A 288,358-nucleotide genomic window follows, 5' to 3' on the forward strand; every position below is an offset into this window, starting at 1 on the left:
CAATCTCCTGCTACAACACTGAAAGGTGAATTTCAGGAGTACCTTCAAGAAAATGCGGGCCACATTTGTAGAATGTTTTGAAGATGAGCTGCAGATATAATAATTTTACGCAGGAGCTCCCTGAGACCTGAAAATTATTTCAAGGCTTCCTGCAGGTCAAAAAGGTTAAGAAAGGAGGGTTCATAATGCCATCTTCTTAACACTGGGTAATTGCTTTTCAGAGCACTTGCATTCAATCCACAGGAGTGACAGAGCTATCGATTACTTGCCATTTAATTTTCCATCCTACTCCCCCTGACCAGTCAAGACCCAAGACAAGTGAAAGGAACAACTCACCCCGGCAGGCACGGACGTCCCCAGACCGCGATTTCTGTTGCCAACCTCAACAGTTCTAACAATCCTGAGCAGATTCAGAACCCGGACTCGACCGCCAGCAATGCGGATTCCATCGACTCGGACACTTTCAAAGTGCACATCGCGCTTCCTCCAACTCCGACTCCACCCTGGACCTTGACTGACGGCCCCTCCAGCCCGGGGCTTTACTTGCTGTTGGTTTCCACTTGCCCCACCACCACTCTAAAATCCCACGGCACTCTGGTCTCACCGTCAGCTCTTGGGTCCTTGGAGACTCCATCTTCTTCCCACCCCACCTTCCCTGCAACCCCCAACCCTCTTGCCCCTCCCCCTGATTCCCCTCTCATCCGCGCCGGACCTTCAATATTCCCTCTGACCTTCCCCTCTCTGAGGCAGGACGTTCTGTTCTCAGTAAAGGTTCTCACCTCTATACCAGTGCGCCCACGCCACAGCGAGTTACGCGCCCGCTACAATGCTGAGCTCTTCTTCCGCCGACTTCTGATGCAAGGTCTCTCCTGCCAGCACGAATAACCCTTCGCCCGTCTTCAGCCCTCCTCTTCTTGTACACCCGCTCTAGTCTTTTCATTGCTAATTGTCGACATCAACCACTTGACATTACCGCTTCTCCAATTCTAACCTCACTCCTTCCGAACGCACTGCTCTCTACTCTCTCCGCACTAATCCTAAACTCACTATCAAACCTGCAGATAGTGTGGTGCTGTAGTAGTCTGCCGGACTGATCTATGCCTTGCTGAGGCCCAGCGCCAACTCTCAGACACCTCATCTTACTTACCCCTTGAACAGGACCCCACAAGGAGCACCCTTTGTCACCCGCACCATCATGGACCTTATTAACACTGGGGATCTCCCATCCATTGCCAGCAACCTCATTGTTCTCTTACCCCGCACCTCCCGTTTCTACCTTCTACCCAAAATCCACAAACCTACCTGTTCAGGTAGACCCATTGTTTCTGCTTGTTCCTGCCCCACCAAATTTATATCTGCATACCTCGACTCTGTTGTATTCGCCTCCCCCCCCCCCCACACACACACCCATCAGTCCCTTCCTACATCCGCAACACTTCATATGCTCAGGATCTTTCCAATGACCTCAAGTTCCCTGGCCCCAGTCATCTCATTTACACAATGGACATCGATGCCTCCATCCCACAGCAGGAGGGCCTTAAAACTCCCCACTTCTCTCTATATATCAGACTCAACCTATTCCCTTCCACCATCACTCTGCTCTGTCTGGTGGAACTGGTCCTCACTCTCAAAAACATTCTCCTTCAGCTCCTTCCATTTCCTCCAAACCAAAGGTGATGCCATGGGCACCTGCATGAGCCCTAGCTTTGCCTGGCCTTTTGGCTATGTGGAAAAGTCTGTTCCAAGCCTACGCTGGTATCAGGCCTCAACCTTCCCTATGTTACATCGAGGACTGCACTGGGGCTGCCTCCTGCACATGTGCCGAGCTTGTCAATTACAACAACTTTGCCTCCAACTTCTACCCTACCATCAAATTTACCTGGTCCATTTCCAAAATCTCCCTCCTCTTTCTCGATTTTTCTCTCTGGAGACATTTTATTTATTTACTTATATCTTTTATAAACCCATTGATTCTCACAGCTACCTGGACCATACAACTTCCCACCCTGTCACTTATTAAAATGCCACTTCCTTCTCTTAGTTCCTCTGTCAATGCCACATCTGTTCTCAGGATGAGGCTTTTCATTCCAGAACTAATGAAATGTCCTCCTTCTTCAAAGAAAGTGGCTTTCCTTCCTCCACTGTCAATAATGCCCTCACCCACATCTCTTCCATTTTGTGCATGTCTGCCCTCACCTGATCCTCCCGCCAACCCACCAGGGATAGAGTTCCTATTGTCCTCACCAACCACCTGAGTAGCCTCCGCGTCCAGCATATATTTCTCTGTAATTTCTGCAATCTCCAATGGAATCCCAACACCACCACACATATCTTTCCCTCAACACCCCACCCCCAACTTTCCGCTTTCCCCAGAGATCGCTCCCTACACGACTCCCTCGTAATACCTACCCTTGCAAGGGATCAAGTGCCATACCTGTCCATACACCTCCTCCCTCACAACCATTCAGGGCCCCAAACAGTCCTTTCGAGTGAGGCAACACTTCATCTTTGAGGCTGCTGGGGTCATCTACTGTATCTGGTGGTCTCAGTATGGCCTCCTGTATATCGGGTGAGGCCCGATGTAGATTGGAAACCGCTTCGCCAAGCTCTTATGCTCTGTCCGCCAGAAAAAGTAGGATCTCCCGGTGGCCACCCACTTCAATTCTACTTCCAATTCCCATTCCAACATGTCAGTCCATGGTCTCCTCTACTGTCATGATGAGGCCACACTCAGGTTGGAGGAGCAACACCTTATATTCCATCTGCATAGCCTCCAAACTGATGGCACGAACATCGATTTGTCGAACTTCCGATAATTGCCCCCCCTCCCCCACCAATCCCATTCCCGTTTCCCTCACCTTATCTCCTTACCTACCCATCACCTCCCTCTGGCGCTCCTCCCCCTTCCCTTTCTTCCATGGTGTTCTCCCTTCTCCTACCAGTTTCCTCCTTCTCTACCCCTTGATCTCTTTCACCTATCTAGAATGGTTGGGGGGTGGGAATCAAATTAAAGCGGCTAGGTGTGAGGAGGTTAGTTCACAACAGAGGGATGGGAACCAGTGCAGAGAGACAGAGGGGTGTAAAGTGAGCGTAGAAGCAAAAAGTACAGAGGGGAAAAGTAAAAGTGGCAGGCCGACAAATCCAGGGCAAGCATTAAAAAGGGCTAAGAGAGTTGTAAAAGAGCGCCTGAAGGCTTTATGTGTCAATGCAAGGAGCATTCGTAATAAGGTGGATGAATTGAAAGTGCAGATTGTTATTAATGATTATGATATAGTTGGGATCACAGAGACATGGCTCCAGGGTGATCAGGGATGGGAGCTCAACGTTCAGGGATATTCAATATTCAGGAGGGATAGACATGAAGGAAGGGGAGGTGGGGTGGCGTTGCTGGTTAAAAAAGAGATTAACGCAATAGAAAGGAAGGACATAAGCCGGGAAGATGTGGAATCGATATGGGTAGAGCTGCGTAACACTAAGGGGCAGAAGACGCTGGTGGGAGTTGTGTACAGGCCACCTAACAGTAGTAGTGAGGTCGGAGATGGTATTAAACAGGAAATTAGAAATGTGTGCAATAAAGGAACAGCAGTTATAATGGGTGACTTCAATCTACATGTAGACTGGGTGAACCAAATTGGTAAAGGTGCTGAGGAAGAGGATTTCTTGGAATGTATGCGGGATGGTTTTTTGAACCAACATGTCGAGGAACCGACTAGAGAGCAGGCTATTCTGGACTGGGTTTTGAGCAATGAGGAAGGGTTAATTAGCGATCTTGTCGTGAGAGGCCCCTTGGGTAAGAGTGACCATAATATGGTGGAATTCTTCATTAACATGGAGAGTGACGTAGTTAATTCAGAAACAAAGGTTCTGAACTTAAAGAGGGGTAACTTTGAAGGTATGAGACGTGAATTAGCTAAGATAGACTGGCAAATGACACTTCAAGGATTGACGGTGGATATGCAATGGCAGGCATTTAAAGGTTGCATGGATGAACTACAACAATTGTTCATCCCAGTTTGGCAAAAGAATAAATCAAGGAAGGTAGTGCACCCGTGGCTGACAAGAGAAATTAGGGATAGTATCAATTCCAAAGAAGTAGCATACAAATTAGCCAGAGAAAGTGGCTCACCTGAGGACTGGGAGAAATTCAGAGTTCAGCAGAGGAGGACAAAGGGCTTAATTAGGAAGGGGAAAAAAGATTATGAGAGAAAACTGGCAGAGAACATAAAAACGGACTGTAAAAGCTTTTATAGATATGTAAAAAGGAAAAGACTGATAAAGACAAATGTAGGTCCCCTGCAAACAGAAACAGGTGAATTGATTATGGGGAGCAAGGACATGGCAGACCAATTGAATAATTACTTTGGTTCTGTCTTCACTAAGGAGGACATAAATAATCTTCCAGAAATAGTAAGGGACAGAGGGTCCAGTGAGATGGAGGAACTGAGCGAAATACATGTTAGTAGGGAAGTGGTGTTAGGTAAATTGAAGGGATTGAAGGCAGATAAATCCCCAGGGCCAGATGGTCTGCATCCCAGAGTGCTTAAGGAAGTGGCCCAAGAAATAGTGGATGCATTAGTGATAATTTTTCAAAATCGTTAGATTCTGGACTAGTTCCTGAGGATTGGAGGGTGGCTAATGTAACCCCACTTTTTAAAAAAGGAGGGAGAGAGAAACCGGGGAATTATAGGCCGGTTAGCCTAACGTCGGTGGTGGGGAAACTGCTGGAGTCAGTTATCAAGGATGTGATAACAGCACATTTGGAAAGCGGTGAAATGATCGGACAAAGTCAGCATGGATTTGTGAAAGGAAAATCATGTCTGACGAATCTCATAGAATTTTTTGAGGATGTAACTAGTAGAGTGGATAGGGGAGAACCAGTGGATGTGGTATATTTGGATTTTCAAAAGGCTTTTGACAAGGTCCCACACAGGAGATTAGTGTGCAAACTTAAAGCACACGGTATTGGGGGTAAGGTATTGGTGTGGGTGGAGAATTGGTTAGCAGACAGGAAGCAAAGAGTGGGAATAAACGGGACCTTTTCAGAATGGCAGGCGGTGACTAGTGGGGTACCGCAAGGCTCAGTGCTGGGACCCCAGTTGTTTACAATATATATTAATGACTTGGATGAGGGAATTAAATGCAGCATCTCCAAGTTTGCGGATGACACAAAGCTGGGTGGCAGTGTTAGCAGTGAGGAGGTTGCTAAGAGGATGCAGGGTGACTTGGATAGGTTGGGTGAGTGGGCAAACTCATGGCAGATGCAATTTAATGTGGATAAATGTGAAGTTATCCACTTTGGTGGCAAAAATAGGAAAACAGATTATTATCTGAATGGTGGCCGATTAGGAAAAGGGGAGGTGCAACGAGACCTGGGTGTCATTATACACCAGTCATTGAAAGTGGGCATGCAGGTACAGCAGGCGGTGAAAAAGGCGAACGGTATGCTGGCATTTATAGCGAGAGGATTCGAGTACAGGAGCAGGGAGGTACTACTGCAGTTGTACAAGGCCTTGGTGAGACCACACCTGGAGTATTGTGTGCAGTTTTGGTCCCCTAATCTGAGGAAAGACATCTTTGCCATAGAGGGAGTACAAAGAAGGTTCACCAGATTGATTCCTGGGATGGCAGGTCTTTCATATGAAGAAAGACTGGATGAACTGGGCTTGTACTCGTTGGAATTTAGAAGATTGAGGGGGGATCTGATTGAAACGTATAAGATCCTAAAGGGAGTGGACAGGCTAGATGCGGGAAGATTGTTCCCGATGTTGGGGAGGTCTAGAATGAGGGGTCACAGTTTGAGGATAGAGGGGAAGCCTTTTAGGACCGAGGTTAGGAAAAACTTCTTCACACAGAGAGTGGTGAATCTGTGGAATTCTCTGCCACAGCAAACTGTCGAGGCCAGTTCATTAGCTATGTTTAAAAGGAAGTTAGATATGGCCCTTGTGGCTACAGGGGTCAGGGGGTATGGAGGGAAGGCTGGGTTCTGAGTTGGATGACCAGCCATGATCATAATAAATGGCGGTGCAGGCTCGAAGGGCCGAATGGCCTACTCCTGCACCTATTTTCTATGTTTCTATGTTTCTATCTCTTTACTTCACCCCTCCCCCCCAGTTTCAACTATCACCTACGACCTTGTACTTCTTCCTTTCCTCCCCCCCCCCACCCAACCTTCTTGTTCTAACTTCTCATCTCTTTTTCTCCAGTCCTGATGATGGGTCTCAGCTGGAAACTTCGACTGGTTACACTTTTCCATAGACACTGCCTGACCTGTTGAGTTTCTCTAGCATTTTGTGTGTGTTGCTTGAATTTCCAGCATCTGCAGATTCTCTCATCTTTGAATAACTCAGCTGTCTCAGCCTGTTACAAACTCTGGACTCCACGCTCTGATGGAGAGAACATGCTTTGTCTGCTCCTACTCATCACTCTGTTATTGCTGCCGGTTTTTCTCTCCGTTAGTGCAGTCTGATCTGCTGGGCATCGCAGTATCTGCTATTAGCAATAAAATATAGACAAAGGAGTTTAACCATGTAAGCCTATTGCAAATATTCTCTTCCCCGTTCTTACCCCCTACTGCTTCATTCCAATATGTCATTAACTTTTTTCTTCTCTGTTCTTTCACATTGCCTTTGACCTGAAGAGTTAACTGGGTATCTTTCCACAGGCACTGCCTGACCTACTCAGACTTTCAGGATTTGTTTTTATTTCGGGATCTACAGTGTTTGCGTTTGATATCTCCTTAGCTAGCAATGAGAGAGTGGGTAACCTAATATATGAAGTGTCCCAGTTCTCGTGTAGGTCCTCCCTCATGCGGTTAAATAAGGAGCTCCAGGATTTTGACCCGGTGATGAAGGACAAGCAAGCTCAGAAGTGTTGTCTATGGAGGATCTTTCTTTAGGCACTTGCTGTGCTTGCTGAGCTGCTGAGGGGTGTATGGGGTGTCAGGGAGGGGGTAACACGTCTGGTGGGGGAATATGTTGCGTCCTTTTCAAGGCGGTTAGTCCGCCTTTGGTCCCCACCTGGCACTCAGCTCTCACCTGTGGCTCCCCGTAGCTGTTTTCATGCGACAGCGGCCACACCCCGGGCAACGGCTTCGACGAGCCGGCTAAACCAGGTGAGGGTGGCCAATGGGTATCAAATAGTCGACAGACTCCGGCAGATTGAGCGGACGAGACCAATGGAAGGTCCAACGGTCAAGAAGGCAGTCTCTGCAAGCGTCATGGAACATGCAGAGCACGACAAGACACAAAAGACATCCTGGTTATCCACTGCACCTAGTCCCATCTCCAGCCGTCTCGACTCTGTCTTGCCACTGGATCCAGATGGGAATTGGGAAGAAAGAGTGAGGCTGACGCTGCGCAACTCTCCCTCACTTAAATCCAAATCATGCGCTATTCTCGACACCAATGGTGTCGAGATCTTCATTGACGACGACGATGGACGAACAACATGAGATGCTGATATGGTGCAGAAGCCTGGCTTCCTTGCAAATGTGTTCTCTGAAGATGTTAATCTTTGTACCAGTGATTTCAGTCCTAGATAGGTGAAGCTTCTGAAGAATAATAATTCCTTAAACTACAGTACATTGTTTTCAGTATGTATACTGGAATATAGGGAATACTGTAGGTGCAGCACAGATCAGCTGTCCACTGTCCTGATGTAGGGTTTCAATCCATCCACAGTTCCCATTCTCCTACAGATGCTGCTCAGCCGCTGAGTTCTATTTTGTTGCTCCAGATTCCAGCCTCAGCCCTCTCTTGTGTCTCCATCTGAAGTCATTTTCTATACTTAATTTCCCACTGCGCCACCATATTATGTATGGTATTGTGCGGTGGATCCAAATGCGCTAAATTGGCTACAGACCTTCGCCATTACTGTCTCCTCTGACTTCAGCAGGTGGCGTGGAGGGGGGTGAGGCGGGTAAATACTAGGATGGAGCTGGGAACACAGCTCTTATTTCAGACAAACGATTTTTTTCCCGCCCCGCTCTGTGATTGACGGAGCTTGTGGCTGAAGCGACGGTCCGTTGCTCGGTTACTGTAGACACAAAAGGTAAAGTTAATAAGAGCCGAACGCAGTGCGCGCCTGACCAGTTTCCAACTTCCTGACTGCAGTGTTTTAACTGGGCGAAAAGGCTCTGGCAAGTATATTTTTAATGTTCCTAGATTTGTTGCTAATCTATGATTGGGGCGTGATTCAACTCCTCTTTTCAAACAATATTGATAAACGTTTTTTTTAAGCTTGGGTAAATGAGAGTGTTTATTTTTTTCCTGCGCATTTGCAGGTATTGTGGGGTCGACCCAGAACTCGGCATTTTTGTTCGTAGTTTAGTGGCTCATTCTTCACCGCGTGCTTCATGTGATTTATGTATACCTTAGCCTTGCATTTGGAAATGAGGATCTATTGGAATTGTTTGGTGGGTCGAATATGTCGGGCGGACCTGAGGCTAAAGGAGATGAGAAACAGATTTAATTGTTACCTGTTGAGTAGGAGGAGGCTTGCCTAACTAGACCTTCTAAACTAGGGTGTATGAGGTGTCCAGGGAGGGGTAACACCGCTGGTGAAGGAGGCTTATCCTGTCCTTTATGGGTCAGCTCAGCTTACTCACCTCTGGCCCCCAACGGACGCTCAACCCTCACCTGTGGCTCCAAGTAGCTGTTTGCATGTGGTAGCAGCCACATCCCGGTACTGTACACCGCTTGGACAGGCGGGCTAGACCAGGGGAGATAAGGGAATGCCTGTCCCAGCATGCGAAGGCAGCTCCGGCGGACTGGGCAGCTGAGATGTGCAGGGAGATCCAGCCGCCAGGAAGGTGGTACTGCAGCGCTTCGTGGAGAGCGAAGAGCAGGACAAGGAACAGAAGACGTCATGGTCAACCACAGCTACCAAGGAAGACCCCAGTTTGTGACGCTTGTTCGTACCACAGGACCCAGACTTCTGAGGCTGAGAGAATTGAACTGCCCCAGTACAACGGCTTTTCCACTTTAAAGACTCTCCCGCACAGGTTTTCTGTCATCGTCGGAGACGATGGACAACCACCAAGCTATATCATTTGTTTAAGTAATGCATGAAAGTAACGGTTTGTTGAGTTCTGAAAATCACATTTTATAGATGTATTTCTGTTGTTCCTTAAAGTCATCGTAACGTTAAAATTATATAATTTCCTCAAAAGAAGATCTTTGTTTTCTTCAAATTTGTGTTCAACCCTATGTAGTGTAGTATTAATGCATTTACTATATTTTTTGTGGGCACGTGGACAAGTGGTTAAGGCATTGGACTAGCGACCTGAAGGTCGTGAGTTCGAGCCCCAGCAGAGGCAACGTGTTGTGTCCTTCAGCAAGGCATTTAATCACATATTACTCTGCGAGGACACTGTTGCCAAGCTGTATGGGTCCTAATGCTCTTCCCTTGGACAACATCGGTATCGTGGAGAGGGGAGACTTGCAGCATGGGCAACTGCCTGTCTTCCATATAACCTTGCCCAGGCCTGCGCCCTGGAGAGTGAAGACTTTCCAGGCGCAGATCCATGGTGTTGCAAGACTAACGATGCCCTCTCACTATATTTTTGTTTAAGTTTTTTTTCCTGAGGTCAGACAAGTATGAGCTTGAACATAAGTGGGTGGAGGGAAGTATAAAGTTACTTTGTTTCCTGCTTTTGGCTGTTAACATAGGGGGTGACAGTAAAATAGTGTAAACTGTAATTGCAGACTGCTTCCAGTTTGATTATATTCAGCAGTATATTCCAATGTGTGACCATGCAGTAATGTGCACATTTGAAAGTAGACTGCATTCAGGAAAAGGTGATGATTGATACAATCCTCAAGGAGAGTGGAGACAGACAGCCAAATCCACCCAGGAGCACAGTGTTTGTAACTGCCAGCCACATTCCTATGTATTTAAGTTTATTTCAAATGGTTTCTGTGTGTTATGATCTTAATTCCAGTATAACAATAACAAAACTTTCATTTTGATAATCAGCAATAATCCCTAGCTGCACATTTTAAGGAGATGGAACATTCTGGATACTTGCTCAGAATGGGGAAAAAATAGCTTTATGAACCCTATTTTCTTCCATCTCATTCAGAATGACTGTCAGTTAACATAGGTCATATTTCTCCTTTGCCCCTGAGAAGCAAACTGTAAAATCTCAAGGAATGGACATGGGTGATAGTATATTGACTTGAAATGCCATAATTTGGGACTCAGCAAGACCTCAGGTAAACCAAACAGATGTTTGCAAGTAGAAATAGAAGTGCTTCTTCACCTTGCTAAAGGTAAGTCCATTGTTGATGTGTTTAAATCAGAAAGTGCAGGTTGTTCACTGGTGGCAGCAACATGATCATCTGTGCATAGGTTCCAGTTATTTATATTCATTCTAGACTTTAATCAAGAGGTCAGAGAGATTTTACTAGCTCTCATAATCTTTTTACCTGTTAAACATGCCCACTGATGGTCGGCCCTCTTATAACACAGCCTGAATAACTAACTGCTAGCTTCAATAAATTACATTTGCACACTGCTGTGAACATCGACTCTTGCCACAACAAAAGCTTATGAATAAGTATCCAATTTGAATTGGGTGTTGTATGGAAACTGCCTGCAGGCCACAAATTTAAATAATTACATGTCAAAGCTGAAACTCTATGCCAAAACTGTTTTTATGTATTCTTAAGTAAAATCTGGCAAAATTTTATAATAAATCATCAGTCACAGTCACAAATGTATTTCATGAGGGTAAACTGCTGGCTGCTTTTTTTGTTCGATTGTTGACAGACCTAAGAGCATTTGAAGAATGTCAATTCAGTTACTGGTAGAGCCTGAAAAAGTGGAAAATGTACATAAATTCAAAACACTTGAATCAAATCCAAATGAAATGGAAATGTCAAAAAAAGCTCCAGATAAACTAGAAAACCAGCTCACTGTCGAAGATATAATGAAGTTACAGGATGTATTCATGGTAGGTTTTTATGATTATGCAAGCTCTTCGTCATTTGAGGTAAATAATCATGTTGATAACAAGGCAGAATTGAATATTTTATGGTTATATTCTTGCAAAAAAATAATGCTATACTCAGTCATTTATATTTGCATGATGCAAACTGGATAAAAGAGATTGAAGAAAGTGAGAAAGAGATTGGAGAGGGAGTTTGGAGGTATGTGGAATACCACAGGACCTGTCACTGATGTTTGGAGAATAAAAGAAAATGATGCAGAAAAGACCAGAATTAGAGGATTAGGCATTTGAAGATTGAAGAGCTGTAAGAGATAATGGGAGTTAGGTGAAAATAAATTTTAATATCACATTTGATCTGCCGTAACGGAGAGCCAATCATAGAAACATGGTTCTTTAAATATATTTCTCAAATCTGAGAATTCTACCTCCATTGTGTTTCTGATAATGAATTCTTCACAAAGACTAACCCTGAGCTGAAAAATAGGTCATTTTAAGACCCCTCTAGGTTTTCTAGCAATTGCCTAAAATCTATTGACTTCCCTACTTAGGGGAATTGTTTCATTGCCACTATCTTTACATGCTCTCATGAGGAAGGCTAGGTAGTTAGCTTATGCAGTACATCACTTTGAATATTAAACTGATGGAACATAAATGACATGAATTTGGTAAGAACTTTGTTAGCATAATTAAGGCTGGAGGTAAAAGATGCCCAATGATGTATATAGTAGCAGTGGGATATGAGTGACATGAAAATCAGAAATGATAGAGAATGCAAGTGATGTGTAACTCTTGACAGGTCAGACTGGACACCAAGGTGTGTTCAGCCTGAAACGATGGTTAGAGGAGTTCATTAGGAGGAATAAAAACATTAGCTGAGGGAAGTAATAATTTATTCTGTGCAAATTCAAAGGAACACTCCGACAGCTTGAAGGTAGTTAAGATTTTGTAGATTGGTAAAGTCTACTAGTGGTAAAGTTACTATTATGCATTGATTGGAAGATAAGGTTTCAAATGGGTGTGATACAGTGGAAAACAGAACAGGAACAAGGATAGACCCTTGTAAGGGCAGAGGTTTTTTAAAGAAGGGACTGGAAGAGGATGATTTCAATGCTGTAGAAAAGGCTGAGGATGGTTACTGCAACACAGTCACAGAGTTGTCATTCATAATTTAACTTTGTGGGTTGGAAATTGATTGGATTTTTATTATAGCATCTTTATTTTCTCAATGTATTTTATTATGTGGCCTTGATATATATTTCTATTGTCCTTTGTCTCCAGGTAGTGCCCAAATGTAGAAAAAACTGATAGTATGTTCATAGTTCAAAAACTTCAAATTATTTACTTCTATTCTAAAGAAAAGCTACTTTAAAACCAGACTTGGAACCAGTCAACTTATTTTAGATTCATCTTAATATTGAATATCTATTACGTATATGTATTCTACTCTATTATATATTGAATATCTATTACGTATATGTATTCTACTCTATTATATATTGAATATCTATTAGATAGATGTATTCTACTCTATTATATATTGAAAGTCCTGGATAGAGTGGAGAGTCTAGGACCAGAAGGGACCCCCTCAGAATAGATGGATGTCCCTTTAGAACAGAAATGAGGAGGAATTTCTTTAGACTGAGGGTTGGTAAATCTTTGAAAATCATTGCCACAGATAGCTGTGGAGGACAAGTCATTTGGGATGTTTAAAGCAGAGGTTGAAAGGTTCTTGATTAGTAAGGGTGTCAAAAGTTACAGGGAGGAGACAAAATAGGATTGATACGGAATAATAAGTCCACCATCATTGAATGGCAGAACACACTTATTGGTCTGAATGGCCTAATTCTGCTCCTATGTCTTATGGATTCAAGAGATTAAACTCCATTCAAGCCAGATTTTTACAATTCAAATATTAATTTGATTAATATACAGACTTCAAGAATTGATGCAAAAATCCCTGAAACATTTGTTGTATACTGTTAAATATTGCAACCAACCTGCAGCTGTCGTCAGTATGCACAATTGATAGGAATGTCATTTATTTGTGGTGAATGAGTTAGAACCAGATCTTCCGATTTTCCTTGAAATCTGTTGTTGGCTGGGTCTGGAGGACCTGAGTTATAAGGAGAGATTAGATAGGTTGTGACTTTATTCTTAAGAACATTGAAGATTGAGAGAAGATTTGATAGAAGTATACAAAATTATGAGGGATATAGATAGGATTAATGCAAGCAGGCTTTTTCCACTGAGGTTGGGTCGGACTGCAACCAGAGGTCATGGGTTAAGGGTGAAAGGTGAAAAGTTTAAGGGGAACATGAAGGGAAACTTCTTCTCTCAGAGGGTTGTGAGTGCAGAATGAGCTGCCAGCACAAATGGTGCATGCAAGCTTGATTTCATTGTTTAGGAGAAGTTTGGATATGAACATAACTGGTAGGGGAATGGGAGAAGGCAGCTTAAATGGTTTTGGCATGGACTAGATAGGCCAAAGGGCCTGTTTCTGTGCTGTACTTCTCTACGACTCTATCTATGACTTTATATATCGCCTTTTCAGGTAAATGGGAATTATGGTTACCATCTTTCTGGATGAATGGGTATCCAATAATTAAGGCTTTGTTATTAGCAGAGTTAGATCATGAATAATTGGCATAAATAAAATGTGCCACTCATATCTACCAATCTCCAGTGAGACTAGGATATACCAAGTTGGCACAGTTGCTCATAAAACCACCAAATTGAAAGAAAGGATCAAGCATAGTGAGATAAAATGTTGTTTAAGTTAAATTATTGGGAGCAAATCTATTTCTAGTGATGTGTTAAATAAAATTGTTTCTGTCATTTTATTAAATAAAACTCTTGTCATTTGAAGTTAAATGTTGTACCTATTAATCAGTTTGTTAATAAAAAAATATTTTATACAAATCTATTTTTCAAACTTGCTTGTGGTATTACTGAATAGAAATTATTTGCTAAGGCCAAATAATGGAAATATTAAAATTGTAACACACCTTCATTAAATTAATTTATGTTAATTTATTAACAGCCCATTGCTTTAAAATTGCTCTGTAACACTTGATGCTAAGTACAGTTTAGGATTGAATGTAATTAATCATCATATAATTTTATTATAAAACCAGTATTTATATGCTCTTTCCGCTTATAGCCACCAAATTTTAAAGAACTTGTGCCAGTTAATAGAAAGACCTTTATTGACAATATGTTCACTGCCCTTGGATGTGGTGTTGAAGAAGAATATGGAGATTTGTTTGACCGAATTGATGTTACAGGAGATGGTTTTGTTGACTGGGACAAAGTCATGACATTCATGCTTTTGGGTCATTATGAAAAAGAAGAGCGTGTGAAGTCTTCACTTGTTCCCCAGTGGAGAGATATTATATTGCTTCCATCACATCAAAAGGAACCTATTCAAAGTATCGTCTACCTGGAGAATTCACACCATTACCTTAGTCTGAGTAAAGATGGTTGGATGAGCGTTTGGGGTGAGAACTTAAAGTTGGAGAAAACTTTACGAGTTGCCACTGATTCTGTGAGATTGCGAGACCTTTGGGTAACAAGTATGGTGTCCTTAGCAAATGTGAACAAGGTAGGATTACACTTCTAAAATACTGGCTACTTCTGAAACTGTGGGGAGAAAGGGCATTATAGAGTACTTTCTAAATCTGCTTGCATAATAAGATGTAATTGATTCCACATTAGTCTGGAATATAATCTGTATTAAAATAAAGCAATAGTTTGTTAATTATTTTCTAAAGGATTCATCAGAATGGAAACGTGGCCCATAGATCTTTATCTTATCTTGTCTGCAGCGTTTGATGCAATGAACAGTGAACGGCCCATCTTTCTTCAATGTCCCTCCTGCTGAATAGGACCTGCCACTCCCAGTTTTATTCTTCTTCATCTAGATATTGCCAAAACAGTTCTTACACTGACTTCTCTTCCCAACTCTCTACAGTTAAATTTTGACATCCTTAACATCCTTTGACATCTTGTTCCTTGTTGCTATTTTCATCTCTGTTCTCTCCGAGAGACTTGATCCAAAGACAGCCAAAGAGGGCTGAGTATATGGAATGACTACTTAGATTGGAAGGCTGGGACTTGTGTGACATTTGAAGCTCCGTTGGATGTTGCAATACAAAGCCATATTTCCATAAGACCATATGACATAGGAACAGAATTAGGCCATTTGGCCCATTGAGTCTACTCCACCATTCCATCATGGCTGATCCTTTTGTCCTCTCCTCAGCCCCACTCCCCGCCCTTCTCCCCATAAGCTTAGATGCAGTGTTCAATCAAGAACCTACCAAGCTCTGCCTTAAATACACCCAAAGACCTGACCTACAGAGCTGCCTGAGGTAACAAATTCCACAAATTCACCACCCTCTGGCTAAAGAAATTTCTCTGCATCTCTGTTTTTAGAAAAATGATAGCCCTCAATCCTGAGGCTGTGCCCTCTTGTCCTAGACTCCTCCACCATGGGAAAGATCCTTTCTTTGTCCAGATCTTTTAACATTTGAAAGGTTTCAATGAGAACCCCCCCCCCCCACCCCATCCTTCTTAATTCCAGCGGCACAGGCAAAGAGCCATCAAGTGTTCCTCATACGATAACTCTTTAATTCCTGGAATCATCCTTGTGAACCTCCTCTGAACTCTCTCCAATGCCAGGACATCTTTTCTTAGATAAAATGCCCAAAACTGTTCACAATACCCAAGGTGAGGTCTCATCAGTGTCTTATAAAGCATCAGCATCACATCCCTGCTCTTATATTCTAGACATCTTGAAATTAATGCTAACATTTCATTTGACTTCCACAACAGTGACTTTACCTGCAAGGTAACCTTCAGGGTGTTCTGCACAAGGACTCCCAAATCCCTTTGCATCTCAAAACTTTGGATTTTCTCCCCATTTAGATAATAGCCTGAACATTTATTTCTTCTACCAAAATACATGAACATGCATTTTCCAGTGTTGTATTTCATTTGCCACTTTCTTGCCCATTAATCTGTCTAAGTCCTTATGAAGCCTTCCTGTTCCCTCAATACTACCTGCCCCTCCACCAATCTTTGTATTATATTCAAACTTGGCAGCAAAGTCATCTATTCCATCATCTAAATCATTGATATACAACATAAAAGAAGCAGTCCCAACACCAACCCTTCTGGAACACCACTAGTCACTGGCAACCAACCAGAAAAGCATCAGTTTATTCCCACTCATTGCATCCTACCAATCAGCTAATGATTTAACCATGCTAGTAACTTTTCTGTAATACTATGGGTGCTTAACTGGGTAAGCAGCCTCATGTGTGGCAACTTGTCAATGGCCTTCATAAGCTCCAAATATACACCATCCACTGCATCCATCCTACTTGTAATCTCCAGAAAGGATTCCAGCAGGTTTGTGAGGCAAGATTTTCTCTTAAGGACACGATGCTGACTTTGTCCTATCTTGTCCTGTGTCACCAAGTACTCCATAACCTCATCCTTAACAATAACATCTTCCCATCTGGCATTGGCCTGAGGTCAGGCTAACTAGTCTATAATTTCCTTTCTGTTGCTTTCCTCCTTTCTTAAAGAGTGGAGTGAAATTTACAATTTTCCAGTCCTCCGGAGCTATTCCAGAGACAAATGATTCTCGAAAGATCATTACTAATGTCTCCACAATCTCCACTCCTACCTCTTTCAGAATTCTAGGGCATATTTCATCTGGTCTAGGTGCCCTACATAGACCTTCAGTCCTGACGAAGGGTCTCGGCCTGAAACGTCGACTGTACCTCTTCCTAGAGATGCTGCCTGGCCTGCTGCATTCACCAGCAACTTTGATGTGTATAGCCAATCCCCTAGTAGTCTCAATGACAAACTGCTCTTAAAAGACAACTCGTAGACTTTCCACAAATTTACTCTCTTGAGGTCCATTATCGACCTGATTTTCCCAATTAACCTGCATGTTAAAATCTCCCATGGCTATCATAACATTGCCCTTTTGACACGCCTTTTCTATTTCCCATTGTAGTCCACATCCCAACTACTGTTTGGAGCCTGTATATATTTGCCATCAGAGTCCTTTTACCCCTGTAGTTTCTTAATGCAATCCGCAAGGATTCAGCGTCTTTCTATCCTATGTCACATCTTTCTAAAGATTTGATGCTATTCTTTACCAGCAGAGCCACACCATCCCCTCTGCCTACCTTCATATCCCTCTGATACAATGGGTAACCTTGGCCATTCAGCTCCCAACTACATCCATCCTTCAGCTACATTTACTAATATTTCCAGGTTTACTAATGAAGCAATGATATTGTGTACATTTAAGCAGCACCATAAACAAGAAAGATTGAGCTAATTGGCTAAAATGTGGCAATTGATTTTAGTTTGCTGACTGTGTTACCCTTTTTGGACCAAAAAGTGGTTGGATTATAGCAATAAGTCAGATATATCAGTGTAGACATTTGAGGTTCTTTGTACATAGTTCATTAAAATATCCAGGGGGGCACGGTTGCAGATATGGAAAATTATAAAAGGTTTATGGAATTTCAGTCTTTGTATCTGAAGGACCAGAATACAAATGATCGACATTAAGTTACCGCTAAGCAAATCATTGTCTAGACTCTAGAGCACTAAAATGCATTGCATCTTATCTTCGACACATTGGCTTTGGAGGAAATGTAACTTTACCAGGCTGTTATCATTTAAGTTTAATATTAGATTACAAGGAGAGATTATACAAACTAGGTTTGTTCTGAATGATAGCTTTTTTTTTGTTAAACAAGGTAATAAGCAGTATCGCGGAAAAGATTTTAGGTTAAATGTCCTACTGCTGTTCCAATGTCCCTTTGTATTTAGAATTAAAAGGTAGTTGTGGTGGGGTAACTTGATTTTTCTGAAGGTAACTAATAGACAGAAAAAAAGACCAGGAAGCATAGTTCAGGGGTTTGGGAATGAAGTTGGGGAATATTTCCTCAAGCACAGTAAATATTTGGATCTCTTTCACAAGTGGCAAGATATGGGAAGTTTGTTTCAAATTTTAAATCTGAAACTGACAAGTAACCATTGGTTTTGAGGGAATCTGGGGGAAATGCAGGATTATGATATTGGGTTGTGCATAATTTTATTAATAGTTCAACAGATCTGAATGCTTTAGTGTTTTTTAGTGTGTCATATGAACACTGTTGAACCATTGTGTTTGCAGAAATGCCAATAGTAACTGTGTGTCAAAAGTTCAGTATCAATTAAGCAATATTTGGGTACTGTGCACGTCCTGTTCTTTAACTGACATCAAGTTTGGATTAGTTTCAGTTATGACCTAATTATTGTTAACGAGGCACAATATTGATCTCTACGTTTTGCTTAAAAACTCTTTCACATGCTACAAATAGAATCATTTCATGTTCTTTTCAAAGATAGCTGTTGCCTTTACCAGTAAGGAGATTTGCTTCTATGATTTTAATTCCAAAGAAGAATTTTCTTGCCAATACAAACTTTACGGGTTATGGAACATTCTTATCTGTATGCATTATTGGTGTAACCCAGAAGATGGAAATGAAGCAATTCTCACCTTTGGTGATGTTTGTGGAGAGGTAAGTTGCAGTGATCACTAAATGTATTTGTTCTAGTGCCGTTAGTTTAAGATTTTTGCTGTCTTCATTTGATTGTTTGCCAAAGATCATTTATTTAACTATCCACCAATTTTTTTTTGTAGCCAAGATGAGCCAAAAATACAATATCTCAGATTTCAAAAGAAAAGTTGAAAGAAAAGTATTTGGTAAAAAAAAAATCTGATATCAGCTTAAGATGTACCTTCATTGAATCCAGGCTTATTTTTGAGGCAATTTTCAGGAGAGTACACAGTCAGAGGAAGTAGTGGAGCAGATATGATAGCAATGTTTAAAAGACGTTTAGTTAGGGCTATGAACAGGAAGGGAATGGAGGAATATAGAATGTGTGTAGGCAGATGGAATTAGTTTGGGCTGGCATCTCAGCACAGGCAATGTGGACCAAAAGGTTCTATAACAAATTTAACAGAATTTTAACAAATCCATATAATTGCCCATGAATGATTACATCTCATTTAGTGTTACCCTAACATTTGGTTGCTTTCCTATTCTTATTAATGTTCTTTATCGATCTGAATAGGGATCAAAGAGAAAAGTGTAATTCTGTTTATGTTCAGAAATCTACTTTACTCAACTGGATACAATGCCTGCACAATGATCTGGATGAACTGTGCTGCATTGTTTTGAACAGCTACCTTCTCAAATCCTGTGGTATTATAACATTGCAACAGTACATCAGCACCAGTTAAGTGAAAGGTTATGAATATTTTTGTGTTCAATAAAGCTCCTTTAGAGTTGGGCGAACTTACCGCGAAGCCATTGTGTTCTTTATGTATCATAAATTTGCTGTAGTCATCTCCTTTAGTAGTATGTTCTTAAATTTATTATCGACTTTTTGTTTCTTTCTTGCAGGTTAATGCTATCTGTTTTACCACAGTTTTAATTTCACTTTTCGAGAGACCAGCCAGTTCAACAGATGAGCAGGAGACGACCATTGCTATTAGCTGGCAGGAGCTGGTCAAAGGAAGTCACAAATGCTGCTTCATCTTAAATCACAAGGGGCATAGTAAAGAATGGGTCAGGCAAGGTACATGGACTACATTATCTGCTTTATCTGGTGTATTGGATATGTCGTATCAGTTTCCTGGAGTAAGGGGTGTGGTACATGGACTACATTATCTGCTTTATCTGCTGTATTGGATATGTCGTATCAGTTTCCTGGAGTAAGGGGTGTGGTTTTTGCTCATAATGTAAAACCTTCTGTGAAATGACAGAAAGAGCAGCTTTTTAGAATATGATTGTTTAGTATTTTCTGCAACCATTTAAAAAACCATGCTCTATGTAAAAGTGGTAGCATTTTCCATTTTTATTAGGGCACTGGAAATAATTATTATTCTGAAATAAATAATTTTGATGGAAAGGCCAGATCTACCCAACGTGTTTAGGAAACAATTCCCTTTCCTGAGCTTCAATGAGGAACAATGTACAGGACACAAGTGTAAACTGATACCTGCAGAGGCCAAACCTCAACTTCTGTGTAGAATAAGGACTGTGCTGTTAAGATCTATCAAGGTAATGAAGACCATGTTTATGTGCATTCAGATTGGAGCTGAAATATTTGCAACATTTCATATTTTGCTATCTATTTCCAATAAGTCAAAGTGAGAGTTATTCCTTTTCTGGAGATGAGCGGGTAGTGAGAACCAAGGACTTGCTTGGATTGTAATGTGCTGCAGGATGTCTGTAACTTCATGCATTATTTTGCAAGTATTCGAATGTAGCTTTCTCAGCCTGCAGAGGGGGTGGTACTCCATGATGTCAAATTCTACTCCACATCTCAGCAAATGATTAAGCCCCTGCCTGCATGCAGCAAGACGAAGCCAACGTTCAGGCATGGGTTCATAAGAGGGAAGTAATACTTGTGCCACAAAAGTACTGGTCAATGGTCATTTCCAGCATGAGACAACTTATCTACCTTTTTTTGATGTTGCATGGTATAATAGTATTGTATCTCCTACCATCAATACCCACTGAATTAAAATCCATCATTACCAGCCACATAAACACACCATGGTTGCAAGGATAAGTCAAAGGGTGGGTATCTCTGCAAGTGGCTTACCTTCTCACATTCCAGTGCCTTTCTACCATTTATGTGGCACAAATCAGGAGCCTGGTGGAATAATCTCCACTTAAGTGGATGAGTGCAGAGCTAACAAATCTCAAGAAGCCCCAAATCATCCGGGACAAAGTAGTCCATTTGACTGACACCCCATGATCTATGTGAGGGGGCATTTATCCTATCCACTACTGGTGTACAAAGCTATAACATGACAAGGTACAAAGTGCATAGCAGTTCCTCACCTAGGCTACTGTGTCAGCAAATCTCAACCCATGGTGTTTGCACCAAAAAGGAACACCCCCATCTGCTAATTCTCTTTTGAGTTGTGCATCTTCTTAATTTCGAAATATATTAGGGGCCCTTGTATATCAATGAGCTTCAATCTGTAACTCCCGCCCTAACACCTCAGTGGGAATACCTTCACCAGGACTGCGGCCATTCAGGAAGGTGGCTCATTAAATTAAAGATTGGTAATAACTGCTACACCACTTAAAAATAAATAGTTAATAATGTTCTGAATGCCCCCTAACCCATCCTATCTCACTTCAACATCACCTTTGTATCCATTTTGGGCACATACAGGTTTAACTCTAAACTATCAATAGCCAGTCCATCGTTCCCGTTCTCCAGGTTTTTCCAATTCTGTTGCAACCTTAAAGAGAACCTCAAAGATCCCTGGACATTGTAGTTAATTCCTGTCTTTTCTCCCAATCGCCATATCTCGGGAGAAATGACAAGGTAACTTTCCCTTTGATTCTTCAAATTAAAGGAATCATTATGTGGTTGGCATCAGGCACCACCTAGCTCCAAGCAAAGGACATCCTTACTTGTATTGTGTGTGCATTACTAATGCTTGATTGCTTTTGTTCTCCAGTGAGTTATTGCTCTCACTTGGAGATTTTCATTTCTTGTGCTACTACTGACTTGAACACAATAGTCCTGGGCTGGAGAGAAAAAGGAACAACCACACTTAAAGTCACTGCTTTTCACGTTACTGAAGGTGTAAATGCATTTGATTACCACCCTGGGCTCAACTTAATTGGTAAGTGAGTTTGTGTTTTTCTGTCTTCAAAATTGAACCGGAAGCTCTGTAAGCTCATGATTCGTAATAGAACAGAAAAAAAATTGGGGAGTAATTTTAACTGTTCTTTTATGCCATCTTATAATATTATCAAATACTTAATAAATTAATTTTAAATATCCTTAAAAGCATGAATAATTTCTTGAGTTCAGCTGTTTTTCAGAAGCCCAATTTTACCTCAAATTTTCAGCAATTTTACAGCAAAGTTAGATTAGTTAGACTTGCATTGCACTATCACAGGAGTCTGCTTAGAGAGGGATAGGATACGATTGGGGCTTGTGTTTGCCAAATGTATTGAAGCATGGGACGTGGAATAATTATATAGTTTTCCAATAAGGTTTGTATGAAAGTTTGCATCCAAGAGAGTTTATATCTCCAGTCTATGGAAGCTCAATTATAGATTTCTATTTTTAGATTCAGATACATTTATTTATCATAGTTACATAAAAATATACAGTGAAATGCAACATTTACATTAACAGCCAAAATAACCTAACAATGTGCTGCAGGCAGCCTGCACGTGTCTCCACACGTTCCTGCGCCAACATAGTACTCAGCAGTATGAGTGAAACAAAACCAGCAAAGCAAGCCAATTTACATACACTGACAGGCTGCCAAACTGTCTCTGGGTCTCCAACCTCAAATCCTTGGCCCCTGACTCAGAGATTCACTGACATTGGGCCTCTGATTTCCAGATGTGCCAACCTAGGGGCTTTAACCTTCAGGCCTTGACCTCCAGACTCACCAGCTTTGGTCTTTGACCTTCGAGTTTCCACCTGCGGTATTTACTCCACCACGTGCTTATCACTCCATTTTGCTCTGCGGGCCATGACCTCTGGACTTGGACGGATTTCTGTCCCTGGAACTTGCTGACCTGGGGGTCACAAGCCCTTGCCCTCAGAGTCCGTTGACCATATTCCTTGGCCATGGGGATCATGGTCTTTATCCCCATCATTTGCCGACCTGACTCACGGAGGATTGCTGACCTTTGACTGCAGAGTTCTCCAACCTGGAATAGACCCACTGACTCCTCCCTTTTACTCTTCATTTACTGTCCCTGATCTCTAGTTCCTCCCCATCCATGTCCCTACATTCTGACCTGACCCCTATCTCGCCATGCTGTCTCCAAAAACATCCCCATAAATCTAAAACACAACTAACTCTGAGGCGTAACCTTGATGCCATCTATGGCATCTTGGTGTCATGATGGATCATGGAATAGTTATTTTTTAAAATGAATTATGTTATCTGGGGGATAAAATACCCAGGTATGTTATCACTTAACATGATACTGCATCACATAATGTGTTATATCTCAAATGACAACACATTTATGCTGGGTTTCTATATATTTGCATTTGTTTTATTGAATATATATATCCCTTTCATAAACACTATTAGCTTTAAAAGGTTGTATTAAAGTGCAATGTCATTTTTTAATCAGTATTATAGATAATAGCTCATCTGATAAAACTGCATTTTATTCCTACTAGCTTCAGCTGCTGTAGATCATCACATTTACCTCTGGAACCCTTATGTAATGTCTAAACCCAATGGAGTTTTACAAGGTCACCTAGCTAGTGTAATAGCTGTACAATTTAATGTGTCACGAAAACAACTCTTTAGTTTTTCTAAGGACAAGGTGAGAATAATTTTCTTTTGATATATTCACAAATATATTAAATAACAAGAAACATACAGTTCAAAAGCAAAATGCTATGAGATAAAGACAGAGAATGTTGGATCTTCTCAAATGTTAGCAGACAACTGCAGGAAACATGAAGTTGTGATAGTAAGGGATTTTAATTTTCCACATATTGATTGGGATTCCCATACTGTTAAAGGTCTAGACGGGTTAGAGTTTGTAAAATGTGTTCAGGAAAGTTTTCTAAATCAATATATAGAGGTATCAACTAGAGGGGATGCAATATTAGATCTCCTATTAGGAAACAAATTAGGATAGGTGATGGAAATGTGTGTAGGGGAACACTTTGATTCCAGTGATCATAACACCATTAGTTTCAACTTGATCATCGATAGAGATAGATCTGGTCTTTGGGTTGAGGTTCTAAACTGGAAAAAGGCCAAGTTTGAAGAAATGAGAAAGGATCTAAAAAGCATGGTTTGGGACAGGCTGTTCTCTAGCAAGGATGTGATTGGTAAGTGGGAGGCCTTCAAAGGAGAAATTTTGAGAGTGCAGAGTTTGTATGTTCCTGTCAGGATTAAAGGCAAAGTGAATAAGAATAAGGAACCTTGGTTCTCAAGGGATATTGGAACTCTGATAAGGAAGAAGAGAGAGGTGTATGACATGTATAGGAAACAGGGAGCAAATAAGGTGCTTGAGGAGTATAAAAAGTGCAAAAAAAATACTTAAGAAAGAAATCAGGAGGGCTAAAAGAAGACATGAGGTTGCATTGGCAGTCAAGATGAAGGATAATCCAAAGAGCTTCTACAGGTATATTAAGAGCAAAAGGATAGTAAGGGATGAAATTGGTCCTCTTGAAGATCAGAGTGGTCGTCTATATATGGAACCAAAAGAAATGGGGGAGATCTTAAATGTGTTTTTTGGAAACTGGCATGGAGTCAATGGAAATAAGGCAAACAAGTAGTGAGGTCATGGAACCTATACAGATTGAGGAGGAGGAGGTGCTTGCTATCTTGAGGCAAATCAGAGTAGATAAATCCCCAGGACCTGACAGGGTATTTCCTCAGACCTTGAAGGAGACTAGTGTTGAAATTGCAGGGGTCCTGGCAGATATATTTAAAATGTTGGTATCTATGGGTGAGGTGCTGGAGGATTGGAGGATAGCTCATGTTGTTCCGTTATTTAAAAAAGGCTCTAAAAGTAATCCGGGAAATTATAGACCAGTAAGTTTGACGTCAGTAGTAGGTAAATTATTGGAAGGAGTACTGAGAGATAGGATAGGAGAGATTGGATAGACAGGAACTTATTAGGGGAGAGTCAACATGGCTTTGTGCATGGTAAGTCATGCTTAACCAATCTATTAGTGTTTTTCAAGCAGGTTACCAGGAAAGTGCATGAAGGGAAGACAGTGGATGTTGTCTACATGGGTTTCAGTAAGGCCTTTGACGAGGTCCTGCATGGGGGGTTAGTTAGGAAGATTCAGTCGCTAGGTATACATGGAGAGGTAGTAAATTGGATTAGACATTGGCTCAATGGAAGAAGCCAGAGAGTGGTAGTGGAGGACTGCTTCTCTGAGTGGAGACTTGTGACTAGTGGTGTGCCACAGGGATCAGAGCTGGGTCCATTGCTATTTGTCATCTGTATCAATGATCTGGATGATAATGTGGTAAATTGGATCAGCAAATTTGCTGATGATACAAAGATTGGAGGTGTAGTGGACACTGAGGAAGGTTTTCAAAGCTTGCAGAGGGATTTGGACCAGCTGGAAACTGGGCTGAAAAATGGCAGATGGAGTTTAATTCAGACAAGTGTGAGGTATTGCACTTTGGAAGGACAAACCAAGGTAGAACATACAAGGTAGATGATAGGGCACTGAGGAGTGCAGTAGAACAGAGGGATCTGGGAATACAGATAAAAAATTCCCTAAAAGTGGCGTCACAGGTAGATAGGGTCGTAAATAGAGCTTTTGGTACATTGGCTTTTATAAATCAAAGTATTGAGTATAAGAGTTGGAATGTTATGTGAGGTTGTATAAGGCATTGGTGAGGCTGAATTTGGAGTATTGTGTGCAGTTTTAGTCACCAAATTACAGGAAAGATATTAATAAGGTTGAAAGGGTGCAGAGAAAGTTTACAAGGATGTTGCTGGGACTTGAGAAACTCAGTTACAGAGAAAGGTTGAACAGGTTAGGACTTTATTCCCTGGAGCGTAGAAGAATGAGGGGAGATTTGATAGAGGTATATAAAATTATGATGGGTATAGATGGAGTGAATGCAAACAGGCTTTTTCCACTGAGGCAAGGGGAGAAAAAAACCAGAGGACATTGGTTAAGGGTGAAGGAGGAAAAGTTTAAAAGCAGCATTGGCGGGGGGGCTTCTTCACACAGAGGGTGGTGGTAGTGTGGAATGAGCTGCCAGATGAGGAGGCTCACTTTTAACTTTTAAGAAAACCTTGGACAGGTACATGGATGAGAGGTGTATGGAGGGACATGGTCCAGGTTCAGGTTAGTGGGACAAGGCAGAAAAATGGTTCGGCACAGCCAAGAAGGGCCAAAAGGCCTGTTTCTGTGCTGTAATGCTCTATGGTTCTATGGTAGGCAGAATCTGTGAAGAGTGGACAAGTGTTAACTTTTCATGTCACTGACTTTTACGAGGATTAATTGTTTTAAAAGATTTTCCAACATGGTTTCAGAAATTTACTTTGGAAAAATTTAAGTAAATATCTCTACAGTGTTGAAACCAAAATCTAAACTTAAGTAGATTGGTATGAGAGTATCAATATACTTACCAAGTTGTACAGCACCAAAACAGGCCTTCAGGTTCATCAAGTACAAGCTGATCTTCAACTGCCCACTTACATTAATCCTCCATTATTTCCTTTTCTCATTCTCCCTATAGCTCAGAATCAGGTTTACTATCACTGACATGTCGTAAAAAATTGTTGTTTAGCAGCAGCAGTACTGTGCCAGACATAAAAATTACTGTAAATTACAAAATTAAGTAGTGCAAAAGATAAAGAACCTCTTGCCCGATGTAGTAACACAAAGAGGGCATGTCCTGGATGGAGAGGGTCTTTAATGATGCAAGCTGCCTTGTTGAGGCACTGCCTTTTGGAAATATCTTTAAATGTGAAGATGCTTCTGCCCATGACGTACTGCAGAGTCTAGAACCCTTTGAGGACCCTTGTGATCCTGTGATTTGGAGGCTCCATACTAGGCTGTGATACAACCAATCAAAATGCTGTCCACAGTGGGAATTTGCAAGACTGTTTGGTGCCATACCAAGTCCCCTCAAATTTCTAATGAAGTAGAGCACAGCCATATCTTCTTTGTGATTGCATTAATGTGTTGGGCCCAGTGTAGACCCTCTGAGATGTTGATGCTCAGGAACATGAAACTGTTTACTCTTTCCATAGTTGATGCCTCAATTGAGGACTAGTCTATATTCTCCTGCATTCCTCTTCCTGAAGTTCTCAATCAATTTCTTGGTCTTGCTGCCATTGAATGCAAGGTTATTGTTGCGACACTACTCAACCAGCTGATATTCCTCACTTCTCTCAGCTTTCATCTCTCACTATATACACAAGCCAGTAGCCAATTATCTTACCAACCTGCACATGTCTGGGATGGAAACCAGAACACATGCAGTTAAAGAGAAAATGTGCTATTTAAACATAGACAGCACCTAAGCTTGAATCAAAGTCTCTGGTATTGTGAGGCCATGACTCTGCTAGATGTGCTACTGTGTTACCTATCTATGTTCAAATGACTGAGGTAATGATCAGTACTATTAAAGCCAAAGCCTTTAACAGTGTTGATGTGCAGTGGCATCTGAAGATCAAAGTCCATTGCTTTCTAGGAGTGGCTACAGTGGGAATGGGGTGGTAAAGAAGACATTTGCCATGCTTGCCTTTATTAGTTGAGAAACTGAATTCAGGAATTGAGAAGCTATGTTACAACTTTATAAAACTTTAGTTTGGCCATATCTGGAGTGCTGCATTCAGTCCTGGTCGCACCATTATAGGAAGAATGTCAAGGTTCTGGATAGGGTGCAGAAGAGGCTTACCAGGATGCAGCTAGATTAGAGGACATGTGCTATAAGAAGCTGGGCAAACTTTGGTTACTTTTCTTTGGAGTGGTAGTGGCTGAAGGGAGATCTGAGTGAGTTTGTAAGATTATAATGGACATATATAGAGTAGTCAATGAGTATCCTTTTCCCAGAATTGAAATGTCTAATACCAGAGGGTATATATTTAAGGCGAGAATGGATAAGTTCAAAGGAGATGTGTGGTTAAAATTGTTTTACACAGGGAGTGCTGGGTACCTGGAATGTACTTCCTGAGGTGTTAATGGAGGCAAATATGATGGAGGTGTTAAGGTAGCACTTAAAGAGGCATATGAATGTACAGGAAATGAAAGGTAGGTATGGACATTTTGTAGACAGAGGGATTGGTTTAGTTGGTCATTTGATTATTAGTTTAATTAGTTAGATAAAGCATTGTGGGCCAGAAGGCCTAATACTATACTGTTCTAAGTTATATTAAACCTACAAGAAACATTAAACACTGTTATGAGTTTTATCCCTCAGTCAGAATAATCATTTGAAACCGTTGTAGATTTTGAGAATTTGGGACATGCACCATCAACTCTGTATCCAGCGACTTGCCGGTATGTTTCCAAAGTCTCTGGAATTTCAGACAATTCTGTGTTTTAACGAACGCTTTGGTCATCTGTTCATCACTTTTAACAATCAGCTGACATTGTTAGAAATGAAACAAGAAGCTGGCAATTCTATTACAAGTCATGAAAAACCAGTTACCTGTGTGCTTTATAATTCTCATTTCAAACAGGTGAGTAAAAATGGGAATAGAACAATACTCTTGATAACATTTAAGGTTGCCAATACTATAAGCTTTCTTAATGGTGATATGATTAAGTGTGTGAAGTCAATATTGCTAACTGCTTAAGTTGTAATTTGAACAAATACTATACATGCACTCACAAATATTAAACCTCTGTTGTTTAAAGAAAAATTGATCGCTTAATATTTCAGAAATAGAAGGATGCAATGTGACTTTCAGCACATTGTATCCTTCTCTTTCTGGAATATTAAATTTAATTCAATTAGGGAATTTAAGGCAAAGGAACCCTTAGGAGAATAAAAGGACTTAGGATCCCTCAACCATCATGCTCTTGAACCAGAGCAGTTAACTTCACTCTCCCCATCATGCATCTGTTCCCAGAAACTATGGACTCACTTTCAAGAACTCTTCATCTCATGTTCTTGATATTCATTTCTTATTTATTTATTATTAATAATTTTTTTCTCTTTGTATTTGCACTGATTGTTGTCTTTTGCACATTGGTTGTTCGGTCATCTTTGTTGCGTGTAGTTTTACTTTGATTCTATTGTGGTTCCTTGTATTTACTGTGAATGCCCACAAGAAAATGTAGTATATATGTACTTTGATAATAAATTTACTTTGAACTTCCTGCTTTCATTTACGTCTAGATTAATTTTATTTATTTTTTGCTTTGGATCTTAAAGGGTGATCGTTCCATTACTGTCAGGAAGCAAATCATTAAAAATTAAAAACAAATCTCATAACTTTTCCATCCATTATTGATGGAAGTTCAATTACTACCAATAATTTTATGAGGTAATTTTCACTTCAGGAGGACTCCTTTGAATTATCTCCCATAAGCAAAGCGGAATTATAATCTAGTTTTTGTTGTGAGTTTTTACCCAAGAAATTAAGTAATATTTTTGTATCAATAATTTGAATATAATGGAGAAACATATTTTTGGTGTATTTTTATTTGTTGTTGTAAAGTTCCATTGATTTTTGTGATGAAACATAGGAAATTGAGACTGGATTTTATTTCTCAGTAACATTGAAAGCTGTGATTTCCACCATGTGACGCAGAAATTCACTTTGCAAGCATTTGAATAATACCTCAGTTTGTTGTCCTTTGCAAATTGGTTGTCTGTCCATTCTGCTGGGAGCTGTCTTTCATTGATACTATTATGTTTCTTGTATTTACTATGAATGCCCATAAGAAAATGTACCTCAGGGTTGTATATGGTGACATATATGTACTTTGATAATAAATTTACTTTGAACTTTGAATAACGTAATAGAATTCACCCTATAGCTTGAGAGGGACAAGCTAAAATTAGATATATCAGTGTAACAGTTGATAAAGGTAATTACAGAAACATGAGCTAGCAAAAGTTGATTGGAAGGGGACCCTAACAGGAATGACAGCAGAGCAGAAATGGTAGGAGTTTCTGGGAGTAATTTGCAAGATGTAGGTTAATTTTTTCCTAAAGGGAAAGCTGTATTCTAATGTAAAAAACACAAGATACTGGATGAACTCAGCAAGTCAGGAAGCATCTATGGAAAGGACTAAACCGTCGATATTTCAGATTGAGACACAACATCAGGACTGGAAAGGAGTAGGGCAGAAGCCAGAATGGAAAATGGAACTCTGCTCGAAACACAAGGCAGAGCGGAAAAAGTGTGGCTCGAATTTTGGCTCACATTATGCCATGAACGTTTTTGATAAAGTTGGAAAATGTATACAATACTTAAGCATTACTTTGCGAAAACATCCATTGAATTTGTCAAAAATAAATATTGGATGTTTTAAAAGTATTGAATTTCTAATTGAGTAAAGTATTCACTTTCTAATTTACCTTGTTTCCTCTTTTATCATTTTTAACTGAAATGATATCCTGTTTTGGAGCTTCATCTCTGATGGTCTGTTTAAATAGGACATGTGCATGATGTTCTTTCCTTGCAGGTTATCAGTTCAGATGTTGGGTCTACAGTCACTATCTGGATGATTGAAACTGGACAAAAAGTAAAACAGTTTACTGGGTGTCATGGCAATTCTGAGATTACAACAATGGCACTAAATGAGACTGGGACTAGGTTATTCACTGCAAGTGTTGATGGAACAGTGAAGGTAAAGTTATGATATAAATACAGCTCAGAAATCACAAGTATTATGCTTGAGATTATATTGTAAAGAATTTGCTATTTACTTTTAATCTGTGCAAATTGATTCCTGGTCCAATGTTCAAAACTGAGGGTAGCAAATTCATGATAACTGCCACCTGTCAGATTTACAACATTTTCAGCTTTTTAACTTTCACCTGTTGACAGGCTTGGAAAATATCTTTCAGCACTGCACTGCAAACAAGTGAAAAAACACCTTTTGTTCCATTGTAAATGGTGACTCTCTGCTCTTCTCAGCCCAGCCCCACCCAACTTATCATGATTTCTCTGTTGGTTTTGAATTATTAAATTACTCGCCCACCTGTATGTCACACTCTATTCCAGCCCCTTCCTCCATCCATTTAAGGCAAACTCTGTACTTACTTTAGCCCTATTTTAATACCTGCTTTCCAAGGTGTTTCCATCTTTCTGTGTCTATTCTCATTACATTCTACACATGGTGTTCTCAAGTGATCTTCAATCACCTTTTTAAGCTCTCTTCAATCACTCATTGTTTTTCTTAAGTTTTATTCAGAATGTTTTGAGGTGTACTTCCATGTGCCATTTGAATGCAAATTAGGTTTCATTACCTTTATATGTTTTCAGTATGTAATTTTCATCAGAATGCTGCATATTGATAAAGAGTGCACAGGCAGTATCACCCATAATTTCTATTTGCCGCCCTTAACTGAAACCCTGGGGATTTCATTGTTCAGATTAGTGTGTTCTGACTGAGTTCAGGTCCCTGGTCTCTAGATTTTAATTGTCCATGTCTTAATTTGCAAAAAATAATGTTCAGTTATCACTTCTGTGCTTGACAGAGCTACAGTAATTTATTTTTAAAATTTCTGTCCCTGTTTTCATCTTGTTGTTTCCTTTCTCCCCTTCTAGTAATCTAGTAATCGCTCACGCTTCTCTTCCTGATAGGCTGAATATCTTTTACACTCAGTTTGATGCACAGAATGATGTGCAAGTGAGGAAAGCCCCACTCCCAGCTGAGGAGCAGGCACTCTGAGTAATTGCAGCTGATGTGAGGAAGACTCTAGCCAGGATCCACTCATGTAAAGCTGCGGGGCCTGATAACCTACCTGCTCAGGTGCTGAGTGACTGGGCAGCCCAGTTAACTGAGATTCTAACAGACATCTTCAGCATCTCTCTGCAACACTCCCCTGACCCTCAGGCTTCAAAGCGGCCCCCATCATCCCGGTGCCCAAGAGGGAGACAGTAACCTGCCTCAACAACTACTGTCCTGTGTCACTGAACTCAACAACAAAGAAGTGCTTTGAGTGGCTGCTTATGGATCATATTAAATTCCTTTACATTCCGCTACATTGGACCCTTTCCAGTTTGCTTATCGCTCAAGTCGGTCCACTGAGGATGCCATAGCCTCTGAACTCCACCCTGTCCTGTCCCACTTGGAAAATGGTGCCTCATATGCCAGGATGCTGTTTATTAAATTCAGGTTGTTATAATCATCCCAGAGAAGCTGGTAAGTAAACTGTCCTCATGGGGGCTCACCATGTCTCTCTGCAACTGGATTCCGGACTTCTTGGCAGAAAGGCCTCAGTCAGTCCATGTAGGCAGAAACATCTTTTGTTCCATCATGTTGAACACTGGTGCTCCCCAGGCCTGTGTGCTCAGCCTGTTGCTGTTTACGCTGCTGACACTTGACTGTATTGCTAGATCCAGTTCAAACCAAATCATCAAGTTCACTGATGACACTAGGAGTTGGCCTCATCAACAACAATTATGAGACAGCATACAGATCGGATGTAGAGCAGCTGGTGGAATGGTGTGAGCACAACATCTTGTGTCTCAACGTTGGCAAGACCAAAGAAATTATTTTGGATTTTAGGAAGGTGCAGACTGACTCTTCCTCACAGCACAAACAGGCCATTCCGTGGAGAGAGTTAGGAGCGCCAAATTCATGGGAGTGCACATAATGGTGGATCTCACCATCACCTCGTTGGTCAAGAAAGCACAGTAGCATCTCCCCTTCCTGAGGGCATTGACGCAAGTGAACGTCCCTACCAGCTGCATCACCACCTTGTACGAGAATTGCAAGGTACTGACCACAAGTCTCCACAAAGGATTGCAAGGACTACTGAGAGGATTATTGCGGTCTTTCTTCCACCCGTTAGATATTTATCAGGAGTGTTACTTATGCAGGATTCCTAGCACTGTCAATGATCCCTGTTATCCATCTAACAATTTCTTTGATCCCCTACTACTAGGCAGGAGGTTCCATAGCATTAGGACAAGAATTGTTAGGATGGGGAATAGTTTCTTCCCCCAGGCCATAAGACTACTGAGCTCCCTGTCACTACCCAGGTCTCATCACGTATGATGTACCAGCAGCATTACACTGTTTACTTTTTAACTAGTATCATGTATGCACCTTAATAGTTGTTAATTTATTTGGGGTAATATTACTTTTTGTGTTATGTGTATGAGTTACATGCGCTGTGTTGTACACTTTAGTCTGGCGAAACATTGTCCTGTTTAGTGATATACATATGTACAGTTGAATGACAATAGACCTAAACTTGAATTAACTTAATGCTTCAGGTCAATGACCTTTTATAAGAACTAGGAAACCTTTCTCTCTTGTTTTAGATCTACAAAATAAATTAAGTGTCTCAGATCAGGTAGAGTACAAAAAGAACTGAGTGACAGAAAATGTGATATTGACCCAAGAGAGACAAATGAAAATTCATTAATCACAACTGATCTGTCTGTGGAGATGAATGGATATAAGAGAGAAAGGAAATGTGTTGAACATTGCAGAACACATCTTCCTCTTTCCTTCAACATTCCAAAGGGACCATTCCCTCCGTGTCTTAATGGTGTGTTCTTCCATCCCCACCATCATCCACCCCCTTTCTCACTTCACCTTTCCATGCAACCACATAAGATATGACACCTGCCCTTTAAACTCTCCCTTTGTGTCATCCAGGGATCTGAGAGCTCACAATATAGACACCATTGCAGTGGTGCCTCCTCTATAGTGGATACACCAAATGAAATTTGGTGATCACAGAACATCTCTATTTAATCTCTAAGGGAGACTTTGAGCTTCAGTTTTGCTGCCATCTTGATTCTTCATCACACCCACAATCAGATTCAACTAAATTTTGCTTCTTATACTGTTCCAACAAAGTCAGAATTAAGGTTAAAGAACAGCTTCTCACTTGACTGATCATATTACCACACTTAGGACTCAACTTCAGAAATACCATCCTTTTCAGTGTGGTAGAACAGGCCAGTTTGATTATCAACTTGAGTTTTCTTTCCCCACAACTACTGCCTGACAAGTGTCTCTTTTAGTTCACACTTCATGATCTGTAATGTTCTGCATTATTTTTTCTCTCTCCCATTTTTTTTGTCATTCATCTCCTCTGTCTGTATCACCTCCAGAAATATCAGTTGTTATTAACCAGTTTTTTTCAGCGGCTCTTAACTGGAACCAGCACAGGTTGTGTCATAAACCTCCCTCAGTCTCTGCTGTTGTAAACTTCAAGTATGTTCAGTTTCTAACCTGACCTAGTTCTGATGAATAGTCATCAACCTGAAACATAAAGTTTTTGGTCCATGTTTACTACAGAATCTAGCATGTTCTGTGTTTACTATTTCCCAAAAGTCTTCGTCTTTGACTTCCCAGATATACTCATATGTGACCTTTTTACTAAGTTGATAAGATTCCTGCGAAGTGGCTTTGGATGTTTTTGCTAAAGTGACTAAATAAATAACAGCTGTTGCATTTAAGGCAGCTAAACTGTTACTGAGCACAAAGGACCCTCAACATGCATGGCATGACCTCTTCCATGAGGGAGAAGGTACAGGAGCCATCTACCATCTGATTTCTGAATGGTCCAGGAACCCATTACCTCACTGTTCCTCTTTTGCACTTGTTTTCATTGTCACTTATAGTAATTTGTTATGCCTACACTGCGTTGCTGCCACAAGACAACTAATTTCATGACTATTGTCAGTAATAATAAACGTGATTCTGAGTCTGAATAATACCAATTGTCTCCTAGAAGCCAATGGAATTTTAAAGAGAACCACTTGTGCCACTGTCTTTCAGCTTATAACTTCATATAATTTGAAGTATTTTATTTTATATTGTATCATTTTATTGGCAGATTTGGGACTTCAATGGACATTGTCATCATAAACTGAATGCAGGACGGGACCAAGCAGTTGAGATCTCCCAAATCCTGGTACTGAAAAGAAGTATTTTGATTCTTGGTTGGGAAAGGTATGGTGTTATCAAACAGTAAAGCCATTGAATATTAAAAAAATGTTCTGGTTATCAAAATGCGTTTACAGCTTTTTTTCCCGTTGCTTTTGAGTGAGCTGTTACAGTGCTGAATTGCCATGAGACTGCTATTCCTGCAACTTGCAGCATAACTCGGGCTGCTGACTTCCTTGAGTAGCCTGGCTCTCAGTGCAGTGCACAGCCTCTCACAGTGCAAACGGCTGGCTGAGCTGACAGAATGGCTTTGAGAGTTCATGATGGTCCATCCCCAGGCTCACCTCTATCAGTAATAATACTATAATTCAATGTCTTTGACATTTACAAACTTTGAAAATCATCCAGGAATGGCTTTATGGAAAAAGGTATGGAAAAAAGTTACAACACACACACACTAAATTGAAACCATCCAGCAGGACTGAAAGAAGCTGCTGAAGGTTGTAAATTTAGTCGGCTCCATCTGGGTACCAGCCTACAAAGTACTCAGGACATCTTCAAGGAGCGGTGTCTCAGAAAGGCAGCATTCATTATTAAGGACCCCCAGCACCCAGGGCATGCCCTTTTCTCACTGTTATCATCAGGTAGGAGGTACATAAGCCTGAAAGCTCACACTCAGCGATTCAGGAACAGCTTCTTCCCCTCTGCCACCCGATTCCTAAATGGACTTTGAACCCTTGAACACTACCTCACATTTTTAATATTTTTTCTGTTTTTTACACAAAAATTTTTAATCCATTCGATATACATATACTGTAATTTATTTATTATTATTTTTTCTACTATATTATGTATTGTATTGAACCGCTGCTGCTAAGCTAATAAATTTCATGACATATGCCAGTGATAATAAACCTGATTCTGAAACATATAAGAAAGGCCTGCTCAACTTTGTCAGCTGTTGATTTCTCCCATTCATTTTAATATGACCGTTGTACCTGCACCCATCACTCTAGCATGGCCCCTGCTGTCAGAATTGCGAACCGGACAGCATCTGTAGTTGGAGCTGTGCTAGTGAACACATTTGGTGCTCGCAGGAACAAGGGGGAGATGTCTAGGAAACCCTGTTCAGGGGTGGGGGATGTTTAGAGAGGTGTGATCAGTAGTGTCCCACACAGGATGAAAAGACCAGCCCTGCAGCACAGGCCTGACTCGTGCTTCAGTTTATGCCTAGAAATAGTACAGTTACTGCCTTATCCACAGGCATATTCTGCCGAATCCAGGCAGGTTTTGGGTAGTAATATACATCTATGGATGTTCAAAAACTACAGGTGTCCATATTCTGTAATTGTTAGAACCAGAATCATAGAATGTACAGAATTGCTCTATTTTAATATTTTTCTCTTCCAGCACAATTACTGTATTCAGAATGGACACCCTCACCGAGTTCCTTGTTCAGCCTTCAGAATGGAAGGGGAAAGCACAACACCACAATGACATACTTTGTGCAGCATTTTTACCACCTCAAACACTTGCCACAGGTTTACTCTTTCTTTCTATTTCATATATCAAAGTAATGATGATCATTCAGTTCCTCCAACTTATGGTATTAGTCATAGTTTGCAAATCAAATTAGTGTTGTCAATAATTACAGTGGCTATTTGTATCAAAGCTGCAAGGTTAATGCACATTTAAATTATTACTTATCATAACTTCAAATACATATATTATGTAAACATTATTATCTCTATAGTTGCCCTGTGTTCAGTTTTCTGAATTTCTGTATATGTGGATGGACAGATCACATCAGACTAAAAGTATTTTGAGATCCATATCGTTTCTACTCACTACAATTCAAATAAAGAGGTGTAACCAGTAAAAATAATGACATGCCGCACATATATATGAGCTTAAATGTTATGCAGTACTCCCCAGTGTTGATAGTATTTGACCCTATTAGATCTTGTGCTGCATTAAGAGTGAGACCTTCAACCAAATCTTTGGTAGATTATGCCATCATAATCTTTGAAGGAGATTGTAGTTCGTGGGTAGAATAATGGGTATAGGGATGGAAATATAAGCATTTACTAAGTTGAGGGAACTATTCCTGCTCTTTTGGTATATCAGGAAAGCTAAGGAGGTGCTTACCTTATGGATTAAAGTTCTCTTTACCTGCCTCTGTCTGCCAGGTTACCTGAGTGCTGGGATAGCTGGGCACCTCAGATTAAAAACTGACTTATGGTTAAAATGAAGGCAGGCAAATACAACCACCTTGCATTCACAGCTTTGTCAAAGTTAGAGGTGTGGTCAAATCACATTCCTTTCCTGTTCTAGATTGCTATTCCTTCAAGATTTTCCTTCTGTCTAGATTCAGGACAACAGTAATGTCGTTTTTATATTTCATGAATGGAAACATAACTTAATTAATTAGGAATAATAATCAAATTTAATCTCTGCAGGTAGTTATGATGGGGAGATTATAATATGGAATAATATTTCTGAAAATGCATCATGTAGATTTCATCCATGTTTCAATCAAGCATTACAGCACAAACCAGGTAAATTAAATTCACCTTTTGTGGTTAAGTTGTTTTTTAATGGTAGATGTCACTTGGAAAGATATTCCCATTTTTTCACAGATTTAAATCTTTAAAAGAATCTTATGGTCTCAGCACTGGCTTTCCCACTAAGTGAGTGGGGGTGCAGTGTAAATCTATCAGTCTAAATTACCTCAGAATTTTGCTATCTTTGTTATGATATGGGTCAGCTAATATTTTGAGCACACCATTCATACTTGGAGCCATAATTATTTAATTTTTACCTTCACCTGGTAGAAAATCTCACAACATAACAGTTGTCTGGCTGATATTTTCCACATTGATTAAACCTCACAGTAGAATTATTCACATTCTAAAACAAAAAAAGCCTGACAGTTGATGATTAGTGAACAGATAAAACAAGCAGACCTTCACAACATTCAAATTCTATGTTTTTACATCAAAGAAAAAATATTTGTTCAATTTAACTTGAAAACTTTTCTCAAGCTTTAACTTCTACCGCATACTTAGCTTTTGCTTGTTTGTGATGTTAATAAATGCATTTCTGGTTTATCCATCACAGGCATTCAAGAGCAAGAAAGTCAAACACTAGGTAACTTTTCCATGATTTCAAATGGACATCCTTTGCATAGTCCCGGCAGTGAAGATAATGAATATCGCTATGTCATTACAAGAATGTTCTTTTTAGACAGCAGAAGAAATGGTTCAAATATGGGTAAGAAAGAACACAATTTTGTGTGCTAACTAATGCGATGCTTGTACTTTGGTTATTTCTTTTGATCAATCCTGTTTCAAGTCATACACATTTGTAAATATTTTAGTTCATTAAATTTTAAATTATTAAATTTATAGTACCAGCACATTTAAGTGAAAATAATATTATGACAATTTATGTATGTGAAATAACATAGACACTAAATATTATGTGGCGATCTTTAACTTCTAGACTCTATTCAGGGGTTTGTATTATGATTTGTAGGATAATTTTTAAAATAATGCATGTTTGCAATTCTAATTTTCCCCCACTCCAAAAATAAAAAAAAACAGGATGGGTACAATCCTGCACCACGTTAATTCACAGTAGGATAAGATGTGAAAATGTGCATGTTAATTAATTGGATCCATCCCATTTTAGCAATGAAAAGACTGAAAAGTATTTTCAGATGATTTTGACTGATTTATGGACTACTTTGATGTTTTGCCATCTGTATCTCATGATAGCTGATAGTTATGTCTAGGTGACAAAGTTATCAGATGAGAATTTGCTTAAACGTCTTCAGGATCCATTGAATTAATGATGCAGCTTAGACGTATTTACCAGAGTAAATGGTATTCTATGTAATAAATACTGTCAGTGAAAACTGCAAAATTTAGATTTAGTGAACTGCAATACTTTTATGGGCATAGTCAATATATTAAGCTTTAAACTTTTAAATAAGATACTGATTATTACACAATCTGTTTCTCTATATCATTGTAGTATTTTATCTGCATAAAAATACAGAAATATTAAATTCAAAATTATAATCTCCCTATTTCAACACAAATTTTGAAGATGACTCCATTAATGTTATTATTTTAGTTGTCCAGAGTTTTCCAAAATGTAACTTCAAATTGTATCATACAAGTTTTAATTTCTAATAACAGCTTCCACTGAAAATGTATAAAGCACATAGCATGATATAGAGTGTTTTAAAATTTTCTTAAAGTGATATTTTCCCAATGTATTTTACATTTCAGATGGAGCAAACCTAGTGTCCTGTGGTGTTTCTGGAATTGTTCGCCTTTGGAACACCTTTAAGTGCCTGCTTGTAGCTGAGTTTGAGGCACACGCTGATGCATTGTCCATCATTATGACAATTGATAAGAAAAATAACTACATTATTACAGGGGATGTAAATGGCTGTCTTAAGATTTGGAATATACAGGTAAAGAATTATCACTTGTTTGAGCTTATGTGCAATATAAACAAGTATTCTGCAATTATCAGTTTCCAAATTAATACAAATTCAGTTGGATGATGACGACTTGCAGTTGGTGTTTCTGCAGAGAATACCCATCTATGGCCTCTTCATTAAAAATCAGGGATAAAACACTGCACCTGTTGAAAATTCAAAATAAAAATAGTGAATGTTACAAAATGCATGTCAAGCAACGTGTGGAAAGAAAAGCAGCTAATCTTTCAGGTCTGGGTCTCCGCAACAGAGCAGTGAGAAAGGAAAGCAAGTTTGTCTGGATAGCAGAGAATGGGGAAGAGGTAGAGCAGTCACCTGCTACACTAGACCATCTAGTCTCACTCTATCAATAATATTACCTTTGTTGCACACTCACATTCTTGATATTTATTGTTTATTTATTTATCATTGTTCTGCTCTTTTTCTTTGTTGTACTTTCACAGATTGTTGTCTTTTACACATTGGTTGTTTGTTCATAAGCATGAGACAGTCAGCAGATACTGGAAATCCAAAGCAACAGACACACAATGCCTGAGGAACTCTGCTGGTCAGGCAGCATCTATGGAAAAGAGTAAAGAGTCGATGTTTTGGGCTGAGACTCTTCTTCTGAGTCTACCTTTTCCACAGATGCTGCCTGACCTACTATGTTCCTCCAGCATTTTGTGTGGGTTATTTGTTTATCTTTGTTGTGTGTAGATTTTCATTGATTCTGCTGTATTTCTTTGTGTTTACTGTAAATGCCCATGAGAAAATGAATCTCAGGGTAATGTATATGGTGACACACATGCACTTCGATAATAAATTAACTTTGAAACTCCTGCTTTCACTTATGTCTAGATTAACTGTATTTATTGTAGTGGATCTGAAAGGAAAAATTCTCCGTCACTGACAGGAAGCAAATGATTAAAAATTGAAAATAAACCTAATAATTTTCCATTCATTATTGATGGAAGATCAATTATTACCAATAATTTTCTAAGATCTTTTTCTCTTTATGAAAAATACTTCACAACAACTAACAATCAATATTGATACTAACTTGAAGTCTGTTTTCTCTCTGAACTACCTTATAAGGGTAAAAGAAACCTATTATTTAATGCATAACTTCATTTTCAGATCATAACCTGCTATTTGCTTATGATGTTCCTTTCTGTCAGAAGTAGTTGATAAAATGTTGTTTTTCTTCCAGTTTGTAAACAGATTACCAAGGTTTTATTTGAATAACATTGTTCTCACACTGAAAACAACATCGTTTTTTGTTCCTTAACCTGTCGAAAGGAATTAAGCTGCATGTCATGCTTCTGTTTGTTTCCAATTAGGACTACTGCTTGAATTACAGTGATGTTATCATTACTCAACTTCCACCAATGGTAGCAGCAACAAAACCTCATTCAGATTGTATAAATCATCTTGAAACTTGTGTTCAGGACAGTCGTTTACTAATTCTCTCTGCTTCAGCTGACTGCACTATTGTTTTAAGTGACATTTCTGGATCAATGATTGGTGTTTTTGGCCAGGTACAGATTTTGGTTTTCGTCTCCTTATAAAATTCTCAGATTAATTGTAGATTAAAAATAAATTTTATTGTGACCTTAATTGCAGTAGTTAAATAAACACAGAATACTGCAGGTATTCATGGTCACAGTCATCTCCAGACTGGTGGTCTTGCATTGTTTAGTTTTAACATGGTGCAAGTTTTCTCCGTTTCTTTTTCCCTTTATTTTAAAACATTCAAAGTGAAACAGTTCAGCAGTTTGCTTTTCCCAATTGTTATGAACTTTCCTGAGTTTTGGCAGCAGTATCCTCCATCCACTCATTTATATGTGCTTTCTCCTGACTTGCATCACTGCCAAATCACCTCAGTAGGGAAGCAAAGTCTAAATTTCTTTGTTGACTGGAGTTAAATTCCCATCTAAGTTCTAAACACTGGCATGTTACCATTATTTTTGCAGAAACCACTTCCTATATATATTGCTTTAGTTAATTAACATTGTGAATTAAAATGTAGTTTAAGAATCGTACTAGCTTACTTGTACTATGTAGCATTTGCTTTGTTTTAAACATTAGCAAAACTCAGGTTACAAAGGATTCAATTTTAAGTACATCGCTTTAGTAATAGGAGCACTAATAGTAATAGACTAAGACAATTGTGCCGCTTCAAGGAGTGCTATATGAGGTCATTCTTACCCTTGGCCAGTAGCCTCGAAAATGAGTCAACATATAGCCGGGCAAGTGATGACCCCCTCCTGTTAAACTGTTTGAGGTAACATTTTTAATTCTTCCTTAATCCTCTTCTAATACTTGTATATCTGTGCACTTGTAATGCTACTGTGACAATGTAATTTCCTTTGGGATCAATAAAGTATCTATCTATCTTTTATTCTTTTGATTAGGTAATAGCCACTGTGCTTATAAAATAAAGGCAAGTGCATCAAGAGGGCAGTGGTAACTTACAAGTTCTTGGCTGAAGAATTTGGGAAGAAATACCATTTGAGAGATTCAGAGGTTGATAATCAGGCCATCCCTTTACCAGTCATATATACATTACCATAAGATGGGGTTAGGGAGTTGGATTTCATAGTTCGTGCTCAGTGCAGAAATGGCAATGTAATAGTGAGGAGGATAGTAGCAGAACTGAGGATAATTTACTGTGAGTGCACTATTGCAAAGGGCATATACCTGGCTGATATATTAATCTGGACAAGGGAGTGGTCAGTGCATAACGTTGGACAGCACTTGTAAAGCACAGCAGCATTCTGAGAAACTGACCTCTCCTGTGCTTTTGGCTATTGAGAACTGCAGTCAGTTGTGTAGTGGTGACTTGGGTTCATTTCTACCACTGTCTGTAGGTAGTTTGTATGTCCTCCTTGTAACCGCATGGGTTTCTTTTGGGTGCTATGGTTTCCTCCCACATTCCAAAAAAAAAGTACAAGTTAGGTTAATGAATGGTGGGCATGCCATTTTGGTGCCAGAAGCACATCCTCAGACTGTGTTGGTCATTGACAAAAACGATACATTTCACTGTATGTTTTGATATTTTGATGGACATGACAAATAAAGCTAATCTTTTTTCATTGTTAAGTTCTTTTACTTCTTAAAAACTGCTTCCATAATAGATATTAATTCATATTATTAAATTGTACTTAAAATACTTCTACCATGATGAGCGAAATTCTAGTGGTTACTGAAGTACCAAGGAAATTTAGATGAATTATATCATATCTGAACATAGATTGGTTAAATCCTAAATCACTTAAAGTTACTTAAACAGCATTTATGAAATGTATCTAATTTGAAGCTTTGAACTTAGGATGAACATTGGCGAATTGGTAAGAGTTCACCTCCTTCCATAATAAAGATAACCCCCACAGAAGGGAAGACTCCAAGTCAGAAATCTGTGAAAAATAAAGAATATCTGCCAATTCCCAAACACATTGTCCCTATTATTGAAGAGAAAATTGATCCGAACATCAGGTGAGTTACTAGCTGGAGAGAGAATTGATGCAGAAAAAGTAATTTATCAGCTGTTTGCTAGTTTATGTTTGCTTGCTTCTATGTTTATTAGTGTTACTTTGGTTTGCACACTGTTATCTTAGCTAATATAGAACATTCAGCATTATCTGTCTCTCTGTTATGTTTTCACATCTTAAATAGTTCTGAAGTTTTTGTTTTTAAATCTGTATATTTAATATTTAGACATCAACTAGAGCTGGAAATTAAATTGCATAGAATCGAAATGTACTGATTCCAGACAAGGTTATATACTATCAGTTACGTGAATAATCAGCTTTCATGATGGGGTGTATAACAGCATAGGAACAGAATGGGAGTGGGTTGTTCAGCTCCTTCTGTTTGTTTCACCAGTCAGTGGGGTGATTGGTGTTCTAACTCCGTCCATCTGCCTTGGCCCCAGTGCCCTGCAAAACAAAAACAGAACTAATTCCATTTTGAAGAAGGCAGGAAAGGAGAGAAAAAGTGGGGAACTAAGGCTGTCTTAGCTTGCTATCAGTGGTGGGAAAAATATACTGGAATCTATAATAGAAGATTTAATCAAAACTCCAAGACAAAAAGAAAAAAATCAATGTTGAGTAATGAAGTAAAAATAATATTCTTTGAAGATTTGACCAGCAGAATAGTTAAAAAGGAGAGAAGGAGCCAGTAATTGTATTTCTGGAAGATTTTCAATAATGTCCTGCATAGGAAGTTGATTGGCAAGGTTAGTGCACGTGGAATTGGTGTTAATATATGGACAAGGATTGAGAATTAGTTATTGGCAGAAAGCAAAGAGTGGGGAGAGATGGATAGTTCATAGGTTAACAGGCCTATGTGGGTACTGAAGGCATTGGTCCGTGGGTCTCAGCTTTCCACAACCATATGGGGGAGTCTAAGACCAGAGGACACAGTCTCAGAATAGAAGGATGTCCACTTAGAACAGATATGAGAGGGAACTTCTTTAGCCAGGGAGTGGTGAATCTGTGAAATTCGTTGCCACAGATGGCAAGGTGACCAAGTCTTTATGTATATTTAAGGCCAAGTTGATAGTTTCTTGATTGATCAGAACATGAAGGGATATGGGGAGAAGGCAAGAGACTGGGCTTGAGAGGAAACTGGATCAGTCAAGATGAAAACACGGACCAGACCTGATGGGCTGAATGGCATATTTCTGCTCCTATATCCCATGGTCTTATGATCTATATCAATGGTTTGGCTGAGAGAGCAAAAAGTGATATTTGCAAGTTTGCTCATAGAACAGTATAGCACAAGACCAGACTGTTCAACCCACAATGTTGTGCCAAACCAATTAAATGGCTAACTAAATTAATCTCTTCTGCCTGCACAATGTCCATATGTTTCCATTTTTCTTCACATTCATGTGCCTATCTAAAGATCTCTTAACAGTCCCTAATGTTTCTGCCTCTATACCATCCAGGGAGCACACTCCAGGCACCCACCACTTATCCCTCACATCTCCTTTGAAATCACCCCCTCTCACCTTTTAAATGCTTGGCCTTATGCCTCACATAATCTTATAAACCTCTATCAGATCTCCCTTCAGCCTCGTACTCCAGGGAAAATAGCCCAAATTTGTCCAACCTCTCATTATAGCACACGTCATCTAATCCAGGCAACATCCAAGAGAAACTCTTCTGCACCCTCTTCGAAGCCTTCCGATAATGGGCCAACCAGAATCGTGCGCAATACTCCAGATGCGGCTGAATTAGAGTTTTATGAAGCTCCAACATAGCTTCTTAACTTTTGAACTCAATGCCTCAACATGCCAAATGCCTTTTTAACCATCCTATCAACCTGAGTAGCCACCTTTAGGGAGCTATGATCTTGGACCCTAAGATCCCTCTACTCATCAACTTTGTTAAGTATGTTTCCATTAACCATGTACTGTACTGTCTCTTTACATTTGACCTACCAAAGTGCAACGCCTCACATATGGCTGGGTTAAACCCATCTGCCATTTCTCCACCCCTACCTGCAACTGATCTATATCCTGCTGTATTCTTTGCCAGTCTTCTACACTATCCACAATACCACTAATCTTCGTATCATCTGCACACTTACTAACTTACCTGTGTACATTTTCATCCAGGTCATTTATATACGTCACAAACAGGAACGGTCCCATTATAGATTCCTGTGGAACGCCTTGTTAAACCCTTTACAAAAATTGATGTAGACAACACCTGAAGCTCTACCTTCATCAATCACCCTCATCACCGTGTGAAAAATCTCAATTCAGTTAGTAAGGTATGACTTGCCCTGCACCGAGCCATGCTGGTTCTCCCTCATTAGGCTGTGGTTTTCCAAATGCTCATGAATCCTATCCCAAGAATTTTCTCTAGTAATATCCCTACCTCGGATGTGAGACTCACTGGTCTATAGTTTCCAAGATTATCCCTGGTTCACTTCCTGAATAGTAGAACAATATTAGCTACTCACCAGTCCTCCATAACCTCACCTGAGGTACGTGCCACTCTGAATAACCTGGAGTAGATCCCATCTGGCCCTGGGGACTTGTTTAGCTTAATATTTTTTAAGAGATCCGACTTTACCTCCTCTTTTACTTCAAGCAGCCCCAGCATATCAATACACTTGGCACTGATCTCCTTACCTTCCACGTCCTTCCCCTTGGTAAGTACTGATGTAAAGTATTCATTAAGGACTTGAGTGGCCTTACCCCCTAGTTATTCATTTGCTCTTGATGTATGTATAAAATGCCTTGGGATTGATTCTCTTTAATCCTACTTGGCAAGGAATTTTCATGGCCACTCCTGGCTTTCCTAGATCCTTTCTTGAGCTCTTTTCTGGCTTCTTTAAAATCCTCAAGGGCTCTGTTTGATTCTAGCTTCCTAAGCTTTACATACTTTTCCTTTTTCCTTTGACTAGTTCAACATCTCTCCCAACATCCAAAATTCCCTTGGCTTGCTATTCTTGTCCTTCCTTCTTACCGGAATATATCTGTTCTGTACCCTGTGCAGTTGATCTTTAAACACCTTCCACATACTGGATGTTGATATGCACAATAACAGCTGTCCCAATTAACTTTCCCTAGTTCCTGCCTAATGCTATCATAACTTGCCCTGCTCCAGTTTAATTATTCTCCTGTAAAGTCCATACTTACCCTTATCTGTTTGTATTTTGAAACTTAAGGAGCTGTGGTCATTTTACCTTAACTGTTCACCCACTGAAAGGTCAGTCACCTGGCCAAGCCCATTACCCGACACCAGGTCCAGTACAAACCCTCCTCTTTTTGGACTATTTCCAAATTGATTTATGAAACTTTGCCGGTTGCACCTATCAAATGCTGCCCCATCTAAAGCCCTTGCAGTCAGGTTTCAGTTTACATTAGGAAAATTGAAGACCCCCATGACAAGAATCGACTGATTTTACATCTTTCTTTAATCTGCCTATATACCTGTTCCTCAATGACCTGGTGGCTGTTGGACAGTCTGTAGGACAATCCCATCAGTGTGATTGTAGCCTTCCTATTTTTGAGCTTTACCCATATAGACTCAGTGGACGAGTCCTCCATAGTGTCCCCTCTGAGTGTATATGTGATATTGTCCCTGGTTAGTAGTGCAACTCACCACTTCTTTTATCTTCCACTCTATCTTTTCTGAAACATCAAAACCCTTGGACATTAAGCACCATTCCTGTTCCCCTCTCAACCAACTCCCTTGGTACCCTTGCTGTAAGTTCATCATCTTTACCCATAATATTCCTAGCATTAAAAGGCATACACTTCAAACTATCTGTCTCATTGTATCTATTACTTCGCTCCAGTATATTTTTACTGGCCTTGACATCTATACTCATCTCCATTCCTCCACTTTCTGATGTGCTGCTCTGGTACCCATCCCCCCGTCAAACTAGTTTCAACACTCCTGAGTAGCACCAGTGAACCTCGCAAACAGCATATTGGTTCCCCTCTAATTTAGGTGCAACCCGACCCTTCTGTACAAGTCATTCCCGCTGAGATATGGTTCCAATTCTAATCTTGGCCCACTCCCACAATAGCTGCTCCACTTAAACCTAATTTCTTTTTATTTGCTCTTGCTAAAAAGTTACTAATAACTGAAGCAATCTCCTGCTCTGCAGACAAGCCCCAACCTGCCCTGCTCGTTTTTTTTTTAAACTGGCATGTAAAGTCCACAAGGAACTGTCTCCAACTCTCTCTGGATCCCCTGCTCTGCAGACCATGCTCATGATGCTAAAACAGGTGGGATTGCACAAACGAGGATATAAAAGGCTTCAAGGTAAGGACCCTATCAGAGAGAATTTAACGTAGAGGTCATCCAGTTTAGTTAAATGGTGGGAGATTGGTAATGCTGCTGCTCAAAGTGACCTAGGTGAACTTGCACACAATTGCATGCAGCTACAAACAAGCAAGTAATTAGGAGGGTAAATACTTTGACAGTATAGCCTTCATCTACTTCTATTTCTGTTATGCTGTATAGATACTTATACGAATAGAATTTTGTTGATTTATTAAACAAACTACTTATTATATTCTTAATTTGCTTCTTAGTATTTTTGCAATTGTATTTTTCAGGGTGAACATATGGGAAACTACAGTACTAGGCAAAAAATTTAGAGAAAGCAGGATCCAAAGAAGACCACGACCTCGTCTCTGTACCTGTGTCAAAGTACAGAACCCGATAGGTACAGGCAACTTGTTGACACAGTCTTTTGCTTTCATACCTTGCATTCTATTTGTGCTGATCTATAAGGATATATTTGAACAATTTTTTTTAAAAAGCTCTCTTAATTCACAACCAAAATAATTTTGAGCAAAGAAACTCTTTTGATGTCATCTGCACAAATTCAGATTGTAATCTTGTATTTGAACATGTGCCAAATGTGGCTCATTCACTACTGCAACATTAAATTTGGCAGTGTTAAAGGAATCTAAGTTAATACGTGTCACAAATATTATTTGTGAGTAATTAGATCAAATTTTATGTTTTAAACCTCTGAACAAGAAATGTTGAGATATCATACATTAAAGGAACACGAAAACACTCATCCAAGGGGATCATATGATTTGGAAAATGAATTTACCCTTACTTAAGCTAATGACTTTGCCCAAAACTGCTAATAAAATCAGCGTTTGTTTGTTTGTTTATTTATTTATTTTACTATGGCATCTCTAGTTTGAATCTGCTTACCTGCAAGTTAATTTCAAAATAGAAACAAAGCCATCACTAATTGTAAATCTGAGTACATTTCAATATACAGTATATGAATAACTTTCTGTTTGTTCCTCAAATATACTTTGTTTTAATGCCTCATTAAACAGAATGATAGTGTTTAAAGAAAAGTCTTAAAATAATTATGTAAAATGCTTACTTCTGCATTCCTTTGCAGGAACATTTAGTTCTCTGCATATGGAAGATTTGGAGAAAATTATTGATGTGCCAAAGCCAGATTTTCTGCAGAACACCCATAAATACTTTAATGGAAAGACAGAGGAAGCTTGTAGTGACAAACTGACAAATCCTACATTGCCTGAAAGTAAGCTGTGAATTCCAATTTAGCCTTTAATCGTTTCAAATGCAAGTTAAATGTCTGAGTTTTATCGTCCAGAAGTTCATTACCATATCTTAAGTGGCAATATTTTAAATTTCAAAAATAAGACATGCAAAGCAAGACAATAATCCAATAAAAGAACTTTTAATTTATTAAAGCTTATGTTGATGTAAATCTAATTGAATAATATATTAAAGATGTGTGCTGGTGTGTAAATATGCATTGATTGCAAATGTGTTACATAGAATATATATTAATGAGAATATATATATTACTTAATGAATGTACATAATAAACCATGATTTATTTCTCATACCTAGTGTGAGTGATGATTAATCATTTTAGTAATCATTGTACAAGGGGCTGCAAGAAGGGAAAAAATGAAATATGAGGGCAAACTAGCCAATAATATAAAACAGCATACTAAAAGTTTTTTCTGTTATATAAACAGTAAAAGGGAAGTGAAAGTTGAAGCAACACACACAAAATGCTGCTGGACACAGCAGGCCAGGCAGCATCCATAGGAAGAAGCACAGTCGATGTTTCAGGCCGAAACCGTTCATCAGGACTAAGGTTTCACCACCATTTTGTGTGTGTTGCTTGAATTTCCAGCATCTGCAAATTTCCTCATGAAAGTTGACATTTGGCCACTGGAAAATGATGCTGGTGAGATAGTAATGGAGGACAAAGAAATGGCAGATGACTTAATGGGTACTTTGCATCAGTCTTCACTGTGGAAGACACTAGCAGTGTGCTAGAGGTCCGTGAGTGTTAGGGGGCAGGAGTGAGCGCCATTGCTATTACAAAGGAACAAGTGCTAGGCAAATTGAAAGGTCTTAAGGTGGATAAGTCACCTGGACCAGATGGACTACATTCCAGAGTACTGAGAGAGGTCGCTGAAGAGACAACAGATACATTGGTCATCATCTTTCAAGAATCACTTGATTCTGGCATGGTCCCAGAGGACTGGAAAATTGAAAATGTCACTCCACTCTTTATGAAGGGATAAAGGCAAAAGAAAGGAAATTATAGGCCAGTTAGGCTAACCTCAGCGGCTGAGAAAGTGTTGGAGTCTATTATTAAGGGTGAGGTTTCAGGGCACTTGGAGTCTAATGCTAAATTAAGTCAAAGCTAGCGTAGTTTCTGTGAGGGGAAATCTTGCCAGACAAACCTATTAGAGCTCTTCAAGGAAGTAACAAGCAGTGTGTCAAATGAGAGGCAGTGGATGTTATTTACATGGATTTTCAGAAGGCATTTGATAAGGTACCACACGAGGCTGCTTAACAAGACAAAATCCTATGCATTACAGGACAGGTACTGGCATGGACAGAGGAACGGCTGACAGACAGGAGGCAGTGAGCAGGAATGAAGGGGGGGGGGGCCTTTCTGGTTGGCAGCCAGTGACAAGTGGTGCTCCTCATGAGTCAGTATTGGGACTGCTACTATTTACGTTGTCTATCAGTGATTTGGATAATGGAATTGATGGCTTTGTGGCAAAATTTGCAGATGATACAAAGATAGGGGTAGGTAGTATTGAGGAAGCAATGTGATTGCAGCAGGACTTAGACAAATTGGAAGAATGTGTGTAAAAAAAAATGGCAGATGGAATATAGTGTTGGTAATGCATTTGGTAAAAGGAACAATAGTGTGGACTATTATCTAAATGGGGAGAAGCTTCAAACATCAGAGGTACAGAGAGACTTAGGAGGCCTCGTGGAAGACTCCCAGAAGGTTAATTTACAGGTTGAGTCTGTGGTAAAGAAGGCAAATGCAATGTTGGCAATTATTTCAAGGGGAATAGAATATAAAAGCAAGGAGATAATGTTGAGCCTTTATAAGACACTAGTCAGGCTGCACTTGGACTATTATAAACAGTTTTGGGCATCGTATCCCAGTGAGGATGTGTTGTCTTTGGACAGAGTCCAGAGGAGGTTCACGAGGATGATTCCGGGAATGAACGGGTTGACATATGAGGAGCATTTGGCAGCTTTGCGCCTCTATGCACTGGAATTTAGAAGAATGTGGGGTTATCTTTTTGAAACCTACCAAATGTTGAAAGGACTAGATAGGGTGGATGTGGAAAGGATGTTTCCTTGGGGGGGGGGAAGGTATCCAGAACTAGAGGGTGCACCCTCAAAATTGAGGGATGACCATTTAGGACAGAGGTAAGGAGGAATTGTTTTAGCCAGAGTAGTGAGTCTGTGGAATGCTCGGCCACAGATTGCAGTGTAGGCTAAGTTTGTGGGTATATTTAAGGTGGAAGTTAACAGTTTTCTGATCAGTCAGGGCATCAATGGATATGGCAAGAAGGCGGGTGTATGGGGTTGAGTGGGATCCAGGATCAGCCATGATGGAATGGCGGAGCAGACTCGATGGGATGAATGGTCTAATTCTGCTCCTATGTCTTAGGGACTCAGAATAGCTCTCTCCATTTAGTATTTCCTCTGGGATTGAACCACTGAAACAAAATGGTTAACCTTACAATCGCTGTATTTTAAAAGTCAATTGACAAAGTGCTGCTTAGGAAGCTGCTAGGTAAGATAAGAGCCCATGGTATTATAGGAAAGATACTAGCATGGATAGAAGATTGTCTGACTGACAGGGGGCAAAGAGTGGGAATAAAGGTGTCCTTTCCTGGTTGGTTGCCGGTGACTAGTGGTGTTCCACAGGGTTTGGTGTTGGGACAGCTTCATTTCATTCTTATGTCAATGATCTGGATGATGGAATTGATGGTTTTGTGGCCAGCTTTGTGGATGATACAAAGGTAGGTGGAGGGGCAGGTAGTGTTGATGAAGCAGGGAGTCTGCAGATGAACTTATTCAGATTAGGAAATCGGCAAAGAAGTGGCAGATGGAATACATGGAAGTGTATGGTCATGTACTTTGGTAAAAGGAATAAAGGCACAGACTATTTTCTAAATAGAATAAATTCAGGAATCAGAGCTGAAAAGGGACTTAGGAGTCCTCATGCAGGATACCCTAAAGGTTAATTTGCAGGTTGAGTCAGTGGTAAGGAGGGCAAATGCATTGTTATCAATCATCTTGATGGGACTAGAATATAAAAGTAAGGACATAATGCTGAAGCTTTATAAGGCATTGGTCAGACTGCACTTGGAGTATTGTAAGTAGTTTTGGGTCCCTTATCTAAGAAAAGATGTACTGGCATTGGAAAGGGTCCAGAGAAAGTTCACGAAAATGGTCCCAGGAATGAAAGGGTTAATGTATGAGGAGCATTTGATGGCTCTGGGACTGTACTCGCTAGAGTTTAGAAGAATGGGGAGGGGAATCTCATGGCATCCTATTGAAACTCATTGATCAACCATACTGGAATGGTGGAACAGATCTGATGGGCCGAATGGTCTAATTCTCCTAGGTCTTATGGAGAACTGACATGCTGAGATAGATGTTTAGAAGCACAAAACAAACCATAGGTTTTCAACAAATCAGGACCTTACAGCACACACCTTTGAAGCTAGAATAAATTAGAACAGGACAGCATCTGTGGTCTCATGAGCTTGTGCAGCCATTCAAAATACTTCCTGGTTCTAGATTCTCCCAAAAGGAGAAGTGTAGCGATGTGCTACACACAGAGCTACAAATAACGACGCGCAGTCTGTAAGTTGCACTCAAGACTAGTATATTCAAACTTTGTGGCACTGGCTTTTATGCAGTTCCGTTCCAGCACTCTCTGGGCGGAAATGACATCAGAGGTGCATTACAAAAGTCTGTCCCCGTGCGCGGGCTTTCTCCCCGTACTGGTGAAGAAGGTGGCCCAGTGCCATTTTGGGGCTGGCCTCTCTGCCGACGCGTGCACCATTTTGTGAATCTGCGTAGAAAGTGAGTCGCCATGTAACATGCCCCCCCCCCCCCAGAACTGGCGATACACCCCCCCAATGTCCACAGTCTGGACCAGTCTCTGTTTGGGAGGTCTGCCTCTGCGCCGCGGTGCCTGAACCTCGACCGGCTGCGTCAAGTCCACATGGGCCAGTTTGAGTCGGTCCACCGTGAAAACCTCCTCTTTCCCCCCAATATCCAGAACGTATCTGGACCCGTTGTTCCTGATCACCTTAAACGGCCCCTCGTACGGCCGCTGCAGCGGTGTCCAGTGTGCGCCCCTTTGTACAAGTACAAACTTACAGTTCTGCAGGTCTTTGGGTACGCAGGTCGGGATCTGTCCGTGCTGTGAAGTCGGTACTGGGGCCAGGTTGCCGAGCCTGGTCTGGCCTGCTGTTGGGCGCGTGGCTTGGTTATCTGTCTGATGGACGCCCTGCTCTCCCTCTTGGCTTTCCACAGCACGTCTGCCTGGGCTGCCACCTTCCGGGGGTAACTGAAATCTGCGTCGGCCAGCAGCAGATGTACGTCCTCGGGCAGTTGCTCTAGGAATGCCTGCTCAAACATCAGGCAGGGCTTGTGTCCTTCAGTCAGGGCCAGCATCTCGTTCATTAATGCTGATGGTGGCCTGCCTCCCAAACCGTCCAGGTGCAGCAAGCAGGCACCTTGCTCACGCTGTGAGAGGCCAAAGGTCCCTATGAGCCCCGCTTTGAATGCTGCATATTTGCCTTCTTCCGGGGGTGACTGTATGAAATCCACAACCTGGGTGGCTGTCTCCTGGTCAAGGAAGCTCACCATGTAATAGTAACACATGGAATCAGAAGATATCTGCCGAATCTGGAACTGGGCTTCTGCTTGGTCAAACTACACGTGTGGTTGCAGTGTCCAGAAAGTTGGCAGTTTTAGCAAAACTGCGTGAACAGCTGAAGAGTCGATCATCTTTGGTCCAAATCCCACTTGGACCGTCAGGGTCACCGATGTAGCGATGTGCTACACGCAGTGCTAGAAATAATGACACGCAGTCTGTAAGTTGCACTCGAGACTCGTTTATTCAAACTTCGTGGGACTGGCTTTTACGCAGTTCCGTTCCCGCCCTCTCCGGGCGGAAATGATGTCAGAGGTGCATTACAAAAGTCTCTCCCCGCGCGCGGGCTTTCTCCCCTTGCTGGTGAAGAAGGCCCAGCGCCATTTTGGGGCTGGCCTCTCTGCCGACGCATGTGCCATTTTGTGAGTTGGTTTGCCTGTGTAGGAAGTGGGTCGCCACAGAAGCATCCTCTCAACATCCATCCTGGCAAGCTCCCTCAGGATATTTTTATTTTTTGATTTTATTTCAAGCTAACAGGCCCTTCATGCCCAACAAGTCTGCACCACTCAATGACTCCCAAGTGACCAATTAACCTCCTGACCTGTACGTGGGAGGAAACCCACACAGTCACAGAGAAAACATATAAACTCTTTACAGACTGTGGCAGAATTGAACCTGGGTCGCTGGCACTGTAATAGCATTACTCTGTTATGCTACTGTGTCACCCATATGTTTTAACAGGTTTCAATATACTGTATCTTTCAATAAGATCACTGATCTTTCTGTCAAGCTTCAGTCAGTATATACCCAAACTGTCCAATTACAAGACAGCTCAAACTCGTGACCCTTCTCTGAACTACCTTTGGTGCAGATATAACTTAAATAGTATGACCAAAACCTTGCACAGTACTCCAAGTGCAGCCACTCCTGAGATTATAGTAACATTTCTGTAGTTGATTTCCAATATAATAGAAATGAACTTTCCATTTGACTCCTTAATTACATGCTACACTTGCAGATGAAATCATACAATAGGTACCGCAGGCAGCTGCTCTATCTTGACAATATATTTATATGTTTAGATGCATATGTTGATTTCCTTAAGATATAAAAGGACGGATTAGGCTAAAACTTTGGTTCTAACATAAACCTAAAGTTGAGGAGCTGCTTTTTTCAAAAACCTAATAAATATTTTTCATTAATCTTATTCTTAGCATGTCCCTGCTGTTCATTGTGGTTGTGTTCAACAGTGTTTGATAATGGAATATTAACGGGCAATTTATATTCAAATAAACTATCACACAACTTAAGATTATAAAGACAAACTGGCAATTGATCTTATTAGAAAAAATCGCTAAAATGCTTAATGCACTAAAAGTATTATGTTAGTGATTTTTAAAAATTTAGATCTAGTTTTGTGAATGGAAACTGAAAACGATATCAATTATTAATAATGTCTGCAAAAATGGAACTTTGCATTATTTCATTGAGGATAACCTGCCATTTTCACTTCATTAATAGCAGTAACAGTATGTTTTGATGAGAATAGCCTGTTTCCTAAAGAGATGCTGGATTGTGAACACAAAATAAAGCTCTTGCATGAGGAGGATTTAAATGTGAGGAAAGTAGCAGTAAATGGGAAAACTTCCAGAGTGAAACCAAGGTTGGTAAACTTTGCACTGTAATAGGAATGAATTCATCAAGATCATATCAGCTGGACTCTTGATATGCACCTGGACATCTGAGTGACTGTCAGTTACAGAATATAGGAACTGTAAAACTGTTGTGAACATAAAACTAATATAAACAATTTATTAAGTCTTTCCAACTTATATGGCTGTACATCACATTGAAATAATTTCTGTGGTACAGTAATTTGTATATTACAGATTTTTTTACAGAGAGCTTAGACAATTATGAAACATGATTTTTTTTTCAAACAAACAGAACTTGCAATTCTGTATCCCTAATTCTAAACATTGGATAAATGTAATTTTAATCAGTCTGTCTTAGCATTTTACCTTCTATGGGGAGGAAGGTAGTTGGGGTTCAGTATTAAATGTGGGGGGTGATAGATAATGGGCAAAATAGAATACGGTGATCGCAATATGATTTTCCTTGCTGTTGAGGTTAATGGATGGAATATTTTCACAGGACACAGTACGCTAACTGGTTCAAATTGCTCATTTTGCTCTCATCTAAAACAAAATTACTTTCAGAGAGTTGAGACAGACTTCATGTCGAACATGATCGCAGTATGGAGGAGTAATCCTTTTTAGATGGTCTCATTGATTTTTAAAAGTATCTGAATGACAGGTAAATTCAAATACATTCAGAATCTTTGACAGCAGTTTACCCAGATATGCGGAGTTATCCTCCTGTTTTTGTAGTTGGGGATTGTTTCTTCTGCTATCTCCAATAACATGCTGCAGAAGGCCCTACCATCGCACATCGTCTTGTCATTTCAGATCAGAACAGCTTCAGGCATCATGTCATCTTCAGCACACCATAAAAGGATAAATCTATGGTTACCATGTAGGTCAGTAATGAATGTAGCTGACTTGTCACTGTCAGCATGTTCAGCCCTGTCATTTAAAATGCTTATTTATAGTAATTAACCAATTTCGGCAGGAATAATGAATATTAGCAAATTAGTAATCTTAATCCTAACAGGAGTTATATTTTAAAGATTCTTTCTTCTAAAACATATATTTTCGTTGCTGAGACAATTTGCAAAGGAATTTCTGCAGAACCTCAGGTTAGAAAGAGTCTTTCTACAATCAGCAACAACACAAAATGCTGGAGGAACTCAGCAGGCCAGGCAGCACCTATAGATAAAAGTACAGTTGATGTTTCGGGTTGAAACCCTTCTACAATGAGCACTGTTTTGAACACAGTTTGCATTAGAAACACTACCTGCCCACAAAATAGAAATATTGTTGTAATGCTCTGCATTGCCATTAAAGTAGGGTTCAAATAAGCTTATTAATTTATAAAATAGAAACTTTAAATGTGATAATAATAGTAAAATAGATAAATTCATACCACTCATGCAGCCACTATAAAATTAAATTGAAACTTTATTTTTCCTAACAGGTGTCCACAGGAAACCACTTTAAGGACCAAACTTGGAAAACTGTGAAATTTATATCCAGAAAAATATAATGCAGAAGAATTTAAAGATATCAGTTTCTTAAATTACACAACATTGAACAAAACTACTGTTAAATAAATTAATTGAAATATGCTGCATTGAGCGATATATGGAAAATCAAATATTGTTATTTTCTCTTTTGCTTTCATGAAAAACTAGCACTAAATGGTGATATCTGAATTATCAGGAACTTCATTAAGATAAAAATTAACTGTGAAAGAAAATGAAATTTAGAATAATGTACTGCTTTCCATTTGCATGTATAGAATGTTAAGATAAAATCTGGGCTATGATTAATCTATAAAACAATTGGTTTTCCATTCGAAGACGATCTGCTCTGAAATACTGAATGCCTTGTTATTTGTTTAATTTTATTGTGCCTTTCTCAATGAAAAATTAAATCAGCTTTTTGTAGGCCATGCAAAAATTAAAATTCAATCTTGATTTTCAAATTTTATTTCAACAAAAATATTTATTAATACAAAACTGTGGCAAAAATTTTATGCAAAACCTGGGAATTAATGCCACTGATTTGAAGGCTGGGCTTGTGTACTAAGAGAAAATGGAAGTCTATAAGACGAAACGTTGTCAGTGTGGATTGGGATTGTTTTGAGAAAGTACAGGAGGACCAGTCCACAGCAATGTTTTGAGAAAATGAAGCAAGTACAAGTCTGCAGCTATAATAGTGGAAAATGGTGAAAAACGTTTACTGTATCTGGCTGAAGGTCCCAAGAGATAAGTGGATGTCGCTGGTATCAGCAAGGGATGGAAAAGTACTAGTGTAAGGAGTTTTGAAGGGTATAAAAAGGGGCACTTTCTTTGAGTAACTGGGAGAGTTTTGTCTTAGGATAGGTCAAGATCGGCACTAGTGCTAGGAAGATAGGAAGATTGGGGAGGGGGGTGGGGGGGGGGAGAGAGAGAGAGAGAGAAAAAACCAGGCTGTGTGTAAGATTATTGGATCTCTAGCTCCCCTCTGACATTGCAGAGATTGGCTTGTTTAGTGGATGATAAATATTATTTTGACTTCTGTACTGCAATTATTGTAGACTTTTGTTTTCCTTTCTGTGTGCATTTGAGCTAGTTCTAATAAAGTGTTTTCTTGTGTCCTTGAATACACGTGCATTGTCTCCTTTGTTTGTAAATGTACATCTGAATACCCTGAGCTGACTGAGAAGAGAACACAACGAATTTTAAAATAATTTTCGTTACAGTTCCACGTTGGATTCCTCCTCCCCACTGTGAAAGAGAGAACTTGAGCTTAATGCCTTGCACTTACAGAAACACAAAGGACACAACAAAGAATGTGTCCATTCAGTTCTTCAGGTCTGTGTTAGTTGATATAAGAATAGATCACCCAGCTCCATTCTTTTATTCTCTCCGATTCAGCCAACGATTTGTACAATATGATCTTGTGTGCAAGATGGTGGGCCAGAAGATCAGACTGAGAATGGGCCCAAAAATTAATTGGGGTCATTCACATAAAGTGTTTCTTGAAGTGATCACACATCCTGCATTCAGTGCCTCAAGTGAAGAGGAGAGCAAGATAGTGTGGTAAATTGTAAGAGATATATGCCAATTACTACATGGGGATAAGGAACTGGTTCCATGGACCATACTCTTTTCCATAGATGCTGCCAAGGCCTGCTGAGCTCCTCCAGCATTTTGTGTGCGTTGGTTGGTTCCCTGTAGGTAAGAGGCTAGGTAATGCAGTTTCTTTTGTAACACGTGCAGTTGCAGACAGTGACAGCTAATGACAATGCAACACAGCCTCACTGACTGTCAACACCGCTCTGTGAATGCAGGCAGATGTCTGCAGCGAGATAGCACGTATGGTGTACTAATGACTTATAGTGTCACAATGCATTGTATACCAAGTTGCCAGCTGATGACTGCACTCTAGGTTATACTGGAAGAAAAAAAAGCTGTTTAGGAGAGGAAGGTCAGTAACCTCAGGACATCTCAGATTCAGATTAAGACTTAATTATCACATGTACAACAAAGCATACAGTGAAATGTGTCAACCAGCACACCCAAGGATGTGCTGGGAGCAGCAAGCAAGTGTTGCCATACATTCCAGTGTCAATTTAGCATGCTCACAATGTTCCACAGAACAGCACAAGTTGCAGCAGCAACAACAACAACAGCAAAACAAGCTCCTTTTCGTCCCTTCTTCCCACCCACCCAGCCACTCACTGACAGCCTATCCCAGTGGTAACAGATTAATGTTCATGGATTTGCAGATAAAGGATGAAGGTTGTTTCTAAAACATAAATTCTGAGGCATAAAAACCAAAGGTAATGATTCCAACTGGGTATTATTGAGCACCAGTTAGTTCTTCATAGTAAAATCTACAATAAAATGTTCCTGTTTTCCAACCATTTATTTGGAAGCCACCTATTATTGACATAAAAAAGTCAGCTACTGTGTTTATGTCCTTGGCGATCTCTGCATCAGTTACTCGGGATTTAATACATTACTAGCATTAGGCATTACTGACAACATTGCCAAAATCCGCACGGTGGATCATATTATCGAAACAAGTATGCTGGTGAAAGGTAGAGTAAAAGGAGACCAAGTATTTGTATGTGTATTTGTCCTCTTTGGGTAATTTTTGTCGTGCATACTGCGCACAGTATAAAATTAATGACTACTTATCCTGGCTACAAAACTATTTTTCTTCGAAAGATAGTGCTGTTAAAATCCATCTGGTTCATATGTACTTTTATCTTGATCTATAAATGTGAAATATACTATCGTTAATAGCAATTATTTGAGCAGTAATGTTTTTGTAGAGTAGTTTTGTGAAAATACTGATTTCTATAATACTCTTCTGTTAGATGAAACTGTTCATTGTAGCAATGAACAATGTTTGGAAGTACACCTTTAAATATTCTTTTTGTATTTCTCCCACAGTAATGAGAATATTGTTGTTTGGCAGTCTCCTCTTCCTCTGTGAAGAGATGACAAATTGTGCCTCTGATGCGTCTCATAATGATATTACAACTGAATTTACAGTTGATCTGTACCATGCTATACGCTCTGTACAGCGGGACAAAAATCTTATTTATTCACCCATGTCTATCAGTCTTGGCCTTGGGATGATAGCACTGGGTGCCAGAAGGACGACTTTGCAGCAGTTAAGGAAAGGTTTACATTTCAATGAAGCACAAGAAGGTAAGTAAAATAAGCAACAAAGAACTGTAAATTAGAAGTGAAAAAGAAAATGCTGGATATAAGAGAAAATCACGTTTCAAATCACTGATCATCAGTATCCAATCTGCAGACCAAAATGTAATCTATATTAAAATTGATTTGCAAATGCATGATAAATTTGTTTTTCCTTTTTGCTTATATATATTTAAAATTTGTATTCTAAAAGATTATGATTCCAATTTTCCAATTTTAGGTGAAGAATTTTCTATGTTGAAAAAGCAATCCAAAATCATCTCCACTAGCAGTGAGAAATACAAGCTAAAACTTGCCAATGCAATTTACATTCAGAATGGATACCCTATTTCTCAACAATATCTCCACAACATTCAGGAATTCTTTAATAACACTGTAAGGACAGTAAATTTTCAAGATTTCACATCTGCTGCCAACATTATTAATACATGGGTAGCTAATGAAACCAATGGTAAGTGCAATCATTTCCTGATAATTATTAACATAATTCAGCTGTAATGGAAGCATTCCTGCTTAGGATGGAGAACGCATCAGGCCAGGTAGCATCTATAGGAAGAGGTATAGTCGACGTTTCGGGCCGAGACCCTTCTCTGAAGCGTCGACTGTACCTCTTACTATAGATGCTACCTGGCCTGCTGCGTTCACTAGCATTTTGTGTGTGTGTTGCTTGAATTTCCAGCATCTACAGATTTCCTCGTGTTTAGGATGGAGAAGATACTTTAATATGCACTCTGGAAAGTGTGTCCTGTTCCCATTCAAACACATGTGAAAATAATTTTTCAAACCTATATGCAAATATTACATGTCTCCACAGTTCTTTAGGGAGTGTCCACCAATACAGTGAAATAAAGTGGACAACATTACAAGCCCCAGTTAACTCCTTGAGGCTTCAAAACACAGGGCTCCGCACACAGTTGCATAAATAGAGTTGTTAAGTCTCTAACCACGAGAAGCTGAAATACTGCTCAAACCATATTGATCTGCAAAGAGTTGGCACTGATATAGCTGATACACTTGAGGATTGCAGAACCCCTGCTTTTGTGAATCCTCTCCAGTAACTTCCCCTTGACAGAGCCTCAAACATTGGCTTGGACTCCTTTAGCATTGAAAACAAGGCATTAGTCAGACCACATTCAGAGTATTGTGACATGGAAAGGTATCAGCACACCACCTCAGTTTACAGATCAAACAGGCTAAATTGGCTTGTGCTGAGATCTTGATGTTTTATTAATTGGTGCCTATTTAATCCTATAATACCATATAGGAGCAGAATTAGGCCATTTGGCCCATCATGACTGATCCAATTTTCCTCTCAGCCCCAATCTCCTGTCTTCTCCTGTATCCCTTCATGCCCCGACCAATCATGAATCTATCAACCTCTGCCTTAAATATATATAAAGACTCCATAGATTCTTTACCCTCTGGTTAAAGAAATTCCTCCACCTCTCTGTTCTAAAAGGACGTACTTCTATTTTGAGTCTTTGCCCGCTGGTCTTAGACTCTCCCACCTTAGGAAACATCTTCTCCACATCCGCTCTGTCAAGGCCTTGTACTATTTGAAAGGTTTCAATGAGGTCAACCCTCATTCTTCTGAATTCCAGTGAATACAACCCAGAGTCATCAGATGCTCTTCATATGACAAGCCATTTAATCTTGGAGTCATTTTCGTGAACTTTCAATCATTTTGAACCCTCTCTATTTTCAGCACATCCTTTCTAAGATAAGGGGCCCAAAGCTGATCACAATACTCCAAATGAGGCTTCACTGGTGCTTTATAAAATCTCAACATTACATTCTTGCTTTTATATTCTAGTCCTCTTGAAATTAATGCTAACATTGTATTTGACTTCCATACCACAGGCTAAACCTACAAATTAATCGTTAGGGAATCCTGCCCAAGGACTCCCAAGTCCCTTTGCATCTCAGTTTTTTGTATTTTCTCTCCAATTAGAAAATATTCAACGCTTCTATTTCTTCTACCAAAGTGCATGACCTATATACTTTCTGACACTGTATCACATCTACCATTTCTTTACCCATTCTCCTAATCTAAGTCTTCCTGTAGCCTCTCTACTTCCTCAAAACTACCTGCCCGTTCAGCTATCTTCATATCATCTACAAACTTTGTAACATAGCCATTAATTCCATCAGCCAAATCACTGACAAATCCAAATTACGTAAAAAGTATCAGTCACAACACAGACCACTGTGGAACACTACTAGTCATGGGCAACCAGACAGAAAAGGCTCCGTTTATTCCCACTCTTTGCCTCCTGCCAATCAGCCACTGCTTTATCCATACCAGAATCTTCCCTGCAGCCTCATATGTGGCACCTTGTCAAAGGTCTTCTGAAAATCCAAGTACACAATATTAACCGATTCCCCTTTGTCTATCCTGCTTGTTACTTCTTCAAAGAATTCCAGATTTGTCAGGAAAGATTTTCCCTTGAGGAAACCATGCTGACTATGACCTATTTTATCATGTACCTCCCAAGTACGATGAGACCTCCTTCTTATTAATTGACTCCAACATCTTCCCAACCACTGACATCAAACTAACTGGCCTATAGTTTCCTTTCTTCTGCCTTTCTCCCTTCTTGAAGAGTGAAGTGACATTTGCACTCTGCAATAAGTACAGAAAATTGATACAACCCCTCATTAAGTAAGCAGCACTATATTGTACATTGCCTTAACCCTTATCCACAGGGTCCTGTGTTGTGAGTGCTTAGCACTAGCTGAAGCTGACTAGCACTGGCTGAACATTTGTTCCTCAAACAGTCCTGTCACTTGACTGCAGTCCTGGTGGAAGTCATTGTAAAACTTTAGGAAGCTCTTTGGAAGTCCTTACTGAGCTCTGGCAAGACTGTACAAGTTATATGATCAGTGACTAGAAGATTTTTGAAGGTGAAAAAGTCAGTTATATCTGATTCAACTTCTCACATTTTACCTTCCCCTTGTTCAAAACCCTCTTTAGATTTACATATTAACAATTGTGTAAATGTATACCTCTTTCTTGCCACCTCCCTCTCATCACACATGGCTTCATGATTTCAGACTCTACAAGGCAAAAACAAAGAGAGAATTCTGGAAACACACATCAAAGTTGCTGGTGAATGCAGCAGGCCAGGCAGTATCTCTAGGAAGAGGTACAGCCGACATCTCGGCCTGAAACATTGACTGTACCTCTTCCTAGAGATGCTGCCTGGCCTGCTGCGTTCACCAGCAACATTGATGTATGTTGCTTGAATTTCCAGCATCTGCAGAATTCCTCGTGTCAGAGAATTCTGGAAATACTCAGTGGATCCGGCAGCCTCTGCAGAGTGATAACCAGAGTTAATGATTCAAGTGATGAGCTTACTAATGCTGATTAACTTGTTGAGTATTTCTAGTATCTTACTGAACATAAGTACAGAAGGCCATTGTCTGAGTCTAAGTGGGTTTTAGCCCGATTCCTCACTGGAATTTCTGTCCTTCATAGCACTGCTTCTGCCCTTGTTCCTTCTCTGTTTCCTCCTTCTGACTCCACAGCTGAATTTCAGCCACACCACACAACTACTGATCTTTCCAGCAGCTCCAGCAGCCATTGATAAAAATACTTAACTTATACACGGGGTGACATGGGTTTCTGGAGGATTTGAAAAAATTCCAAATAAGGGCTTGCAGGAAAATGTCAGCATATCTTTTGTGAAGGACTTGACACTGTAAGAACATACCTTGTTCAGTTAGTTATCCCAAATCAAATAATTCAAACTGATTTATATGAAGTACATTTGGTTGATTTTTAAATCCAGGATTAGCTGTAACTTAATTATGTTTTAGTTTTTTATTTAAGTACTTGTGTTTTTATTTCTATATGTTTGATATTGGTTTTTAGTCCACCAGCTGAAAAGCTCAACCGGTTTAAGACTATGTTAACCCATGTAGTCTCAAAGAGATCCATTTGTCGTGACACAGAAAAATAATTTGGAGAAATAAAAAAGAGTAACTTTTAAGGACCGAGTAGCATCTGTGTATTTCCCACAGACAGAATAAATGAGCAATAGTGAGTTGTTTAAATACAGTTATCTTATGGCAATAAGAACACTTACTTGGTTCACACGGAATGTCAGAGACCTTGCCAAACATTCAAACTCATGGCCTGTTAAGTTAAGCTCATCTGTAAGGCCAGTGATGTTGTGGGGATGGAACTGGACTCTCTGACGGTGGTGTCTGAAAAGAGGATGCTGTCTAAGTTGCATGCCATCTTGTTCAATGTTTCCCATCCACTACATAATGTACTGGGTGGGCACAGGAGTACATTCAGCCAGAGACTCATTCCACCGAGATGCAGCACAGAGCGTCATAGGAAGTCATTCCTGCCTGTGGCCATCAAACTTTACAACTCCTCCCTTGGAGGGTCAGACACCCTGAGCCAATAGGCTGGTCCTGGACTTATTTCATAATTTACTAGCATAATTTACACATTACTATTTAATTATTTATAGTTCTATTACTATTTATTATTTATGGTGCAACTGTAACGAAATCCAATTTCCCCCGGGATCAATAAAGTATGACTATACTATACTATTTAGCCAGTTGTTAAAGACGTTCTACAGCTAAGCCTTTGCAGGACTTACGACTGGATACCATTTATACCCAGAGGTCTGACGTAGCACAAAGCCTCATCCATTGTAACTGAGCTGGCTTTGATCAGGAGGTTACAATTTAAGGAGCCTCTCAAGGTAACAGCAGACCCAAATAGGTGAGGTGGCAGTGAACTCAGCCAGCTCAATACTGCTAGGAACTCTCAGACTATAATTTGTTTTAACATTGCTCCTGTGATGTGTCTCTGGAGGCTTTACTACATTAAAGACAGTATTAAATACAAATGCTTGTTGCTGTATTTTAAATGCAGGAGATTCTATAAGGTCTCCACCCTTTTCCATTCATCTTTGGATATATTCTAACTTCTTCTGACCACCTTAATATGATGTACTGTTTGGGACAAAACCACTGAGTAGGTGGATTGTACTTAAATTAGTGCATTTCTCTCTCCGGCTCATGATTTCAGTGTTTTCAGTCCAAAGGTCCATTTTCTACAAGCATCATATTTTGGACATTAAGAATTGTAGGCAGAAATGCACATTGAATAAATTATGAATTTACGGTGTGAGATGTATAAGATGATGAGAGGCATTGATCATGTGGATAGTCACAGGCTTTTTCCCAGGGCTGAAATGGCTAACACAAGAGGGCACAGTTTTAAGGTGCTTGGAAGCAGGTACAGAGTAGATGCCAGGGGTAAGTTTTTTACGCAGAGTGGTGAATGTGTGGAACAGGCTTCCAGTGATGGTGGTGGAGGTGGATACAGTAGGGTCTTTTATGATGTTCCTGGATAGGTACATGGAGCTTAGAAAAATAGAGGGCTATGGGTAACCCTAGGTAATTTCTAAGTAAGTACATGTTCAGCACAGCATTGTGGGCCGAAAGGCCCGTATTATGCTGTAGGTTTTCTATGTTTTTAAACATGTTCACAGTAAGTTTTTTACACTCCCTCTGACCAACCATGTCAAAGAATAGAATAAAGCTATGTGAAGTGAAATGTCACAACATTTTGGGCAGTATTAGTTTTGTTCAGCATTTTTTTAATATCTTGTATAATTTCCTAGACTATTTCATGGAAGTTCGAACCTCAGTGAAATTTAAACCTGAGATATAATTTAACCAGGTACCAGCGGGTCAAAAATCACAAGGGTGGAACTTAAGTTGGACAAATCAAGTAACCTTAAGTTTATGGGAATGGAAAGAGGGCTGTGAGCACTGGATTAGTCTGGTCTTGTGACAACAGATGCATGGATGCGATTTTCCAGCAACAGAGTAGCTGAGGCATGGGAGATTGCAAATGCTAGAAAATGGAGCAACGATCTGCTGGAGCAACTCAGTGGGTTGGCAGAATCTGTGGGGATATCAGATGCGCAGAGGCTGGGCTGGAAGCAAATGATGTTATGGAGAGAGAAATGTGATTGTATTGATAGCATAGATGTTTGGTCTGAAACTCAACTCTGTCTCAAATAGGATGAGCACTAAAATTGAAGTTTTTAGTCTTAGAATATTTATTACAGCATTCTGGTCAGAAACAATGGAAGAAATAAATAAGGTTGTGGTTGAGGTAAATGAAGACACCAAAATCTGCAGATGCTGGAATCCAGAGCAACAACCAATCTGAGGGACGAACTCGGTGGGTTGAGCAGCATCTGTGAATCAAAACCCTATATCAGGACTGGTGCAGAGTTCTAACCTGAAAAGTGGATAGTTCCCCTCCTTCCACTGAGTTCTTCCAGCAGATTCAAGTTCCTGGGTATCAACGTCTCTGAGTATCAATCCTGGGCCCAACATATTGATGCAAAAACAAAAACTGCATGACAGCAGATATGGTTCATTAGGAGTTTGAGGAGAATAGGTATGTCACCAAAGACACTTGCAAATTTCTAGAGATGTACTGTGGAGAGCATTCTAACTGGTTGCATTACCGTCCGGTATGGAGGGGCCACTGCACGATTGGAAAAAAAAAACGCAGCAAGTTGTAGCCTCAGTGAACTCCATTACAGGCACAAGCTTCCCCAGTAAAGAGGGCACCTTCAAAGTCAACGCCTCAAAAAGATGGCATCAAACATTAAGGACTCCTATCACCCAGGTCATTGCTACCATCGTGGAGGAGGTACAGGAGCTTGAAGACACACACTTAACATTTCAGGAACAACTTCTTCCCCTCCACTATCAGATACCTGAATGGACAATGCACCTATGAACACTGCCATAGTATTTTCCCCTTTCTTTTTGCACTACTTATTGAATTATAAATATATACTCATTGTAATTTATTGTTTTTATTATGCACTGTCACCACAAAACATCAAATTTTACAACATATGCCATGGATTATTTAACTTGATTCTGATCTTGATTCAGATGGCTTGCTACTGTGGCTGAGGTAATGTTGGGTGTATGAAAAGAAATTGTAGAGGTGGTTAGGAATAAAGTTATTGAAAAAATAGCATGAAATAGGAGGGAATGGTGGAGAACTGCGCAGGGAACACTGGTAATAACAGTGCAGATAGAGGCAGAAAAACCATCATGGGTTGCCTGTAAATAGATATACAGGAAGGGCACCAGCCAGATGTGTTTGCATTGTGACAAAAGAACCAGTCATCAGAAGATTGATGCCGATAAGAGGACAATGGGGGAACCTTCAAGAGATGTTAATGAGAGACGAAAGGGATTAACGGAAAGGAGACACAGTTCTGAGTATTGTCAGAGACCGGGGCTTTGAACCCTGAACTGTTTGAAGTGTGATGGACAGGCGATACCCCAGCAGGGGGATAAAAAGGGACAGGTTCGCTAAGGCAACAGCCACATGACTCCACGAGGTAACGAGACCCTGAAAGCGGTGTGCCCCCCCACTAGTTGGTGGGAGTTTTTTTTGGAGGTCTGGTCGCGGGACCAGCCATAGACGCACAGGGTAGAAAGGTACGGATCAGCGGGAACCTGGTGTGTGTGTCCACCCTTGCCTGGGTGCCGGGTTCACCGCAGAAGAACGATCGTATCTGGAACGGAGGGGTCACAGTCGGTGACCTCAGAAGACATTACAAAGGGCTTGCCCGAAAGCTGACTGTGAGGAATATCGAAGGTCTGTTTGGAATCCTATTTGAATATTCATTCGTTCTCACTCTCCCCCTCCTTCCGCCCCCAACGGCACAACAGTAATTACTGTGAACTGAACTAAACTTTGCGTCACTTGAAACTGGTCATTTACCCCTAGACGGCGATACAGCTTGATTGATCCTATTATCCTAGTTCTGTGTACATGTGTGTTTATCATTGCTGAACTGTTGCATTTATCATCCTTTCGATTACTGTGTTGCTTATTTCTTTAATAAAACTTTCTTAGTTCCAGTAATCCAGACTCCAACTAAGTGATCCATTTCTGCTGGTTTGGCAACCCAGTTACGGGGTACGTAACAGCATCAACTTGGGCAAAGTGATTTACCATACAAGCATCTACCAATTAGGCTAAATATCCAAGAAGGAAGATGTGATATGAGCAGAAGATACAGAGGAGGTGGAAGATGATGGGTTGATCTTCTTCATGTTAACTTGCTATACCTTTTAAAACATGTCATAATTGGAGTTAAGATATTAATTTTTTTTAACCAAACATATCTAACTTTTTTTCAGGCAAAATCAAAAACTTGATCTCAAGTCAATCTTTCAGCCCACTTACAAAACTAGTTTTAGTGAACGCCATTTACTTCAAGGGGACATGGAAACATAAATTTAATTCAAAGAACACAAGACTAATGGATTTTATCAAGAAAGATGGCTCTGCTGTTGAGGTACCAACGATGCATCAACAGGTGACATGCAAATTTGGTAAATATTAACAAAAGGAATCATTTTGATATAATTGTTATCCTGAAATAAAGAGATGACTTTTGGTGAGAATTATTTTTGGTGCATTGAGGGTGTTTTATGCACTATTATTGCCACATACAAATATAAAATAAAAAAGAACTATACAGCTGATTCTCCACTTTGCGCACTCCTCTTCCATCGTTAGCCATACTAGAACATATTTATCCAAATTGAACCTCACTTGCAGGGACAACTTCAGCAGCATACCCAGACTGAATTAATTTATTTTGTCATGAAGGGCACAAAGCTTTGAGTCATCTGTGCAACTGCAGCTAGTTCTAATTGATTTATTCTAGGAATACTGTACAAAATATTAGTGGCTATATATTCTGTTCAGCATCAAAAATCAGTTCCAGTTTCTGAAGCAGTCAAGTCTGGGTCAGACTAGAACTTGCCAGTGCTACTACAACAGTGATGTTAGTGTTCTTGAAGGGGCGAATTTGTAGCCAATTCTGGTACCCTGATATTTTGTAGCCATTTCTGGTACACAGAGATTTTGAAGCAGTCTAACACCAAATACACCTTGAACATTCATCTTTTGTGTATCTGTGCTTCAGTATTTTAACAACAAATAAAATGGAAACAAATATTATATACACAATGGATTATGATTAATCGGGGAAGCTGCTTATTTCGGACAACCCTTAAGAACAAAAACAAATCAAGAAAATAGCCTGGATTCCCTTTGTTTATCTGGGGCACTGTGGCCATTACATATTGTTAATATGAGTGTTATTGGGGCCCTGAATAATCAATATCACCTCAGTTTATGTTTTCTTATTTTCACTTACATCTGAACCCCTTAAAATTCTGCTGTAGCCACTGCCAATAAAATTAAAATATTTATGGTGATACACATTATCCTCTTTGTTGAGTTGCTTGTAAAGAATGCAATAATGTAAACACAGGGGCATTTGACCATGCTTTGTGGTGATAACAATGGTTGGTCAATACTAGTGAGGCTGTTACATGGAAGACTGGATACACATATCTACAATACACTTTTTGTGGCAATGTATATTCGATGAAGCATCTCATTATGTCTTCAGTGATAAAATTTCATGTAACACACATCAAAGTTGCTGGTGAACGCAGCAGGCCAGGCAGCATCTCTAGGAAGAGGTGCAGTTGACGTTTCAGGCCGAGACCCTTCATCAGGAAATTTCATGTATTCATTAAGCACTAAAGAGACCATTTACCTACAGCAAACAGACCCATCATGACCATGCATTCCTATTTGTTTTCAGCTCAAGTTAAACTTCTTTTAAGGATAGTTTAGAGGTGATATTGATGTTTCTAAAATATAAGTCAGAATTCTTCATCTTAGTGCATATATTTTCCCACTTTTATCTATGTTCTTCATTAACTTTGGATATTAGTTCAATGTGATAATGTTGAAATTCATCCATACCGTAATTCCAGTTGGCCTTTTGAATATCAAATTAAGGAGAATTCTTGCAATTGTCAATTATATTAAGTGCTTCATACTTTACCCAAATGCAGGCTATTTTACGGCTGGTGAGATGAGCTACCAGGTTTTAGAATTACCTTACAGTGGAGATGAAGCCAGCATAATCATGGCACTTCCACCAAAAGGAACTGATTTAGCAGAGTTTGAAAAACTTATTACACCACAAGTCATACAAGAGTGGCACTCCACGATGGTAGAGGACGAGATTGAGGTTAATCTTCCAAGGTTGGTTGTCAATATTTACCATTCTAGAAATACTTCTCTATTGTTACAGCAGTGGCTGACTAATCAAAGGGTCAAAGGTTCATTTATTATCAAAGTATACAACTCTGAAATTCTTCTTCTCCAGGTAGTCATGAGACCAAGAAAGAAAAGAAAGGCAGCATGATCATCAACTCCCTAATTCCCACCACCCCCACAAACATACACAGACACACACACACACAAAAACTAACAAAATGGAACAGGCATATTGACCCTCCAAATCCCTCTCCCCTGCACAGAAAAAAACAAGAAAGATCAGGCAAAAAACACAGAATATAAAAGACTATAAGACTGAAAAATGTTCTATGGTTCAAGTCCATATCCAAAACGCAGAAAACCTGGGTAACATTCTCCGGGCACAGTGGGAGGCTCTCCCCTCTCTGATAGTGACTGATGCCACCAGCGATGAAAAGGAAGGCAGCTATCCCTCACCTTCTGCAATTGCCTCAATGTTTCAATCTCCCTCGCCACTCTAATCGGCGTACAATGGGAGCTTCAATTGGTGAAATAGAGTCAAACATCGGCTTGTGCCCTGTCCTGCAACCTTCTCGCAATGAGGTTTGCGCACGCTGCCTCTGCCTCCCAGAATCCTCTTGGAGACTGCAGAGTGCTAGAACACCCAAACTATCTCCAAACAGCAAATCACAGGCTCCAAGATGAAAAATAAATGTGAAAGACATAAAAGAAGTGAAATATGTGGTTTCATGATCTATCCAGAAGATGTCAACTGAAGGAGCGTGGTACATAGGCACCATCTTGACCGGACTGTTAACTCTGGTGGAATTTTCCTAGTTTTATAAGGAAGCGGATACAGTGGATTCCAGTTAACTGGGACACATCAAGACGAGTATATTTTGGCCCAGTAGAGCGGCTGCCCCAATTAGCCAAAATTTCATGGAAAGAGTAAAAAGATATAAAGAAGACAAACTATCTGTTTAACTGTGACAAATTATCCATTTAAAAGATATACAAAACAAATTACAACTCTACCAGTATTACTACAGTACTATAAAACTGTGTATTAGTTCTTAGGACTTATTGATGGAGAAATTCATCCAGTGTACGCTGCCATGTTCTGTTGATTGACTGTAAATGAACAAAATCAGTGCACACACCTAGTACAGATAATAGACTGGCTTCATACAAAGCTTTTGATGGTTGCATCCTCCAAATCTTCATTTTCATTGTAACATTCAAGATGATTGTCGATAACTTAAAGTTCTTTGTAGTTCCTAACTTGTTGAAGTTGTGAAATCATTTCATTTTCTCTCCTAACTGTTTCTGGCATTTCAAAGACTGAATGCTTGGAAATGCAGCGAGCATGATAGTTCTGAAATGTCTTACTGCTCATTTCTCGCCAACTGTCAGTGATAAAAATCACTGCTTTTTGAACACAAACACACACTGTTTAAAAACTGTTCACTCTAATCAATAGTGTAGTGTCTAATAGCCGCGCAAGTGTACACAACTGACTCTAATTAGAAGCTGTTCGTCAACAGTCTCCCATCCCAATTAAGCAGCACAGCCCAAATAAACAACAGGACCCCCAGTTATTTTCTTGATTATTTACTTATTGTTCTTTAAGTTATCCCAAATAAGCGGCTGTTCTGGTTAACCGATGGCCCAATTAACTAGGCCTTTAAATCCACAGTATTTTAAAAAAACCTACAAAATGCAGAAAAGGATTCATAAAGTATATAAATGTATATATTTCCATGTCTCCCATCATAAACAACCAGAATATATTTACAGAACTAGAAAAGACTGCAGGCTCTATTTTAGTGAGCCTAACAACTGCTTGCAGCCATTTTGCTTTACAGGGCAGAGGAGGTAGGGCTGGGAAGGCTTGTGGCTGCACTCTTGGATACAGAGGATCAGACTGGCTAGTTTTCTGTACAAATGAGACAGTGCTAGTTGACATCACAGTCACTCATCTGAATTGCTTGAGCTTGATTATACTGTATTCCAAAATTGTTACAATGCTCAATGAGTGGAAGGAAAGAGAAAATAAAACCATAAACACGAGAAAATCTGCAGATGCTGGAAATCCAAAGCAACACGCACAAAATGTTGGAGGAACTCAGCAGGTCAGGCAGCGTCTATGCAAATGAACAGTCGACATTTCGGGCTGAGACCCTTCTTCAGGACTGGAAAGGATTGGGAAGACAGCTGAATAAAAAGGTTGGGGGGGAGGGGAAGGAGGATAGATATACAGTGATGTGTGAAGATAGGTGAGTAGGAAAAGTAAAGGGTTGGATAGAAAGAAATCTGATAGAAGAGAATGGACCATGGAAGAAAGGGAAGGAGAAGGGTTCATGGAGGAGGTGATAGCTAAGTGAGAAGAGGGGAGGAGGCAGGGAATATTTTAATGGAAGGAGAAATGGATATTCATGTCATAAGGTTGGAGGCTACCCAGATAGAATATAAGGTGTTTCTCCTCCACCCTGAGGATGGCCTCATCGTGGCACAAGAGGAGGCCATGGACAGACATGTCGGAATGAGAATTGGAATTAAAATGTTTGGCCATTAGGAAGTTCTGCTTTTGGGGCATGGAGCGGAGGTGCTCAACAAAGCAGTTTCCCAATTCATGATGGGTCTCACCAGTATAGATGAGGCTACATAGGGAGCATCGGAAACAATAGATGGCCCTAGAAAATTCGCAGGTAAAGTGTTGCCTCACCTGGAAGGACTGTTTGTGGTCCTGAATGGAAGTAAGGGAGGAGGTGAACGTGTAGGTGTAGGACTTTGGCCAGCCTTGATATCATTTATGATGACACCTGTATAATTTTAAAGCTATTTAACAACATTTGCTATAAAACTTCCTGATACATGTGAATGTTAACTAGGAAATGATTTTGCATTGAATCCCACGATTTGAATAGGGAACCTGGTTTCAAATGGTTGGAGATAAGAATACAATATCATAGTATGAGAGGGTATGATAATGGAATAAGATTCAATATAAACAGATTTTCACCAATGCTCAGCTCTTCAAGAGCAGTGATAATGAAAAACAGAAGAATTGGAAGCAGGAGTTGGCCATTTGGCTCACTGTGCCTGCTCTGCCATTCATTAAAATCATGACAGATCTTTTTACCTTTTTCCACTGTCTAGCACTAACCAATATTATTATTTTTAAATATATGAAATAATTAATATTCATCCTGAATACAGTCAGCAATATTGTGAATGTTTGGCTTAAGACTGAGATGTTTACTGTCTACTTTCTCACTGTAATATTTATAGATTTACAATCCAACAGAAGCTTGATCTGAAGAAGCCATTTGAAGTTCTCAATATTACAGAAATATTTGAAAATGGAAGTGATCTTTCAGGGATTGCCGGTATGTGTTTTACTGTTGTTCTTCTATTTATTTCTGAAAGGTCTTCAAGACTGGATTTTGAGGTTAAAGTGCATATCAGCCCAGTGGGGAGCTTGGCTCACCGTACTTGGCAACCTCTATTTCTTAAGTATCATCTGGAAAAGCTCTGTGTTATTTGTGTGGTTCTATGCAAAAAGTAAATAAGTGTGTAGACATTTAAGGAAACATTTGTGGTGAAATGGTTAGGAGGCTCTTGATGGAGTCAAACCTATTAGATTAGATTAGATTAGATTCGACTTTATTGTCATTGTGCCGAGTACAGATACAAAGCCAATAAAATGCAGTTAGCATCTGATCAGAAATGCAAAGAATAGTGTTACTTATAAAATAACTGCGAATAAAAAGTAAGTGCTACAGCACACAAATATAAAAGTACTGAGACAGTACAATATGGGTGCAATACTGCTTAGCGCTGTGATGTGAGGTTCAGCAGGGTCACAGCCTCAGGGAAGAAGCTCTTCCTGTGCCTGCTGGTGCGGGAGCGGAGGCTCCTGTAGCGCCTACTGGATGGGAGGAGAGTAAAAAGTCTATAGTTAGGCTGAGATGCATCCTTGATAATGCTTTTCGCCCTGCCCAGGCAGTATTTATGGTAGATGTTCTCAATGGTGGGCAATTGGGTGCCAATAATCCGCTGGGCAGTTTTCACCACACGCTGGAGTGCTTTGCGGTCTGATAGGGGACAATTGCCATACCACACTGAGATGCAGTTGGTGAGTATGCTCTCAATGGTACAGCGGTAAAAGTCCGTCAGTATCCTGGGACAGAGGTGAGCTTTCTTGATGCTCCACAGGAAATAAAGGCGCTGTTGTGCCTTTTTGATCAGGATGGAGGAGTTCAGGGACCAGGTGAGATCCTCGGAAATGTGGACACCAAGGAATTTGAAGCTTGATACACACTCCACTACGGCTCCATTGATGTAGATGGGGATGTGAGTGTGGCTCCTAGATTATTAGAGGTGGATATTTGAAAAAGGTCCTTACTTCTTTCCAAGTCCCAATGACCCCATCACTGATAATGTGTCCTAGTGCATGCTAGGATGTATCTCAGTATCATAATTTCAATCGCCTCAACTCTGAACAGATTCCACAAATTATAGACTCATTTTCAAGCACTCTACAACTTGTGTTCTCAGCGTTATTTATTTATTTATTTATCTATCTATTTATTATTTATCTTTATTTGCTGCGTTTGTGTTCTTTTAGACCATAAGACAGAAGAGCAGAATTAGGCCATTCAACCTATTGAGAATGCTCTGCCATTCAATCATGGCTTCTTTATTATCCCTCTCAACTCCATTCTTCTGCCTTCTCCCCATAACTTTTGACATTCTTCCTATTCAAGAACCGATTAACCTCCGCTTTAAATAAACCTAATGACTTGTCCTCTGCACCAACTGTGGTAATCAATTCTACCGGTTCACCACTCTCTGGCTAAAGAAATTCATCGCCATCTCTGTTCTAAAGAGAAGATCTTCTATTTTGAGGCTGTGTCTACTCTTCCTAGATTACCCCATTATCTGAGACATCCTCTCCTTAACGGTTTTATTGATATTGCCCCCTCATTTGTACATTGTTTTTTGTCAGTCTTTGTTTGTGTAGTTTTTCATTGATTCTGTCATATTTTTGTGCTCTACTGTGAGTACCTGTAGGAAAATGTATCTCATGGTTCTATATGGTGACATATGCATACTTTGATAACAAATTTACTTTAAATCCTTGAACTTTGAATAAATGGAAAATTCTAGGGCATATGTATGAGGTTTCCTTCTGTATATACCTCATGGTGAGGTGTTTCACTGGGAAAATGATGCATACATGCTAATTTAGCAACAACTTGGTTATCTCGCCATTCACTAACCCTGCATGCCCTATGCTTAAAGTGAGCAGCCTGGCTGACAGAGGGACAGCATGGGAGAACACGCAGAGTGCACACAAAATAACATTAGGTTAACCTCCAGAATGGCTCAACCACCTCTTGTCAAGTCTATAATGTGCTAGATTATTGAGCTTTTAGTGTATTGTGTAATTGTATGTATTGTTGTTACACTGGAAAACCGACAGCACATTTGGTATCTGGATATACATAGCTAATTGCAGAAATCCAGAAGATGCAGTCAGATGCAGGCAGGCAATTTGCCTACTGCCACAATAGGTCCACAGCAAACACGATCTCAATTGCTCTATGCGCCTTTGGATCACTTGGACGATGCAAATACCGATGTCAGGATGCTGTTTAACACCATCATTCCTACAATCCTGATTGGAAAGCTACAGAATCTGGGCCTCTGTACCTCCCTCTGCAACTGGATCCTCAACTTCCTAACCAGAAGACCACAATCTGTGCGGATTGAAAATAACATCTCCACCTCGCTGACAATCAACACTGGCACACCACAGGGGTGTGTGCTTAGCCCACTGCTCTACCCTCTCTACACCCACGACTATGTCGCTAGGCACAGCTCTAATACTGTCTAGAAATTTGATGATGATACTTTATACTTCATTGTCGCCAAACAATTGGTATTAGAACGTACAATCATCACAGCGATATTTGATTCTGCGCTTCACACTCCCTGGATTACAAATATTAAATATTAAAAATAGTTAAAATTAGTATATATTAAAATTTAAATTATAAATCATAAATAGAAAATAGAAAAATGGGAAGTAAGGTAGTGCAAAAAAAAACCGAGAGGCAGGTCCGGATATTTGGAGGGTACGACCCAGATCCGGGTCAGGATCCGTTCAGCAGTCTTATCACAGTTGGAAAGAAGCTGTTCCCAAATCTGGTCGTACGAGTCTTCAAGCTCCTGAACCTTCTCCTGGAGGGAAGAGGGACGAAAGTCTGTTGGCTGGGTGGGTCGTGTCCTTGATTATCCTGGCAGCACTGCTCCGACAGCGTGCAGTGTAAAGTGAGTCCACGGATGGAAGATTGGTTTGTGTGATGTGCTGCGCTGTTTTCATGATCTTCTGCAGCTTCTTTCTGTCTTGGACAGGACAACTTCCATACCAGGTTGTGATGCACCCTAGAAGAATGCTTTCTATGGTGCATCTATAAAAATTAGTGAGCATTTTAGGGGACAGGCCAAATTTCTTTAGTTTTCTCAGGAAGTAAAGGCGCTGGTGGGGCTTCTTGGCAGTGAACTCTGCTTGGTTGGACCAAGTCAGGACATTTGTGATATTGACCCCGAGGAGCTTAAAGCTTTTGACCTGTTCCACTTGCACACCACCGATGTAAATTGGGTCGTGTGGTCCGCTACTCCCATTGTTGGCAGAATTTCCGATGGAGCTGAAAGGGTGTAGTGGTGCGAGATATACCAATTAGTTGAGTGGTGTAGCAGCAACAACCCTGCACTCAATGTTAGCAAGACCACAGAGCTGATTGTGGACTTCAGAAAGGATAAGGTGACACAAACCAATCCTCGTAGAGGGATCAGAAGTGGAGAGAGAGAGAGCAATTTTAAGTTCCTAGGTGTCAGTATCTCTGAGGATCTAACCTAGTCACAACATATTGATGTAGCTATAAAGAAGGGATGACAGCGGCTGTATTTCATCAGGAGTTTGAGGAGATTTGGTTTGTCAACTAAAACATTCAAAAACTTCTACAAATGAATGTACCGTAGAGAGCATTCTCACTGGCTGCATCACCGTCTGGTATGGGGGTGGGAGCTACTACACAGGATTGAAATAAGTTGCAGAAAGTATAAAATTAGTCAGCTCCATCATGGGTACTATCTATAGTATCTAAGAAATCTTCAAGGTGTGGTGCCTTAGGAAAGTGGTGTCCATCATTACGGATCTCCACCACCCAGGGCATGCCCTCTTCTCACTGTTACCATCGGGAAGGAGGTACAGAAGCCTGAAGGTACACACTCGGTGATTCAGGAACAGTTTCTTCCCCTCTGCCATCCGATTTCTGAATGGACATTGAACCCATGACCACTACCTCCGTACTTCGTTAAAATGTTTGTTTTTATTGCAGTACTTATTTTAACTTAACTACTTTCGAGACATATATACTTACTGTAATTCAGTTCTGTATATTAATTTATCATCTATTTCATTGTACTGCTCCGTAAAGTTAATGAATTTCACAACATGTGCTGGTGATATTAAATCTGATTCAAAAATTATGCACCTCCACAATGTATTGTAGCCTAGCCTTCATACATACAGTCAACAACCAGTCAGTAATTTCACATGAATTTTAACTTATTGAGTATCTCTATAAAACTAATTGCAAAGATAATTTTTATCAAATGAGATTAGCTACATTAGTAACAATAATTAAAGTTGAATGACCTCTCTAGTCCAGAAAATGTGATATGGACATCCTATATGTGACCAGAGATAATACTCTTCAAGTGATGCTTTCATGAGGCATAGAAATGAGAAATGTGAAGAGCCCCAAATAGATCCTTGGAATACCAGGGATAGTGGTTTGTGGGGTGGAGGGAATGAGTAATATTAATTATAAATGATTAAAAAACCTATAAATGATAAGTAACATAAATATAGCCAGCAACAATGGAATTATTACCTAAAATACAAGAACTGGAATATTTTATACTTATTTATTTCAACAGGTTCACATGACCTGTACATATCCCAAGCAGTTCATCAAGTGTTTATTGAGATCAATGAAGAAGGGAGTGAAGGAGCAGTTTCAACAGGTAATCAACATGATTGCTTCCATCAATTTCATAGCCTGTGCATGTTTCAGTTGATTTTTAAACTGTTTTTTAACAACATAAAAACTACTCTTTTGGCAGAGGTGTAACATGTAGACCTGTGAAATCATCTGTATAGATGGCATGCCAAACAAAGTTTGGGATCTTTAGAACCAGAGCCGTCAGGCACTACAATACGAGCCTGCTCTGGCTGACATATCTGACAATCCCATGTACATGCTGGTGGCCGTGCGCTCCGAAGCACTCCAGTGGGCACACTCCTCACCGTCCTCTGGCCATCTAGAAACATGGATCCACCGACCCTGGATTTTCTGCAGCAGGGGTTCTGGTGGCCCACCATGATTGCAGATGTACCTCAGTTCGTCACTCACTGCCCTCAATGTGCCCCGTCAAATTCCTTCAACCAGCAGCCCTCTGGGCTCCTGTAGCACCTACCGGGTTCATCAACGCCCAAGGACTTCATCATTGGTTTGCCACTTTCCGATGGGGCCATGGTGATCGTGAGAGTAGTGGACTGATTCTCCTAGGTGGCTACTTCATTGCCCTCCCCAAACCTCTGACAGCCACTGAGGTAGTAGGTCTGGTTCTCCAACAAGTACTTTGGCCCCACAGTTTCCCTCAGGACATTGTGTTGGACCAGGGCCCACAATTTGACTCCCATTTCTGGTGAGCCTTCTGTTCCCTCTTCTGAACCTCAGTGAGTTTGTCTTCTGGCTATCATCCGCAGATCAACGATCACCAGAAAGAGCAAGTGGAGAAGTTTCTACGATGCTTTGCTGCCTCTAACCCTTCCAAGTGGAAGTATCTGCTTTGGACCAAACTATCCTACAATGTACACACCTCTTTAACATGTATCTATCATGTTTTAAAGCGCTTCATGGCTACCAACCATGTTGTTCTCCACAGAGGAACCAATGGTGGAGGTCCCATCTGCCAGGGCACTGATACACTGTTGCTGGAATGGTTGAAAGAAGGCACAGAGGGCCATCTTAGCTACCAGCCATGCCTACTGCTGCCAGGCCAACCACCGGTGGCACTCAGCTAGACTACTCCAGCCTAGGGATCATGCCTGGCTGTCCACCCAAGATCTGCCCTGCGCACGGACTCCTGCGAGCTCTTGCCTTGGTTCCTTGATCCCTTCAAGATCACCCATCGCATCAATCAGACCGCTTACTGTCCCTAGCTTCCACCATCCCTCAGTATCACATCTTGCTTTCACTTGTCCTGTCTCAAACCCATTGCCCATGGACCACTTAACCCACCCGAGCCTGCACATCTGAAACCTTGGATGGTGGAAGGTGGTCCAGTGTACATGGTTTGCTGATTAATGGATTCACATTGTTGTGGACGGGGTCTGCGGTACCTGGTTGTCTGGGAAGTGTATGGCCCGGAGGAGAGGTCTTGGTTGCTATCCAGTTTCATCTTGGATCCATCGTTCATTGAGGACTTGCATCAGGCCCACCTGGATAGTCTGTGGCTGTTGGGTACCAGCCATAGGAGGGGGGATCCTGTCAGGCTTGCACTGGCAGGCATCTCCCACTTTCCACCCAGCTAACAGGAATCACCTGCTACTCATCACCTGCAGCCTATCTAAACCCAGTTCTCATCCACGTTCCTTGTTCACCCACTGAACCAGCTAGCTTCAAACAGTTCAAAGTTTAAAGTAAAATTTATTATCAGAGTACATACACGGCACCATATACAACCCTGAGATTCCTTTTCTGCGGGTGTACTTAGCAAATCTATAGAACAGTAACTGTAAACAGGATCTGTGAACTGGAAACATCAGGAACTGTAAACTATTAAACAAACTGCAAATGCAGATAATAAATAGCAATAAATAATGAGCATGAAATAAAAAATAAAAGAGTCCTTAAATGTGTGTAGTTCTCTCCTTTTGTTCAAGAGCCTTATGGTTAAGCAGCAGTAACTGATCTTGAACCTAGTGAAGCGAGTCCTGAGGCACTTGTATATTCTACCTGATGGCGGCAGCGAGAAAAGGGCATGGCTTGGGTGGTGAGGAGCTTTCATGACAGATGCTGTTTTTCTACGGCAATGTTTCATGTAGATGTGCTCAAAGGTTGGAAGGATTTTACCCGTGATACTAGGCCGACTCCACTACCTTTTGTAGGATTTTCCACTCAAAGGCATTGGTGTTCCCATACCAGGCTGTAATGTAGCCAGTTAACACACTTTCCACCACACATCTGTAGAAGTTTGCCAAGGTTTTTGATGACATGCCAAATCTCTGCAGACTCCTGAGGAAGTAGAGGTGCTGTTCTGCTTTCTTCGCAATTATGTTTACATGATGGCTCCAGGACAGGTCCTCTGAAATAGTGACACTCAGGAATTTAAAGTTACTGAGCCTCTCCACCTCTGATGCTCTGATGATTACTGGCTCATGGACCTCTGATTTCCCTCTCCTGACGTCTACTATCAATTCCTTAGTCTTACTGACATTGCTCCTAGCCTTCAGTTACCTTTTGCCCTGTTATGTTAAGTATCTGTTCTCTCTTGTTTTGTAGCCCCTCGTGGCTTGTCATTTTGCAGTTTATTATTAAAGTAATCACTCACTGCTAAATAGTCTCTCCTGCTGTGCATTTGGGTCAAGCTTCCTCCACATTTCCTGACAGCTATCTCCTTGAAGCCTCTCTGCATTTCTTCGCAACTCGCACTACCACTCAACTTAATATCACCTGTAAATGAAGATAAATTGCACAAGTTGTTCTCATCCAGTTAATTTTGTAAGTTGTGAACCAGCATCAATCCCATTGGTCATGAGCTCCTAACTTCTTTATGAAAATGACTCCTTTATTTCTACATTCAATCTTTGTTTTTCTTCTGTTAAACAATCCTCAGTCCATTTTAGTATATTGTCTTCATATGCTCTAATTTTCTTTAAAAATCTCTTCTGTGGCAATTTAATCATGGCTGCCTGTGCAAATACATCTCCTCCACAGGTTGCTTCTGATCCCTTCTGCAAGTTACAACAGCAAAAACCTCTAACTAATTTGTCAAAGATCACCTTTCTTCCATAAATCAATATTGACTCTGCCTATTGCTGTAATTCTTTTCACCATGCTCCACCCTCAGTTACTTAATAATAAATTCAAGTATTTTTACTAGTAGTCTTGTATGGGTTAGACATCTGAGTTCCTGTTTCTCTTCGCCCTTTTTCTTAAAACATGCTCTGTAGGAATTGTTTTAAGATCTATAGAATTTTGGAAGATTACAACTAGAACACCCAGTGTATCGTGAGTTAAGGTGACAACGACACCAGTCTTGACTGAGAATAGTTCTGTTTAGGCCCATTGTTTAATAATGGCACAGCAGCCGTCATGAGATGAATCTCCGTGGCAACTGAATTTGAGGTGGTCATTCCACAGTCACTTTTAACTGAGTGTTAAAAGCTTTAGTAGAGTCAAAAAAAAATGTATACTGGTTGGTCCTGATCCCTGTTTTTTCTTGGAAGTTGTAGCATGGTGAAGATCATGTGCATTTAGGAGGTCAGAATCCACACTGTAATTCAAGGAGAAGGTGGTTCAGGACCCTGGTGATGACTTTCTCTTTGGAAGAGAGCAAGGAGATCCATCCATAGTTATCACTGCATAACTCTGTAGTTATCCATCTGTGGAGAGTATCTTCCTCATGTCCACAGGAAAGAGCAAGGAGATCCTCTTCCCAGATGTGGGCTATGACGCTGAGTATTTGTGACTGAATTGCTTCATTGCTGATTGGGCAGCACAATGACACGACTGACTGAGCTGCTGCCTCAAAGAGCTAGTGAAAAGAGTTCAGTCCTGACCTCCAGTGCAGTTTGCACATCGTTCCTCTGACCATGTGGATTTTCCTGAGTCTGCTAATTTTTTTTCCTATATTTCAAAGACGAGTGGGCTGATGGGCTAATTAGTCACTGCAAATTGCCCCTCATATGTAGGTAAATGGTAGAATCTGGGGGAGTTGATGGGTATGTAGGGCGAGTAGGTTACAAGTAACATTTATTAGGGATTGGGATCGTTCTGTGAGACAACATAAACTAATAAATTCTTGTTGAAAAAATTAATTTTAAGTTTTTCTTGTTTGAATACCAAACTGAATGCAAAATATGACACTATAAAATAACTGTTTTGGTATTGAATCTTTGCACGTAGGCATGACAGCAGCAGTCATGAGCCTTCCTCGGGATCGATTCATCGCTAATCGTCCTTTTATGTTTCTTATACAGAGCAAGTTAACAGGTAATATTGCTCTGATTTAAACTGTTTATTCATAAAACTTGATGGATTGCTTTTAAGTACTTAATTTCCTTTTATTGAACAATGGAATACATTTTCACCTTACTTCAACATTGTAAGCATTGACAGAACCAGTTTTTAGTAGAGATAAAGAATTAATATTGAGTGACATAATCCTGAGTAAACATAATTTTTCATGGTCAAAGTTAAAGTACATTTATTATCCAACCATGTATAGTATATACAACTCTGAGATTCATTTCCTTATAGGCAGCCACAAAACAAAGAAACCCAATAGAACCAATTAAAAATACTATCAAACTCCCAATGTGCAGAAAAAAATGTGCAAACAATAAAAGTAAGCAAATAACATTCAGAACTGAAGTTCACGACATGAGTTCACAGCCACAAAGCCAGTCACAGCTGATCCAGGAGCCTTTCAGTTGCAGGCCACATCCTCAGTTCAGTGCAGAGGCGAGCAACCCTCACCAGCAGCAAGCTGAACACTGGTCCGTTCCTGACCTTGCCCCAACACCCTGACCTTTTCAATCTGCTCCGGCGCTTAAATCAGTCAAACATTGGCTTGTTTCTTGCTCTCGAGCCTGGGCCCCCATCACTTCGACTCTGCCTCACCTTAGATCTGTTGCGTCAAAACCTGCTCCAGCAGCCAAACATTGGCTTGTTCACCGTTCTCAGGCCCAGGCCCCTTCGCCTCAATTCAGCCCGTACACACCATGCCGCAACCGCAAGAGGCTTCAGTTCACACCGCAAAAATGCCAGGTCATACAGGCAGTTCAAAAGCTCAACTCTGAAAGGAAAATTACAAGCTGGTGATGGCAGTGATTGTTTACCAAAAAAAGTGTGTGGAATAAAGTATTTAGTAGTTGTGTTTGCTGCCAGCAAGTTGTCACTGTGCCTCACCAGCACCATCTTAACCAGATCATGTTTTTGTGTATATAACCTTTTATGTAAATGCCCTTGGTTTTATCAAATATGAGGGGTGATTGATAAGTTCGTGGCCTAAGGTAGAAGGAGTTAATTTTAGAAAACCTAGCACATTTATTTTTCAACATAGTTCCCTCCTACATGTACACACTTAGTCCAGTGGTCGTGGAGCATACGGATCCCTTCTTTGTAGAAGTGGTCCCCAGCAGGAGTGATTGATATGTTGATTGTGGCCTGAGGTAGAAGGAGATGTTATTAACTTCAAACTTTCTGCATTATCACTCAAAGAGTTGAACTGCACGTGCATGTAACGAGAGCGTCATGGACCTCCAGGTGGTCTACAGCAGGGGCGATTGATAAGTTTGTGGCCTAAGGTAGAAGGAGATGAGTTATACCGCTCTTGTTACATGCACGTGCAGTTCAACTCATTGAGTGAAAATGCAGAAAGTTTTAAGCTAATAACTCATCTCCATCTACCTTAGGCCACAAACTTATCTGTCACCCCTGCTGTGGACCACTTCTGGAAGTCCGAGATGCCGATCTCTACAAAGAAGGGATCCGTATGCTCCACAACCATTGGACTAAGTGTGTAAATGTAGGAAAAATAAATGTGCTAGGTTTTCTAAAATTGACTCCTTCTACCTTAGGCCACAGACTTATCAATCATCCTTCGTAGATATCTATTTCAAAAATGATCATGTTAACAAAGGCTTGCAGTTGCTTTTTCTGGCAGTTCAGAATGTACAGTGGCAGAGCTAGTCGAGCTGCTCTCTCACTGTTTCAGAAACCTGGGTTCAATCCTAATGTCTAGTGCTGTTTGTGTGAAGTTTGCACATTATCCTTGCTGTCTGCAAGGTTTCCTCCAGATGCTCTGATTTCCTTTCACATTCCGCAAACGGATCAGTAGGTTACCTGGCCACTCTTACGTAGCGGGAATATGGGGAGTATAACATTGGTTTAGTATAGGATTTAGGTAAATGGGTCGTTTATGATGGCAGAGGATTAATTGGGCTGAAGACACAGTTTCTGTATATGAAAAAACCCAGCATTCATGAATATGAAACAGTAGAACTTATCATTGCCAGTTTTCAATTTAAACTTAAAACCCCTTCTCTGGAAATGCAGCTCGCTAGCCCCTTGCTAACAGCCACTGAACTCTATGGTGGGGAAATGACCTTTCTCAGGCTCTGTACATCTAGGGTGTATGTGACTTTGGTCCGTTGCTCCGGCCAAACCCGTGAGGCTGGGATGCCTCTCCCACCCAAACCCCAATTTCTGTGAATGCTGTGTGATTTACTGCTCCCCTGCAATTTTGGCAAGAAATAACAAATCGTACACTGCATACAATTGTAAACAAAGTATATTTATGAACATTAACTTAACCAAAGAGTTGTTAAAGAAAGAAAAAAGAAACAAAAAGAGCCCACTATAATTAAACAGTCAAATGTGCACAAAAGTTGGAGCTCATCTTGAAGTTGTCTGTAACTCACGCACTGGACCCTCGGTCTGTGTGAAAGCACATACCACCTTCCGAATGTCGTTTGAAATCGATCTCGAACAAACGGGTTCTCCATGGGAGCATTAATCCTTCCTCTTTGAAGCCATTCATCTGCACAAAGCATCTTGTGCAACAGGGATGGCATCCTCAGCCATCTTCCTTCCTGTCTTCTCCCAGCTCTCACCAAAAAGACCTTGACCCATACCAGTATCCCTCACAAAAAACTCTCTGTCCGACACTCTCTGGAACCTTCTCCCAATTCCACCATCCTGATTGGTTGAATATGGCTGATACCATATTCCTAAACTGAACAATAAAGTCCCTTATCTCAGCTCAAACCAAAACTAGCTGAAGGCAAAACACACTGCTTACAGAACTGTTAAAATGAAATACTGACAGCATAACAGTAAAAATCTTAACCAGGACATTACAAACTTTTAGGTATAAATTATGAAAAGCTTATCCAAGTTTTTTTTCCTTTAATTATTATTTTTTTGAATGAGGACATCCTCAGAAAGGTTAAAATTTATTGCATATCCATAATTGTCTCTAAGTAGGTAGTGAACAGCCACCTTCTTCACACACATACTCGAACAATGCTGTTGGTCAGTAAGTTGCAGGATTTGAACCAAGAGACAGTGATGTATTTGCAAGTCAGAATGGTGTTCGCTTTGGAAGGGAACCTGCAGATGGTCGTGTCCCCATTTTCTGGCTACCCCTGTGTGAGAAGTCAATGGTTTCTGAGATGCTGTCAGACTAACTTTGCTGAATTACTGCAGTGCACTTTGTAGATAATAAAGCCAAGCGTGCTTTGGTACCGGTGGTGTCCATCAGTCATACTGCAGTAATGTTTTATATATATATATAATTGTGTTATTTTCAGGTACAGTTTTATTTATGGGAAGACTGATGGAACCTGAGAAGATGACTTCTTTAGGAAGAGATAAAGAAGCACTATGAAATAAAATTCAGCATATTGTTTATATAGAAACATAAACATAATTTGTACTACATAGTCAGTACTTTAACTAAAGTATTCTACTTACGATTAATGGTAAGTTTTAATTTTTGTTTGGGGAACAATGAGCTGGACCTGATCAATTTCATAATAAGCCAAATAAAAATGCAATAAATTGATTTTGGATTTTCAGGTGTTGTTTTGCAAACTCTAAATGTTTTACCCACCTACACAAATTCTCTAAAGAAAAATGTACAGGGACAAGAAATACTAGGAAACTTTTGTTTTCACAATCTCATTGCAATAATTTTAAAACTAAAGATTCACCAAATTGGTTGATGACCTTTTATGCAAATGAAGCACTCTTGTTTTAGTCCCTACAGATCTCCAGTGGCATCACTCATATTATTTTGGAGGAATTTCCAAATTCAGATCAAATTCTCCACTCCACATAACTTACCCTTTTTTTCTTCTCTGTATTAGAACTGGCTATTTCTGCCTGTCATTTTTTTGGCTCACTTTTTCCTTGTTCTATTCATACAGCCTGGCCTGTTGGGCATAACCTACAATATGCAAACAAAGAAACATAACATACTTTTAACTGTACATATTAACAAGTTCAGTCTCATCTACTAGAGACGATCACCTTCTTTAACTCATCACTCCCCTATTTTGACGGCTACTGAAAATTAACTAGTTTTTTTTTCTCTTTCCCAGCTCTGGTGAAGTGTCCCAGATAAGAAAAGGTTAATTGTTTCCTTTCCATTGATGCCGAGTGTTTCAACCATTTTCTGTTTTATTGCAGATTTCCGGTTTTTGAAGTTTAAAAAAAAAATCATTTTTGTTTATATCTTAATGGCTTTAATGAATTTGTGTTCATGTTTATCCTCATTCCCCTTTTTTCTTTCAAAGGTTTCAAAGGTACATTTAATGTCAGAGAAATGTATACAATATACATCCTGAAATACTGTTCTGTTTGTTTGCTTTCTTTCATGATTACGTCTTTTTATCTTATATCTTCGTACTGTGTCTATTATGATGTGTCTTTCTTGACATTGTTTTTTTTGGCTGAAGGTACAAGCTAATTGAAATTTGAATGAATCAAAAGAACAATAAAGTATGTTCCCAATAAATTAACCTTTAATTAGCATTATTCAACGTGAATACACAATGTTTTCCATTTCCAAAAGTCAGTTTGAGTGATGGCAGCAGAATTTCTCTATATCAGCTGCATTGATAATGTTTTTTGTTCATGACCCAATATGGTTTAATTATTCTGCAAACAACAAAATAGTCAGATCTAAAAAATCCTGCAGCCTATTGCATCAAAAGATAAGGCGGCGACAGGGAAAAAGTAATCCAAAGAAATATTACTCCACGCCTCTTGGCTTGCCACTCTTTTCTTTTCTCTGGAGGTGGATATGCAAGTTATAATGATAGTGAAATTCAGTGCACTTCATCAGACTAGACGCCTTGGAAGTTGCTGGGTTTTACAAAACTGAGAACAATTCAGAAAGAAATATAACAATTGCAAATCGATAACTTATCAACCTGCAACTTTATTTCATTATTTACAGATGCTACCTGACATATAGAGTACTGCCAGCAATTTTGATTTTAATCACAAACAAGAGAAAATCTGCAGATGCTGGAAATCTGTGCCACACACACAAAATGCTGGAGGAACTCAGCAGGCTAGGCAGCATCTATGGAAAAAAGTACAGTCAACATTTCTGGCCAAAACCCTTTGGCAGGACTGGAGAAAAAAAAAGCTGAGGAGTAGATTTGAAAGGTGGGGGGAGGGGAAAGAGAAAAACCAGGCCATAGGTGAAACTTGGAGGGGGAGGGATGAAGCAAAGAGCTAGGAAGTTGATTGGTGAAAGAGACAGAAGGCCATGGAAGAGAAAAAAAATGGGGGGGGTGGAGCACCAGAGGGAGACAATGGACTGGCAAGGTGATAACATGAGAGAAGGACAAGGGGATGGAAAATGCTGAAGGGGGGGGGGGAGGCATTACTGCAAGTTTTAGAAATTGATGTTCATGCCCTTAAGTTGGAGGCTACCCAAATGGAATATAAGGTGCTGTTCCTCCAACCTAAGTGAGGCCTCATCACAACAGTGGAGGCGGCCATGGATGGATATATCGGAATGGGAATGGGAAGTGGAATTAAAATGGGTGGCCACTGGGAAATCCCGTTTGTTCTGGCGGACGGAGTGTAGATGCTCGGCGAAGCGGTCTCCCAATCTATGTCAGGTCTCACCGATATACAAGAGGCCACAATGGGAGCACCTAACACAGTATATGACCCCAACAGACTCACAGGTGAAGTGTCATCTCACCTGGAAGGACTGTTTGATGCTTTGATTTTAATGCCAACTCTCTGGCATCTGAAGAATTTTGTTTATTAAAAAAGAAAATTATTATTTGAATTATTTTAAAGGTTTGTGCCAGCTACTTACAGACTATTCAACTGCTACCTCAACTGATTGCTGAGCATTTTCCATCAATTATCTTGCCTACCCAGATTTCAATGGCTGAACTGAATATGTCAAACATCACTAAAACCGAAACATTAATAGACTGCGTACCACGTTTAAAAACACTGATAATCCGTTCTCTTGATAGTTCAGAAATTCCAAAGGTGTGGCCACTGGCTCCCCCATTTATACAGTCATCAAGTTCCTGTTATCCCAGGACCTACTGCTGCAGATCCATGTGTTTTCATGAGGTTGGTATGTGTGGATGTTGCCAGGGTTAAGGACGGATAGCGGGTAGGTGTGTGGTCACAACTATGGTCCAACTAGTTTGATGAACTGAAAGTTACAAACTGAAACTCACCAAATTCGACTTCCCTTGTTTCCCGTGCTGATGAGAAAATACATTACATACTATTGTTACATAGAGAAATGTGAAATTAAAAAGAAAGTTTCGCGGTGCACCCAAATATACTGCTCATCCGATGCCAGATTATGGGCATTGTACTGTTGCTGGCGAAATTGATTGACAGGAGAGTCCCGGACTCCCGGGCTCAGTCATTGGCGAGGTTTTGTTCGGCGCCCAGTATCGCGAGACACGGACGCCATGGTAACGACTGGCGCTACAAAGCTGCTGCGCCCGGTACCCGGTGCAGAGGGTCGCTGAAGTCAGGTAGGGAGATTGGCTGTGGAGAAACGCAGTCTTGGTGAAGGCCACCACATTCGTACTGAGTTTGTGTTTCCCTGTTTCTGTCCTCAACTTCTCCAGGAATCGGGAAAACACCCTTTTCATTTGAGTTTGGGTCGGGGGGAGAAGTAGAGCGGGAAAGGCTAGTTTTAGATTTCAGTGAGTCAACTGTAATCTGAAATGCTGCCTCAGGATCTCTTTCCACAGTTGCCGCCTGATCTGCCTAAAATATGCTGTAATTTTTCTTTAAATTTAAGATTCTCTGTTGCAGGGACGTTTTAAATGGGCTAGAACAGGGTGGAGTAGCTAACAGTAAAGCGAAATTTGTGTCCTTTTCTAAATGACTACTGTATGGACGGGGAAATGTTCCCCGGAGCAACAAAACTACACTGAAGTTGCTTACAAGATACGTGACAAATTTGAATGATGTTGGGCTCGGATTGAGCCACGAGAAGAAATAGGAATTTATTATTGGTGCAAATTTTTATCTGCTTGTTTTGGAGCTATTTAGCAATGTACAATGCAGTATATTTGATAAAGACAAACTATGGAATACTATTTAAGGTATAGTGATATGTTGGGTAATGGTCGCAGGTTGGTGACATTAATGCCGAATGTTTGGGCAATGGTCAGGTAGCACTGCCACAGTGTCACATCAACATAGTTCAATAAAACCTCCTGTTAATTTACTGTCTCTCCCAATTCCCAGCCTGGTAAATCAGTACTCTTCCATGCTGAATATTCTGTAGAGGAAACACTGATGTGAGCAGATGGACAGAGTATTAGAGTGAACTCTTATTGGGGTCTTTAATATCTATTACCAAATGTGACAGAATGGAGCCCCAAATGATTGGTTGGCTCAGTGTGAATGAAACATAAATCGTAGAATCTGGAGAACAGAAGCACAAGACATTCTGCAGATACTGGGATTCATCTGCAACACACAAAGTGCTGGAGGATATCAGCAGGTTAGGCAGCATCCATGGAATGAAATGAACGGTCAATGTCACAAGAAGAGAAATGGGCTCATGGACCACTTGACCATGTTCTCTGTGAAGTTCATCTATGCTAATTCCATTTGCCCACATTAGGCCCGATCCTTCAATACCTGTCTTGTCAAAGAACCTGTCCAAAAGCCTATAAAACATTATAATGTAATTTTACCTGCCTCTCCTATCTCCTCTGGAAGCTCATTCCATACACTCCAAATATAGTAAAACCAATGTTCTGCACAACTGCAATAAGATGCCCTCAACTTCTATACTGACTGCCTCAGCTTAAGAAGGCAAGCATGCCAAATACCTTTTACACTGCCCTATTGACTTTGATTCCACTTTTAGGAAGCAATGGGCTTGCATTCCAAGGTCTTTCTGTATAAAACATCCTGGTTTCCTTGGCTGTGTAAGTCTAGGGAAAACACTCTCTAGTCCTGCCAGACTGAGATAGATGGCTCTCCTGTTCCAAACCCTGGTTTGTGTGGATACAGTGTTACAAATTAGTGCCATGAAATAACAGACAGTACACTGCATATGATTAAAGGAATTATGTTTATGAATCTTATCTCAACTAAAGTGTCAGTAAAGAAAAACAAAAAAGTAAAGGGCTTATTTTAATTAAACAGTCAAATGTGTACAAGCTGGAGCTCATCTTGAACTTCTCTGTCACTCGCACACTAGGCTCTCTATCAGTATGAAAGCACAAGCACCTGCCGAACGTTGCTCACTATCCAACTTGAACAAATGGGTCTCCCACCAGGTCGTTTGCTACGACTGGTTCTCCCCAGCGTGTTCCCTCTTCATCTCCTGCCGAACCAAAAAAAACCCAACACCAACCTTGGTGTCCCTCACTAAGAAAACTTCCCCCTAATCCTACCATCCTAATTGGATGGCACACATTCCTCATCATCGCTTATCTTCAACAATAACCCAAACAGGCTGACAGCAGAACAGACTACTCTTACACAGCATAACAGTAAAGATATGAACCAGGGCATTACATGTACATTAAGGTTCTGGTCATTTATTCTACACTAAGTGCCCAAACGGAAATGAGGCTTCCTGAAGTGCATTACTTCTCACTTGCCTGGATTAAACTCCACTCTACATCGCCTGGGTGTGAGGAAAGCGGTATGAGGTTAGTTGAGCTTCATCTCATCAGCCTACCTGTCTTACATAAATCTGCCAATGATGGTTTAGACGCGAATGATTACTTCAGAATCTTTAGAAGGTTGACATTTTTCATACAAAGGCAATTTGGTGCTATTGTCACACTGAAAGGCATATATAAAATACATATCCAACAACTGACATCAGTAAATCTTTCAGATGCTCTAAGATATTATTAGCGAAATCGTATACCAAAACAGAGTCTGTATCTGCCATCTAGAGGCTCCAACTACAAGGTTCCTGTGCTTCATATTGCTTGTTTCTACCTCCTATCCAAGATCTACAAACCCAACTGCCCTGGTAGGCTCATTGTTTCTCCCTGCTTCTGCTTCTCTGAACTAGTGCCCGCATATCTCGACTCCCTTTGGTTTAGTCCTGCATCTGTGACTCTTAACCATGACTTTAACCACATTCAGATCCTGGTTCTGACTGACTTATTTTCACCATGGACGTCCAGTCCCCGTACACTTTTATCCTCTATTAGGCAAGACTTAAGATTTTGCTTCATTCTTGACACCATCCACTCCATTGCCACCCTCCTCAGTCTGGCAGGACTGGCACTTACACTCACCAATTTCTCTTTTGGCTCCTCCCACTTCCTTCAAATCACGGATGTAGCTATGGGCACTCACATGGGTCCCAGCTATGCCTGGCTTTTTGTTGGCAGCATGGATCAGACCACGTTTCAAGCCTAAACTGGTAACGCTTCTTAACTCATTCTCTGCTACATTGAAGATTGCATTGGTGCTGCTTCTTGTACCCATGCTGAGTATGTCAATTTTATCAACTTTACTTCCAGTGTTCACCCTGCCCTTTAGTTCACTTGGTTGATTAGTTCACTTGGTTGATTCTGATACCACTCTCTTCTTTTATGATCTCTCTGCCTCCATCTCCAGAGTCTGGTTATTGACTGACAAGTTTTACAAACCTACTGACACCCACAGTTAGCTTGACTATACCTCTTCGCACTGTGTCATTTGTAAGAACTCTATTCCCTTTACTCAGTTTTCCAGCATCTGTTCTTAGGATGAGGCTTTTTTTTTTCAGAAAACGGGGTTACCCTTCCACCAGAATCATTGCTGTCTTCACAGACATCTCCTTAATTTTCCACACTTCTGACTTCACCTATCTCCCCCACAAAGACATAACAAGGACAGGATGTCCTTACCGACCACCTCACAAGGCTCCACATCCAACACAGCATCTTCTGCAATTTCCAACAGGATCCCGCCACTAGACACAACTTTCCCTAACCCCCTTCACTTTCCATAGGTATTGTTCTCTATGTGACTCTCTTGCTATTCGTCACTCCCCACCAATCTCCCTACTGGCCCTTAACCCTGCAATTGTACTAATTGCCACACCTGCCCCATGCCACTTCCCTCGCCAAAATTCAAGGTCCTAAACGATGCTTCCGGGTAATGCAGTGATTCACCTGCAAGTCTGTCGGCGGCATTTTTTTTGCATCTGGTGTTCCCAGTACAGCTTCCACATCAGTGAGAGCCATACAGATTAGAGCAGTGGTCCCCGACCACCGGTCCACGAGGAAACGGTATGATTTGGCAATATGAGTCAGCTGCACCTTTCCTCATTCCTGTCACGCCCACTGTTGAACCATTATGCATGCGAGATCATTACTCGCGCGTCATCCATGTCAGCGTGGGAATGAGATCAACTCCTCGAGCTTGCAAATGACGGCGGGCTGAAAAGTATGTTTGACATAACATCTCTGCCGGCATTCTGGATCAAAGTTAAGGCTAAATATCCTGAGATAGCCACGAATGCACTGAAAACGTTGCTTCCATTTCCAACATTTTTCTACGAAGCGGAGTTTTCTGCAATGAATGCAACAAAAACTAAGTTGCGGAATAGAGTGGACATAAGGAACCCCCTTCGAGTATCGCTGTCTCCCATCACCCCTCAATGGGACCGTCTTGTTACAGGAAAACAAGCCCAGGGCTCCCACTGATTCAGCGATATTGGTGTGTTGCAATGATTTTATATGTTCATACGGGGAAAATATGTGCTGTGTGTTTAATATCCAAACGTTACTTAAATGTTATGATGCTATTGATTTACTTATATAACCATATAACAATTACAGCACGGAAACAGGCCATCTTGGCCCTCCTAGTCTGTGCCGAACTCTACCTAGTCCCACCGACCTGCATTCAGCAGAAATCGATATATCGTTTTGGATACTGTTGAAGAGGCAGACCTGACAGAGGAGGATCACAGTGAACGAGACTCTGGCATTCTGCCCAGTGCCGAAATCAAGAGAGCAAGAAGAAATGCGGTAGTTATAGGGGATTCCATCGTAAGTGGGACGGACAAGAGATTCTGCGAGCTGGACAAGGATACCTGGATGGTGTGTTGCCTCCCTGGTGCCAAGGTACGGGATGTCTCAGATCGAGTACAGAGTATTCTGAGGAGGGAGGGCGAGCAGCCGGAAGTCTTGTTACATGTTGGTACCAATGACATAGACAGAAAAAGAGAGGAGGTCCTGAAGAAAGATTACTGGGAGCTAGGAAGAAAATTGAAAAGCCGGACCTCCAGAGTAATAATATCAGGATTGCTGCCTGAGCTGCGCGCTAATGATGGTAAGAATAGCAGAATTAAGCAGATGAATGCATGGCTAAGTAACCGGTGCAGGGGGCAGGGCTTCAAATTCTTGAATCATTGGGATCTATTTTGGGGAAGGTGTGACTTATACAAAAAAGATGGATTACACCTGAACTCAAAAGGTACTAATATCCTGGTGGGATTGTTTAATATAGCTGTTAGGGAGGGTTTAAACTAAGTTGGCAAGGGGAAGGAAACCAAGGTGTTAGGGTCAAGGAAGAGGAAAATAGAAATAAGTCAAAAATACTGTACAGCAAAGATGGCAAGAAGGACAGGCCGGTGAATATACAGGATAATTTGCTGCAAAATAGAAATATAGCAAAATTGGCAACAGATACTGATCTAAGTGTACTGTACTTAAATGCATGCAGCATTAGAAATAAAGTGGATGACCTTGCTGCACAGCTGCAGGTTAAAAGATATGACATTGTGGCCATCACCGAGTCATGGCTAAATGATGGATGCGATTGGGAGCTGAATATCCAAGGATACACAGTGTATAGGAAAGGTAGGAAGGAAGGTACAGGGGGTGGCGTGGCCCTGATGGTAAGTAACGATATCAAATCAATATAAAGATGGGACATAGGATCAGAAGAGGTAGAATCCTTATGGGTAGAATTAAGAAATGGCAAGGGTAAAAAGACACTAATAGCAGTTACATACAGGCTTTCAAACAGCAGCCGGGATGTGGACTACAAGTTGCAGCTGGAAATAGAAAAAGCGTGTCAGAAGGAAAATGTCAAAATAATTATGGGGGATTTTAATATGAAAGTGGATTGGGAAAGTCAGGAAGGTAATGGATCTCAGGAGGGGAGGTTTGTAGAATGCCTACAGGATGGCTTTTTGGAGCAGCTTGTCCATAAGCCCACCAGGGGACCGACTGTTGGATTGGGTGCTGTGTAACGAACCTGAGGCGATTAGGGAGCTGGAGGTAAAGGAACCCCTTGGAAGTAGTGATCATAATATGATTGAGTTCAGTTTCAAATCTGAAAAGGAGAAGCTGGTATCAGGTGTATTGATATTTCAGTGGAACCGGGGAAATTACAGTGGTATGAGAGAGGAACTGGCCCAAGTCGATTGGAAAAGTAAGCTAAATGGAGGGACGGCAGAGCAGAATTGGATAAAATTCCGACAAGAAATAAGGAAAATGCAGGAAAAATATATTCCAAGAAAAAAGAAAATCATGAATCGAAAAATGGCACAAATATGGCTAACAAGTGAGGTTAAGGCAAAAATAAAAGCAAAAGAAACGGCGTACAAGGAAGCAAAAATTAGTGGGAAAAATGAGGACTGGAAGACTTATAAAAATTTACAGAAGGAAACTAAAAAAGTCATTAGGAAAGAAAAGATGAATTATGAAAGGAAGTTAGCGATTGACATAAAAAAGGATACTAAGAGTTTTTTTAAATATATGAAGAGTAAAAGAGTGACAAAGGTAGATACGGGACCAATTGAAAATGATGCTGGAGAAATTATAATGGATAACAAAGAGATGGCGGAGGAACTGAATGAGTATTTTGCATCAGTCTTCACAGTGGAAGACATGAGCAATATACCTGATAGCCAGAGGTATCAGGGAATAGAATTAGGTACAGTCAAGATTACTAGAGAGAAAGTGCTTGGGAAGCTAAGTGGACTAAGAATAGGTAAGTCTCCCGGTCCGGATGAGGTGCACCCAAGGGTTCTGAAGGGGGTGGCTTTGGAGATTGTGGAAGCGTTGGAAATGATCTTCCAGGAATCAATAGACTCTGGCATGGTTCCGGAGGACTGGAAGGTCGCAATTGTAGTTCCGCTATTTAAGAAAGGAAGGAGGCAGCAAAAAGAAAATTACAGACCTATTAGTCTGACATCGGTAGTTGGAAAGATGTTGGAGTCAATCCTCAAGGACGAGGTTATGAAATACCTTGAGGTGCATGACAAGATAGGCCGAAGCCAGCATGGTTTCATGAAGGGAAGATCCTGCCTCACCAACCTATTGGAATTTTTTGAGGTAATCTCGAGTAAGATTGACAAGGGAGAGGCTGTGGATGTTGTGTATTTGGATTTTCAAAAGGCCTTCGATAAGGTGCCGCATATGAGGCTGCTTAATAAGATGAGAGCCCATGGAATTATAGGAAAGATATTGAAATGGGTGGAGCATTGGCTGATAGGCAGAAAGCAAAGAGTGGGAATAAAGGGATCCTATTCTGATTGGTTGCTGGTTACTAGTGGTGTTCCGCAGGGCTCGGTGTTGGGGCTGCTTCTTTTTACGATGTATATCGATGATTTGGATTATGGATTAAATGGTTTTGTGGCTAAGTTTGCGCATGACACCAAGATAGGTGCAGGAGCAGGAAATGTTGAAGAAACGGAAAGGTTGCAGAGAAACTTAGTCAGTTTGGGAGAGTGGGCAAAGAAATGGCAGACGAGATACAACGTTGACAAATGTATGGTTGTACATTTTGGAAGAAGAAATAATCAGGCAGATTATTACTTAGATGGGGAGAAAATTCAAAAATCGTAAGTGCAAAGGGACTTGGGGGTCCTCGTGCAGGATACCCTAAAGGTTAACCACCAAGCTGGATCGGCGGTAAAGAAAGCGAATGCTATGTTGGCATTCATTTCAAGAGGAATAGTGTATAAGAGTAAGGAGGTGTTGATGAGGCTCTATGGGGCATTAGTGAGACATCATTTGGAATACTGTGTGCAGTTTTGGGCCCCCTATCTTAGAAAGGATGTACTGATGTTGGAGAGAGTTCAGAGAAGATTTACGAGGATGATTCCTGGAATGCAGGGGCTAACATATGAGGAGCGTTTGTCGGCTCTTGGACTGTTTTCATTAGAGTATAGAAGAATGAGAGGGGATCTCATAGAAACATTTCGAATGTTGAAAGGGTTGGACAGAGTAGATGTGGAAAGGTTGTTTCCCTTGGTGGGTGAGTCCAGGACAAGAGGCCATAGTCTTAGAATTAGAGGGTACCCAGTTCAAACAGAGATGAGGAGAAATTCTTTTAGCCAGAGGGTCGTGGATTTGTGGAATTCATTGCCACATACAGCTGTGGAGGCCCGATCATTGAGGGTGTTTAAGGAGGAGATTGACAGGTATCTAATTAGTCAGAGTATCAAGGGATATGGGGAAAAAGCCGGAAATTAGAACTAGATGGGTGAATAGTTTAGCTCATGGGGGACCTGCGGAGCAGACTCGATGGGCCGAATGGCCTACTTCTGCTCCTTTGTCTTGTGATCTTTCCTTAGATAAGGGGCCCAAAACTGCTCACAATATTCCAAGTGCTTGCTGAATGATGCCTTGTAAAATCTCAGCATAACATCCTTGTTCTTATATTCTAGACCTCTTGAAATGAATACTAACATTGCATTTACCTTCCCTAACAACGACTCAACCTGCAAATTTTTGGGCCATATGAAAGGTGGTGATGAATCAGTATATGGGAGGCAGATTGAAAATTTGGCTGGGTGGTGTCATAACAACAACCTCTCACTCAGTGTTAGCAAGACTAGGGAACTGATTGTAGCCTTCAGGAGAGGGGAACAAGTGGTCCATGAGCCAATCCTCATCAGAGGATCAGAGATGGGAGGGTCATATAAATGTAATTGCAAGAAAAGCATGGCAGCACCTCTACTTTCTAAGGAGTCTGGAGATTCGGCATGTTGGAAAATGCATGGTCATGCACTTTGGTAATAAATAAATGTGCTGACTATTTTCTAAATGAGGAGAAAATCCAGGAATCTCAGATGCAGGGGTAATTGGGAGTCCTTGTGCAGAATACCCTGAAGGCTAACTTGCAGGTTGAGTCGGTGGTGGAGAAGGCAAATGCCATGTTAGCATTCATTTCAAGAGGTCTAGAATACAAGAGCAAGGATGTGATGCTGAGGCTTTATAAGGCACTGGTGAGGCCTCACCTTGAGTATTTTGAACAGTTTTGCGCCCCTCATCGTAGAAAAGATCTGCTGGCATTGGAGAGGGTCCAGAGGAGGTTCACAGGAATGAAAGGATTATCATACAAGGATTGTTTGATAACTCTGGGTCTGTACTCGCTGGAATTCACAAGGATGAGGGGGGATCGCATTGAAACCTTTCGAATGTTGAAAGGCCTAGACAGGGCAGATGTGGAAAGGATGTTTCCCATGATGGGAGAGTCTAGGACAAGAGGGCACAGCCTCAGGATAGAGGGGCGCCCTTTCAAAACAGATGTGGAGAAATTTCTTTAGCTAAAGGGTGGTGAAATTTGTGGAATTTGTTGCCACATGCAGCTGTGAAAACAAAAGTGCCCCAAAGAATGTGACAATAAAAACATTAGAACTCCAAAGCTCCCCACTTTCCTTCCCACACATAAGCAGCAGCAAAGCAATGATTTTCCTCCCCACTTACTTCAGCAAAAAAAAGGCATCAGCACTCTCCACCCACCACGCAAGCAATTACGAAGCCCCCAAGAATGACCATGATCTGTAGTACAACAAAAACTAATTGTTCACCTGACAATTCGACATACCACAGGCTCCCTCTCTCTAATAAAGGGACAGAGAGATGTCACCCTTTCAGAGTGAGAGGGGAGACATAAAATAATTCATTCATTTACGATGTTGAAGTCTGGAGCATCACTTTTTTCTGAGTTCTCTGATTTGAGAATTGGCAACAAACACTCCCTCCACGGAGAGAAAGAGAGCACACGATTCACCGAGTACAGACCCCCGACAGTTGATCTGCTGATCCTGGTGTTTTCTCCTGTAATGCTTCATTCGGCAGCATCGGCATCGAATTGGCTTGTCCACAGGGCCACGAAGCTTCAGAACCCTGAAGGTGTGCTTGTCTTCTCGGCTGCATCCTTGGGATTTTGAAAGACGGTCAGTGGAGAGCCTCCGGGGGCTCCCTTCTTTTCCAGTGCTGCAGAAAAGCCTTACTTCAAAAATGCTGACTGTTCATTTCCCTCCTAGATGCTGTCTGCCATGCTGTGTTCCTCCAGTAGTTTTTGTGTGTTGCTGAAGACCTCCAGCATCTGCAGAATCTTTTGTGTATCTACCTGCTTCGTCTGGTGTATCCATTATTGCTTCAGTGTGTTAACCTGGTCCATTGGGAACTTAAAGCATAGCTGGTATAAAAAGGAAGTGCCAATCCTCTAAAGGATTGCTGGCGTGTTTTTTCCATTATGTAATAACATAGCTTTTTATTTCCTTTACAGATAGCTGCATTCTGGCATTATGCTCTCGGATGGTTCAGCTTTATTCTTTAACTTTGAATTATTTTAGTCGCTTAATCATGAATCCAAATGACTTCATTGTGGTACCAGCAAACAAACCTCTCACTTCTGTCAAGTTAAAAGCAAGGTAAATGATTTTAGAAAATAAACAAAACATACAGGGAAAAACCTTTCTTAAATGTGAAGGTCTAATGAATGTGTAAATGTGAAGTGAAATTTTGATGGCAGGACATCTTTAGGATAGTAATTTTTTATCTTCTTTTGTATTTTTTAACTACAGTCAGGATGTATGGTGTCCTTATTTTAGATCATGTTGTGAACTAAATATATAGTGTCATTTAATTCATGATCCTTGTATGAGGACAATCATAATCTAGGTTGTACCATCAATCCCTGGTGGTAATTAAATCAAGTGCAAATTCTTAGATTGGAAATGATTTTTGGCTTTTTAAGTGGTATTCATGTGTGGTGGTGTAAAACCCAACAATAGTAAATAGATAGCCTTTTATATTTAAATTTTAGGGTGTAATTTTGCAGTGTTTGATTTTGCAATATAAGTTCCTGTGAGTTCATCCCTGCTTGAATGTTTTCTGTGATTTTACTTTAATAGAATACTTTTTCAAATTACTAAACTATAGCTCCCTCTGGGGAAAGAGGCTGTTGCTAGAAATGCACCGAGAACTGGAACGGATATTAACCTGTTGCTAATATGAGCTTTGTAACAAATCAACACATATTTTAAATTATATTCTTTGTCTGCTGTGACATAAATGTAATGTGAGTTTTTTATGTTTCAATTATTGTGTAAGAGAGTTAAGAATCATTCCATTTTATGATCTATTACCCCCAAAGAAAATCGCAGATAGAAACACCATATTAAGGAAGATAGCTACACAATTTATTTTGCCTCTTATCATCCCAATGGCTACTATTGTAATGAAAGTTCAATTTAATTGCAAGAATTAATTATGCTTCATAACAATTATTTACAAATTTACAGAGTCTAGAATTTATTTGTTTACAGGATGTAGGTAATGCGAGCATTTTATTGTGCCTCCCTAATTTCCCTTGAATTAAAAGGCAGTTAAGTTGGTGGGTCTAGTCACACATCAGATCTGACTGAATGAGAATTGCAGATTTCCTTCCCTGAAGGACATTAGTGTACCACAAGATTTTTACACCTTTCCAATAGTTTAATGATTGTATATAGTGACTAACTTTTTGTTACCAGATTCATTTAAGTACTTTAATTTAAATTACATACTGACAATAGAAACCATAAAAAACTGCAGCACAGAAACAGGCCTTTTGGCCCTTCTTGGCTGTGCCGAACCATTTTCTGCCTAGTCCCACTGACCTGCACATGGACCGTATCCCTCCATACACCTCCCATCCATGTATCTGTCCAATTTATTCTTAAATGTTAAAAAAGAACCCGCATTTACCACCTCGTCTGGCAACTCATTCCATACTCCCACCACTCTCTGTGTGAAGAAGCCCCCCCAATGTTCTCTTTAAACTTTTCCCCCCTCACCCTAAACCCATGTCCTCTGGTTTTTTTCTCCCCTTGCCTCAGTGGAAAAAGCCTGCTTGCATTCACTCTATCTATACCCATCATAATTTTATATACCTCTATCAAATCTCCCCTCATTCTTCTACGCTCCAGGGAATGAAGTCCCAACCTATTCAACCTTTCTCTGTAACTGAGTTTCTCAAGTCCCGGCAACATCCTTGTAAACCTTCTCTGCACTCTTTCAACCTTATTTATATCCTTTCTGTAATTTGGTGACCAAAACTGAACACAATACTCCAGATTCGGCCTCACCAATGCCTTATACAACCTCATCATAACATTCCAGCTCTTATACTCAATACTTTGATTAATAAAGGCCAATGTACCAAAACCTCTCTTTACGACCCTATCTACCTGTGACGCCACTTTTAGGGAATTTTGTATCTGTATTCCCAGATCCCTCTGTTCCACTGCACTCCTCAGTGCCTTACCATTAACCCTGTATGTTCTACGTTGGTTTGTCCTTCCAACGTGCAATACCTCACACTTGTCAGTATTAAACTCCATCTGCCATTTTTTAGCCCATTTTTCCAGCTGGTCCAAGTCCCTCTGCAGGCTCTGAAAACCTTCCTCACTGTCTACTACACCTCCAATCTTTGTATCATCAGCAGACTTGCTGATCCAATTTACCACATTATCATCCAGATCATTGATATAGATGACAAATAACAATGGACCCAGCACTGATCCCTGTGGCACACCACTAGTCACAGGCCTCCACTCAGAGAAGCAATTCTCTACCACCGCTCTCTGGCTTCTTCCATCGAGCCAATGTCTAATCCAATTTACCACCTCTCCACGTACACCTAGCGACTGAATTTTCCTAACTATCCTCCCATGCGGGACCTTGTCAAAGGCCTTACTGAAGTCCATGTAGACAATATCCACTGCCTTCCCTTCATCCACTTTCCTGGTAACCTCCTCGAAAAACTCCAATAGATTGGTCAAACATGACCTACCACGCACAGAGCCATGTTGACTCTCCCTAATAAGTCCCAGTCTATCCAAATGCTTGTAGATTCTGTCTCTTAGTACTCTCTCCAATAACTTACCTACTACTGACGTTAAACTTACTGGCCTATAATTTCCCGGATTACTTTTCGATCCTTTTTTAAACAACGGAACAACATGAGCCACTCTCCAATCCTCCGGCACCTCACCTGTAGACAGCAACATTTTAAATATTTCAGCCAGGGACCCTGCAATTTCAACACTAGTCTCCTTCAAGGTCCGAGGGAACATCCTGTCAGGTCCCGGGGATTTATCCACTTTAATTTTCCTCAAGACAGCAAGGACCTTCTCCTTTACAATCTGTATAGTTTCCATGATCTCACTACTTGTTTCCCGTAATTCCATAGACTTCATGCCAGTTTCCTTAGTAAATACAGACGCAAAAAACGCATTTAAGATCTCCCCCATTTCTTTTGGTTCCGCACATAGCTGACCACTCTGATCTTCAAGAGGACCAATTTTTCCCTTACAATCCTTTTACTCTTAATATACCTGTAAAAGCTCTTTGGATTATCCTTCACTTTGACTGCCAAGGCAACCTCATGTCTTCTTTTAGCCCTCCTGATTTCCTTCTTAAGTATTTTCTTGCACTTTTTATACTTTTCAAGCACCGTATTTACTCCCTGTTTCCTGTCATACAACTCTCTCTTCTTCTCTATCAGAGTTGCAATATCCCTTGAGAACCAAAGTTCCTTATTCCTATTCACTTTGCCTTTAATCCTGACAGGAACATACAAGCTCTGCACTCTCAAAATTTCTCCTTTGAAGGCTTCCCACTTACTGATTACATCCTTGCCAGAGAACAACCTGTCCCAATCCACGCTTTTTAGATCCTTTCTCATTTCTTCAAATTTGGCCTTCTTCCAGTTTAGAACCTCAACCCTAGGACCAGATCTATCTTTATCCATGAACAAGTTGAAAGTAATGGTGTTATGATCACTGGAACCAACGTGCTCCCCTACACACACTTCCGTCACTTGTCCTAACTCCTAATAGGAGATCTAATATTGCATCCTCTCTGGTTGGTACCTCTGTATATTGATTTAGAAAACTTTGCTGAACACATTTTACAAACTCTAATCCATCTAGACCCCTAACAGTACGGGAGTCCCAACCAGCTGGAATTCAAACTCGTGCCTGTGGAACATTTGTCAGGACTCTTGATGGTAGTCCAATAACTTAACTATAACGCTACTTTAATAGGTTTCAATAGGTACATTTAATTCAGAGAAATGTATACAACTGTTAGAGTGAATTTTTTTGGGTAGATGATTTGTTTACACTTAAATGACTTTGGCCACCAGACTTCTATTTTAACTGTTTGACAAAGGACTGTGGATACCAACTCAGACATGTTGGCGTTGGAAGGAAAGGATGGTGTGATATTTTGCCCAGACACGTTGGCATTGGAAGGAAAGAATGGTGTGATGTTTTGTATGTCGCTTCAGTAGGAAGTATTGTCTATGCATTGTCTATAGCTTTTTAAGTAGCGATTGCCTTTGTGTTTAGCATATAAATATCGAGCCCACATTGAGCTAGCAGACTTTTCTGGGGAAAGTGTCTCCGTCCGTAAGATGCTTGCTGTACCTTGTTGTGTCAAATAAAGAAGCTGCTTTGTATCTACCAGTGACTCTGTCTCTCCGGTAATTTCATCCACGCTACAACATTTGGTGTCAGAAGTGGGATACCTTCATGACCCGTCATGTGGCCAGCGTTCCTAGCAGTCTTAAGTTGGTGAGTATTTTTCTAAAATAACACTCACACTTGGATCTGTTCGGTCAGTGGACACATGGGAATACGAGGTATCACGAATGTGGAGAGCTGAACTGGTAGATATTAAAGGAGTGTGTGCGTGTGCATGTGTGTTTATGTATGTGAAGAATCTTTGCATGTTAACTTGGTTAACTTGGTGAGACTTGGACCACCAGTTGTGAAAGGTGGTAACCAACGGTACGGTTCGAAACGCCAGAGTAGGGGCGTGTATATTCGTTTGGGAGCTGCATTTTAGTGTATGCGTTTGCAAGTGTGATGGAAAGGAATATGGCAGGCATCATGAGTTCGGGTACTCAAAACTGGCAGATTGTGGAATACATACTCTGCAGTTTTATATTTTGCATAGTGTGGGAATTAGTGTGGGGATATCTCAGGAAGAGGTTTTACCCAGATAGATCTACCAGAATGGCACCTATTGAGGTCAGGCAACGTCAGGTTCAGAACCCTGACGATCTGAGCCAGCCCTTGAACTTGATTACGACTATTCATCAGCCCTTCATCCCCGGGGAGAAACAGAGCATTTTGTCCGAGTTGCCCTCACTTAAGGTCACCTGTGGCGCAAACTTGAGGAAGTGGTTGAAATTCACCAGATGCACCCTAAAGATATACACATGTTAGTGAAAGCAAAGTGCCCGAGGAATATGTAGGACAGACTGGCCCGGGGGTGTGGGATGGTACATGGGCAACTACCGGGAGCTCCAGTAATGAAGAAAGATATCGCTCTTTTAAAGGGGAAGTGAGGCAGTGGCTGGGGGGAGACGAGAGTAGCTGGGGAATGATAATGGCAGTGATTCAAAAAGCTGACGAGACAGCCATGGATTATGCAGAACGTAAATATGGAGTGTACGAGGAGTATTCAGGGTTGGATAATCCAGGGAGGGACGACCCAGTCTTCCTAAAAATGCTGAAGGAAGGCCTGAGCTCAGCCCACCAAGAAGTTTTAGATTTAGGCATAACAGTAGGGTCCAGCTACTTTGAGATGGTTTCATGGGCCAGTGAGATAGACCAAAGGAAAGGCAAGAGAAATCGTAAAGTGGGTATAGTGGATGCAGCTGCTGTGATGTCCCGGAGAGTTTGTTTTGCTTGCCGGCAGCCAGGGCACCTAGCAAAGGACTGCCGTATCAGGTATAAGACAGTGAAGGAGTTGATATGCTACAGCTGTGGCCTATCGGGACATGGCTGGAGACAGTGTCCAAAAGGGAGGGGGAAAACCCAGGCGGAGGTCATGGCAGACACCCAGTCACTCACCCCATCAGCAACCGGTCTGACTGTCGATCAGATCAAAGGGTTAGTCATGGCACCTCTTAGGGCAGAAAAAGATGTGGCAGCGGGATCCACTGTCAGCGCCGGTGACTCATGGATATACACAACAGCATTGTTAGGGGGACAGCAATGCAATATGTTAGTGGACACAGGGGCATTGGTATCGATAACAGACTTACCCTTACCAACAACCGGACAGGCCAGTTATATCAGGGGTGTAGGAGGGAAAACAGTAAAAGCAGAAAGAAGCGAATCGCAGATACTAGAAAGTGGGGGAGTGCAGCTTCCAGTGTATTTCTGGGTATGTCCAAATAATGAGGGCACGATCCTTGGACTAGACATCCTACGGGAAGCAGGAGCTGTTATAGATTCGGAAAAGGGAGAAATAATATGGACGAGTCAGGGGCAGCGAACGCGCACAACCAACAGAATACACAACCTGCCTAGCATAGTCGCAGCTGCCCCGATCATTAGAGACTGGAGCCAGGATGGTGTCTATGAGTTACCTTGTCAGCAGTTCCCAGCTGTGTGGGCTAGAGACAAACAAGATTGTGAGCAGGTAAAGATACACCCAGTTAAAATAGAGGAGGGTCTGTATAAACCCCCTAAGCAGGACCCTATACAAACTGACACACTGACCGCTGTTTAGGGTATAGCGAAGGAACAAAAACACCAGGGGATACTCAGAGAGACTACGGCCACTCCAGAACATGAAATTTTCCCAGTTCCTCCGAGGGCAGACAGTACTGCGAATAAGACAGCAGAGAAACAAGAGGCAATTGAAATTGCAAATGTGCAGGAGGAAACGACAGAAGCCAGTTTAGTAAAATTATATGGAGAGGTAGAGGCAGAAGAGAAGGGAAAATGGAGGAGAAAAGGAGCAAAGGAGGGACCAGATGGGCGCTGCACACATGGGGAAGAAAGAGTCACGGTGGCCCCACCCTGTATTAGACAGATACTACTAAAGTTATATCATGGGGTGATGCATCAGGGAAGGCAGAGCATGATCACAACACTCCAGCAGGACTGGTGGTGGCCAGGGATGGGCGGGGATGTTGAGAAATTCTGCCGCCGTTGTATCATTTGTGCCCAACATAACCCTGGTAAGGGCAGAAAGCTACAGCTGGCAAATCAGCCACGGCCGAGGGGACCCTGGGGAAACATTCAGATAGACTTCACAGGGCCCCTACCAAAAAGTAGGGGGAAAAGTTACTGTCTAGTAATCATGGATCACTTCACTCGGTGGGTAGAGGCTTTCCCAACAAGGGACTGCACCGCCCGCACCGCTGCATGGATCCTAGCTCAGGAAATCCTCCCAAGGGGGGGAACCCCAGTTCAGGTGGATTCAGATCAGGGAGCACATTTCACGGGGAAAGTGATGAAGGAAATGTGCCAACTACTAGGGATTCGGCAACGGTTCCACGTACCCTACCACCCCCGGAGTTCAGGGATGGTAGAAAGGATGAACTGAACAATCAAGAATGCGTTAGCCAAAGCTATAGCTGAGACAGGAAAGACATGGGTGGATGTATTACCAGGAATCTTGATAAGATTGCGCGCAGTCCAGAACTGCACGTTGTGTCTCAGCCCCTACGAATTATTGATGGGGCGAGCAATGCGACTCCCTTATGGGGTAATTATGGGTTGCAGGGAGCCTGGGGCTTACAGGGATAGAATGACCCAATATATGAAAGACCTTTGTAACCAACTTAAAGTATTAAAGGACCGAGCGAAACAACAACAGCGCATCACTGATCAGAAAGAGCCAGAGGGAAAGAGGATAGTCCTTCCATAGCCCAGCGACCAAGTTATGGTGAGGGTGCTGCCAGAAAGGCCGGGGTCTGCCCCCAGGTGGATAGGACCACAGACGGTACTCTTAACCAATGATACGTGTGTCTGTGTATAGACTCGGCGAGGCAGTCAGTGGAAACTCTGGACTCAGGTTAAAGCATACCATTCACCCTCTTCTTGCTCCCACAGACAGAGTGGGGAACCAAGTGTACCCAGTAACCATGTAATTACAGAGAACCTAAGAGAGGAACACCAGCCGGCCATGCCAGACCTGACCACAGCTGATGAAAACATACCCGGAGAAAACGCACAGGCAGAAAATGCCGAGAGCGTGGCAGCAGACACTGAGAATCGTGTTGGAAAACATTGAATAGCCTGCTAAAGTGTGTTGATGAAGGTACTCTGTAAAGCAGGCTGGTTGCTGAAGGTAGACGATTAATTTTATAGCATAGTATAGAAATTTATTGGGAAATAGACGGGGAGGGATTTTTGAGTTAAAGCAGAGACAGCAAGTTCCACCACTTCGATGGCATTTCAGACTGCACACGGCATCTGAAAGCAGTCACCCCGAGTCGGAGGAGCTGGGCCCATTTCAGCAGTTGGGCTAGTGATCGACCGGACAATTCAGAAGGGGGTGCCACCAGGGAGAGGTCCTTGCAGACGTTTACGTAGAGGCCACCCCAACCCCTTCCTGTTGCATCGATGAGAGAGCCTGTGGGTGCTCCTGGAAGAAGAGTTTCAGCGACCAGAGGATAAAGGGCTGAAGACAAAGGAATGTGATTAAGATGCAGTCAGTGACAGGCACACGAAAGGAGCCGCATTTCTAAAGACTTGGAACAGCCTCTCTGCTTAACATTTGGTAGGTAACGATTAGGTAATGCTAGGATAGATAGAGGTACATAAGATTGGGGGGGAATTTTGAAACAGGGCATTTTTTGGCTGCTCTATCTGAGCAGATTCTCCTAGGTTGGCCTTTCCTGATACAAATTTAATTTTTGTCCAGGAAGGCCAAGAGGAGGGACTGTTAGAGTGAATTTTTTTGGGTAGATGATTTGTTTACACCTAAATGACTTTGGCCACCAGACTTCTATTTTAACTGTTTGACAAAGGACTGTGGATACCAACTCAGACATGTTGGTGTCGGAAGGAAAGGATGGTGTGACATTTTGCCCAGACATGTTGGTGTCGGAAGGAAAGGATGGTGTGACATTTTGCCCAGACATGTTGGTGTCGGAAGGAAAGGATGGTGTGACATTTTGCCCAGACATGTTGGTGTCGGAAGGAAAGGATGGTGTGATATTTTGTATGTCGCTTCAGTAGGAGCATTGTCTATGCATTGTCTATAACTTTTAGTTTGTAAGTAGCGATTGCCTTTGTGCTTAGCATATAAATATCGAGCCCACATTGAGCTAGCAGACCTTTCTGCGGAAAGCATCTCTGTCCGTAAGATGCCTGCTGCACTTTGTTGTGTCGAATAAAGAAGTTGCTTTGTATCTACCAGTGACTCTGTCTCTCCGGTGATTTCACCAACGCTACAGCACAACATACATCCTGAAATTCTTCTAATTCACAAACATCCACAAAAATAGGGGAGTGCCCCAAAGAATGAATGACACTTAAATGTTGGAACCCCAACCCACCCCCCAGTTCCCTCCTCCCACGCATAAGCAGCAGCAAAGCAATGATGCCCCCACCAGCAATAAATCATCAGTGCCCCCGCCACCAAGCACCAATAAAAACACAGACTTGCAGTACCCAAAAGACTACTCGTTCACCTGGTAATTTGACATACCGCATTACATTTACCATGTAATGACAAAGCACAGCAAGCTGTAGTTTTGTAAAATCACAAACATTGTTGGCATGGTGGTGTAAGGAGGCCTGGTAGTGTAGGGTTTAGCGTATCACTTTATAGTGCAGATTGGGATTCGATTCCCACCACTGTCTATATAAGGAGTTTCTCCGTTCTCCCTGTGACAGTGTGAGTTTTGTCTAGGTGCTCCAGTTTCCTCCCACATTCCGAAGATGTACGGTTAGGGTTAGTGAGTTGTGGGATTCTGTGTTGGTGGTAGAAGCATGGCGATATTTGCAGGCTGCTCAGTACATTCCGCACTGATTTGATTTGATTTGATGCAAATGACACAATTCACAGTAGATATGACAAATAGAGCTAATCTTATCTAGTTCCAAAGCAAACTGGAGTTAATCCCATTTCATATACCATATCTCAAAATTTTATTTACAGGAAGTAGTTGAAGAAAATGCAAAGCCTTTTGTATTCATCCAATAGTTCACTGTTCTGATCTGGTCCAGCACATGGTTGAGGAACATCACTTCATTTTCTATGTAGGCATGTTGAACCAATCTGGACTCAATTTTTCTGACTTTATCTGAATTGACCATTCCTACTATTAGTTATCCATCTGTGATATTGGCTCCGTTTTTTTTTCTCTTGTCCATTAGCATACTTGACCTGCAATTTCCTACATATCATATTTGTTTGCCATTCTGAACTGTCCTTCTCCATGGCATCTCCCGGCAACCCTGGCCTCAATCTGTCAGAGATTTTCCTTTTGTCCTATCCTTTTTCCTGTCTTCAATGCAACTAAAAACTTAAATGTTGCTGTCTTCCCTAATTCTGATGAAGGGGTTATGACCTGACAAATTAACTCTGTTTCTCTTACTATAGATGTTGCCTGAAATGCTGAGTGCTTAGTGTTTTCTATTTATCATTGTGCATAATAAATAGTCCTGTGCAGGCACCTAAAAAAGACTGATTTTTTCATAAACGACAAACTATGTCTAAGTTGAGAAACAAACTTATTAATTTAAGTTTAATGTGGGTTTCTGCATTGCTATAATACCCATGAGTATTGAAATTTGGCAACTGAACTTTTTATTAATATGTAAAAAAATTGTGTTTGCTGCTTCATACTGAAAATACAGAAAATAATGAATATTCCTTTTCCACAAACAAATGATTAATACTATACAAAATGGTAAGTACTATATTTTACATAAGGCTGTCTACCTGTATAAAATATTCAACAAAATATAAGACTACCTGACTTGTGAGAGTTAAATAATACATTTTAGGATGGATAATGATATTAAGGTTGTTATATTTCCAATTTAAAAGTGAGACAAGAGAGTAGTTTAATGCTACAGAAAAGATAAAAAAGGAAAATAGATTGTTTATTTGAATCACCCTGTCATTGGGATAAGGCAGGATAATGACAGTAGCAGAAACTTGCAGTATTTGTACAGAGAAAAGCGAGATTAATTCACATATATGTTATGTAGAAATTTCTAGGAAGCAAGTATGGCAGAATTTCATCGCTAGTCAGTAGCTTTAAATGAACTAGTGACAACTGTGCATTCTACTCCACTTCCAAAATACAGTGTTTACAGTTACAAAATAGCAATGGATTTCAATCCAATAATGCTACAGTATTCCCAGTCTTGAGTTCCAAGTGCTTTAATCAAAGAAGGGCCTATTTGTAATTTAGGAAATACAGTTTGCCACAACAACATAGGAATCTGTTTTAAACACGAGATTCTGCAGAGGCTGGAAATCCAGAGCAACACACACAAAATGCTGGAGGAACTCAGCCGGTCAGGCAGCATCTGTGGAAATAAATAAACAATTGGTATTTTGGACCGAGACTCTTCTTCAGGACTGGAAAGGAAGAGGGAAGATGCCAAAATAAAAAGTTGGGGGGGAAAGGAAGGAGAACTAGCTAGAGCAGTGTTTCTCAACCGGGGTACTGTTGGAGGTTGCTAGGGGTTCTGCGAGAGGATGTGATTAAAAAAAAAATAAACATCATTTTTTGAACTTCACACAACATGAGATGCTTGTGATCGCAGTGGTGGGCATTGACTGAGCAGCCTTGTTAGCAATCTCGTTAGAGATTTCTCAGCCCAGTATGGCAATGCGAATAGGACCGTGTTTATTTGGTTGAGTTCATTCTCAATTTTTGATGCAAGATAGGGGAGGCCATTGATAATTGGTGAGTGCCGTATTGCATGGAGGGGAAGATGGTAGGCTGATGAATGTGAAGTTTGTTTTCTGAGCATTGAATGAACTTACCCAACCTAGGCTGTTGGGGGCTTTTAACCCCTGTGCTTTACAGATGTATCTGAAGGTCCAATGTGATTATTTTTGAAGAGAAGGTGTGAGTTAGACAGAAGAGGAGGATTTTAGGCCTAAGGCTGTGGACAATTCTGATCAGGTTAATGATGAAGAATTACAATCATCTGATCATTTCAATGCACTAGTGCAACAATGGACACAAAAAAGTCTTTATAAAGATGAAGAATTACAATCATCTGATCATTTCAATGCACTAGTGCAACAATGGACACAAAAAAGTCTTTATAATGAAAACTACTTATCAATGGGTTTTACATGGACTGGTAATTCAAGTTATCCTATTCCATTGTGCCTAGTTGGTGGCAAACAATTTAAAAACACAGCAATGTCTCCAGCAAAATTGAAAAGCCACTTAACTGCAAATCACAGCCAGACGGCACGTAAAAGTGCTGATTATTTTAAATGGCTGTTAGAATCTCAAAACAAACAGAGTAAAGCATTTGTTTACAAAGTCACAATCAGTAAAAGGGTTCAGGAAGCAAGTTATTTAGTAGAACTTATTACCCAGAAAAAGAAAAGTCACACAGTTGGTGAGAACCTAATAATGCCAGCATGTAAAATTATAGTGGGTAAAATGTTAGGACACGCTGCAGTATGGGAAATTGAAAGGGTTTCACTCTTAAATAGTACAATAAGTCGACATATTGATGACATGTCATATGATGCTGAAGAGGTTCTGTGTGATAAACTGAAAAAAAAACAGCTCCTCTCTCCAGGTTGATGAGTCAACAGATTTCACCGATGCATATCATGTTGGAGCATTTGTAAGGTTTCACCTGGTGCCTCAACACCAGCTCCATAGCAAAGAAAGCCCGCAGCGTCTCTACTTTCTGCAAAGGCTGAGAAAAGTCCATCTCCCACCCCCCATCTTCACCACATTCTACAGAGGTTGTATTGAGAGCATCCTGAGCAGCTGCATCACTGCCTGGTTTGAAAATTGCACCATCTTGGATCGCAAGACCCTGTAGCGGATAGTGAGGTCAGCTGAGAAGATCATCGCGGTCTCTTTTCCCGCCATTACAGACATTTACACCACACGCTGCATCCATAAAGCAAACAACAATATTATGAAGGATCCCATGCACCCCTCATACAAACTCTTCTCCCTCCTGCCATCTGGCAAAAGGCACCAAAGCATTCGGGCTCTCACGACCAGACTATGTAACAGTTTCTTCCCCCAAGCCATCAGACTCCTCAATACCCAGAACCTGGACTGACACCAACCTACTGCCCTCTACTGTGCATATTGTCTTGTTTATTATTTATTGTAATGCCTGCATTGTTTTATACACTTTATGCAGTTCTGGGTAGGTCTGTAGTCTAGTGTCGTTTTTGTGTTGTTCTTATGTAGTTCAGTGTAGTTTTTGTATTGTTTCATGTAGCACCATGGTCCTGAAAAATGTCTCGTTTTTACTGTGTACTGTACCAGCGGTTATGGTCAAAACGACAATAAAAAGTGACTTGACAATTTGTAAAAGATGGTGAAATTCAAGAAAACTTTTTCTGTTGCAAAGAGCTCCTCAAAACAGGCGAAGACCAAGATATATTTAATGTTTTATCTTCATATCTGGAAACAAAGGGTCTGTCTTGGAGGAACTGTGTTGGCATCTGTACTGGTTGGCTTCATGAGAGATTTAGTTTTTCAAATAAAATGCTCCTATTTGAATCAAAACTAGGTAGGTCCGAGTCTACATTCAGAAAAATTAAAACCCATTTTGGCTTGAGCCAGTTATTTAACAGAAATGTATTATGTTAGCTTTATGAGATTTAAAAATTTATGAAAGGGAAAGAAAGAGATTAATTTCAAGAAAGGTAAGCTAAGCTTAATTTCCTGTTTTTTAAAGCCATGTTGGCTCAAACTGCATTCTCTACTCAAAAGAACATTGACAATTATTTTTGGATTATTATATGTCCAACTTAGTGATCATGCTAATGTACCATGAGATATAGATGTAAAAATTTTTACGCAGGGGTTCCATCAAACCTGAAAATTATTTAAAGGGTTCCTCAAGTGCAAAAAAGTTGAGAAAGGCTGAGCTAGAGGGTGATAAGTGAAGCCAGGTAGGTGGGAAAGGTAAAGGGCTGGAGAAGAAGGAATCTGATAGGAGAGGAGAGTGAAGCATAGGAGAAAGGGAAGAAGGAGGGTCACCGGGGGAGGTGATAGAAATAATCTTGTTTTTTTTCTATAGTGAGAATTTCTAATTAATCTGCTTTCACCATCCTTTCAGATGGGTCTTTTCTTATTAACTTGCTGAGTAAAGATAAATAAATTTTACTCTTGATGTACACAGGCTTTTTATGGTATTTACTTTATCCTTTACATTTAGTGTCAGCTTTTATTTCTACTCATTTCTGTTCATTTCACTAATACTCTAATGTCCTTGTAAAATTGATTCACTATTTACCACATTTCCATATCGTGTGTCATCTGCAAGTTATGACTGACTGTTTATCTATAGGCAGGAATGACTTTTATCCTGTTCTGACTATTTATAATTCTCTGATACGATTATGCCGAGATAAGGAGAACTTCAGAATCTCTTCTGTTCAGGAGAACTAATATAGTGATTGATGCCAAGATGGAATATGACATTTCTTTTGTTGTGCTTAACTCCATATGTTACTAATTTCAGTGTATTTTGTTCGAAATTCGAAGGTATCAACAGCTAAGTGTTGCAATTGCAACAGCAAATATCCATTAATAAAACAGTTTTACTTTATTATGCTTGATTTGTGGAAAATAATTCTTTTAAGTGTGAGACTTCTTCATATTTAATTTTCTTTACCTTTGATTTCTTTTTGAACATTATTCTATGTACAGAAAACTTGTATGCTATTGCAGGAAAAATGGACAAGCATTGAATAAAACTGTAAATGGGATCCACATTTTAAAAACTGTCTTTTCTGACTGGGAATACAATTTAGTTATAGGACTCAGCTTGTGGATTCCTTGGCTAAATGTGAGAGTCCAGGATGCACTGGTGGTCAGATGACATTGCATCTAACCACCTTCTGTTCCTTTGCTGGTCTCATATTTTAATTCTAACAGAGGAATATAAAAATACTGAAGAGAGATGCATTTTTCATCTGGCCTATTCGCTGTATGTCAGGGATGACTGGGGATTAAATGATCCAATTCATTTACTTTATTGTTCCTAATTATTTAAACCTTTTATGGTTACATTTCTACAGTATACATTAAATCGATTAAATCTGAATGGTTTTTAAATGTTTTTGGCCTAATGAAATATTTGAAAACCCCCTACAGTAATGAGTGTCAGGGCATTCCAAGTGTAGGACCTTGGTGATACATTAAGTCTTGCACAATGCTGGAGCCTGCTTCTCTCTGCAAGATTTCATCCAGGTCATTTAGACATCTCCATCCAGAAAATGTAATTCCAGAATGGAGTCCTATCTTATCTGGCCCTCTGAAAAATTTCATAATGTTTATAAACATTACCAGTACTGCATGGATACTATTATCTTTAAAATAATAATACCAGCCTCATCTGCAGAATCTTGCAGAGTACTCAGAAATATGTAATTAACTTTGTTGGTAAGAAATTGGGATATATATAAAAACTTAAAGAATCCAATCATGTATGGCAGTAGTCCCCAACCTCCGGGCCGCGAAGCATGCAGGGGTGCAGTGATAGCCGGAGTGCACCCAGCACATCTTTAAGAGAAAAGCCAAAATAAACAAGCTAATTAATTAGGTGCCACCCAGAAGCCAGTCTTCATTGGAGGAATTGAGTGGGTCAATAACTTTAAATTCTTCGGCATTAAGGATCGACGTTTCTCTCTCTGAAAAGTGTCAGAGGATCTGTCCTGGGACCAGCACGTAACTGTCATTACAAAGAAAGCATGGCAGTGCCTATACTTTAGTAGAAGTTTGTGTAGATTCAACATGTCACCTCGATCCTGACAGCCCTGCCTTTTCAGCCTGTCTGGGCTGGTGTTTAAATTGATCAAACAATGGAACAGCTAAAGGCTCCAGCATCCTGAAAAGAGGAGTGAACATCGCGTAGAGCAAGTGAAATTGGCAATCACCTCTGATCTGGGCCGACATTTACGTGCCAGGCGGCACCTAATTAATTAGCTTGTTTATTTCGGCTTTTTTCTTAAAAATGTGCTGGGTACGCTCCGGCTACCGCTGCATCCCTGCATGCTTTGCGACCCAGTTTTGGTCCACGGCCCGGAGGTTGGGGACCACTAATATGTGGCATACACAACATTTTTCAAACCTACTACAGTTAGTGGAGCTGCTGCCTTTCAGCTCCAGCTGTCTGGGTTTGATCCTGACCATTGGTACTATCTTAATGAAGTCTGCACACTCTCTGTGTGACCGTGTGCTTTCTCAAAATATGTGCAGTCTTGTTAGTTGAATGGCTAGTGTAAATTGCCATAAGTGTATAGATAGGTGGAAATATCTGGGTTGGGGTTGGGGGATGGGGGGTAGCTGATAGGGAAATGGAAAGAGTACAATAGGATTAGAAAGGATTATGCTGAATGGACAAAAGCATTTTGTATTGTTTCCTTTTGATTGATATAAGACAGGTATTGTAGACATTAAGTAGAAATCCAGACTGGGAGGATGTTCATATTAGTAATTTTTGTCACGTAACTTCAGATTTAGTTACTTTGTACCTTATATGTATATATAGTATGCAATCTTAAATGCTTTTTCTCCAGAAATCTTAGGGAGTTACGGTTAGAAACTGCGCAACTGGAACTAGATCGTGATGTAATGGAACAAAGATTGCATCAACTTCGACAAGCTATGAGTAAGGAAAAGGAAGAAAGGGAGTAAGTTCTCTAAGTTACTACTTTGCACATATCTTTCTTCTGATCTGTGACTATGTCAGGGTTTATACAAAAACAGGAGTCTGTATTTATTTTATAGTTTCTATTGTAATAAAACAAGTCTCAAAGCACTTAAATGGAGTCACGTATTACTATTGGAGCAGGTAACTAAAAGCTTGATCATTAAAAAATAGAGAGTTGGAAAGGTTTAGGTAGTAAATATAGAGTTTGGCGTTAAAAAGCTGAGCACAAGGCCACTAATTGTAGAACAGTGGAAGTTGGAGGCCACAGAAATCTTGCTTCAAAATGTCAAAAAAAAATCATCTTGGTTCAGGAGTTGAAGTTCAATTTTGTTGTTATTCGACCATACGTGAATACTCATAAACAGTGTTTTGCTAAGGTGTAAAACACAGTACATGTTGAATACCCTTTATCCAAATTTCCAAAATCTGAAAACCTCCGAAATCCTAAATTTTTTTGAGTGGTAACCTGACGTTACAAATGGAAAATTCCACAAGGTGCTGGGTAGGTTCCCAGGTAATATGAAGGTCTCTGCACATCAAAGAAATTTCTGAGAAGTGACCTCATATATGTAATGAACAGAAGTTCGTGAAAAATAAAAAAGCACTGCATAAAGCAGAAAATGAAGATCATGATCATGTATTAAAAAAATGGATTCATCAGCATTGGAGTAAACATATGTCGCATAATAGTATGCTGATCGTGAAACAAGCAAAGATCTATCATGACGAACTGAAAATTGAAGGTAATTGTGAATACACAGCAGGCTGGTTGCAGAAATTTAAGAAAAGGCACTGCATTAAATTTTTAAAGATTTTTTAAAAAATTAAAGACAAAGTGTTTGCTAATCATGAAGCCACAGATAAATTCTTTGGTGAGTTTGCAAAGATCGTCGCTGATGAAAATCTAACACCAGAACAAGTCTATGATGCTGATTATTTTTATACTGTACATAAAACTTAAAAAAGAAGTAAAATACAAATACAGTATACTGTAACCTTTTAATCAAAACACAGCATCGTAGGTGGAGACTGCAAGCCTGTTGCTGTTCAACAACTGATTCAGGTATTCTCCCATTGTTGCTGTGCTTCTTTGTTACTCTGCACACATTATATTTTCATTATGTAAATGTTTTGTAATAATTTTTACTGTTAAGTACCTATGTGTAATCATATGTGTAAGGCAAAGATTGCTTACCGATAACATAAATTCAGAGTCAGACATGATGGCGATCCTAGGCTATCTCATTATATATTCCAAAATCTTCCAGCCCCAAGCATTTTGGATTAGGGGTACTCAACCTGTACCAACAGTGATACACAGACAAGGCATCTATAGCATATATAAGATAACAGTAAACATACAGTAATACAAAAAAAATAGGCCAGGTCCCCGAGTCCATGGATGTTGTCAGCAAGAAGAAACCCGTAGCAGTCTTCAGGTGAGTGCAATCCAGCTTGTCTTTCACTAAGCAAACACTGGGAACAGCACCGACGCCAGCATGGTTGCCACGCCATACTGTCTCTGGCGTCATCACAACGGGTGACACCATGGAATGAGGCCTAGTCCACACTGCAGTCGAGGTCCCCCCAATAAACCAGTGAACAGGACTTGCAGCATTACACATTACCAATATCCACTAGGGTCTTATGATCACAAGGAAATGGACCAAAATAATCACTCACTGTTAGGCTGCACATCCTCTTCTCACACTGATTCCAACACCTCTCTGTAGCAGGCTGCAACACGGTCCACACCAAGTCCAGCTCCTCTGCCAATGAGAAACTTGCTGATTGGATAGACCTGCAGTACCTGAATTTTTTAATGTCCAACAGTGTCTTGCAATCATAAAATTGACAATAGCACAATTAATCATTTCTGTGAGGTAAAATTAAATAGAAACTAAGTTACTAAATGCCAAAGCCTGAGACAATGACATCCTAGAACAATAAGCAAATGTACATAAATTTAATAACGAAGATCTAGACTGAAGCAGATGGAGGGTCTCCACCCGAAATGTCAACTGTCCATTTCCTTCCATCAGTGCAACATGGCCTGTTGAGTTCCTCCAGCATTTTGTGTTGCTCAGGAATCTAATTGTATTTACTACCTTTACAAATCATTATGGGCAAAAACATGTAAATGAAGAGGGTATTTCATAAATATAGTAAAAAAAAGATTAAATTAAAGGACGTGTCACAACAGGATTTTCAAATTTTACCTGATCAGCTATTGCAATATGTAAATACAATGTTTACCAGTTACTGTATCTACAGTTCTTGTGGCAATTAAAATTACTCCCAATAACAAAGAGATCATCACCAATGAACAAAATAAATATTTTTAAACTGAGCTTATTCAGATAAATTCCACAATCACCTTGAATGTCAGGAATGCAAAATTACCGTGAAGACAGAGGTCTGGAAAACTTTAGTCAACATCTCAGAGACATATTCTGCTGCAAAACTTCGAGTAAGATACAGTAGTAGCCAGTGAGTGAAAACCTCTTCTGTAATAACATTCATCTGTTATGATTTATCTAAGCACATCTTATCTGACTTCCAGTAAGAGGGCAGTGCACTCTGATGCAGCAGCCTCTACAAGGACCCAAGCCATACTGGTTTGGTGTCGTTGTCTTTGCTTTTTGTCACTTTTCACCTTCACCTGCCCTGTTTTTGCTAGTCTCCTTCCCTCATCCCTTTGTTCTTTGTGCACTTAGATCAGATTATTAGATTAGATTATAGCCGTTAGAACTTAATAACCATTTGTAAGCACCAAGTTTTATGCTTCATTTTTGACTTCTGAAGAACCTCAGATCAAAAACATCAATATCCAACAATCTAAATTATGAATTTAAGAGTAGACATTGAAACGTTATTGGTTTTGATGGATATATTTATTTTATTTTGTTTCTCTTTTGACTATTACAGACGAGCAGGAGCATATCATTGGAAATCTGGACAGGTGGGAAACCTGACAAATCATGCCCAAGTAGTGCTGAAGAATAAAGATAACTTTAATCAAAAGGTTAGAAGAAACTTTAAAATAGACAGAAATAAAATTATTTTAGAAAAATACCTGTCATTTGAGGCTGCTTCTCAATTTCACCTGGGTTTGTGATGTCAGAGACAATATAAAAATAAATGAAAAATTATAATAGTTACTGTTAAAGTCTTGCTAAGATAAATGTTATTGTAAACTCAAAAAACTCAGCACAAAAGGTTCATTTTTCTCATGCTTGCTCACTTAATTTTTCTCTTCTTAGCACCTCAGTAACTACCTTTAATTATCAAGATGGTAGCTGTGAGGAGGGGACAGCAAAACACTTACATTACTGTATATTTAATGTTGAAGTATTTTCATACATGTTGAGACCTGGGTGCTGGAATGGAGTTCAATAGTCTTATGGCCTGGGGGAAGAAAGCTGTTTGCCATCCTAACAGTCTTTGCCCTAATGCTATGATACCTCCTGCCTGATGGTCGGGGGTCAAAGAGAATGTGGGTTGGATAGGAGGGAACATTGACAATGCTAAGGGCCCTGCGTAAGAAGTGCACCTGACAACTTTCCCAGATGGGTGGAAGCCATACCCTCTCAGCACTCTAATCCTTTGTAGGGTCTTATGTTCAGATGCCTTGCAATTTCCGTACCAGACAGTGGTGCAGCTGGTCAGAACATTCTTAATGGTGTTCTTGGGAAGGTGAAGAAAGACCTTCTCTTCTCGAGGAACAGACACCCTATCTGGCAGCAGCTGAGATGAGGAGGACCCTAGATGGGGTAAACTTACGCAAAGATTCAGGGCCGAACAACATACCTGGTCAGGTTCTCAGGGACTGTGCAACCCAGCTAACAGAAGTTTTAGCAGCAACCTTTAATAACTCTCTGAAACAGTTCACTGTTCCTGCAGGCTTCAAGGCAGCCACAATCATTCTGGTGCCAAGAGGGCTGGCCTAAATGATTGCTGCCCAGTGGCACTGACTTCAACAATTATAAATTGCTTTGTGCAGCTGGTAATGGATCATATAAAATCCAAACCTTCCAGCTACACTGGACCCTTGCTAGTTCACCTACTGCTCAAACTGGCTCACTGATGATGCCATTATCTGGGCCCTCCACTCCGTCTTGACCCACCAGGAAATCGATGCTTCATACGCCAGGATGTTGTTCATCGACTTTAGCTCAGCATTTCACATGATCATCTCTCAGAGGCTGGTGGGTAAACTGTCCTTGTTGGGATTCAACACCTCTCTCTCTGTAACTCGATCTTGGACTTTTTGATGGAGAGACTCCAGTCAGTCCAAGTTGGCAGCAACATCTTAAGCTCCATTACTGGTGCCCACCACCCCCCGGCCCCCAACAAGGCTGTGTTCTCAGTTTGCTGCTAATCACGCTGCTGACTCAAAACTGCACTGCCAGATTCAGCTCAAACCACATCATCAAGTTCCCTGATCATACTACAGTTGTTGGTCTTATCAGCAACTATGATGAGTTGGCATACATAGAGGAGGTAGGGAGGCTTGTCAAATGGTGTGAGAACAACAACCTGGGTCTCATTGTGGACAAGATAAAAGAGATAATTATGGACTTCAGGAAGGCATAGATTGACTGCTCTTCATTGCACATAAATGGCTCTGCTGTAGAGGGAATTAAGAGCATAAAGTTCCTTGGCGTGCACATAATGGACGATCTAACCTGGACCCACAACACTTCACTAATTAAGAAGGCACAGCAGCATCTACACTTTCTGAGGAGAATGAGGCATCCAAGGCTCCCTGCCCCCATTCTAAAAACTTCCTGCAGGAGTATTGAAGGTCTAGCTGCATTATCTGCAAGGCATTGAAGTTGCAAAGTATTGAACCTCAAGACCCTACAGAAGACAATAAAGAATGCTAAGAAGATTATCAGGTTCTCACTCCCCCATATTTGCGATATTTACCCAAGGACCCAATGCATTCTAGAGGATCCCTGCCATCTATCCCCCAATCTTTTTGACCCACTACCATCAGGAAGGAGGTACAGAAGTATCAGGACTAGACTGCCAGACTAGGTAACAGCTTCTTCTCTCAGATTGTGAGGCTAATGAATAATGTCCTGCCACCGAGATCTAGTCACTAGGATAGCGAGCTATTTACTGTTTACCTGTGCTGTACTTTACTACATTCATGTTGAATTTATATTTTATTAACTTATTTGTAGTATAATATTTTGATTTATGGCGCTGTGTGGGTCAGGGTTTTGAGAGACATCTGGAGTAGGGATTATTGCTCTTGAAATTTCAGATATTTGCAAGAAAAGATAGCAGGAACTGTTTATGTGACTGTAGGTGTGGCGGGACATATTTTGAGGGAAAGATAGACAAATGATATGTTTTTGAATATTATTATTGAGAGGAAAAGGAGGATCAGCAGGGGAGGGAGAAGTTCAAGAAACTTTATTTGGTTTAAGCCATCTGACGTCTGTATTTCTTGGAAATATCTGAGGAGAAGGTTGTAACCAAGAATATCTGAGGCTTGGGACATGATGTACTTAATTGTCCTAACTGGTGTTGAACAATGCAACAGAAAGTAGCTGTAAAACGTTACTTTGCAAAAAATGGGACAGTTTATGTTATTACACTTATGGATGGACTCAAATGTTTGGCCCATCCCATTCATTGATATTGTTAATGACTTGTAAATTTGAGTAAATATTTTGAGCAATTTCTGTATTGTTTATTTGACATGCATAGAAGTAAACTTTAATTATGTGGTACTTTCCAAACAAATGATTATCTCTCTAACTATAATATGTTTTCACTTTTGAATTTCAATATGTAAATAGTTTCACATAAATACTATTTTTGTTGTTTTCCGAAGTAAAATATAAAATTATTTAAAATGCTATTCTTCTATCACAGAAAACTTCTGGAAAGGCAAAAATCAAAATACTGAAGGATCAATGTATAGGTATGACTACTTTTCATCAATTTGTGTTTCTATAGGTTATAATCATATAAAAATGAATCCATATTGTGTTATTTCAGAGCCTCCAAAACGTGAATCCTCCAGTATACCAATTTGTGAAACTGAAAGGCCAAAAGTCAATTGGAAGTTATGTGGACAGTGTGAGACCAGAAGTCCTGTATTGGTAAGTAAGTAATCAATATATTATGTCCGGAAGAATTTGAGCTTTAATGTTTTTTAGCATATCTAACTTAATCAGTGGAAGCCTATTTAAACTAATGGTTACAAGAACAGGAAGAAGTGACAGAACGCAGAAATTGCTTGCAAAAAAATATTTTTAAAAGAATAGTCAAGCTTTTTGGCAAATAACAATCTGAGATTGAATCAAACTTGGACCCATGTTAAGTTAGCAATATTTGTTATAATTCTACTGAAAGCTTGAATAAGTTATCTGCAAAGTTTTTGAAAACTATTCATATTCTTTAAATGTCACTGATTTTTACTGTGGTGTTTTAACCTAGGAAACTGAAATTATAATGTTTTCCTTTAATTAAAATGCATGGTATAACTGATGTAAAATTAGTTAAATTAAACAAGGCATGTGGGAAATGACCGATATAAACATGCTCCATGATCAATCTAGCCCTTCCTTCCTACATAGCCCATCCATCCATGTGCAGCAACTTTGAGGGGTCTATAGATTTGGATCTCAAAATCCATCTGTTTCTCCACATTTAAGAATCATGCCGTTCACCTCGTACTCTGCCTTTAGGTTTGATCTTGTAAAGCAGGGGCTCCCAACCTTTTTTATGCCATGGACCAATACCATTAAGCAAGGGGTCCATGGTTCCCAGGTTGGGCACCTCTGTAAGTATAACATTTCGAAACTAAATTGGTGATGATGTTGGCAGAAGTGATAAAAATGAAAATTTGAGCTAATTGACCAAATTTGAGCTAGGTGATTTTGCATCTGTATGAAATGGCACAGTAAGTGCTTCTTCATAAAGGAAGAATATTTTTTAATAGAAAACCTTCAAGAATGGCTGAGAGACATAGATGGCAGATTTTAAATAGTTAAATTCATAATGACCTTATGAATTTAATAGTTTGTTAGTTTAGAAATTTCCTTATATGTTTTCTCATGGCTTGTGCATTTAAAAAGATATTAATGACTCTCCAATCCATTTTAAATCTCCTCAAGGCATATTAACATCTTCTTACAAATTTCTAGAAGTTTCTGAAAACATTTAAACTGCTCAGCATTCTGAGGTTCTGTTAAAGCTGAGTGTGGGGCTTATTTTATCTTTAGTGCCATTTTTGTTCTGATGTTAATGTGGATCTATATTTAATTGCCTCACAAAATATCATTGTAGAAAAATTTTGTACTAAAAAGATGGTACACGTCATAAATGTTGGTTTGAATCCATATAATTCCACCTTGAGTAGAACTGCTACTGAATTGACTACTACATTTTGTTGCATTCCTTTTAGTAATCTGTTTTAGGTCATTAAATCAGATCATTGCCGTCTTCTTTTTTTGTACACTCTTTTTCAACATATGTTTGGGTAAGAATCAATTTCAGACTGGCAAACTTTTAGCTATTTTCTTAACAGTATTGGGACTAATGCACACAGATAGTTGTTTGGTTGCTTCAGATTTTAAGTTTCTTGCTCAAAGAACAAAAGATCAGTGCAAATGTCTGACACATTTTATTTGTTTTATGCAGTTTTGCAAGCAGTGCAAAGGTCCTGGAATATAGCATGTTGTTGGACAGAATATCTTAGGCCTGCTGTGTTCACCAGCAACTTTGATGTATCTCAGTATACTTGATGGTTTTGCCATTCAAGAAAATTTTGTGCTGAATTTAGATACTTGACTAACTTTAAGATTTAAACATTTTATGTAGAAATTCCTGATAATCACAATTATCTCTTTCTATAATTAAGTTATGACCTTTAACAGTTACATAGAAACATAGTTAAATCTATATTTGCTTGAACCAAAATATCTTTTTTTTGGAACATTATAAAAACTCTAATAACATGTTTTCTCATAGTGTTGTATATTTTTGAGTCCTCTTGCTTTAACTTGACACTTTTCAAAAATGATCTTATTTCTTGTAGCAGCTCTCAGAGAAGATTTTTCTGCTGGGAACACTCTTCATGAAATAACTAATGCATATACCCACTGTTTTGCATTTACTAATTGTAATACTTCAAAAATCAAGACCAATGTCAAGATTCATGCTATCTACCTGCTGTGAATAAGGGCTTTGAGTGTGAATTTCTGTTAATCTAACCATGTAGAATTTAAAGTCAGTTTTGCTTTTGCTGCATATATGCCAGAAAGGTGATTGTATAAATATTTAGAGCATAAATATCTTCCTTTTATATCAGTGGTAATTTCAGCTAATGTCACTTTAGTATTTTTCCTGAATTTCCCAAGGTTTGTATTGAGTGTGGAGAAGATTACTGTTCCAGCTGCTTTGCTAAATTCCATCAAAAGGGGGCGCTGAAGCTTCACAGGTTTTCCCCTTTCCAGGTACAGGCAACTCACTATTATACATTTTCATTAAAGATAATATTTAATATTTAAATCCATTGTAACACAGAGATCTAGAAATTAAAATTTTAACATTTGAAGTTTGCCTGAGATTGAGTTTAATCTGATGAGTTTTTGGTTTTTGATTCTCAGCCTTCAAAAGAACAAACTGATTATTGTATCATGTTTGTAAACCAATCATATTGTGAGTAACTAATCAACAGTTACACACTTTTTTCTAACTAAATTTGAAGGCATTCTTGTCTTTATCCCTGAAAATGTGTGAATACATTGGTAAAATAGATTAGTTGTAACTGAGATCTAGCCAGTTATCAATTTCTTGCAAAGACTTGCTGAATTCCTGTGAAATTTATTTCAAAATCAATTTTGAAAGAAAATCAGTCTGGTCAATAATCTTGTGGCAAAACTGAAAATTAAAATTACCTGTGATATGTCGAGGTCAAAAGTTGTCTTTATATTAACCGGCATTAAAGGATGGGAATATTTGGTTTAGGATACACAATGCATGGGAAATAAGTACATGCAATCTCACTTACATATACTGTTATGTATGGCAAAGGTAACATCATGCTATGGGGATGCTTTTCAGCAGTAGGGACTGGATTGATGGGAAGATAAATGCTGCTAAATACAGAGAAATCTTGGTTTAAAAACCTGCTAGCCTCTGCCAGAAAGCTTAAACTGGAGAGGAAGTTCATCTTTCAGCAGGACAACTACTCAAAGCGCACTACTAGAATAATCATGGAGTGGCTCCAAATGAAGAAAATTGATGTCCTTGAGTGGCCCATTCAGAGTCCCGACCTTAAGCTGATCGAACATCTCTGGCAAGACCTCATGATTGCAGTCTACTGCCGCACTCCAATTTGAGCAATTTTGCAAGGAAAAATAGGCAAATCTTGCTCCATCATGTTGTGCAAAGCTAATAGAGACTTATCCAAAAAGACTGCTGGCTATAATAGCTGCGAAGGTGTTTCAACTGAGTAATGAGCAAAGGGGGAATGAATACTTTTGAACTAACATTCTGATTAATTGGCCATTGGTTAATTGGGGCAGCTGCTTATTTGGAACAACTCTTAAAGAACAAAAACTAATTGGGAAAATAGCTGGGATTCCCTTTGTTTATTTGGAACACTATGCCACTTAATTGGAACTGGAGACTTTTGCTGAACAGGTTCTAACTAGCGTCAGTCATATGCACTTGTGTGGCTGTTAGATACTACACCATGCTTAGACAGAAGTTTTTAAATAGTGTCACTTGCACATGCTTGTGTTATGTTAACTATCTGGGCTGACGCAGTGATTTTTTAATATTTTTTTAAAAATCTTGACTTCAAAAAATTCAGACTTATCAAGATGCTACAAAAAGATTTGACACTAGCAAAAAATTACCCATGATGTCTGTACTGACTTCTAAAATTTAGTTAATCAAACGAACACAGCAGTGTACACTGCATGAATTTTTTCGTCAATGACTATTAGGAACTAATACACAATTTTATAGTACTGTGGTAGCATTGGTAGTATTCCAATTTGTTGTGTATTTCATTAAAAAATATAGTGTGCACCTGTGTATGCATTGCCTATAGAAAGTATTCAGCCCTCTCCACCCCCCCCAGAAGTTTTCATGTTTTATTGTTTTACAACATTGAATCAGTGGATTTCATTTGGCTTTTTTGACACTGATCAACAGAAAAAGACTCTTTCATGTCAAAGTGATATAAATTAAATATAAAACACAAAATAATTGATTGCATAAGTATTCACCCCCTTTTAATATGACACACCAAATCATTGCTGGTGCAGCCATTTGGTCTTAGAAGTCACATAATTAATTAAATGGAGATCTGTTTTGGAGACCTGTGTGCAGTCATGGTATTTCAATTGACTGTAGTAAAGATACACTTGTTTCTGGAAGACCCAACTGCTGGTGAGTCAGTATACTAGCCAAAACCACACCATGAAGACAAAAGAACACTCCAAGCAACTCCACAAAAAAGGTTATTGAAAAGCACATGTCAGGAGATGGATACAAGTAAATTTCCAAGTCACTGAATATCCCATGGAGTACAGTTAAGTCAAACATCAGGAAATGGAAAGAATATGGCACAGCTGCAAATCTGCTTAGAGAAGGCTGTCCTCAAAAACTGATTGACTGTGCAAGAAGGAGACTGTTGAGAGAGACCACCAAGAGACCTATGCAACTCTGAAGCTTCAGTGGCTGAGATGGGAGAGACTGTGCATACAGCAACTGTTTCCCGGATGCTTCAGCATTTGCAGCTTTGTGGGAGAATGGCAAAGAGAAAGCCACTGTTGAAAAAAAAATCACATGAAATCTCAGCTAGAGTTAGCCAGAAGGCATGTGGGTAACTGAAGTCAGCTAGAAGAAGGATTTATGGTTTGATGAAACCAAAATTGAGCGTTTTGGCTATCAGATTAAATGCTATGCTGAAACACACCATCCCTACCGTGAAGCATAGTGGTGGCTGAATCATATGCTTCACTGCAGCAGGCCCTGGAATGCTTGTGAAGGTAGAGGGTAAAATGAATGCAGCAAAATACAGGGAAATCCTGGAGGAAAACCTGATGCAGTCTCCAAGAGAACTGCGACCTGGGAGAAGATTTGTTTTCCAGCAAGATAATGAGCCCAAGCATAAAGCCAAAGCTACACAGCAATGTCTTAAAAACAAAATGTTCTGGAGTGGCCAAGTCAGAGTCCAGACCTCAATCCAATTGAGTATTTGTGGCTGGACTTGAAAAGGTCTGTTCACTCACAATCCCCATACAATCTGACAGAGCTCGAGCAGTTTTATAAAGATGAATGGAGAAAAATTGCAGCGTCCAGATGTGCAAAACTGTTAGAGACCTATCCACACAGACTCAAGGCTGTAATTGCTCCCAAGGTGCATCTACTAAATACTGACTTGAAGAGGGTAAATACTTATGCAATCAATTACTTAGTGTTTTATATTTGTAATTAATTTAGATCACTTTGTAGAGATTTGTTTTCACTTTGACACAAAGGAGTCTTTTCTGTTGATCAGTATCAAAAATGCCAAATTAAATCCACTGTGATTCAATGTTGTAAAACAATAAAACATGAAGACTTCCAAGGGGGGAAGTGAATTCTTTTTATAGGCACTGTATATGTTTATATTTGTACAGACATAGTTATAATTAAAAAGAAAACAGGATTTGAGTGCATTACAACAATTGTTAGAACATTGAATTTCTTTCATCTTCATCCTCCTCATACAAAAGTTCTTGTAGAATTAAGATGGTTCCATTTCGGCTGATCAGACCAGAACACTGTGCACCATCACCTGTCTGTTTGTGATCCTGGGACAGACTACAGTTGCTGTGAACATGCAGGGTTGAGGGTCACTACATAGTTCGCCATTTCACATTGTGTTAAGTATGAATGGTAGGCGCAGATTAGTATATCCTTATAGTGTTTCCTACATTCCAGCTAGAGAGATGAAGTGAGTAACTTGATTCATTTAATTATTACAGTTCCTTTTTAAAGCAAATGTAATACAATTAATGGTCAAAAACATCAATTTTTGAGAAGTAGTTTCTGTTGGGTCTAAAATGTTAACTGATTGGTATTCTCACAACAGATACTATCTCACTACTTTCTGTGCTTTTTTTTCTTTTTCCTCAAGTTCTTTGTGGAAAAAATGCTTTTGTTCTCTACAGCTGGTAGATCGTTGTCAATATTTTTATTGTGAGTGGAAGCTCAACTAAATTCATAGTGATGCTTCTTAATGTGGCTTGGGTGAACTGGTAGGGGCATCTGACAGATCGTGACTCAAGGCTGACAGGAGGAGTCTGGAAGAAGGTTGTGGATTTTTGGTGTAACTAATGGCAATACTGTTGATTAACTGCCCTGACCTTGAAACATTCATTTCAGTCATGTGGACTTCCATTGATGATAACATAAAATACCATCACTTTTAAAATGTAACTAACTGTTAAAAATTATGATGCTTCTGTTGTTTAATCCCATCTGTCTTTCTGTGTAACGCATGAGAGGTTTATTATAACTCAAACAGTTTATGCCATCCTTTACTACCTATGAAAATATTCAACCTGATTAGCTGCCCAGCCTGCTTGATGACTTTCATACTGTTGAGTGTTGCAAGCTGAGGGACACCTTTCATATGCCTTCTAGAATGGCCGAATTCCTTCTTACCTAGTATAGATCCTATGCAACTGGTGCCAGACTTGAATTGGAATATATGATTTTTTTTGTTATGCCTTGTCTGTAAAATAGTTTACAATGTAACACCATTGGTGATATGGCCTTGAGGCCAGCAACTGTTACACTTGGCCCAAAAATAATGATTTAAAAGATAAGGTCATCCAAGATAACTTTTTGTGGCTTCCTTTCTTGAAAATACTTCCAAAGAGCTATGGCTGTCTTGGTACAGAATTTAACAGAATAGGGGTAAAGATTAAAGGATGTTCTTAAAGCCTCCTCAAAATACAATATCAACCCTCCGCCCCTGACTTCTTGGAATCTCTGGCACATTAGTGGCAAAAGAGCATTGAGGAAAATATGAAAAACATTGTCCATCATCGTGTACTCACCAAAATCCTGCTTAGGCAGAAGGAGTACACCTCCTCACAAACTACTTACATGGCCACTCTTTGGGCCCCTCTGGCCCCCTCTGAGGAAGAGTCTGTGCTTCCCATATTGATCTCATCAGCCACAAAACTTGGAATGGAAGCAAGTCATCCTAGATTCCCTGGGACTGCCAAACAACAGAAGACAGTTCTTAAGTTGAAGGACTTTTGATATGAGGAGGATTTTAAATTTTGCTTAATGATTTAGCAGTTTTATGCCTAAATTCTGTCTTTCATTTGAATCAGAGAAATTAAGAGAAGGGTCTTCGGTTACTACAGCTTTTGGAGAAGACAGCAGTATACACAATCTGCTACTTTCAATTTGGAAAAGAATATGCTTTTGTTCTGTTTCATTTTATGCCATGCATTTGAATGCATTTATTAACAGGATGTAATATTGTGTCATTTCAAATAGAATAATGAGGACCCTTTGGCAATGACATTTAACTGTGTATTTTAACAAAATACTTTAGTTTTTTAAGTCTATTTCATTTATGCTGAAAAGATGTAGTCTATTCATTATGATATACAGTGAACCTAAGTTTTCATTCTCTTGGTAATGAATCTAACTTGTCAAGAAAATGCAGTAAGTTCTAAAGGATGTGGTTGTTACCCCATTGCATTAAAATTCACTTGCTACTGAAAGACTTAGTTGCTGGTTATTTTCAAACTTGATCCTCCTCTGTGTCAGTGTAGAGGTGTGCTTTGAAGGTGAATGGGCGCTTAATGATAATAATGATACTGTGATGCTGTTGCCTTCTTTTTGTGGGGAGCCATGTGGTGTGGTGAAAGCCCTAGAAACATTCCTTGTGTCTTGACTGTGAAGGTTGATTTCTCAGGGATGGAATAGGGATTACTTCTTGCATTTGTGCTTTGTTCATGGGGAGGGAATGAGAATAGTGACCAAAAATAATGCTACTTGTGGAAAGGAGGGAAAGAATTGGAGGCACTACTAGTCAACAGTTGAAGGTGATCAGGGCAAAATTTTGAAAAGTTTGGAAGATGAAAGTGAATTGACCTTTGGAAAATAAATGGGATAAATTGAAATAACATGTTCCAGTATGTAGATCAGAATTGGAGGTTGATGGTGAACACCCATCAGAGATCTTAGGTTGTTTTGTGAGTTTATTTAAAGTAGTGGTGGTATCAGCACAAGGATTTATGTAATTTTGTTCTTAACTTCAGGCCTGTCAGTCTAACATTGTATTTTTAAGCTGTGTTGTCCTGGGAGTACACTACCATAAGCAGTCTCAGGACAGTGTGGTCCTAAGTTTCCCAGCAGTGTTTGGAAAGGAAATTACATAAAGATTGGTGTCATTATGTGAATACACTGATGTGGAAATTTAATGTTGTAATTGTAAGGTTTTGCATTGGGATTGATACTGTAAGGAAGGGTGTGCTCAAATTTTTCAATTGTAATGTTTTGATGTGAAAATGTTTGCAAATACTATTTATTACAGTTCAATTAAATTCTCGAACATGAGAAAATCTGCAAATGCTGGAAGTCCAAGCAACACACACAAAATGCTGGAGGAACCACCTATGGAAAAGAGTAAACAGTTGACGTTTCAGGCCGAAACCCTTCATCAGGACTGATACGTTGATTGTTTACTCTTTTCTATAGATGCTACCTGGCCTGCTGAGTTCCTCCAGCATTTTGTGAGTGTTAAATAAATTCACATTTAGGTAATGGCTGAAAAAAAGTGCTGTTGCATCAGATATCTAGGGAATTGTGTCCATGCATGGAGAATGATGTTTTGTTCATTCTGCTGAAGGCACCTGGAATAAAGCAAGCAATCATACATTGTGGTTATTTATCATGTCTGCTTCGATTTGTGACATGCAGATATTTTGTTGTAAGAAGCATGGTGTTGTTTTAATCATCTTCTTCTATTGCAATTTTAAATGTCCTTTGGAGGACTATTGGACTATTCATGATGATGGACTAAATAATAAATGGCTTAAAACCTGAGGAAATGAAAATCTAACATAGTTATTATTAAGCTGGATTTTTAAAAAATATTGTTCCGTCTAATGATATCTATTTTTACGTAATTGACAGACGGAGAAACCTGCATCAAGCAATTCATTGCATTTAGTCAGCCAGTTTGAAAAACAAATTGAATCTGATGATTCTCCTGTGAATACAAAACAGTTTCTAAAGGAACCAATTTCAGGCAGAACGCTTTCACCTAAAATAAATACACAACAAAATGCTGAGGTGAGTTATTGTTTAAATTAAGATTTTTATGGAGAAATTGTCACAAATTTAAATGATGCATATTTGCATGCTTATTAACAGATTCTGATTTTATCAAAAAAATTAAAACTGCTAATTGATTTCTAATTAACTGTTGTCAACCAATGAAAATATCCATGTTTCAAAATCATTAACTTTCAAAAGCAAAACCGAATATGTCAGAGAAACTTCTAGGGATTGGAAGGGAAGTATTTTAAGGGCAGTGCTGTGGTATATTAGCTTGTGAAATTTCTCAAATGTGTGTTTTTTAAAAGTGGAAGTGTTGTAGATGTGCGTACAGTTTAAGTTATAAACACAAGCAGATAAAGCCTAAACTGACTCTTAAAAGTTTATTATGGATGTGGATTACAAATTGCAACAAGAGACAGAAAAGGTGTGCCAGAAGGGCAATGTCATGATAACCGTCATGGACTTTAACATGAAATTGGATTGGGGAAACCAGGCCAGTACTGGACCTCAAGAGAGAGAATTTGTAGAATGTCTAAGGTATGGCTTTTTAGAGCAGCTTGTTGTTGAGCCCACTAGGGGATCAGCTGTGCAGGATTGGGTGTTGTGCAATGATCCGGAGGTGATAAGAGGGTTTAAGGTTAAGGAACCCCTAGGGAACAGTGATCACAGTATGATTCAGTTCACTTTGAAATTTGAGAAGGAGGAACTAAATTACAATGTGTCGGTATATCAGTGAAATAAAGCCAATTACAATGGCATGAGAGGGGAATTGGCCAAAGTTGACTAGAAAGGGACTCTAGCAGGAAGGACAGCAGAGCAGCAATTGCTGGAGTTTCTGTGAAAAATAAGGGACGTGCAAGACAGATATATTCCAATTAAGAAGAAATTTTTGAATGGAAGAAGGACACTACCGTGGCTGACAAGTGAAGTCAGAGCCAAAGTAAAACCAAAAGAGAGGGCATACAAGAAGTCAAAGCTAGTGGGAAGATAGAAGATTGGGAAGCTTTTAAAAATTTGCAGAAGGAAACTAAGAAGGTAATTAGGAAGTAAAAGATAAATTATGAAAGGAAGCTGGCGATTAATATCAAACAAGATACTGAAAGTTTTTTAAAGTATATAAATGGTAAAAGAGAGTTAAGGGTAGATATAGGACCAATGGAAAATGACGCTAGAGATATTGTAACGAGAGACGCAGAGGTGGCAGAGGAACTGAATGCGTATCTTGCGTTAGTCTTCACAGTAGAAGACATCTGCAGTATACTGGACATTCAAGAGTGTCAGAGAAGTGAAGTATATGCAGTGAAAATTACGACTGAGAAGGTGCTCAGGAAGCTTAATGGTGTGAGGGTGGATAAATCACCTGGACCTGATGGAATGCACCCTTGGGTTCTGAAGGAAGTAGCTGGAGAGATTGCGGAGGCATTAACAATGATCTTTCAAGAATCGATAGATTCTAGCATTGTACCAGATGACTGGAAAATTGCAAATGTTACTCTGCTATTTAAGAAGGGTGGGAGACAGCAAAAGTTGTTGGAATCGATTGTAGTGGCCTGAAAGAAGAATGGGAAGGTACAGATGTGTGTGGACAATAGGACTCTGAACAGGCGCACCATCCCTGACCAGTATACTGTCCCGAGGATTGAAGATGCACTGGCCTGCCTGAGTGGTGCGAAGTGGTTCAGTGTGCTGGACTTGAGGAGTGGATATTACCAGATCGCCATGAGTGAGGCCGATAAAGAGAAAATGGCATTTATAAGTCCTCTGGGATTTTTCCAGTTTGAAAGGATGCCCCAGGGCATCTTGGGAGCTCCTGCAACCTTCCAGCGGGTCATGGAGAAGACGGTGGGGGGATATGAACTTGCTTGAGGTATTGTCTATCTGGATGTCCTCATAGTATTTGGATCCACCTTAGAAGAACATGAAGCAACACTGCTGAAGGTGCTGGGCCACCTGAAAGCTGAAGGGTTAAAACTTTCCCTGGACAAGTGCCAGTTCTGCCAAACATCTGTTAGCTATGTTGGGCACATAGTCTTACGGAATGAGGCAGGTACAGACCCAGCTAAGATTGAGGCAGTTACCACTTGGCCAAGACCCCAGACTATGAGCACTCTGCGCTTGTTCCTTGGGTTCTGTGGTTACTATCGGAGGTTTGTGAAAGACTACGCAAAAGTGAGTCACCCTTTGAATCAGCTTCTGTACGGTTACCCTCCCTTGGGGAAAAAGTTGCGGGAGGGGGAGGACAGGAGGGTGGAGAGTATCTTAGCCCGTCGGAGACCTTTGGACCGAGGTGGGATGCAAAGTGTGAGGAGGCCTTTCAGTCGCTGAAGGAGCTGCTGACCCAGGCGCTGGTGCTGGCTTTTGCCAGCGTGGGACTGTTTTTCTTGGAGGGCGACAGACTCTAGCTGACAAACGCAACGGGCCTCAGCCTGGTGCCCTGATCTTGATAAAGGACACCCCCTCAACCCTGTCGGCTGGCATTCGTGAGCAGTACATACGGGTTGCCCTCCAAGAAAAACAGTCTCCCGCATGTTGGAATTTCTAGCGTTAAAATGGGAGGTGGTGGATAAGCTGAGTGACTACCTCTATGGGGCCAAGTTTGAGGTGAGGACGGACAACATCCCCCTAACTTATATCCTGACCTCGGTGAAACTGGTTGCCACAGGCCATCGGTGGATTATGGCGTTGTTTGCCTATGATTTCAGCCTGAAGTACTGGCCGGGAAGCAGGAACATTGATGCTGATGCTTTGTCCTGACGGGTGCATGAGGGACTGGACAGGGACGAGGAGTGGGAGAGCATTCCTGCTCCGGGGTTGAAAACACTGTGTCAGTTTGCCATCACCTTGAAGACAGAGGAAAAGGAGGGGCAGGAGCGAGCGGTGGATCAATTGGGGGCTTCTGATGACGCCATCCCCCAAGTTTATTGTAACCTGACTGCTCTGAAGACAAAACAGCTGCCGGAATTGAGTTCTGGGGAAGTGGCTGCTGCTCAGCGAGATGACCCGGGCATCGGTACCATTTGGGCAGCAGTCGAAAAGGGAGACATGGCTCAGACGGAGAGGATGAAACATGTGTCGGTGCCTCCATTACTATGAGAATGGCCTTGGTTGGAGTTGAAGAACCAGATCTTATACCAGGTCACATCACCCCCAGACCGACCCCGGCTTTGCTAGCTGGTTCTACCCGAGAAGTATCGGAGGGTGGCATTGAAATCACTTCATGGTGATTCTGGACATTTGGGGGTGGAAAAGACCTATGGATTGCTCAGAGACTGGTTTTACTGGCCTTGAATGAAGTCGGAGGTTGAAGAATACTGCAAGTCTTACATTGGATGCATATGGTGGAAGACACCTATGTGGGCAGCTCCCTTGTCCCACCTTCAGAGTGCGAGGCCTCTGGACCTAGTGTGTATGGATTTCCTGTCAATAGAACCCGATGCCAGCAACACGGCGCATGTCGTAGTCATCATGGGCCACTACACGAGATATGCTCAGGCTTTTCCTACCAAGCACCAGAGGGCGTCTACAGTGGCAAAGGTGTTATGGGAGAAGTATCTCATTTATTTATGGTCTTCCCAGGTGAATACATAGTGATCAGGGACGGGATTTCAAGAGCAGACTCATCTGTGAGTTACTGGGCATGCTTGGAGTCGCGAAGTTGCGGACCACGCCCTATCACCTGTAGGGCGATCCCCAGCCAGAGAGGTTTAACCAGACCTTGCTAGACATGCTTAGGACCCTGGAGATCAGCAAGAAGAGTAGGTGGAGTCAACATATTGGGCATCTGGTTCACAGTTATAATCGTACGCGAAATGAAGCTACTTGGTACTCGCCATATTATCTGATGTTTGGGCGCAAGGCAAGGTTGCCCATTGACCTTTGTTTTGGGACTGACAAGCGTGACTTACCACCGAAGACTTATCTGAAGTATGTGTCTGACATGAGAAGAGAGTTGAAAAAGGCTTATGAATTACAAATGTAGCTGGGGTCGCGGCTGCCCAGCAGAATCAAGGGAATAAGAGGAGGTATGATCAGAAGGTGAGGTTCTCCCAACTCTTGCCGGGAGACTGAGTCCTCATAAAGAATTTAGGGCTACTGGGAAGCATAAGTTGGCTGACTGCTGGGCGGCTACGCCCTATGTGGTGGAGAGTCAGATGCCAAACCTACCAGTTTTCTGGGTGAAACCAGAGGATGGGAATGGGCCTGTCAAGATTCTCCATTAGAATCACCTGTTGCCCCTGGGACAAGAGGAACAGCTAGACCCAGAGCCCGACTTGGAGCCTACACCTAGTGAGAAGACTCTTTGGAAATGCGGGGGAACTACCGGGCCCTCAACAGGCGAGGTTAGGCCGGCCCCCACCCCTGAGAGGGATATTGATTCAGAAGATGAGGACCTGGATGTGTGGTATATGCTGCCTTTTGCTAACTCGCCAGTGATAGAGGAAGAGATTTCCCAACCCTTCTCCCGCTGAGTCAGGTGAAGTGGGGGGGGGGCTATCTGTGGGCAGCCTGGGTTACAGCGGGACCCTGAAGGAGAGGAAGCGAGGTACAGAGGGTTCCGAGTTGCAGGGGGGCATGAGTGACAGGTTGGGGGAGGACTCACCAGGTAGGCCAGAAGTATCCCCTGTAGAGTCTGAGCCTGAAGAGTTAGGTGAGGAGGTACGGAGGTCTCAGAGAATTAGGAGACCACCGAATAGGTTGGCTTATGTAGTGCCAGGGGAACAGGGCGTGATCTCTACCGTTTTGGGGAACTATGTCACTGCCTTTTGCACCTGGATTGGGCTTTGTGTTTTGCAGGAAGGGTTGGCGAATTATCTCAACATCTCAACGAGGACATGACTAAATTTGGTGGGGGGAGAGTGTAACATGCTGTACTGGCTTCTCTGTAATGTTTCACTGCTAAGGCTAATGAAATTGCTTCACTGTAATGTTCACTGCTGAGGTAATGGTTTCTCTGTAGCAGCAATGTTTGGGTTATGGCTGGAGATAACAGGCTGTGGTCTTCATGTTAGCCAATCAGGATTTTGTTGCCCTGTCTTGTGAATCTGGAAGGAGTTTTCTCGCGGGCTTTTGCTGGGGAGAGATGAGGAGAGAAGACGTGAATAGAGAGATTTGGTAGACCGCCAGACAGGGTGGACTCGGAGCGAGGGTCCAAAGGGCAGCGACGATTGGAGGAGGTCGATAGTGAACGATCGGCTTATCAGTGAGCTCCAACTTTGTGCAACAGACTGTTTAATAAGATTGGGACCTTTTTTACCTTTTATTTCGTTTCTCTACTAACCATATAGTTAAAGTAAGAATTATAAAGCTTAATTGTTTAATCACTTATTGTGTACTGTTTGCTATTTTGGGGTACTGATTTGTAACAGGGGACACATCGCGCAGCATTCACCCAAACAAGATTTCTTAAGTTTGGCCAGGCCGGGGGTTATCACCCCCTATATTAAGTTGCTAGCCAAAGCGAAAGTTACACAATGTTTTGATGTACATGTCACAATTAAAGTTAACCTTTCTTCTTTAAATGTTTTTATACGGAGCAATTCATGTTGTATAGAATAACCAGACCTCAGCTTTATATAAAAGCTATTCCAACTGTCACTCCCACTCCTTTCCCACGTAAACATCCTGTAATTGAGAGAAACAGAAATAACACAAAAGCTTCAACTATTATCAGATTTTTCCATTTTTAGACCTAATTTCAATCATTATCTATCTATAGCATGCCCTTTCTATCACCATGGGATCCAAGGCAAAATCCAAATTGACTCCAACGTTGACTTTGCAATAGGAAAAAGAGAATGATAGTGGAGGATAGCCTTATGATGAGAAACCCATGATTAGTGCTAAGACCTTTTCTGTTAGTCATATTCATTAATGACTTGAATATCAGGTAGGAAATTTGCAGATTGAGTTTGAGTTCTATAAAACTCTGGTTGGACTATGCCTGGAGTATTGATCAGTTCTGGTTGCTTCATTATTGTAAGGATTTGAAAACTTTAGAGAGGGTGCAGAGGAGATTTACCAGAAATCTGTTTGGATTGGAGAGCATCTCTCATGAGGATAGGTTGCGTGAGCTAGGGCTTTTCTCTTAGGAGCAAAAGAGAATGAGAGAGGATGACTTGATAGAGATGTACAAGATGACAAGAGGCATAGATAAGAGTGGACAGCCAGTGACTTTTTCCAGGGTGGAAAAGGCTAATATGGGGGTGGGGTGGGGTATTCTTTTAAGTTGTTTGGAGGAATGTATAGGGTGGATGTCAGAGGTAGATTTTTGTTTTGCACAGTATAGTAAATACATGGAACATGCCAGCGTGGTGGTAGAGACAATTACATTAGGGACATTTACGAGACTCTCATATAGGCACACAGATGAAAGAACAATGGAGGGCTATGTGGCAGTGAAGAGTTAGATTGATTTAGAAGCAGATTAAGTGCTCGGCACAACATTCTATGTTCTATGACATGAAATTGATGGTGGTGTTGATAGTGATAAGAATAATCTTAGGTTACAGAATAGTTCGTAAATTGAAAATAGAATTGGCAGGTATAATTTAATCCAGATAATTGTGAGGTGATGCATTTTAGGGGGCCTGATAAGGGTAGGACACACACTGTGATGGATTCTGATGTTTTTGATCCAAGGTTCTTTAAGAAGTCAAGAATGAAGTACAAAACTGGTGCTTCGCGATTGTTTTATCAAGAGTTGCCAGAACAGAGGAAAACTGAAAGGGCAGTGATAGAGAAGGCTATGCAAAAAGAGTGACAAAAGAATAAAGGTAGCACCTCGCTTAAAACAGCTATTTTTATACTACAGAGATTCCATTCAAAATTCCATTCAAATTTGTAGATAAGAGGCTGTGGCTCAAAAGAGGGGAGCCATGGAGTCATAAGTAGCTAGCCATCTGGAAACAAGCTGAGGTCTGATCAGCCCTGGCTGGGTCACCTGGAGGAGGTTGTATGATGTTGAAAGACCCGAAACACCTGATGATTCCAGGAACATCACTGAAGACGAGTCCAGAAGCATCAATAGATGTATGTACACAGATACTACAGAGATTAAGAAAAATTCCATTTAAATTTGTAGATAAGAGAATACCAATAGAAAGTACGTAGTCGAATACTGCAGTATTAAATTAACCAATGAGAAAACACTTCATTCACTTAATGCAGAGGAGGTGACAAACAGTCTAATCTAAGAATTAAACAGTCGGATCCAACAACTAGGACTAGTAGAGTTCTAAAGGACATACAGATCTCTAAAGTATAGGTAGATAAGATTGTGAACAAAGCATTTAGGATGCTGGCATTCAACAGCCCAGCGACTGCATATAAGAACATGGAGTCATGGTACAATTTTAAGAACCTTCTATTAGGCAACAATTGGTGCACTGTGTGCAGTTTTAGGTTACATACTATATAAATGTGAATGCGTCAGAGAGGGTACAGAGGAGATTTGCCACCATGTTCCCTGAGATCAAATATTTCAACTATAAGGAGAGAGAGGATAGGCATTGCATGTTTTTTCTTGGAATAGAATAGGCTGGGGGTGGGGACCTGATACAGGAAAAGAAAATAATGATGTGAATAGATAGGATGAATAGTATAAATGTTTTCCCATACCTGAGGTGCCCAAGACCAGAGAGCATAAGTTTAACATGATGAGTAAGAGGATTGTGGTGGATATTAGGAAACATCCTTTCAGTAGGATGATTGCAATGTGGAATGCAATGCCTGAGAATGTGTTTGAGGCAAGTCCACATAATATTTGAGAAGTATCTGGATGAATATCATTGTGCAGGTGACTCTAGACCAAGTGTTGGTAATTGAGTGCATACTATCTCTTCTTTCAGTTCGTCCTAACAAAGGGTCTCGACCCAAAACGTCGACTGTACCTCTTCCTATAGATGCTGCCTGGCCTGCTGCATTCACCAGCATTTTTTATGTGTGTTAATTGAGTGCTTGATAGTCTTTATTAACAAGGTGGGCAGAAGGGCCTGTTTCTGTGCTGTAGACTTTATGATCCTTTTTGACCTCTTTGTTTTAACTTTTTTGTCCAACTCCCAACAAGATTTCCCGGAATATTATTACTGCTACATCTTGGTGGCATTCACTTGGCATAAAATGAAAAGCAAAAGCACTAGAGATGTTAGAAATCTTAAAGCCAAAGATACTGGAAATGCTTAGCAGGTTAGGTGGTATCTATGGGGAGAGCAACAGGGTTAACATTTAAGGTCAATGATCTTTATCAGAGTTAGGAAAAACTCCCCAAGTTACAACAAAGTGGAGAAAACAAAAGGAATCTCTGTGATTCGGTGATGACTAATGGGCTGCATGTCACAAGTGGCGGTGGAAGTAGCTGAGTGAGGGAGGTTAAAGCTTGTTAATTGTAGCTGTCTGGAAATAAATAGAATGAAATGAATCAGGACTGAGAAGATAGGAAAAGAAAGGCAATGCTGGAAATGTGAGATATAAATCACTGCAATGCTGGAAATGTAAACTAACAGAGAATGTTGGAATTACCCAGCAGTCAGACAACATTAGTCAAGAAAGGAAAAACAGATTTAACATGACAGTCTAATGACATTTCTTTAGAACTGGACTAATAAAGACTAGAAGGGCTCATGATCTGAATTTGTGAATTTTGCTGCTGTGTCCTAGGAGCTGTTAGATTGTGAGCTGGAATATGCTTAGGGTGTGCTTCTTTGATATAGTTAGATGACCAAGACAGAAATCAGAGTGCGGGTGTGATGGAAAATTGAAGCTTGATTGTATCTCATAGTTCCAGTGTTTTTTTTCTATCTTTGCATTCATGTACACAAGAAGTAGGAAATAGGAGCAGAAGTAGGCCATCTGACCTGTCGAGCCTGCTCCGCCATTCAATAAGATCATGGCTGATCTGGCCATGGACTCATCTCCACCCACCTGCCTTTTCCCTTAATTCCCCTTCTATGCAAAAATCTATTCAACCTTGTCTTAAATATATTTACTGAGGTAGCCTCCACTGCTTCATCGGGCAGAGAATTCCACAGATTCACCACTCTCTGGGAAAAGTAGTTCCTCCTCATCTCCATCCTAAATCTACTCCCCCGAATCTTGAAGCTGTGGTTCCCGGTTATAGTCTCACCTACCAGTGGAAACCATTTTCCTGTCTCCATCTTATCTATCCCTTTCATAATTTTATATGTTTCTATGAGATCTCTCATTCTTCTGAATTCCAGCAAGTACAGTCACAGGCGACTCAATCTCTTCTCATAGTCTAATCCCCTCATCTCTGAGATCAACCTGGTGAACCTACTCTGCACCGCCTCCAAAGCCAGTATACCCTTTCTCAAATCAGGAGACCAGAACTGCACGCAGTGCTTCAGGTGCGACCTCACCAGTACCCTGAAAAGTTGCAGCATAACCGTCCTGTTCTTAAATTCAGTTCCTCTAGCAATGAAAACCAACATTACATTTGCCTTCTTGATAGCCTGCTGCACCTGTAAACCAACCTTTTGTGATTCATACACATGCATATCCAAGTCCCGCTGCACAGCAGCATGCTGCAATATTTTACCATTTAAATAATAATCTGATCTTTCATTTTTCCTTCCAAAGTGGATGACATTGCATGTATCAACATCGTACTCCATCTGCCAAACCCTTGCCTACTCACTTAACCTATCTATATCTCTCTGCATTGTATTTTCTGAACAATTTGCTTTTCCACTCAATTTAGTATCATCAGCAAACTAAGATACACTACACTCGGTCCCTTCAGTTTTCATCTCCTCCTGACTCACCCTCTGTGATTAAACCAGCCAACCATGCTGCCTTCTGATTAATTTAGCCGCTCTTGATCTCTGCCTCATCAAAGACATACAATACCTGCTATTTTCTTTAAACCCCATCTAGTGTGTAACATAATAACATTTTTGATTTTTTTGACTTAAAAAAATTAGATTTTAAAAAATATTTTCTATGTTCTGATGAAATGCTATCAACCTAAAATGTCCTTGCTTCTCTTTCTGAAAAACTAGCTGACCCCCTAAGTATTTCCAGTATTTCTTGTTTCCGTTTTTGTATAAAATAAAAGAAACAGTGCAGACAGGTACTGTTGCAATATTTAAGAATCTTCCAGATGAACATAAGAATCGTTATTCCATGGTACGCTCTGGTATTAATCCCATAGGTACACATGGTGGGTTGAGGGACCTGCTTCTCTACCTAAGTTACTGCCCTTTCTGTATTAAAGCAGGTGACACACACAATAAGCCTAACACTGTAACATATGTTAAAGTATTTCACAAGACCATTATCAGCCAAAATTAAGTTTCACCTATAAGAATGTTTGGACAAGTGATTAAAAGCTCCTTGACCAAGTAAGGAGGTAGGCTTTAAGTTTTAGAGGGGGACAAAGGAGGAAGAAAGTGAGAAGTAGTTAAGGAATTCCATTGCGTAGATTCTAGCTAGCTGATAATTTTTAGTGTAATTCAGCACTACACATCAGAAAATGAGATTACATTACTGACTATATGAGCTAAGGCATGACCATATTTCAATAAAATCTCAGGAATTTTATTCTAACAGCATTTTCCTGTTTCCTACTCTTCTCTCCTTTCTGCAAGTACACTTCAAGCTACAGGGTTTTAAAGGAGAATATTCCACAACATCACTCATAATTTCAGACTCCTCCAATTATTCTCACTCCTTCCCTCACCCACACATTAAAACTATTCTATTCTTGCATTCTCGAGAATTTCTATTCAGTTTGCATTGGCATCAGTAGCCCAGTAGGAGGAGGTAACGCCTTAGGGAATGCATTTTCAATATTAGTTTTCCAAGTGGTTGCACTGTTTCATCAATATATTTACTACAACATGCATACAGTTGGTAAGAGTTTTTTTAATCGCGGTCAAAAGCAGTGAAGGAGGTTCTTCAGCCCACCTAAATTTATGCTGTCCATTAAACACCTATTTACACCAATCCCTTTTTTAAATTTTCCCCATGATCTCAGCAACTTTCCCCAGAACATATCACTTACTTTTGCACATGGGGCATTTATAATAACCAACCTTGCATTCCTTTGGGATGTAGGAGGAAACAGAAGCACCTAGAAAAAGTCCTATGCAGTCATAGGGAGAGTGCAAACTGTACACTGACATGCCACCAGAGGTCAGGATTGAACTACAGTAGGTTGTTGAGAGCTGTGACATAATAGCTTCACCAGCTGCGACATTGTGTTATCTTTTGGAATAATCTTGGAAATATTTAACGTAGAAGGATACCTTTTTACCTTTCCATCCATCCCCTTCTAATGCTTTGCTAATGATGCTATAACACCTGTGGATGAGAAAATCAGACCATCAACTTCTTGCACTACCATTATACTGGGTATGCCTGATATTTTATTATAGGACAATGTCAGCTCCTCTTTTAATTTTTAAAATTATATTAAATATTTCTCTGGTAGATCCGGTTGGCCTGCTTTTGGATTTTCTCAACTGTGGCTATTTGAACTATTCTCAGCATTTTAGGACAAATTATTTAAACTGGGTGTTTTTGTAAGGTTATTTAGAATCAAGTATATTGTATGAAGCTTACATTTTCACAGAAGGAGGGAACTTTAAGCTTTATTACAAGCTGTAGGAGCTCCTCAGGCAGAATCTGGAAATGCTACAAAACTGTTTGCAGCTGTGAAGCTAATGAAGTCCTTAATTTTTTATGGCACGTTCCTTCCAGGCAGTAGCAGGAGGCACCAGTCCAATAGCCTTACACAGATGTTTAAAAATTAAGTTGCAGATACCATATTTGCCAGCAGCAATATCTTCATGTCTTTCATATGGAAAGGACCCAGCAGTTTAAGCAAGGAGAAAACTTCTGCTGTAGTGTGACTCTGGTTGCTCCATTTGAGGACTGGTTTGATTTAGTTAACTGGCAGAGGTTCTAGACCAGTGTTTCCCAACCTTTTTTAGCCCAACGTATCCGCCCCAAAGCATATTCATACTTCCCAAACCCATTTAGGCACAATATACTTTCTGGCGCCCTCACAGTGTAAAAACATGTCTACCATATGCTAACATAAGAAAAATGATTCTGCTTTAAACTTTTATTAGTCTTTAAATGCATCTTACACAGTACTGTGCACTGTATAGCAGCTTCGATATCAATGTGATCTGTGAGCGTGATGGCTTTTAGCAAGAGTTGAAATATCTGGTTCAAGTTGTGACAGCAAAAGCCTTAAGTCCCAGGTGTAACAATGTTCAAGCTGTTTCTGTTTTTTCTGAGTATGTGGTTCACTGCGCTGCAGCCTCTTTCAACAAGGCACAAGAATGGAAATGCAATGAAGAACAGTTTGGCTCTTCTTCAAAGACCAAAAACCTTTGTATGACAGTGTAGCCACATACCACAGAAGCTGACATTTTGTAAAGCATTTTTTGCTTCTTCATCATTCTGAATTTAGTAATTTCTTCTAGCAGCCTCTCTTCCTGTTCTTCCACCTTGCAAAGAAATGGGTTAATTACCCAGTCCAGATTTTCCATGAATTGATTCTGAAAATCCTTCTTCAGTGACTGCAACTGTAAGCAGTACTCTTGCAAATCACCGTCTGTGAAAGAGAGTGCTGTACTTTCCAAGTAGGGAATCTGTGGGAACATTCTTAACCCAATATTTTGCTTATATATTTCCAATTTATCGATAAAAGTAGACTGCACTTTTTACCTGGATTAAATTGTTCTCACCCTGCAGTTCATATTTTGAATGCCGATTTTTGTCAGCTAGGTATGCCATATCTCCATGTTGAAGTTCAATTTTGTTTCCCAAGCTCTTATTGACTTTGAGCAAAAATTTAACTCCCAGTGTCAAAAATATCCAAGAAACATTTTAAGCAGCAGCCTTTTGATAGGCAACATGTGTCAGTGTGAAGAAGCAAGCATTCAAACTCTTCATCATTATCTTGGCATAGCTGGTGAAATATTTTGGTATACAATGGATGAGCGTTAATTTTGTTGGTAGCAGATATTACAGGAGTCATGCTTGAAAAAATTTGCTGGCTGAGCCTTTTGGCTTTGAAATATTGATGATGACTTACACAATGGATTGTAAACAGAGGTGGAATTTCTTTTTTCATAAATGCCACTAAACTAGCATGGTGACCAGTCATATATGGTGTTCTATAAGTTGCACAAGAAATCTTGTTCCTAATTGGAATACTTTTATCCTCAATATAAATTTTGAATTAATCATAGATTGACTCTCTATTGATATTTGTTTTTAACTTTTTACAAAAGAGAATCTCTTCATAAACCTTTCCACTTTTGATAAGCCATACATATGCCATTAGCAATGCCTCATTGTCTTGTACAGTTGACTCATCCAGTTGTATTCCAAATTCTGATTTTTGTAGCTTTGTGCATAGTTGATACTAAATATCTTCACTCATTTCGTCAGTATGACAAGCTACAGGGTTATTACTCAGAGGAATTGATTTTAAGATACTGGTACCATTTTGAGAACAGTGGTGAGCATTTCTGGTACAGCAGGCATTATTAATCTTTCACGAATTGAATGAGATTTTCCACACATTGCTATCATTTTGGAAATATTGTAAGATGTAATGAGACCATCATCAAGGTCATTTTTAATTTTCTTGGCAAATGACTTGAGTGTACAACACTCTTCAAATGCTTCTTTCATCTTCTGGAACTGAGTAATACCATAAGTAGCCTTTTCAGGGTGTCTTTTATGGAAGTATTTCTGCAATCTTGATGGTTTCGTGGCTTTATTAGACAGTACAATATTACAAGCAAGACATATGGGGCATCGCTAATCTAATGGGAATGGAATTAAGCTATACTCCAAGTTCGTAACATTGTATTGACGGACTTTCTGTAGTTTCTGTTTCTGTTTTTGATTAGAATTCAAGACTTCACCACCTTCAGACTCACAGAGATCACAGTGTACATATTTATCCATCATTAATGGGGATAAATTAAAATAAAAAATTAACACAAACTGGGAATGGCTGTTGGATGTTGATGACGGCAGTGAATTGACATGGATGGAATGATGGTAGCAGCATGCAAAAGAATGGCGAGGTGAAGATGAAGACGATCACAGCGGCAAACATTGTGTTGACAAGGATTCAGATTGGAATCTGAATGTTAGTCGGGATAGAGCTGGTGTTTGACAAGCTACCTTTATACTGTTCCAATTAGTGTGATTGACCAATCATGTAAGGTCTCATAATCCCCAAAGATGGTTCTTGACTGCACATATGAAGTCGAGGTCGCTTTGAACACCTTGGGGTCAGCAGGTTCACTGATTAGTTGTATTTCACCGTTTGTTTCTGGCCAGCATGTTTTCCATAGATCTGTAGAGAAAGTTGAGAGGGTGTACTTGAATTACCAACTGTTAAATTGCATGAGCTCGTTCCATGCTGTGAGTCAAGGGGAACTTTTTGGGCACCCTGGTTGCTAATTTATGCATCCCCAATAATATCTGGTTGGTAAAGTTGTATGAGATTGCCGAATTTCAAATGTATTGTGACGTGTGCTCTCCGCCTGCAAAGCTATAGTTCTTCCTGTTTTCCAGTGCCTCGTAATTTTCTTGGAAGTTCCTTTCTACTAACGATTGGTTAGGCCATGTACCTCAAGTTAGGGTGTCCTCCCAAGAATGTTGAATGCCCCCCGACAACTTCCAATTCCCCTAATACCCCCTTAGGACATGTAACCGCCCCTGTTGGGAGTTCATTAATTACGTGGCTTATTCCAGAATAATGTTTCTGAATAAAGTTCTGTGATCAAGAAGATTTTGAATAAACTTTGAACATCATTGGTGTCTGGGGCATAATGCTTTTGTATTCTTCAGTAGCCCTTTGTGGTTTTTTTTGTAGATTTGGTTTAGAGCTAATCTAGAACACACCATTACATCTATAGATTGACAAATGTTGCAGCCTTACCATGGTTCATGTTGCTGTTGAGCAGTCTGCAGACATGCAGAAATGTTACCTCCTGAGCAGCTGAAATGCCGTGGTGTAGACATGCTGGAGGAGTAAAATCATTGCATGTACTTCTTTCTTCATACTTTGGTGTCCAAAAGAACAATCAACAAAAAAGTCCTCCAGAAGCACAAAGTCACCAAAAAAGGATTTATTTGGAGGGAAATTTGGGCATGTAAGACAGTGAAAAGATTGTTGGTTTCGATTGTGAACTACTTGCAGTAAAGAATACTTTTTTACTTAGCTAATTTGAAATAATTGTACTTAATAGAACAGACCCAGAACACATCCAGCTGTATAAAATTAGGCATCCTTGAGACACTGTGTATCTTCATTAAGAGAAGAAATGGATACTAGTATCTTGTGGCCTAGTATATTTCTCACTCTACCAAGCTGCTAAATAACCCGAGTTACGGAGTTTACAGGGAGCAGTGTCAGATACACCTAAAAAGGTTGAGATATCAACCTAGTGAAGGTGCAACACAGGGTTACCAGTAATAAACTGAGCTTGGCAATCTCACAATCAATGGATCAGATCAAAGCTCTGTAGTTCTACTGTTTCAACTTAAAAGGTCATAATTAAGTAGGACTTAACAGGAGGAGACTGAATACATTGTTACACTATAGCGAGGATGGGAGTATGCGAATGCTGAGCCAAGGCTGAAGCATTCACAACAATGTTCTGCCAAAAGTTTTAAATAAATATTTCATTCTCTCTGTTGAAGTTTTGCTTGCTAACTGAACTGTAAGCAAGACCTACTCACCTTTAACTTGCTTACTGATGTCCAGTTTGGTGTCATCTCCAGCCCTCATCACTGTCATTGTTCAAACATGGATGATAGAGGAGATTTCCAGAGCTGAGGTGAAAATGACTGCCTTCAGCATCAAGGTGGCATTTAAGTATGTATGGCATTAAAAGAAAACACTCTAAAAGTTTAGTATCCAAAGGTTGTTGTTTAGGGTTGTTCAGTCATCCTCCATGTCAACCTCCAACATGCCCCCCTCCACTGACTGCAGGAATTCCTCAATAGTGTCTTGTAGCCTGTCATATTCAGCTACATCATCAATGGTCTTCCTCCAGTACAAGGTTGGAAGTGAGGGTGGTCACAAATTGTTCATTTCTTTTTACAACTCTTTAGCAAAAGAGTATGTCCAGACTGCATGCAGAAAGACCAAGCAAATATTCGGATGTAGACTGATACATGACAAGTGAACATTCGCACCACAAACAAGAGAAAATCTGCAGATGCTGGAAATCTAAGCAACACACACAAAATGCTGGAGGAACAGCAGGCCAGGCAGTAGTTATGGAAAAGAGTACAGTCGATGTTTCGGGTGAGACCCTTCATCAGGACTCTGCTGAAATGTTGATTGTACTCTTTGCCATTCACACCACAATTCATCTTCTCCAGAAACAGGGAGTCTAACCAATAGTATTGCTAAGTTCTCCATCATTACCACACAGGGGATCACCATTGAATCAATACTAAACTGAGCCAACAAGATAACTATTATGATTACAAGAGGAATCAGAGGCTAGGTGTACTGTGATGCCTGATTTTCTTCTTGCAGCCGGCAAAGCCTTTGCATCATCTAGAAAGTACAGGTTAGGAGCATGATGGAATGCTCTGCACTTGCTTGAATGAGTGCAGCTCTGGCAATCAAGAAGCTTGACACAAAGCAGGTCACTTGATTGGTACACTATGCTCTACCCTAAATACACATTTTACATGAATCCTGTATATAATGCATTGTCGTTTCTTGGTCAGGCTACAGCAGCAGAACCTCCCACACTCATAATCTCTAACAGCGAGAAGGAGAAATACAACAGGCTCTTGGGAACACCAACTCCCTCAGAATGCTCTCCAAGTTGAATACCACCCTGAATTCAAAATAATTCACCATTCCTTCACTGTCACTGGATCTAAATTGCTGTCCAACAGCAATCTGGGGTTACCTTTATCAGAAGGACTGCAGCAACTCAAGGTGGCAACACATTACCAGCTTCTCATTTACAAGAAATGCTCAGGTTCTGAAAAATAAATGAATTAAAAAAATTCTTTCTCGGACTCATGGCTGTGCTCTTCTTTGATTATATTTGAAAAAGTATTTTGAAATTGTGAATGTTTACCATTTCTGTGTTTGGTCTATGGAAGAATTAAAAACTCATCAGAACTCTTTGTTTCAAAATAAAACAAGGCAATTTCTGTTTTCTGATTTTATAATTTGCTCTCTGCTGTAGGTTCTTACTGTACATCAAGAGGATGGTAAGTCAGCTCTAAGTGTGCAAAGCAGTGCAGAAGACCTTCATAGTGGATCATTACTAAATGGCAATTTTGATGAGGAACAGTCAGCAAGGGCATTCCAAGATGCATTGAAAGAGTGGAGGGAAAGAAAACCTATTGAAGCTCTGTTGCCACCCAAGACATTTTCAGGTACAAATCACCATAGTAATTATTTTTTCGAAGCCTGAAAATAAATTAATTGAAATAGAACCTGGTAGTGTGATTTCTGTAACTCATATAAAATAACTTGTTCTATTAAAAAGTCTGAAAAATATATAAATTTTATCAATATCTCAAACTTGGAAATGAAAACAATATTTAAGTAAATACAGAACTGGAACAAAGAATCAGGAAAAGGTATATATTAAGTCATAGTGTATAATTTGCAGGTGGATCTCTTAGCTACAGCTGTCTTTCCACAATCTCTTCAGTTTCTCCGTGACTTTTCTTTTCAAATAATTATATTTTTTCTGTCACAGAAAGTCTGCTGTATTGCTTTGCTGCTACTCATTATCCCCGACCCAGCAGTTTTGATGTAGACCTCAAGTGAAAAGTGTTGAAAATGTGATTATATTACATCTCTTGTCCAACACCCCTTCACTTCAAATATTGGTGCATCTGCAAGTGTATTTTCAATTATTTACCTGCTTCAAGGGTCCAGTTCTCAGACATAGTGCAGTAGAGAAACAGGTCCTTCAGCTTACAATGCTATACCAAACTAATTAAATTAGTAATCAAATACCCAACCAAATCAATCGCTACTACCAACACAATATCTATATCCTTTCATTCCCTGCATATTCATGTGCCTTTTCAAGTACCTCTTGAATACCTCTATCATATTTGCCTCCATCACCATCCTAGCCAGTACATGCAAGCCTCCCACCACTCTTATTATTAAAAAAAATTGCCCTAAACATCTCCTTTGAAATTACACCTCTCTTCTTAAATGCATACTGTCCGGTATTAGACATTTCATTCATGGGAAAAAGATGCTGGATGTCTATTCTATCTGTGCCTCTCTTAATCTTTTGTCAACCTCTATGAGATCTCTCTTTAGACTCTGCTGCTGTGGAGAAAACAACACAGGTTTGTCTAACCTCTCCTTATAGTGTATATCCTCTAATCCAGTTTTCTTTTGAACCCTCTCCAAAGTCTAAATGTCACTGGACCCTGTACCTGCATATTAATGTGCCTTTTCAAATGCCTCTTTAATACCTGTATCATATTTGCCTCCATCACCACCCTAGTCAGTACATATAAGCCACCCCACCACTCCTGTGAATATAAAAAAAATTAAACAATAGGCAGAGAAGCCTTGCAGTTTAAATTGAACAAGTCTGCGGATATAATCCAGCAGCAGTGAGGCAAATTTTGCAAAGGAGAATATTAGCCCAGGTCTTGCAATTGTGTTCGGAGAAAGCTGGGTACCGTGATCTCGTGATATCTGCTGAAATGATTGTATCAATGCATGTTGCTGTTAGGTGATAATTTTGTTTTTTTTTCTTACCTGATAACAGCAAAATCAAATAGAACAACCAAACTGTAATGAAGAATTCAAAATATCAGGAGGTAAAAAGCACAATTTTTACCTAAAATGTTGCTCAGTGCAATATAAAGATTGGAAGGTAGCAGATAAAATGGACCTTAAAAGATTGTTTTAATGAACAGAAGATGTTGACATAATGCTAAGGGAATGGCAATATTGTAAAATTAATTTAATTTTTTAGATCTGGAGAGATTGTTTATAAAGTAATAACATCTTATTACATGATTTTAAAACTTACTCACAACTCTTAGACCAAAATGTAATAATTTCAGGATTTGTTCCTCCCAGTCAAGTGTTTCACACATAACCCAGCTCACAGGTACTGAGTGTGGCTGATCACATCACAAGGGTTATACCAGTACAGGCAGTCAGGTGAATACACAGGACCTCTTTGACCATTGAGTCTCTGCTCCCATAACTGTAGCAACTGGAATTTTCATATGCTCATACGGACAGTATTATTGGTTTGACATTTTTTAATAAATGTTTTAAAAAAAGAGATTTTTTTGTATTTAAAATGCTGTGTAACACAAGCATATGTTGCAAATAATTTTAAAGCATTAAAAATAAATTAACTATTTTCAAAAATATTTACCTTTCTCCTGGCATCTGATTTATTTTCTCCTGAAAGTCAAATTTGTATTTGTGCCAAGTTTGATCTGTCCTATGCTCAGTCAGCAGGCTCCAAAGCCTGAAGGCTGAAATGCCTACAGATAATTAAGCTGCCCTGTTGGACTCCGTAAGGAGACATAGGGTCATACCGTATCGAAACAGACCCTTTGATCCATCAAACACGAGGAAATCTGCAGATGCTGGAATTTCAAGCAACGCACATAAAAGTTGCTGGTGAACGCAGCAGGCCAGACAGCATCTCTAGGAAGAGGTACAGTCGACGTTTCAGGTCGAGACCATCCTGACAAAGGGACTTGGCCCGAAACATCGACTGTACTTCTTCCTAGAGATGCTGCCTGGCCTGCTGCGTTCACCAGCAACTTTTATGTGTGTTCCTTTGATCCATCTCAAGTATTTGGCCCATATCCCTCTATTCTTTTCCCATCCATGTTACCTATCCAAATATTTTGATTGTACCCATCACCATTGTTTCATGTGGCAGCTTGTTCCATATACCCACTATCCTCTGTGTGGAAAAACTTGCCCTCAAATCTCCTTTAAATATTTTTCCTCTCACTTTAAACCTGTGTCTTCTATTTTTAGACTCCCCTACCCCTGGAAATCTATCTACCCTATCTAACATCCTTCAGTAGCGCAATGGAATAAAAAGGTATTACAGAGTCATGAGAGAGGAGCTTGCCCAGGTAGATTGGAGAAGGATACTGGCAGTGATGATGACAGAGCAGAGATGGCTGAAGTTTCTAGGAACAGTTCACAAGGTACAGGATAGATATGTCCCACAGAATAAGTTCTCAAATGGCAGGGGTAGGCAACTGTGGCTGACAAGGGAAGTTAAGGACTGCATAAAAGCCAAGGAAAGGGCATATAAGGTAGCAAAAGTGAGTGGAAAATTGGATGATTGGGAAGTTTTTAAAATCCATCAAAAGGCAACTAAAAGAGCTATAAGAAGAATAAAGATGAAGTAAGAGGGCAAACTGGCCAACAATATAAAGCTGGATACTAAAAGTTTTTCCAGTTATATAAAGAGTAAAAGGGAGGTGAGAATTGAAATTCGACTACTGAAAAATGATGCTACTGAGATAGTAATGGGGGACAAAGAAATGGCAATGAACTTAATGATTACTTTCATCCATCTTCACTGTGGAAGACACTAGCAGTGTGCCAGAGGTCCGGGGTGTCAGGGAGCAGGAGTGAGTGCTATTGCTATTACAAAGGAAAAAGTGCTGGGCAAACGGAAAGGTCTTAAGGTGGATAAATCACCTGGACCAGATGGACTACATTCCAATGTCCTGAGAGAGGTTGCTGAAGAGATAATGGATGCTTTGGTAATCATCTTATAAGAATCACTTGATTCTGGCATGGCCCCAGAGGACTGGGAAATTGAAAATGTCACTTCACTCTTTAAGAAGGGAGGAAGGCAAAAACAAAGAAATTATAGGCCAGTTAGCCTAACCTCAGTGGTTGGGGAAGTGTTGGAGTCTATTATTAAGGATGAGGCTTCAGAGCACTTGGAGACTAACGTTAAAATAGGTCAAAGTCAACATGATTTCTGTGAAGGGAAATCTTGCCTGACAAATCTGTTAGAGTTCTTTGAGGAAGGTACAAGTAGGGTGGACGATGGAGAGGTAGTGGATGTCATTTAGGTCGATTTTCAGAGGACATTTGATAAGGTGCCACACATGAGGCTGTTGAACAAGATAAATTCCTATGGTGTTACAAGAAAGATACTGGTATGGACAGAGGAATGACTGACAGGCAGGAGGCAGTGAGTGGGAATAAAGGGGGCCTTTTCTGGTTGGCTGCTGATGGCTAGTGTTATTCCTCTGGGGTCAGTATTGGAACTGCTACTTTTCATATTGTTTGTCACTGATTTAGATAATGGAATTGATGGCTTTGTGGCAAAGTTTGCGGATGAGACAAAGATTGGTGGAGGGGTAGGTAGTGCTGAGGAAGCAATGCGATTGTAGCAGGACTTAAACAAATTGGAAGAATGGGCAAAGAAAGTGGCAGATGGAATACAGTGTTGGGAAATGCATGATAATGCATTTTGGTATAAGGAACAATAGTGCGGATTATTATTTAAATGGAGAGAAGGTTCAAACTTCAGAGGTGCAGAGGGTCATAGGCGTTCTTGTACAAGACTCCCAGAAGGTTAATTTACAGGTTGAGTCTGTGGTAAAGAAGGCAAATGCAATGTTGTCATTTATTTCAAGGGGAATATAATATAAAAACAAGGGGATAATGCTGAGGCTTTATAAGACACTAGTCAGACTGCACTTGGAGTATTGTCAATAGTTTTGGGCACAATATCTCAGAAAGGATATATTGTCATTGGAGAGAGTCCAGAGGACGTTGTGACAGGAATACGCATAGATTAAGATGTTAGCTGTCCTGTGGAATCAGCGGTTGGTCTGCCACCTGTTTTCAGGAGAGAGAGAGATAAGGAAAACAATGGAGCAGCATTTAGAGATGTGTAATGAAGGGACGGGAGAGAGAGCTGTCTAGAGCGGCTCCCCCTTTGAACCCTGAACTGTTTGAAGTGATGGACAGGCGATACCCCAGCAGGGGATAAAAAGGGACAGGTTCGCTAAGGCAGAACACACACGACACCCGAGGTAACAAGACCCTGGAAGCAGTGCGTCTCTCAGAAGTCGGTGGGAAGTATCGGGCCATAAACGCACAGGGTGGAAAGGTACGATCGGCGGGAACCTGGTGTGTGTCCACCCTTGCCTGGGTGCCAGGTTCACCGCAGAGAAACGATCGTGTCTGGAAACGGAGGGGTCACGGTCGGTGACCTCAGATGACATTGCAAAGGACTCGTTCGAAAGCTGACTGCGAAGATCTGTGTCTGGAAGCCCTGAATAGTCATTCGTATTTACTCTCTCTCTCCTTCCCCCCCCACTGTCCATCGCCACGGCAGTGATTACTGCGAACTGAACTGAACATTGCGTTACTTTGAAACTGGTCATTTACCCCTAGACAACAATAGAGCTTGATTGATCCTGTTATCTTAATTCTGTGTACATGTATGTTTATCATTGCTGAACTGTTGCATTCATTATCCTTTTGATTAGAGTACTGTGTTGCTTGTTTCTTTAATAAAACTTTCTTAGTTCTAGTAATCCAGACTCCAACTGAGTGATCCATTTCTGCTGGTTTGGCAACCCAGTTACGGGGTATGTAACAACGTTCATGAGGATGATTCTGGGAAGGAAGGGGTTGACATATGAGGCGTGTTTGGCAGCCTTGGGCCGGTGTGCACTGGAATTTAGAAGAATGCAGGGGGATTTTGTTGAAATCTACTGAATGTTGAAAGGACTGCGTAGGGTGGTTGTGGAGATGATGTTTCCTACGGTGCAGGTATTCAGAACTAGAGGGCACAGCCTCAAAATTGAGGGGTGACCTTTTAGAATAGAATTAAGGAGATTTTTTTTGTCAGAGGGTAGTGAATCTGTTAAATGTTCTACCACAGATAGCAGTGGAGGCTAAGTCTGTGGGTATATTTAAGGCGATGTCTGATGAGCAGACCGGTGACACGGTGCTCACCCAGAATGAGGATTGGATGAAGCACATCTGAAATGAATTGTAATCTCTTAATACATCCTCCAACTCGGTGTAGCCCCTGAGAGTTAAGAAAGGGACAAAGTTCACAAAGGTAACTTTGGATTGAGAGAGAGTCCTGCTTTGGTATGCACTACACTTCCTCTGCATGCGCCTATTTTTGGACAACAGCAGGGATTCTAACCTTTGTCCAATTCAGTCGTTCTGTACTGAGAGGTTGCGTATAAATGTGCCAACCATTACAAAGGCTGCCTTTGGCTACTCCTGCAATCTTTTCTGTCGTATACTATAGACACTACTCCCACAGGGTCTGAAATGACATGGGTGCCCATTCGCCGGGACGTTAGCTTTGAATATGCTGACAGTGATCTGATGAGCACCCTTGAGGCAGACTTCACTCATAATGACCCAACCTAGGACCAGTCATAGGGTGTAAGGAAAAATGAGCTGACCATTGCACTGTTCACGTAGTTTATGTGCATGGATAGTGTCTCTGCCCAGCAACAGGTGAATCTCAGCAGCAGAGTCAAGCGGGGAAGTCTTGGCAGCTATGTATTCCTCAAGATGTGGATGACTATGTGCAAATTTGGGGATTAAGATTTCATCCCTATTGTTGGGAATGTGGTCACAGTCAATGAGATTTGGTAAGTGTAAGCCCCTGTTCTTGACTCTGCAACAAAGCTACCGGCTCTGCTTCTGGTAACTTCTGATGTTCCAGCACATGACTTTAGAATGTTTAGGGAAGTAGCTACATCTAATAGATGTTCAGCTGGCTGTGTTGCAGGTGTGCTGGTGTTACCTGTCCCGTGAGTATCTTGTGAGCATGATGTAATTGTCTCGTGATATTGGCGTGATGTAATGGTCGTGATAGTGGGGTGATGTGACGTCATGTGATGGCATGTTCCAACCGGTATAAAAGGGGAGACCACAGTTTGTTGCATAGTTGTTTTTGTTGGGGAGTCACAGTCGGTGGTTATGTAATCGTGGAAGGAGAGAGAGAGTGAAGAATTACTAACTTCTTACGAACCCAAGAATATAACGGCGTTCTGTGATTGACATTTGGTATCGGTATTGTGGCACACACTTTTGGTTAACCCCTGCATGGTCTCAGGTGTTGTGTGGTGACCACTTCCGGCAAAAGGTCAGTTGCTGTGTGAAATCTTATTCTTCGTGATCTCTTCGGACAAGGCATTTCTCTGCGTCAGCAGTTTCGTCTTTTCTTCATCGCTGGTTCGGGAAGTCTCTCCTCTCACTTATTTCATAAATCCCTTGGACTCTTTGAACTACCACCTTAAGACTGTATTTGAGTAAGATCTGTTAAGAATTGTCTTTACGTTCTACTGTTTGATAACTAAAGGCGCATAACACTGTTAACTTCCATTTAAGTTAGTCGTTTGTTTACTTTTCTATGTTTTTGAGTAGAGGTTAATAAATTTCATTGTTTATTTATAAAAACCTGACTCAATTTCATATCTATTGCTGCTGGTGTGTAACACAAAATTGGGGGCTCGTCCAGGATACGAACGAATTTGGAGCTTATTGATTGTTTAATTATCATTCTGATTGGGGATAAGGGACATACCCGATTCCTTTTGTTTGATTGGTTTGTGTGTGGTAATCAGCAGCAATGGATGTTGTGAGCTTTCTGGAATCACTAACCCCTGCGGTATTAGAGAAAGCAAAAAAGGGTGTGGTGCTAGAAATTGCTAAGGAACTGAAGCTTACAGGGATAACGACAGCTACTGCGAAACTAGAGATTCAGAGGAAATTAGTTGAGTATTATATAGCTATGAAAGTGTTTGATGAAGTGGTGATAGAGAAGTTTCCTGTAAGTAAAGATGTGATCCGGTTACAGTTAGAACAAATAGCATTAGGTAAACTTAAAATAGAGGCTGAGTTGGAACGCAGTTGATTAGAAGCTGCAGAAAAACAGAGGCAGTATGATGCTGGAGAAGCAGACAAACAGAGGGAAAAAGCAGACAAACAGAGGGAAGAAGCCAAAAGACAGAGGGTGTTTGAGCTAGAAAAGATAGAGAGATTGAAGCAAAGAGGCCTAGCGGGAGACTCTGGTGTACCGTTTGTTGCTAGTCATGAAGTTAAATTCGTTCCTCCACTTAATGAGGCAGGTGTTGATAAATACTTCCAGCATTTTGAGAAGGTTGCTCAGAGTTCATAGTGGCCGAAAAAGGGCTGGCTTGTCCTTTTACAAAGTGTATCTAAAGTTAAAGCACAACAGGTTTATACAGCCTTAACCAGTGAACAGGCAGATGATTACGATACTGTGAAGAAGGTTATACTTAAAGCTTATGAATTGGTTCCGGAAGCTTATAGACAGAGATTTAGGAGTCTGAAGAAATCTGTGAACCAGACTTACGTGGAATTTGCCTATAACAAATCTGTGTGCTTTGAGCACTGGTGCACCTCCATAAATGTGAATGGAGAGTATGACAACTTGAAAGAGTTGGTTTTAATAGAGGAATTTGAAAGGTGCATCCCTGATGGCATAAAGGCATACTTGGATGAAAAGGATCCTGCCACGTTGCCAGAGTCTGCTAAATTAGCAGATGAGTTTGCTCTCACCCAGAAGAGTAAGTTTACTCCGATTAAGACTTTCCAAAAGAGTAGCATGGATAGTCAGGGTAAACCGGAAATTAAAGCGGAAGCTAGTGATAAAGGTAAGGATGAAGGGAAGCAAGTGAAGGAAAAACATTTTAGTCTTATTTGTCACTATTGTCGGAAATCTGGTCATGTTATGGCTAACTGTTTCCGTCTGAAGAAGAAGGAAAAGGAGGCAGTTCCAGATGACTGTGTCCAACGCATTGAAATATCCATAAACCTGCAGGGTTCAGGACATTCAAAGGAAGCTCTGACGAGGTCTGACCGAGTTAGGAAGGGATTTGATCATTTTATGTCAGAGGGATTTGGTTCCCTGAATGAAGGGTCCACTCAAGTACCAATAAAAATTCTTTGGGATACTGGGGCTTCTCAGTCACTTATGTTAGACAGTGTTCTATAGTTTAGTGATGAGACTGACATTGGTGAAGGAAATCTTATACGAGGTATTGAGGGCAACCTTACACCTGTACCTCTGCACAAAGTAGTTTTAAAGTCAGGGATAGTTTCAGGACCTGTTAAAATCGGACTATGACCCAGTTTACCGGTGGATGGTGTTTCTTTATTGATAGGGAATGACCTAGCAGATGGAAAAGTTGTTCCTGCAGTGCAGCTGACAAACTAAGCCAATCACTGATGATCCAAAGATGGATTCTAACATGTACCCCTCCTATGCAGTAACCTGAGCTATGGCCAAAAAGTCTGCCAAGGCAGATGGTTCTGTGCAGCATGGGTCTACTACTCATGACAGCTCAAATCGGGATTCAGATTTTAATGATTTGTCAGAACTTTCCTACCTTCCTTGTTTGATCAAGATCCTGGTAGTGAGTCTGACCATAAAGACTTGTCTTTGTCTAGGAAGGAGATTGTTGGTCCATCGTCGATGTTGATGAGGATCTCAACACCATTATGATGGTGTCGAGTTTAGTGCGTGTTTTGGATTTAAGTGAGGGAGAGTTGCGCAGCGTCAGCCTCACTGTCTCTTCCCAATTTTCATCTGGATCCAGTGGCAAGACAGAGTCGAGATGGCTGGAGATGGGGCTAGGTGCAGTGGATGACCAGGATATCTTCTGTGTCTTGTCCTGCTCTACACGTTCCACGACACTTGCAGAGATCGCTTTCTTGACCATTGGACCTTCCATTGGTCTCGTCTGCTCAGTCCGCCAGAGTCTGTCTTCACATGCTGGGATAGACAACTGCCTATCTCACCGAGGGTTTGAGACCCGTTGGCTACCCTCACCTGGTTTGGCCGGCTTGTCGAAGCCATTGCCCAGGGTATGGCCGCTGTTGCATACAAACAGCTACAGGGAGCCACAGGCGAGAGCTTAGTGCCAGGTAGGGACCAAAGTTGGACTAACCGCCTTGAAAAGGACACAACATGTTTCCCCCACCAGAGGTGCTACCCCTCCCTGACACCCCATACACCCCAGGAAGGAGATTATAGCGGAGCAGAGCAGAGATCCTGAGATTGCCAACTTGCGAGAGAACGCTCTCCCAGAAAACGAGATTGAGAAGGTGCCAATAGGGTATTACTTCAAGAGTGGAGACCACCTGAGATTCCTGCAAATGAGGATTTGGCAGTTGTTCACTAGGTAGTTGTTCCTAAGGTCTATAGGAATGAAATTTTAACTTTGGCTCGTAATATGCCATCTAGGTGTGAAGGAAACTGTGAACAAAGTTTTGAAACACTTCTTCTGGCCTGGTTTGAGGAAAGATGTGGCGACATTTTGCTGAACTTGTCACACTTGTCAGGTTGTGGGTAAACCTAATCAAGTCAGCCCAGTGGCCCCATTGCAACCTATTCCTGAATCTGGTGAACCATTTTCTAAAGTTATTATAGATTGTGTTGTCCCATTGCCAAAAACTAAAGCTGGACATCAGTACTTGCTGACCATCATGTATACAGCATCTAGGTTTCCAGAAGCAATACCTCTCAGGAATATAAAAGCGAAAACTGTGATGAAGGATTTCATAAAGTTTTTACTTTATTTGGGTTGCCTAAAGAAATCCAATCTGATCAAGGACGTAATTTTATGTCTGGATTATTCCAGCAGGTAGTTTATAACCTGGGGCCAAACAGATTATATCATCTGCATACCATCTAGAATCACAGGGGGCCTTAGAAAGGTTCCATTTTACCCTCAAAACTATGATTAGGATGTTCTGTGTCAAAAATGAGAAGGATTTGGATGAGGGAGTTCATTTGCTTTTGTTTGCAGTAAGGGAGTCAGTGCAGGAGTCCCTAGGCTTTAGCTCCTTTGAACTTGTGTTTGGGCATAGAGTCTAAGGACCTTTAGTATTATTAAAAGAACAGTGGGTTAACAAAGAACTAGATACTAATTTGCTGGATTATGTCTTGATATTTAAGGAAAGATTGCAACAAGCTTGCAACTTAGCAAGGGAAAATTTAAAATCTGCTCAGGAAAGAATGAAACTAGAACAAGGTCATTTAAGCTGGGAGATAAGGTGTTGGTTCTTTTCCCTGTGCAAACGAATCCTTTACAAGCTAAATTTCATGGTCCTTACGAGAAGATATCTGAAGTTAATAAATGTGGACTATGTGGTAAAAACACCAGATTGACAAAGGCCAATGCAGCTTTGTCATGTAAATACGATAAAGCCTTATTATGGGAAACAATCTGCCGCTATGACTGTGTCATCAATGACAATGAGTCTGATCTTCCTGGGAACTCGGTAGCTGATCTAGCTGAGGCTTATTTTAAACCAAACATTATTTCCACCAGACTATCAAATTTGACAATTTTGGAAAATATTGATAAGAAATTGGCTCATCTGCAGCCACAGCAGCGGCAGCAAGTGAAGCAGTTATTTATGAAATATAGGGATTTATTCCCAGACGTTCCAAAAAGAATCACAGTAGCCTCACATGATGTAGATGTTGAAAATGCCAATCCCATAAAGCAACATCCATATCGAATGGACATGGAAAACTGTAGAATCGCTGAACAAGAAATAGAATATATGCTCGAAAATGATATTATTAGACCTTCTACTTCGGATTGGAGTTCATCTTGTGTCATGGTGCCTAAACCAGATGGTAGTATTCGGTTTTGTACTGATTACAGAAAGGCGAATGCTGTAACAAAAACCAATGCGTATCCAATCCCTAGGTCTCAACCAAGGCAGCGTGTTGTGTCTTTGAGCAAGGCACTTAACCACATACTGCTGCGGTCCACCCAGCTGAAAATGGGTACCGGCAAATGCTGGGGGTTAACCTCGCGATAGACTGGTGTCCTATCCGGGGGGTGAGTCTCGTACTCTCAGTTGCTTCACGCCACAGAAACCGGCATAAGCACCAGCCTGATGGGTCACAAGGCTCGGGACAGACTTCAACTTAAAATCCAATCCCTAGGGTAGATGCAAACAACAGGAATTCTGCAGATGCTGGAAATTCAAGCAACACACATAAAAGTTGCTGGTGAACGCAGCAGGCCAGGCAGGATCTCTAGGAAGAGGTGCAGTCGACGTTTCAGGCCGAGACCCTTCATCAGGACTAACTGAAGGAAGAGTGAGTAAGGGATTTGAAAGTTGGAGGGGGAGGGGGAGATCCAAAATGATAGGAGAAGACAGGAGGGGGAGGGATGGAGCCAAGAGCTGGACAGGTGATAGGCAAAAGGGATACGAGAGGATCATGGGACAGGAGGTCCGGGAAGAAAGACGGGGGGGGGGGGCCCAGAGGATGGGCAAGGGGTATATTCAGAGGGACAGAGGGAGAAAAAGGAGAGTGAGAGAAAGAATGTGTGTATAAAAATAAGTAACAGATGGGGTACGAGGGGAAGGTGGGGCATTAGCGGAAGTTAGAGAAGTCGATGTTCATGCCATCAGGTTGGAGGCTACCCAGTCGGAATATAAGGTGTTGTTCCTCCAACCAGAGTGTGGCTTCATCTTTACAGTAGAGGAGGCCATGGATAGACATGTCAGAATGGGAATGTGATGTGGAATTAAAATGTGTGGCCACTAGGAGATCCTGCTTTCTCTGGCGGACAGAGCGTAGATGTTCAGCAAAGCGGTCTCCCAGTCTGTGTTGGGTCTCGCCAATATATAAAAGGCCACATCGGGAGCACCGGACGCAGTATATCACCCCAGCCGACTCACAGGTGAAGTGTTACCTCACCTGGAAGGACTGTTTGGGGCCCTGAATAGTGGTAAGGGAGGAAGTGTAAGGGCATGTGTAGCACTTGTTCCGCTTACACGGATAAGTGCCAGGAGGGAGATCAGTGGGGAGGAATGGGGGGGACAAATGGACAAGGGAGTTGCGTAGGGAGCGATCCCTGCGGAATGCGGGGGGGGAGGGAAAGATGTGCTTAGTGGTGGGATCCCGTTGGAGGTGCCGGAAGTTACGGAGAATAATATGTTGGACCCGGAGGTTGGTGGGGTGGTAGGTGAGGACCAGGGGAACCCTATTCCTAGTGGGGTGGCGGGAGGATGGAGTGAGAGCAGATGTACGTGAAATAGGGGAGATGCGTTTAAGAGCAGAGTTGATAGTGGAGGAAGGGAAGCCCCTTTCTTTAAAAAAGGAAGACTTCTCCCTCGTCCTAGAATGAAAAGCCTCATCCTGAGAGCAGATGCGGCGGAGACGGAGGAATTGCGAGAAGGGGATGGCGTTTTTGCAAGAGACAGGGTGAGAAGAGGAATAGTCCAGATAGCTGTGAGAGTCAGTAGGCTTATAGTAGACATCAGTGGATAAGCTGTCTCCAGAGACAGAGACAGAAAGATCTAGAAAGGGGTAGATGATTGTGTTGATAAAGTTGGAAAAGCTAAGTTTCTTACAAAGGTCGATCTATTAAAAGGGTATTGGTGTGTTCCACTGACAGATAAAGGTAGAGAAATTTCTGCATTCGTAATGCCATCTGGATTATATGAATTCAATGTTCTGCCATTTGGTATGGAGAATGCTCCAGGAACCTTCCAGAGAATAATTAATTCTGTAATTCAAGGGTTAAAACATACAGATGCCTATATTGATGACTTAGTCACAGGAAATGACACTTGGGAAGCACATATCTCTGCAGTGGAAAAGCTGTTTGAAAGGCTCTCAAAAGTCAACCTTACCAGTAACTTCGCTAAAAGTGAATTTGACAAAGCTACTGTGACCTATCTTGGTCACGTTGTAGGCCGGGGCTTGGTTAAGGAAAATGGTTAAGAAGACAAATCAAATTTCAATTCAGCAACAAAGTTTGATTTTACAAGAATATGATCTCTTAATAACTCACATTAAAGGCAAAGATAATGTAATTGCCGACTGTCCAGATGTTGAACTTGCAATGTAATTTTTTTATGGAGTGGAATTTTGATATTTGTATACACTCCTACCATATGTTATATTAGTACTGTATGATAACTGCATGTACATTGTGCATTTTGTAAACTTTATACATTTGTATATTTTGTGAATGGTAGTTAAAATTTTGCTCTTGATTGATCAAAATTTTATTTTCTTGGGGGAGTCTTGGCAGCTATGTATTCCTCAAAATGGGGATGACTATGTGCAAATTTGGGGATTAAGATTTCATCCCTATTGTTGGGAATGTGGTCACAGTCAATGAGATTTGGTAAGGGTAAGCCCCTGTTTTTGACTCTGCAACAATACCGGCTCTGCTTCGGGTAACTTCTGATGTTCCAGCACGTCTTTAGAATGTTTAGGGAAGTAGCTACATCTAATAGATGTTCAGCTGGTTGTGCTCCGTGCTCTGCTGCAGGTGTTCTGGTGCTACCTGTCCCGTGAGTATCTTGTGAGCATAATGTAATTGTCTTGTGATATTGGCATGATGTAATGGTCATGATAGTGGGGTGATGTGACATCATGTGATGGCATGTTCCAACTGGTATAAAAGGGGAGACCACAGTTTGTTGCATAATTGTTTTTGTTGGGGAGTCACAGTTGGTGGTTACGTAATCCTGGAGTGAAGAGTGAAGAATTACTAGCTTCAAACGAACCCAGGAATACAACGGTGTTCTGTGATTGACATTTGGTATGGCCCATACGGGTATTGTGGCACACACTTTTGGTTAACCCCTGCATGGTCCCGGGTATTGTGTGGTGACCACCTCCGGCGAAAGGTCAGTTACTGTGTGAAATCTTATTCTTCGTGATCTCTTTGGACAAGTCGTTTTTCGGCTGGGGTCTGCGTCAGCAGTTTCGTCTTTTCTTCATCGCTGGTTCAGGAAGTCTCTCCTCTCACTTATTTCATAAATCCCTTGGACTCTTTGAACTACAACTTAAGACTGTGTTTGAGTAAGATCTGTTAAGAATTGTCTTTACGTTCTACTGTTTGATAACTAAAGACACATAGCACTGTTAACTTCCGTTTAAGTTAGTCGTTTGTTTACCTTTCTATGTTTTTGAGAAGAGTTTAATAAATTTTGTTGTTTATTTATAAAACCCGACTCAATTTAATATCTATTGCTGCTGGTGCGTAACACTGAACCAGTAGCCCACGGTACTGCCCCTGAATTTACAACTGTACGTGGATCTAATTCTTTTGAAGCGTCAAGACTTTCTTGGCTCAATTCCCTAGAGTCCACTGGTGTTTGCTGCACCGTGTGTCCATCTGTGCTCTGCAGTATATTGTTACTACCTCTCCAGTTCACCTTGCTACTCTCTTGGATTCTCCAGTACTCTCTAGATGACTGTCCTGCCATATTTGGATTGACTCTGTCTCAGACTTCTCTGCTCAGTCTCAGCATCTCACTCAAATAATTGTCCAATGGTGATTTGTCACCACAGCCTGGTACAACGAATGAGGGCTGTGCAGTTGGTTCTGTGGTAGCTTCTGTTGAAAGGAGAGCCTATGATGCACTTGGTGCACTGTTAAGCCCTTGCCTGCTCTTATTAAATGCTGACCACCCATGTGTTTCCAAGATGGGTGATCTTGGGCACTTCTCACATTCTACTTTAAATGAGGATTCATATTTCTTTGGGTTTGAATCTGACCTAGAGGATGCAAGTTCAGGAGAAGGACTGGATAGAAAATTGGTGTGAAGCATGACAGGAATCTGGTTCCTATGTTTGCTGCTTTGATTTCATCCTCTGTTAAGCAACCATGTTGTATTAGAGGGCTTCCACCAATGGGTATTTCATCAGTCACCTTTGCAGAGAGATGCCCACCACTATTTAAGTCAACTGCTGCTTTATACACCTTTGTCTCTGCCAAGGTAGCCTCAGCTTTGCACTCCTCCTTGAGCGCACGCAATGTAGCCTCTACTCAAGCTTTACCCATGTCAATACAAGTTTATCTATTGGCATTTCAACTTTGCGCTTAGCATTCGCTGCTCTCATTCTCGCTGCTTTATCTTTGGCGTGGGCTTGTGCTACAGCAATCTAATTATGGTGTTGCTTGAGCGTCACGAAGATGTGATCAATGTGCCACATTCTGACCTGACCTTCAAGGCTCGGCGAACGACATTGCTCAGTTTGGAAGCTAACCATGGTAGCGTCTGCCGTTCGGATGCTTCTACACTTCGCGGGTGACACCTGTGAAGCCTTTTACTGCCCTCGTGTTACGGACAAAGCTAGGCAACATTCATGTGAATCTTATCTGCACTCTTCCTCATGGTAGTGTAGTTATATTCCAACTCTTGTATTCAATACCCCTGCCTGCCTGTGAAGGCAAAAAGCTAAATGCCTTCTTTACAATCCTATCCATTTTCAGGAGATATGAATTTACACTCAAGGTGCCTCTATTGCCCTCGCGGTGCAATGAGTACAAATCTAGCCAGGGAGTTAAAACACCTTCTCAAGAATCACCTGGGCCAGAAGCTCTCTTAATGGTTTTTAATGAGTAAACTTTGTGAAACTGCAGAATGTTAAGTAAGACATGTATTAAATTAAATACAGAATCGCCACAAGCTGAATATACTAATATTATTGATTATCTTACGGTCAGCGTTAAACAAGATAATACACACATGTAGCATTCTATAGCTATGCCATGGACAAGAGGGAACTTGTAGTGCAACGATAGCTTAATAATGATGAACAATAAAGATAATACTTCCTTCAATGTACGGCTACTAAATGTTTACCAATATTAAGAAGCTCGAGACTCACAGATATTGCTATTTTGAGGGTAAATAAAGATGATAGAGATGGATGTCTTTCTACCGTGTGTACTTCAAGTCATAATTCGAATCAACCCGCACAGAAAATGATGTAAACAAAAGCTTATAAACAGGAAGTGATGTTTGTATCAAATAAACTGCATACAAACTGGGCAGTGCCTCAAGAGGCAGAATAGTTCTTCTGTATATCAATACTTCTAAAGTCCCTGCCATTTACTGTTTCTGTCTGCCCAGTATTAGATGGCCCAAAATGTATTACCTCACACTTGCTTGGACTAACTTTCTTCTACCCAGCTGTTCTATGTTTCTTTGTATCCTAGGCAGCCATCCTCATGATCTACAACTCCAGCACTCAATGTATTGTCATAAAAACTTAATTATTAGGCCACAGATATTCTTATTCTAGTCATATACATCTATAACAAACAACAAAGATCCCAGTACTGATTCCTGCAGACCACTAGTTACAGACTTCCAGTGACAAAAATCAGCTCTCCATCACTACCCTCTGCCTCCTAGATCCAGTTTATCAATCACCTTGGCTCCATGTGCTCAAACTTTCTGGACCAGACTCAGCTGGATTTGTAAGGCAGGATTTTCCAAGCACAACACCATTCTAACTCCACCTAATCTGTGATAAATCCTATCCAGTGATAAATCTTAAGAAATATTTTCAATGGTTTCTCAACTGCTAACATAGGGATTCACCAATGCAGCACCAGGGCAACAGCAGCCAGTTTGGCCAGGGAGAAGATGTTACAAGATAGCTTTTGTAAGCTCTAATGTGGGAAATCAGAATTTCTGTCGGTAAAATACTATGGCCTTGTATAGGAGTGATTCGATGCTGTGAAAATAATAAAAGGACTGGACAGGGTCAATGTGAATCTATGAGAGGAAGTTTGATAAATCTGTTGACAATTTTTCAGGATGCAACTTGCAAAATTGACAAAGGTTAAATCAGCAGAAATGATGTATTTGGATATTCAGAAGTCCTTAGATAAGATGCCACAATATCGTCCTGCTGAAGAGTTTCAGCCCAAAACGTAGACTGCCTGTTTTCCATAGTTGTTGCCTGGCCTGCTGAATTCCTCCAGCATTTTGTGTGTGTGGCTTGGATTTTGAGCATCTGCAAATTTTCTCTTGTTTACGCCACACTATCACACTGAATTGGGAATAATATGCTGGTATTGATTGAGGATTGGTTAACTGATAGAAATCACAGATTAGGAATAAACAAATTTTTTCAAGTTAGGACACTGTGGTCAGTGGTGTTCTGCAGGGTTAATGCTAGAGTCACAGCAGTTCACAATCTGTATCAATGATTTGGATGAGGGTACCAAGTGTAATATATCTAGGTTTCCTGATGATACAAAAGTAGGTAGTACTGTAGGATCTTGAGAGGCTTCAGTGGATGTCATCAGGCTAACTGAATAGATGATGAGGACATAGTAGATGGAATATTATGCAGGAAAGTGCAAGGTCTATGAAAGAAAAGATAGGAAAGTGGAGATTCTTTAAAAATGGAGAGAAATTGAATTGTGTTGGATTGTAAAATTCATAGATCTTGAAGCCTTATTTGTGAATCATTGAAACTCAAGTTGCAAATTCAGCAAGCAGTTAGGTAGGAAAATGACACACTGGGCCTCATTGCAAGAGGATTTAAGTGAAAGAGTGAAGATGCCTTGCTCCAATTATATCAAGTTCAGGTGAGACAGCATTAGAATATTATGGACATGTCTGATCTCCCTACCTTGAAAAGATATACTTGTGATAAAGTGAATGTAATGAAAGTGCAAATTTCTGGGATGGCAGGTTTATCTGAATAAGGGAGTTAGGCATTCTCCATTTTTTTCCTACTGGCTGTATAGTTTCCGTACAGAATTGTGCTTATACGGTGCATCTTCATGCTCAGAACAGCCACAGGATCTACGTAGATGGACAAAAATGTGGGACCTTCCAAAGAAGGCAGAAACTGGGAAACTTTTTAGTTAGGGTGAAGAGGAAATATCTAGATGAGATCAGTCGTACTTCAGGCAGTTGTTCGCACGCATCTTTAGTGCTTTATTTTCACATAATATTATAGCTTCGGTTTTCAAGATCTGATGTAAACTGTTATTGTGAAATAAGTAGTTAACCTGTTTGCAAATTGAACAAAATATGGTTTTAATGATATTTCATTGATGACCACTGCAATCCAGTGATTTTTTTGGTATTTTTATTGCTCTGTAAATTTGATTCATCCAAAATGTACACATTCTACAGTATTTTTGCTGTGCTTGCTGACCTACATTACTTCCCAGTGAAGGATTGCTTCAATTTAAAAATTCTGACCCTACGTTTTAAATCCCTAAAATGCCTTGCCCCCTCATCACTCAGCAATTTGCTCCAGTCTCAAAACCATTCAAGATCATTTATTTTCTTCAATTTTAACTGATCATTGTCAAATTTAATTACACTGAAGTTGGCATCGATCTTTCAGCATTAAAATCCTAAGCTCTGGTGTCTCCTCTCTAAAAACTTTGTGCCTCTCCACCTCAATATTTTTAATTGAAGATCCTTTGAATCGTAATGTATTTCCCTTGGACATCTATCTTAATATTTTTCAGGAATAAAATTCTATATCAATCAAAATTGTTTGTGTTCAATTGCAAGATAGGCTGTCCTGTGTGGAGGGAGATTGTTATTAATATGACTAAAGAAATACCATTCAGTAGGTCAGTGCCTTCTATCTAATAATATTAAAGACACATTTTTATATTTATCTAATTTGGATCATACATTTTTAGAAAAAACTAAGCTGTAAAGAATCAAATTGTGATAAATATAGGAATAATTTTTAAGTAACAATGTTAAAATAATAAGAATTACATAATATTTAACCTTGGTTTCTATTGTAATAACTGACTTTTTTATGGATTCCCCTGTGTAAGTTCTTGGAAATTAGAGTATGTTAGCAACCTTTGAGAAGTTTAGCAGTGGAACATATTTGAACATGAGTGATTAGCTGTCTGGAAGTTCTACATTTGCACCAAGGACTGGAAATCTCACTCAATAAAATCTAGGCCATTGTTTTAATACATTGATAACAGAATTTGTTGCAAGTTGGAAGTCTTACTTCTTTTGCAGTGGTATATCTGTCAGTAGTTTGTTGTTATTTTAAAATACCTGATTGAGAACCTACCATTAATTATCCTTCCAATAATTTGAAATAATCCATATTGTAGAAATACACTTTTTGTCCTTGAAATGACGGATGTTATCGGGAAATGCCCAGGAGCTGGGATTATGGAAATATTACATGATTAAAGCCGCACAGTATTTCTCTGAGCTGTAGGTGGTATTTGAAAACTGTCAGTTGTCATATATATTGATTTGGTTGTCTTAGCTATATAAAAATAAGAAGCATGCTGTTCTGCTTGCCTCGTAATTAGATTTTTTGCATTCACCACTAGAGAATAAAATGGTGCAATTGTGTATGACCTTAATTTTATGCTTACAGTAGTCCTTGAACCTTACAGAATAATCTAGTAGTGCAGTACAGAACTTGAGCATTTTGTCCTTCATGTCAATCGTGTCGTTATTCAACTGATCTCATGCTTCAGGTATAACAATTAAGCTGAAAATCACAAGTATTGTATTTAGTGTCTGCTTAAAACTTTAGTAGAACTTATTGGACAAGAATTTGCTTTTGTCATTTTCCTAACTAATGTGACTAGGAACTGATGAATAGGTAAGGGCTGAGAAGGATTTTGAGTTAGTGTCAAATCAGGCTACCTTTGCAATGTGCGGAATAAGAAATTGATAAAACACCATTGAAATCATAGGAAAGCACATAGGAGTTGCTGTTTATTTGTGTAAGGGGGTTTCTTTTTTTATGTCACTGCGTAGTCTGATTAAAATGGCTTCTTTGTTATGCTATAATTGAAAGTGCTTCTTTGTTATGTTAACTGGCATGGTTTGTTGCCTCCCGGGAGCCAGGGTCCGGGATGTCTCTAACCGGGTGCACAACATCCTGGTACGTGAGGGAAAGCAACCAGAAGTCGTGATACATGTTGGGACCAAGGACATAGGCAGGAAGAGGGATGAGGTCCTGAAGTGTGAGTTTCGGGAATTAGGCAGAAGGCTGAAGAACAGGACCTCAAGGGTGACGTTCTCAGGATTGCTGCCAGTGCTACGTGAAAGAGATGGTAAGAATTGGAGGAGATGGCAGTTGAATACATGGCTGAGGAGTTGGTGCAGGGAGCAGGGTTTTAGATTTTTAGATCATTGGGATCTCTTCTGGGGAAGGTGGGACCTGTACAGATTGGATGGGTTGCACCAGAACTTGAGGGGGAGTAATATCCTTGCAGGTAGGTTTGCTAGCATGGTTCGGGAGGGTTTAAACTAATTTGCGAGGGGGATGGGACCCAGAGCGATAGAGCAATGAAAGAACTGCATGGAGTAAAGCCAGATCTAACATACAGAGAGGCTTTGAGGAAAGAGAAGCAGAATAAACGGTGTAAAGACAGTAAGGTAGAAGGGCTGAAATGTGTGTACCTCAATGCAAGAAGCATCAGGAACAAAAGTGATGAACTGAGAGCTTGGATACATACATGGAATTATGATGTAGTGGCCATTACAGAGACTTGGCTGGCACCAGGGCAGGAATGGATTCTCAATATTCCTGGATTTCAGTGCTTTAAAAGGGATAGAGAGGGCAGAAAAAGGGGAGGAGGGGTGGGATTACTGGTCAGGGATACTATTACAGCTACAGAAAGGGTGGGTAATGTAGCAGGATCCTCTTTTGAGTCAATATGGGTGGAAGTTAGGAATAGGAAGGGAGCAGTTACTCTACTGGGGGTATTCTATAGGCCCCCTGGTAGCAGCAGAGATACAGAGGAGCAGATTGGGAGGCAGATTTTGGAAAGGTGCAAAAATAACAGGGTTGTTATCATGGGTGACTTTAACTTCCCTAATATTGATTGGCACCTGATTAGTTCCAAGGGTTTAGATGGGGCAGAATTTGTTAAGTGTTTCCAGGATGGATTCCTGTCACAGAATGTGGACAGGCCGACCAGGGGGAATGCCATACTAGATCTAGTATGAGGTAATAAACCGGGTCAGGTCACAGTTCTCTCAGTGGGTGAGCATCTGGGGGACAGTGACCACTGCTCCCTGGCCTTTATAATTATCATTGAAAAGGATAGAATCAAAGAGGACAGGAAAATTTTTAATTGGGGAAAGGCAAATTATGAGGCTATAAGGCTAGAACATGCGGGTGTGAATTGGGATGATGTTTTTGCAGGGAAATGTACTATGGACATGTGGTCGATGTTTAGAGATCTCTTGTGGGATGTAAGGGATAAATTTGTCCCGGTGAGGAAGATAAAGAATGGTAGGATGAAGGAACCATGGGTGACAAGTGAGGTGGAAAATCTAGTCAGGAGGAAGAAGGCAGCATACATGAGGTTTAGGAAGCAAGGATCAGATGGGTCTATTGAGGAATATAGGGAAGCAAGAAAGGAACTTAAGAAGGGGCTGAGAAGAGCAAGAAGGGGGCATGAGAAGGCCTCGGTGAGTAGGGTAAGGGAAAACCCCAAGGCATTCTTCAATTATGTGAAGAAAAAAAAGGATGATAGGAGTGAAGGTAGGACCGATTAGAGATAAAGGTGGGAAGATGTGCCTGGAGACTGTGGAAGTGAGTGAGGTCCTCAATGAATACTTCTCTTCGGTATTCACCAATGAGAGGGAACTTGATGATGGTGAGGACAATATGAGTAAGGTTGATGTTCTGGAGCATGCTGATATTAAGGGAGAGGAGGTGTTGGAGTTGTTAAAATACATTAGGACAGATAAGTCCCCGGGGCCTTACGGAATATTCCCCAGGCTGCTCCACGAGGTGAGAGAAGAGATTGCTGAGCCTCTGGCTAGGATCTTTATGTCCTCATTGTCCATGGGAATGGTACCGGAGGACTGGAGGGAGGCGAATGTTGTTCCCTTGTTCAAAAAAGGTAGTAGGGATAGTCCGGGTAATTATAGACCAGTGAGCCTTACGTCTGTGGTGGGAAAGCTGTTGGAAAAGATTCTTAGAGATAGGATCTATAGGCATTTAGAGAATCATGGTCTGATCAGGGACAGTCAGCATGGCATTGTGAAGGGCAGATCGTGTCTAACAAGCCTGATAGAGTTCTTTGAGGAGGTGACCAGGCATATAGATGAAGGTAGTGCAGTGGATGTGATCTATATGGATTTTAGTAAGGCACTTGACAAGGTTCCACACGGTAGGCTTATTCAGAAAGTTAGAAGGCATGGGATCCAGGGAAGTTTGGGCACGTGGATTCAGAATTGGCTTGCCTGCAGAAGGCAGAGGGTGGTGGTGGAGGGAGTACATTCAGATTGGAGGATTGTGACTAGTGGTGTCCCACAAGGATCTGTTCTGGGACCTCTACTTTTCGTGATTTTTATTAACGATCTGGATGTTGGGGTAGAAGGGTGGGTTGGCAAGTTTGCAGACGACACAAAGGTTGGTGGTGTTGTAGATAGTGTAGAGGACTGTCAAAGATTGCAGAGAGACATTGATAGGATGCAGAAGTGGGCTGAGAAGTGGCAGATGGAGTTCAACCCGGAGAAGTGTGAGGTGGTACACTTTGGAAGGACAAACTCCAAGGCAGAGTACAAAGTAAATGGCAGGATACTTGGTAGTGTGGAGGAGCAGAGGGATCTCGGGGTACATGTCCACAGATCCCTGAAAGTTGCCTCACAGGTGGATAGGGTAGTTAAGAAAGCTTATGGGGTGTTAACTTTCATAAGTCGCGGTATAGAGTTTAAGAGTCGCAATGTAATGATGCAGCTCGATAAAACTCTGGTTAGGCCACACTTGGAGTATTGTGTCCAGTTCTGGTCACCTCACTATAGGAAGGATGTGGAAACATTGGAAAGGGTGCAGAGGAGATTTACCAGGATGCTGCCTGGTTTAGAAAGTATGCATTATGATCAGAGATTAAGGGAGCTAGGACTTTACTCTTTGGAGAGAAGGAGGATGAGAGGAGACATGATAGAGGTGTACAAGATAATAAGAGGAATAGATGGAGTGGATAGCCAGCGCCTCTTCCCCAGGGCACCACTGCTCAATACAAGAGGACATGGCTTTAAGGTAAGGGGTGGGAAGTTCAAGGTGGATATTAGAGGAAGGTTTTTTACTCAGAGAGTGGTTGGTGCGTGGAATGCACTGCCTGAGTCAGTGGTGGAGGCAGATACACTAGTGAAGTTTAAGAGACTACTAGACAGGTATATGGAGGAATTTAAGGTGGGGGCTTATATGGGAGGCAGGGTTTGAGGGTCGGCACAACATTGTGGGCTGAAGGGCCTGTACTGTGCTGTACTATTCTATGTTCTATGTTCTAACTGCTAGGAAAGTCCTTCCCGCTAGCAGTTTGTTGAATCACGTTACCGATAAGAAGATGTTATGAACCAATTGCGATAGTTGTTATGTTTTTGGTGTATCTGTAAGATATTATATGCGCGGGTTTTGGCGGAGAAAGCAGGAGAGAGAGACAGAGGATGGACCAGGTGCTGTGAGTCCGCTAACGGGGTCGGACCCCGAGTGGGGTGTTCGGTGAGGAGAGGAGACCGAGATGGACTCGTGTGGAGCGTCTGGTCGACCACCGTTGTTGGTCCCAGACAGCCGGTCGAAGTGGTCCGAGGGGTTGCAGAGTGAAGAAGAAGGGTCCTGAGCTCCAACTGTTTGTGCACGAAGAGATTGAACTTTGATAAGTGTGGCACCTTTTATTTTCCTTTTATATTTTATTCTCTATTAATTATATAGTTCGAGTAATATCTATAAACTGTAAATCATTTAATCATATCCAGTGTATTGTCTGTTATTTGGGCGGGGCGGGGTACATCACACAGCATCCACACAAACTTATTACTCAGTTTGGCGGGGCCGAGGGCTGTTTCCCTAGACGACAGGGAGCCGAGCGACCCTGAGAGTGGCCAGGTGGGCTACATTTGGAACATTAGCTGTAAAATAACTTACAATTTGTGTCAATTCACAATTCTCTGAGTATGAATTACTTCAGCGCCACTTAAGATTAAATTATCTTATTCAGTGATCTTAATTCCGTCACCATTTAAATGAAAATCAAAATTACAATTAAGTTATCATTATAAACTCAATCTGCTCTGAAGTTTACTTTTCTAGAACACACTTCAATAATACCCTTCTATAAAAGTTCAGGTGATGTTGATTGTCTGTTGAACTGAGATCTGTCTGAAATTTCATCTTGAGCTATATTTGGATGGAACCAACATGACAAATGCCAGTTAAATGTCCTTATCTAACCTGCTAGTCAGGTTTCAATTCCTGCTCCTCCTGATCCCATATCATACTGAAGAGATATTTATGTATATTTAACTATTAAAATTAGCTACAAAACTTAATGTTTTGCTAGCAGACTTCTGCTAAAATGCTGTCTGGATTGGGAGTTCTATTTAATTTTGGTATTGCCTCAATTCATAAACCTCTGATGCTACTTTTAGCACCTTTTCCTCTTGTTCTATAATTATACCCCAACTCTCTATAAACAGGGATTCAAAACTGAAACCAAAAGAATGTATGGATTAAATATTTGCACAAATTTAGTGAGCTATTGCACAGATCACACTTCTCATCTATAAGTAAATTTTTCCAAAAATCTGACAACTTCTTTGTGGATAATCTTTGTCAGTTTCCATAGGTGTATCACAAACAGAAGACAACCTTCAAAATTCAAAAATAGTAAAAGAAATTGTGTTTAAAGATCACAATATAACCTATCTGGAGAGGTTGCTACTGAAGAAGCATAAAAGGTACCTTCATTTTGTCTATCCTGATTTTTCAAATGCTTTTATTTTTTGTTTACTGTTGGAAGCAACTTCAGGGAAATGGGTGGGAAGTGATTTGGTGAAGTTACACAGTAGAACTCCAACTAGAAGTAGAAAGTAGGAATTCCCAGTTTGCTAGTTCCAAGTGATCTAGAGCTGCTTATGTTCCTCATTGACTACTGTACCAGTGGGTTGACTTTAACTGAAAATGAAGCCATTAAACTGAACAAAAATCATTTGATGATTATTTTAAGTGATTCTACTATGAAAATTTTGTACTTACATCGATATCTTCTGCTTTAAACAAACCCAGAAAAAGAACAAAATAGGAATAGGAGTAGGGCACTCAGTCCCTCAAGCCTGCCTCTTCATTCAGTATGATTATGGCTAATCTATTCCAAGCCTCAGCTCCTAACTTCTGTGGCAGAATCCCATGGCCCTCAATCCCCCAGTCTTACAAAAACATATCTAATTTATAGAGAGCATGAGTTCATAAGGGGTGTGGAAAATGAGTCCAGTGAATTTAGAGTGCAGGAAATAGTACCCATTGTGTTAAATTGAGGGGGTGGGGGTGGTGGTGGGGGCACTGGGGAGAAGCCAGCACCCTGGTGTGTAAAAGGGAGTTTGGGAATGAGGGTCCAGTCAGTGACAGGAGCCTGGGAATCTACACCTAGTGAGTCAGAGGCCAAACCACTGAGATATCTCAACAATCGGGAAGCAGTTTATCAGTGTTTACAGTAGATAACTGGGATTTTAAAAAATTTGCAAATTGAATCTGGAGGGTGGAAACTCACTTTATTTGGTGTTCATGCTGTGGGATGGGCTGATCAATTCCTGATTAATTGGGTGGGTGGCCTATTAATAATATTGAATTGAGAGTCTTGTGCTCAAGTTATCAGATGTTAGAGTGAAATCAAATTAATTTTGTAATGAGCTTAATTGGCAAATGCTGAAACTTATCTGATGTGCAGGCTGATTTCAAGAAAGCTCTATCTCTGAAGCAAGCTTTTAATATGTATATTTATATAATATATAGATGCTCAATTAAAACAATTGTTTCTTGCCTTTTAGAACTCCGGAACAATCATTTCCAGTTGAAGTAATGGATGACCTGAGTACTTTTATGTGCTCACCCGATAAAGAGAAGAATGAGCAAAAAGATGAAGAACTTTTACTGACAGGCTAGTATTGTTACCAGGCTTCATAGCTAAAGACCCTCCATTTTTCACAAACTTGTTCCAAGTTTGATCTGCCTGAATTTTTGGCAGCACTGACAGAAAGCTCAGATTTATCAGTAGAGATCAAATGCTGTTCAAGGCAGTGGTCAAGTATAAAAGATAGGTATCACCTATCTTAACAGAAGTGGACAATTTTCCATTTGTATTGAGTATATTAGGTCAATTTTCTTTATAGTCTACTGAATGCATCTGTCGTAGAAGCACTGCAACAGCATAGTTCTGAGGCACAAGTCTACAGCCAGCATACTGTTGTGGCTTTTGTTCAGAATACAGAAAGCTTAACTGTACTTTGATATCCCTTGTAGTGAATCAAATTGGCTGAATAATGACTCCTGTGATGTTGGGAATCTTGTGGGAGACTTAACACTTCTGTATGAGGATGGTTGTGCATTTCACCCATGTGCTGGGCTCCAGAAATGTTCACGTTGGGGATGTGTTTGGGTTTTCTGATTTAGTCAGTTTAATTGTTTACTGCAATCCATGCCTTGTTGTAGCAGGATTACAGCACTTTGAAAAGGTCTGTTGATTGAAGGATTACTTCAATCCTGTAATCCTTGTTAGTAAGTGAGCATGTAGAATCATAAAGTCATAAGCATATAAACAAGCCATTTAGTCCACTGTGTCATCACCAACTATCAAACATCCACTAACACTAATCCTATTTTATTCTCTCCACTTTCCCATCAATTCCCCTCAGGTTTTGTCATTCACATACACATTAGGATAATTCACAGTGGCCGGTTCACAGTTAACCTATAAATCCACATGTGATTGGGAAGTGGGACGAAATCAAAGCACCTGGCAGAAACCCACATGATCACAAGGAGAACATGCAAACTCCACCTGTACGTCACCAGAGTTCAGGATCACATATAGGTTGCTGTAGCAACTCAACTAGCTGCACCACTGTGTGGTCCTGAATTGTATAGTCGCCAGTTGCACCTTATTTATTGGTTCCTGGGAATACTTTATTCCAAAATTTGCTGTACAAATCCTTTACATTTATTAATATTAATTGGAAGTTCAATGAAAATATGTTATATCAAAAGATAAGCAATTTATTCACTGGAATAATCCACCATCTCCAAAAATATGCTCCTCATTATTTTAAATTACACCAGTCAATTCCTTGTTAAATGAAACAAAATAAGAGGAAATTTTCAGAACATTTAGAACCTAAATGTACCCCAAAGTATTAGCTTTTGAATGCTTAGGCCCAAAAAAATGAGATCAATTAACAGAATCAAATGCTTGTGATTGATATACCATGAGAATATGGTGGCCTCCAATTTAAAACTTGCACAGTAGTACACAATTTTTTTGCGGTATGGATTTGATTCACTCTAGAGCACATCTGAGTACTACTTATGCAAATATCATCACTGATTAACTGGACAACTCACACTCATTCCTAAATCACACTTCATTCATTTGTGCACAAGAGAACAGCCCAACCCCTGTCACAACCTTCTCTGAAGTTTGAACAAAGAAATGCCGTTTTTATACAGAAATTGACCAGTTGATACAGATGTTGATCCACTGGAAAATTTGTGCACTCCTGAATCCCTTCATTTGTGTATTTAAATCCCAGACATCATATATATTTCAGGTTTTAATAACTAATCTACATGTTAAGGGCGAATAATACTTGAGAATTAATAAGATAACAAATAAGATATTCAGAAATGCTGTACAGTGGTGAGCTAGATTTTCAAGGGTCACATCTCTGACAAAGATATTGTTGTCAGTTTGTCATCATGACTCTTGCCATTCTGAACTTCCACACTTAGAAAAAGCTGTACAAGAGGAAGTCCAACACTCAAGCTGTACAGTGCCTACACTTTGTTCTGTCAGTACACCATTTTAACCCTTGCTTTGCTGCAACTTCCATATAAACAGGCAAATCCTGATCTGCTTGCTGTTGTGAGTGCAGCTCTGACATGGAACTCCTATGGTGTCCAACAGGGCCATACCAACCTCTTCCAGTTAATTGTTAATTTAAATGTATTGAATTGTTTGAAGTGTTTTCGAGAGTTCTGATTTAGTATTTCCAATTCTTTTAACAACTTAATTATTAAAATATTTAATTATATATATTTATATAATAATATTTTTATAATATTGTGAACTTAAATTTCATTAAACATCTTTTGCTAGGCATTAAGCCCATGAATGTGGCTTAGGCTGTAAAAGACATTCACAATTTGTGTGCGCCCATTTTAATATAAAAGATTGCAGGCACACAAGTTACGCAGAGGGAAAAATCTATTCAAAATTCCACAAAGCTTTCTGTAGTTTTTGGCCGATTTGCAGTGGGGAGAAAAAATAAAATCAAGTGAAAACTCTGAGTGAAATTTTGAGTCAGCTTAACAGGTATGAATAAGTTGGTTCTCTTTTTTTTCAGCTGAAGAGATTGAGGAACATGAAAACTATGTTGCCCTTTTTAAAGTTGATGAACTATCTGAAGATGTAGAGCAAGTACATCCAGTTTTGAGGTTTTCTGAAGTGGATGATGTGAGTATGTTTATTCCAAACAAGTTAAGTAGTTAAATGCCTAGAAATGCAAGCACAGAAGCAAATAAATAGGGACCCTTTCTTTGCAAGATCTCAAAGTGAAGATTAGATTTGTATTTTTAAACTGTGAGGAATTTGGTTGAAATTATTCAATGGCTTTGGGAGCTCTGTGCAGTAAAGGTTGTAGAAATGGAACTCTTACATCAAATTAAATAACAATGATAAATACCGGTCATTATAAGGTCCTTACCTGATGTGTTGGATAATAATTTCCATTTATCAATGGATCTCTCAACAGTTATATTATGTGTGTAACTACTATGAGGACTTCAACAGTGTGGCCATTTTATTTACATATTGAAATATGAACATATAATAATTTGAATAATACAGAGTGCTTTAAATACTAGGTGCACCATATATATTTGTTCATTTGCAATGAAGGGATATAACACAGTTGATAAATTAGCTGCATAAAATTACGAGATAATAGAAGTTCTTGTGTAAAGAGTTGGGAGAGGGGTAACCAGCTCAAGAGGGGAAATTTGATAGATAGATTATTCTTAAAGTAGATTTATTTCAAAAAACAGTAATCCAATTACATTACAAAGCATAGGTACCTTGCATTCTTGTCCCGAATCAAAAGATGCCTCTTTCCACATGTATTTCTGAACCACTTTCTTCCTTGAAGTATGTGCTAAACCCTGATTGACTTGGTACTTGAAGTTATTCTGGAAGGTAATGCCTTCCAATAGTGAGGTGATGGGTGGTGGGATGAGTAATATCCTGTATGCTATGAAGATAAGAGGGATTATTAAGAAATAAAACCATTGCAAGTCTCTAAGATAACAGAAGGAATAGAAGCTGACATAGGCCATACAGCTCTTCAAGGCTTTTCTGTCATTCAATTAAATCATGGTTGTATCTGTGTCTTGTCTGCTTTATTGCTCAATCATTATATTTTCTGATTACTGTAGCATTCAAAAATCTATCACACCTAGCTTTGAATAGATGTTATGACTGAGCACTCAGGGCCTTCTGAGGTAAGATTTCCAGAGACTGATGACCACCTATGTGAAGACTTTCTCCTTATGCCATTTCCAAGTGTCCAACATCATAGTACCTTAGCTCTAGCCTCTGCAAGTAGAGGAATAGAGAAAGCAGTGCATTGACTCCTAAGCTCTCAATCTCTTTAATATGGCATTTTAAAGACCAGAATCATTCACTAATTAGTCTATTGGCACTCATTTCTGTTTTTTTTTTCCTTATGAAATTACTTAACATTAAAATGTCACAATTTTGATATCACTCTTAGGACCACATTCCCTTATAGCTACACCATACCCCACATTCCCAGATTTTGTTTCTACTTGATGTATTGCTACTCTGTAATATTTTGCACCATCATTTCATCAGTAAAGCAATATTCCTTGTCTTCCATTCAATTACTTTTTCTCCTTCACTTTTCCTTCCTCTGCACTTTAAAACCTATTAATTTTTAGTATCTCTGGTCTCCAGTCTAGAGTAATTGACTTGAAATGTTTTATTTCCCTCCTCTTCCTATAGATGTCATTTGACTGCAAAATACTTGCAGCATTTTCTGCTTCTAAATGCTTTCCTGATTCAGTACAGCCATGTTAAAACAGTGATGGAAGTTACAGAAGTTTAGGTGAATGAACAAATCATGTTTCTTTTAAATTAGGCTGCAGATGAAATAATCGAAGAATCTTTCAACTATTTGGTTGAAGAAGCAGAGTACAGCGGAGAAGAAAATAGTCCAAGGTAATACAATATTGTTTGTGAATTACCTTGGTATAAGTCTAAAGAAACCTTCAGATATATGGCACTTTGCACAAGAAAATACTTGGAGTAAGCCTTGAAAATTAAAGAAAGGAGAAAATGACTTTAAGATGTAATAAGCTTTCATGATTTCCATCAACCATAGAGTTGTATTTTTTCCAGAAATTATAAATCTCTTTTACACATAATCTATGTTTCGTTTCTATATCAGTCATTCTCAAAGTATTTTTAATTTTTATTATGCCACTGTTGCAGTTTCTATTTAATGATTAATGTAAATTTTATTTGTCAACTGAATGGATTTGGTTTTAACATGAAATTTGAAATAGGGGAGAGCAATTCAAATAAAAATTTTGATGGTGCTACTTTCTCATGCTTTATATTCCACTGTACAGTTCAGTAGCCTGTGGTCATTTCTTTTCTCTTCCTGTCTCACTATCAGAAAATCTTTGTGATTCTGTCTTTACTAATTTTTAATCCATTCTAAATAGCAATTATTTTCCTTGCCAACCTTCTCTTCTAATATTATCCAACTTTCTGGCCTTGTTTCCAGTTGCAAAGAGTAAGTGCTGACTACACTTTGCAACTAGATGGCAGATTGTGATGCCTGCTTTTTAAATTGTGAAAATCAATGTGAAGATATCAAACTTAGCATCAGTGTAAGGAAATATCCAATGGATAATTTAAATGGTAAAATAACAATTTATTATTTTTATTTAATTGATTTTTCTTCAGAAGGGATGTAAAAATTCAAATGTCTTATTTCCCATCAGGATTCAAACTAAATCCAATTTGAAATATTCTTTCAGAATGCAAACTTTATCACTGTAGATATTTCATTTGTATGTAACATTAAAATTAAGTATCAACTACGTGTATTTGATGAAATAATAATTATTAGATTCATTTCACTGTGGCAAGTATTTAACAGAATGTCACCTTTGTGCTAGTGGAACAGTTGTATAGCCTTGTATAGACACAGAAATATTCAAAGCGGAAAATAAGATGAATGTTATATATGAAAATTCAAGTATTTTTAAGTTTAAATTGTGTACTTTAATGATAAGTGAACTGGTATTGTTGACAAGTAAGCATTCTGTTGAGAAACTGGACCACACCCTCAAAAGCAACCTTCGCAACAGAACCTCGCATGCTTATCTGACTTGTACTATTGGGAACAGCTCTCTCAGATTCTGGATCAGGTGAGAGGTGGTGCAGTACCCTGCCATCTCCTGGTAAAACTAGAGCATGTAATAAAATTGGTGGTCACCTGTGCTCTGTAAATATTCTTTATACTGTTGACCTATCTTTTGGTGCTCTGAAGCAAGCTGAATTCCTCTGCCAGTTGCCTGGAGGCTTGTGATCCTATATTTTATCTATTTTTTCTTTATCTTCACTGACTTCTTGCACATTTGCATAATCGGTCTTGGTAAAGCTCCAGTTCATAGGTCCTTACTCCATTACATTTGACTAGTATACAATTTCACCCTCATGCTAGTTGAAACTTGAACCTGACTTTATGATTACAAGATAACCATAAAAGTTCAGTTCAAACTATGCACTGCATTTCAATTTCTTACGGTCTCTCAACAGCCACATTGTATTAATAGCAGAACTGTGAAAATTCTGTGCTTTCTTTTAAAACTTTGGTTATGTTCAGATTTTTTGTATATTGTTATTGAAAACTTTTGGCAAAAAGTTCTTCTGTTTAACTAGCTGGATTGGTAAGGATCCATTGGCTTTGGATATTGAGAATCATAAACAATTGAGGACAGAGGGTGGTGAATATACGGAATAGACAACATCTAGATAATCAATTAAACATTTTAATATTTTTTGCTTTGTACTTATAGATAAAATTGTAGTGTCTGTTTAAAAATATTTATGATTGAAGCTGCTAGTATAAGCTTCATAAATGTATTTACAATGTCCTGCTAACATCAATGGAAAATATTCCTAATACTAAAAAATAAAACTTAATATTGTTTTGTGATTTTCCAGAACTAACAGAAGCTTATCTGACCTGGTAAGCTCATCAGTGCAACAAGATATCACTATATCAAGAAATACTGATACTTCACCAGCTCACGACTCAAATCAAAATGGTTCATCAGATCTTAGTTGTACTTATAATGTAGAAAGGGAAGATAAACTGTTATTTCCTGACACAGGTACGGAAAATGATGAAGGTACAACATTTCTACTTTTTCTCATACTTATGAACCAGGAAACTGGACAGCCACCCTTCACTTCTTTCACCAAACAGGAATTTGAATATTTATAATTATCTTCACAATATTTTCTAACCTACTGCTCAGTTTCAGGTAGGAGTAGCCGTTACTCGTCGCGAGATGCAGGAGCCTAAAACAGGCACAACTGCAAATTGTCAGTTAAAAAATGATTGGACAATCAGGCAATTGTCAAGGGCTAAGTTTAAGTGGAGTGTGCATTGTGGGAATGGCCAGAATATGACTGGACAGTGTTGACGTGAGGAACTGAGGCTTTGGTTAGAAGAGGTGAAGAGGGTTAAGGTCTCTTTCTTTCTATTATTGCACAGGTAGAGCAGTGGGGATAGAAGCCAGGGCAGGAAAGTGCTCCTCTTGCAGGATGTGAGAAGTCAGGAAGACCTCCAGTGTGTCTGAGACTACACCTGCAAGAAGTACATCTGGCTGACACTCCTTACAGACTATGCTAGAGAGCTGGAGCTAAATGATTGACAGAAATTTCAGGGAGACAGTTACTCCTTACGTTTCAGGATGCAGGTAACTGTCAGGAAAAGTGGAGGAGGCTTGACCCAAAAGCAGAGCAGCAGAAATGATTCAGTGATGAATGATAACTTCAACAATAGACATTGAAAATAACAAGCCACAAGGGGCCAAAAAACCGAGAAAGAACAGATACTAAACACCACAGGCAACAAGGTAGCTGATGTCTAGGAGAAACTTGTTGAGGCTGGCTAGTTCAGTGGGTGAACAAGGACTGTGGATGAGAGCTAGGTTTAAATAGGTTGCAGGTAATGAGTTGGAAAAGAGTGGCAGGTGACTCCTATTAGCCGGATGGAGACTGGGTGCAGGCCCCCTTCCTATGGCTGACGTCCGACAGCTCAGGATGATCTGGATGGGTCTGGTGGAACTCCTTGATGAGTGATGAATCCAAGATGAATCTGGACCCTTTCCAGTCAACCAGATACTGCACACCCTGTCCACGATGACAGAAATCCATCAACTGGTGAACCATATACACTGGACCATCTTTCAGCTTTCTAAGTTCCAGAAGTGCAGGCTCAGGTGGGTTGAGTGGTCTGTAGACAATGGGCTTGAGGTAGGACATGTGGAAGGTAGGTGTGATCTTGAGGTACCTGGCAGCTGGAGACAGTAAGTGACCCGATGGATGTGATGGGTAATCTTGAAGGGACCAATGAACTGAGGTGAGAGCTTGCAGGAGTCGGGGTGCAGAGGCAAATCTCACGTTGACAGCCAGACATGGACCCCCTTTCAAGCATTCCGTGCCCTCTTCTAAGCATTCTGGCAGTGGTGAATCAGGGCTCTGGAATATTGGGCATCCACTATTGCCTTCTCCACGGGGAACAATGGGGGTTGATAGATATGAAGCACTTCAAATGGTGACATACCTGTTGCAGAGGAGGCGTGCAGATTGAGGCACAGTTCAGCCCAGAACGGATACTTCTTCCATGTGTAACGGTTGGAGGCGGTGAAGCATCAGAAACTTCTCCACTTGCTGATTGGTTCTTTCTGACTGACCGTTGGACTGCAGATAATAGCCAGAGAACAAACTCACTGAGGTATGAACGAGAGAGCAAAAGGCTCACCAGATGCGGGACACGAATTGTGGGCTCTGGTCTGACACAATGTCCTGAGGGAAACCACGGAGGTGAACTGCATGTTGGAGAACCAGGCCCGCAGTCTCAGTGGCTGACAGAAGTTTGGGGAGGGCAATGAAGTGGGCTGCCTTGAAGATCCGTCTACGCCTAAATTGATCACCATGGCCCCGCTGGAAAGTGTTCAACCCATGATAAGATCCATGGGTATCCAAGGATCAGTAGGGCCAGAGGGTCATAGGTTGGAGGAATTGGACTGGGCACATTGAGGGCAGGCAGCAATGAAATGACGTGATCTGCAACCATGGTGGGCCATCAGAACCAGTGTCGCAAAATGTATGTCGTGCACTCTCCCCTCGCCAACTCCCTCTCCCCTGCCAACCCCCTCCCCCCAGATGGCCAGATAGGGATGAGGAGTGGGCCCACAGAGAGCATAGCCACCGGCACTTACATGTGGTTGTCAGTTGTGTGGGCTACAGCAGGTTCGTGCTGTAGGGCCTGGCAGATCTGGTTCCCAAGATCCCAGATGATCGAGGTGAAGATCTGTGAGGATGGAATGATGGGCTGAGGGTCAACCTCCATTTCAGCTGGGTCGAACTGTCATTTCAGGGCATCGCCTTAGTGTTCTTGGAGCCAGGTCAATAGGAGATGTTTAAGTTGAATTGCTTGAAGACGAGGACCCAGTGAGTCTGACGTGGATTGAGTTGGTGGGTCTGTTGTATCGATATGAGGTTCTGGTGATCAGTCCAGATCAGGAAGGGCTTGATGTTTCCCATCAGCCAATGTCTCTTTTCCTCCAAGACTCATTTAATAGCAAGTAGCTTCCTGTCTCCTATTCCTTAATGGCGCTGTGTAGAGTTAAACTTGGTGAGAAGGTACGAGGGGGTGTCTGCCTATCTGGTTCTTGCTGGGTGAGGATGGCCCTAACGTCCACCTCTACCACAAAAAGTCCAGAAGTGTTCGGATGGTGGAGAATCGGAGCAGTGGTGAAGTGTCTCTTGAGCTCCTCGAAAGTGTGGTCCGTGGCAGCAGACCAGGTTATCCATTAAATAGGTGATTTGGTGAGGGAGGTTCTTGAAGAAAATGTGGTAGAAGTTGGAGAAGTCTAAGAAGTGCTGCAGATGTTTGAGGGAGTGCGATTGGGGCCATTCAACAAAGGTGCACAATTTCATTGGGCCCATGGTTATGCCTTGGGTGAACGGACATAGTCCAAGAAAGACATTACTGGGGTGTGGAATTGGCATTTCTCTAATTTGCAGTACAATTGGTTTTTGAAGACATGCTAAATGACTGAATGGACATGACAGACGTGGTCTTGGAGTCCTAGGCAAGAGGATGCCATTGAGTTAGACAAACACATAAGTCCTTATGTAGCATGTCTCATAGGATCTTGTTAATGAAGGTGTGGAAAACAGCCGGACTGTTGGAAAGTCCAAGTATTAGTAGTGGCCAGTGGGTGGGTGTCTATGGTAGTTAATGTAGGGGTGGAGACCCTCATCTTTCTTTTTGACAAAGGCGAATCCTGCAACGGTGGGGACTGGCATGGTTGAAGGAAGCCATGCTGTAGTGCTTTGCTGATGTTGTCATTTATGGCTTGGGTCTCAGTAGGAGGGAGAACGGATAACCTCGAGGAGGGGTGGTGCCTGGGAAGAGGTTGATCGCGCAGCCATGTGGTCTGTGATGTGGCAGTGTGCTGGCTTCCCTTTGGAACTGAAGGCGATGGCTAAGTTGTGGTATTCCTGTTGGATTTTGATGAGACCAAGGGTTTCCTTCATCTCCGTGGATTTACAGGATGAAGCCATCTGAGCTTACAGGCAGATGGGTCCCCAACTCAGCGGTGAACCAGGCAAAGTGAGGGTCATGAGTGAAGAACCAGGGGTAACCCAAGATGAGAGGAATATTGGATGTGTTGATAAGGAGAAATTGGATAGACTTGGTGTTCTCTGATGCTCATGTGCGTAGACTGTGTGTGTGCTCTGACCATTCCAGACCGCAAGGATGTCTGTCGAAGGCAGTAACGCAGAAGGAGTGAGAAATACAGTAGGCTCAGCAGGGAGTCTAAGCTGCACATACAGAATCCGGTCCAGAAAGTTGCATTCTGCATTGGAATCCCCCAGAGCGTACGGCTGTCAGAGTGTGGAGGAGGACAGAGAGAGTGAGCTGGGCTGTGGAACAAGGGACCATGGGGAGCTTACCAGATGGAAGGCCTCTTGTCTCTACTTGGAGGTGCTATTTCCTGGACACGGTGGGCATTTGATGAGTGGGTGATTGGTTGCTCTGCAGTAAACGCACAAGTTGTCGATGCAAATGCTCTTGGGGGATTAAGGGAGTTCTCCCTAACTGCATAGGTTCTGGAAGCATTGCTGATGAGAGTTCTGCAGGTTGAAATGGTTCTGGGAATAGAACTGGGGTTCTGGCTGGTGATCTGGAGAGTTGTTCCATAAGACACTTGTCAATATGGAAGGCTAGAGTGATGAGGCTTTTGAGGTCGGTGAGCATCCCCGGGTAGACAGTTCATCTTCCAAGCACCCTGTGTGGCTGTGATAATAATGGGCCAGCAATGCTTCCACATTCCACCCACAGTCTGCCGTGAGGATCCAGAATTTCACAGTGTATTCCTGCACCAAGTGTGAGACTTGACGCAGGTAAAGTATCTGATTCACTGCCTCCCTTACGTTTCCTGGATGGACCACCAAGATGGCTCCGCCTACTGCAGCTCTGTTATGAGCTCCGTTCCAAATTGACAGTATACTACTAATTTCTACAATTTTCTTTGCACTTTCTGTTCAAGTAGCTGATAGTTATATCAGATACGATAGACTGATCCTTCTGAACATCTGAGAGACAGCATTTACCCATTTTGTGCTGCCTTTCCTACACTAGGAACCCCTGCTTGCGCAATATATGGAAGACTCATCTCTTACATCGCCAGTACCTTGGAAGAAGCACCGGAGGCAAGGGAGAAGGGCCTTGTTAGCACCTTTGAATTCCAGGTTTCCAGCACCTGGAATACCTGCTGCTGCTGTGCAGACCCTACTAGCTGCATAGGGAATTCACGGCTGTTATCATCACAGCGGTGTACATTCAGCCACGGGCTAATACTGTCCTGGCTCTCAAGGAACTGTATGAAACCAACAGTATGCTGGACACTGCACACCCGGAGGCTGCCTTCATCGTCGCTGGTGACTTTAATCGAGCGTCGCTGACGAAAGTCTCTCCAAAGTTTTGTCAGCACATCCAGGTGAGCAGTCGTGGAGATAAGATACTTGACCACTGCTACATTCCCTTCCGCAAAGCTTATAAAGCTCTCCTTCACCCTGCTCTAGAAAAGCAGCTACGATCTGTATAATGTTATCAAGGCTGTGAAACAACAATACAGGGACAAGATTGAGTCAAGATTCACAACAGTTAGCACACGTGACTTGTGGCGAGGGTTGCATTCCATCGCAGACTTCAAAGCCAAACGTAGCGGTGCCGTCGACATCACGGCCTCTCTCCCAGATGAGCTCAATCACTTTTATGCTCAGTTCGATGTCACTAACTCTGAGCCTCCAAGTAAAGCCACCGCTACAACCTGCAACCCAGTCATCTGAGGCTGAGGTACGCAGGTGTTTCCAATGGGTGGACTGTCGCAAGGCTGTGGGACCAGACGGCACCCCAGGGTGAGTACTCTGGATATGCGCAGCACAACTTGCAGGTGTGTTTACAGACATTTTTAACCTCTCCCTCTCCCAGTGTAAAGTGCCCTCCTGCTTCAAATTATCTGCTAATGTCCCTGTACCAAAAAAGACCAAGGTAACATGTCTGAACGACTGGCGTCCTGTTGCACTCACCTCAATAATAAGTAAATACTGGCAAGGACTACATCTGCAGCATTCTACCACCCAAACTGGACTCCCTACAAGTTGCCTCCCGACACAACCGATTGACAGACGACGCAATAGCCACTGCTCTGCATACTGTCCTTACACATCTGGAGAAGAATGATGCTTCTGTGAGAATGCTGTTCTTGGACTACAGTTCAGCATTCAACACTATAATTCCATCCAGACTTGACAAGAAGCTCAGAGACCTCGGCCTTGACCCTGCCTTGTGCAGCTGGATCCTGGACTTACTGTCAGATCGCCAGCAGGTGGTAAGAGTGGGCTCCCTCACCTCAACCCTTCTGACTGTCAACACAGGAGCCCCTCAGGGCTGTCTACTAAGTTCCCTCCTTTACTCCCTGTGTACCCATGACTGTATCGCCACCCAGAGCTCTAATCTGCTAATTAAATTTGCTGACAACACTGCATTGATTGGCCTAATCTCAAACAATAACAAGGTGACCTACAGGGAAGAAGTTATCTCTCTGACACAGTAGTGTCAAGAAAACAACCTCTCCCTCAATTTCACAAAAACAAAGGAGCTGGTTGTGGATTACAGGAGGAATAGAGACGGGTTAACCTCTTTTGACATCAATGGATCTGGGGTTGAGAGGGTAAACAGCTTTAAGTTCCTTGACATCTACCTCACCGAGGACCTCGCATGGCCTGTACACACCAGCTGTGTGATGAAAAAGGCACAACCGTGCCTCTTTCACCTCGGACGGTTGAGTAAGTTTGGTATGGTCCCCCAAACCCTAAGAACTTTCTACAGGGACACAATTGAGAGCATCCTGACTGGCTGCATCACTGCCTGGTATGGGAACTGTACCTCCCTTAAATGCAGGATTGTGCAGAGAGTGGTGTGGACAGCCCAGCACATCTGAAGTTGTGAACTGCCCATGATTCAGGACATTTGCAAAGGAAGGTGTGAAAAGAGGGCCCGAAGGATCATTGAGGACCCAAGTCACCCCAACCACAATCTAATCCAGCTGCTACCATCCGGGAAACGATACCGCAGCATAAAAGCCAGGACCAGCAGGCCCTGGGACAGCTGCTTCCACCAGGCTATCAGACTGATTAACTCACGCTGATTTGAGTGTATTTCTATGTTACACTGATTGTTCTATTTATTATAAATTACTATGGTTGCATGTTGCACATTTAGACGGAGACATAATGTAAAAATTTTTACTCCTCATGTATGTGAAGGATGTTAGAAATAATGTCAATTCAATTCAATTCAAAAACTCGGCACATCTCAGTGGTGAATTCTTCACATTTAGTGCAAATGGTAGTCTTAGAGTTTGCCCAGTCAAGAGAGAGATGGCAAAGGCTATCTTGGCTCAGTCCGTAGAATACACAGGTGGCTGGAGCTCAAAGTGTAAGATACACTAGGACAGAAAGTAGCAGCATCAACTTGGAGATACATCTAAGCGCTTGAATCCGGGACTCTGACTGGCATGGGGTTGCTGTAATGAGACAGAGAGTTGGTTGCAAGTGGCGAGCAGATGTTCAATGGTTTCCTGCTGCTTCTGGTTCATGTACTTATGTTGGCAGATGACTTCCTTTAGGCAACCAAAGTTTGCTGGGTCATCATGGGTTTACTCATCCTGTTGGGAAATATAGAGGAGGCTTCACCCAAGAGCAGAACAGCAAAGAAAATTCAGCAATGAACGATAACCTTAACAATAGACTGTGAAAATAACAGTCATGAGGAACCTCAAAATGAGAGTGAACAGATGCTAGACACCACAAGATACAAGGTAACAGCTGCCTAGAAAAAACGGCTTGAGGCTGCTGGTTCAATGGGTGAACAAGGACTGTGGATGAGAGTTAGATTTAAATAGGTTGCGGTGATGAGTTGGAAACGAGTTACATGTGACTCTTGCTGGCTGGATGGAGACTGGGAGGTGCCTGGCAGTAATGAGTTGATGGTTAAGAGAGGAAACAGGAATAAGTAATCAGAGTAGGGTGCCCTTTTCACTGTTTCCCTCAATAACAAGTACAGTTGATTCCGGTTAATTGGGGGCACACTGGGCCCAGTTAAGTGGCAAGTCTAATTAACTGGTTTCATGGAAATAGTTAAAAAGATATAAAAAAGACAAACTGCTGTTTAACTGAGTAACAAATTATGTATTTAAATGAAATATAGAACAAATTAGAACAGTACCAATACTACTATAGTACTATAAAACTGTGTATTTGTTCTTCATAGTTACCGACAGAGGAATTCTTCCAGTGTGTGCTACCCTGTTCTTTCGATTGACTGCCAATGTAATTTTCCTCTAAGCAATGTATTTTTATATCAGCTTAATGATCTACAGATTTTACGATTGAAGGTCTCGGCAGACCAGGCAGGTACAAAATGAAGTGGTTGAAGGTTCATCACCAAGGCTGGAAGTGAGGAAGGAGGGTTGGACTCTAAGCCAGGCTGAAATGCAGAGGGATGACGATCTCTCTACCCAGAATATTGTTGGCAAATGTGCAGTCACTGGAGAACAAAATTGAGGAGCCGAGGGCAAGATTGCTGTATTGGAGGGAAATGAGGAACTGTTGTATTCTATGTCTGGGCGAGACATAACTTTCACCCAGCATACCAGATACAACGATCAGACTAGGAGGCTTCTTATCTTTCTGTATGGACTTGACTGCTGATTCAGAAAAGGCAAAAGGTGGAAGTGTGTGTTTCATGATAAACTCTTGGTGGAGCTCCGATGTGGTGGTTTTGTTGAACTCATGTTCTCCCCACCTTAAACACCTAATGATTACATACCATCTGTTCTGTTTACCTGGAGAGTTCTCCTCCATAATCCTGACCGCAGTTTACATACCATCAGCGGCCGACTATAATCAAACGCTTGAGTTGCTGCATGATGCTGTCTCCAAACAAGAAATAGTCCATTCCAATGCATTTCAAATCATAGTTGGGGGACCTCAACCAAGCTTGTTTGAAGAAAAGCCTGCCCAATTATCATCAGCATATAACCTGTAGCACCAGGGGTCCCAACACATGACACCACTGTTATACTAAGATAAGGAATGCCTACCGTTCTGTGCCCAGACCGCATTTTGGTAAATCTGATCACTTGGCTGACCTTCTCCTACCAGGCACAGGCTAAAGAGCAAACCTCCTGAGATTAGGACAACAAAGAAGTGATTGTGGGAGGCAGAAGAGCGGCTACGGGATTGCTTCAAGTTACTGGACTGGGCTGTGTTCAAGGACTCATCTGTGGATCTGAATGAATACATCATGGTTGTCACAGACTTTATTAAACCATTGTAGATGAGTGTGTCCTCACAAAATAATTCAGAGACTTTCCCATTCAGAAGCCCTGGATGATGCATGAGATCTGCAATCTGCTGAGAGCCAGATCAGAGGCATTCAGGTCTAATGACCAAGAAAGTTACACGAGGTCCAGATGTGATCTTTGGAAATCCATCTCATGGGCAAAATGGAAATTCTGGACTAAACATGAATCATTGAAGGATGGTCAGCAGCTATGGCAGGGCTTGAATAATATCACCTCTTATAAAGTTAAATCAAGTGACATAGGTGACAGCAGGTCTTCGCTTCCAGATGAGCTCGGTGCCTTTTATGCTTGATTTGGCTGTCAAAACATGCAGGAACCATCACAAACTCCCACAGCCCCCAATGATCCTATGATTTAAGTCTCTGAGGCAGACTTACAAGTAGCCTTCTGGAGGGTGAACCTCCCAAAATCATCTGGCCTAGTTGGGGCAGGAATGTTCACTGAGATTTTCAACATCTCACTTTGGCAGTCTAAGGTACCCAGCTGCTTCAGGCAGGCTTCAGTTGTACTGGTGCCTAAGAAGAATGTCATGACCGGCCTCAATGTCTATCATATAGTAACACTTACATCCACAGTGATGAAGTGTTTTAGGAAGCTGGCAATGAAACATATCAACTCCTGCCTGACAAGCAACTAAGATCTGCTCCAATTTGCCTACTAGGGCAGCAGGTCCACAGAAGATGCTATCTTATTGGCTCTTCACTCAACCCTGGAACATCCGGACAGCAAAGACTGCAGCTCGGCATTCATACCATCATCCCCTCAAAACTCATTAATAAGCTTCTGGACCTTGGCCTCAGTACGTCCTTTTGCAATTGGATCCTCGATTTTCTCACTTGCAGGCCCCTGTCAGTTTCGATTGGTAACAATATCTCTTCCACGATCTTCATTAGCACAGACGCACCACAAGGCTATGTGCCTAGCCCCCGCTTTACACAGTTTATGCTTATGACTATGTAGCTAAGCACAGCTCCAATGCCATATTTAAGTTTGCTGATGACACTGCTGTCCTATGCCAAATCAAAGGTGGTCACGAATCAGCACGTAGAAGGGAGATTCAAGATTTGGCTGAGTGGTGCATAGTAAACTTTTACTCAATGTCAGCAAGACAAGGAGCTGATTATTAATGTCAGGTGAAGGAAATCAGGTCCATAAGCCAGTCCTCATCAGAGTATCAGAGGTGAAGAGGGTCAGCAACTTTAAATTCCTCGGTGGTATTATTTCCAAGGACCTGTCCTGGGCCCAGCACATAAGTGCAATTATGAAGAAAGCCTGGGAACACCTCTACGTCCTTAGGAGTTCGCAAGGATTCGGCATGACATCTAAAACTTCTATAGGTGCTTTGAGGAAAGTTTATTGACCTGCTGCATCACAGCCTGGTATGGAAACACCAATGCCCTTGAATGGAAAATCCTACAAAAAATAGTGGATATGGCCCAGTCCATCAGGGTTAAAACCCTCCCCACCACTGAGCACATCCACATAAAATGCTGTCGTAGGAAAAGCAGCATCCATCATCAGGGATCCCCAACACCTAGGACATGCTCTCTTCTTGCTGCTGCCATCAGGAAAAAGGTACAGGAGTCTCAGGACTCACACCACCAGGTTTAGGAACAATTACTACCTCTCAATCACCTGGCTCTTGAATCAAACTTAATTTGCCCCATCATTGAAATGTTCCCACAGCCAATGGACTCACTTTCAAGGACCCTTCATCTCATGGTTCTCGGTATTTATTGCTTCCTTGCGTATGTATGTATGTATGTATGTATGTATTTATTTATTTATTTGTTTGTTCGTTCGTTCGTTCGTTCATTCTTTCTTTTTGTATTTGCAGATTGTTGTCTTTTGCACACCTGTTGACACCCAAGTGGTGTGGTCCTCCACTGATTTTGTTATGTTTATTATTCTATAGATTTATTGAGTATGCCCACAAGAAAATGAATCTATGGGTTGTATATAGTGACATATATGTACCTTGATAATAATTTACTTTCAACTTTGAAATGAACAAATTCAGCTCAGACACCTAGTGCAGATAACAGATTACCTTCATACAATACCTCGACGATTGCATCTTCCGAATCTTCATTTTCATTGCAACATTCAAGGTGATTGTTAATAACTACAAATTCTTTTGTAAATCCTTACTTGTTGACTTGTCGAAGAGTGAAATTGTTTCATTTTTACTCCCAGCCATTGCTGCCATTCCCAAGCCTGAATTCTTGAAACCACAGTCAGCAAAACAGTTCTTAATTGTCTTACTGCTTATTTCTTGCCCACGATCAGTTACAAATATCACTGCTTTTTGAATACACATGCAACTGACACTATTTAAAACTGTTCACTCTAAGAACGGTGTAGTGTCTATTGGCCACTTGAGTGTCTGCAACTGACGCAAGTTAGAAACTGATCAGCAACAGTCTCCCATCCCACTTAAGTAGCTTAGTGTCCCAAATAAACAAATGGAAACCCAGCTATTTAGTATTTTTTATTTTAAGGGTTGTCCCAAATAAGCAGTTGTCCAATCAACTGATGGCCCAATGAACCAGAATCCACTGTGTATCTTTTTGGATACAACTGGGGGGGTGGGGGGGGCGGTGAAATGACAGAGCAGAGGAAAGTCAAAGCAGTCAGGTCTCTGGCACTGAGTCTAGTTCTGTGACTCAGAAGGGAAGGGAGGAAAAGTGGCAAGCAGTAGTGATGGGGGATTCATTGGTTATGGAAACACAGGAGGTTCTGTAGATGAGAATGAAATTCCTAGTTGGTATGTTGCTTCCTAGCTGCCAGGGTCAGGGACATCTCAGATCAAGTCCATTGCATTGGTCTGCGTCGGTACCAGTGACATCGGCAGGAAGGGTGATGAGGTACTGTAATGTGAGTTCAGGGAGTTAGATGCTAAGTTAAAGGACAGGATCTCCAGGTGGTAATCTTAAGATGCTACATCATGCCACATGCTAGAATTACAAAGATCTTGCAGTTTAATATGTGGCTAAAGAGATGACGCAGGAGAGAGGACTTCAGAGTTCTATATCATTGGGCTTATTCCAAAGAAAGTGCGACTGGTACAAATGGGATGGGTTTGCACCTAATCTGGAGGGGGCCAATGTCCTTTCGGGGAGGTTTCCTAGTGCTACTCTGGGGTTTTAAACTAGAATTGGGAGATGAGAGCCAGAAAGGCAGGTCAGCAAGTGGAGTGGCTGTGGGGAAGTAGATGTTAAGCCTACATGCAAAGGCAGAAACAGAAAGGCTAGGCATGGTGGGACTGATGTTCTGAATTGTGTATTTTTAAAAAAAGGATCTAGTCCTTTCCCAATGTATATGACAAATAAACTCTTCTTGGGCTTCCAGCTGGGTGCAGATATTGATTATAACCAATGTTTTGATGACAAACTCTGCCATCTTCATCAGGGATGCCGCCTGAGAAGGGTTTATTCATGTATATTTTAATTGCAAGGCATATTGTAGGTAAGGCAGATGAACAGAGTATGGATAAGTATATGTAATTATGATGTTGTAGTCATTAAGGAGATTTGGTTGTGGGAGGGGCAGGGTTCCATTATTTCAGACATGATTGAGGGAAGGTCTTACTCAGACAGGACAGACTGGTCAGCTCGTCTACTGAGGCAATGAGTGGAACTGAGGAATAAGAAAGGGATAACCACATGAATGGGATCGTATTATAGATCATCCAATATTCAGTAGGATTTTGAGAAACAAATTTGTAGAGAGATTGCAGATAGTTGCAAGAAACATAAGGTTGTGAGAGTAGGTGATTTTAACTTTGACTGGGATTGACCAATTGTTTGGGACCCTCACGCTGTAAAAAGGCCTGGATGGAACATAGTTCGTCAAATATTGTTAGGAAAGTTTCCTTAATCAATGTGTAGATGTCCAAACTAGAGATGGTATGATACTGGATACTCTTTTCGGGAAGGCAGATGACAGAAGTGTGTGTAGGGGAATACTGTGGTCTAGTGATCATAATTCCATTAGTTTCAAGATATTTATGGAGAAGGATAGGACTAGTCCTTGGGTTGAGATTCTAAATTTCAGGAAGGTCAGTTTTGGTCACATCAGAAGAGATCTGGCATGTGTGGATCAGATGGAATTGTTTTCCAGTATTGATAAGCTTTGTGAATGGAAGACCTTCAAAAGCGAAGTATTGAGAGTACAGAAACTGTATGTTTCTTTTAGAATAAATGGCAAGGATAACAGGTTTAGGGAACTTTGGTTTTCGAGAGGTATTGAGGCCATGGTTAAGAAAAAGAAGGATGTGCATTGCAGATATAGGGAGGTGGGAACAAATGAGGCACTTGAGTATAAGAAATGCAAGAGAACACTTAAGAAGGAAATCCGCTGGCTAAAAGAAAACGTGATGTTGTTCTAGCAGACAAGGTGAAGGAGAATTCCAAGGGCTTCTACAGATATATTAAAAGCAAAAGAATAGCAAGGGACACAATTGGTCCTTTGGAAGATCAGAGTGGTCATCTATTCATGGAGCCGAAACATCCTCTCCACATCCACTATATCTAACCCTTTCAACATTCAATAGATTTCTTTAAGAACTCCCTCATTCTTCTAAACTGTTTTCTTAGACAGGGGCCAAAAACTGCTTACAGTGGTCCAAGTGCAGTCTGACCGATACCTTATAAAGCCTCAGTATTACATCCTTGCTTTTATATTCAGGTCCCCTTGAAATGAATGTTAATATTGCATTTGCTTTTCTTACCACTGACTTGACCTGCAAATTATCCTCTAGGGAATCCAGCACTAGGATTTCCAAGTCTCTGCACCATGGATTTTTGAATTTTCTTTATGTTTAGAAAATAGTCTATGCCTTTATTCCTTCTACCAAAGGGCATGACCACTCATTTCCCAACACTATATTCCATTTACAAGGATGTTGTGTGGACTTGAGGAAATGAACTATAGGGAAAGCTTGAATAGGTTATGACTTTACTCCCTGGTGCATAGGAAAATATGGGGAGATCTTATAGATTTGCTCAAAGTTATGAGGAGTTATGGTCAATCCATTTTATCTTGAGGTTGGGTGAGCATGGAACTAGAGCATGGAACTTGATGGCATTAGACAGGAACTTGCCAAAATATAAACATCAATTAGCAAACTGAAATTCTTTAGATATCTTGTTTCAGTAACCTTGAGGATGATCATAGTTTGTCAATAGTATTAGAAACGTATCTGTAATTGATTTACCGGTGTCTTGTATTTACATTTACAATAAGCACATGTCCGAAGTTGATTGGAGGAGGCTATTCGCTGAAAGGGTGCCTAGCAGGTGGGAGGCTTTTAAAAGTGAAATAAGAAAACTTCAAGAGCAACACATTCCTGTTAGAGTGAAGGGCAAGGCTAGCTAATCCTGATTTGACAAGGGGTGTTAAGGCTTTGGTCAGGAAAATGAAGGAGGCTGATATTGGGTATAGGCAGCTGGGGTCAAGAGAATCCTTTAAGTATTATAAGGGCTCTTGGAGTACACTTAAGAAAGATATCAAAACATAAATATCCTTGACAAATAAGATGGAGAATCCTAAAAGGTTCTGTAAGTATTTTAAGAAAAAAACACTGACTAGGAAGAGAGTATGTATGCAAATCAATTATAATGCAGTATACCAGTTGCCAGTAGTTGTGATGTGATGATTGTAAGTGTTGAATACAGAGGTGACTTGTAATTTATCTGGGTCAACTAGCTGGAAGCCTGAAGCTGGGTACTCCTTCCAGACTTTATTGGCACTTACAATGCATTGGTCAGGAAAATAATACTCCTTTTCACACACCGTAACAAATGTAGCAGCAACCCTAAAAAGATTAATGACATCAGCATAAAACAACCTGCTCCATTGGCATCTTATCCTTGTCTAAAACATGCATTTGGCCTATTGTGTTTGTTACGTTATTCTGAGTTCATATCTGACTTTCTTACACTAATCCCATATTCCTTGGTTTTCTTAATATCTAAATATCTTTCAATCTTTGCTTTTCAATATGTTCAGCAATTTAGCATCCAGTGATTCACTACACACAAAAAACAATGCCTCATCTCTGATCTGAATAGCCAATCCTTTTTTCTTAAAGAGTTTAAGATCTGCCTTCAGTTCAGGGCAGATGTCTATTCTGCATCCATCCTGTCATGTTGCTTCAGAACTTTGTACACTTAATAGACATCAGTTCTCTTTTTTCTGAGCTCAAGAGAGTATAAACATGCTTAATCTCTTCTAATAAGACAGGAATAAATAAGGTAAACCTTCACTGTATTCACTGTCATAAATATACTTAGACAGAAAGGTGAGATCTGTGCACATTATAAGGAGTTGGTCAGACCACATTTGGGGTATTGTGAGCAGTTTTGGCTCCCACATCTAAGGAAAGATGTGCTGCTATTGGAGTGGTTCCAGAGGAGGTTTACATGAATGATCCTTGGAATGAAAGGGTTAATGTATGAGGAGTGTTTGATGGCTCTGGATCTGTACTTACAGGATCTCATTGACATGTACCGAGTATTGAAAGGACTAGATAGAGTGAACATGAGAGGATGTTTTCTTTAGTGGAAGAGTCTAGGAACCAAGAGCGTAGCCTTAGAATAGAAGGACATCCTTTTAGAACAGACATGAGGAGAAATTTCTTCAGCTGAGGGTGGTGAATCTGTGCAATTCATTGCCACAGATGGCTGTAGGGGCCAAATCACTTGCTGTATTTAAAGCAGAGGTTGATAGGTTCTTGATTAGTAAGGGTGTCAAAAGTAAAAGGGAGAAGACAGGAGGATGGGGCTGAGAAGGAAAATAAATCAGCCAGGATCAAATGGCAAAGCAGTGGGTTGAATAGCCTAATTTTGCTTCTATAACTTATGGTATTATTATACTGTCGATGTGGTCTCACCAAGGCTTTATATAATTGGAGAAAGATGCCCGTTCTCTAGTATTTAAATTCTCATACAGCAAAGGCCAACATATGCTTAGCCTTTCTATTTCTGTCATTGATTCTATTCTAAAGCATAGCATTCCATGAATAATATAATTTTAAATATTTGGTGTTTTGAGTTGGTATGATAGTAATTCAATGTCGTTTGCCTGGCTTCTTGACACCTATAATTGCTGTCCTATATTTTTGTGATTTTATTTTTTTTCCTCACTCTGTAGATTTCTCAGCAGTTGACCAGAATGGTTCATTTTCAAACTACAAGCTAACCTGCCCTCAGAAGGGAACAACCACCGACACCCATTGTGCTGAAAGACCAAGTACTGTTTCTTCTGACAATGACAGAAACTCATCCGGTAGACCCAAGTTTGCAACCCAAATGCTTGAAAAAACATACATTGTTAATTCAATATTGCCATCTCAGTGGACTTCTGACTTTTCAAATATTCCTCATGAAGATCCTGTTTCTGCTTCAAAAATCTATAAAGAATTTGACCAGACGTTACAAGTGGACAATTTAGAGGACAGCATGAACAATAGTCTCACTGTCCGACCAACTAATGTAAGAGTTTGACACTTTTATTTTTGATACTTGCCTCATTATAGCACATAATCCCTTAACGCCTAAAGTAAATTCCCTATAGCTAATTCTTAGAATAGTTAAACTCATACTGTTTTGTCATCTCTAAAGAATCCGGCACACTCGGGCTTTCCCCTCATTTCTTCAACGCTTATGAATTGATTAACATTTGAGCAGTAATATTATATAGGGAATATATCTGTAGCTCCATTAGTAACAACTCCAATGATAAATCAAAGCATTTGACAAGTGCCATATAAGTTGTGTAAAGTAAGTCATATTGAGTTAAAAGAGAGACTTGCATATACAGAAGACAAAAGGAAAAAAGATGGTATGAAAAGACTAGTCAGATTTACAGAATATTAGTGCTGTGCCCTGGGAAACTATGCTGAAGCAATTTTTTAAAAATTCTTTTAACATCATTGAAATCCCCTTTTATAGGGCAGCTCTGGAAAATGCAGCTGGTCAGCCCCTCACAAATAGCCACTGAATTCTGTGGTGAGAAACCTACCTTTCTTAGGCTTCATACGTCTAATGTGTATATGACTTTGGTCCTGCCAAATCCATGATGTTGGGATATCTAGCCCATACAAACCCTGGTTTCTGTGAATACTGTGTGATTTAATGGCCTCGCCAGTCGCCTATGGGCAAGAAATAACAGATCGTACACTGCATAAAATTAATATGAAGTATACTTAAGAATGTTAACTTAAGCAAGCAGTTAATAAAGGAAAGAAAGGAAAAATAAAGCCCATTATACTTAAACAGTCACATGTGCAAGGTGGAACTCAAATCTCGAACTTGTCTGTAATTCACAAGCTGGACCCTTTATGCACCACCTTCCAAGCGTCGCTCGAAATCCATCTCGAACAAATGGGCTCTCCAACGGGAGTATTGGTCCTCCTTCCTCAAAGCCATTCATCTGCACAAAGCACCTTGTGCAACAGGGATGGCATCCTCCATCATCTTCCCTCCTGTCTTTTGCCAGCTCCCGCCAACAAGGACCTCTCTGCCCAGCATTCTCTAGAAACTATTCTACCATCTTGATTAGCTGACACCACATTCCTAAGTTGAACTATAACACCTCTTATCTCAGCTCAAACCCAAGCAAGCTAAAAGTGGAACAGACTGCTCTTACAGAACTGCTAAAATGAAATACCTACAACATAGCAGTAAATCTCTTAATCAGGGTGTTATAGTATTTAACTGAGCAAATGCAAAATGAAATAATATCACTTTGCTCATCAAATAAAATTAGGACACATGACTAATTTTGGTGGAGGATGTAGTTACTTTAATGCAAATAGTTTGATTCAAGGAAAATGTAGATTTAACAAGTTGTAGAACACTGAGAATGCTAAGATCCTCAACTGAATGGAATTCTGTAACAGAAAATGAGCAAGTTTTTGGGATTCGGATCAATGAGAGAAAAAGAACACTTTACAGTTGCAACAGGTCATTTTATTAAAGTGTAATAAGTGATATGAAAGATTAAGACCATTAGACCTTAAGATATAGGAACAGAAATAGGCCATTAGGCCTATCGATTCTGCTCTGCCATTTCATCTTGGCCAATCCATCTTCCCCCTCAGCCCTAATATTCTGCTTTCTCCCCATATTCCTTCATGCCCTGTCTAATCAAAAATCAATAATGCTCTGCCTTCAATATACCCATTGATTTGGCTTCCACAGCTGCCTGTGGCAACAAATTCTACAGATCCTTCACTCTCTGGCTAAAGAAATTCTTCCTTATCTCTGTTGTAAAAGGATGCCTATCTATTTTGAGGCTGTGTACTCTGGTCTTAGATTCCCCCACCATAGGAAATATTCTCTCTACATCCACTCTATCGAGGCCTTTCAATATGTGATAGGTTTCAGTGAGGTTGCCCCCATTCTTCTGAATTCCAGTGAGTAGAGACCCAGAGCCATTAAATATTCCTCATATGACAAGCCTTTCAATCCCGGAATAATTTTTGTAAAATGTTTTAGAACCCTCTCCAATGTCAGTACATCCTTTCCTAGATAAGGGGCCCAAAACTGCTCTCAATACACCAAGTGGGGCCTCACCAATGCTTTATAAAGCTTCAACATTACATCCTTGCTTTTATATTCTAGTCCCCTTGAAATTAATGCTAACATTGCATTTGTCTTCCTCACCACAGACTCAACCTGCAAATTACCCTTCAGGGATTCCTGCATTAGGACTCCCAAATCCCTTGGCACCTCAGATTTTTGAATGCTCTCTCCATTTCAAAAATAGGCTACACTTTTATTTCTTCTACCAAAATGCATGACTATATACATCTTGATACTGTGTTTCATCTGCCTTTATCTGTCTAAATCTTTCTGTAGCCTCTGTACTTCTTCAAAACTACCTGCACCTCCACCTATCTTTGTATCATCCGCAAACTTGGCTGCAAAGCCAGAAATTCCATCATCCAAATCATTGACATATAACGTAGAAAGAAGTGATCCCAATAAAGACCCCTGTGGAATACCATTAGTCACTGGCAACCAATCAGAAAAGGATCCCTTTATTCCCACTCTTTGTATCCTGCCAATTAGCCAATGCTCTATCCATGCTAGTATCTTTCCTGTAATACCATGGGTCCTTTAACTTGTTAAGCAACCTCATAAGTGGCACTTTGTCAAAGGCCTTCTAGAAATCCAAGTACGTAACATCCACTAACTAACTCTCTTTTGTCTGTCCTGCCGGTTATTTCTTCAAAGAATTCCAACGGATTTGTCAGCCAAGATTTTCCCTTAAGGAAACCATGGCCTGTTTCATCATGTGTCTCCAAGTACCCTGAACACCACATTTTTTACAGTGAACTCCAACATCTTGCCAACCACTGAGGTCAGACTAAATGGTCTATAATTTCCTTTCTTCTGCCTTTCTCCCTCATTGAAGATTGGAGTGACATTTGCAATCTTCCAGTCATTCAGAATCATGCCAGAATCAAGTGATTCTTGAAAGATCATTATTAATGCCTTCACAATCTCCACAGCCACCTCCTTTAGATCCCTGCAATGCATACCATCTGGTCCAGGTGGCTCATCTACCTTCAGACCTTTCGGTTTCCCAAGAGCCTTTTCCCTAGTAATGGTAACTTTACACACTTCTATCCCCTGACACTTACAACCTCCGGCATACTGCTAATGTCTTCCACAGTGAAGACTGATGCAAAATACTTTTTCCTTTTGTGTACCTTTTCCTTGTCCCCCATTACTACCTCTCCAGCATAATTTTCCTGCGGTCTGATGTCTACTCTCGCCTCTCTTTTACATTTTATATATCTGAAGAAACTTTTGCTGTCCTCTTTAATATTATTGGCTAGCTTATCTTCGTATTCCATCTTTTTCTTCTTTATGACTTTATTTTAGTTGCCTTGTGTTGGTTTTTAAAAACTTCCCACTCCTCTAACTTCCCACTAATTTTTGCTCTTTTCTGTACCCTCTGGCTTTTATGTTGGCTTTGATTTCTCTTGTTAGCCACCCTGACTTTACTTCTGCCTCTTTGGGATATATGTGTCCTGCACCTAACGAATTGCTCCCAGAAATTCCAGCTGGTGTTCCTTTCCAATCAATTTTGGTCAGCTCCTCTCTTGTGCCTCTGTAATTCCCTTTACTCCAGTGTAATACTGATAGACCTGACTTCAGCTTCTCCTTCCCAAATGCAGGGTGAATTCTATTAACTAATTAATGTATAAAATGCAGTATAAAACTTGATGAAGTAACAAGTCTCATGCCCTTCTGCTCATTGAAGACTCCAGCTTTGTGACGGCTTGCCAGAGAATCTCAGCAGTCCTTGGCACTGATCATGATTCTGGCCCAAGGAGGTCCAATGTTCTTGTTCATTACTTGTACTTATATAATCAAAGAGCTTCTTTCCTACTCTGCACATACCAGCAAGCTGTAACTGTAAAACTTAATGATGGGCAAGTGTGAACCAATCTCATTTGTCCCTAAAAACAAACTTATCTTGTACCACGTTCCTTATGTCTTACATCTGCAGCCTTCAAAGCCTCAGGGACCCTATGAATCAAGACCTTATATTTTACTTGTCTTCCTAGTTAACATGCCTGCTCACTATGAGGACTCTGAGTGGACAGCTCCATTTTAATCTTTTTATTACATTCCAATCTATGGAGTTCACAGTTCGCCATACTCACGTGAACATGTGTCATTGAGCAGTATGGTAGCATTTTTTCAAGGGAGAGGAGATTGTTCAAGAATTCTAATTTACACATTTTTCTAGAGAGATAGCATGCGTAAGATGTACTGAGTAAGTTCATTGGTTAGGGTTAATTGGGGTTGTTGAGGTCTGCTGGGGCGGCATGGTTCGAAGGGCTGGAAGGGTCTACTCCACACTATACTTCTAAATAAAATAAAAACTAAAGAAGTATTGTTTAAGATGTCGGCAGAACATATAGAGGACAGCACATTAGTGCCATGTAGGATGTGATACATATCCATGGGTGAACCTCAGTATTCATTCTCCAGTTCCAAGTTTGATCCCATCGACTTGGGTTTCACAATTCCTCAAGTACCTCCTACTTGTGTGGAATACCCTACTTCTTATGACTGGCCACTGATGTATAATTTATTCAGTCTGTTGCGTAATTCTTTTTCAACCAGCAGTCAAAGAGGGGGAGGAGGTTGTTCATGGGCTACAAAATGTTGCAGCTCTTGGTCAGAGTCAGTCTATTCTATCTCAGGAGTCTCAGTCTCTTGTACTTAGTTGGCTTGGGTTGGCATTAGCGATAATGATCTCCCTGAATTGATTAATTAGAGCAACTTTAGGGAAAATAAAATAATATTGGACTCAGATTTGGAATAATGTTTTTTTCTGAGGTAACCACGTAATGGACAGTGCCACTGTGACCGTAGCACAAAGTGTTTGTTGTTAATAGGGATGATCAGGGAACAATTCTCATAAATCCATACTGCGATGAGGTTTTAGTAAGGATATCTTCAAGGTACATCCATTAGTTGCCTCCCTTATGATCTATATCCCTTTACCTATATAACTCTTTCATAGTCTATGTCATAGGGGGAGTCTCACACTTTATCATAAGGAAAGTAATGTTGTTTGGATACAGGCCATTAATAAATGATGAATCATAACCACAGGGGAGAATAGATAGTCCAAAACTGTTTTACCTTGTGCTTCCTTCACATTGGATCTGTCACTCATTGTTATAGTTTCCCTAGTGTTAGGTGGTATTAATATTCAAGTCTATTTCACATATCAGTCGAGCTGCCATAAGTTTCCCCCTTTAGAGTTACCATTAGCCCCAAAAAGGTACAAGTCTAAGTACATTCTAAGGGTGGGAGTCCTTTCTGTTGTGATGTCTTCCGCACATTTACAATAGAATCTTGCCTTGCTTCACTCGTTCGGTTGCCAAAGTAGAATTGCCAGAAACATGCTGATCATAGAAACATAGAAGATAGGTGCAGGAGTAGGCCATTCGGCCCTTTGAGCCTGCACCACCATTCAGTACGATCATGGCTGATCATCCAACTCAGAACCCTGTACCTGCCTTCTCTCCATACCCCCTGATCCCTTTAGCCATAAGGGCCATATCTAACTCCCTCTTAAATATAGCCAATGAACTGGCCTCAACTCTTTCCTGTGGCAGAGAATTCCACATGAACATATGCCATGGTCTGACTCTCATGATTTTTTCTTCAAAGCAAAGTGACAACTGTCTCTAATTTCAGCAAAATATCTTATTCATGCAGAATAAGTTTTATTGAGTCTAGATGAATTAGTACTGATCATCCCTGTATTAAGACCCAAAATATCTTACCTTGCCCATCTGCAAGGATTTCAGCCATTTGTGGTGGGTGGTTTGGGTAGTGTATACATAACTTCCCACCCTTACACATTTTGGAAGGTGGAGAAATGGTAGCGGGTGTGAGACTGGTTTTGTTGCAATTAGTTATCTTTTGTATAGGTGATCCATGAGGTGATTGTGTAGGGCCTTGGGCAAAACAACCACTTGAGGATATGAGTGTGTATAAGTAGCTTAATCTTTAGTTCATCCTCTCAATTAGGCCTGATGCTTGAGGATAAAAGGGAATAAGCAATAGCCAATACACACTGTTGTCAGATCCCTATTTACGTCCTGAAGAGTGAGATCTTTTATTAGTAGGCTTGCTGTAGTAAGCTATTAGCTGTTGAAGACCATGGAGAGTGTTGTCCTAGTCCGTCTTTACAGAAGGGACTACCATCAGAAGACCTGAATAAGTGTCAACTATAGTTAAAAGGTACTTGTATTTCTGTTGCAGAGGAAGTGGACCAATGTAGTCCATCTACCATATCTGCACAGTACTACACCAGTACGTAATATGTGCCGTAGGCCTTTTGATCAATAGAAACACGTTCTTTGCTTGATGGCAGATCTCATACTGGGACACACATTCCCAAACTTTGTCAAAAGCGAATGACAGGTCTTCACAGTACCCTGGATCCCCAAGTGACCTGAGGTGTTATGTTTGCATACACACAGGGGGCATCGTTCTTCCTTGATGTGTTTATCTGTGAATTTGATCTACAGTATTGTTGTATTCTGTCATCTTTCATGTGTGCAACCACATGATAAATGGTAATGTCCATACTGTGGGCTTTTTCTTATATGTCTTGTCAAATGTATTTGGCCCAGAGTGGTTTTGCTGCAATTTTGAAATTGTTAGATTTCCACTTCGGTAACCAGGCATTCATGTCATTGACAACAGCCTAAGAGTCAGTGTAGATGTGTACTTCCATGTCGTCTTCTTCCAGCATCAGCTGTACTGCAACTAATTCTGTATATTAGCTGGGCCTTCAGAGCTTTGTTTCTGTAAAAAAAAGTCTGTGTCAGGGTTAAAAGAAGCTGCTTTCCAGCATCACTGCCCATTCTTCCAAACAGCATAACCATCCGTAAATCAGACCATAGACCATAAGATATAGGAGCAGAGTATGGACATTTGGCACATTGACTGTGCTCCACCATTTCATCATGACTGACAGAATTTTCTTCTCAGCCCCAATCTCCTGCTGCTCTCCGTATCCCTTCTTGCCCTGACATTAAAGCATCTATCAACCTCTGCCTTAAATATACATACAGACTTGGCCTCCATAACTGTCTGTGGCAATGAATTCCACAGGTTCATCACCCTCTGGCTAAAGTAATTCCTCGTCATCTCCATTCTAAAAGGACACTTGTCTATTCTCAGGCTGTGTCCTCTGGCCTTAGACTCTCCCACCATGTGAAACATCCTCTCCACATCTACTCTATCAAGGCCTTGTACCATTCGATAGGTTTTAATTAGGTCACTCCCATTCTTCTGAATTCTAGTAAATACAGGCCCAAAGTCATCAGATGCTCTTCATATGACAAGCCATTCAATCCTGGAATCGTTTTCAGGAAACTGCCTTGAACCCTCTCCAGTTTCATCACTTCCTTTCTAAGATAAGGAGCCCAAAACTGCTCACAGTACTCCAAGTGAGACCTCACCAATGCTTTATAAAGTTTTATCATTATATCCTTGTTTTTATATTCTAGTCCTTTTGAAATTAATGCTAATATTGCATCTACCTTCCTCACCACAGACTCAAATTGAAAATTAACTTTAGTGAATCCAACACAAAGACTCCTAAGTCCCTTTGCGCCTCAGTATTTTGTATTTTCTCTCCATTTAGAAAATAGTCAACCCTTTCATTTCTTCTGCCGAAGTGCATACGCTTCCTGACACTGTATTCCATCTGCCATTACTTTGCCCATTCTCCGAATCTGTCTAAATCCTTCTGTAGCCTTTCTACTTCCTCTAGACTACCTGCCCCAAATCAGCCATTTCTGGGAAGCTGGTAGTTCATTTAAAAGCATCTCCCATTTAATAGGAAAGTTTAGTAAGGAGGTGTCTGTAACTAGATAAGAATCTGTAGACTAAGGGGTCTGAGTCAGTTTTTCATGGAACTTTTCGACTCTATCAGAATCTTTAGCAGCTCTCTCAGCAATGTACCGCTTTCAGTTGACAGCAGAATTCTGCTGTGCCCTTCCTACTTGACAGATGGGGGTGTCTGAAAGAATCCAGGTCACAATTGGAATGTTGGGTTGTAGTAGCATCTTATTATTCCCCATCTGTCCCTCTATTTCTACTAGTACTTAGTAACAAGACTACAGCTGTTTTTCAAAGCTGGTATAGAGTGTAGCAGTGTCAGGTACTGTAGTTTGCGAGACTAGAAGTCCAAGGGTACTGTATGGCCATTTTGCTGTTGCTTAGGCTTCAAATGGCAGCATCTGCCAGGCTTGCAGTTCGAAACAGAGCACTGGGAATGTATGGGGCAAGTGGCAAAGCCTGAGTGACAGCTTCCTTGGTGGTCTCAAAAGCTTGTTGTCTTGGAACCCATTCAAATTGAACTTTCCTCCAACTGACAGCATAAAGGAGTTGCAATAATATTAAAGAATGTATGTGATGCCTCCAAATACTGAGTAACCCAACAAAGTTCTGAATATCTTGCTATGTCTAGGATCTTGTTTAAGCTTTATCTTGTATTACATAATCTCCTTTGGTCCACTGGATACCCAAAATTTGAACAGCTTTCAATACAGGGATCTTGTATCTTAGCTGGATTAATCTCCCATCCCCAGGTTTGCATATGCTCTACTATGGTGGTTAGGGCTTCTACAACATCTTTCTCAGTTAGCCCACATAATATGGTCAATGTAATGAAATGTCAGGAGGTAGGGAGCATTTATCCAGATCCCTGGCCACTCTACCATCTTATAAAGACAAACTGATCATCAATAGGAATGAAGAAAAATTCATTTGCCAGGCCAATTACGGTGTACCACGGGTCATTTCCCACTGAGAGGTCCCTAGGTGGGGTCACCACATCAGCACTGCAGCAGTTAAGGGGATATGTTTATTTAACAAGTGATAGTTGATCATTCACTAACTAGCATCTACTTTTTTAACTGGCCAGAGAAAATATACCCAGAGGGATCTGTATGGTGGATCCCTTTATCAGGTCTATGCCCAAAGATGTCCTCAGGTACTTTTTGAGTTTAAGCTAGGGACAGTCCGTGACAAACTGTTACTAACAGACAATCAAACATCACTTCACATGCTGAATTAGCATCCATGAAGTGTTAAGTATTGCCATGGATTACAGCAACTTCAGCACCAGTATCTATCAATGATATTCCCCTCTATTTATTCCCTCTTTTCCATCATAAGGTTATTTGAATATAATTCTCCAGCTGATTTTCTGGACATGCTTGCACTGAGCCCTGCAGCCCTGGCCCTAGCCATATTCTAAAAGGTGGCTAAGACGACACAACTGATTGAGTTCCTTTAGGTCTGGGTAGAGCCATGAAGTCATGACTGACAAAGGAGATGCCGAGGATTCAACTGCTCCTTCCTCTTTCTTTGATCTCCCATGTGGGTCTGCCCTGCTCCACAATGCTTCTCCATGGGATACACAAGGCCCCAGTTGGAAGCACCATCAATATAATCCTGGTTTATGCCTGCTTTGACAGGTCAAGAACATTTCTTTCCTAGTAAGATGCTATTTATTTTGATTAGTACCTTTCTTTGCTTTATAATTCTTCCTGTTTTGGCCCAGGTTAATTTTAACTGTTTTAACTTCAATCCACACTCCTCCCACTTCTTCCACTTGTGCAATTATATTTATCAGGACAGATCAACCAGAAATACATAGAGCATGCATCACAATGTCCTCCAAAACTAGGACCAAAGTCATGGAGAGTGTTTAGCACTGAATACATTAAACATCAAATGGCAGAGTCCCCTGAAAGGAGTCCCACAGCCATGAGCTGCGATCGAACCTTGCAGCGTGGAGCTCAGGACTCCTGCACCTTCCTCCTGTAGCAGCGAGCGGAAGACCTGTCAAACTCAAAGACAGACAGTGCTGAACACTGTTCACCTGGCGCTCTCATCCTAGTTAAGTTCAGTCTTGCTGGGTGCTTTAATGGACGAGGAGTACTGGAGCTGACCATGGGTGCATGTTCCACCATTAGGAAACGATGGCAGCACACTCCGCTTTCAACCTCGCTGAATTCCACAGGAAAGAGCATAAGCACTAGATCATTCAGTCGGTCCAAAAATACATAAACAGAATGGAAAGTACAGCTGAAATCGATCATAGTTCAGGAGAAGAAGCATAGTAGTAGTTTCATGAGCTGTCATTGGATGCTGCTATTGGTCACTGGTGCCTTTATTTAAACAAATAAAAATTTGAGAGGTATGAGTTTAATTAAAATTATATTGAATTGCTGGAAGTTAATGGAAACATTAAGGTAAGTAAAATAAAGAAAATTAAATGTAGCAGTTGGCCTGTATTTATCCACTGAAGTTCAATAACACATTTCACTACCTAAGCAATGGAGGTCAAATTAGTGTCTAATTTCCAGTTTGTCTTTTATTTCTGTGTTTCAGTGTGAACCAGAGGTAAGGTAAAATTTGCATTATCACAGTCAAATGTTGATGGAGCCTTAAGGTTGAATTTGAAAGGTAGTCCCATTTATTTGTTAACTTGAATTATTCACCTAAACTCTTGAGCATAGGCGTTTGGAATGAGACTGAAAACAAAGGGTTATGACTCAGAAGCAAGGATGTTGCAATTTGAGCCAGATCTGCTGCTTCTACATTCCTAATCTGCAAGAATGTTATATTAGATTAAATAAATGTTTTCTCATCTTCATCCTCCACTTAAATTGGGGGAAGTATTAATTTCATTATCTTGTTATTACATAAGAAACCCTAGTACTGACAAAACTTTTCACTTTGACTCTTGTGAAAGCAGATAATTGTACTATGCAAAATGACGATGTTTTTACAGAAGTATATAATTAAGCAGAGATCAGAATCTGTCTTTAATGAGTTTCCTACATTCTTCCTCTTTTACACCTACTTTTTCCGATCACATAATGGTTCCTAATGAGGTCATGATGAGGGAATTGCAGTTAATGTGATTAGTGTGGACTTACAAAATACCTTTGATAGAATGCCACATAACAGAATGTTCATCAGAATTGAAGGCTGTAGAACAAAAGAGATAACAACAATGGCAGCAAAATAAGAGTGGAAAGATCGGTTTTACATAGACCATAGAATAGTACAGCACAGTACAGGCCCTTCGGCCCACAATGTTGTGCTGACCCTCAAAGCCTGTCTCCCATATAACCTCCCACCTTAAATTCATCCATATCCCTGAATTGAATGAAGGTGTACTGGACTGGAATTCCATAGTGCTCATTCTAGGACCAAGATTTAATATAGAGTATATGAATGGTCATGGTGCATATTTCAAAATGGCATAGAAGTTGGAGATACAGTGATCTGGGAGAAGAAGAAGAAGAATTTATGCACCCTTCCTTAACTGGCTCATGGAAGGGTGGATAGACGAAGTCTGAATTTCATTGCTCAAAATTTCAACTTGTTATTTTTTGGTAGAACAAATGGAAAATACTGTATATAAACTAGTGTGTACAGTTCTAAAAGGAATACATTAGAATGGGATTCATGTGCATGGTTTTTGAAAATAGCCTTTTTAACAAAGCGTTTAAAATGTATACGGGATCCTGAACCATTTATACATGCATGAGAGGACAAAGAAGTAGAATTAGTTCAATTGCTCCTTTTTTGAGCGGCATGGACTCGATAGGTCAAGTTGCTGCCTTTCATACTATAATCATTCTATGATCCTGTTGAATGCATTTGATTTTGTTCCCTCTAATTATTGAGGATGTGCTGACACAGATGTAATCAGCCAAGTTGACCCTGATAAACAAACATAATAAAATATATTACTTATATCTGCAGTAATTTATTTTCCAGCAGAGATAAACCAGCCCAAATCGTTTTCTCTGTCTAAATTGAGCATTTTTATAAACTAATGCTTATATCTTGTAATTCTATTTCAATCATGTTAGGAATTACAAAAGATTGCTCATGCTCAAGATATTGATGTTGGCAAATATTTGGGTATGGAAGGTTTCTTCTCCTTGCAACTGGATCCTAATCTGATTGTTCCAGCACTCTCTGTGAAACGAGTGATCGATGACAAAACGGAAATGGTGGTGACACTGGTCAAAGGTATGTCTTAGAAATACAGTAGTCAGTCATCAGATTTGCTATGTGCTTGTTGTTTCAATGAATATAGTTACATATCAGATATAATTAGAAAATGTTTAATAATGCCCCATGCATGTATATATTAAGTATTCTCATTTTAATGAAAAAGCAAGAGCAAAAATATCATTAAGCAATTGTCCATAATATAATCCTTTCAAGCTGATTTTGAACTGATCTAAGACTAACTGAAGGGAAGGTTTTGAGGAGATTATTAGACTCCATACCAAACAAATCTTTTTTTGGAAAGGAAGAGGAAGGTAGTAGTGATAAGGGACTCTCTTGTTAGGGGGTCAGACAGGCGATTCTGTGGACGCAGGAAAGAAACTCGGATGGTAGTTTGCCTCCCAGCTGCCAGGGTCCGGGATGTTTCAGATCGTGTCCACGATACCCTGCAGTGAGAGGGAGAACAGCTAGAAGTTGTGGTACATATTGGTACCAATGACATAGGTTGGAAAATGGAAGAGGTCTGGAAAAAAGACTACAGGGAGTTAGGAAGGAAGTTGAGAAGCCGGACCGCAAAGGTAGTAATCTCGGGATTACTGCTTGTGCCATGTGACAGTGAGTATAGGAATAGAATGAGGTGGAGGATAAATGCATGGCTGAGAGATTGGAGCAGGGGGCAGGGATTCAGATTTCTGGATCATTAGGACCTCTTTTGGGGCAGGTGTGACCTGTGCTTACATGAAACTTGGACTTAACCATCAATTCCAAGAAGACTTAGATCATCTATCAACCATTACCAATTGAGACAAATTGGATAGAACCATCAATTCAACTTGGCGAAACAACCCTGGAAAACGTGGACCACTTTCCTTATCTTGGAAGTAACCTCTCCTCCAATGTCGACCTTAATAAGGGGATCCAACATCGTCTTAAATGCCCTGGAACAGTTTTTGGACTTCTCCGAACAAGAGTCTTTCATGATCGTGACATCCGAACAGACACCAAAATGTTAGTGTACAAAGCAGTGGTAATCCCAACACTCCTGTTTGCATCAGAAACCAGGACAACATACCGACGACATCTGAAGGCACTTGAAAAGTTCCATCAACGCTGACTTCAAAACATCTTAAATATCAGCTGGGAAGATAGAAGAACCAACGTCAGTGTGCTAAATGAAGTAAAAACAGCAAGCATTGAAGCCTACGTCATCAAGAGCCAACTAAGATGGAGCGGTCATGTTCTTCGGACGAAAGACAAACGTCTGCCGAAGCAAATCTTCTACTCCCAGCTTAAAGAAGGCAAACGTAAAAGACGCGGACAACAGAAGAGATTCAAAGACGTTTTAAAAGCCAACATGAAAAAATGTAATATCGACATCAACGATTGGGAAACCAATGCCAAGGGCAGGAAACTCTGGCAAGCCATCATCCAAGAAGGAACAGCAATTTTCAAAGCCAACAGACGTGCAGAATTATAAGAAAAGAGAAGAAAATTTAAAGAGGGGCAGCAACAACCAAAGCCCGATCTGCCATCTGGAACTACCTGTCCTGAATGCGGAAGAACTTTTAAAGCCAAGATTGGACTCATAAACTTGAGAGCCCATAAGTAGATCAGCAGAACAAAGACCATCATCCTCGATCTCGAGGGATAACCACAACGACGATGACCTGTACAAAAAGGACGGGTTGCACTTGAATCCCAGGGGGACCAATATCCCGGCGGGGAGGTTTGCTTAAGCTACTGGGGTGAGTTTAAACTAGAATTGTTGGGGGTTGGGAACCAAACTGAAGAGACTGGGGAAAAGGCTTTTGGCTCACAAATAGAGAAAGCTTGGAGACAGTGTGTGAGGGAGGATAGGCAGGTGATAGAGAAGGGATGCGCTCAGACTGAAGGTTTGAGATGCGTCTATTTTAACGTAAGGAGTATTGTGAACAAAGCGGATGAGCTTAGAGGGTGGATCAGTACTTGGAGCTATGGTGTGGTGGCCATTACAGAGACTTGGATGGCTCAGGGACAGGAATGGTTATTTCAAGTGCCCGGTTTTAGGTATTTCAGAAAGGACAGGGAAGGAGGCAAAAGAGGTGGGAGCATGACACTGTTGATCAGAGATAGTGTCACGGCTGCAGAAAAGGTGGACGTCATGCAGGGATTGTCTGCAGAGTCTCTGTGGGTGGAGGTTAGGAACAGGAAGGGGTCAATAACTTTACTGGGTGTTTTTTATAGGCCGCCCAATAATAACAGGGATATCGAGGAGCAGATCGGGAAACAGATCGTGGAAAGGTGTAATAATAACAGAGTTGTCGTGATGGGAGATTTTAATTTCCCAAATATTGACTGGCATCTCCCTAGAGCAAGGGGTTTTGATGGGGTAGAGTTTGTTAGGTGTGTTCAAGGAAGGTTTCTTGACACAATATATAGATAAGCATACAAGAGGAGAGACTGTACTCGATTTGGTATTGGGAAATGAACCAGGTCAGGTGTCAGATCTCTCAGTGGGAGAGCATTTTGGAGATAGTGATCATAATTCTTTCTCCTTTACAATAGCATTGGAGAGAGATAGGAACAGACAAGTTAGAAAAGCATTTAATTGGAGTAGGGGAATTATGAAGCTATCAGGTAGGAAATTGGAAGCTTAAATTGGGAACAGATGTTCTCAGGGAAAAGTATGGAAGAAATGTGGCAAATGTTCAGGGGATATTTGTGTGGTGTTCTGCATAGGTACATTCCAATGAGACAGGGTACAGGAACCGTGGTGTACAAAGGCTGTAATAAATCTAGTCAAGAAGAAAAGAAAAGCTTACAAAAGGTTCAGAGGGCTAGCTAATGTTAGAGATCAAGAAGATTACAAGGCTGACAGGAAGGAGCTCAGGAAGGAAATTAGGAGAGCCAGAAGGGGCCATGAGAAGGCCTTAGTGGGCAGGATTAAGGAAAACCCCAAGGCATTCTACAAGTATGTGAAGAGCAAGAAGATAGGACGTGAAAGAATAGGACCTATCAAGTGTGACAGTGGGAAAGTGTGTATGGAACCGGAGGAAATAGCAGAGGTACTTAATGAATACTTTACTTCAGTATTCACTATGGAAAAGGATCTTGGTGATTGTACTGATGACTTGCAGTGGACTGAAAAGCTTGAGCATGTAGATATTAAGAAAGAGAATGTGCTGGAGCTTTTGGAAAGCATCAAGTTGGATAAGTCGCCGGGACCGGATGAGATGTACCCCAGGCTACTGTGGAAGGCGAGGGAAGAGATTGCTGAGCCTCTGGAGATGACCTTTGAATCATCAATGGGGACGGAAAAAGTTCTGGAGAATTGGAGGGTTGCAGATGTTGTTCCTTTATTCAAGAAAGAGAGTAGAGATAGCCCAGGAAATTATAGACCAGTGAGTCTTACTTCAGTAGTTGGTATGTTGATGGAGAAGATCCTCAGTGGCAGGATTTATGAATATTTGGAGAGGTATAATATGATTAGGAATAGTCAACATGGCTCTGTCAAGGGCAGGCCGTGCCTTACGAGACTGATTGAATTTTTTGAGGATGTGACTAAACACATTGATGAAGGAAGAGCAGTAGATGTAGTGTATATGTATTTCAGCAAAGCATTTGATAAGGTACCCCATACAAGGCCTATTGAGAAAGTAAGGAGGCATGGGATCCAAGGGGACATTGCTTTGTGGATCCAGAACTGGCTTTACCACAGAAGGCAAAGAGTGCTTGTAGATGGGTCATATTCTGCTTGGAGGCCAGTGACCAGTGGTGCGCCTCAGGGATCTGTTCTGGGACCCTTACTCTTCATGATTTTTATAAATAACCTGGATGAGGAAGTGGAAGGATGGGTTAGTAAGTTTGCTGATGACACAAAGGTTGGAGGTGTTGTGGATAGTGCGGAGGGCTGTCAGAGGTTACAGCGTGGCATTGAAAGGATGCAATACTGGGCTGAGAAGTGGCAGATGGAGTTTAACCCAGATAAGTGTGAAGTAGTTCATGTTGGTAGGTCAAATATGATGGCAGAATATAGTATTAGTGGTAAGACTGTTGGCAGCGTGGAGGATCAGAGGGATCTTGGGGTCCGAGTCCATAGGACGCTCAAAGCAGCTGTGCAGGTTGACTCTGTGGTTAAGAAGCCGTATGGTGTATTGGCCTTCCTCAATCGTGGATTTGAATTTAGGAGCCAAGAGGTAATGTTGTAGCTATACAGGACCCTGGTCAGACCCCACTTGGAGTACTGTGTTCAGTTCTGGTCGCCTGGATTGGGGAGGATGCCTTATGAAAATAGGTTGAGTGAACTCGGCCTTTTCTCCTTGGAGCGGAGGAGGATGAGAGGTGATCTGATAGAGGTGTATAAGATGATGAGAGGTATTGATCGTGTGGATAGTCAGAGGCTTTTTCCCAGGGCTGAAATGGTTGCCACAAGAGGACACAGGTTTAAGGTACTTGGAAGTAGGTACAGAGGGGATTTCAGGGGTAAGTTTTTTACTCAGAGAGTGGTGAGTGCGTGGAATGGGCTGCCGGCAACGGTGGTGGAGGCGGATACAATAGGGTTTTTTTTAAGAGATTTTTGGATAGGTACATGGAGCTTAGAAAAATAGAGGGCTATGGGTAAGCCTAGTAATTTCTAAGGTAGGGACATGTTCGGCACAACTTTGTGGGCCGAAGGGCCTGTATTGTGTTGTAGGTTTTCTATGTTTCCTTGTTTCTATGTTTCTAAATCTTACTTTGTTAAAACATACTTTCAAAGAATTCTGTAACAATTAACAACCTTTTTCACGTATTTATGGTGTAGATTTTCACCTTTAGCACTTTAGTGTATTTACAGAGGAAAATCCAGCAATAAGGATTGTATTTTGCAGTAAAATCCACTAGAATTACATTCTGTTGATACTAACAGGAAGGAAATCTGACAGATTCTGTGAAGAATCTATCAGTCCTCTCCAACAAATTTTGCTCTACGTTCTATTCAGGCAACTTTTAAAATCCCAATTTGTAAAAGTGTAAGTGGGATTCATTAAAGCAATTCCCAAATTAATCTATCTGAGATTATCAATAGAGTGTTGTTTGGAGGATATGAAGCAGATATTACCACATTAACCAACCAGGCTTCTGTGTTCACTGTATTTTAAGTAATTGGTTATGAGGACAGTAAAGTCTAAGAGGCAATCTTTAACCTGAGAAATTTAGTTTGGCTCAGAAACTAATGAAATAAAACAATGAGTAATTACAGATTTCTTATTTTAATGAGGAGCAATTTAATAACATAAATAGATGTCAAACTATTGAATGTGTAAGTAATGCTGAAGAGCTTCGAATCATATCATTGATTTTAAGTACCAGCCTTGGATCTTTTGTAGGACTCTCTCTTGTAGTGGGTTCAAGTGCGACTCCAGATATGTGAGACATAAATCTTACTGGAATTAAGTTCTGTACTGGAAGTGTGTAGAACAGTTTGGAAATGCTGTCTTTCAGATTGGACAGGAAATTGAGACCCTGGCTGCTTTCATGTTCAGTACTGCAATTTGAAGTGCTTTGGGGTTATTCTGGGAATTTAGCTACTGTATGTCCTCAATCAAAAATTTAAATTAATTATCTGGTTTTAAAACAGATATAGAAACACATAGTAGTTCGGACAATATTTGTGAAAGGTGAGACAGAATTAATGTTTTAGGTCAATATACTTACTTTGTCGAAAGCTTTAAGGCCTTTGTAACTCCCTTATCTCCACTCTTCCCATCACCCTCTCTTGCTTTCCTTTCTATTCTTCTATTACTTTTCCAAGTGATTACGTTATCACCATCCTTAAATAACTGACATACTGTAAATCTTATGCCCCATTGTCACTTGTTTTTCAAATCTGTTCGATCACCTGTTCCATCTTTTCGGTTCCTTCTTTTTACATCTCCTCTCATCCAGGTCCCTGATTCCTATCTTTTTTTCCAGTCTATGCTTTCCATACTTCACCCCATTTAGCCCACAGCCACCTTATCTCCCATTTAGACCTTGTTTTCAGCTTCCATTGCTTTTTCCTTCCTTTACCCTTCCCCTGCACCTGCCCCCACCTCCCCATTCCCTGATACACTCTAAGAATTTACTTAGAGTTAGTGCAGAGCTGGGGCATGAAAATTGAAGGCACAAAATCACCACATTGTATTAAGAGAATGGAAGATTAGTGCAATTGTATTACTTTGTTGTTTAGGGTATTGCTCAGTTGTATACATAAGTGTTGCACATTTCAATTTAGATATTCATTAATGGATTTCCTGTGTCAATCACAATACATATCTTCTATCTGTGTGTGTGTGGTAGTCCTTCAGATTCGCAGAAGACATGATGTTGTGCAGTTCATCTGTGGACACGGAGGTGGCTCTGCAGTCCCAGTCTGGAAGTGCAGAGTCTAGCACAATGGGGGCACTGGAGGTCTGTGGTTGTAATAATTGTGGCTGCTGTTCTGTGACGCCGCTCACGGTTTTCCATCAGTTTTTGGCAGCACCTGTCTTCAAAACTGGTATAGACTTCATAGCACAGGGCTCGCCAGTGGGTTCTGTCAGTAGCCACAGCTTCTAGTTCCCTTGGCTGGATGTCACAGTAGCATAGGGTTTCCTTCACAGCGTCTTTATAGCACTTGTGTGGACGACCTTGAGGTCTCTTTCCGGTCTCCAGTTCATCATAGAGCAGATGGCGAGGCATATGGTGGTCGTCTATTCTGTTGATGTGTCCCACCCACCGCATCTGGGCTCTGATGATCAGGGACTCAATGCTGGTGGACTCCGCGCGATCCAAGACCACCAGGTTGGAGACATGGTCTTGCCAACGAGTGCCAAGGATGGAGTGGAGGGCGCGCATGTGAAATTTCTCCAGTTGTTTGATGTGTCGTCAGTACAGAGTCCACGTCTCACATCCATATAGGAGAGAAGGGATGACCACAGCTCTCTAGACTTGCAGCTTTGTGGCGATGTGGATGTTGTGTTGACTGAGCACTCTGGTACGCAGCCTCCCCAGAGCCTGGCTGGCCTTGCTGATCCTGGAGTCAATTTCTTTGTCCAAAGACCCATCACTCGAGATGATGCATCCCAAGTATTTGAAGCTGTTTACATTTGTCTGCTGGGTGTCGTCAGCAGTGATTTTTGGTTCTATGGGGTTGGTGTTTGGCACGGACTGGTGAAGTACTTCAGTCTTGTTTAGGCTGATAGTCCGGTCAAAGGGCGCAGCAGCATCTGTGAAGCAACTGTAGATCACTGTCTTTGTGCGCCAGAAGCGCACAGTCATCAGCAAAGCAGGTTTCTTGAATGGCTGTATGGAGGCACTTCATCCGTGCATTCAAGTGGTGAAGGTCAAAGGGAGAGCTGTCCAATTGGTACGAGATGTACACTCCCTTCTTCGGACCTTGGACAGCACGTGACAACCTGCAAATAAAGAACAGATTAAACAGGACTGGGGCTAGTACACAGCCTTGCTTCACCACATTGGAAAGGACAAATGCAGCTGACGTATCACCACTGCAAAGGACCTGTCCTGTCATTCCGTTGTGGAGCAGCTGAATCATCTTCACGAATTTCCTTGGGCATCCGTAACGTCTCAGGATGATCCGGAGAGCCTCCCTGTTTGCAGTGTCAAATGCCTTTGTCATGTCAATGAAGACAGAGTAAAGAGGCTTGTTCTGTTCGATGCGCTTCTCCTGGACTTGCCTCACGGCAAATATCAGTACTCCGTTCTGGCCAAAAGCCACAATGCACCTCTTGGAGGTTCCTTTCTGAGACAGTGACAAATCTGTTCAGGAGAATGCAGGCGAAAATCTTGCCAGACTTCAATCTATAATTCTACTAACCACCCATGTACTAAACAAGCTGCAAATTTCATATTTACATCTCAAATTCTACTCTATCAGTTATACAGCATTAAGGGCATAACATTCAAACATAATGTGCAATACCCACTAATATTCTTCACTTTTCTCTCAGGTGGTATGGTACATAATCACTGGCAGCATTTTTACTTTCTCCTCATTGAGGAGAACTTATTTGAAATGATGGTGTCCATGGTCAGCAATTAGACATGAATCTTTATCACCTCATGACGGTTTTGCTATCCTTTATATAATTTTAATGTTATTTCTCAGTTTGAAGATACAGATACCACATAATCCCAGTCTCTGAAACTCACTACAGTCCAACCCTGTAACTTCCTCTTTTCAGATATCCAAAAACTGCAAAGTGAAAAGGTAGTGGTAGAAGAATAAGATTAAACTGAAGATTTTACTAAATTTTACAGGATACTTCACCAGCTCAGTTACTGTGCCGATTTTATACGTTAGTCTAGAGATGGAGCCTGCACAAAGTGAGTCATGGGCATGCATGGCCTTCAGTCATTGCAGGGAGACTGAGCAGTTATAGATGTGATCGCTTTGGAGGGCAAGGTCTGCTCGAGAAGATTCAGACAAAGAGTTTTATGGGGCTGCCTTCATGTAACGAATAATAGGCAGAGGCACTGAAATACTTGGTTCATTGAGGAAGAAAACCTGTATGCTATGTTCAGAGCTTGATGGAATACAGGCTTAACGTTTCATGGGGCATTATGGAATATTTGGGGATGTGCTTCCCAGCAGAGGAGGTATCGCTCTTGCAGCTCAAAACATAAGAATGCCACAAAGACTGGCTCTATGAAGCACAAATCTGCTGTACTCACGGGATGTTAATGTTCAAAAACCTACCAGTGCCTTTGCTGTTTCTTGTCTCCCAAGTTGCTGTTGTTTGTAGTAAGGTGATGTATGCAACGCCCTGGCCAATTAGACCCAAAGCTTAAGATTGTTCTTGACATGAACCTGCAACGTCCTCTATTGTTAAAAAAAAATGCAGCCATCCACAGTTTGCCCACAGACTGTGAAGGAGCTTGCATGGACGTTGTACTACAGGGAAAAGCAGGAAAGAACAACTCCAAGGTAATGATTGTAAGTTTTTACCACTGACTGGATGTATAAAATTACTTATCATATTAATTTAATTCTTTAAGTAATAATTTATTTACAAGTGAAATAAGATAATCAGCAATAGAATATTCATAACAATAAATAAATACTCAAGACCTCACCTTCTCTTTGTGCAACTGGATCCTCGATTTTCTCATTTGCAGACCCCAGACAGTTCAGATTGGCAACACCTCCTCCACAATCACCATCAGCACAGGTGCACAACAAGGCTGTGTGCTTTGCCCTTCTACTGTACTCACTTTATACTTATGACTGAGGCGAAGCATAGCTCCAATACCACATTTAAGTTTGCTGGTGGCACTACTGTCGTTAGCCAAATCAAAGGTGGCAATGAATCAGCATATAAAAGGGAGATTGAAAATCTAGCTGAATGGTGCCACAGCAACAACGTCTCACTCAGTGTCAGCAAGACTAAGAAGCTGATAACTACCTTCAGGAGAAGGAAACTGGAGGTCCATAAGCCAGTGGTCATTGGGAGATTGGAGGTGGAGAGGGTCAGCAATTTAAAATTCCTTGGTGTTATCATTTCAGAGGATTTGTCTTGGGTCCAGCACATGAATGGCATTGTGCTGAAAGCATGGCAGCACTTCTATTTTCTGAGAAGTTTATGAAGATTCAGCATGTCGTCTAAAACTTTGACAGACTTCTATAGATGTGTGGTGGAGAGTATATTGACTGGTTTCATCACTACCTGGTATGGAAACACTCAATGTCCTTGAATGGAAACCCTAGCAAAAAGTAGTGGATACAGCCCAGTGCATGACAAGTAAAGCTCTCCCCACCACTGAGCACACCTACATGTAGTGTTGTCACAGGAAAACCTCCATCCATCAAGGACCCCCACTATCCATGCCATGCTGTCTTCTTGCTGCTGCCATCGGGAGGAAGGTAAAGGAGCCTCAGGACCTGCACCAGGTTCAGGAACAGTTATTACTCCTGAACCATCAGGCTCTTGAACTGGAGAGGATAACATAACTGAACTTCAATTGCCCTATCACTGAACTGTTTCCACAATATTTGGACTTACTTTCAAGGACTCTTCATCTCATGTTCTCAATATTTATTGGTTGTATATATTATTACTATATTTTTATCTTTCTCAGCTCAAGCTGATAAAACTTGAGCTATGGGCATAATCAAGCACACTCATTTCTCAATTGCTAGGAACTTGCGGACTGTTCTAGTGGTATTTAGTACTGTGGCTTTCTGAAGATTTACATATTGCTGTGTGGGCCTAATTGGTTTTATCCTATTGTTCAGTGACTTTGGGATTATACCAGATGTAAATATTACTACTGGGGCAATGTATGCACTATTCATGTTCCACAGTCTTTCAATTTCCTTTTTTAATTCAGCATACTTCTGGTGTTTTTCACTTATTGATTTCTGTATGTTATGTGTGTTTGGATTGACTGTATCTAATAAGTAAGTTGTTCATGCTTGTTTATCCTGTAATATTATACCTGGACGGTTATTATAGGTTGTCCAATCTGTAATCACGAATTGGTCATAGTATAATTTGACTAAAACTGAATCAGGCTTGTATTTATGGTAAGATTTTGGTGAATGATGTTTGCCACTTGATTGTGCCCATGTAAGTAATCAGATTGACAAATAAACTCTTCTCGGACTTCCAGCTCGTTACAGGTATCAATTTTACCTGAGTTTCATTGACAAGCTCTGTCATCTTCATCAGGGATGATGTCTTGGCATGTCTAGTCTGGTGGTATTTATACCCCCATCGTCCGTCCCTCCTGATTGGTTGGTCCTCATCCAATCAGGTTTCCGCTGCCCCACCTTATTTACACTCAAATTCCAATTTTTACTTAAGGCGAGGCCTTCATCTTTGTTAACATTCTTTTCCTCTAGGTTTATTTCATGGTTTCCTTTACCAGGTGGTCCCAAAAGCCATTGGCATGGCACAGTAGTTTTGTGCCATTGAAATCAATCTTAAGGCCATTGAGTTAAACTGCTGCAGAATACTGTAATATGTTGGGTTGTTTCTGGTTTCTCTTGGAATTTTCTGCTTTTATCATCTTGAATTTGTTTGTCTTTTATGAGGTATTTTTGATTTTTTTTTGTGTTAACCACCTGGTCTTGTATTGCCACAAGGAACGCCTCTGTTTCTCGAACGATGTCTCCAGCTCTGAGCTAGGCATTTGACGCTTGCTTATCAACATCTAGCCTGATCAAATTGTGATGATGTCTTCAATAGCAGGTCATGGTTTTCCATTGTTAACTTTTTCTTCGATAGTGATAGTGTCTTCATTTTTCTGGGTTGTGTTTTCATTTAAGTTCAGTTGTGTGTATTTCTTATCAGAACTCCACATACTCACATGGAGTGCTGAATCCTGTTTTCATTGATGAAAGTATATCCTTAGAAGTTTTATCTGACTTTCAAGTAAATTTTCTTTTATGTCTGTTAATCCTCTTCCTTATTCTGTTCTAAGTAGTGTTAATCTGAGAGTGTTTGAGTGTATAATACATGGTGTTTTCTAAAGTTTCAGTCCTTATTTTTCTTTGTAAAATTTCCAGATCTGTTTCAGACCAAGATATTATGCCAAATGAATTTGTTAATATGGGTATTGCGATATTTTTGCTATTGAGCTCTGTTTGGCAGAGTTTCTTAAGCCTTGAAGCAAATTCTGTTGAAAGTTTTCCCTTTATTGCACTATGATCTATTTTCTATGCTTGTTGATATTCCAAGTACAACTGTGTTTGATATTCATCCACCCTGTATCCTGCATTATATCCTGCTGCTCCGTTTTATATTCTACTAGCTCTATGGCGCCTTTCTTTATGTTTAACATTCTGCACTTATCTAGTCTTAAGTTCTTGTTTATATCTTACATAAATAGTTCTAATATTTGAATTAATTGCTTTAGCTTTACTGATGAAGGAGTGGATAATTTCAAGTCGTCCATGCATCATTGAAGGTATATCAAGATATAATTCATTTGGTCGTTTCTGATTCGATACCCTATTTTCATCTGATTCAGTGAACTCGGGAGTGTGTTTAGACCTAGACAAAGCCATAGTGGGCTTAGGGAATTGCCTTGAAAAGTGTCTCAGTTTATTTTGATAATGATGGATGTTCTCTTTTGGTTGTTAAATGATAGGGTGATTATAGTATGCCAATGCTTCATCAGATGTTGCAGGAATTTCATAATTATTGTGTGCAGTCTATATATATGAAGAATTTCTATTAACCATGAGTGTGGGACAGAATCAAATGCTTTTTTGTGGTCAATGTAACAACATGAAAGATTTCTGCTTTTTCGCTGGGCTTGATTTAGAATTACAGAATCTATTATCATTTATTCTTTACATGCTTTCATACTCTGATTATTATTATTTCTTCTTTCTTCTTTTTATTTGCATGGTTTGTTGTCTTTTGCATGTTGATTGTTTGCCTGTCCTGTTGGGTGCAGCCTTTCATTGATTCTATTGTGTTTCCTGTATTCGCCATGAATGCACGCAAGAAAATGAACCTCAGGGTTGTATATGGTGACATATATATATATATATATATACACACTTTGATAATAAATTTGAACTTCTAATTTGGAACCTACTTTATAATAAGGTTTTGAGATTCTTTACTTAGAGTCACTGGTTACATGTGGTATTTTTTGAGAGGTTAATGGCTGCATTTGTTGAAAGTATGGTGAAGAATTCGGTGAAAAACTGTGTTGCTCTACCACAATAATGTTTGTGCTGAAGAAACACCTTAAGGTATTAGGTGAATTTTTGCTGCTTGTGTTGTAAATTAGGAACTATATAGAGTCAGCAAGAATTATCCAAGTCAAAATGATATATGATTTGGAACCCACTTCATAGCTGTTTAGAATATACAAGTGATTTGATACTTTTCTGTGTGCTGTTATAAAAATGTTGATGAATTGCTGACATACCATTGGTACATTGCATATACTTCAGCCTTTGCTTCAGTGGGGGACAGCTGTGAATGCTAATGGTGGTGGACCTGGCTAGCACACAAATGTGTTCCTTTGTCCTCAGTGAATTTAACCTTTTAATTATCTTTGGAGCAGCAGAACTCACTGATGCAAGTTCTGAGCATTTTAATCGAGGTATGTGCTGACCACAGAGGCAAGCACACTGTTTTGCTGAATGAAATCAAGTTTCTTAAAATGTCCTTTGAGATGTAGCCATAAAAACTGGTAAATATTGAACTTTGCAAACATGAGGAAATCTGCAGATGCTGGAAATTCAAGCAACACACACAAAATGCTGGTGGAACATAGCAGGCCAGGCAGCATCTATAGGAAGAGGTACAGTCGACATTTCGGGCCGAGACCCTTCATCAGGACACTTATTTAACTAGGAACTTTAACAAGTGCTTTATATACAATGGAAGGGACTTGCAAAGAAAAGAGTGAAGCTTTTCAGTGGAAAATTTACTGGCCCCAGGATACCTTTGTAAGCATGGTAATTAATTCTTTACTTCAGTCCAGCATGTGGTCAAGATGTAAGATATGATATAATTTGTTTTATGTAGTTGACATCAGGAGAGAATGAGTTTTATGCAAGTTTTGTGCAACAAACATTTGTAGCAGAGAAATGACTACATTTTAACTTATCATACTTAATACTCCAGTCTTGTAGTTGCAGAATTCAGCATGTTAAACATATGTTAGATGAAATCCATATTCTCGGGACACAGGTTTGATCATGCATGTGCCTAAGTTAGAATTGGTGAGATAGAAACACTATGTTACTGCTTTAAATAAAGCTTAGCCAATGGCTACTTCTGTGGAATAACATTCGTGTAATGTTTGTGATGAATCGCAAATTAAAGTACAAGGTTTTTAACATATACTTTACGCTTAACAACAAGAAAAAAAATTGCAATGTAATTTTTAAAGAGCAACATCATTAGCCAGGATCTCCTTGGTCACTTTGGAGCCTTTTCCATCCCCTGGAAGAGTCACTGCACCAAAGCTGAACTTTGTTCTTCACACCACAGTTGCTACCTGACCGCAGAGTCTTCACACTTTTACTATTCAGATTTCAAGATTTTTTATACATTCGGGTTAGAGTCATAATTCTTCATTATTTTTATCAGGCTATTTTAAATGGTAATAAATGGAATTTCACTTCATTTTGTTCTCCTAATGAATACTTTAGGTATCATGTGGCTGATTCTAATATTCTGTTTGGGGGTGAAAAAGCCAATTATTATGCATATTGATGTTAATGGAAAAAAAGCAGGGTCCAATGGGGGCTAATTCATATCACTAATCTTCTGCCGAAAGTTAACATCAGTTGTTGCAGCTGCCAAAATGAAGAGCTATTCCTCTTTGTCTCCTTCCCTAGAAGATGGTGACTGGCGACCGGACAGTAGTCTTTGTGAATATGCTGATGACTCCGTTGTTCATGATGTAATTGATGATATTCAGTGTAGACCTCCAAGCAGTTTTGGAAGATCTGGTTCTTCAAAAAATAACACAGCATGGATGAAGTTATCAAAATCAACTTCACGTAAGTTGTTTGTGCTCCAACAATAAGATTTTCTTACATATTATTATTTTATGATTGACTAATTTATTTGGCAAAGTACTCAGCAATCCCCCGATTTAATCATGGTCTAATTATGGGACAATTTATAATGACCAATTAACCTACCACCAGCAGGTCTTTGGACTGCGGGAGGACACACTGGAGCACCCGGAGGACACCCACGCAGTCACGGGGAGAGTGTACTCCTTACAGGCAGCGGTGGGAATTGAACCTGGGTCGCCTGTACTGTAAAGCATTGTGCTAACCACTACGCTACCATGCTACCCTACATACTAGTCCTGAAATAGTGCAGTATATTCCTGGAGCTAAAAAAACACAAGCTGCTAGAGGAACTCAACAGTTTAGGCAGAATCATGCTCCACATTCCAGCATCTGCAGTCTTCTTTGGCCTCCAGTATATTCCTGGGTTTGATCCAATTACAAGATCTCCATCCTAGGGTGTTCAGGAATTTTATACTTAACTTTCTCCACTAAAGTCTTACCAAACTCAATTTACTACAAACAGTCCTCTCCCATTCATTTCCCCCAACATTTAACATTTTTTAGTCAGTTCTTGCTGATGTTGTCTCTGAGCACTGAACCTTTCTATATTAGTTTTATTAGACCATTAGATATAGGAGCAGAATTCTGCCATTTGGCCCATAGAGTCTGCCATTTCATCATGGCTGATCCAATTTTCCTCTCAGCCCCAATCCCCTGCCTTATCCCTGTATCCCTTCATGCCCTGACTAATCAAGAATCTATCAACCTTTGCCTTAAATGTATATAAAGAGTTGGCCTCCACAGCTGCCTGTCACAACGATTTCCCCAGATTCACCGCTCTCTGGCTAAAGAAACTCTCCTCATCTTTGTTCTCAAAGAGCATCCCTCTATTCTGAGGCTGCGTCCTCTGATCTTAGACTCTCCCACCATAGGAATCATCCTCTCCACATCCACTCTATTAAGGCTTTTCACCATTTGAAAGGTTTCAATGAAGTAACCCCTCATTCGTCTAAATTCTAATGAATACAGGCCCAGTGTCATAGAAACATAGAAAACCTACAGCACAATACAGGCCCTATGGCCCACAATGTTGTGCCGAACATGACCCTACCTTAGAAATTACTAGGCTTACCCATAGCCCTCTAATTTTCTAAGCTCCATGTACCTGTACAAAAGTCTCTTAAAAGACCCTATCATATCCACCTCCAGTCCATTCCACGCACTTACCACTCTCTGTGTAAAAAACTTACCCCTGACATCTCCTCTGTATCTATTCCCAAGCACCTTAAACCTGTGTCCTTTTGTGGCAACCATTTCAGCCCTGGGTAAAAGCCTCTTGACTATCCACATGATTAATGCCTCTCATCATCTTATACACCTCTATCAGGTCACCTCTCATCCTCCTCTGCTGCAAGGAGAAAAGGCCAAGTTCACTCAACCCGTTTTCATAAGGCATGCTCCCCAATCCAGGCAACATCCTTGTAAATCTTCTCTGCACCCTTTCTATGGCTTCCACATCCTTCCTGTAGTGAGGCGACCAGAACTGAACACAGTACTCCAAGTGGGGTCTGACCAGGGTCCTATGTAGCTGCAACATTACCCCTCAGCTCTTAAATTTAATTCCATGATTAATGAAGGCCAATACACTGTATGCCTTCTTAAACACAGTCAATCTGTGCAGCTGCTTTGAGTGTCCTATGGACTCGGACCCCAAGATCCCTCTGATCCTCCATGCTGCCAAGAGTCTTACCATTAATACTATATTCTGCTATCATATTTGACCCACCAACATTAACCACTTCACACTTACCTGGGTTGAACTCCATCTGCCACTGACAGGGGACGCCCTCGGTGACCGGGTCTCTGGCACTGTGCCTGGCGCTGTTGTGCAGGAGGGAAGGAGGGAGAAAAGGAATGTGGTAGTCGTAGGGGATCCCATAGTCAGGGGAACAGACAGGAGATTCTGTGAGCTTGATAGAGATACCCACATGGTGTGTTGCCTCCCATGTGCCAGGGTACGGGATGTCTCAGATCGGGTCCAGAATATTCTGAAGGGGGAGGGTGAGCAGCCAGTTGTCTTGGTACATGTTGGTACTAATGACATAGATAGGACAAAGGAGGAGGTCCTGAAGAGAGATTTCCAGGAGTTAGGAAGGAAGCTGAGAAGCAGGATCTCCAGGGTGGTAATCTGGGGATTGCTACCTGTGCCACATGCTAGCGAGGGCAAGAATAGTAGGATCAGGCAGATGAATGCATGGCTGAGAGACTGGTGCAGGGGGCAGGGCTTCAGATTCTTGGATAATTGGGATCTCTTCTGGGGCAAGTATGACCTGTTCAAAAAGGACAGGTTACACCTGAACCCGAAGGGGACCAATATCCTGGCGGGAAAGTTTAATAGAGCTGTCAGGGAGGGTTTAAACTAATTTGTCAGGGGGATGGGAACCGGAATGACAGAGCGGAGGAAGGGGAAAACAGAAATAAATCTAAGATAGTGAGCAGTAAAGATGTCAGGAAAGACAGGCAGGTGATGGGGCAAATTTGTAGCCATTGGGATGAGTTGCAGTGCAATAAAGTTGCAGTGAAATCAAAGTGAAAAGTACCAAATACTGGTCTTAAGGTGTTATACTTAAATGCATACAGCATAAGGAATAAGGTGGATGATCTTGTCGTACAGCTACAGATTGATAGGTATGATATTGTGGCCATCACTGAGACGTGCCTAAAGGATGCATGTCTCTGGGAGCAGAACATCCAAGAATACACGGTGTATCGGAAGGATAGGAAGGTAGGCAGAGGGGGAGGCGTGGCTTTATTGGTAAGAAATGATATTAAATCATTAGAAAGAGGTGATATAGGATCGGAAGGTGCAGAATCTTTATGGGTTGAGCTAAGAAACTGCAGGGTAAAAGGACCTTGATGGCAGTTATTTATAGGCCTCCAAACAGCAGCAGGGATGTGGACTACAAATTACAACAGGACATAGAAAAGGCTTGTCAGAAGGGCAGTGTTATGATAATTGTGGGGGATTTTAACATGCAAGTGGATTGGGAAAATCAGGTTGGCACTGGATCTCAAGAGAGAGAATTTGTAGAATGTCTACGAGATGGCTTTTTAGAACAGCTTGTTGTTGAGCCCACTAGGGGATTGGCTGTACTAGATCGGATATTGTGTAATGAACCGGAGGTGATTAGAGAGATTGAGGTGAAGGAACCCTTAGGAGGCAGTGATCATAACATAATTGAGTTCACTGTGAAATTTGAAAAAGAGAAGCCGAAATCTGATGTGTCGGTATTTCAGTGGAGTAAAGGAAATTACAGTGGCATGAGAGAGGAACTGGCCAAAGTTGACTGGAAAGGGACAGTGGCGGGAAAGACAGCAGAGCAGCAGTGGCTGGAGTTTATGCGAGAAGTGAGGAAGGTGCAAGACAGGTATATTCCAAAAAAGAAGAAATTTTCGAATGGAAAAAAGATGCAACCGTGGTTGACAAGAGAAGTCAAAGCCAAAGTTAAAGCAAAGGAGAGGGCATACAAGGAGTCAAAAATTAGTGGGAAGACAGAGGATTGGGAAGTTTTTAAAACCTTACAAAATGAAACTAAGAAGGTCATTAAGAGGGAAAAGATTAACTATGAAAGGAAGCTAGCAAATAATATCAAAGAGGATACTAAAAGCTTTTTCAAGTATATAAAGAGTAAAAGACAGGTGAGAGTAGATATAGGACCGATAGAAAATGATGCTGGAGAAATTGTAATGGGAGATAAGGAGATGGCACAGGATCTGAACGAGTAATTTGCATCAGTCTTCACTGAGGAAGACATCAGCAGTATACTGGACACTCAAGGGTGGCAGGGAAGAGAAGTGTGCACAGTCACAATTATGACAGAGAAAGTACTCAGGAAGCTGAATAGTCTAAAGGTAGATAAATCTCCCAGACCAGAGGGAATATACCCGCGTGTTCTGAAGGAAGTAGCTGTGGAGATTGCGGAGGCATTAGCGATGATCTTTCAAAAGTCGATAGATTCTGGCATGGTTCCGGAGGACTGGAAGATTGCAAATGTCACTCCGCTATTTAAGAAGGGGGCAAGGAAGCAAAAAAGAAATTATAGACCTGTTAGCTTGACATCGGTGGTTGGGAATTTGTTGGAGTCGATTGTCAAGGATGAGGTTACAGAGTACCCGGAGGCATATGACAAGATAGGCAGAACTCAGCATGGATTCCTTAAAAGAAAATCCTGCCTGACAAACCTATTACAATTTTTTGAGGAAATTACCAGTAGGCTAGACAAGGGAGATGCAGTGGATGTGGTATATTTGGATTTTCAGAGGGCCTTTGACAAGGTGCCACACATGAGGCTACTTAACAAGATAAGAGCCCATGGAATTACGGGAAAGTTACATACGTGGATAGAGCATTGGCGGATTGGCAGGAAACAGAGAGTGGGAATAAAGGGATCCTATTCTGTTTGCTTGCCGGTTACCAGTGGTGTTCCACAGGGGTCCGTGTTGCTGCCGCTTCTTTTTACATTGTACATCAACGATTTGGATTATGGAATAGATAGCTTTGTGGCTAAGTTTGCTGACAATACGAAGATAGGTGGAGGAGCCGGTAGTGCTGAGGAAACGGAGAGTCTGCAGAGAGACTTGGATAGATTGGAAGGATGGGCAAAGAAGTGGCAAATGAAGTACAATGTTGAAAAATGTATGGTTATGCACTTTGGCAGAAGTAATAAATGGGCACACTATTATTTAAATGGGGAAAGAATTCAAAGTTCGGAGATGCAACGGGACTTGGGAGTCCTTGTACAGGATACCCTTAAGGTTAACCTCCAGGTTGAGTCGGTAGTGAAGAAGGTGAATGCAATGTTGGCATTCATTTCTATAGGAATAGAATATAGGAGCAGGGATGTGATGTTGAGGCTCTATAAGGCGCTGGTGAGACCTCACTTGGAGTACTGTGGGCAGTTTTGGTCTCCTTATTTAAGAAAGAATGTGCTGACGTTGGAGAGGGTACAAAGAAGATTCCGGGAATGAGAGGGTTAACATATGAGGAACGTTTGTCCGCTCTTGGACTGTATTCCTTGGAGTTTAGAAGAATGAGGGGAGACCTCATAGAAACATTTCAAATGTTGAAAGGCATGGACAGAGTGGATGTGGCAAAGTTGTTTCCCATGATGGGGGAGTCTAGTACGAGAGGGCATGACTTAAGGATTGAAGGGCGCCCATTCAGAACAGAAATGCGAAGAAATTTTTTTAGTCAGAGGGTGGTGAATCTATGGAATTTGTTGCTACGGGCAGCAGTGGAGGTCAAGTCATTGGGTGTATTTAAGGCAGAGATTGATGGGTATCTGAGTAGCCAGGGCATCAAAGGTTATGGTGAGAAGACGGGGGAGTGGGACTAAATGGGAGAATGGATCAGCTCATGATAAAATGGCGGAACAGACTTGATGGGCCGAATGGCCGACTTCTGCTCTTTTGTCTTATGGTCTTACGGACTCCATGACTATTGTAACAGTGCCTTTTTGGTATGCATTTTCTATCTCATGCTGTAATTTGTGGGCCACATATTTCCTAAGGTTTGGGTCTGTAACTCCTATCAGGGTCTTTTTACTCTTAAAGTTCCTTTGCTCTATCCAGAATGATCCATCACCTTCCGACTCTTTGTTAACTCTTTCTAATGACTTGACTTTATTTTTTACCAACAGAGCAACATGGGCCCTCTGTCTTTCTGCCTGTCCTTTCGATACAAAGGGTATTCTTGGGCATTAATTTCCCAGCTATAAACTTTCAGCCATGAATCGGTGATGCCTACAGCATCATACCTGCCAGTTTGCAACTGTACTGCAAATTCACTTACCTTATTCCGTATACTGGGTGCATTCAAATATAATACCTTCAGTCCTGTATTCACCCTTTTTGATTTTGTCCTCCTTTTGCATTACAACTCATCCTGGTGACTACTAGTTTGCCCAATCAACGGTCTCTCCTCACTACACAATGCCTCTGTTAGTAAACCAGCTACGTTATCTTCAGCACTATTATTTGCCTTTCCTATGATACTTCTTTCATTAAAAAATATGCAGCTCAAGAGACTAGTCGCACCATGCTCAACATTTTGCTTCCTAATTTTGTCTGAGGTCTTTCCAACATCTGCCTCCACAACCTCTCCACTAACTGTTCTGGTACTCTGGTTCCCATCCCCCTGCAACTCTTGTTTAAAGCCGACCATGCAGTATTAACAAACTTTCCCAGTAGGATATTAGTCCGCCTCCAGTTCAGGTGCAAACTATCCCTTCTGTACCTTCCCTGGAAAAGAGCCCAATGATCCAAAAACCTGAAGCCCTCCCTCCAACACTCACTCCTTAGCCACATATTAAACTATACAATCTTCCTAATTCTAGCCTCACTAACACATGTCATGGGTAGCAATCCTGAGATCAACACCCTGGAGGTCCTGCCCTTTAAGTTAGCACTTAACTCTCAGCACTCCCTATGCAGAACCTCGTCATCCTTCCTACCCGCATCACTGGTACCTACATGGACCATGATTTCTGGCTGTTTCACCTTCCCACTTAAGAATGCTGAGGATGTGATCCAAGATATCCCAGACACTGGTATCCATGAGGCAACATACCATCTGGGAATCTCGTTCTCACGCACAGAACCTCTTGTCCATTCCCCTAACTAACGAATCCCCTATCACCACAGTGTGCCTCTTCTCCCCCTTCCCTCTAAGTCACAGCGGCAGACTCAATGCCAGAGACCCGACCACAGTGACTTTCCTCTGTTAGGTCATCCACCCCCCCCGGCCCCCCCCAACAGTATCCAAAGTGATATACCTGTTGTTGATGAGGATGGCCACTGGGGTACTCTGCACTGGCTCCTTAACCCCTTTCTCCCTCCTGACTGTCACCCAGTTTCCATGTCCTGCATCTTGGGTGTAACTACCTCTCTGTATGTCCAATCTATCATCCCCACAGCCTCCTGAATGATTTAGAGTTCATCTAGTTCCACCTTCAACCTCTTAGCATGGTTTATTAGAAGCTGCAGCTGGATGCACTTCTCGCAGTTGTAGTCATCAGAGACACTGGAGGTCCAGATCCTGCAAGAGGAGCATTTTGCTATTCTGACTGGCATCTCTACTGTCCTAGCTGAGAAGATATAAAGAAGAGAAGGAAAAATCTAGAGCTGTTCTCTGCTTTTTCTGAGTGAATCCTCTCTTTGCTGAAACCTTGAAGAGCTAAAGCCTCAAGATCACCACTCTGACTATGTCTACTTAGACGACGATGGCTGCTGTTCTTGCCAATACCTTCCTTTAATTTGCTCTTACTAATCAATCCCAAATGGCAATTGGTCTCTGGTCAAAGCTCTTTTTCACTGCCGCTGCCTTTTATCCTCAGGCAGTGGACCTGATTGAAGACCGCTCCTGTCAAAACTGTTGATATCTGGATTGGCTGATGTCCAGATTGGCCGCTAGTCAAAGCTCTTTTTCACGGTAGTGACCCACTGCTGCCTTTTATCCTTGGGCAGTGGACCTAATTGAAGTCCCCTCCTCTCAAAACTTCTGCTGTTTGGATTGGCCACTGGTCAAAGCTCTTTTCTCTTTTTATTGACTCCTTTTTCTTCCAGATTTCACCATTTTATATTTTAAGACACAAATCTGAAGTTTTTCATTACTCAGTTCTAAGCCGCCACTAGAAACGAATCAGAGATTCAATCTCACTGATGGCACCGAGCCTGCATCATCACTAATATCCAAAGTGGTTATCAGGACAAATTTCTAATATTCTGTTACTTTCGACCTATTGTGTGTCTTCTCCCATCAGGTTCATCTCTATACCACAGGTGTAATGAGATTGTCCTCGTGCTTGTTCTGAAATAGTTAACCCCAGCAATATAATCTTTCTAATCTGCATTTAACCATCTCCTATGAAATTCACCTGGAGCATGCCCAAGGCTCCATGCTTGACTTTTTGATATTCCTCATTTACCTTTTGTCCTAGGTTGACACTACCTTAAACTACTCCCATGCCTCTACCATCTCACTTTAGTCCTGCACTATTAATCCCATCAGAGTTTAGCTATTTGCATAAATCGCTTTTCCTTATAGTACCTTTGCTTCACTTACTGCTCTTTATTCTGTCTACCCCAATCATTATTTTAAATATTTCTATCAAATCCCCTTACACCGCCTCTATTTAAATCAGAACAATCCTTGCTTTTCCAGTCTGCCCATAAAACTAAAGTTCCTTATACCAAGGGTAATCTCTTCATCACCTTCTCTGAAGTCTTTATATCTTTCCTAAGATGTCGCATCCAGCTCTGTGTGCAGATGAGTTTGATGCAGTGTTGCACAAAAGTTCACCATGACTTTCTTGTTCTTATACTTTGTGCCTCTGTTTATAAAGCCCAGAATTTCATTTGCATTTTAACGATTTTTCTATCTGCCCTGCAGCTTTCAATGAAATACTGTATGTACATATATGCTGCTTTCATCATTATTACCTCCTCCAATTAAATTTGTTTCTTTATGCCTCTTTTTGCCTGGCATTATCTTTCATTTAATCACAAGCTCTCCTGTCCCTTCCACCTTCTCTTCTTTTCCTACCACTCTTAAAATCATGACATCTCCTAACATTTCATCATATTTGGATAATGTTAACAATTTTATTTTCCAAATATGCCATTTAACCATGCTATTTTCAGATCTACAGATGCATATTTTGCTTTCATAAAACATCTTTCTTTTTAAATCTTTTTATTGAATTAGTACACAGAGTAAAATATATAGCAACCAATACATTGTTAAGATATAAATATAATAATATTAATACAAAAAAACAATACAATGTATGTTAATTATAGAATAACAAGGTAATATAATTGTATACTAATATTTCATATATACCTAATAGAATGAAAAAAAACAGGAAAAAACCCACTGTGCATCTAACCTAACAAAGCAAAGCAACGGGCTAACGAGGTATATACTAGACCTTGAACAATTAAACAATCGCGTCCTCAAACCCGACCTCTGCTAATAACAGATAAAATCCACGAAGGGAATATATATATGGTCAGGGAGAAAAAAATAGTTACATTAAATGAAAATATTGAATGAATGATCTCCAGGTCTGTTCAAATTTAACTGAAGTATCATAAAGATTACTTCTGATTTTTTCCAAATTTAAACACAGTATCGTTTGAGAGAACCAAAAAAACGTAGATGGGGCATTAATCTCCTTCCAATGTTGTAGAATACATCTTTTCGCCATTAAAGTAAGAAAAGCAATCATTCTACGAGCTGAGGGGGGTAAATTACTAGAAATTTTAGGTAATCCAAAGATAGCAGTAATAGGATGGGGAGAAATATCACTATTCAAAACCTTTGAGATAATATTAAAAATGTCTTTCCAAAAAGTTTCCAGAGTAGGACAAGACCAAAACACGTGAGTCAAGGAAGCTATCTCCCCATGACATCTATCACAAAGAGGGTTAATATGAGAGTAATAGCGAGCTAATTTATCTTTAGACGTATGTGCTCTATGGACAACTTTAAATTGAATTAAAGAGTGTTTGGAACAGATAGAGGAAGTATTAACAAGTTGTAAAATATAGGCCCAGTCCTCAGCCGGGATAGTAAGACCCAGTTCCCTTTCCCAGTCAGTCTTAATCTTGTCGAATGGAGCTTTAGTAAATTTCATGATAATATTATAAATAGTAGTCGTTACACCTTTCTGAAACGGGTTAAGGTTAATGATAGCATCTAAAATATTTGTGGGGGTTAACGCCGGAAAGGAAGAAAGTATGGTATTTAGGAAATTTCTAACTTGCAAATATCTAAAAAAAATGTGTTCTTGGTAAATTGTATTAAATAGATAACTGTTCAAAAGCTTTCATAAAACGTCTAACGGAAAAAAAAATACTGTGAGCTGGAGAATGGTGTTGTGATAGTTAAGAAATGGGAAGTTACCTGATGAAGGCTTCAGGCAAAAGGCCAGCCAGCACTTGATTCCTTGGATGTAGGGGTGGTTGCCCTTCATAGGATGTATGTAATGATGTATGAGCCTGCTTTATAAAGAATGAGAAGATTCGAGGAACCCGATCAGTAATTGTGGCAACTCAGCACTGAATTCCACTTGTTCCTTTTAAGCACTCTGATTCCATTACATAATAAGTCATAGCAGGTTTAAGTAAGAATGGAACAAAGACAGCAGGTTGCACATGATTTATAGACTATTTTAAAGTGTATTGTACACTATGACAACAGGTGAAAATGTGATCCTAGGGCACATTTCCTTGAGATTCATTATCAAAGAATGTAAAATAATTGAGCAGATTCAGTGTTATTTATGCTTTGCAGTTCTCCAAATGACCTAGAAATAGAACGATGTCCATTGCTATTTCTGAGGAATTTCAATAAAGATGGCAAATTCATGACTTGTTTAATAATCAATTGTGAAATGTTGTTGTGGCTGGAAGGTTAGCTTTTTAAACATTACTTATATGGTCAAGTGAATTTAATAGAATAGAATTCATTATGTCAGAAGAGCTCTACAGGATAGTGAAAGAGCAGGCACCATCTTAAAAACACAATTGTAAACTCTGCTTTCAAATGTAACAATTTATAAATAAATCCTTTAAACTTAACACATTAAAAATAGTTAAGGAAAGTAGGGAATTTGAATTATTTAGCTTGTGATTAAATCCTCTTATGTCCCAAGTTTGTTTTAGTAACCACAAGATTATGACTGAAGTGCTGTTAATGTTCTTATGAAGACAAACTTGACAGCCAGTTTGTGTGGAGAGGTTAGGGACAACCTCTCAGCATTATTAATTAAGAGAAGAGTATTGGCTGTCATGCTGAGAAAATGCCTATTTTTAACATGCAAGGAGAACCTCAGTTCAATATCTCAGTTTGGAGAAGACAGGTCTGACTACCCTATCCTGCATTTCCCCTGCAATGTGTTGCCTAACTTTATTAAGATTAGTTTATTGATCTTTCAACAATCTACTGACACAAAATGACACTTGAAGTAAGTAATATTTTGTATGAATTATCATCACTTTTTGTCATAGGGATTAGGATTTTCACTTCCTTAGAGTTACTGATGATCAGCTGCAACTTATTTTAAAAGCAGTTTATTCTTTGCTATCCTTCTATGTGAATATTTGTGATACTCGTGACTCAGTGATTGTTGCTTTGGTGTTGGATAGAGGAAACTAGCATGTTTACAGCCTTCTTCATCATGAAATGATGACACCACTGAGGTATTCGTTGCTGTGTATTTGTGTCACATTGGGGAGAAACTAACTAATAACCAGCTATATCCCAATGAAGTACCATGTCAAAGAAGTGTTAAAGAAGTATCATGTCAAGGCTGCCTCTGTGCAAATAGCAAATGATTTCAGAATTTTGAAATATAAAAAAAATGCTGGTATACTCAACAGGTCAGGTAGCAAGATGGAGAAAGAAACAGTGAACATTTCAGGCTTATTTATAGTCTCTTTCTCTATCCACAGGTGCCTCTTGACCTGCAGAGTATTTCCAGCATTTTTTGTTTTTATTTAGATTTTACACTTTTGTTTTGCTTTTCCTCTTCAAAATATTGTTGACTCAAGCTCAGCGAAATGTTGTTGCCCTGATATAATTCATGACATTAGGAGATTCTAGACAAAATGGGATAACCATCCGTGACAAAGAAATTCCCACTCTTAGAGAAAAAAGGAGTTTGGTCTCATAAGATATATGTGAGTAGTTTTAATGGTTAGTCTTACAGACTTCAGGCTTGTTAAAATTGCAAACAAAGAAACACGTTGAATCTAATTCACCCACTGTGTTGGATACCAGGGTTTGGATTGTTCTAATTTTTGTGCGTTAAGAGCGGGATAGGCAAATTAGAAGAGACAGTAAGAGCTTTATCCTGGGAGCAAATAATGACAAGAAGTATAGACAGGAAGAGGACAAAGCATAATAACATCATCAATCTCAGTGACAAGTGTATGCTGCAACATATTCTGGACAAATAGTTTCTGTTCTTTTAGGATGTTGTATAAAACTGTGTGCTATTTGATGCAGGGTTTTGGTCTGAAATATTGACAGTTTCTTTTCTCCCCACAGATATTACTCGACCCATTGAGTTCCTCCAGCAAATTGTTTGTTTCTCCAGATTCCAGCATCTCCATTCTCTTGTATCTCTATGATTTACCTGATTTTCTTCTTGTTTTTAGGAACTCTGGGATGTCCTGAGAGAATTATGTCAGCCTCTGCAGCAGTTTCATTGTGTGAGACACCACAAATTGAAAGAAGATACCTTGTTAAGCAGAAGCAGCATGAAATTTCCCAGCTGACCACCACTACTCACCCACTATCTACAGCTGCAATTGAAATTTCTGAAGTGTCGAGTACTGATGTTGAGGAAGATGAATCCAGTTTTGAAAAAGAAGCAGACGAACAAGCTTTAATTGATTTGGAGAGGGAACTGTTGAAGATAAATAAAGGTATCAACATAATAAAAGATTACTGTGAGACTTTTCAAATATCAGTTTCTCCTCTATTTTATTCATTTCTCATGAGTAGCTTTCAATGATTTAAAAGCAATATTTTCAGGTAACTATAGTAAAAAACCTGTTTCCAACAGAGACCCTAAGTTGAACCCTTGTAAGTTCCATTAGAATCTGGAAATTAGCTGTTTGCCTCAATCCTGATTTCCAGACCTTAACCTAGCCTATTATTATTCTGCCACTGACCTTTTTAATCTCATAACTTTCATTTAACTTAGAAGTTCATTGTGCAGTCTTTTTGGAGGTTCATGTTCACAGCTTCACTCCATCTACAGTCACTAATCTCCCACAGTCAAGGCAGATGCAAATAATTATTGTTTGTCTACCATTTCTTTGTCCCCCATTACGATCTTTCCAGCATCATTTTTCAGAGGTACGGTATCCACTCTTATCTATCTTTCACTCTTTATAGATCTGAAAAAAGCTTATTGTATCCTCTTTTATATTTTCGGCTAGTTTAACTTCATATTTCATAATTTCTCTTTTATGACTTTTTTAGTTTTTTAGTTGGTTTTTAAAAACTTCCCAATCTTCTACCTTCCCACGTTTTGTTTGCTATATTATATGCCCTCTCTTTTGTTTTTATCCTGCTTTTGACTTCCCTTGCCAGAAATGGTTGCCTAATCCTCCCTTTAGAATACTTCTTCATCCTTGGGATGTATCTTTGCTGTGTCTTCCAAATTGATCTTAGAAACTCCAGCCATCTGTTCTGCCGTCATCCCTACTAGTGTCCCCTTCCAATCAACTTTAGCCAGCTCCTCTGTCATACCTCCATAATTCCACTTAGTCCATTGTAATACTGATATATCCTCCTAGCTTTTCCTTCTCAAACTTCAGGGTGAATTCTATCATATTACCATCACTACCTTCTAAGGGTTTCTATCCTTAAGCTCCCTAATCAAATCTACATCCAATCCAGAATTGCCTTTCTCTTAGTGAGCTCAGCCACGAGCTGCTCTGAAAGGTCATTTCATAGGTATTCTACAAATTCCCACTCTTGGGATACAGTGCCAACCTGATTTTCCCAATCTACCTGCATATTGAAATCCCCATGACTTTTGCAACATTGCCCTTTTTACATGTCTTTTCCATCTCCCATTCTAATGTATATTGCACATCCTGGCTATTGTTTCAAAGCCTGTAGGTAACTCCAATCAGGGTCTTTTTATCCTTGCAGTTTCTTAACTTTACCCACAGGGATTCTACATCTTATGATCCTATGTTACCTCTTTCTAAGGATTTGATTTCATATTTTACCAACAGAGCCACCCACCCCCTCTTTCTACCTGCCTATCTTGTCAATACAATGTGTATCCTTGGGTGTTCAACTTCCAACTATGATCTTCTTTCAGTCACAACTCAATGATGGCCACAACATCATTCCTGCCAGTCTAACTGCGCTACAATATCATGTACCTTATTTCATATACTATGTACATACAAATATTTCACTTTCAGTGCTGCATTCATCATCTCTTTCGATTTTAGCCCCCGTTACACTTTAACTCATCCAACTGACTCCAATCTTACTCTATCATCTGTCTGTCCTTCCTCACAGTCTCACCACACATTACATCTAGTTGTATATCAACTGCCGCATCCACAGCCCTATCGCTCTGGTTTCTATCCCCCTGCCAAATTAGTTTAAACCCTCCCCAAAAGCTTCAGCAAACCTGCCCACAAGGATATTGGCCCCCTCAGGTTCAGGTATAACATGTCCTTTTTGTAAAGGTCATACCTTCCCCAGAAGAGATCGCAATGATCCAGAAATCTGAAATCCTGCCCCCTGCACTAATTCTTCGACCACGCATTCATCTGCCAAATCATCCATTTTTACCCTCACTGCTACTTGGTCCAGGCAGCAATCTAGAGATTAACCTCTTGGAGATCCTGCTTTTCAGCTTTCTACCTTATATTCTCTCCAGGACCCTCCTCCCTTTTCCAACCTGTCATTGATACCAATATGTACCACAACTTCAGGCTGTTCACCTTCGCTCTTCAGAATGCTATGGACCAGATTCGAGACATCCCTGACCCTGGCATTTGTGAGGGAGCATATCATCCGGGTATCTCTTTCATGTCCAGAGAATCTGATGTCTGCTCGTCTAATTATAGAATCCCTTGTCACTTCTTCAGTCCTCTTCTCCACCATTCCTTTCTGAGCCACAGAAACAGACTTCATGCCAGAGATTAGGTCACTGCGGCCTCACCCTGGTGGGTCATCCCCCCATAATGGTATTCTTATTATTGAGGGGAATGGCCATAGGGATACTATACGCTGCCTGCCTACTCCCTTTCTGCCCAGGTACCTGCCTCCTGCAACATAAGGGTGACTACCTCATAATTCCCATAAATTCTTAAAGATAGTGACCTTCATTACCATAACAGCCAGTGGCAGCTTTGTTGCAGACTGTTGACTCGAAACACCAACTATCACTTTGCCTCAAGAGATGTGGCTGGCTCTTCTGAGTTCCTCCGACACTTTGCTTTTTCTGGTACTCTCTACATGACCTACATTAGACTTGTACATGGATCATGTGGTATATCTCATTGAGGACATCTTTATATGTGGATTGGTAAACAGTACCTTACATATTAGATTGATGGTTTCGATTCAAATATGTAAAGAGAAGCAGAAACTTAAGAATTAATATTGTTTTGAAGCCTATTGCACTACATCAGTGGTCCCCAACCACCGGGCCGCGGACCGGTGCCGGGTGGCAAAGCATGTGCTACCGGGCCGCGAGGATACGATATGATTTGGCGATATGAGTCAGCTGCACCTTTCCTCATTCCCTGTCATGCCTTCTGTTGAGCTTGAATGCACGTGAGGTCATTACGCATGCGAGGTCTTTACCCACGCATCATCCATGTCAGCGCGGGAAGAAGATCAACTCCTCGAGCTTGCAAATGACGGCAGGCTGAAAAGTATGTTTGACATAACATCTCTGCCGGCATTCTGGATCAAAGTCAAGGCTAAATATCCTGAGATAGCCACGAAAGCACTGAAAACGTTGCTTCCATTTCCAACATACCTCTGCAATGAATGCAACAAAAACTAAATTGCGGAATAGACTGGACACAAGGAACCCCCTTCGAGTATCGCTGTCTCCCATCACCCCTCGAAAGGATGGTGTTGTTGCAGGGAAACAAGCCCAGGGCTCCCACTGATTCGGTGATATTGGTGTGTTGCAATGATTTTATATGTTCATATAAAGAAAGTATGTGCTGTGTGTTTAATATCCAAATGTTACTTAAAATGAAATGATGCTATTGACTTATAAATGACTTATACAGTAATTGACTTATCGCTATATTCATGCGAGGAAAATATGCGCTGTGTGTTTAATATTAAATTCGTTAGATAAACCCTTTTAGAAATGAAATTGATTGTATTAGCCACTAAAAAGTGACGTATAGTTGACTGATCTTCTATATTCCGGTTGTGATTAACACGCCCCCCCCGAACAGAATCGCCAAAAACGATTTGTAGAAAAAAAATCGGCAGGTACACGCATGCGCAAGTCACGCGTGCACACACAGGTGCTCGCGCAAGGCTTCATGGTAATTGTAGTCTTTTCGGGGTAAACACAACGTATTTGACAGTTACTCTTGTCCGTTGGCAACCCCCCCCCCCCCACTGGCTGGTCCACAAGAATATTGTCAATAATAAACCGGTCCGCGGTGCAAAATAGGTTGGGGTCCCCTGCACTACATGATAGGAAATTCTGGTTGTAAGTAACCTTAATGGGAGACTGGAAGTTTAAAAAACTTGGAAATATTTCCTTATATTGCCTCACATATATTGTCTGCGGGTGGAAGTGCTCCTTGCGTTCTTTTCTCATTGGTCCAGCCCAGCTACATGCCCCCACTATACATATATCTCCACCAAGCCTGTATGGCAGACAGATAATCTCTGGGGCAGTGCAAGCTCTGAGAGGCAAATCGGCATAAGGCATCTTTTCCTGATACCCTGGAGTTGAAAAGGAGGGAGAAAACTAAAAATGCAATAAGTTCTGAATTAAAACAGAAAATACTGGGGATTGTTAGGAAGTTGGAGAACAGTTGTGGAAAGAGAAACAGTAAATGTTTCAGATTAGTGACTCTTTATTAGGACTTAGTTTCTTTCACATGGCAGCAACACTTTTCACATAATCATGTCCCATAGTTAACCATGCAAGTAGAGAAGACATTCTGGAGCACAAAGCCTGCAGTCCTCTTTATAATTAGCAGTCTGAGTGACACAGCCAATTGCTTGCTCACTTTACAAAATTTTTCAAGAACCCAATAGTCATCTGGATACTTGACCCAGGTCCTCCATCCATATGATAACCACAATGATATTAAGTGGCATGTGCCAGAAATTTGGCAGCACTAATATTTATGATATTTGGAAGGACATTTACAATAATTAAAACTATCTTATTTTGCTACTGTAGGAGGCGAACATAGTTTGGACGTGGTTTCTGCTTGTGATTTGTCAATGTCTTCTGGGCAATCATTTGAAAAGGGCACTCCACTTATGCAAAGGTCAGAAAGAATCAGATGTGTTCTAAGTTCTTTTCTCCAGGTTTTGATTAATATCTTCAAATAAATTGAACTAGGGGAAATATATTATTCCTTGTTGCTTTATGTTATTGCTAAATTCAAATATAAGGAAAATAGTCTAAATCTAGGACTCATGGAGGTTGTATTCCAGAAATGAAAACAAATCAGTTACACATGGTTTATAAAGTAAAAATTTAAAAAGTAGCACACAACTTCCATTCGGTAATCAATACAGAATACTGCAGTATATCCTATTAATCTTTTTTCTCTAGAAAAATCCTTTATTGCTGTTATCATTTGGAACTCATTGCATCTGCAGCCATTTATTTAATACTGAAGCACATATTTAATACTAAAAGAACACATTCATACCTGTTGTTTTAAATCAGGAAGCAGAATGCATTACACGCATAAATATTTGCATGCTATACACATAAGCCATGCGTCAATTCTACTGTTGTTCTTTTTGAATTTGATAAAATTTATTTTTTCCCTGTATCGTATCAGCCAATAGAAAAGTATTTAGGAACAATCACCATATATTAAGTTGACAGTTTTGATAATAAATATATAAAATCTGCCTCAAGAGGACTACTATTCAGCTCACGGTAAAGGCCATTCATAATAATGCTGAAACAGATATCCATCTGATTTTGTTCATTTTCTGCTTATAGTAGAATCTATCAACATCATGTTAAATCTGATTAATCTACATGTCCACATGCATGTTTGCTTTAATACACAATCAGTACTTTTCTGTGCATTGAATCTAAATGATCATATCTAATGCAATGCACATTATATTGTGGTTTGAGGCTTCATACTTTGATTTCAATTGAGCTTCTTAGCTATAGTGCCTGCTGGTGAAGTGAATAGGAATGATTCATGCTTGTTTCACTAGACAATTATGTTTTACACTTCCTTTTCATTCAATTTCTCCAAGGGAGGCTGTTCAGTCCCAGTTTATGCTTGATTCTCTGGCAACAGAAGCTGGTGAAGTTCACACAGATGATGAGGCCGAAGAAGCCCAAGACAGACAAAATGTTCTGCTATTATTCTGATAGTTTGTCAGAAAGAAATACCAGAAAAAAATTAACTACTCCTCACCAAGTGGAGTTAAATTCTGAAAATCTGTATCGAATAGAATTTTTGATTTAAAATATTAAAGACAATTTGAAAAGAATGTGATTTGATAATGATTTTGGCAGAACAGTTATATTGTGAAATGTAAGTAAAAATACAAACTTATTTGATGCATTTATTTTAAAATGTTCCACCATTTATAAATTTCTACTGAACCATGATAAATTTATTTAATTTTTGTGTTTTGCATTTGGAACTAATTTAGATTATAAATCAAAGATTATAACAGGAATCTTCTCAAAAGATTGTTTTGGTGATGTTCAAAAAAAAGTATATTTTAAAATAAACTGAATAGGTGTGAAAGTCTGGTTTTAGAGAATAAAACATTGCTTCAGCATTGGTTTAGGCAGTTTGGGAATATATCACTTGAGAATGAAAATCAAATATTTTCATTCTCAAGTAAAATCTATCACATTTTCTTACTCATGACTTCAATAATGACAAATATGAATCAATGTTGAGTAATTCAAATGTTTACAAGCTTTGGTCAAAAGCAGTTATCCTTTAAGGGAGAACTTTAGCTCTTTCAACCAACAGAATTAATGCAAGTGTCTCAAACATAAGCATCTTGGCATATTCCTATTCAGATATGATTCTTGATTAATATTAAGTTTTGTAAAAATGCCCAGGGAATGCCATTTATAGGAGGTGGGGAATTAAAGTTTGTTCATGGTTTGGAGAATGCTTAGGCCACTGCTGCCCTGGTCCAATTGGCTTCCTGCCTGAGATATAAGACCTCATTTGGATGCTTCATTTATTTATGAATAAGATGCTATTCCTTAAAGTTAAATTGGCCTTCAATGGAACATAACGGGTCAAAGTCATAGAAGTCAGAGTCAGAATACGATGAAGAATTAAGATGTCTGGCAACTGGAAGTTTAGGGTCTTTCTTGTGGGTTGATCATTGGAGTTCTACACCTTATCTACTTTCACACTGAATGGACCAAACTGAATGTAACAACTTAGTATAATAAATTGGAAGTACAGCAAATGAATCGCTGCTATACGTGGAAAGAATTTGAGCACTCAAATGGTAGGAAGAGAAAGGCTGCTGTTGCACGGAAGATGCCACAAGGAGGGAATGGAAGAGTGAATTGGTAAATTGATAAAATTGGTTTATCATTTTCACATATAGCAAGGTGCAGCAAAAGGACTTTTTCATGCTGTCCACACAGATCGTTTCATCACATTATTAATTGCATAGAAAATGTATAGAACATTCATGGAGGAGTTTTGTGCAAATCTTTTCATTTTTGTAAAAGTGTTATTTGCATTGTTGTGTTGGAAAATCTTATATTGTGTAATAATTATGTTTCATTAATGTATGTGTTTAATTATATCCATCCAGCATTTGACTTCTGGATCTGGCTGTTCGCCTCCGAGACTAGCAGTGAAGACCTAATATAGTGATCATTCAGCCCCATAAACTTACCCCAAGCATCTCCTGCAAATTAATCATCCCTATGGAGCCACAAACAGTGTGATCATTGCAAATGGGTATGGAATTGGCAAACCTGAAAAAGTAAAACCCAACCCCTTACATTTACCTTAAATCTACAAAAAAAATTCACACAAATGTACAGATATAATCAACCAATTAACACAATGATTTTTATTCGTTGCCTATCTATTTAAGCCACTATTGTAATAATAATAATTAAATTTACCTGAAAATGATTTTTCCTGTTATCATTTATGTCACTGATGAAATTTAGTACATGTACAGAGGTTTCTGCATGAAAGAATAAATCTTGTATTTGCTCCATTAATTTCCACAGCTGTCTTCAATTTATACATTGTTCTTAGATTTACCACAATATAACCAGACAATGTTTAAAGGTTGGAATGTTAGATTTATTGCTTAAATTAATTTCTAAATTAGGTAATTTTTAAAGTTTTGAAGTGTAATAAGTGTTGAATGTAGTTACTGACTTGGATGATCATATCACTTACTTACTGCCGGTTATGCATGCTAGTGTTTAAAGCAGCAATGAACTTCCTCCATCTCTGACAGTAGTCTGGGCTTCTTACATTGTGCCAGTATTTTCTAATTGGTTTTCACTACTGTCAGCCGGATGGAGACTCAGGAATACTGTCGCCCTTAGATGTGGTAGAAGGATTCTTCATTGCTATTTCCATTACAACTTTGTTTTACTGGTCGGGGTTGCTAGCCCTGAGCTGAACCTCTAAATCTGGTGGACCACTCTTAGTCTGGCCTCTACCCTTTGACCTATGAAAAGCTAAAGCATAAAGCCCAGACTCCAGCCAACATAGCTCTCTAGATATTTGTAGCAGGCAAGCCTCTAAACCACAACAAGGCTGTGGTTGTTTTGGCAGATGGATGATCATATGCAGTTTAATTAAAGGCAGCATTTGATTAATATGAAGTAGTTTATTTGGTTAATATGAAGAGATAAGTCAATTGTTTCTGTTGAAGTGTCATAAACTATTGATTACCACTAATGTGGGCTCTTTAAATTTCAGTTTTGTGTTCTGAAACAATAGCATTGGGATCACAAAATTAATGTTGACAAACAAGAATTCATATGAATGATAATTGTAGTACTGAGTACATTATCATTTATGTGTTAGATCTCCCATGTACTGTTGTTAATACTTTGCATAGTTTGGTTTTAATAGGTTTCTCTCTTGACTAACCATAGGATCATAGAAATTTACAGTATAGCAGAAGGCCAACAATAGAACAAACAAACTACTAAGTTTCAGCCCAATTCTTGGTTTGTGATTTTTGTCTTAAGCATTTTGGCTCTCTGTTGCTGTTCCAGAATATTTATGGGATTTTTTTGCCCCTATTTCAGGAAGTAAGTTCAGATGTCATAATCTTTAAGTTAAAAACCATGCTCGACTTTCATTTAATCCTTTCATCTAGTCTTTAAAATATCCCTCCCTGGTTATTGACCTCTCTGCAGTTAGTGCCAAGTTTTAACTTTTGCAAGTGTCATAATTTTATACACTTTCATTAAATCTGCCATTTATCTTCTCATCTGAAGGAAACATGCTCAACCTAACCAGTCTCTCTTCATGAGCAAATTTATTACCGTACGGCAAATTTCTAACAAATCTCTTCCCCACTATCTCAAGGACTACCTTATCCACAAGGAAACAACATTTCAGAAGCAAAGATGCATTATGCACTCTCTATTCTTTCATGCAATCTGTACAAGCAATGAAGGGCATATCTCTGCTATGGTATTAAGATTTCTGGGCAGTGATGTAGTGGCATCAACATTGAACTTCGAGGCAAGTGGTCCTGGGTTTGAATTGGGCCAGCTCCTTGCATGCTTTCCATCTGTGCTGGGCTGAGCATTGAGCTAGCAACTTGGCCTCGTGAAAAAACAGACAATGCTAAAGAAACAGCAAGGTTGCCGTCTGATGCACCACAAGCTGTGGAAAGGAACAACAACAATTAAGGTTTCTTTCTATTGAAAGATCTATGTGATTTTTTTTTCTCAATTGATGAAGCATGCTTCAGTATTAAGAAAGGAAGAAGGCAGCAGAAAGGAAATTATAGACCAGTTAGCCTGACCTCAGTGATTGGGAAGATGTTAAGAGTCAATTGTTAAGAATGAGGTGATGGAGTACTTGTTGAGACAGGACAAGATAGGGCAAAGTCAGCACGGTTTCCTTCAGGGAAAATCCTGCCTGACAAATCTGTTGGAATTTTTTGAGGAGATTACAAGTAGGATAGATAACAGGGATGCTATGGATGTTGTATATTTGGACTTTCAGAAGGCCTTTGACAAGGTGCCACACATGAGACTGCTTACCAAGTTCAGAGCCTGTGGTATTACAAGAAAGTTACTAACATGGTTAGAGCATTGGCTGATTGGAAGGAGGCAGCAAGTGGGAATAAAAGGATCCTTGTCTGGTTGGTTGCCAGGGACCAGTGGTGTTCTGCAGGGGTCGGTGTTTTATGCTGTATATTAATGATTTAAATGATGAAATAGATGGTTTTGTTGCCAAGGTTGCAGATGATACGAAGATTGGTGGAGGGGCAGGTAGTGTTGAGGAAACAGGTAGGATGCAGAAGGACTTAGGCAGATTAGGAGAATAGGCAAGAAACTGGCAAATGAAATGCAATGTTGGAAAATGCATGGTCATGCACTTTGGTAGTAGAAATAAATGTGTGGACTATTTTCTAAGTGGGAAGAAAATCCAAAAATTTGAGATGCAAAGGGACTTGGGAGTCTTTGTGCAGAACACTGTAAAGGTTAACTTGCAAATAGAGTCGGTGGTGAGAATGCAAATGCAATGTTGGCATTCATTTCAAGAGGTCTAGAATACAAGAGCAGGAATGTGATGCTGAGGCTTTATAAGGCACTGGTGAGGCCTCACCTTGAATATTTTGAACCGTTTTGGGCTCCTCATCTTAGAAAAGATGTGTTGGCATTGGAGAGGGTCCAGAGGAGGTTCACAAGGATGATTCCAGAAATGAAAGGGTTATCAGATGAGGAACATTTGATGGTTCTGAGTCTGTGCTCGTTGGAATTCAGAAGAATGAGGGGGGAATCTTATTGAAACCTTTCAAATGTTGGAAGGCCTAGACAGAGTAGATGTGGAACGAATGTTTCCCATGGTGGGAGAGTCTAAGTCAAGAGGGCGCAGCCTCAGCATAGAGGGATGTCTATTCAAAACAGAGATGTGGAGAAATTTCTTTAGCCAGAGTGGTGAATTTTTTGCCACATGAAGTGTGGAGGCCAGGCCTTTGGATGTATTTAAGGCAGAGATTGATAGGTTCTTGATTGGACATGGCATCAAAGGTCACGGGAGAAGGCCAAGAAAATGGAGTTGAGGAGAAGGAAAAAAAAGGATCAGCCATGATTGAATGGCAGAACAGACTCGATGTGCCAGATGGCCTAATTCTGCCCCTATGTCTTACGGTTTTATGAAATTAAGCTTGTTGTTTGTCCATCGTTGTCGTCGATGAAGACCTCGACACCATTGATGGAGTTGAGACTAGCGCATGATTTGGATTTAAATGAGGGAGAGTTGTGCAGCGTCAGCCTCACTCTCTCTTCCCAATTCCCATCTGGATCCAGTGGCAAGACAGAGTCGAGACGGCTGGAGATGGGACTAGGTGCAGTGGATGACCAGGATGTCTTCTGTCTCTTATCCTGCTCTACACATTCCACAGCGCTTGTAGAGACTGCCTACTTGACCGTTGGACCTTCCACTGCTCTCGTCCGCTCAATCCACCGGAGTCTGTCTTCACATGCTAGGATAGTCATCTCCCTATCTCATGGAGGGTTTGAGACCCATCGGCTACCCTCACCTGGTTTAGCCAGCTTGTCGAAGCCATTGCCCATCCAAACAGCTACAAGGAGCTACAGGTGAGAGGTGAGTGCCAGGTGGGGACAAAGGTGGACTAACCGCCTTGAAAAGGATGCGACATGTTCCCACACTAGAGGTGCTACCCCTCCCTGGCACTCCATACACCCGGAAATTAAGCTAGGTCAGGAAGCAACCTCTACCCATTACCTTTTCTGTGCTGTAGAGAGAAGGCTTAAAGTGACAATCAGGCCTAGGCAGTGGAAGCCAAAATTGCTAATAGCAATGGTTCCTGCTTTTTACACATGGAATGGATGGAAGTAAATTTTAATTAAAAATATTTAGAAATAATTAAACATATTAAATATAGTTAAATGCATAAAACTACTGTGAATTACAGTGGTGCTAGAAAGCTTGTGAACCCTGTAGAATTTTCACTTATTTCTGCATAAATAAGACCGAAAATGTGACCAGATCTTCACATACAGTGGCATGCAAAAGTTTGGGCACCCCTGGTCAAAATTTCTGTTACTGTGAATAGTTAAGTGAGTAGAAGATGAACTGATCTCCAAAAGTCATAAAGTTAAAGATGAAACATTCCTTTCAAAATTTTAAGCAAGATTAGTGTATTATTTTTGTTTTGTACAATTTTACAGTGAAAAAAAGGAAAGGAGCACCATGCAAATGTTTGGGCTCCCCAAGAGATTTGAGCTCTCAGATAATTTTCACCAAGGTCTCAGATCTTAATTAGCTTGTTAGGGCTATGGCTTGTTCACAGTCATCGTTAGGAAAGGCCAGGTGATGCAAATTCCAAAGCTTTATAAATATCCTGACTCCTCAAACCTTGTCCCAAAAATCAGCAGCCATGGGCTCCTCTAAGCAGCTGCCTAGCACTCTGAAAATTAAAGTAAATGATGCCCACAAAGCAGGAGAAGGCTATAAGAAGATAGCAATGCGTTTTCAGGTAGCCGTTTCCTCAGTTTGCAATGTAATTAAGAAATGGCAGTTAACAGGAACGATGGAGGTCAAGTTGTGATCTGGAAGACCAAGAAAACTTTCTAAGAGAACTGCTTGTAGGATTGCTAGAAAGGCAAATCAAAACCCCCATTTGACTGCAAAAGCCCTTCAGGAAGATTTAGCTACTCTGAGGTAGTGGTTCACTGTTCTACTGTGCAGCGACACCTGCACAAATATGACCTTAATGGAAGAGTCATCAGAAGAAACCCTTTCCTGCGTCCTCACCACAAAATTCAGCATCAGAAGTTTGCAAAGGAACATCTAAACAAGCCTCATGCATTTTGGAAACAAGTCCTGTGGACTGATGAAGTTAAAATAGAACTTTTTGGCCGTAATCAGCAAAGGTAAGTTTGGAGAAAAAAGGGTGCAGAATTTCATGAAAAGAATGCCTCTCCAACTGTTAAGCATGGGGGTGGATCGATCATGCTTTGGGCTTGTGTTGCAGCCAGTGGCACGGGAAACATTTCACTGGTAGAGGGTAGAATGAATTCAATTAAATACCAGCAAATTCTGGAAGCAAACATCACACTGTCTGTAAAAAAGCTGAAGATGAAAAGAGGATGGCTTCTACAACAGGATAATGATCCTAAACACACCTCAAAATCCACAATGGACTACCTCAAGAGGTGCAAGCTGCAGATTTTGCCATGGCCCTAGTTTAAAAAAAAGAAAAATTGTGTTTTGGAATGGCTGAGTCAAAGTCCTGACCTTAATCCTATAGAAATGTTGTGTAAGGACCTGAAGCATACATTTTCCAACACATACATATTGGATTACTTTTCTCAGTAAATAAATGAACAAATATAATGTTTTAGTGTTATTTATATAATTGGGTTCACTTTATCTAGTTTTAGGACTTGTGTGAAGATCTGATCACATTTTAGGTCATATTTATGCAGAAATAGAGAAAAATCTACAGGGTTTACAAACTTTCTAGTATGACTGTAACTAAAATTAAATGGCAATATAATCAGAATAAAATAGCAAAATAACCTGCACTTATCAGTTTAATGAAGATCTGTAAACTCCCTTTCAAACAAGTGGGACTGTGTCTCACAAGCTTGATTCTTTGAGATCTTTGAGGAAGTGACAAAACATACATGATGGTAGAGTAGGGAATATGGTATATATGCATTTCAGTAAAGCATTCAGAAAGTCAGGAGGCATGGGATTCAGAGAAACTTGGCTGTGTGGATCACAATTGGCTTGACCATACAAGGCAGAGGGTGGTGGTAGATGGAGTGTTTTCTGCCTGGAGGTCAGTGACCCCTGCTCTTTGTGATTTTTATAAATGATTTGGATGAGGAAGTGGAAGGGTTAATAAGTTTACATGTGATACGAAGGTTGGAGGTGGTGTGGATAGTGTAGAAGTCATCATAGATTACAAAAGGACATTGATAGGATGCAGAGCTAAGCTGAGAAGTGGCAAATGGAGTTCAATCTGGAAAAGTGTGAAATGATTCACTTTGGAAGGTCAAACCTGAAGGCAGAATACAGGGTTAATATCAGGATTCTTAACTTGTAGAGGAGCGGAAAGATCCTGGGGTCCAAGTCCATGGATCCTTTAAAGTTGCAATGCAAGTTGATGGTATGGTTAACGAGGCATGTGCTGTGTTGGTTTTCATTAGTTGGGGAACGGAGTTCAAGAGCTATGAGGTAATATTGCAGCTCTATCTATAAAACATTGGTTAGACTATACTTGGAGTACTGTGTTCAATTCTAGCCATGTAATTATAAGAAGAATGTGGAAGCTTTAGAGAGGGTGCAGAGGAGATTTACTGGGATGATGCCAGGATTGAAAAACATTTCTTATAAGGATAGGTTGAACAACCTATGGCTTTTCTCCTTGGACAGAAGGACGATGAGAGGTGACGATAAAGGTAGGCAAGATAAGAGGCACAGATTGAGTGAAGTCAGAGCCATTTTGACAGTGCAGACATGGCTAATATAAGGGGGCATGACTTTAAAGTGCAGGGAGGAAAATATGGGGGTGTCGTCAGAGGTAGGTTTCTTTTACACAAAGTATGGTGGGTGCTTGGAACACTGCCATGGCTGGTGGTAGTGACAGATATATTAGGGGCATTTAAGAAACTCTTAGTTTCTTAATGAGAGAGAGATATATGGGAAGAAAGGGTTAGAATGATCTTGGAGTAGGTTAAAGGGTTAGCACATCATCGTGAGCAGAAGGGCCTGTACTGTATTGCTCTATGCTCTATGAACTAACTCTGAACTCACTTCTCCATTGCAGTGTGCAGATGTGAAGGTGGAAGATTTAGAATTGCTCACATTCAGGTGTGATCCATTCAATAAGAAGCTGAATCTCACTTGGATTTTACTTTGTTTGGAGATTCTTAGTCAAAACGAAAATGGAATAGAATTAACACTGTAAATAGTACTGAGTGCATATTTGCATAATTTGGTGTCTTTTGCACATTGTTTATTTGTCGATCTTTGTTGTGTGCAGTTTTTCATTGATTATATTGTGTATTTACCATGAATGCCCGCAAGGAAATTAGGCCACCATGGTAGTATAGTGGTTAGCAAAATGCTACTATAGCTTGGGGCATCAGAGTTTACAGTTCAATTCTGGCAACCTCTTTGAGAAAGTTCATATGTTCTACCCGTGAATGCATGGGTTTCCTCTGAATGCTCTGCTTTCCTCCCAAAGTCCAAAGATATACCGGATAGTAGGTTAATTGGTCATTGTAAATTGTCCTGTGATTAGGCTAGGGTTAAATCGGTGAGTTGTGGACGATGTGCCTTGATGTGCCAGAGTGACCTGCTCCACATTGTATCTCTAAAATAAAAACTACAAATAAAAGAAATCCCAAGCAACACACATAAAAGTTGCTGGTGAACGCAGCAGGCCAGGCAGCATCTCTAGGAAGAGGTACAGTCGACGTTTCAGGCCAAGACCCTTCGTCAGGACTAACTGAAAGAAGAGCTAGTAAGAGATTTGAGAGGGGGAGGGGGAGATCCGAATCAATCATGTGTGTTGCTTGAAATTCCAGCATCTGCAGATTTCCTCGTGTTTGCGAAAAGAAATCTCAGGACAGCTATGGTGACATATATGTACTTTGTTAATACACTTACTTTGAACTTAATTTAGTTGATACATACGCTGGATTTGATAGCCACCTAATATGTCTTTACCTTCCGTCAGTGGTCTTGTATTAAAAGGTTGGAACAATTTTGGTTACCATTTTAATGAACCTTTTCAATATCCTATTTGGTCTACCTGTTGCTGAGTGTAGAGCTAATGCTTCTTCAAAATTTAACGGAGGGTTTCTTCAGTTTTACTCAGGAGCAAAAATTCATAGGACTCACTTCAAATAAGAAAATCCATATAGTGCAACGACCAAATTATCTCCAAATGTGCAGTGTATGAGCTGTTTGTGAAAACATGTTATCTGCACTCATGAACTATGTATTGTAGATATTTAAATTTTAGCGATTGCAGCAATTTTTTTTACATTTACAATTAGCATTTTAAGTTACTGCATCCCTGTTGTTAGTCTCTTTGGTTGATCAATTCAGAAAATATGAATATTGGTATGAATGTAAAAAGGCCTTCACATTTATAAAGTTCAAAATTCAAAAAGTGTAAAGTAAATTTATTGTCAAAGTATATATATATATGTCACCAACTACCACCCTGAGATTTATTTTCTTGCAGGCATACTCAGTAAATCAAAGAAAAACACCAGAATCAATGAAAAACCACAAGACAGACAAATCAAACAATGTGCAAAAGACAAGAAACTGTGCAGATGCAAAAGAAGAAAAAAAGCTTAATTTCCACTTTCGATGTCTTTTCTTTTCCCTTTCAGGGTGGGTGGGGTTCTGTTGAAGACCCTAACCTAGAGTTACACTCAGACTTCGGTTCTTTGTGGTGGCGGGACCCGCTCTTGGGGTCTCATGACTGGACGCTTTTCGATATCCCAAGGACACAGCCTAGAAGATGCGCTTGCCTTCAGGGTTCCGAGGTTTCACGTCCCTAAGAACGAGCTGATTCTAAGCCGGTGCCAACGACTGAAGCATCGCAGGAAAGAATGGATTAGCTGTCGGATGCTGTGTACTCAGCGAGCCGTTCTCCCTCTCCCTCCCCCTTCCCCTCCCCATCACTCTCTAACCCTCTCCGGTTGGTGAGATATTGTTGCCAATTCTTGAATCACATAACTCAGGAAAAAGGTGGCGCAAAAAACTATTAACACTATATTAGCAAATTGTTTTGTTATGTCTCCCCTCTTGCTGTGAAAGGGGACATCTCTTTTTCACTTTATTAGGAAGCGAGAGAGCCTGTGGTATGTCGAATTGCAGGGTGAGTGATTCATGTTCTTTATTGGGAGCCTTGCTGTTGGTGCTTTTCTACAGAAGTGGGTAAAGGTGGGTGAGGGTCGTTGCTTTGCTGCTGCTTGTGCGTGGGAGGGGGGAGTTGGCGGCTTTGGGTTCTAATGATTTTACTGTCATTCATTCTTTGGGGCACTCTTTTCTTTTCGTGGTTGTCTGTGAAGAAAAGAAATATTATATACATTTCTCTAATATTAAATGGAAGTATTGAACTACCCCCTGAAGTGATGGCTGAAAAATTTAAAGTTGTTGACTCTCTCCACCTTTGATCCCCTGATGATGACTGGCTCATGAACCTCTGGTTTCCTCCTCCTGAAGTCAATAATCAGTCCTTTGTTCTTGCTGACATCGAGTGAGAGGTTGTTGTTGTGGCACCACTCAGCCAGGTTTTCAATCTCCCTTCTATGTGCTGATTCATCACCACCTTTGATTCAGCCAGTGGCAGTGGTGTCATCATCAAACTTGAATATGGCATTAGAGCTATGCTTAGCCTCACAGTCATAAGTGTAAAGTAAGTAGAGCATGGGGCTAAGCACACAGTCTTATGGTGCACCCATGCTGATGGAGACTGTGGAGGAAATGTTGTTGCCAAATTGAACTGACTGGGGTTGCAAGTGAGGAAATCCAGGATCCAATCACACAAGGAGGTATTGAAGTCAAGGTCTTGAAGCTTATTGATAAGATTTGAGGGAATGGTGGTATTGAAAGCTGAGCTGTAGTGGATAAAGAGCATCTTGATGTATGCATCTTCACTCTCCAGGGTTGAGTGAAGAACAAATGAAATGGCAGCTGCTATGGACCTGTTGTACTGGTAGACAAATTGGAGTGGATTCAAGTCCCTTCTCAGGAAGGAGTTGATATGTTTCATCATAAGCTTCATCACAGTGGATATAAGTTTTTCCGGACAATAGTCATTGAAGCTAGTTACCATGTTCTCCTGAGGCACTGTTGTAACTGAAGCCTGCTTGAAGCAGATGGGTATCTCAGATTCCCAAAGTGAACACCCCAGTCAGTTGATCAGCACAGGGCTTTAGTACTTGGTCAGGTACACCATCTGGGCCAGATGCTTTCTGTCGGTTCACCCTAGTGAAGGATGCTCTCATGTCAGCCTCAGAGACTGAAATCACAGTGTCATTGTGGGCTGTGGGAGTTCGTGAGGATACCTCCATGTTTTTGACAGTCAAAGCAAGCATAGAAGGCTTTGATCTCTTCTGGAAGTGAAGCCTTGTTGTCATCAATGTCGCTTGGTTTCACTTTATGAGAGGTATAGCCTTCAAGCCCTGCCACAACTGTTGAGCGTCCTTCAGTGATTGAAGTTTAGTCCAGTAATGGCACTTCACCTGTGAAACGGCTTTCCGAAGATTATACCTAGACCTCTTATTTCTCACTTGGTCATATATATAAAATATACTTAACAAATTAAATGAATATAGTAAACATAATTATAAGAATACAGTAGTAAATCATATAGCATCAATGATTAATGGCAATTATTTTGTTAGCTTAGATTGGGAAATAACCATTAATATTATTTAGACAAATTTTAATTATACATATTGTCTAAAAGCTGATGTTTTCCTTATAATTTATGGCTTTGGTAAATTATGCAAAAACTTTTTAATTAGTTGAGGATGGTAAACTTACATATCCTCCTCTTCTGCTATGCTATTTAATTGTATCATGGAAAAAAAGAAATTAAATGTCAAGGAACTATGTTAATAAATAAACAATATCCATCTAGCTTCTAATGGACTTGATTCAAACCTTAAAGATTTTAATTGAATTAGCCGGCTGCAGAAATCCAAGTAAATCTTTTATGACAGTAATGAAAGGCAAACACAATCATTAAGTTAATGCAAATTATATATGTATTCTTGCCACCGCAGTAATGCAGCATTTTGATTTATTTTCATAATGTTGATCTGGATGGGGTGACTTTTCAAGGTCATGGCTCAGTTAATGAATAATAACCAACAACATATATTGGAAACTAGTATGCTAACTGGGGCATATCGTTGAGCTGAGAATCTGGCATATTTCATGCTTGATTGGTGTTGGAAACCTAATGGAGATGCCTTATTCCTATTTGTATATTACTGACAATCTTGTAGTATGAGCTACAATTTATTACCATGAAGCAAAGCTTAATTGCTGGTTAGGCGTCAAATTTGTTATTGACTGGATTTTAACGGTCTTCAGCTGATGGGTTGCCATAGTCTAGATCATACTATGCCTGGGTTTACAGCTATTTTAATTCCTCGTTTTCAAGAAGCACTGATTAATATGCAACACTTAAAGGTGTATAATGCCCTCACTCCATAAGTTATTTTATTATAGGCCACACTCAGAGAAACAATTAGGCTTCATGTCAAAATAAGTTCCCAATAGCAACTTACATTTTTGATTTTTAATGATTTCTTTGTAGATGAAGAAGTGGTAACATTCCTTAGACTCCACAAGGAATCCTTGGATAGTTCCCAGGCCTGGATGCTCTCTGTCCATGCTCTTCCATCTTACCTTATCCTGAAGTGAGATAATCTGACAATCATCTCTTAGCAAACAATTCTAATGGTCTCATTTAACACTTGGGCAACCACGGCCATCTCTTGATTCCTACCAAGTTCCAGGGAGTCAAAATTCATTATGCTTCATCCAGCAGTGAGATGCAAACTCGTAACTGGTTTCATTTCCAGGCCAGCTTGGTACATCTGAAATTAATAACAGGACCACCATTTTCAACATAATATGTGTTTAATAGGATCCAGAGAAAATGAGTGGTCTCATGTTGGTTTTGATTCAATATGAATTTGTTAATAATAGCAATTAGAGCTCATTAAATTAATCTCCATTATGGATGATTTTCCACATGAAAATGCATTGAGGCTTAAATGCCTTGCACTGCAACTTTCTGTCAAATTTATAATTTTGGTTGATACTACTTTAAGAATTGTATCATGTGACCATTCACCTTTCTCATTGAATCATTGTTCCAGCAGAGAAGCTTCCAGAAACTCGGCCCACATCTGTTCCCAGGATGTGGTTTTCCATTCCAGGACATCAGAGGTGTCCTCCTTTTTCAAAGAACAGGATTTCCTTCCTTTCACTATTGATGCTGCTCTCACCCGCATTTCCTCCATTTCCTGAACATCTCTGCTCAACCCATCTTCCAGCTGCCTTAACAGTGATAGAGTTCCTCTTGTCCTTCCCTACCACCCCATCAGCCTTCAGATTGATCACATTATCCTCCACACCTTCCAGCATCTCCAAAGGGATCCTTCCACTAAACGTATCTTTACCTACCCCCTCTGCTTTCTGCAGGGATTCCATGATTCCCTTGTCCATTCGTCCCTCCCAGCACTTATCTCTGCAAGTGGCCCAAGTGCTACACCTGCCCATACACCTCCTCCCTCACCTCCGTTCAGAATCCCAAACAGTCCTTCCAGGTGAGGCAACACTTCACTTGCAAATCTGCAGGGATCGTCTGTGGTGTCCCATACTCCCGACACAGCCTCCTCTTCATTGGTGAAACCCATCGTAAATTGGGGGACCACTTTGTCGAGAGCCTCTGCTCCATCCATCATAAGTGGAACTTCCCAGAAGCCAAACATTCTAATTCTGATTCCCATTCCTGTTCCGACATGTTGGTTCATGGCTTCCTCTTGTGCCAAGATGAGGCCACCCTCAGAGTGAAGAAGCAATATGGTATATTCCATCTGGGTAACCTTCAACCTGATAGCACGGATGTTATTTTCTCCCTCTGGTTACAAAAAAATCCCCCTTGACCTCTGACCTTTATCTCTTCTCACCTGCCAATCACTTCCTCCTGGCAGCCACCCATTTCCCACCTATCTGGCTTCACCTATCACCTTCCAGCTAGTTTCTTTCTCCTCCCCCCACCTTTTTATTCTGGCACCTTTCCTCTTCCTTCTCAATCTTGAGGAAGGGTCTCGGCCCAAAACATCAACAGTTTATTCTTTCCATAGATGCTGCCTGACCAGCTGAGTTCCTCCAGCATTTTGTGTGCATCTGCAGACTTTCTTGTGTTTATAATAGCAAAATGGTGCCTGTTGCCTGTAAGTTCTTTAACAAATTATGCACCTTTATTATCTGTTGATGAAAGTAAGCACCTGTTCACCAGTTTATGTGGGAATAAGGGAAGATGTTGAGACTTGGGGTTAGCATTGCTGGTTTTATGAAAGCAGAAAATTTAGACTCTTTGCCTGATTCAGAACACTGTACAGCAAATGTGAATCCCTCCCAACTGAAAATGTGAACATGCAGACTGATATAAGAAACAGAAAGTTGTAATAGTAGGGAATTTTAACTTTCCACATATTGACTGGGACTCCCACACTGTGAAAGGGCTGGATGGCTTGGAATTTGTCAAACGTGTTCAGGAAAGTTTTTTAAATCAATATATAGAGGTACCGACGAGAGAGGATGCAACACTTGATGTCCTATTAAGGAACCAGACAGATCAGGTGTCAGAAGTATGTGTAGGCGAACATTTTATGTCCAGTGACCATAATGTCATTAGTTTCAAGTTAATTATGGATAAAGATAGGTCTGGTCCTTGAGCTGAGGTTCTAAATTGGAGAAAGGCCAATTTGGTGGACATGAGAAAGGATCTGGGAAGAGCGGATTGGGATAAGTTGTTTTCTGGCAAGGATGTGTTCAGTAAGTGGAAGGCCTCCAAAGGTGAAATTTTGAGAGTGCAGAGTTTGCATATTCCTGCCAGGATTAAAGGCAAAGTTTACAGGCATAGGGAACCTTGGTTTTCAAGGGATATTGGTGATCTGGTTAAGAAAAAGAGAGAGGTGTATAGCAGGTATAGGCAACTAGGAACAAATGTGGTACTTGAAGGGTATAGAAAATGTAAGAAGGTACTAAAGAAGGAAATCAGGAAGGCAAAAAGAAGACATGAGGTTGCTTTGGCAGATAATGTGAAGGTAAACCTGAAGGGTTTCTACAGGTATATTAAGAGAGTGAAAGGATAGTAAGGGACAAAATTGGTCCCCTAGAAGATCGGAGTGGTCGTCTATGTGTGGAGCCTCATGAGATGGGGGAGATCTTAAACAGTTTTATTTCATCAGTATTTACTCAGGAAACTGGCAGAGTGTATATGGAAGGAAGGGAAACAAGCAGTAGTATCATGGAACATATAGAGATTAAAGAGGAGGAGGAGGTGCTTGCTGGCTTACAGCGAATAAAGGTAGATAAATCCCCCGGGCATGACAGGATATTTCCTCGGACATTGAGAGAGACTAGAGTAGAAATTGCAGGGGCCCTGGCAGAAATATTTAAAATGTCCTTGGCCACCAGTGCGATGCCGGAGGATTGGAGGGTAGCTCATGTTGTTCCGTTGTTTGAAAAAGGCTCTAAAAGTAAACCAGGCAATTACAGACTGGTGAGCCTGACAGCAGTAGTAGGTAAATTATTGGAAGGTGTTCTGAGAGATCAGATATACAAGTATTTGCACAGCCAAGGGCTGATTAAAGATAGTCAGCATGGCTTTGTGCGTGGTAGATTGTGTTTAACAAATCTTGCAGAGTTTTTTGAGAAGGTTACAAAGAAAATAGATGAGGGAAAGGCTGTGGATGTTTTCTACATGGACTTTAGTAAGGCCTTTGACAAGGTCCCACATGGGAGGTTAGTTCAGAAGGTTTAGACACTAGATATCCATGGAGAGGTTGTAAACTGGATTCAAAATTGGCTGTGTGGGAGAAGGCAGAGAGTGGTAGTGGATAATTGCTTCTCAGACTGGAAGACTGTGACTAACGGTGTGCCTCAGGGATCTGTGCTGGGACCATTGTTGTTTGTTGTCTATATCAATGATCTAGATGAAAATGTGGAAAATTGGATCAGTAAGTTTGCTGATGACACTAAGATTGGAGGTGTTGTGGACAACGAGGAAGGCTTTCAAAGCTTGCAGAGGGATCTGGACCAACTGGAAAAATAGGCTGGAAAATGGCAGATGGAATTTAATGCAGACAAGTGTGAGGTGTTGCATTTTGGAAGGACAAATCAAGGTAGGACATACACAGTAAATGGTAGGGTACTGAGGAGTGCAGAGGAACAGAGAGATCTGGGAGTTCAGATACACAATTCCCTGAAAGTGGCATCACAGGTGGACAGGATTGTAAAGAAGGCTTTTGGCATCCTGGCATTCATAAATTAAAGTATTGAGTATAGGAGTTGGGATGTAGTGGCGAGGTTATATAAGACATTGGTGAGGCGAGGTTTGGAATATTGTGTGCAGTTCTGGTCACCTAACTATAGGAAGGATATCAGTAAGATTGAAAGAGTGTAGAGAAGATTACTAGGATGTTGCTGGATCTTCAGGAGTTGAGTTACAGGGAAAAATTGAACAGGTTAGGACTTCATTCCTTGGAGTGCAGAAGAATGAGGGGGGATTTGATAGAGGTTTACAAAATTATGAAGGGTACAGACAGAGTAAATGCGAGTAGGCTCTTTCCACTTAGGTGAGGAGAGATAAATACGAGGACATGGGTTGAGGGTGAAAGGGGAAAGATTTAGGGGGAACTTCTTCACTCAGAGAGTGGTGGGAGTGTGGAACAAGCTGCTATCTGATGTGGTAAATGCAGGCTCACTCTTAAGTTTTAAGAACAAATTGGATAAATACATGGATGGGAGAGTTCTGGAGGACTATGGACTGGGTGCGGGTCAATAGGACTAGCAGAATAAAGTTTCGGCACAGATGAGAAGGGCCGAATGGCCCGTTTTCTGTGCTGTAGTGTTCTATGTTTCTATGCATGAAGTAACATGGAACTGAGTGGTTCAATTAATAAGAAACCAAGATTGCTGGATTTCCAGGCCAGTGATTTATCTAAAGAATAGAGAGAGTGGAGACAAGCTGGAAATGGCAGTTAAACCAGGCCAGCTGAAAGTAAAATGTAATATCTCATTGGTGACATGAGAAGATAATTACACTATAACAGAAAGGCTGTGAATGAGATCCTGGAGAAAGTATTAGATAGGTTATCAGCACATTGCAATTCACTCAGAAATGAAACATTTGATCATTGTACTTTATGAAGACTCTTGAGTCACCTGCCCATTATTCTTTGCACCTGTGGGAAGCTGGCCAGAGTTGCAGACACAGTACACCCCCTCCAACTCTTGTTTCACTAAATATAACACTGAACAACCTGACTAAGTAACTTGTGTTATGCATTAATGACAGAAGGAGAAAAGCCTGGGGCCATGAGTCAGTCTTCACTGGAGACCAGAGGTGGGGAAGGTCAGCAACATTAAATTCCTTGGTGTTATCATTTCAGAAGATCTCTCCTGGTCCAAAATGTGCCATTATGAAGAAAGCATGTCAATGCCTCTACTTACTTAGAAGTTTGTGAAGATTTGGCATGCCATCTAAAACTTCGATAACCTTCCATAGAAATGTAGTGGAGAGTATGTTGACTGGTTGCATAATGACCTGGTACAGTGGGGTGTGGTGTGGTAGTTGTGCTCAGTGGTGGGGAGGGCTTTATCACATCTATCATAGATAAATCCCTCCCCACCATTGAGTGCTGTTGCAGGAAAGCAGCATCCATCATTAAAAACCTCCATCATCCAGGCGAAGCTCTCTTCTCACCGCCACCATCTGGAAGAGGGTACAGGAGTCTTAGGACCTGCACCACCAGGTTCAGGAACAGTTATTACCCTTCAACCATCAGGTTCTTGACCAAAGGGACAACTTCACTCACTTCATCACTGAACTGTTCCCACAAGTATGGATTCACTTTCAAGGACTCTTCATCTCATGTTATTGCTTATTGTTTATTTATTTAATATTATTATTTCCATTCTCTTTCTTTTTGTATTTGTACAGTTCTTTTTCACATTGTTTGTTGTTCATCCTGTTAGGTGTAGTTTGTCATTGATTCTATTGTATTTCTTGTATTTACTGCGATTGCTTGCAAGAAAGTGAATCCTAAAGTTGCATATGGGGACATATATGTACTTCGATAATGAATTTACTATGAGCTTTGGAAGTTGTTATCAATATCTGCAAAAGTGCCCAGGAGTGGTAATAAAATGGTGGGTAGCACATACAACAATTTCTAGATCACAAAGTTTAATTTCATTAGGCCATGTTCATATACAAACCTATATTCATCAATTTTATAGGTTGATTCAAAGGTGTAAAAGCTGCTGCCTACTTCAAGGGTTCAGTCTGGAAAGATTAAATTTTATTATTCATGAGAGCATAAAGAACAACTGTAAAAAGAAAATGCTGAAAACTCTCAACAGGTCAGGCATGATCTGAGTGTTTCCTGGACTTTTTGTTTTCTTTCAAATTTACACATATTTTGATTTTTATAAAAAAATTGCTTTGAAATTGTTTCATTAACAAGAGTGGCTCTGCCTTTAGATTTATAAAATCACAGAATTTTATAGCACTGTAGGACATCATTTGAATCACAGTAACAATTGCATGTCCTCGGAGATGTGAAGGTTAGTGTTTAAAATGGATACAAGGTCTCAAAAGAACAAAGACGTTTCAGGAAAGGTTGTTATTTGATCCTGACAACTCAGTGAAAGCTCTACTGAATGCAATCATGTTCCTTCAATTTTATCAATATTTCAAAATGTCTTTGATCATTCTGCAAGATAAGGCTTCATTTAGAATAATGGATCTTACAACATGTCAAACATTTACCATTTCCATTGACAATACCTATGGTATTTCAGGGAGCAAGTGCTTACATTTGTTTACATTTACTGTCAAGCCACAGTGAATTTGCCAAATATTGCCTTGGTTCAGTGTGATATTTAAAATGCTGATAATGTAGTGATTGGTATCATCATTATAATTATAATTCTTAATTTAATCTTAATCAGATATAGGTGCATTGATCATACCGTAATGATGACCACAATTTAATCACACATCGGATGTTTGGAGTAAATATTTTTGAAAAATCAGAAAAAATCTGTACATCAACACAGAGAGAACATGAGCATTCATTGCTGACGAATGCAAATAGATAACATTTGCTTACTTGGGTGTGACATTATGGAGACTGAAGAGCCCTCAATTGAAAAATTCAATTGCATTGGTCAATTGATAAAGCTCAATATCATCAAAAGTCACTACAATGTAACTGCAGTCACATCTCATCAGCCCAGCCATCCTTCATGGGATTGACTCACAGGTACTAAAAGGGGAAAGATGAACATACTTAGATTTCTAAATTCCTAAATATTCTGCATGTAAAATACATAAAAGGATATGGATGAAGATACTTGCATGAGATGTATAGCTGACATAATTAGAGTAATTACAATAGTCTGATAATATAAAGTAAGTGGCTGTGGTATTTATATCCACAATGAAGACTTGTATCAATCTTCAAATTCTCTTGGAAGGCTGGAGTGACAGATTGCATGCTATCAGGGAAAAGACAGGTGAAATGGCAAAATTCACAAGAGAGTTAGATGGTGCCAAGCTATCAAAAAGCAAAGTGCTCCATAAAACCAAACTAAGTGTGAGATAATAGAGTACACCCTCTGTTTAATTGGGAGTGTTATATAAAATAACTTGTTCTTTTATCTTTTATTAGTATCTCACATGTATATTTGTAATTGATTTCCTGCTTGCAGGGAAAAACACAACAACATTCTTCCTTAATGTTGGTATAGTAGAATTAGCAACTGGTTCCTGATTAATGATAGCTCAGTGGCAATAAGAAAGATGATACTATATTCAATATACCTTATTCAGATTCATTTACAATGCATTAGCACTGGTTCAGTATCCAAAATCAAATTATGTGTGCTTTCCAACAACTAAAGGATAATTAGATATTTAGAACAATTTGTGCCACACAGAGAGAAAGACTTAATAACTTCCATCACTTGATATTATGCACTGAAATGTATCTTAAAGTGCAAGCTCAATGAAGAGCCACACTTTCAGAGTACTAATACTCTGCCCCAGTGCTGTGACAGATTCAGTCTGAATCCAAATCCCATTGAACAATATTAATAAATTTGAACTTGGGAAAATTAGCAGAGTAATCTTAAAGTGCTGAAATAAGTAATCTTTTAAATGTTGCCTCTGGAAGTGATAGTCTTTACTATCATACAGACAACCCCTTGGAATCCAGGATGCATCTGGCCATGAAGACTCCCCTCCAGACAGGGTAAATCTTGTGCAATAATTCCAAGAGAGATGGTGTGATGTTGTTACTGTTATTGTAAGGTTTCCTCTCAGTGCACAGCATTCTGATTTTATTTTAAAGTTTCACATTTTTTATTGTACCTATTTTTTTTAAATAGCCAGTTCTTAGTGATTTATCTTCGAAGCGCCTTAAAAGTTGTGGGGTAATTAATCCTGTCTCAAAGTTTTGGATTGGTTCAAAGTTTAGAAGTAGAAGTTTCTGGACAAGATTTTGTAACTCTGATTTACTTCTGGTATAATAAGACCGTAAGCCCACAAGATATAGGAGCAAAATTAGGTCATTTGGCCTATCGAGTCTGTTGCACTATTTCATTATATCTGATCCATTTTTTTTCTTGGCCTCAATCTCCTGCCTTTCCCCCATATCCCTTCATCCCTGACCAGTCAGGAATCTATCAACCTCTGCCTTAAATATACATAAATACTTGGCCTCCACAGCTGCCTGTGGCAATGAATTTCCCAGATTCACCACTCTCTGGTTAAAGAAATTCCTCCTCATCTCCATTCTAAAACTACTCCCCACTATTTTGAGGCTGTGTCCTTTGGTCTTAGACACTCCCACCATAGGAAACATCCTTTGAATATCCACTCTATTGAGACTTTTCACCATTCAACAGGTTTCAATTAAGTCACCCCTCATTATTCAGAATTCTAGTGATTGCAGGTCCAGAGACATCAGATGTTCTTCATATGACAAGCCATTTAATCTGGGAATCATTTCTGTAAACCTCCTTTGAACCCTCTCCAGTTTCAGCACATCCTTTCTAAGATAAGGGGCTGAAAACTGCACACAATGCTCCAAGTGAGTCCTCACTACTGCTTTATAAAGTGTCAACATTACACCCTTGCTTTTGTATTCTTGTCCTCTTGAAATAAATGCCAACACTGCATTTGCCTTCCTCACCACAGACTCAACCTGCAAATTAACCTTTAGAGCATCTTGCATAAGGACTCCCAAATCCCTTTGTGCCTCAGATTTTTGAATTTTCTGTCCATTTAGAAAATATTCAACTCTTTCATTTCTTCTACCAAATTGCATGACCATACACTTCCGGACACTGTATGCCACCTGCCACTTCTTGGCCTACCTATTCTCCTAATTCTGTAGTCTCCCTATTTCCTCAAAACTACTTGCCCCTCCACCTATCTTCATATTGTCTGCAAGCTTTGCAACAAAACCATCATTCAAATCATTGACATACAACTTAAAAAGAATCAGTCCCAACACAGCCTCTTGTGGAACACCACGAGTCACCGGCAACCAACCAGAAAAGTTCCCTTTATTCCCACTCTTTGCCTCCTGCCAACAGCTACTGCTTTAACCATGCTAGAATCTTTCCTGTAATACCATGGTATTGTAACTTGTTAAGCATCCTTGTGTGTGGCACCTTGTCAAAGACCTTCTGAAAATCCAAGTACACAACATCAACTGAATCTCCTTTGTCTATCCTGCTTGTTATTTCTTCAAAGATTTCCAACAGGTTTGTCAGGCAAGATTTCCCTTGAGGAAACCATGCTGACTGTGGCCTATTTTATCATGTGCCTCTAAGTAACCCAAAATCATTAACAATCAACTCCAACATCTTCCCAACCACTGAGGTCAGACTAATTGGCCTATGCTTTTGTTTCTTCTGCTCCTCTTCCTTCATGAAGAGCAGAATGACATTTGCAATTTTCCAGTCTTCGGGAACCATTCAAGAACCTAGTGATCATTACAAATGCCTCCACTATCTCCTCAGCCACCCCTTTCAGAACCTTGGTGTGTATACCATCTGGTCCAGTTGACTTATCTACCTTCAGATCTTTCAGTTTCCCAAGAACCTTCTCTCTATTTATGGTAACTTCACACACTGCATGATCCCTGCCCTTGGAACTTCCACCATACTACTAGTGTCTTCCACTATGAAGGCTGACACAAAGTACTTATTCATTTTGTTTGCTGTTTTGCTGTTTCCCCATTTCTACCTCTCCGGCATCATTTTCTAGTGGTCCGATATTCAATCTCGCCTCTCTTTTACACTTTTTGTATCTGAAGAAAGTCCTGGTAACCTCTTTATTGGCTAGCTTACTTTGATATTCTGTCTCTATATCTTAATGACTTCTTTAGTTGCCATCCATTGGTATTTAAAAGCTTCCATATCCCCTAAATTCCCACTCATTTTTGCTCTATTTTATGCCCTTTCTTTGGCTTTTATGCTGGCTTTGACTTCCCTTGTTAGCCTTGGTTGTGTCATCTTTCCCTTAGAATATTTCTTCCTCATTGGGATATACATATCCTGTGCCTTCCGAATTGCCTTCAGAAATTCCAACCATTTCTATCATCATTTGCTGTCATCCTTGCCAGTGTTCTTTTACAATCAATTCTGTCCACCTCCTCTCCCATGCCTCTGTAATTCTCTTTACTCCACTGTAATACTGATACATCTGACATTAATTTCTTTTTCTCAAATTTCAGGGTGAATTTAATTATATTATGGTCACTTTCCCCTAAGGGTTCTTTTACCTTATGGTCTCTAATCTATTCTGGTTCACTGCACAACACCTAATCCAGAATAGTTGATCCCCTAGTGGACTCAACCATGAACTGCTCTAAAAAAAAATCTCGTATGCATTCTTGAAATTCTGCACCAACCTGATTTTCCCAATCTACCCGCATATTGAAATCCTCCATGACTATTGTAACCTTGTCCTTTTGGCATGCAATTTCTATCTCAGATAATAACTTGTAGACCACATCTTTATTACTGTTTGGGGGTCTGAATATAACTTCCATCACTGTCTATTTACCCTTGCGGTTTCTTAGCTCTATCCACAATGATTCAACACCTTCCAACCCTATGTCACATCTTTCCAATGATTCAATTTAATTTATACCAGCAGAGCTACACCACCCTCTCTTCCTTTCTGCCTAACCTTTCAATACAATGTATGTCTTTGGACATTAAGCTCTCAGCTATAATCTTCTTTCAGCCATGATTCAGTGATGTCTACAACATCATTCTTGTCAATCTGTAACTGTGCTGCAAGTTCATCGACCTTATTCCATATACTGCACTCATTCAAACATAACAGTGTATTCACCTTTTTCAATTTTGTTTCAACTCCACCTGTTGACTGCGACTGTGACCTATCATCAGTGTCTCCTTGCTAGGAGTCTCACTACGCATTGTCTCTGTTTGTAAACCAACTACCTCATCTTCAGTACTATCACTCCAGTTCCCAAACCCCTGTCAAATTAGTTTAAACCCACCCAAACAACTCTAGCCTACCTGCCCACAAGGATATTGGACCCCTTGGGTTCAGGTGTAACCCGCCCCTTTTGTACAGGTCATACCTTCCCTAGAAGAGATCCAATGATCCATAAATCTGAACTCCTGTTCCCTGAACCAGTTCCTCAGCCATGCATTCACCTACCAAATCATCCTTTTCTTACCTTCACTGGCATAAGGCACAGGCAGCAGTCCAGAGATTATGACACTGGAGGTCCTGTTTTTTAGCTTTCAACCTATCTCCCTAAATTCTCTCTTCAGCACCTCCTCATCTTGTCAACTTATGTCATGGGTGCTAATATGTACCAAACTTCCGGCTGCTCAATCTCACCCTTGGGAATGTCATCAGCATGATCCGAGACATCCCTGATCCTGGCACCACGGAGGCAACATACCATCTGGATGTTTCTATCACGTACACATAACCTTGTCTCTGTTGCTCTGACTAATGATTATGAAATGCAATAAAATCTCTTAATTAGTTGCTAGGGCTCCTTTATTACATTAATTAGGCACTTCCTGCCTGTTTTGAGTCTCTACTGTGATTACTATATATATGGCACAGAATTTACATGGACAGTTCAAGTTTATTCCTGCAATGCCTGCTTATGAACAACAAATCTTTTGCTAATATTAAAGCCATGCCTAGCGCATTGTAGCAGAAGGCTTGCTGATTGCTAATGTTCTGCTTGAAGGAGATCTGAATAGACAGAGATGAATGAATATGAAGGAGGAGAGAAAAAGAGGGAAAAGAGAAACCTAGGGCTGGAACATAACAATGCAATCAGGAGACACCCACATGTTCACTAACTGGTTAGAGCAGGAGTTCCCATCCTTTTTTAGGCCATGGACCAATACTATTAAGCAAGGGGACTGTGGACCCTAGGTTTGGAATCCTTGGACTAGAGGCTCGAGCAAGGAGAAGCCTATAGGAATTGGAAATGCTATTAGGTGCACTCCCACTGTAAAATCTGGGCTGGTGAATATTTCTGACCAATTTCTAAAACTGATGAATGCAATCTTCAGGCCTTATCACCGGTAGCCATACTTTCCTCAAAGACTTTAGAACATCTTTGATAAGCTACTGTAGTCATTTGTCAGGCATTCGTATGATATATCAGATGAGGTAATGACACGTTGCATTCATCAATTTCATGACACTTGAAACTTCTTGACAGTATAAAAAAGTGGTGAAATAGTAAGGAGAGAAATCAGGAGATCCCATTCCTATTTTGCTATATAGATTTTTCAACCTCATCTTTAATCACACTTGCTAATCAATTTGAAAGTACTTAGAAATATTTTGCTATTTGAGAGGTATAGTTTCTTAATGTTATTTATTATTGCTGAATAATGTGCAAATTATCTGTATCTGCTGATGCTGTCTCACAGGTATCACAATGAATGTGCATTGGCAAGGCGTTACCCAGGAGATATGTCTAGACTCTTGATTAAAATTTGATGTATTAGTCAGCTTTGGATAAATGCAATGCTCAATGTCAGTGAAAATCATGCAGAGGCTGTCTCAAAACATTCACTCATTTACTAATTTTAAAGCTGATTAAGGAGGCGTGTGTTTACTAAAAAACTAAACAATTACAAATGCTGGAAATGTGAAACTAAAAGAAACCATCTTGGAAAAAACATACAGTAAATAGTTCAGACTTATAAACTTTCATCGGAACTGAAGAAATGTTTAAATTCTAGTGGCAGGACTGAAGAGAATATTTGGAGTTTCGGTATGGGTGGAACTCAAGAGAGATTGGATGACATAGAAGATGCTAGGATTGGTTCAAAGAGAGCAGTAAATTATAAACACAGGAGATTTTGCAGATGCTGAAAATCTTGAGCAACACACACAAAATGCCAGAGGAACTCAGCAAGTCAGGTAAAATCGATGGAGAGGAATAAACAGTTGATGTTTTTGGCTGAAACCTTTAATCAGGAAGGAGGCAGAAGCCAGGATAAGAAGGTGGGAAGGGGGAGGAGTACAAGTTTGCAAGTGATAGGTGGGACTTGGTGAGGGGGAAGGTTGGATGAAACAAGAAGCTGGGAGGTGATAGGTGGAAGATGTAAAGGGCTGAAGAAGAAGGAACCTAATAGGACTGTGGGTCACAAAAGAGAAGGAGGAGGGGAACCAGAGGGAGGTGATGGACAAGTGAGGAGAAGTAAAGGGGTGAGATACTAACCAGAATGCAGAATGGAGAAAGAAGGGGGAAGTGGGGAAGAAGTTACTGGAAGTTAGGAAAATCGATGTTCATGCCATCAGGTTGGAGGCTATCCAGATGGAATATGAGACATTGCTCTTCCAACCTGAGTTTGATCTCATTGTGGCAGTAGAGGAGGACAGACTTGGGAATGGGAAGTCAAATTGAATGGGAGTCACCAGAAGATCCTGCCTTTTGTGGCAGACAGAGTGAAGGTGCTCAATGATACATTCCCTCAATCTACATCTGGTTTTGCTGATTCAGATTCAGATTCGTATTCTGATTTAGATTTATTTATCACATTTACATCAAAACATATTGTGAAATGTGCCATTTGTGTTTACAGTCACCACAACCCAGGGGCGTGCTGGGAGCAGCCTGCAAGGGTCACCACACATTCCACCTGCAACAGAGTATGGCCACAATGCCTAGCAGATCAACACAGAACACAGCAAAACAGATCTCAACAATCAACAAAACATCAACAGGAAAACAAGCCCCTTTCCTCCCTCCCATCCACCCACTCACACACAGTCCTCCAACTCCAGAACAGGCTTCCAGTCTCCATTCTCAGGCTTTGGCTGTCTGGCTTTGACTTCTGGACTGCCGAATGGCCTTCAGGCTCCAGTCTTCAGTATGGAAACCCAGACTATCCAATGACAGGACTCCCTCAACTTCAAATGAACTCCAGCCTCGAACTCCAGGTGCACCAACTGATCACATGCCTTCCATCATGAAGCAGAGGCCACCAAGAGTACCAAATACAATAGATAATCCTGACATTTTCACAGCTGAAGTGTCAGTTCAACTGGAAGGATCCTTGAATGGTGTAAGGGCTTTCAAAATGCTGGAGAAACTCAGCAAGTCAGGCAGCACCTACAGGGGGAATAAACAGATGCAGAGGATGTTGTGCTGGGAGCGCTGGATACAATAGATGACCCTCGATAGATTCACAGATGAAGTTCGAAGGACTGTTTGAAAGAAGTACAAGCTAGTCGGTGATAGATAAGACAAATTGAGGGAGAAGTTGGGTGGATGGAGGAGGGCATAGATGTGGGATCTCCCAGTGGGTATCTATTTCAATTCGACTTCCCATTCCCATTCTGACATACCTGTCTATGGACTTCCTCTACTGTTACAATAAGGCCAAACTCAAACTGGGGGAGCAGCATCTCATATTTCATCTGGGTAGCCCCCAGGCTGATGGCATGACATTGATTTATCTGCTTTTTGGTAATTACATCCCCCTCTCTTCTTTATTTTTCCATTCTCCATTCTGTTTGCCTTCTCTTGCCTTCTCGTTCCTCACCTGCTCATCAGCTCCCTCTGGTTCCCCTCCTCCTTTCCTTTCTTCCATGTTCCTCTGTCCTCTCCTATTACATTTCTTCATCTTCAGCCCTTTTCCTTTTCGACCAATCAACTCCCAACTTCTTACTTCATCCTTCACCTTTCCATCCACCCACCTTCCCCTCACCTGGTCTAAACTATCACCTGCAAACTTATGCTCTTTTCCCTCCCCCCACCTTCTTAATCTGTCTTCTTCCCCCTTCCTTTCCAGTCCTGGCTTGCTGAGTTCCTCCAGAATTTTTGTGTTTGTTGTTGAGAGAGGGCAGTGAATGGTTGTTGATCTCTATGAATTGTTGGGAGGTGATTTGAGTAGACAAGGGTGAATGAAAACTAGGGAGAGAACGAAGAGGGGGAGAAAAGGCATTGTTGGAACTTTAGAATGCATGCAGGAAAAGCAAAACATGACAGCTATTAGAAATATGAAATAAATGCTCCTATATTTCCTTCTCTGCTTATTCCATTCGTTGACTCTCTCCTTTTCTGTTTTCATTCAACCTCTCCAGACAATTCAGCATCATCTTCTCATCTAATGCCACCAATACTAGTTCATCTGGTCACCCTAGGTCTTCACTGTCATTCCTATGCTCCTCCAGGAGGGTGAAGGGGGTTTAACCTGAAACATTAGGTCTTTTTCTCTTTCTACAGATGTAGCCTGACCTGTGAGTTTTCAACATTGTTATGTTAGATTTCTAAGCATCTGCCATTTTATTATTTTTTAAATTTTGTTTCTTTTTAGATGCTGCTTTGTTACGTACCCCGTAACTGGGTTGCCAAACCAGCAGAAATGGATCACTCAGTTGGAGTCTGGATTACTAGAACTAAGAAAGTTTTATTAAAGAAACAAGCAACACAGTACTCTAATCAAAAGGATAATAAATGCAACAGTTCAGCAATGATAAACACACATGTACACAGAATTAAGATAACAGGATCAATCAAGCTCTATTGTTGTCTAGGGGTAAATGACCAGTTTCAAAGTGACGCAAAGTTCAGTTCAATTTAGTTCAGTTCAGTTTGCAGTAATCGCTGCCGTGGCGATGGACAGTGGGGGGAAGGAGAGAGAGAGCAAAACGAATGAATATTCAAAACGGCTTCCACACAGACCTTCGCAGTCAGCTTTCGGGTGAGTCCTTTGTGATGTCATCTGAGGTCACCGACCGTGACCCCTCCGTTTCCAGATACGATCGTTTCTCTGCGGTGAACTCGGCACCCAGGCAAGGGTGGACACACACCAGGTTCCTGCCGATCGTGCCTTTCCACCCTGTGCGTCTATGGCCTGGTCCCGCAACCGGCCTTCCAAAAATTTCCCACCGACTTGTGAGAGATGCACCGCTTCCAGGGTCTCGTTACCTCGGGTGTCGTGTGTGTCGCCTTAGCGAACCTGTCCCTTTTTATCCCCCTGCTGGGGTATCGCCTGTCCATCACTTCAAACAGTTCAGGGTTCAAAAGGTGAGCCGATCTTGACAGCTCTCCTTCCGTTACTCTCTCCCGTCCCTTCATTAACATCTCCAAATGCTGCTCCATTGTTTTCCTTATCTCTCTCTCTCTCCTGAAGACAGGTGGCAGACCAACCGCTGATCCCACTGGTGCCAGCACAGGACAGCTACATCTTAATCTGTGTGTATTCTCGTCACACTTCCCCCCTTTAAGGATTTTTACCGGGGTAAAAATTACAAACATGAATACATTATTTGATACACACAAATATACATCTTTATCAGCTATTTGGCTAATACAGCCAATTTGAAGTTGTCAACACCTGACAGATAGTCAGCCATCACATTTTCTGTTCCTTTTATATGTGTTATTAATAATCCCTTAGACCAGGCTCTAACTTAGCAAACTTCATAGTGGCCAAAAACACTGATGAATTGCGATCAATGTAACCTCTCATTGGGTTTCGTCCCGGACCACAATAACAAGGGTCGTCCCATTCCGACTTAGTTTTCTCTCACAAGGGCTTAGTAGGAGGGGGAGGGGTAGTAACCGCAGAGTTATTGCAAAACTTCCTACAGTACCCCACCATCTCCAAGAGCCTTCTGAGGGCCCTCTTGTCTGTCGGGGTTGGGATGTCAGAGATAGCCCGCACTTTAGCTTGCATCGCTGCCAGCTGCCCCTGTGTCACCACAATTCCCAGGTAAATGACCTTCGTGTGGCCGAACTCATTTTTTTCAAGGTTCACTATCAAGCTGGCTTCAGACAGCCGTATTACATCGCCAATACACACCTCTGTGTTTGTCAGCCCTTTCGTCACTGAATTACTCATTCTATAGAGTTGTTGCTCGCTAGGATGACCTAGTATAACAAGCACCACCCAACGTCCCAGTTCTTTGCAACGCCTCGGGACAATCAAACACACGTGTGCAAGCTGTTTAATTACTTCTCCTAAAGAGTTGCTTTGTTCGGGGACTAAGGGAGAGACCTTATCAGCAGAGCTGGCCAAAACAATAGCCTTCTATCATCTGGTCGATACCATACTCATCTTTTCAAAATGATTTTTTTCTCTTATCAAGGGGACCCTAGCTTCATTGATTTCCGCGCTAACACCGACCAGGTTTGTTAGCATATCAAAAACCTGTGACCGTCTCAGTTTGCGTCGGTCATAATCAATAACATCCTTCCTCCTGGGCAGCCAGTAAACCTCTTTCATGATTCCACCAACTGTTTCCTCCAGCACCGCAAAATGTCCACCGGGGGGGTACCTTGTGGGCCAGGTTAAAAATCTCATCCCCATAACTCTTTTGCACCACCCCCCATTCCTCATCTGTGGGTACGGTACTTGGTTTCCCTTTCTTCCTTAGCACTTCCTCCTCCACACAATAGCCTACTAGTTCCCTTGTTAATTCTGTGTCAGAGAGAGCTGTCTCTGCCAAAACCATCAGCCCCTCGTCTTGCTCCTGCGTCTGCACAAATTCTTTCCTGGCTAATGCTAAGTCTGTCTCAGCTCCCTCACTACCTCTTGTTTCACTACACTCCTTCTTTTCACTTTCTACCCCCTTCTCGTACAAGGCTGGCAGAAACGTCTCAGCTAAATTTACTACCGCAGTCCCGTGATGAACCTGTGAATCCATGGGCGGGGCCTCAATGCTGGCAGGCTGACCTGTCAATCTCACTGCTGGGAACACGATTCCCCCGGCAAGGTCATTACCGAGCAAGACTTCCACGCCTTTCATCGGTAATTCGGACCTCACCCCGATCGTGACTAGTCCAGAGACCAGGTTGCTTTGTAAGTGTATCTGGTGTAAAGGGACGGCCTCTGTCCCCTCCCCAATACCTTTGACCTTGACCTCCCCAGTCTGGGTCTCTGAGCTAAACTCTAATACACTCTTCAGTATCAGTGACTGACACGCTCCTGTGTCTCTCCAGATCTGCACTGGAACTGGTTTTAACCCCTCCTTCATTGACAACAATCCGGCTGAGATAAACTTCTCGCACCCTTCCTGAACCTTGGCAGACCTGTCCCCTCCTAGCGGTTCGTTTACCAGCTCGATACAGCCAGTCAAAATCGCCGTTTTTCCTTTTCCCGTCTCCTTCTTTGGGGCAAAGCACCTGGACGCAAAGTGTCTGACTTTCCCGCAATTATAACAGACAACCCCAGGAGACTTCCTACCAGACTGCTTCCGGTCTACCTTATCCTTCTCACTAGTCCCCGCCTTACTTTCTGACTTTTCTGGCGGACTCTCCCTGCCGTCCTGACTACCCTTCTGGTAGCCTTTACTCGGGGCAAACTTCATTTTATGCGTCAACGCGTACTCATCCGCTAACTTAGCAGTTGCGGATAACGTGGCTGCCTCTTTCTCATCTAGGTAGGGTCTCATACCCTCAGGGACACAACCGTTAAACTGCTCAAGCAGGATCAGCTGTAGCAGTCTGTCATAATCCCCCTCTACCCCCTTCGAGGCGCACCAACGCTCACAATATGTCTGCATCTCACGGGCAAACTCTAAATACGTGCAGTCCCACTGCTTCCTCGCATTCCGGAACCTCTGCCGGTATGCCTCTGGGACCAACTCATAAATCCTGAGGATGGCCTCTTTCACCACCTCATACCTCTGGGCATCTTCCGCGGACAAAGCTGAGTAAGCTTCTTGGGCTTTCCCTTTCAGCACACTCTGAAGCAAAACAGCCCACTTATCCCTCGGCCAGTCCTGACTGGTAGCAACTTTTTCGAAATGGAGAAAGTACCGATCCACATCGGTGTTGTCAAATGGGGGAACCAGCCTAACCTCCTGGGTCACCCGGAAACCTCCACCTTGGTTCGGCACGGGCCCCTGCTCTGCCCTTATCCTTAACTTCTCCAACTCGAATTCCCTTTCCCTCTGTTTCTCCTCTTGCTCCAACTGTCTCTCTCTGTCTCTCTCCTGCCTTTCTCCTGCCTTTCTAACTCTCTCTCTTTCTCCCGCCTTTCTAACTCTCTCTCTTTCTCCCGCCTTTCTAACTCTCTTTCTTTCTCCTGCCTTTCTAACTCTCTCACTTTCTCCCGCCTTTCTAACTCTCTCTCTTTCTCCTCTCGCTCCAACTGCCGTACCCGGAACTCGTGCTCGAGTCTCAGTTTTTCAAGCTGCACCTGTACCGTATCTCCAGCAGGTTTTTCAATAGACACCACCTCCAGCTCGCCTTGGGGAAACACACCTTTAGATACGTAGTGCTCTATGATAGCTCTGTGTATCTCCTCTCTCCTCATTGTCGACTTCCCCTTAGCAAGATTCAACCGTTTGGCCACAGCTACCAATTCCGATTTCCTGGCATCCTCTAATGCCTCCAAGGTCGGCACCTTTATAAATTCCTCAGCCTCCATTTCTGCTGTTTGTCTTTTCTTTCTTTCGGGAATTTTGACCCAATCAATTTACTCCGTCCCAAATTTAGCGTTCAAAATCGCGGACGAGAACCCCACTTATGTTACGTACCCCGTAACTGGGTTGCCAAACCAGCAGAAATGGATCACTCAGTTGGAGTCTGGATTACTAGAACTAAGAAAGTTTTATTAAAGAAACAAGCACCACAGTACTCTAATCAAAAGGATAATAAATGCAACAGTTCAGCAATGATAAACATACATGTACATAGAATTAAGATAACAGGATCAATCAAGCTCCATCGTTGTCTAGGAGTAAATGACCAGTTTCAAAGTGACGCAAAGTTCAGTTCAATTTAGTTCAGTTCAGTTCGCAGTAATCGCTGCCATGGCGATGGACAGTGGGGGGAAGGAGAGAGAGAGCAAAATGAATGAATATTCAAAACGGCTTCCACACAGACCTTCGCAGTCAGCTTTCGGGCGAGTCCTTTGTGATGTCATCTGAGGTCACCGACCGTGACCCCTCCGTTTCCAGATACGATCGTTTCTCTGTGGTGAACCTGGCACCCAGGCAAGGGTGGACACACACCAGGTTCCCGCCGATCATACCTTTCCACCCTGTGCGTCTCTGGCCTGGTCCCGCAACCGGCCTTCCAAAAACTTCCCATCGACTTGTGAGAGACGCACCGCTTCCAGGGTCTCGTTACCTCGGGTGTCGTGTGTGTGTCCTGCCTTAGCGAACCTGTCCCTTTTTATCCCCCTGCTGGGGTATCGCCTGTCCATCACTTCAAACAGTTCGGGGTTCAAAGGGTGAGCCGATCTTGACAGCTCGCCTTCCGTTACTCTCTCCCGTCCCTTCATTAACATCTCCAAATGCTGCTCCATTGTTTTCCTTATCTCTCTCTCTCTCCTGAAGACAGGTGGCAGACCAACTGCTGATCCCACTGGTGCCAGCACAGGACAGCTAACATCTTAATCTATGTGTATTCTCGTCACAGCTTGAACTGTGGAGTATTTCCTGTATTACCATAATCATTATTCAGTTCATGGGCTATTAAAATACTACAGTGGACAGTAAATATATCTAAGGCTGCTAAAGAAAACAGGTATATACAGTATAATGTGACTAAAGTTATTTTAAAATAATGACTTGGAACTCACTTTGCCAATGAGGTTTCGGATCATTATTATAAGTTACTGTATTCCATCCCTCTCTACTGGAGGTGCCTCTATGATAACTGGACATTGACTTTGTTACCACAGAAAAATTATTGGGCTGGGGAGAAATACAGCTGTGAAAAAGGGGGATACAGTAGCTTCCATCATATCTAACGGTTGGTGATGAAAGTGACCGTAGAATTAGGGTGATCTGTCACAACAGACAACTGCCACAGCAAAGCAACAGCCTTAACTCAAGGTACAACCCGGATCCCTCCATCAACAATGGCAGGCCACTCATCTTGTCCTACCCAGTACCAGTCCCTACAGTCAGCTGCTCCACACTCAGTTATGGGCCCATCTATTGCTAGATTTCCACCGGGTTCCTGACAACTAAATTCTGGCCACAGCAGGATGCAGGTCAGGAATTCATGTCAGGTTCCCAGTACAGGAACGCAGTATTAATAGTATTACATATAGAGAGATACAGAGAGTAACTTATCTCTTTATATAGAACGGTATAATGACCCCTTTTACTGCTGAATCTATTAGTGTTCTTGTTCCTAGGAATGCATCCTGAACACAAAGCAAGATAGTAGTGTAATTTGACTGTTCCTGAGAACGTAACAGTTAGGACGAGTTAGAAGTCATTGCCTAGACTTACAATTGAGAGCTAAAAGAACCTTACATAGAAACATAGAAAACCTACAGCACATTACAGGCCCTTCGGCCCACAATGCTGTGCCGAACATGTACTTACTTTAGAAATTACCTAGGGTTACCCGTAGACCTCTACTTTTCTAAGCTCCATGTACCTGTCCGGGAGTCTCTTAAAAGACCCTATTGTATCCGTCTCCACCACCATCACCGGCAGCCCATTCCACTCACTCACCACTCTCTGCATAAAAAACTTACCCCTGACATCTCCTCCGTACCTACTTCCAAGCACCTTAAAACTGTGCCCTCTCATGCTAGCCATACGCTAAGTAATTGGATACAATTAAAAAGTGAAAATGTATGTCTACGATTGTAGTTGTACATAAAACTGCAGCTTCCTGCACATTGCAGTATCTGAATTTATATTAGTATTTTAAATATAACATTTAAAGTATTATTTTAAACATTAATATTTCAAGTATCTTCTTATGTAATCTATTGAAGATGCATGTCTGTTCAATGTGACGTTCATCTCAGGATTTCACTTGTGAGGTTATATCTTGTCTCAGCAAGACAGGAATTCACTGAAATTGTTGGGATTTCTAGGTTAAAATAAAGCAGTTGCATTCCCATCCATTCTTGGGCAATATTGTCATATCTCTTAAATATAATAATACAGAGAAATACTGTACATCTTATTCACTGATAAATTAGGATTGAAATGTTGGAATTAATTTTCTCTGGCTCAGTCATTATCTTCATGATCCTTGGACTTGATATAAAGAAGTTATTTTTTACAAATGAAGCTGTGAATTTACAATGTCACAAATTTGTATGCATAATTTAAATATATGAGGTTTAAAGATTGGGACAATACTGAAGATACATAGGATTAAGATTACTTTTCTATTTATATTATTCACATATCTTTATCATTGGTATAAATATATTTGGCAACTCGTGTTTCTCTGTTCTTTGGGAAGATTCTTTCTAATGTTGACTGCATATGGGGAATGAATCTTACACTTGATTAACTATACTGAGGAAATGAAGGATAAGCAGCAATTTCAGGACCAAACCATGTACTATAGCTGTAATGTTCAGATAATTTTCTGTTTTCCCCAGACTTTACCTACTAGAACTAGTTTTATGCTGGGGGCAAGCTGAACTGTATTAACGCCATAAATCATTTCTATTTTATGAAGTATTCTGCGCTGATTCTCTGAGCAATCCCATTTTCCCAATCATTTCCCCATAACCTATTCTCTCATACATGCCCATTAACTTCACTACTGACTCTACTATTTCTCAAGTGCACTGTGGTAATTTGCAGTAGGCAATTCATCTAATAACTAGTACAGTTATTTGAGATATGGGAGGGTATTGAACCACCCTAAGTTCAAGTTCAACTTTAATTACCATTCAACCATACACAAGACTACGACCAAACAAAACAGTGTTCCTTTAGGGTCTAAGTGCAAAACAGTACCAACGGTCACACACAGCACAAAGCACATATCATTACAACGTCGATAAAACATATCGACGCAAAACAATAATAATATAGCCCAAGTCCCTGACTGTCATGGCCAGTAGATTGATGATGCATGGAATGATTGTTCTGGAGCCATGTTCCTGCAAGAACCAGTACAGAGCAGTTCCTCATCCCGCACTAGTGCACCAAAGGACGAACACAATCCATCTTGTCCTCAACTGAGCGAACACTGGAGAGCAGCACCCAACCCAGCCTGGATGCCCAATGCACTACACTGCCTCTGGTATCTCCTCCCCTGGGTGGCTGCAACAGGCGACCCAGTGGCATGAGGGTTTGGTCTGCACAACAACCGAGGCCAGGGAGCTCTGCCGCTGTCAGTCTCACTAAGGAACCAGTGAACTGAACTTGCAATATTCTACACTACCAATGTCCAGCAGGGTCTTGTGTTCACAAGGAGCACATCCTTGACAATCATTTGCACTGTATGTTGGACTGCAGACCACCACCGCACCATCTCTGATGCCTTCCTCCTTGGGTCACTATGGCAGGCACCACCAGGGTCCACAACAATGTGAAGATAACTGATTCACCACATCCCTCTTGTTGATTTTTCTCCAAGGTTTCTTAAGGTTTTGTAAAATCCAGCTGTGGGAGAATTGTGGTGATTCCTTTTTTAATGTCAAAGAAACCTGTTGAATTAAACCACTCTTTAAAATCAAATCAGTTGAGCTCCACCACTATTGAGCAACTCACGATGAGGTAGGCCTGCAGTACTAGATGTAGAACCTGCAGAAATCTATGCAGCCACAAGAGAATGTACGAGCTCCACACAGACAATGCCAAAGGTCCAAAATCAAACTAGGGTCACTGGAGGCTTGAGACAGCTGTATTCCTTTCAATACTATTGGGAATAAGACAATTACTACAAGGAATAATTTAATAGTTCTTTAAAATTTCCTTTCCATCTTATCAAAAACAATAATATGAAGCTTGGACATTGTAATGAACTGAGTTGCATGCAGCAAAGGTTTTATTGTCTCAAATATTAACCTGTGGTTCTTGAAGAAGTAACTTTATTGACATACAGTATAAGAGTATAATGCGTGCCACTGTAGTGTAGTGATTAACGTGACGCTATTATCGCTTTGAGTGTTTCAGAGTTCAGTTCCAGCGGGTTCTGTAAGAAGTCTCTGTACGTCCTCCCATGGAATGCGTGGAATTTCCTTGAGCACTCCAGTTTCCTCCCACAGTCCAAAGACACAGCGGGTAGGTTAAGTGGTCATTGTAAATTGTCTCATGATTAGGTTAGGGTTAATTAGGGTTGTGGGGCTGCTGGAAGGATATTGGTCAGAAGTGGTTACTCTGTGCTGTATTGCTAAATAAATAAATAAATAGATAGACAAATAAATAAGGGATCCAAATGAATAAGTAGAAGCCCAATTTGACTTCAAATGTGTGTTGGGAGCTGTAGAGAATGAGAAGAGATCTTTGATTTGATTTTCCCTGACATTAAAAAAAGAATTACCACATAATTCTCCCCAGCCGGATTTTACAAACTTTGGAGACAAAATCAACACAAGGGACGTGGTGCATCAATTGCTCTTCGCATTTTCCTATTCTTCAATGAATTACATTTTCCTTTTACAGCAAAGGATGTAATGTTAAATGACATTGTAGAGGTGGAAATAGCTGTGATACCCAAAAATGTATTAATCTTTTATATTGTGAAGATGGCCATTGGTGCATATAATCTGCCACATAATTCTTACCACAATCAAGTCTGAAAGACAGGACTGGAATTGATGCCTTGTAAGACCATAAGGCCATAAGACAAATGAGCACAGTTATGCCATGCGGCCCATTCAGCCTTCTCCACCATTCCATTGTAGTTAATTTATTATCCCCCTCAACACCATTCTCTTGCCTTCTCCCCATAACTTCTGATGCACTAGCTACTCAAGAACCTGTCAACCTCTGCTTTAAATATACCCAATGACTTGGCCTTCACAGCCATCTATGGCGATGAATTCCACAGATTTACCACCCTCTGGCTAAAGAAATTCCTCCTCATTTCTGTGAACAGACATCTCTCAATTCTGATCCTTGACCCACTGACTTCCTCCAGCACATTGTTGCATGGTGAGAATAAAACTGGGGTTAGTGTTGGATTAGTGTAACTTGGTATTTGCTGGTTAGTTTGCACCTGATGAATAGGTGTGGATAGTCAGAGGCTTTTTCCCAGGGCTGAAATGGCTAGCACGAGAGGACACAGTTTTATGGTGCTTGGAAGTAGGTGCAGAGGAGATGTCAGGACTAAGTTTTTTTACGCAGAGAGTGGTGAGCGTGTGGAATGGGCTGCCAGTGACGGTTGTGGAGGCGGAAGTGATAGGGTCTTTTAAGAGACTCCTGGATAGGTTCATGGAGCTCAGAAAAATAGAGGGCTATGGGTAACCCTAGGTAATTTCTAAGATAAGTACATGTTCGGCACAGCTTTGTGGGCCGAAGGGCCCGTATTGTGCTGTAGGTTTTCTATGATTCTATGAACCAAAGATACTGGTTCTGTGCAGTATAACTTTACAAATTCAACACTGGTATTCTGATAATTTATTTCAATAAGTACTATTAGGCATTCTAGTGTAAATTGTTATGTAGACATTATGATATTTAAGCATTAATAGTTAGAAAAATAATTTCATCAAATTTCTAAAGTGTAATGTGTTAACCAGCTTTAATTGTGGTTAAGTAATTGAATTGCAATTGCTGTAGATATTGCAATTCAAAATAAACACATTCATAATTTCAAGTCTTAATATCTTCGGGTCAGGTTTTACCTACTGTATTGACCAGAGCATTTTGTTATCAGAAATCAGCTTGGCACACAAAACAATAAAAACACATTTTTTTTACTGGTCTTAAAACAATCTAAATAAATTGACTGCATAATATATTGTAAATGTGTATAGACAAAGTCAGCACTTATTTCATTAGTCACAATCCATATTAAGAAAGTTTAAATTAAAATACGGCTGCTAAACCACTTTTTTCTGCTCCTCTAGGTACCAACTCTACCTTCTGTCCTTACATTGAGTGTTTCTAAGTGAGTTAATAAGTTTTACTTTAATCAGCTTTTCTGCCAACTGTTCTAGCATTTAATCAATTACTGAATAAAGATAATTTTATTAATTTCTGTATCACTCTGCTTTCACGTTTGCACTTCTGCTGCTACAACATGACTCTTTCATATTTTCTTGTTCGGCCTTATTAGAAAAAAATGGTAAACATACTGCCAATGCAATCTGTTTCCTGATGTGACTCATTTTGAAACTAACCGTAAAATCAATTAATCCTGATTGCTTTGGTTTTACTTAATAACACAGTGTTAGGAGAAGAGGGCAGCAGGCACTCCTAGAAATCTTGTGATGTACAATTTTGGAATTGCCAAAATTAACGGATGGATTTTTTGGTTGTTTTCGATAATATCCAAAGGAAGATAACAGTCTCAAAATGCTAGAGGAACTCAGCATGTCCGGCATGGAGAGGAATGAAGAGTTGATGATTCAAGCCAAAACTCTTCATTAAGAAAAGTGTCTGGTTAGGCTTTGAAAAAACCACTTGACAGAGTTATCATGCAGGTATACCATGATTACTCATTTCTCACCAGCCTTTGAATTGATTGAGAATTCACTTCAAGTCTTTGCTTTTGTCTTTCACTTCTAGATTTACGACAAATTTTTCTGTGGAAAGCTACGTTGTCTTACATTGCTGAATTGAGTTCACTAACTAATCTATAAAAATAGTGACAGTGAAAGCCTGAAGGCAGTTTAAATGTTGATGAGAAGTGTCATCTCTGGTAATCCAGCATGATTACCTTGTTAGATACTTTATGGAAGTCTAATCAGGCATCCTAATTGACATGCCATTTCTTCAGAAATAGCCAAAGAGACTGTTAATGTGTGATTTTTGTTTAGCTAAATTTTGTTAAAGTAGTTTAGATTACCCCTTCACAGTCAAATATTCTTAGTTTAGATTTCTTATAACTGGAACATCTTGACAATTGTAAACTGGCTTCTCTAGTCATGGTTGTCATCAATTAATCCTCTGAGAGCAAGATCATGAATGTTTTGAGACCAAAGTACATTCTACTGTATGTATCCAGTTATTTACGAGGCAATAACCTTACAGTGGAGTGTATGGGGTGTCTAAGATGGGTAGGACCTCTGATGAAGGGGCTTATCATACCCATTCTGGGGCAGCTCACTCACCTTTGGGCCCCACTGGACACTGAGCTCTCGTCTGTGGCTTCAATTCGCTGTTTGCATGTCACTGTAGCCACAGCCAGATGCACCACTTTGACAGACAGGCTTAACCAGGTGAGGGTAGCCGGTGAACTTCCTAACCCATTGAAATAGAGACATGCCTCTCCTGGCATGTGAAGTCAGCTCCAGCCGGCTGGGCAGATGCGATCAACAGTGAGATCCAATGACCAGGAAGATGCTTCTGCAACACTTTGTTGAGAGCAAATGGCTTGACAAGGCACAGAAGAAGTCATGATCATCTACTGAAACCAAGGAAGACCCCAGCTTGTGACAACTACTCGTACCACTGGATCTGGATATCCAAGGTTGAGAAATAGAACTGCTCCAGTGTAACAACTTTTCCACTTCAAAAACTCTCCCACACAGGTCTCCTGTCATTGTTGGGTACACCAGACAACTAACAACTTTACAGTATGCTGAGTCATAGCAAGCATGTGAAATAACACTGACACTGCTGTTCACAACACTAACACATCTGTTTGTGCATGCGCGTGCACACACACACACACACACACACACACACACACACACACACTCACACTCTCTCTCTCTCTCTCTTGCATGGTTGATGCTTTACACTATAGAAAGCAATTATTTTCATACACTAAAAGATAAAAAAAAGCAAAATTACATCCAAAATGGGAGCTTTTGGATTTTGAAAGATTAATATTTATATATTACTACACCTTGGATGAGAAAGGGAGGGGATGGAGAAAAAATGAGGCAGAAATTCTGGACACAACATAGCATTGTTATTGAAAGACAGTGAAAATCATTGATAAGATGCTGGAATCAAAGAGTTAAAGGAAGAGTGTTTATTGCACAAATGGAATTTACAGGAATGAGGAGAGACAAAGTCAAAGTATATTTTATTATCAGAGTACGTTATCTGTCACCACATATAACCCAGAGATTCACTTTCCTGCAGGTATACTCAGCAAATCTGTAGAATAGTAACTATTCTAATCTAATTACAGGATCAATAAAATATCAAGTAGAGTGCAGAAGACAACTGTGCAAATGCACGTAAAAATAAATAGCAATAAATAATGTAAATGTGAAATAACAAGATGAAGTGTCCTTAAAGTGAGACCATTGGTTGTGCAAATATCTCAATGCATGGGCAAATGGGTGTAGCTCTCCTCTTTTGTTCAAGAGCCTGAAAGCTGAAGGGTAGTAACTGTTCTTGAACCTGGTGATGTGAGTCCTGAGGCTCTTGCAACTGATGGGAGCAGTGGTGACAATCTCTGATGATGGTACTGCTTTCCTATGACATCATTTCATGCAGATGTGCTAAATGGTTGGAAGGGCTTTACCCATGATGTATTGAGCCAAATCCAATACATTTTGTAGGACTTTCCCTTCAGAGGCATTGGTGTTTCATGGCAGTCTATGATGCAGCCAGTCAATACACTCTCAATTACACATCTATAGAAGTTTGTCAAAGGTTCTGATGTCACGCCGAATCTCCGCAGGCTCCTAAGGAAGTAGAGGTGTTACTATGCTTTCTTCATGATTGCATATACATGATCGGTCCAGGACAGGTCCTCTGAAATAGTTAAACCCAGGAATTTCAGGTTGCTAATCCTCTCCACCTCTGATCCTGCAATGAGGACTGCTTCACGGATCTCTAGTTTCTCTCTCCTGAAGTCTACAATCAGTTCCTTGGTCTTGCTGACACTGAATGAGAGGTTGTTGTTATGATACCACTCTGCCAAATTTTCAGTCTCCCTCCTGTATGCTGATTCATCACAACATGTGATATAGCCCACAACAGTGGTGTGATCAGCAAACTTGAACATGGTATTGGAACTGTGCTTAACTACACAGTCCGAGGTTTAAAGTGAGTAGAGCAGGGGGTTAAGCACACAGCCTGGTGGTGCACCTGTGCTGATGGAGATTGTGGAGATGTTTTTTTTGCCAATCTGAGCTAGGGTCTACAAATGAGGAAGTCCAGGATCCCATTGCACAAGGATATATTGAGGCCAAGGTCTCGGAGCTTATTAATTAGTTTTGACGGGATGATGGTATTGAATGCTGAGCTGTAATCAATAAAGAGCATCCTGGTGTATGCATTTTTGCTGTCCAGATGTTCCATGGGCTTGCGAAGAGCCAATGAGATGGCTTCTGCTGTGGACCTGTTGTTCCGGTAGCAAATTGGAGTGGATCCAAGTTGCCCCTCAGACAGGAGCTGATATGTTTCATCGTCAGCCACTCAAAACATTTCATCACTGTGGATGTAAATGTAACTGGAGGACAGTCACTGAAGCATTGGAGGCATTTAACCATAATTCAGAAATTTTAAATTTGTGATAATTGGGGGACCGGGGCTCAATCTCCTGTAGATCTCAGAAAAAATAAGCATTGTGTGAACATCTTAGTAGAGTGCAGGATATAGTGAGTAGTGGTAAGGTAAACTGGATAATAAAGATAGATGATAGGAAATGGCTAGGAGAGCATAAAAGTTTGTTTGGAAGATATACTTAGAACTTCTGTGCACTAAATGGTTCCTTTATTATATACACCTATACACCTACTAATTAATGCATATATCTAAACAGCCAATCATGTGGCAGCCACCTAATGAATAAAAGCATGCCAACATGGTCAAGAGGTTCAGTTGTTGTTCATGCCAAATATTAGAATGGGGATGAAATGTGATCTAAGTGACTTTTACTCCAGAATTGTTGTTGGTGTCTGAAGGGTTGATTTGATTTTCTCAGAAACTGCTGATCCTGGATTTTCACAGACAATAATCTCTAGAGTTTACAGAGAATGGTGCAAAAAACAAAATTCGTCCAGTGAACGGCAGTTCTCTGGGTGAAAGTGTCTTTTTAATGAGAAAGGAGAGAGGAAAATGCCAGACAGGTTCCATCTGACAGAAAGGTGACAGTAACTAAAATAACAAAGTGTTTCAAAAGCTTCTCTGACTGCACAACGCATCGAAACTTGAAGTGGATGGGCACCAGCAGCAGAAGACCATGAACGTACACTCAGTGGCCACTTCATTTGGTACAGGAGGCACCTGATAAAATGGCCACTGTGTATGAGTGGAAACCAAGGTTGCTTTTTCTGATGTGGACAGTTGGACAAGAGGGTACTGATATAACATTTCTATGGTACGTTTTTTGCTAATACTTAAACTAAAGCAGAACCTGGACAATGTTGTTCTTGAGATTGCTGGGACCATCCCCACACACCTCCACCTCCCTCTCACTCTTCCTCAGCCTCATCTCTGCCTCCAGATCCTTTCCATTCCTTCTGCCTTCATCCAACTCTAGAGGAGAACAACAGGACATCCCCTCAAGTAGCCAATCCAAGGCTCTGCTGGAAGACCAGGATTGGCATGCACACTCACGAGCAGGAATATACTGTGATCAAAGCTTGCAGATGCTTTGTAATTTCTGGGCAAATGTTTCAAAGTTTCAAGGGTCGAGTTAACTGAAAACTGAAATAATTTTGTAAAGTTTTGGTTTCAGGCATTCCAGGATTAGAGTCACAGTTTGTGTTTTATAACAAAGTAGGATAACATATTCAATCTACTGTACAACCAAATGTCTGACATTAATAATATTCATTATCATCATTTTCAAAGTTTGCTAAATATCATTTTATTTGGAAGGCGAGAGATGTGGACTCCAGATGAATCATTGTCTTAAATGATGGAATCTTATGCCATTGTAGTGAGGCACTCTGAGTATCTTTACGGTATTAACATGTATACAATAAAGCTTATGAAATATGCCCTGTAAGTTTTGCAATTACTCAACAGAAAAGTAACTGCCTGTTAAAATAACTTGAATATTGTGTGGAGCACATTACAATGCTGATACCTTAAGGATGAGGAGAGAGATGGTATTCAGACCAATTATTTTGCCGAGGTCTAATTCATCAAATGCGACAATTTGTTTTATTTACTTCATTGAAAATACCATGCTGTTTCTAATTATTTTCTATTTATGAAGTCTAACATAAACCCAAAGGAGAGATCAAGAAAATGAATAACTTCAAAACAGTTTATGCTCAGCTAGAATTCTGATACAAAATAGCAAAAGAGAAGTGAAACAACAGTCAATGTTATTGAAAATTTTGCTTTCTCAATTTATTACAGGTCTAAATTGTATATTGACAATGGGTTTTATTAAGGGGTTTTATAAATGGTTCTTGCTAGAGAAACTGCTTCTCAAAAGAGGACTCATTAATTGAAAATCACTTGCTACAGATTTTATTAAATGTTCTCATAATCCTTTGATGTTACAGACGGTCTGTTAAACTATTCCACGGAAGTTCTTTGAAGCATCTGCTGTAATTTCACATTCTCTGTGGTTTTCATTGATACACTGTTGGAGTTATCACACAAAGATGCCCTTAATCCTGACATCCTATTTATTTCTCTCACACATGAACGTCAACTCTTCAGCCACCTACACTTTGGACTATTTACAGTGGATATTAATGTATCTCCCAGCACGTTCTTGGCATTGTATTGCTCTGTCTTGCCTGTAAGTTGAGTTTTTTATTAGCTTCTCTACCCCTTTTTCTATCAAGTGAGTTCTGTTCTTAGGCAAGCCTTCATTCACCTTTGTACTTTCTAATGTATCAGCATGATTGTGCGCACATTAGGAATGGAGGTATTCTTAGCCATCACCAGCTAATGACTGGGGATATGCAGACTGTGCTGTTCATCTGAGAATCCTTGTATGGGATGTTCCCCATCTTGTGTTACCTCTGAAAATACTGTTGGCTGGTAAGAACTACAATCTACAAATCAGTGAACAGGAATGAGGCAGGAGCAGTGGAAACAGACAAAACAGAAGTCTTTGTTCTTACCATGTGGTTGTAGAAATGGAGTCTGTCATTTTGTGAGATTGTTTTTGCAGCCACCATTTTGTGAAGTGTTTGGTGAATTGATTCTTGCTTCAAGATCGTAATCAGAACAGTTGGACATGGAGATAATGAGTTTTCTGCTGAGACGTTTTGCACATAAGAAGCTCTTTATTATGTAAAATCCAGGCTTGTAGAAGGAACACACATCAAAGTTGCTGGTGAACGCAGCAGGCCAGGCAGCATCTCTAGGAAGAGGTACAGTCGACGTTTCAGGCCGAGACAACTTCATCAGGGCTTCACCAGCAACTTTTATGTGTGTTGCTTGAAATTCCAGCATCTGCAGATTTCCTCGTGTTTGCATTGTAGAAGGAACAGCCTGTTATCTGGTCATCTGGACCCAATGTTTGGCTGACCTGGTTGAACTGGTTTGAATCAGTCTGAATGGGAAATAACAAAAGCAATACCTAGGGCACAACTCTGGGTGAAAAGGGCCATAAAGCAATGCTGCTTGCAGCCTTGAGCCAGATCCAAAGAGAAGCTGACACAGGTCAGTCAGATGACCTTGAGCAAATGAAATTGAAAGATAATAGATTCATCCAATAAGGAAAAGAATAAGAATGGGGGATATGAGGGATTTTGGGATCACAGACAACAACAACTCTGTGGAGACCAACATTCGCAGAAGTGGATGATACCATATTGAAAATGTGGAGATGACATCAGGATCATGAAGTACGCCCAGCCAGTGTAGACTCCTTTCCTCTGGTATTTCCTGTTCTATCTTTAACTGTTCATGGGGGGCGGGTGGTCAGCGAAACGCACTGGGTGTGCACACAGATTTGTAAATTCACATGCTTATTCTTTGAGCCAATAAAGGTACTTTTCATTAAATACAGATCCTCCCTGTGTCTACCTGATGATTATTGAGGGATAATACTTGTAACAATGCTTAATAAATGTAATTTCATCAAGAATTGTATTTCTGTCAGATCTAGTCATCTCATTTGCCATGTATGTTTAAATCTTTCCGGTATTGTTTGTCCTTCATCTTAACTTTGTAGTCTGCAACCTGCGCTAACCTCCACTTCTATACCAACTTTGTTTCAGTGCTCATATCAGTTCAGACTCATACTTAAGAAAGATTATGCCATAAGATTCCTAGCAAACTCAGGAACCAGAAATTCTAATGTCTCAGGCACCCTCGAGGAGTTCCTTAATATCAGCCAAAATCAATTTGCATGCAAGATTCTTAGCAAGGCATGTTCTGCTTTTCTGGATTGTCTTTTCTGTCACCTCTTTGTCAGTTCCTCCTTTCCCTGCTTCTCTCTGAGCCTTCGCTGCACCTTAACTGCCTCACCCAATTGCAGGGACTTTATGTTGGTTTCTGTCCCTGAAGCATTGCCTTGCTTTTGTTCCACTGAAAGAAGGTTTTATTTGAAACTTTTTGTTGAGCCAATAGCTGCTCAATCATCTCCAAGGATAGTCTAACTCTTTTTGTGAACCTCCCAGTTTCCCCTATTACTTAGCTTAATTACTTACCTTGCAGTAAAGAGGATGTTTTCTATAGTAGAGGAGTCTCGGACCAGAGGGCAGACCCTCAGAGTAAAAGAATGTCCCTTTTGAACAGAGATAAGGAAGAATTTCTTCAGCCAGAAGGAGGTGAATCTATGGAATTTATTGCCACAGATGGCCGTGGAGGCCGTCATTGGCTATATTTAACGTGGAGATTGATAGGTTCTTGATTAGTAAGGATATTAAAGGTTATAGGGAGAAAGTGGGAGACTTGGGTTGAGGGAGATAACAAATCAACCGTCATTAAATGGTGGAGCAGACCTGATAGGCCAAATGGCCTAATGCTGCTCCTATGTCTTATAGTCTTATAGTTTTTCTGGTTTGTTTCTGGGTGAAAATTTTCTTATTCCAAAATAATAAATTAGCCATATTTTCTGAAATAAGCTTTTCACTCATTGAAATTCTAATTGGCAAATTCTCAGTCTCTTTTTTTGTTTGATGGGTTCATTGTAGGCATCGGTTCACTGTTCTCCATGGGCAGTCTGCTTAAACTGCAAGTGGATGTGCAAGGTGATGCAGATTGGGAAGACAAATGAAAGTAGGA

At 40.6% G+C, this 288,358-nt stretch overlaps 3 protein-coding genes across 3 annotated transcripts; all 3 read left to right on the forward strand.

Moving 5' to 3' along the window:
• Positions 1-10,924: 10,924 nt before the first annotated feature.
• On the forward strand, positions 10,925-55,893 carry LOC134345942 (WD repeat-containing protein 49-like). The gene is made up of 19 exons (XM_063047292.1): positions 10,925-10,954; positions 14,112-14,552; positions 18,367-18,543; positions 19,432-19,606; positions 21,513-21,680; positions 23,213-23,361; positions 27,979-28,212; positions 30,170-30,334; positions 34,512-34,627; positions 35,972-36,102; positions 37,021-37,119; positions 37,682-37,834; positions 38,860-39,047; positions 40,394-40,591; positions 42,385-42,548; positions 47,140-47,249; positions 47,955-48,101; positions 54,273-54,414; positions 55,848-55,893. The coding sequence occupies exons 1-19, from the start codon at positions 10,931-10,933 to the stop codon at positions 55,891-55,893; spliced, it is 3,027 nt and encodes a 1,008-aa protein (XP_062903362.1). The 5' UTR covers positions 10,925-10,930.
• A 2,554-nt stretch (positions 55,894-58,447) lies between these two features.
• Positions 58,448-84,991, forward strand: LOC134344789 (serpin I2-like). The gene is made up of 9 exons (XM_063044881.1): positions 58,448-58,460; positions 58,819-59,079; positions 59,312-59,542; positions 67,309-67,503; positions 69,049-69,241; positions 72,527-72,624; positions 77,249-77,335; positions 81,505-81,591; positions 84,915-84,991. The coding sequence occupies exons 1-9, from the start codon at positions 58,448-58,450 to the stop codon at positions 84,989-84,991; spliced, it is 1,242 nt and encodes a 413-aa protein (XP_062900951.1).
• Positions 84,992-88,099: 3,108 nt separating this feature from the next.
• zbbx (zinc finger, B-box domain containing) lies at positions 88,100-241,229 on the forward strand. The gene is made up of 21 exons (XM_063044882.1): positions 88,100-88,136; positions 92,421-92,708; positions 98,116-98,260; positions 114,390-114,503; positions 117,452-117,548; positions 120,416-120,464; positions 120,542-120,645; positions 122,908-123,003; positions 129,713-129,871; positions 147,076-147,268; positions 172,265-172,385; positions 173,472-173,581; positions 176,043-176,152; positions 177,855-177,934; positions 179,954-180,123; positions 196,120-196,460; positions 208,421-208,583; positions 222,877-223,041; positions 235,288-235,557; positions 240,060-240,150; positions 241,112-241,229. The coding sequence occupies exons 3-21, from the start codon at positions 98,145-98,147 to the stop codon at positions 241,227-241,229; spliced, it is 2,667 nt and encodes an 888-aa protein (XP_062900952.1). The 5' UTR covers positions 88,100-88,136; positions 92,421-92,708; positions 98,116-98,144.
• The last annotated feature ends 47,129 nt before the right edge of the window (positions 241,230-288,358 follow it).

This window comes from Mobula hypostoma, chromosome 4 (genome assembly GCF_963921235.1).
Source record: "Mobula hypostoma chromosome 4, sMobHyp1.1, whole genome shotgun sequence".
In the NCBI taxonomy this organism is placed as follows: domain Eukaryota; kingdom Metazoa; phylum Chordata; class Chondrichthyes; order Myliobatiformes; family Myliobatidae; genus Mobula; species Mobula hypostoma.

Coding starts and splice junctions, on each gene's coding strand:
- LOC134345942 (XM_063047292.1), top strand. CDS start 10,931: ATGAAGTTACAGGATGTATTCATG. Junction 39,048..40,393: donor TTAAGATTTGGAATATACAG/GTAAAGAATTAT, acceptor GTTTCCAATTAG/GACTACTGCTTGAATTACAG. Junction 54,415..55,847: donor ACTTCCAGAGTGAAACCAAG/GTTGGTAAACTT, acceptor TTTTCCTAACAG/GTGTCCACAGGAAACCACTT.
- LOC134344789 (XM_063044881.1), top strand. Junction 59,543..67,308: donor GGTAGCTAATGAAACCAATG/GTAAGTGCAATC, acceptor ACTTTTTTTCAG/GCAAAATCAAAAACTTGATC. Junction 67,504..69,048: donor ACAGGTGACATGCAAATTTG/GTAAATATTAAC, acceptor ACCCAAATGCAG/GCTATTTTACGGCTGGTGAG.
- zbbx (XM_063044882.1), top strand. CDS start 98,145: ATGGTTCAGCTTTATTCTTTAACTTTGAATTATTTTAGTCGCTTAATC. Junction 117,549..120,415: donor AAGATAACTTTAATCAAAAG/GTTAGAAGAAAC, acceptor CTTCTATCACAG/AAAACTTCTGGAAAGGCAAA. Junction 172,386..173,471: donor CTACTGAAGAAGCATAAAAG/GTACCTTCATTT, acceptor CTTGCCTTTTAG/AACTCCGGAACAATCATTTC.